The sequence below is a fragment of the Hoplias malabaricus genome, chromosome 15 (assembly GCF_029633855.1).
Source record: "Hoplias malabaricus isolate fHopMal1 chromosome 15, fHopMal1.hap1, whole genome shotgun sequence".
NCBI classification, from domain to species: Eukaryota; Metazoa; Chordata; class Actinopteri; order Characiformes; family Erythrinidae; genus Hoplias; species Hoplias malabaricus.
The window spans coordinates 13,978,209-14,229,615 of NC_089814.1; the positions used below are offsets into that span (position 1 = coordinate 13,978,209).

General features: G+C 39.1%; 7 protein-coding genes and 1 long non-coding RNA gene across 22 annotated transcripts; 4 read left to right on the top strand and 4 right to left on the bottom strand.

Moving 5' to 3' along the window:
- Nucleotides 1–2,464: 2,464 nt before the first annotated feature.
- Nucleotides 2,465–15,547, bottom strand: chrdl2 (chordin-like 2). Its single transcript, XM_066646415.1, has 11 exons — nt 15,411–15,547; nt 14,415–14,527; nt 14,036–14,129; nt 9,662–9,807; nt 8,220–8,313; nt 7,915–7,979; nt 6,906–7,062; nt 5,236–5,424; nt 4,921–5,097; nt 4,505–4,597; nt 2,465–3,348 (listed from the first exon to the last, which is right to left on the bottom strand). Exons 1-11 carry the CDS (start codon nt 15,496–15,498, stop codon nt 3,215–3,217), a joined length of 1,350 nt encoding a protein of 449 aa, XP_066502512.1. The 5' UTR covers nt 15,499–15,547; the 3' UTR covers nt 2,465–3,214.
- Nucleotides 15,548–16,427: 880 nt separating this feature from the next.
- xrra1 (X-ray radiation resistance associated 1) lies at nt 16,428–29,910 on the bottom strand. 2 transcript variants are annotated; one of them, XM_066645748.1, is made up of 17 exons: nt 29,783–29,910; nt 26,565–26,740; nt 26,398–26,469; nt 26,176–26,248; nt 25,841–25,938; nt 25,591–25,739; nt 25,410–25,514; nt 24,162–24,295; nt 24,016–24,068; nt 23,839–23,922; nt 23,640–23,733; nt 23,402–23,520; nt 22,003–22,290; nt 21,542–21,701; nt 21,340–21,455; nt 18,085–18,190; nt 16,428–16,801 (listed from the first exon to the last, which is right to left on the bottom strand). In XM_066645748.1, exons 3-17 carry the CDS (start codon nt 26,467–26,469, stop codon nt 16,644–16,646), a joined length of 1,809 nt encoding a protein of 602 aa, XP_066501845.1. In that variant the 5' UTR covers nt 26,565–26,740; nt 29,783–29,910; the 3' UTR covers nt 16,428–16,643. The 2 variants fall into 2 exon arrangements, with proteins under 2 accessions (XP_066501845.1, XP_066501844.1); XM_066645747.1 differs by lacking the exon at nt 29,783–29,910 and adding an exon at nt 28,669–29,072.
- An 824-nt stretch (nt 29,911–30,734) lies between these two features.
- On the top strand, nt 30,735–36,413 carry neu3.1 (sialidase 3 (membrane sialidase), tandem duplicate 1). 4 transcript variants are annotated; one of them, XM_066645751.1, is made up of 5 exons: nt 30,735–31,113; nt 31,846–31,955; nt 32,032–32,332; nt 34,056–34,288; nt 34,413–36,413. In XM_066645751.1, the coding sequence occupies exons 3-5, from the start codon at nt 32,230–32,232 to the stop codon at nt 35,379–35,381; spliced, it is 1,305 nt and encodes a 434-aa protein (XP_066501848.1). In that variant the 5' UTR covers nt 30,735–31,113; nt 31,846–31,955; nt 32,032–32,229; the 3' UTR covers nt 35,382–36,413. The 4 variants fall into 4 exon arrangements, with proteins under 4 accessions (XP_066501848.1, XP_066501846.1, XP_066501850.1 ...); XM_066645749.1 differs by having other exon boundaries at nt 32,053–32,332; XM_066645753.1 differs by lacking the exon at nt 32,032–32,332 and having other exon boundaries at nt 34,413–36,412.
- A 1,957-nt stretch (nt 36,414–38,370) lies between these two features.
- LOC136668250 (sialidase-3-like) lies at nt 38,371–43,520 on the top strand. Of its 6 annotated transcripts, none has more exons than XM_066645645.1 (5): nt 38,371–38,506; nt 38,924–39,012; nt 41,184–41,274; nt 42,049–42,277; nt 42,402–43,520. In XM_066645645.1, the coding sequence occupies exons 4-5, from the start codon at nt 42,050–42,052 to the stop codon at nt 43,344–43,346; spliced, it is 1,173 nt and encodes a 390-aa protein (XP_066501742.1). In that variant the 5' UTR covers nt 38,371–38,506; nt 38,924–39,012; nt 41,184–41,274; nt 42,049; the 3' UTR covers nt 43,347–43,520. The 6 variants fall into 6 exon arrangements, with proteins under 6 accessions (XP_066501742.1, XP_066501745.1, XP_066501748.1 ...); XM_066645648.1 differs by having other exon boundaries at nt 38,373–38,506; nt 38,885–39,012; XM_066645650.1 differs by having other exon boundaries at nt 38,386–38,506; nt 38,932–39,012.
- Nucleotides 43,521–43,776: 256 nt separating this feature from the next.
- On the bottom strand, nt 43,777–49,436 carry wdr73 (WD repeat domain 73). Of its 2 annotated transcripts, XM_066645652.1 has the most exons (8): nt 49,083–49,436; nt 48,497–48,564; nt 48,160–48,245; nt 46,984–47,072; nt 46,724–46,791; nt 46,414–46,575; nt 45,938–46,306; nt 43,777–44,655 (listed from the first exon to the last, which is right to left on the bottom strand). In XM_066645652.1, exons 1-8 carry the CDS (start codon nt 49,133–49,135, stop codon nt 44,423–44,425), a joined length of 1,128 nt encoding a protein of 375 aa, XP_066501749.1. In that variant the 5' UTR covers nt 49,136–49,436; the 3' UTR covers nt 43,777–44,422. The 2 variants fall into 2 exon arrangements, with proteins under 2 accessions (XP_066501749.1, XP_066501750.1); XM_066645653.1 differs by lacking the exons at nt 48,497–48,564; nt 49,083–49,436 and adding an exon at nt 47,744–47,862 and having other exon boundaries at nt 48,160–48,174.
- Nucleotides 49,437–53,760: 4,324 nt separating this feature from the next.
- On the bottom strand, nt 53,761–54,779 carry defbl2 (defensin, beta-like 2). The gene is made up of 3 exons (XM_066646504.1): nt 54,722–54,779; nt 54,019–54,130; nt 53,761–53,925 (listed from the first exon to the last, which is right to left on the bottom strand). The coding sequence occupies exons 1-3, from the start codon at nt 54,777–54,779 to the stop codon at nt 53,904–53,906; spliced, it is 192 nt and encodes a 63-aa protein (XP_066502601.1). The 3' UTR covers nt 53,761–53,903.
- A 27,739-nt stretch (nt 54,780–82,518) lies between these two features.
- On the top strand, nt 82,519–95,163 carry LOC136668929 (uncharacterized). Its single transcript, XR_010795547.1, has 3 exons — nt 82,519–82,644; nt 92,079–92,194; nt 95,016–95,163. It is a non-coding gene; the product is annotated as an uncharacterized lncRNA (long non-coding RNA).
- Nucleotides 95,164–117,777: 22,614 nt separating this feature from the next.
- On the top strand, nt 117,778–238,409 carry gria4b (glutamate receptor, ionotropic, AMPA 4b). Of its 5 annotated transcripts, none has more exons than XM_066646688.1 (16): nt 117,778–117,997; nt 119,342–119,500; nt 179,777–180,016; nt 187,187–187,371; nt 188,859–188,912; nt 189,540–189,698; nt 199,623–199,790; nt 201,145–201,249; nt 205,561–205,671; nt 211,093–211,299; nt 213,126–213,499; nt 225,480–225,678; nt 226,040–226,287; nt 228,820–228,934; nt 232,055–232,192; nt 234,853–238,409. In XM_066646688.1, exons 1-16 carry the CDS (start codon nt 117,910–117,912, stop codon nt 235,015–235,017), a joined length of 2,715 nt encoding a protein of 904 aa, XP_066502785.1. In that variant the 5' UTR covers nt 117,778–117,909; the 3' UTR covers nt 235,018–238,409. The 5 variants fall into 5 exon arrangements, with proteins under 5 accessions (XP_066502785.1, XP_066502786.1, XP_066502783.1 ...); XM_066646689.1 differs by lacking the exon at nt 228,820–228,934 and adding an exon at nt 230,504–230,618; XM_066646686.1 differs by having other exon boundaries at nt 232,055–232,401; nt 234,853–234,967.
- Nucleotides 238,410–251,407: the final 12,998 nt, after the last annotated feature.

Below are 251,407 nucleotides of genomic sequence, written 5' to 3' on the forward strand. Positions count from 1 at the left end.
ATCAGGAAAAGCGTACGGATGACTGGAGTGTTTATGACGGCCGGCTCAGTATTGTCTGTACTTCTTTGGCACAGTTCTGATCATTGGCTGAAATGATCGGGGCCAACTTAATTATGCTGGGGGAGAGGGTGTAAAAAAACAGCACCCTTAAAAGACTCCGGAAGTATTTTGATGGCGCGTTAATTCAGGGGTTACTCGAACACCTTAATCAGCTAGGAAAGCAAACACATCTATCAGAGTTAATTACCTTAACTCACTTTGGCTCCCTTTGAATCCAAATGCCGTCTGATTGATTTGCAATGCTTCAGTTAACCAAACGGTTATGAATCTGTGAGGCACTGTGGAGTGCAGCAGCTCCAGGCCAGAGCTTTTACAATATTCATTCAGTCTTCCCACCTGCTTCATTTCCGTCACAGACCAACCCAGAGCTCTACAGCACAATTCTAAATTGCTGACTTCCCTTACAAGGTCCTAAGTCTCTGCAACCTTCCCACAAAAACATTACTTTCTAATAACCTAACTTTATTTCCATTAATGCTTTGAAAACAAGACAAATCTTAAGCCCACTGCAATGCTGAGGTGCTACCCTCTAAAATCCTTCAAGGCTTTAACTCAGCCTGGGCAGCAAGGCTGAGTGGGCATGCTCTTACACAGAACTGACCCCTCCACTTGATTTATACCCAATGACTGCCCCCAGCTGTTCAAATTGCCAGAGCCAAGACTAAGCATGCATAGCAGAATTGGCCCAATGCTTTTTAGAGGGAATTCAAAACCTCTATCCAAAAACGAATGGACCATGTAGATGCCAAAGATGGCAATGTTTAAAATCAAGTTTGTGTTCCAACAGAAAGTGATGAGGCCAACTGGGAGCAAGAATTTTCTCAATTTCATTTCATCGGCTAACATAATACAGGCATTTATTGTCACTCTCATAAAAAGTATATATTTACATTAGAAAGAAAAATACTCTGAACTTTTAATGCTAGCCAGTGTAATAAGGATTTACTCTGTCATTTTGAAACATTTCTACTGATGCCTTTTTTCACTGTAAATTATGTTTTTAAATAAATGATGTTGAGAAATAGAGAGATATTACAATATGCTTCATATTGTCTTTATGTCCAATCAACAAGGGAATTAAAAAAAAACATGTATAATAATATGTATTGCTAAGTGTCAACATAATTTAGACACACACGGTGAGTAAAAAGGAGAATGGAGTAAAATCCTCTTTGTCTCCTTTTGAACCTTTCAAAGACAACCAATTGCCAAAATCTGTCAGATCCAACAGCCAGCGGAAATAATTCACAGCTTCATTGTGTGATTATTAAGGTCTGCAACTAAGGGGCTTCTGTTTCAAAATATTTTGTCAGGCCTTCAGTGAGAGATGAGCAGCACTGTCTGGCACTATGTGTGAGGCCAACACAATGACTCATTGTTGTGCAGAAGGGAGGGAAAGTGGGCTTTCGGGGTTCAGACAGAAAGGAAAGGGATATTAGTCACAACCCTCTGAACTTCTCCAATCTGTGTTCGGTGGCCAGGCACAGTTCACTGTGATGAGCATGACCGCCGAACAAAAGTGAATTATCCTCCACCTGGTGACCTGAACAACACTGTCGACAAGCAGTTCACAGGCCTGTTCCGTCTGAAACTCAGCCGGGGAACATATCTCCGTTAACCAGTAACCCTCATAGCAACTAATGACTAAGCTGCTGAAATCATGTCTCTATACTTGTGATGTATCACAACAGGTGGCTAATGCACTGGCTGATGATATGAACCATAAAATATTGCTCAGTTTTTGTGTAACCATTAGAAAGCTGAGGAAAGTTGAGTTTTACAGCACTTTGATTGTTAATAAATCATGAGATATATCTGATGCAAACTTCTTCCAGACAATTTTTGATAGTGGAAAACACTGACCTACAATTTTATCAAAATAATAGCACTCTGTTGTTGGACACATCCTCACAGCAAAGTCCAGAACACTATACAGAATCATTTTAAAAATCTGTCCATTTGACTGAAGACAGGTCCCTTTTTTTCCTCTATATACTGCATATTGTCATGCCCTGTGATGGAGTAGCCCTCCGTTCAGGGTGTATTCCTGCCTTGCGTCCAGTGATTCCAGGTAGGCTCCGAACCCACCGTGACCCTTAACTGGATAAGCGGTTAAAGACAATAAGTGAATGAATGCATATTGTCAGATTTTATCTCTATTTTTGACAGTTTCCAATTTTTTACACAATTGGACAGTACCAGCTTCTGTTTTTTATATTGTGTGAAAATATCATAATTGATGGACAAATAAAAATTTTAAGAAAAAAGTTATTAGGTGCACGTTAACATTTTTAAACACTTACTTATAAAGAGGATATGAAAAAGTTTCTTACACCACATTTACAATAAATAGTTAATATTTTCTTAGAATATATTTAATGAATGTATAACTAATGACAGTGATTTTAAAAAATGAGGCCTACATCAACTTTATAAAAGTATCCTTGGCCAATAAGTTCCTACGTGACCTTACATTTTTTCTCACTTACATTCTGTACGAATACAGGGGTTGCTTACTACAGTCACATATGTTAGTTGTTCTTTAAAAAAAGAAAATATTTTAAACCCTTGTTTCCACAACTGCTATAATACTGACACACCAAGGGCCAAGAGATTTGTATAGTGATTTTCCCTCTTTTATATACAAATCTATATCCAGAAAAGTTGAGAGAGTAGGTAAAATGCAAATATAAATTTCAATTCTGAAATTCATATTCTGAAATTCAATAATAATACATTTTAAGTGCAAATTATGCTTGTAGAGATTTTATGTATTTCACCTTATATGGTATATTTTCTCATTAAATATCTGTTAGTAACAGGCAAAAAGCAAAATACAACAACCAATGTTTCTGTTTTTTCTAGCATTTCACATGGTCTCAACTTTTTTGGCACTTTTTTTTTTTTGTATTTTCAAAAGACCACTCTGCAGAACTTAACTGCAGTTATAGGCCTCTACAAATGCTACTTTTAATAAGGAACAACTGTACCAAACTGACTCCTACTAATATGCAAGAGAACTATCTTATGCCAGTATGTCATTTTGTACTTAAGCACTTGGTGTTTTTTTTTCTGATTATAAAAAGGTGTTGGAGACACTGATGAAGATTATGCTGCTGGTGATATGCTGTTCCAGAACTAACACTGTTCCAGACTAAGAAGCACAAAGTGTGTCTAGCTGTTCTGGGTTTAAGTACTTCACTACCTCCTTAATGCCATCTTCACAGGTCCTGCTCATGTTTATGTCTCTCATCTTGTCCTCCTCCTCTTTGAACTTTTTCCAAGTATCTGTGGTGAGAAAAAAAGCAGTGTTCTGCGATGGTTTGGTAGACATGAAACTCTTGGAAAATAATACATGAAATCAACTTATGCAGACAATGATGACATTATGACTAACCTAGCTGCCTGGCAAAGATAATCACTAAAGAAAAGAGGAAATCACAACATTTCTCCACATTACACGCAAAGTCGTTCAATTTCCTCTGCTCTTGTCCTGTGACTCGGCCTGATCTGCAGGTGCTTTAAGCGAGGAGTCAGATCTTCAGTCATTTCTCCTACACATTAATATTATACACTGATACAAAGTATGTCTAAACACATAGAAACATCTTTTATAATTACTCAGCTATTTTAAGGTGCACCCATTGTTGACACAGAGGTTCAATTGTGCAAGCACATCTTATATAATCTCCAAATAAAAGCACAAAGAGAAATGAGACACTCTGGACCAGCTGAACATGAGCCTATTTCCACCATACCCAATACCAAATGCCAAATAGAGGGCTATAAACCTCTAGTCAATTGTGTTCTCTGGAATGATGAAGCACAAATACCTTTAGGATGAGTTAGAGTGATGTTTGTGATCCAAAACTAATCATTCATTTGTCAGTATCTCTATCAGTACACTAATGATCTCCTGACTGAATGCCATCCATCCACACAACCTTTCTAACATCTAGTCTAAATTCATTCCATAAGAGTAATATCTGTTACTAAAGCAAATGTGGATAAATAAGATTTTCCACATGTCAAGATTATTTTCCGGATATGATTTTGTACTGTTTCTACATGTGCAGTCATCATAAAATGGAGTGGATAAAAAATACTGTAAATTTGTGTTCATAAACTTACATTACACCAATAAGCCCTTCAGGTCAACAGACACAAGCCTGTATGATTACTTGTAAACATCTATTCCAGTAGTTTTCATTTCTCCAAAGTTAGATTTGACAGTTGGATATTTGGATATCAGGCTGACATTGTCTCAAAAATGTTACTGAGTTTTTCTGACATTAGATTGTCAATATCTACAGCATAAAAATAAAAAGGATTTACTATGTTATTCTGAGTAATACTTGCAACTAACTTGTGGCAGCTATTCTTAAAAATAATAAAAACAAAATGAAGAACAGTGGAAGAAAAGGAAAATGTTGAGTAAGCTCACCCTCATCTAATGTGGTAAGCAGGATGTAATTTTCTGGATGCTCTATAAGGTCCTTTTTTTGTACATCGCCTGTCTCCATCAGATGCAGTACCCCTAAAATGCAAAATAAATAAATACATTTCCTGATTTTAATAAATAATATGTGATTAATTTATAGACAAAACAAATCAAAAATAAAATTAGATTAGATAAATTAGATTAAAAAATCAGATCTAAGTCTGTCAGTATAAAGGGAGTACTTCAGAGAAAATAACTTTCAAATAATTCAGCATAATTTACTCAATGCGTTTAATACCTGTCTATACAAACACTGATTAATACTGAATTGCTAAATGTCTGAATCACCTTAGAAATCTTAAATGAAATCATGCCCTTATATGAGTGCACCAAATTTGCTAGCCCTTTAAACACATTACCTTCCACTGTTTTCCACACTTGCACCTCAACCTCTGTGGCTCCTTGTCTCTCAATGGCGATAGTTCGCACTGTGTCCTCTGTGTGAGCAGCAGTTGAAGGTTCGACTTTATACACTAGCAGACTGTTACTCTCCTGTCCTAGATAACACTCTGTCCTGTTACTCTCAGTTTTAATCTCTATCGGAACATAAAAAAGAAAGTCATGCTAGGTTGATACGAAAAAGTATAAGGATATAAACAATGGACTCATAAATAAATGCAGGTGATACTGACACCACTGTATCATTGTATCACAATGTAGGGGTGTCACGTTACCTGGGCAAATTTTACAACATTTCCCCTCAATCTTCATTGGATGTTTGCAGGGGTACTGCATGGGACAAGTGATGCGTCTGCAGTCCTGCTGGCCATCTCTGCAAGTGCATAAGATGCACTCCAAGACTTTGCCCAGTACAGGATGCCACACATCACCATGGGAGTAGGTCTTCCCACTGTACAAACAAGCTTAGACAAACAACTGTATGTCAAAGGCCATATAATATTATCTGAAATTATTGAATAACTGTAATATTGTTCAAAATTATGAGGATGAAATTCTGTCTTTAAAGAGTTAAGATATAGCATCAGAATGTTATAACACATTTTAACAATATCATAACAGTATGCTAGGAATAACAAAACATACATTTTGAATAAGGTGAGTTAACAGGAATAGACAAAAATACACCTCTAGAGCCAAAGATTTTTAGGTTGGCTGACACCTCAAGGCAGCAAAAGTGGCCTCACTCTTTTTGTGTGTAGTATAGTAATATTGCTCAGCCCTATTGCTCAGCATAATGCTAGTCAACATGGGCATCTTTTAGCATACATAACAGAATTGGCAGTTACCTTTCTCCTCCAGGTATGTTCAGCTTTCAAATGATGTGATTTTATATGACATCATGTGAAGTAAGTGTTAGCTTTAACCTTCACTTGTTATTCTGAACCAATCAAAATAACTGTGTATATAAATTTAAATAGACAAAATTAACAGGTTTAAAGTTCAGAGGCGCTGTGGGTCCGGAGCCTACCCAGAATCACTGGACGCAAGTCCAAAGGACTTTCGCCCCCTCCAGGGTGTGTTCCCGCTTTGCGCTCAAGGGTTTCTGGATAGGCTCCGAACCCAATGCAACTCTGAACTGGATAAGCAGCTACAGACAACGAATGATTGCATGAAGTAAACACATGACCAATAATAGAATTCATACCTAGGGCTGGACAATATGGCCAAACTGTATATCATGATATATTTCTTAATTTTGTTCTATACGATATAATTCCGATATCAATATGAACAATATAAAATCCACTGAAAAACATCCAAAAACAAACAAGAAACATGACATCACCATCAAACATAAACCTATTAGATTTGTCAATATTAATATTTTTTAAACAAAATTTTTAACTGAGTGTGCTGAACTGATGGCAGTGCCCTGTAATAAACATCAGTCAGTGACAGATGTTGAAAATAATGTATATTGAAATATTGAACGTGTTTAAATTCATGTAATTTTTATTGAAACATTTTATATTGCGATATACTACTCTATTCTAAACTCTATTCATACCTTAGTCACGTTTACATTACTCTTATTAAACAAATCAATGTGTACCAATCTGAATTGCAGATCTTGGATTATCCTTGATCTGTGTGACACTACCTGTCACCCTCCCAATACATGTGAAAAGCATGTATTTAACAAACAAAGAGAACAAATAGAAGCACTTGTAAAATCAATTTGAATGATATATGCATTTGGTCAGTTGTGTGAAAGCTAAGGATAGCCATATTTTCAGAACCATCATTGTGATTTATTGTAATAATGACACCTTTTAATACGGGCCTTGCTCTACATTTCTTTTCTTAAATCAAAGTTATCCATGACTACATTTTTAGCACTAGTCATTAATATTAGATTGATTGGATTTCATGTTGAGCTCACCTTTTTGATGCTTTCGCTGTAGCAGAATCTTCACTGTGGTTTCAGCATCTCCTTTAATGTGCAGCATGTGCAGGTTGAGACCTCTCAGAGTGGACGGAGTGGCTCGCACGCCTCTGCCTCTCACCTGCTCTCCAGTACACTGATCCAGAGAGTGTCTCTTGGGATTGAAGAAAGATGAGAGAAACAATGTTTTTATTTTCTTTTTTTTTAATCCATATATGACTTTATGGTGCAATGCAAACATGAAACTACATATGACTGAATAATTAATTGTTTTAGAACCCAACTGTAAATAGCTGTGATACTTGCACAGTTAGACATCCCAGTGCTTTTATATTCAGTAGCTCTAATTCTACTATGTGACAGGTGGCTCTCACTTTCCACTGATGGATAGGGTAGAGAGAATGGTGGCTGATAACATAAGGGCTACATAAAGTAAGAATACAATAACAAAATGCATTTGTGTGGTATTCATTTTATGTTCACCTTATAAAGTCGTATTAAAACAGCGTGTATATTTGATGCAGTAACTGTCTCTACGGTTCTAGAATGAATTAATTTTAGAAGTTGCAATACATTAGTGAGATTGTGAACTGTTGTAGGATGATGTTTTCTGGATAAAAATGTCACTCCAGCTCATTCCAAAATTATTGGACGTTGCTCACTCACTCAGAATAAACTCCAGCTCCATTCCTGCACCCTTCAATGATATTAGGATTTACACATTTCTGGTGATCTTAGACTCAAGAGTAGCTGCTCCAAAGCATCCTATTCTATTCTCAATTCTTTACTAAGGAATTCATACATATATGCTAAGATTAGCCACTGACACAACACAACATAAAATATCTGTATATATTTTGGTCACCTACTTACTAAACATATTCCATAGCATCATTTCTAAGATAATTCCTTAGCATTATAATCATACACAAGACAAAATATCCTATGCCAATCTTATGCCGGTTGCTGTTATGATCTGATAAGTACATGAGAAAAAAATACATACAACTCCTCTGTTCAGTTGCAGTCCTCCATCCCCATATGATGCTGAATTACTGTCAGTTGGACCCTCTAAAAATTTCAAAGAAATAAGAGACATGTTGTTAACTTACCAAACTTGTATATCTTATATAACTTATAAGATACATGTTGCTAACATTTGAGAAACTATTCATTTCAAAATGTAAATACATATAAAGGAATATAAATTATGACATACAGATATATCCATATTCCAAACATTCCATTCCTCAGTTTAAACCATACTAAAATTTAACAATTTTAACATTATAAATTTATAATAAGGATCACCTTTGCACATCAAGCAGCATGTATCTGGAACAGGGACAGGTGAAGAGCATGTGATGGGCTGACAAGATCTCAGTGCGCAAAAAATATTTCCATTCTTAAAGATAAAATAAAAAATAATTTAAATTAAACCTCAATAATAATGATCATTATCTGCAAATTATACAGAATCATAATAGTGCCTACTATGTGTTTGTGATCACATATTAGTGTAACTGTGAGACTGTGAATTAAATTCCCAGAGATGCCTTAGCCATCCTAGGCTAAAAGATGCGACAGATGCAGGTAAATTAATCCATCATCTGATGGATGATGGACTACCTGACTGGTCGCCCTCAGTATGAGCAGCTGCAGGGCTGTGTTTCAGACACTGCCATGTGGAGTGTGGGGCCCCCCCAGGGGACTGTTTTAGCTCTATTCTTGTTTAACATTTACACTGCCGATTTTAGATACATCCCCAGCACATGCAATCTTCAGAAATTCTCAGATGACACTGCCATTGTCGGGTGTATCAGGAATGGACAGGAAGCTGAATATAGGGAGCTGGTGTCAGAGTTTTTCAGTTGGTGTGACCTGAATCATCTGGAGCTCAACCTCAGTAAGACGAAGGAGATGGTGGTGGACCTGAAAAATGGACACTTAACAAGTTGCTAGCCATTAAGTACAATACTTCACACCCCTTGCACACTACAGTGGACAAACTTTCAGTGAAAGACTGATACAGCTGTGCTGTGCAAAGGGGCCGTATGTGAGGTGGTTCCTTCCCACAGCAATAAGGCTTTACAATGACTCTCCTTACTGCAGAGATACTACCAATCTCCTGCTGTGTAAACTGTGCTGGATTACACCATACTCTTACATGTCCAGTCCATACTGTCAGTTATACTATCATGATGCACTCATTGTCACTGCTTTATGGTTTATAGCACTGTTGTACCCTACTTTCCTACACCTGTAACCCATTACTATATCCCTGCACTATTTATTGTATTTCTTTCTGTATGTCTTCTCCTGTGCACTATGTAGAGTACTGTGACACTACAATTTCCTTTGGGATCCATGTTATGTGTTATCTTAAAGGCAGAGATCATAACTGCCCTCACTCTTTCTGAAAGGGTAGGATGGCCTTTCCTCTCACCATCAGTAACATGATGTTAGCAAACACCTAAGTCTGTTAGATGGCATAACAGATCTGAGCATTTAAGTGTTGAGTTGTCCAGTGATGTTATTAGCTGCAGTTCAAAAGAAACTGCTGGCTAGACTCCTAAATCTTAGTAAAAACATATATTAAACTTGTGGGTGGAATTGTAAATTAGGAGGATAACTGTATAAATATGCAAAAATCCAAAACAAAAATACAGCCTTAACATATAAATTAGCAGACATAAGCTGTATTTGAATATATTAGTGATGTGTCAGAAAAAAACGAGTATGTGTTGACTCACAGAGCATGTGCACATCACACACTGGTTGGAGTGTCGAGATGGAAAGAGGTCACGATTAGTAAAAATCTCTCCTGTTTGATACACAGTTCCATTGTATCGACAGGTTTTAATGGGGGCTCTCAATCCAGCAGGGGTTCTGTGTTCATCTGTGGATGATTATGACAATACAGGTAGGCAGGGTGGCAGGCAGACACACAGACAAACTGCATATCAAGTACCACACTTGTGTGAAACAAATTTCAGTATGAAAAATACACATGAAATATGCAATATGAAATGTGTATCATTGATGTATAAACAAAACTTGTACCTCAAAATATGTGACTTCAAAGGGTGAGAAGGTAAGAGGAGAACCTTCTTACATTCAGTGTACAAAAATATTTTATTTTGAATTATTTTTATACAAGTTTGGCAGGTGGAGAGTGGTAGTGCAGAAGGTTACCAACTGTTTTATATTATATCACACAACCGCAAATTAGAAAAGGTTGTGACTGTAGGGATAATGTAAATAAAAAACAAAGCAGTGATTGGTAAAATATTTTTGGATCTGCGTTCTTTTGAAAAGTATACAACTGCACATTGTGCTTTACCTTATAAAACATATAATTTTTAGGAGCTGAAAACATCAATTTATGTTGTTTCATGTGTTTCATGTTCAATTTTTTTACATTCTTAATGCAAAAAACCTTATTGCAAAATGTTATTGTATTCTGTGTTTCGCAGCCAATCCTTTGTAATGCATGCATAATAAGGTATTGCATTATCTTGTTCAATAATGCATGAATATCCATGGCAAAGATGGTTGTTTAAGGCAGCATATGTTGTTGCATGTATTCTTTAGCAAGTGTCATCACCAAAGTATAAGCTACCTTTGGCACATACACATACCATGATAGACACTGTTTTTGGACTTGTTGTTTGTAACACTTGGGAAAGTACTGTTCTTCTTAAATCTAGAGCACATGGCACCCATTTAATCCAAAACTAAAATATGAATTTGATATTACTTCAAGTTTCCAATATGCGATGGTCCATCCCACAGACCTCTGAGCCCAGAGAAGCCCTTCTGGACAAAGTTAACATTAGGCTTCTTTTGGCACCTTAAAATTTAACTGGCATATGTGGAAATAGCTGTGTACTTTGGAGCTAGAAAAAAGGTTTGCCAAAATAATCCTGAGCCAATGCGATTCATCATTCATTTATTCATTCATTATCTGTAACCACTTATGCAGTTCAGGGTCGCGGTGAGTCCAGAGCCTACCCAGAATCATTGAGCGTAAGGCAAGAACACACCCAAGAGGAGGCGCCAGTCCTTCACAAGGTGACACACACACACACACACACACACACACAAAGACACACACACACACAAAGACACACACACCTATGGACACTTTTTGAGTTGCCCATCTACCTACCAACATGTGTTTTTGGACTGTGGGAGGAAACCGGAGCACCCGGAGGAAACCCATGCAGACACAGGGAGAACTCCTCCCAGTGTGATTATACTGATTAAAAATTAACAATTGCTTTTGTTGCATTTAGAGATCAAGGTTAAGTCTTTTGATTATGTTATGCATCATAGACACTAAAATATGCAAATCCCTTCCACTCTTTCTTTGAGGAACAATGTTTTTAAATCCAGCAGTTTTCTTATGCATTTATAGGTTCAATTCCCACCTATTGACACTGTCTGTGATGTGTGTTTTCCCTGTGTCTGCATGGGTTTTCCTATCTATGCTCTAGTTTCCTCCCACAATTCAAAAACATACTGGTATAAATGGACTGGCTTTTCAAAAGTGTCTGTAGGTGTGAATGGGTCAGTGAGTGTGTGATGCCCTGTGAAGAACTGGCGTCCAGTCCAGGGTGTGTTTGTGCCTTGTGCCCAATGATTCCATGTAGGCTCCATACCCACCATAACCCTGCACACAGTGAAGCAATTACAGAAAATTAATTAATTCATTACTTTTTTAAACTTGCATTTTTCATACCATTCCAACTTTTTATAGTTTTGGTTTGCATTACATTTCTTGTCATTACCAAGCACTGACTATGACATTACAATGTGGAGCTTTGTAAGGGTGAGTTTATCCCCTTCATTTCCTAGGCATTTTATAAAGCAAGGCTCACTATACACTGAAATTAATCTTAAGTTATTTTACCAAAGAGCATAACCTAGACATGTTGACAGAGCCATGGATTTTAAGCAATTAAATTTTCTTTATTATTATTTTATCTTTATTATATATATATATATATATATATATATATATATATATCCCAAATTGATATGGACATTGATCTATCATAAGATAATCAATGTTATGCTATTCCTTTCTGGATTTCTGTGTTTCTTGTCCAGTGATTGAAAAGCAGTTTAGAGCATCATCTTAAAATGTAGAATGTAGTAGAAGAAAAACAAATGTTTTATCTCTGGTATAGACTAACTTAAATTAAGCCATTAAATGCCCAGTGCCCACAACCATATGCAAGCTTCACTTCCTCACTACTTTACACTAAGAATTACTTGGCTATTTAAGTACAGCATAATAAGTCTTAATATTGAATACGTCTAGAGATGTATGGGTTTAACTGGTACATGGCCAAAAAAGGAATGGTGACAGCTGACCACAAGCTGTCACATAAAACTAGCCATGTCACAAGAATGATCTGAAAGGCATTTAAACAACTCCAATAAAATCCTAATAATCCACACAACAGCACTGGATCCCAGTGCACATGACAAAAAAAATAATATTAAAATGTATTTTAATATCTGGAAAAAGTGGCAATAAAATCAAACTGAGGTGCTAGTCGCACAACACTTTAGCACCTTCATTTAGACAATTTAAATAAAAACAAAATTGTTTGCAGCAACATACACATTGCACCCAGTCTTTATTTCAAGCCTTTGCACTACTACTGAGAATACACTGCGCTTCTTAATGCATAAAACAAAACGTTTATGGTGCCTTTTAGATTTTATGTTGTGCTGCAAGATAAATTGTTGCCTTAGAAATTGCCATATTTATTTTAAATTTTTCACATTTTCACAGCAAAACCAGACATTTTCCAGGAGTGTCCAAACTTTTACTCTATATTATTTATGTAATATACACCAATCAGTGAAAAACTTTAAATGGCCTATATAGTTTTTACATTTTATCAACACTATTTACCATATATGTGCACCTTGTAAATCTACAATTACAGACTGTAGTTAATTTGTGGCTATGTACAATTTAATAGACCCAATTTAATAGGATCACCTGAGGGCAGATATAATTTGGGTGGTAGCTTATTCTCAGCCCCAGTGGATCAAGCACTAGAGTTGCTAGAGTTCTTTAAACACTATGCCCACTTCCTGTCCACAGTATTAGACAGACCCACCTTGCCATTCCATTCCATAGTCGATGTAACATCAGAGGCAGTAGCTCATCTGTTGCTGCACAGTTTGTGTAGGTCATCCACTAGTCCTTCATCAGTGGACACAGGAAGCTACCCACAGGACGCTGTTGGCTGGATATTTTGGTTGGTGGACTATTCTCAGTCCAGCAGCTATACTGATGGCTTTAAAAACTCCAGCTGTGTCTGATCTACTCATATCAGCACAACACACACACACACACACTAATGCCCCGCCATGGCATCAATGTAACTGCAGCTCTGAAGTGGATCCACCACCCTAATCATACCTGCTTCATAGATGTCTTTTGGGGTTTCTTATTGACAAACAGGGTAAAAGGGTAAAACAACAACATGCACCTATCAGAAAAGTTGAGCTTTTATTTTTTTTAAAAAACAAGGAGGTCATTTTAATATTACGGCAAATGTCTATAAACCAAATGTCTGTAGGCACCCACTTTCCTTGTGTATTTCATAATACCTAGTGTTTCAACTAAAGAATCTGCTCCATATATGCTGTAATAACAGCCTGTACTGGGAAGGCTTTAGACTAGATTATTGCTTTGATATTTTTTGATTGAGTTCAAACACATACAAGGTTACAAATGTTAAATGTCACCCCAGGTCATTCCAAAATATTGGATATTGGTGCTCCATTATTCTAGAATATGCAGTTCCACCACACCATAGCCCACATGCTTGGGTGTTTTATAGTTGATGCTCTAGCTGATGCTTGGTATTGGGCAGGTGGAATCATGTGCACTCACATCCTGCACTCCATGGGGATTAAACAAACTGTGCTCACAGAGTTGAAGAACGGTGTCCGTAATGAATGCCACTAATGATTATTTAGAAAAAGTTCTACTACGCTTATACTGTACTTACAGTGTACTTTGTAACATACATCCATATTTTTGTGTTCTTTTGTCTGACTGTGCGTGAAAAACAGAACTTTAAAATTGTGTTTACCTGCACAGCGTGGGCAGCACTGTTGGGAATCAGTCACAGGATTCTCACATCTCAGGACAGGACACTTGATGGTGTTACATTTCACATGACCAGACTAGGGGAGGGTACAAGGATAACAAGGTTAAGATTTTATGGTCACAGACACAAGAGAGCAGATACGTAGCTTGACAGTTCAGACAACACCCGCTCTCCTCTTTTACACTTTCTGTCGCTGTCTTTTCACACGCACATTCTCATTCTGTCTCTCCCCTCTCCCTCTATCGTTCTCACTTACTCTGTCTCCTCTCACCTGACTTTCCCTGTCACTCTCACAAATGTGACTCTTATCAACAAAATGATAAACACATTTATATAAACCTGCTGTAAGGGAGGTACATACTTCAGTGCAAGCACAGCGCACGCAGAACATGAATCCAAAAGGCTCCAGATAGGGATGCCAGCTATCCCCTGGGTTGTACGTCTTTTCTTTGAATGTGCAAAATACACCAGGCACTGTAAACAACATAATTACCCTCAGACATCTCAACAGCCAGCACTTACATCTGTCACCTATTGAGTTTTATGAGAGTTTAAGAATCATAATGAAGTGCTTTTTTGACCAGTTCAAACTCAGACAAGATGAAAAATTAAGCTGAGCTCATAGCACATGCAAGTCTATGTGCACACAGGCCTTAAAAAGGAATTTCACTTAAAAAAAACACACTTTATAAGCCAATTGCAGAGGTGTAAACAGTCATTAATGTAAAATGGTTGACTGCAGAGTAAGCTATGAACTTATTCACAGAGGTGCTGACAGGAACCTGAGGTCATGATAGCAGTGAACACAAATAAAATCATTTTTTTACTGACTATTATGCCCATTAAACATACATATATCTTCCTATATAAGTATTTATATGGACTGGTGTTTATTGTGAAACAGTGGTAAAAGTGGAAAGATTTCTTATGGGACTATTTTGCCTTACAACACCGTGCATGTTCCTCTTCACCATGAATGAGATTTTGGGCCAAATGTTCGCACCAGGACTACAGTAAATTACACTCTGACAATTCTTTGTGTACAGACTCAACTATGTGTGAAAGAGGTTTTAGAGGCAGACGTCTGGTTCCCATCAGCACCATTATGGACATTTCTGATTAGGTACATTTCTCTCTAGGAGCACTTGATATTAAACTCTGGATAGATTTTAGCCAAAGTCTATCACACAAAAAGTAAGAGGAATATTCCTTTAACCAAACAGCAAGTAAAAAAATAAAAAATAAATTCCAACCACTTCTCTTTAACAAGGCTATCGTCATACTGCTATTTAACACAAGCAGACAATGCACTAGACCCCAGTCCATTATTAACAGCTCAGTAACTGATGTCACTTGCCTTTTTTGCTTTGTGCCAGCTCTGTGTCTCCTTCCATGAAGCAGCAGCGGAGAGAAACTAATAAGAAAAAGTGTTTCAGGTTTGCCATGCTTTTCTCCTCGGTTTAAAACCAGTCAGTGAGCGAATGTCTTCACTAACTTTCTGTTCCGTTCGTAACTGCGACAGAAACTGGCAGAGCACCGAGAAACCCCCGTTAAATCTGAGGAGCTTCGTCCAAAGCGCCCCCTACAGGAGAATACAAAGAACAACACACACATACACCCCCGGGTAGGACAGTCCTGTCTCGAGACTACCCTTTTCACCATTGCCAGAGGGGGAACAATATTGTGTTACAAACTGAATACTAGAGTACTAGGTAGTTAGGTCAGAACTAGTACATCACTTATGGAACTACATTCTTTAGAACAGGGATCATAAAACGAGATAATTCTACGCAGTGGTACAGGTGTGAGATTGGCTAGATGACTTTCTGTGTAAACTCATATGTACACAGGTAATGTAAATAAGGTTATTTTACTGCAAACATCTTTTTCTGTTCATTTAGTTAAAAATAAATAAAAACAGCAGAAAATGAACATTTGGTAAAACAACACTTGATTACTTACACTGTTAAACATATTAGTAAAAAAATGAAACATACAATAAACATAATATATAAATATATAACATATATTTTTCACATTTTCCCCCTATCTACACTGAGTCTGTATGCTCCATTACCTTCAGACAGAAGATAGGAACACTACAGAGCACAGCCAGACTGCTGAACTCTGCCGGATGAACTTTCAACACCCAAACTGCACTGCTAGTTCAGCCCCACCTCTCACTTCATTTTTAACATCATATTTATTTGAAAAGCACTCCACTCAAACACTTTATTCACCACTTTTATGCTGCAAAGGAATCTTAACTTTATCTGTGTACTGCCAATGTTACATATTTGATGTTCATGTGTGTTGCTAATGAAAAAAAAAAAGACAATGCTCCGCTCAATTAACCCCACTTTTATTTGGTGTATCAATTATTTTACAAAGTAACACTTTCTGCTTAGCACCCCACCACCGGGCCCATTTTGTATTTTTGCATTTTGCAAGAACATACGAATAACCTTTAGATTTTTAGACTTGCATGCTTACCAGTAAAGGCCATATGAAAATGTACATAGCTGCTCAACAAATAACATATTCAAAAAAATGATATATATGACATTCCCCTGATTGTGTTTTTTATTTTTTAAATACTCTTCAAGTTAATGACCATGTTCTCCATGTTTGCTGCTTGTTCCTTTGCTTTCATGTGGACCATGCTGTATTTCCTCTTCATATCTTTCAGTAAGACCAGTGCCTCTTCGTATTCTCTCCTGTATAGGTCCTTGCTTCCAATGGCTTTTTCTGAATAGTGAAAGGCACAACAACAAGGCCCGACAAGAATAAAAGGACTAGTCCAGAGACCACAGCAGCAATTAAACTATGACCCATGCATCCAGCTTACCCCCTCACACACTAACGAGTGTTCTGCTGAGTGATGAGAGAATATGAACAGCTGCAGTGCCAGTAGCATTCCAGTAAAGAACATATTTATATGGCATTTCAGGAGAACTCTTCTGACTAAAGCCTATTTAGTTAAATATTTGGTGCTATGTTTTTAATTATGTAAAAGTCCATATTTACATTATTGTTACTGTATATTATATTTTTACTTTAATACACATTCATGAGTATTCATAAGTGAAATGTGTAAAAACATTTATAATTAGTGAACCATGTGAAATTTTACTGCATTAGGCAAATTAACTTCTTTTCCAAGTACAAATAAACTACACTATGAAAAATATGATTACAAAAAAAAGATATTTTTGAAATGGCATCAGAACAAGTCCATTCAGTGCCTGAGAAACCTGTTTGGAAAACTACACTCCGGGGAAGTGTTTTATTGTTGTTGTTAGCCTACTTGGCCACAGGATGTTTCCTTGACTAATGCACTAGTGAACTGGTTGAGATTCAGGATGCGCAACCTCTGATGGCTAGGTAGGTGAATTACAAAACCACAGACATGCACTCTGGTAAACCTGCCTACTGTTATCTCACTCTGCACACAGATGTTCTGATGTACATGCATAGTTTGTATAATTTCCATAGAAAATCATTATATACAATGAAATGCTGCAGAACAGCTGCACAGGAGCTTAGAGTATGCTCAGTACTAAGTATCAGCCAGAGGGGTATAAAAATCCACTAGCACTCAATTGTGCATTAGAGAAACTGCAGTCTCTGAGGTGTGGGACACTATCCAATACCTTTAGGATGAGTCTGAGTGGCATTTGTGATTCAAAACTAGCCATTTGCACTGACCTCAGTTCTTGTGACTGAATGGCATGAAAAGCTCACAAAACGTACATGTATTAAATAGACTTTCTAAAATAGATTATAGAAGCAGTTACTGCAGCAAAGGGGAATAAATACCTCATTATCTTTAATTTCAGTCAAATTTTCAACTGAGCAAGTGTTTCCCAGCTTTTGCACATGTAGTGTTTAATCATAATAGCAAACAGGAGGCAAAGGTAGATGAAATTGCCAACAAAGCCATTGCACATCTGCATAATTTATTTTCATGACATTTAGTCTAATATAATATTTTAAATATTTTAACAACAAAGAAATATGCCCAGGCTTACCTAAGGGGATTACACTTGTTGTTTTATTCTCCTTCATTTCAGTGAGGATTTCTTTCACCTTCGCTCCTTTTGGTTTACAGGGTTTTACAGGAGGTAAATTCCTTATCTGGAAAAAGAATGTCTTTATCCAAAAACAAAGCTAATTGACAGTGCAATTTCGTAAATTAATACTCATATAATACAAATTCTTGCATAACAACCCTACGTCAGTCGCATAATACTAAACAATACACAGCTTATTCACAGACACGTGATAAGAATGAAATATCAACTTTTATCCTTTTAGGATTTTTGATTTCTGAGTGAAAGTAAGTGCACATCCTCCACAGAGCACAGACGTCTGCACGTTAAGATATGATTACTCTAATTCTAGAACTCAAAATATTAAAAGTGTGGATGTAATGTCACATCCTGTATCTGTTTGTTTTGCACTAAAGTCAGAAAAAAAATCAAGCAAGTATGATTTTGTTACCTGTAGAATATGTGTTAACTTATATTTTTTAAAAATAAACAGACCATGTATACAAAAGATAAAAGCATTTTTCCTTATAAAATGATAATATGCAAGCACCGAATTTCAATAGCAGTTGATTAAACTATTTAACATGTCTAAAATTAGCTAGGGCATTGAATTTCACAATACAGACAAATTGCACAGAGCTTTAACACTTTTAATTCCTTGATTTTTGTTTGTTCATTTGTCTGCATGAAAAGCCAGGTGTAAACTCCGCCCCAGGGGCATTGTGATCAGAATACAATGGGATCACTCAAACCACATTCTGAGGTGGCCAGAGACAGAGCTTGTCCACATTTAACAAAAGTTTAAACTGAATGAGTTTTCCATCTCCAGATAGAGTTAGAAATAGACACGAGTCTATCAAGAGGACAGGTAAGCCAGAGGTGTTGTTTTATCGGAGATCAGTGGCCAAACTTTTTAAAGACTAAACTGAATATCCATGTGAGAAACCATGTTTACAGAATCCACTCAAACATGCAAACAGGCCCAATGCATCTCTGATGAAAAACACTTTAATTATAATTATACACAGAATAAGATGTAAAATATCCTATGCCAATCCATTACTTTCACATAGGGCTCACCACACTCTCATCCTATCTGCAGCCAGACAAATTCAGTTGTTTAAAGCCCCTGGTAAACCATTTTGAAATTTTGTGTTTTTTTATACAATTCTAAACTTATTCATAGTTTAGAAATATGATAAATCTCTCCTTAAAATGACTAGTACTGCTCTCCTCTCAATGTAGAATTGGCTGTTCTAAAAGAGGGTAATGCTTATGCTTATGTCACTATTACCCTGACCAATCACAAGGCTACCATAGCCACGCCTGCTCTCTGTAATTAGTAGAGTTAGCTATCCAGCTATTCACCAAGCTGTGGGGCATGGGAGTGAAAGACATAAACAGAGCAAACAGAACACAAAACAACACAGAACGAATCTCATTAGATTAAGTCTGAGTACATATCAGCGTAGATAGCCACACTGGACCAGCATGTACAGTTATTTTAACATATATATATATATATATATATATATATATATATATATATATATATATATATATATATATATATATATATATATATATATATATATATATATATAAAATCACACGAAACCACACCACAGACACATGAAAGACAAAAGACATCCGTAAGTTTATACATGAACGGCTGTATAATGCCAGTTCTACCCGCCTGTGCCATTTTATTGTGTATTGTTATCTTTTGTAAAATGACAACCACTGTTCAGAGTAAAAACCCAGAAAAAAACTGCTCTGTCTCAAGGCTGTGTGTTTCCATGGTAACGTAAACAATATTCTGTTCTGCAGTCACGCACGATCATTAGTTTATTGGACCACACCCTCACCATTCTCAGAGAGCTCTGAGGAGAATATTTTGGTCATTTTTGAGGAGTGATTTATCATATTTCTGTTTTGTGTTTTTTATTTAAACTTTTTTATTTGCCTTCTCTCAGGTGATGTGGCCTTACTAAAAAAACTTTCCAAGAATTCCCTGACCCAAGGCCCGCTCTTCCGCCATGCACTTGACCAATCAAATGCCTTAGCTCTAATGAGCTCCTGACTACCTGCACTGCCACTTGCGGATTCAATTTCCTTCCTGCTTTTGTGTCGGGCGCTGCTGATGCAGCCTTCATTCCTGACAAAATCATCTCACGACTCACCTATGCACATTGAAATTCCTCAACAAAACTAGTTAGTGTTAGCTCCAGTACCCCTTTCCCATAATATGCGATGATACTTAAACACTGTGCAACCCATAGCCACTTCCTTATGGCCTTGTTTATCCATCCTCTCTACTTCTGTGATTGAAACATCATAAACTGTCAACAGCCATCTAATATGAGGCAGTAAATCAAACAGCAGACACCACAACTTCAACTTCCATGGCAAACATGATCTATCAATGCTATTAATAGCCTTCACCATTTCCTTTAGTCCCACAACTTGCTCGGTATCATTTAGCACTGTACTATACCATCTACATAAACCCTTCACTGATCTCTCCAGCCTTGTAGGGATTATTTCTCCTTCCATCAAATCCCTCTTGGGCAGCATGGTGGCACAGTAGGTAGTGCCAATGTCACACAGCTCCAGGGACCTGTGTGCTGTGGGTTCAAGTCCCACTCCGGGTGACAGTCTGTGAGGAGTGTTCTCCCTGTGTCCACATGGGTTTCCTTCATGTGTTATGGTTTCCACTGCAGTCCAAAAACACACATTTAGGTGGATTGGCAACTCAAAATTGTCCATAGGTGTGAGTGTGTGTCGCCCTGTGAAGGACTGCGTCCCCCTCCAGGGTGTGTTCTTGCCTGGCCAGTGATTCCAGGTAGGCCCCGGACCCACTGCGACCCTGAACTGGATAAACGGTTACCAATAATAAATGAACGAATGATCCCTCTTCTGAGCCAAGTACCAGGCAAAACTTTGTATAAAGATGAAAAATATTGTCTTTGAAGGATAGTCCTGACATTTATGTATATTAAAGAAGAACCTGCATCTCTGCAACTGAAAATAGAGTAGCATTAATGGCATATACAAGAGCCACCTAGGTTGAGTTGTTCCTTTATCCATCTCTGTGCCACGACAACACATTTCATTGAATACCATGTCAAGTACCATCAGATCAGGTGGATTGGTCAACCAAAAATGGCTGGAAAGCTTGAATCTGCTGGAAAATACAAGGAAATACAAGGATTCAGAATTGTTTATTCTTACCCTTTTTTGCTGTTCCCTGCATGGTCTCTGGAGATGATCTAGATTTGCTTTAGAATCCCGGTACACAAGGAGGTTTCTGAGGGTGTGTTCTAGAATTTTAACACTGTGCTGAATTCCTAAGGAAAAAAAAGACCCTCAGTAACTTAAAATCGACTAGGATATTTACGCTCAACACCAAAGCTCTGATAAAGCCAACACTCACCAACAGGTTCAGGCATAACAAAGTCCAGATTATCATCGTTTAGAGCTTCATATCCTACAAGCTTCTCAGGCCAGTCTTTTGTATCTTGTCTCAAAATTTTGGCATTGTGTTCAGTTTCTTCTGTTTTTCCCTGACACTCTGGTTTAAGCAAGTCATTTACCTGTACAGATAGATTGAGGAAAACCATGTAAAAAGCGTACGCCATTCAAATACAATATATGCCTAGGTCAGAGATACACTCAGTTCACATACTGTTATATTCTGAATCTACCCATGATTCTAGGAAGAGCCTTTGATGTGTATGAAGAATTATTTTAAGCTTTAAAATGTTCTTTGCAACATCCCATCTCATTTACATATACAAACATAACTATTATATAAACATAGTTCTTCTGATATCATTCCAAGAACCTTTACTGACAGCTATAATTTTAAAAGTGTATCATTAAAGCTGAATTCACCTCTGTTACAAAGAATGGCTCTGTTTGGATGGGCCAGTGAGTCTGCTGGGTCTCACTGGGGATTCCTGCATCTTTCAAAAGCTCAGACTCAGTGGCTGCAGCAATGTCTTCCTCCCTCTCTTCCGTGCTGCTTTGTAAGGAGCAGGGGAGCAATACATTAGTGGATCTGCACTCTGATGGTAGAAGACTAGTGGTTTTGTTACCTCTCTTTGTGCAACAGCTCTCTAAATCACACAGGGCTGCTGTGATGAAGGGAGCTTTTGCTACCTTTGGGATTTTAGTTCTGACCTGCAATTTAAAGAGGAAAAATTAGGATACCATTCATATCATAACAAAAAAATTGTAATCATTTAAAAAAGTAGAGATGCTTAACTAATAAAAATATCACTACATTAAAGGTATACATACTTGGTATATGTAATAATCACATTTGAAACTATACAAACCTGTAGGTTAATTTCACCATTATGATGACAAACTAATACAATACGCTTTTCTGTTTTCTGAGCATCTCACTCCAAAACCATAGGCCTTTGTATGTTACTTGTCCCCTTTTGCTGTTATAACAACTTCAACCATCCAGGATCACATTTCCACAAGATATTAGAACGTGTCTTCAGGCATTTCCTTCAATTCAAACGTACTTTAGGTAGCGCAGTCTGTTTGGTCACTTGTGTTGACATTTATCCATGAGTGTTCTATGTCGGTGAATTTTAAAATGTATTCTAAATATCACACATTTTCTTAAAAATAAACACAAATGATCATTCATATTTTGTTATGTCACATGTTGTCTTTGTCACAGACATGTTGACTTCTCAAGACATTAAGTATTAGACCCATGGTCTTAGAATATTATGTGGCTAATGGGTGTGGCTAAAATTATTTGGGTCTAATATATATACTATATGGGCGGCACGGTGGCGCAGCAGGTAGTGTCGCAGTCACACAGCTCCAGGGGCCTGGAGGTTGTGGATTCAATTCCCGCTCCGGGTGACTGTCTGTGAGGAGTTGGTGTGTTCTCCGTGTGTCCACGTGGGTTTCCTCCCACAGTCCAAAAACACACGTTGCAGGTGGATTGGCGACTCAAAAGTGTGTGTGTGTGTGTGTTGCCCTGTGAAGGACTGGAGCCCCCTCCAGGGTGTATTCCCGCCTTGCGCCCAATGATTCCAGGTAGGCTCTGGACCCACCGCGACCCTGAATTGGATAAGCGGTTACAGATAATGAATGAATATATAATATATTATTTAAAAATATTGGTATATTAAAATCACCCAAAAACTCTTTGCACTTTGTATCTCAGCTGTGCCACAAGATATTTTCATGGCTGGCTGGTAATGTTAAGCAATTTATTAAGAATTTTTTAATCAGCAGGTACAAAAATAAATAATTGTGGCACCTTTCGTTCAGATTTGACAGGAAGCACAATATGTGGTTTCACCACAGCAGCAGTTTTCTTGCGTCTTATCTTAACACCCAACCTCTCTTGAAGAAAACATGTCAGTAATGGTGGGTCTCCTAATAAAGAGAAGAAAAATTTGAGTTTTTATTAATCCCACTTAAACATTAACAGCAACAAATGCAAATCTGATGCTCAGACCTACATGTAAGGCACTTCAATGTGGCAATGTACTTACCACTCTTCTGTGTAGTCAGTGGGTTTGAGTGAATAATAAGTTCGCTGAGCATAGGAAACAATGCTACAGCCAACAAGGCCTCTTCTTCAGCTATCTGGGGAGGTGTGAAACACATAACTGTCACTGCCTTTAATCCTCTGTTGTTTTTTATTATTCCTAAAGCACAACTTACACAGCTGTCACGACATATGAAACAGACCTTATTGCTGGCCAAATTTAGATACTGAAGCTTTGGAAATGGTGGACAGAAATCTGTGGAATATGGCCTAGCCCCCTTCTCCTCCTAGTAAAGGAAATAATAAAGAGACTGGAAATTTTTTTTACTGAAACTGGAAATATATTACTCTACAAAGAAAAACTTAATGTTTGACCTTACATCAACTGCTTCATTTATAAACCCTTGTTTGTCCATATTTGGCTCAGAGATGTCTATATTACAGGAAAACATGAATTACAAGTGAATACATTAAAAAAATGTCTTTCCAATCAAATAAATATTTACTTTTTTTTCAGTAGTCTTACATTTTGTTTTAGAGACTTCGTCCGGGCTGCCCTCTGTCTCCAGAACTGAAGAACTTGGAAGCTGTACTAGGGGCACCTCTTCTGGGTAAGGAACCTCAGAAATGTAATTTCTTTCCAAGTTTAAATGCTGTAGTCTGGAATGAAGTATTAATTTCACTTGCAGTAAATTAAACAAACCAACAAACATTTATAACATCTTCATTTTGTGTGTGAAAGAGAAATAATATAAATATGTAAAACATTTGAATTATCAACTGATATGTCAACATACTTCAGCTACTTTCTTTGAACCGCCTTTTACCAGCTGAGTCATGAAATTATCCAATAAGCCAATCATGGCAGCAGAGAGCTTCAGGTTATGTTCATATCAAACATCACAAGGAGGGAAAAGGTTATTTAGGTCTCTGACTGTGGTCCAGATGAGGTGGTATGAGTATTTCACCCAAGCAAAGACCCAGAACTCAATAAACCCTGATGTGAATAGGCTACAAAAGCAGAAGACCACATCAGGTTTCAGTAATGTCAGCCGAGAACAGGAATGTCAGGCTACAGTAGGCAGATTTTCTTTAAAACTGCTGAGATTTAGACTGGATGGCACCTGGGGAGATGGATCTTTAATATTGCTGTGATTAGGATTTTAATACTGACTGGTGTAGGATTTGCATAAACAGCACAAACACGAACTGATTTTGATGCAGGTAGCATGGTGTGTGGAACGTTTTTCGATGAACAATAGATCCTAGAATACTAGTCGAACATTGTTTGAAAAGCAAAGTCTATCAGAGTATAATTGCTGACCATAATGCTTACTTCCAGCATTACAATGCACCTGAGGTCTGTGAACTTCAGTGGTCCTTAGCAACATTCTCCCCATCTGAACAGCCCTGCTCAGAATGACAAGATTGCACTGCCTTTTCTTTTAAATGACAATGAGCCACAGCTCAGCTCAGCTCAGCGCGAGAGCCCTGGAGTGAGAGGCGAGGAGCAGACACTCTGTATATTAGCCATGCTTGGTAGCGATTTTTTGCCATATTTACTCAGTACACTTATTTCTCCATTCACATTGTGTTTGTTTTGTTTAAATGCACATACATTTAAATGCTCCTCACACAAAGGGGTGGGACAAAGTGCCAGCATTTTATGTAAGATACAGCAAAAAATGAGATTCATTTTATATCATGTCAAATATATGTCCAGGTACAATGCATTTTTATACTATTTATTAAACATAGAAAGGTAGGGACTGACCTTTTTAAATTCATAAGGCTGCTAAAAATTCCAGGAGAAGACAATTTGTTATCATCTAGCATTAACACTTCAAGACACTGAAACAGTGATCCGGACTGAGGAGCCCTGTTAAAGAACAGTGTGTTATTACATGACCCTACAATATACCAAATGATTAAAAACACTCAGCGAATTTATATACCGTTCTTTTTGAATAGTATAATGTCCAGCCATGTCAGGTGGAAGAATCTGCAACTTATTTCCAGTTAGATGAAGCACCTTTAGACGTGGGATCAGGCCAAGAGCTAATATACCATCAACTGATAGGTTATTATAGGACAGGTCCAAAACCTAAAACAAATAAACGTGACTCCAGAAATATGGTAAATATGTAAAGGGATTTTGTAATGCTCATTAGTAATATCTACTCCATATGTAACACTAAGTCATACCTCTAATTTTGGGAAATTTTCAGCATTAACTTCCAAAGTGCAGATGCCATTCAAAGACAGCTCGAGTTCTCTCAGAGCAGGGAAAATCCTAAAAGCCTCTGAATGTATGATCAAACATCAGTAAATATCGGATGATTAACACTTTTACTAGAAACTGTAGACTAATCATATCATCACTGTCCAATAAAAAACATGTATCCATTTTTGTCAATTTTTAGTTTACTATATCATTTTAACACTTTAACACACTTTGTCTTTAAGTCTTTTATTGACAAATAAATAAATAAATAATAAACAATTTCATATTCACACAAGATAATTATATCTTTCATTACCTAAGGACAAGCAGTTGTCAGAAGCATTGATGTACGCAACACTGCCAAATTCCTCCAAACCCTCTAGCATAAACTTTTTTAAAAAATTAGAGAAACAAAAGCAGATGGAAGTAGTTAAAAAGTGTCCAATACATCATTTTAATTAAATTATTTATAAATAAAACAGCAAAGGCCATCAGTATTATAAGACTGATGTGATTAATGAGAGGTAACTGGCCTTACCTGCTGAAATTTCTTTTCACTAATGTCAACAGAGCACAGGTCAGATGGCTGGTCCACATAATGCAAATTCATCTGTTGGAGTAAATAGAGAAATTGCCTACAATTAATATTCATTTCAGTAAAAACATACATAAAATCGTAATACTCCAAAATGCAGTCTTTCTCACCAGAAGCTGGCCATTTAGGACGTGACCTGCCCTGTTTAATGTGTTGGACTCAAGTTTTTCAGATTCAAACTCTACAGGTGTTGCTGCACCAGGGTTGTCTGTTGATTTTTGCTTCTTGGCTATTCTGTAGCTTTCCTCCACGTAATTTCTCTGAGCTACTAGCCAGTGTCCTGCCCCTTCAAGGACAACAGCATAACACAATTAACCTCATTTCCTTTGGACAAACAGAGAACCTTATTCATCGAAGTTGTATAAAAGAGAGGGCAGACTTTACTCTACTGAACTGTGTGTGAACCATTCATCGCCTAATACATTAAACCTATGTAAAATGTTGAAAGTAGCAGATATTTGAGCTATAATGTGTGAAATCAAACTACCTGGTCTTATTTATATATCATTTACATGAAGTCTACCCACCCCCAATCCATGTAGAGGTATAAGCAATGAGCCAGAAGAAGCATGCCCTGAGTGTCACAAACCAGAGTTAAAAACTGTGAACAGCTCCCCCTGCTGAACAAACCTTACAGTGTTCAAATTATGACTGGAAAATACGGGGAAACATTTATAATAAATTCTTAGAGTTTGTGCTGCACCAGGTGTTTATATCAGTGTATGCCAAAAATACATCCACCTTTGTACAGGATTCCCTTATGCACAAACTGTTAGGTAGCTGTTATTTACAGTTGTGTTCTTGTTTTCATTGATATTCTACAAACCAGATTCCAAAAAAGTTGGGACACTAAACAAATTGTGAATAAAAACTGAATGTGACGATGTGGAGGTGCCAACATCTAATATTATATTCAGAATAGAACACAAATCACAGATCAAAAGTTTAAACTGAGAGAATGTATCATTTTAAGGGAAAAATATGTTGTTTCAAAAATTCATGGCGTCAACAAATCCCAAAAAAGTTGGGACAAGGCCATTTTTTACCACTGTGTGGCATCCCCCCTTCTTCTTACAACACTCAGACGTCTGGGGACAGAGGAGACCAGTTTCTCAAGTTTAGAAACAGGAATGCTTTCCCATTCATGTCTAATACAGGCCTCTAACTGTTCAATCATCTTGGGCCTTCTTTGTCGCACCTTCCTCTTTATGATGCGCCAAATGTTCTCTATAGGTGAAAGATCTGGACTGCAGGCTGGCAGACACTGACACTCTGAGAAGCTCTTTTTATACCCAATCATGTTGTCAATTGACCTAATTAGTGTTAATTGGTCTTCCAGCTGTTCGTTATATGCTCAATTTCCTTTTTCCAGCCACTTATTGCTACTTGTCCCAACCTTTTTGGGATTTGTTGACACTGTGAAATTTTGAATCAACATATTTTTCCTTTAAAATATCTGTACGCGCTTATCCAATTCAGGGTCGCGGTGGGTCCAGAGCCTACCTGGAATCCTTGGGCGCAAGGAGGGAATACACCCTGGAGGGGGCGCCAGTCCTTCACAGGGCAACACACACACACTCATACATTCACTCACACACTCACACACACACACTTTTGAGTCGCCAATCCACCTACCAATGTGTGTTTTTGGACTGTGGGAGGAAACCGGAGCACCCGGAGGAAACCCACACAGACACAGGGAGAACACACCAAACTCCTCACAGACAGTCACCCGGAGCGGGAATCGAAACCACAACCTCCAGGCCGCCTAAAATATCCTTGGATATATATCAAAACGGTCATAATTTTAAGATCAGATCTGATCGTACACAACTTTGATGAATGGGATCTGCATTGCAGTAATTTTAAGTTTAATTTTAATAACAATTCCACAGCTTTATTAGAACTGCATGGGAGGGAGCCAAATGTCATAGCACATGAAATAATTTAGAAGTTAAAACTTTCTCTCACATTTAAATAATCAACCCCACAATATAATAAATCGTTCTCTCGGGTTAATTACTGCGGGGTCCCAGAATAATGCCCCTGTCTATTTGAAAAATTGATTTAAACTAAAAGGAATTAATTACGTATTAATACGTGTACGATATTGGTAAATTAAATGTGGACAGTAAAGATACAAACCCATTCATTAGGAAACTGTGTTTTAAAGTTTTTTTCAGAGGGTCAGAGGAACCGTGTGTGCATGAGCACCTTGTTTACTCTGATGAAAAATTGATCTTATCGGAAAACAGTTGGAAGGGAAACTCTCTCCGGTGTCCAGTTTGTAGACCCCTGTTTCAGCCATTTCTTCAGAGGAAACTCTCCAAGCTCTCCAGCTAAATAAAGACAGTAGGGTCCACACGGCCAACAAACGAGTGCCACTGCTAAAAACTATTGCAAATATTAATAAAGCGATGTTGATTAGTGGTCTCCTAGCGACAGACACGATATGAAGGTGGGAGTTGTAGTGAACTACGCGAATAACATCTGCTTATGACCGGGCAAAATTGAGATGTCCAGCCACTTTAAAAGCCACTATTTAACACTTTGGATTTTATTAACATTGTCAGGGGATCGTTGTGTTAATGCAGAAAACAGCGGATATTAAATTCTTAAGCGCGTTCTGGGGACTACATTTCCCAAAATGCACCTGTCAGTAGTCAGCGTTTTGCGGAGAGGTGAGTTTCTTGTACAATTACGCTGTTATGATCTAGTATTTGACAAAATATAACAATCGAGGCCATTTGTTAATTGTGTGAGTAGCTTCAACGTTATTAACGTCAAAATTACCAAAAACAATTTGTATATAAATATATTTACCACGAGGAAACACATACAATTCAATTAGGCTATAAAGTCCATCTTAAATTGATCATCGTTTACATTCATTCATTCACTCATTTTCTGAAAAAGCTTTATCCGTTTCAGGGTCACCTAGACTCAGGTTACCCCTGGGGGCAAGGTAGGAGCACACACACAGACACACTGGTCGCCAATCCATCTCAAAGCTACACCCACACATACAAACTGTTGACACTTTGAATATCCCTTCATGGTCTGAGGGAGAAAACCCACGCAGATACAAGGATAACACACCAAAGTCCTCACAGAGACAGACCCTAGTCAGGACCCCTGGAGCTGTGTCAGTCACACTACCTGTCAGTCACACCACTGTGCCACCCCATCATTCAGTTTACAACTTTCCGGAATGTATATATTGTGATGAAAGTTACAAACTGTAATTTATCCTGTTGAATCTGACTGTATTCATTTATTGTGTCTAACCAATCATTCGATTCAGGGTCAAGGTGAGTACAGAGCCTACCCAGAATCACTGGTCACAAGGCAGGAACACACCCTGTAGGGGCTGCCAGTCCATCACAGGGCAACACACACTCACACCTAGGGACACCTTTGAGTCACTAATCCAGAGTGTGGGAGGAAATGGGAGCACCTGGAGGAAACACAAACTCTGAAATAACATACCAAACTCCTCACATTCACCCAGAGCAGGGCTCGAACCCACAACCCCAGGACTCTAGAGCTGTGACAGCGACATTACCTATTGTGCCACTGTGCTGCCCTAAGGGCATACATGAGAATGTTCTTGCAGTATAGGAAATTTTACAGTGGTATTTTATGACATGTAGCTACACGAGACATTGTTGCAGGACATTAAGAATATGGCATCTGTCTTACTGTGATGTAAAGTGAGGGGTATGCATTTGTGCTCTGTCATATTATTATAGTAGTTTGGCACTGAAAGGAAAACTGATTATAAAAGGTCTTATTTTTCTGCCTTGCTGCCAAGGTTGCAGTGTATGGTTAATCTTGATGTTGCATATAATATTTTAAGGCAATCTAGCAGGTGAAAAGAACAAGCCATGAAGTTTTAAAAGGCCTCATTCATTATTGATTTAGTATTATTATTATATTGTTTTCACAGCAAGAGTTTATCATGATGAATATTTAACAATGTAAAATTCAACTAATCAGATTTAACAGATTGTATAATTATGATGAAAAAAAACTTCCAATTAATGAACTGAAACAACAATTCTTACTTATAATTCGGGCTTATCCTTGTTACACAATAATTACATTAATGCAAAAAATAAAAATAAATAACGATTCATTCAGGGCTGTGTGCTAATCCTATCTTTTCAAATCAAAGTTGAGTCCTTTCTGTGGGAAAGTGTACACTGTTGTTGGCTACAACACTACTATGCGCCTGCGTGGATGTTCTGCGCATGCGCAATCAAAGTCGGTCAGCAAACAACCGGTGTGCGGACAAAAAAGAGGACGCGGAGTGTTTTCTGCGGTTGGCGTGTGATAGAGTGGTGACTGAAGACAGCGTCTATGCCATAGTTGCGCAGTCTTAACAGCAAAGGGCCGGTGTGGCTATTGGTTCTTGTTACAACCAACCAGGAGGTCACATGATCCGCTGTTTTACTGAGACCAACTGATTAAAGGAGTGAAATCAGGTGTGCTCTGGCTTGAATGGACTAAAATCCAGCTGCCACACTGGCCCTTTGCGGATAATATTGCCTATACTTGGTCTTATACCGTAGCTGGAGTGGACTGTTTCAGTGCTAAACGCCCGCTGTTGATTTTAAGACGTGTCAAAGGAGCGCTGCGCTCGGATCACTACAGGACGCAAGTGGCTCTACCCTTCTTTCTCCCTCTCTCTAAACGATTTTAACTGCGACCGTGAATTATCTTAATTCTAGTGTATCTTAATGATCGCGTTTGCAAGTCTAACTCATGTCTAGGCGAATGCTTGTTTTGGGACCTCAGGAAAGGTAGCTTACGGTTCAAGGTCCATAAGTTGTTCTCAGGAGATTGTGCTGCACCCGCAACGTGTTTTGTTCGCCCTGACGTGTGAACGTCAGAAGACGTTTCGCCCAAACCGACATTCACCAACGTCCCACTACGTGTTTGTTTAGTTGAAAACCTACAACTTAAAAAAAAAATGTAACCAGACCATGTGACCAAGCTTAGGAATGTGTGAAGATTTTCAGTCTTGATTTATTTTCTGTTAGTGGTTGAGTACATAAAGTGAAATCACATTAAAGACTTAATGTTGTTGGTAAAAGCTGTCATAGCAATACCTATGCCCTTTTACATAATGAAAGGTTTCACAAATGTCTTCCTTATAATATATGAGTAGAATGCAAGCAGTGAACATTTGAAATGTGAAACATTTTCACAAGTAATGGAGGCTGGCTTTTATATTTTTATATAGTCAAGTTAAATCCACTTAATTTGACAGATGGCCAACTACACAATATCCTTAAAGAATAAACTCTATTTCTTATAGTTTCTGTTCTAAGAACATTCAGACTCAGGGTTGACTGTGTATTCTATTGGTTCTAATGTTTGGTACAGTGTTTATAATTTGATTTCCATCATTCAAATGGAAGTTTCTTCTCCCTGAGACTCTGAAAACTTCATGGAGCTGAATGTGGCTACACCCTATGTCAAGATGACGTTGTGAGGTGTTTACATTCTTTCATGTCTAAAGTTTGTGGTGCTTTTATTCATTGTAGACACCCCCTTCAGTCTTGTTTGTAGTATTGTGGATTTTTTTCCTAGGCTCATGGTGCCTCTCCCTGATGGGAAAGCACACAAAGTGAACAGACCTGCTTAGAGGAAGGAAGTGAATCAGAGAGTCCCACAGACCACAGAGTTGGGCATCAGACAGGAGTGTGAAGCTGACGAGTGCCATTGGCCTCAACAGCAGCTCACCAGCAGAGAGCATGGAGCTTGCTGATGGAATCTGGGGCTCACTGTTGCTCCCCATCTGACATTGGAGGAAGAACAACATTTGGAGCCTACACATCACCCGTTTTTAAGAGTGACTTCCTAGACCTAGGCATGCCTCAATCAGTTTTTGTTCTTTAGCATAAGGCTAAAAGCATGATGGCTAATAGTGACAGCTCTGAATTTACCTCCATGCATCACTGTCTCTGCCCTGTTCTCCACCCCTTAACGTGCATTTTTCAAACTCAGAGGGCTGTTTTTAACTCAAGTGTTTACATACACTTTAAAGACCCCCTACATGCAAACCACTCTGGGGTGGCACCTGTGTTGCATGTGCAGGAGGCACAGCATGAATTCTTTGAGATATTATCGGCTCTATTTACACATGCATTCACTCAGGCATTACCCAGATATTTTAGTACAAGGCTGGTAGGATGAAGTCTGAGTAATGTTGTGCATGGCAGTTCCAGACATGTGTTCACACAGCCAGTTCTTCCTGGTATTGTCTGGAAAAGTTCTGGATAATCATGTATGTGTGAAAAGGGCTTTTGATGACAAAATTCTAAAACTTATTGCTCATTCCCTGCTCATGGTCTGTGAGCCAGTGAAGGAGAAATCAAGATTGACATGCACATCAGCCTGGTCAATTTAATCCAGGTTTCATTAATAGAAATGGTCATTTGTGATCATATTTTGGCCGATTTCAGATTGGGTGAAGACGCCATTACAATTTAAACATCAGGATGAGTAAAACACTATGAATACAGATGTAAATTAAAGTTACTTTTATACAATATTATTAGTTATAGAATCGCAAAATGCAAGCCAACTTTAATGGGATTAAATAGGTTGTGTTAAATGGGAGTTTTTTATTATTATAATTTATTATTATTATTATTATTATTATTATTATTATTGTGGAGTAATTTGGTCTCATATGAAAGTGTTTGAGAGACTTGAGTGTCTATGAACTATCTGGCACAATGCTGAGCCTCTGCTCTTAACTCCCACTAGAAGCTTCTATTAAGTTCTGTGTCACCTGTAAGCCAGAGGATCCCTGCAGAATTGTTCACTGTTAGATTAGTTTAAGACAGGTTAGGAAGCCACATTGTAAGCTGTTTCTACGTAAAAGCCTGTGGTTGGCACCTTTTCTAGAACTGCAAATGTCAAATTCCAAAATAATATCAGAGTGATAATAGGAGGACCATCTCTAATTAGTTGGAAATTTGATGCAAGTCTTGTGATTCGACCCAAAACAAAATGCATTTAGTTTCTGATATTGTATGTGTATTTTATGTTTATTAATTTACATAGCATGTCAAATACTTAAATGAACATTGTTTAAAATAGTGGAGGATGCAATGCACAGAGGTGGGTAAATGCTCAGGTAAAAGTAATTTCTAAGACTGCAGTTTGATTTTTAATACATCCAACTTCTATCTGCATAGATACTGAAGTTGGTATGATCCTGTTCTATTACTAACTGTTATTGCTTAAAATGTACCTGGAAAAAATGTAATACACAAGTAGAAGTAATTCTTAAGTATTGAAAATATCTCAGAAAATATAATATATTAAATGTATTTAAGTACATGGACTTGAGTGTAGGTAAATAGTTATTCCCTCTACTAATACTATGACACATGAACTTTGGCCGGCTCACAAACAGGAAAAAAAAAAACTTGAGGGTTTTCATATATTGATACCATTGATAAGTTATTTCAGGAGTCACAACGGCGAGATTAAAAAGACACAAATACAGCATAATCCCAGCTGATATGTATCAGAATTCAACTCAATGGTCTTTTCTTTTTTTTTTTTTTTTTTTGCTTCAGCAATGGAAAGCAGAACATCTACAAGCTATTCACTTGGACTCCTGAAAGAACCTTCAAGAACAACTTTATTCAGACAAGAACCATGTGGTGTTACTTATAGAATCCCAGCTCTAATTTATATAAATGATGGTGAGACTTTCCTTGCTTTTGCTGAGAAGCGGCGCACATGGCGAGATTGTGAGGCGGAGATTTTGGTCATGAGGCGAGGGGTTCATCAAAATGGATCTATCCAGGTGAGGCTTGAAAATGGTTTACAGAAGTGACAGCATGGTCTTTAAATATTTAGTGCCATTTGGGTTAAAGAAATTATCAAATTACTAAATATTATTCTTTTTTTTTCCCTCCACTTCTCTTTAGTGGTCACCTGCTCAGGAGCTCAAAACAGCATTTTTGCCGAGACACCGTACCATGAATCCATGCCCTATCTATGAGAGGAAATCTAAGACGCTCTATTTGTTCTTCATCTGTGTGCTGGGTACCACCACAGAGCAATACCAGATTTACACTGGTAGGAATAAAACTCGTTTGTGTTATGTCACAAGCAAAGACAATGGGCAGAGTTGGAGCAAAACAACGGATTTGACAAAAAGTGTATTTGGAAAGGAGTTTGGCAATTTTGCTACATTTGCTGTTGGACCTGGACATGGCATTCAGATGAAGAGTGGAAGACTGATCATTCCAGCTTATGCCTATTACATTCATGTTAGGTGTTTCCCTTTCCATTTCCCACTCATTGTGAGACCCCATGCCTTGGCTTTCTATAGTGATGATTGCGGAAGCACATGGCAAATGGGAGAACAAGTAGACACTTCATCCTGTGAATGTGAGATGGCGGAGGTTATTGACCAAGACAGTAGAAGTCACCTGTATTGCAATGCGCGAAGCACACAAGGCCATAGAGTAGAGGCTCTGAGTGAGAGCAGTGGTGCTGCTTTTGATAAATCTCACTTTGCACAGAAGCTAGTAGAGCCCTGCCGTGGCTGCCAGGGCAGTGTTTTGAGCTTTGTTCCATCTCTACGTGCCCAAGGGGAAGGAAAGAACTGTGTAACATCAAATGCAAATACCTGGCTGCTCTATTCTCATCCAACCAACAAAAGGTCAAGGAAAGCTCTTGGAGTATATATGAATAAGTCTCCCTTGAGTGCCTCTAGTTGGTGCCAGCCATGGATCATACATCATGGCCCCAGTGGCTACTCTGATCTGACTCAGTTTGGAGAAACAGAGAGCTTTGCTTGCCTCATGGAATGTGGAGAGAGTAGTGAGCTTGAAGAGATAGCCTTTGTTGAGTTCTCTCTCTCTGATATCTTAAAATCTGTCATGACTTAAGGGCAACTTCAGAAGTATTATATGACAACTATAAATAGAATGTGTGGCTGCGAAGAAATAATCTCATACGTTCAGTCACTGACTGTTCATGCTCTGTTCATAAATGCTTTCTTTTTTAATAACGATTTCATGCTTTAATGAATCCCCATTTAACCTAATGAGAATTTGTAGCCATACCAAGAGTGTTGGTGGTGACACAGTTCATAGCAATGAATAAGTGAAGTAGTGTAACATATTGCAATTTAAATTGTTATAATAACATACATAGCCACTGACTAACAGCAAGAAATTTCTGCATTAATTTAAGCGTTCATTTCCTCGTTATGGATTATCCATGCATGATGTGTGTTGCTATGAAAGAAATTGTTTGTGGGCAGAGCCAAGATTGTTCTGATTTGAATGATGTTAGACACCTGTTATCATAAATATGATAAATCTGATGAATCTGATGTTAAGACAAATTGTCATAGAAGCCTTTTAATTACATCTCTTCTATTTAATGTGTATTGTAATAAGCATGTTCCAACATTAACCTGACAAAGGTGTGTGCGTGCTGCACATCACAAATTTGGGCATGTGCAGAAACCAGAGAAAAATGAATAAATAATGTTTGTGCAAATGTAAATGTGTATCAGTTCAGCTGAACCTGCTGAGTGAGCAGTCTTTCCTATTGGTTACCACAAGAGTGCTGTCAGTTATTGTGATTGCAGCTCATATCCTAGTTTGATTGGCTCATACAGTGTATATGTTTATTAAAGGTCATGTTTCTGACAAAATTAATAGTATCTCAGACCACAAGAAGTGTGTTGTATTCACCATGCCATTCCCTTCAACCATGCCTCCACATTGTTTTATTTCAGAGCATGGTACCCAGAGAAAGTGGCTGCAAAACACACAAGCACATTGGAGCAGGAATTTATGCACTAACTATATTGTCTCTTGTGAAGGGCAAACGTTTCTACAGGGCAGGAGGATATACCCTTCCTCCTACCCTCTTCCCAAACTTACATAGTGCATGATCTGTAGTGCTGAACCCATTGACACAGGCTCTGTTCTCTATATTACACATCAGTGAAGCATCACACTTATTTTGATGCTGTAATTTAAAGGTTGGAATAGTACCTAATGTTCCTTTAATGCATGTAGATGACACCAAATTCCAACTTCACTGGGAAGGGCAATTATAGGGTTGTGCAGTTTGAACAAATTATTGCTAAACACTAAAGAATTGGTAACAGTGGCCCAGACCATTTATTTGGATATTGTGGCATACTTACAATATACAGTTATTTGTCAAACCAGTGCAAGTATATTAAGAAGACAAATGAAAAAGTATTTTTTCATTCTTTCAATAGCAAGATTTTATAATGGAATTATTTCAGCAATTTTCAGACTTCTGCAATTTGTTTCCAAAATGCATTTTACATTTCTCACACCAGAATCATATCAACAGCCTCAAGGACCACTGTACAAAAAAAAAACCTAGACATTGATGTTTCTGCATCTGCTGTACATCAGCCATAATGCAGCATGTTTGGAATTTTCTCCTAAATTTCATTACACAAAACATGCATCAGCTTGATGTTGTGCTACTTTTTGGGGACACTTTCGCTTAAAAATCATTAAAGACTGCCTAATATGAATTTAAGTCAAATTTATTTATATTTAGTGTCTGGAAGAACAGAAGATATTTTATTAAGAATGCCTGTTCAGGCTTTCTAAAGATTTCTGCTTGAATATTTTTCCATAGTTCAGTTTCAGCAATCTGTTGGTTCTTTCCTCTCCTTCATGGAGGTCTAGTTTTTCATTTTTGTCTTTTTATTGATGAGTAATTCAGCTTAAAATTTTTAATTCTAAAACTTCATTTGTAAATGTCTCAGAAACTATACTCAAATGTAAAAAAATATCAAAACTGTAGTAGCAGGTGAATATGCTGAATTTGCAGCTCCACTTGGCTTCATAAATCAGACGGGAAGCCCAGAAAGGATTTATTATTAACAAGAGTTAATTCTTAACAAGACTGATTTTGACACACCTGGTTGGAGCCAACAATTCATTCTCCAAAAGGCATCAGTGGCTATTCTGATCTGACCCAGTGTGAGGACAGTAAGACCTTTGCTTGTCTCCTGGAATGTGTAGAAAGTGTGTGTGTGAAGGGATTTCTTTGTAGAGTTGACTTACAATGCCACCTGTGAAGAGCCTAAATTCCTTAAATTGTTTTTTTTTTTATTTAGTCAGGAGCATTTTATACTGAACAGTCACACAGTATTGTTGCAGTCACACAGCTCCTGGGTCCTGCTCCGTGTGACTGACTGTGAAGAGTTTGGTGTGTTCACATTTATGTCCACATTTTAGTGTGGATATTGATATTAGGATATTAACCATATAATTTGGTATTGTATCAAAATTAATATTAGTTGTATTACCCATCCCTAATGGAGAGGAATGGTAGCACTGTCCAGTTCAGTCTCCTGAGTGTCCACTCTGTGAGGATTCTGCATTTACTACACAAGGAGACCCCAATGCCTATAAATTTGTGACCCAGAGAGGGGTTACCATTTCGTAAAAGATTTTATTAGGTTTACAATGGTTTTCCACTTGGCTTCAGAACTTTATTTAAAGCACACTATATATATATATATATATATATATATATATATATATATATATATATATATGTTATTTTAGTATCCAATGTATTGGCCTTTTAATAAATATATATATATATATTTATTTATTTATATATTTTTTAATAGGTATTGAATCATTCTCCTTTAAATACATTGGATACTAAAATAACCCTCAGGAATTCTCTTATCTCAGTAGATAATTTTGTGCCTACAGCAGGGGTATCCAATGTTAAGTTTTAAATTAAATTATTATTATTATTATAAGTAGTAATAGTTAAATCTGTGTGTATTGTGAAAGACTAACAAAAATTCTGCGATTACATGACGTCAATATTGATGGACACAAGTGCGCATGTCACAGTGACGAAAAGTAGTCAAACTTGCACAACTCGTGTCCTGTGTTGGGGTGCTATTTTCACAGAACTCGTCTCTGCTCACTATCCGTACTTTCGGTTTATGATTAGGAGCATATAATCCTCTTCTTCTGTGCTTTGGGTAAGACGTTAAGAGCCTGCAGCTTATCTCTGCTACTGTTGTGTATAAAAATGTGCGAGCCTCTGCGCTGCTGTCATGTTGCTTTTACTTTTGGCCTAAAGCCGAAACCAGCAAATGCCGTCTTCAGAGAACACATCTGCGCAGATGATTGCAGTTACTGTTTATGTGCAGAGTTCGTGGTGGTTAAAGTGGCTTGTGCAACAGCTTCGTATACGCTGTTACTTCTTCCATATGCACAGATTTTAACAAGTGCTGGTGTTCACAGAAATGACTGTACTTTGTGGCTTATTTGTAAGTGTTTTGTGTGCAGTGACACGATTGTCGATTATGCAGAGTTATCTTCCTGAGCATGAATGAGATGTTTACAAATTTTATTAGATACGTCGAAGTTGTTCCTGTACACTAATGTTTGCCCAGTCTTTCAGCAAACCCTGCACCGCAGTAGACCACACTGTTTGTTTACAGTGACTTTTGGGCTCATGCTCCTGCATCGTAAGGATTTCCTGGTAATTTCACTGAAACACAAAACACAACTGCATTATACACAAAATTATGTCACATATAAAATCATTATTTTTTTTAATGGAGAATGTTAAGTCTAGGCCCATACAATCCGTAATTTTATCCTTCTATGAAAATCATTAAAGGTGCAATGTATGTCATTCTGCCAGTGGATATCACACTAGAGCACCAGACTCTCCAAACACATGCTTCAAATTTAGCCATGCTCCTGTACCTTCAAGCAGACAAGCCCAGTGGAGAGCAACAACAACACATCACGACCAATGCAGCCAGTCACTCATGAAAACGGACATATGGAACATTCATTGGCCATTGTTATTTACACATCAAGAAGAAAACATGGTAGTTCAGAGTCATATTGGAGGCCTTTGTAAGCACTTAGTATGCTGTCACAACTACTTTTTTGTTGTTGGTCTGAACCAAAATTTAACCTTTTTTTCATTTGGGTATGGTTCAGTTTTTTTCAGACTAATTATCTTTGTTACCATAATCTTACCATGATGCATTAAGTGAAAACTGTATCATCAGAAAATAGCAGTCATTTGATATAAACATTTTCTCAGTAGGTCTGCATGTCTTAAAAGTTCAGAACTGTAAAATTTGTTTATATTCTTTAATACATATACACCACCTACCTTTTCTAATTTTACTGAAGTAAATATAAATAAACTCTAAAACTTAAATGAATGCAATTTCCACTGTGTTGCTTCTGCTTTATCCCAGATCACACTAGCACACTACAGAGGGTATAGAAAGTACTGCATCATTATCAGAAAGGCAATGTAGAATGTAAAGTGAAGGCATGTGTGACTTGGGACACCACCAGTATATGTGGAACTGAAAATGCAAATAACAAGCTTGTAAATAAACAAAACAACAGCATTTTTATTGCACTCACTAAATTGCAGTGTGAAACCAACACTTACCAGGGGCTATTTGGTCAGATAAAATTAAGCCCAAAGTATAGCCTGTCCAATAGGAACAGAGCTGAGGGAGACAGTCCTTAATTTTATGTTTACATTAACGGTAACTGTCTATCCTGCTTTGTGAAATACTCTCCAAATCAAATATATATATTGTTACAAAAACACAAACTTTGGTTTTCGAACCTGGTCCAGTCTTTTTGACATATTAAAACCCTCTTAGCATTCTCTATCTCTGATTCCTATCATGTGTTCTCTGTCATAGGTGTTTTTCCACAAGGTTGGAAGATATGCTTGCTGATAACTACGTGTTCGTGTACACATCATGGCTGCCTCACTGCCATGTATTCTGCATCAGTTTGGTGCCTAAGTTGTGAATGTCCTCAGAAAACAAACATATGCAAGGAGCAGTACACCTGTAAACGGTAGGGCCAGTGCAGGGGAAAACCATATCACAATGGAGGAAAGTTTAAAGAAGACTGTGTGAGAGCCAAGTCTGCAAGTACCAATCTTTCTCTGGTCTGCCCTCTAGTGGAGGCCTCCAGTTACAAGCGTAACACATAGGCAAGTGTGTGAACAGTTACGTTCATGACGCTTATGGTTGTCTACGCAAACTTGTGGCCAAACAGCAAGTATATCTCTACCTTAAAGTACACATGCAAAAACAAGGAGCTGAGAACAACACACACAGATGCTGTGTGGCTTCATTCTCTGATAATGACTCCTTTATTCCACCACATCTTTACAATGTAATTAGTTGTTTGCTGCTATATTAATGTTTAAAATATTTAGTACTTTTAGAAAAGATTTTATCTAATATAGAACCTTTTCCTTTAGTGGAAGATTCTTACCAGAAGAGGAAATTTTTCATTTTGTAAGAAATCTGTCATGAGGCTTTACAATTTCTCAGTGATTTTTTTTCAACATGAGAGCTAACTTGAGCTGCTTATTTTTAATAGAAAAATATATTTCAGTATTCAAAGTAATTTTTAAAAAGATTTCAATTATAGTTTTAAAAATGGTCATATTTAAATTTCATAACTACTGAAAAATATACTCTAATATATAGGCTAAAGTTTACATTTTGAGTTTTATAACAAGACAATGGTGAGTGGGTTTGAAGGTAACATTTATATGCAGCTGAATGTTGCAGCAGCTGTAGGTGCTTTTTGTGATGACTGCACTTTCTGATATCATTTCTATACAACAGGACTTTTAACTTGATTTTACAGGCAAAATAACCTTAGAACTTCTCTCATTGAGGACTGGACAAAACCAGACAAATCTACATTTTCAACTTTCAGACAGACCCAGAACAAGAAGGTAATTAATTAATTAATTAATTAATTAATTATTGTTGTCTTTTACATATAGTGTAATATGAGCAGTATTTATATGCCTTAAATGGCTTTATCAAAGACAAATGAATCAAAGAACTGTGGTCTAATAATCTAAGAATGGTAAGCATGCCTTTTAAAGGTGAAGCTCACTGTATTGATATTTAAACAGCACATTGTTGCTTTCACACAACTCTAGCCTTAGTTCAAATTTGAAAAATATCAAAATGGGACGGGGGAAGTTAGGGTGGAAATACTCCTTTGCTCTGGGCTTGTATATTTCTCATATTCATGAGGGAGGAACAGGGGAGCAACTTAAGATGCAGTTACTTTGGGTGACATGGCATGCACCCCATAGCAAAGTTAAACCAGAGGGGTGATGCATAGAAGGAACAGAAGACAATATATATTGTTATTTTTCAGCTGTTAATTAAAATAATAGGTGCATTTCCTCTCTGAAAATGTATGTGTTTTTTCTGTTCCCCCTGCTGCAGATATATTTTCTAGCTTTCTAGCTCCCTGCAGCCAGAGGTTAAGTCACGGGTCTTCGTAATATTGTACACCTCCATCAATTTTCATTTAAATTTTAGACCTCTTTATGTAGATTGAGCTTTGTTGCATACTACAGTTCCTTCAGAAAAAATGTCTTCATAGATATGCCTCATATGCATAGTTGATATATGCATGATATTTTCTTAATAACATCACCCCAATAACTCGGATCTTTTTAATAAATTCTGTTACTCTGAACAATTTACAGAATGCAAAAACCATCAAAACAACCTGGACAGAATCTTCACCTTCATCCATCTTCAAAAAGAAGAGTATTTAGTAGAGAGGGCAAAATTACATACAGAATCCCAGCCCTTATCTACACCAGTGACTGTCAGACATTCTTTGCATTTGCTGAGAAACGAAAGACAGAAGATGACAGTGATGCAGACGTCTTGGTTATGAGCAGGGGAAAACGTGTGGATGGAAAAGTTGAGGTGAAGTATGCTGTATAATGTGCTAATCATATGCTACAAATCGAATGTGATTAAGACATTTGTAAGCTGTGTCCACAAAATGCTAATTACACTTTATTTATTTTTTCATTTTTTTAATGTATAGTGGTCATCACCTGATGCTCTTGCTACAGCACGTTTGGAAGGTTATCGCACCATGAATCCATGTCCCATCTATAAATCCAATAAGCTCTTTTTGTTCTTCATCTGTGTGTTAGGTAACACTCCAGAGCATGAACAAATCCAGACTGGCATTAATAAAGCTCGGTTGTGTTACATCAGCAGCGCAGACCACGGGAAGAGTTGGACCAAGATAACAGACCTGACAGAAAGTGTGATTGGAGATGAGATTGCAAATTGGGCTACATTTGCTGTTGGACCTGGCCATGGCATTCAGCTGAAGAGTGGAAGACTGATAGTTCCAGCATATGTCTATTACACTGATAAGAGGTCTGACGCTAAGACCTCTTCTAGTCCTTGCACAACGTCCTGTGCTATGGCATTTTACAGTGATGATGATGGCAAGACATGGAAAATGGGGGAAAAGATGAAGACAGAGTCTAATGAATGCCAAATGGCAGAACTGTTTGATGAGGAAGGAAAAAGTCATCTGTACTGCAATGCCCGAACCAAAAGTGGCCACAGAGTGGAGGCTTGGAGTAAAAGCAGCGGAATAGTTTTTGATAGACATTATTGTTCACAGGAGCTGGTGGAGACTGGAAATGGTTGCCAGGGGAGCGTGCTAGCTGTCCATGCACAGGACAAAGAGAAAAGCAGCTCAGCATCTGATATAAATACTTGGCTGCTCCACTCCCATCCATCTGATAACAAGTCCAGAAAGAATCTGGCAGTTTATCTGAACAAGACTCCTTTAAAGAATTCATTTTGGAGCAAACCACTGATCATCCATAACGGCCCCAGTGGCTATTCTGATCTGACCCAGTGTGAGGACAGTAAGTCCTTTGCTTGCCTCATGGAATGTGGAGAGAAAAGTGAGTGTGAAGGGATAAGTTTTGTGGAGTTTACTTATGATGCCACTAGCAACAAGTGATCTATGACAAGCCTACTTTCCTATGAATGTTTTTTTTTTCCTGGGATATCCACATATTAGGGAGAGCTACTGCCAAGCTACAAGCAAAACCAGCTACTATGGAAAACCACTTTACTGTTGTTTTGTGAAAATGTAATCCAAGAGAGTTTATTATTAAAAGGGAATTCAACTATTCATTTCTTAATTCATTCATTTTCTGTAACTGCTTCATCCTGTTCGTGTTGTGTTGGGTCTGAAACCTTTCCAGGCTCACTGGGTGCAAGGCAGGAACACATCCTATACAGCCAGCACACACTCACATCTATGGGCAATTTCACATAGCCAATTCACCTACCAACATATTCTATGGGTGGAAACCCACACAGACACAAGGAGAACTCACCAAACTCCTCACAGAAAATGACCTCAGGCAACTTTGCCTATTGTGCTACTGTGCTGTCATGGAATTCAGCCATGTTTTTTGGGGTTTCTGCATAATTCAGTCACTCAGAGTGGTTAACTAGTATTGTTGTGAAATTCTGTATAAGGTTCTGCCCAAGACATGGACTTTTAAAACATTTGTGGCAGAGAGGCACATCCATATATGAAATTATGCACTATTTTGATATAGTATAATGACATTAAAAGCATCTTGACAATGTAATGATTTACATAAAACTGATCAACTGAACTGTAATTTAAATGGTTTAAATTCCATTTTATCTAAAATAAACTTTCATCAGGGACTGCATTACTCTCCTGTTATTGTCCTTTTAACATGAAATATATGTATAGTATAGTACAATTTCTTTTGGTATATTAACACATACAAAAAAAATATATATATATCAATATTTCTATAGTCGTCTCAATATTCCTTGGTCAGTTTTGCTTTACAAAAATTGATCTACTTATAAAAATAATTAACTGAACATGTTCCTTTTATTTATTCATGCACCTTCTGCAACTGCTGCATCCTGAACACAGTGGTTCCAGGGCCAAAGGCAGGAACACCCCCAGATACAGCACCAGTCAGTCACAGGGATATTGCATACATAAATATGTTTTATCTAGAGCTAACAGAACTATTTGTGCTTTTAATGGTCTTTGTCTACCCAGTCCCAAACATGTAAAGATCCATCGGAAGCTGCTGACAAAAGAGTTCTTGGTCGCCATGGATGCCACACATGAGCAGTAACCACAAGCTGCTCACCAGCAGTTCTTTGCTCACATGACAAGTTGTGACCACGATGCACAAAAACAGGCTCTGGTGTCTTTAAGTCAGTGGTCCAACTTCTTGTGTCAAAGACAAGAACGTTTCCATTAAACCCTTTAAAAGAAAAAAAATTGTTACTGTAATCCATTCCAATAAAACAAGACAAATTAAGTTCCAAGAGATAGCAGAGAGAATATTCCTGTTTCTTTAATAAATACTTAATAAAGGTCTGTAAAACTGCTATAAATTCTACTAACATAATTGGGTTTTGTGACAAAAAAAATTACTTTTATTATTATTAATAACCAAAAACAAGCATATAAAGTCACAAATGTGTCATAACAGTAAAATGCAGTGGGATACAACATTTAACCAAAGGCTATATTTGTTTCAAATTATGACAGAAGACATTATTTCATGATTAATTTCATTCTACACTAAAATATAACAATGTGTTGTATCTGTATGAAATTTTTTTCAGAAATTAAATTATCCAGCTGTTTTTGATGAAATCTACAATAAGACACTTTCATCTCCTGGCTCTAATAAATAGGGTATACAATAAAATGAAGACTAAAGTTTCTGGCTCTGCTGTTAAGGTGCAGCAGTCGTCAGGAGCAAACAGATTTGTTCAGTGCTGGTAAGGGCAGGAATAGCAGTTCATCAGGAAATCCACCGTAGAGTACAATTATACAATTAAATATACCAGGACCCTGTAACTACATGACAACATCACTACCGCCAGCACCTCACTGCTGCTCCAAATTAAGTTATTTGTGAATACATATTTAAAAAAATAGCTAACCTTATGTTCTAAATATCCCCTATTCATTACTGACTATATAGGGCACTATTTATGTAATTAATTTCAGGAGGGCTCAGGAGAGATGTGAACCATTTCAGAAAGTACCTCATGTATGTTTGCTCATTATTGTGTGACAACATACTCCATTACATAAACACTATAAACATCTTTGCACAGTAAAATGATCTAACTAATTCTAATCTCAGTGCATAGGCATATAGTAAGCTTTGAAAAACAAAGTATTTATTCAGTATTTTCATTTGTAACAGGTCTGTAAAGAGGCTGACATTGCTGCTTTCTGTTGCTCTCAAACATGTGAATCTTCAAACCAAACAACAACTCAGTGTATTATGGGTATCTGTCATCAACAAGGGTGCAGTTACACATATTGCAGTGCATTTTGGGCAAATTGTGCTTTTTGGACATGATTGCAAAATGGCTGGACACATCTAGAAATATATGTGCATGTTTGGCTGTCACTTCTCACGTGTTCTGTGCAGTGTTGAGTGTTAAGCATCCTTTGGTGTCTAATAAGGCTCTAATATATATATGTGAAACAGTAAATAAATAAATAGGTATATAGTGTCCTACCTGACACAGCTAAACAGCTGTCAAGAGCAGGAGCCCATGTCACTGTCAGAAAATCACTGGTGGGAACACTGTCCTGCAGATTAAGCCGAACTTGTTTGACAGGACTGCTCATTTTCCTGAGATCAGACACCAACACCAGACCACAGGAGGAGAGCCTGGACACACTGCAAGAGGTGAGGTCTGAATGTGGCAAATCTGTTCTTAGCCCAAAAGTCCAATGTGATCCACTCATGCACTCCGGGAGGGTGTAATGCTCCATCTTTGGATCCCTTGTGTCTCCAACAAAGAGTGAACCATTATTCGCACAAATGACAAATGAACTTGAATTCACAAACTGCAGACCACTCACTGTATCCAATGAATCTGACTCTGTGAACAAGGAAACACTTTCAGTGTATAATGTAAGTAAATGAATGAATGAATGATTGAATTAAAATTGTTTGAAGAGGAAAATAAAATTTAAATATTCATCATACCTACTGCAAAAAGCACTTTCCCTGACGCTAACTCAGTCAGTTGTATGTCATTTATCTGAGATCCATGCAGAACAGAAGGATTCTCTGTCAATCCTGAAGCGATTTTTCTGCCTTTAGCTGGTGTGTGATTTATATTTATAACTCCTGTCTGCTTGATAAAATCTTGGTTGTTTTGGTGAAGGAAGAAAAAATATAAAAAACATCAAACTACATCAAAACAACAATGGACTAATAGATAAAAACAAAAACAGAAAAAAGGAAAAAAGTACTGTACTGCATTTCACATGGATATACTGAATTATTTATTTACCAGTATCATCCCCTCCAATGTCCCAAATCTGGAGCTTGGAACTATTACAGCCACTAGTCACCAAAAGCCTGCAGTTAAAAGAAGGAATAAAAAAATAACCCTTTTTGCAAACAAGGATTCATTCTATAAGATTTAACAACAAAAATAAATTCCTAAGTAAAGTCTGCAACCAACAACAGAAATTTTCATAAATTAATACAAAAACAGGCTAAGAAAATAAGGTGGCTAGTTATAAGTATGTGTTAAGGATAAGCAGCAACCTTTTTCCAAAAATATGTCTCAGGCATTCAACTTGTTCATCGCAGAATCCTCCATGCTCTAGTTTAAAGTCTCGTTCTGGACACAGATTCTTTAGAATATAACATGAGAGAAAGCAACATTAGATTAGAGACATTCGGTTCAATTTAAGTTTGTTGTGTGTGGTGTAGTGAGTGTACTTGATAACTTTTTTTTTCTCCACTACAGTGCGTCTCCCTCAAAATATAACAGGTGATGTGGCAAAGCACAGTCTAAAATAGGAGCTGCTGGGTTTGGAAACCACAACAATACAGTTTACGTTAAGCATTGTTTATTAATTATGTATGTACATTTTGTGTTTCTGACTGAACTGAACTGTGCATCAGTTCAGATAGATCAGAAGCGTGAGTACAACAGCTTGCAAAGCTACCACCTGTGGTCAGGACAAGACTGAAGGGAGCTTCCTATTCAGAAGGTTCTTGTTTTTATTTAGTTGTGTTTCTTGAAGATGTTGCTTTAAATCTGTCACCAGAATGTTTTTGTTGCGCCATTATTCCATAGAACTATAGAACCACAAGACAGTCATGGAACACATTGGTACCGAGGTCAATCCAACTGCTAACAAACAAGTTGTACGTCTTAATACTTGTGTGAACTTTCATTAATGATTTCAGTTAATAGGCACCTGGAGAAAAAGATCTTAAAAAAGAATTCAGTTTAAAAAAAAAAAAAAAAAAAAAAAAAAAAAAAAAAAAAAATCACACTCCATAACGTAAACATCACCTCCAACATGTGCTGGGATTTTCTGTTTGTACATTCTCTTGTAATATTGCCAAAACCAACACAATACATGCTCCTTGACTTAGTCTCCTCCATTTTGTTTTACTCTTCCTGCCCTCCATCTGGATTTTGAAAATCATCAGAACAGTATAATTGAAAACAACTTATTCACCCATGCCATATGCACAAATGCATCACCCTGCTATCACCAATATATACAGATTAATCTAAGACCCATTTGCGGAGTAATCCCTGAAATTTCTTTCAACGCCTCAACATTTCAGGAAATGTATTAAGCTAGTGTTAATAAATTATTCGTAAAATTGAAAGACATGTATCAGAGCATGGAAAACACTAAAATGTGCAGGAGAGATTGGACAACAGTCCCAGAGATAAGAATAACTGTGTTAGTGTTTCACCTGCTTATCTCCAGCGTACAGCTTCAAAGGCAACAGCAGCTCCAGAATTTCATTATTTGGTGAAGAGTAGCCTGCTACACATATACCTGCAAATAAGTAATATTACACTTAAATGCAATTTAATTTGACTGCATTTCAGTGTTTACTGTTATTCTATTCAGGGGTTAAACAATAACCAAATCACTGGCACACAATTACCAATTTATAAATATATTTCAAAATATTAAATCTATTAATAACATAAAAATTAAACAAAATTAAGCTAAAACGTGGATTAATTAAAGTTCCATGTATAAAATTAATCCAGTTTTATAAAAGATGTAAATGTATACTTTACTCTTTTCACTTGTCCACTCTATTACTTTTGTTGGATGCTCAAGTTGAAATTCATGTAAGTCTTTGTACCTGCCAGGAAACGATGGCACATATCACACCTTACTTACATCTTACACAGAGAAAGCAAAAAGGAACTCAACTAGAAAACCATCAGCAGGTTTCAGAGATGGGACCAAATGTCTATATACAATTTTACACTGCCTGAGAACAAAAAATAAACAAATCAACAACCACAAACAAGCAATAAATACATAACCTTCTGTCTAATTTTCTATACCACCTTCAATGATCCACCACCCAAACCTTCCCATCTCTGTGATGGTCCAGCGGGGCTCCTGACCACTGAAGACATACAGAGTTTGTAGAGCCACAAAAGGACTACTGTCTGTAACTTTTGAACTCTAAAGTTCACCTGTATGGTCGGTTACATTTTTCGTCCCACCTTTACTGGTGCAGAAATTAAACTTAGGTCAACGGCTGCACTATTTAAGGTGGAAGGGAATATTAAAATAAACTGGTGTGCTGTACTGCAGAAAGAAACAAATAAGAAGGTGATGAGCTATAAAACTGCTCTCTAAATGACTTACATGTGTAATGATTCCATAAACCAATCTTCAGCTTCGTCCGACGATGTATCCATGTTATAAAGAGTTTTATATATAATATTATATAAAATTGTATATATATGTATATATCGCTAATAATACAGTTATACAGTTTTATTAGCTAACGTAACATTAGCGTCCAGTTCTCGTTGGTGTTAAAAAAAAAATACGTTGTAAACTAATAAACATAGACTAGTAGAAGGACTCGGGGCGAATGTACACTAGCTGACTGAAATAAAGACTTTGGCATTAATAGATGAAGCAGTGAGCTCTACTGTAAACTACAGCAGCCCAGTTTTAAAAAGCTAGCGGGTTTCCAGCGGCTCTTCTTTGCTAACTGACACTTTTCACCCGTGAGTGTTTGACTGCCCCCCGGTGGAGTACAAGTTAAATTAACCATCTCATAAAACACCGCCCAAGTAGCGTTTTGTTGCAGATAAATATGTGTATAAAGTACCTCATACCTCAACACTGAAAGTCCGTCAGGCTGAATGTGCCGATAAATTGATTTATTTACATAGAAGAAACCATGTAGAAACAAGATAAACACCTCCACCTTCTCTGCCCCAAGCACATTTAAGATGAGGTGACGTGAATGTGTTCTGTGTTCTGACAAATACAAATTTTTTTATTGTTTTTGGAAATAATGTTCCACTAAAAAAAGAGAGGGACCTCCTGGCTGGTTAGAAGCACACAGTTCAAATCCTAGCATTTCTTGTGGTATGGGGAGAGCAGTAGTGCATATAGCATGGGTGATTTTCACATATTGGAGCAACATGCAGGCATTCAAATCTTGTCACTTTCAGGAAGTTCCTGCTCATTTCAGCAAGACAGTGCAATTCACATTCTGCATTGTCCCATACTAAATAAGAGGTACTAAAAACACACTGAAAACTAGAAACTGGTCTTCTCAGTGCCATTTCTTCTCATTTTAAAATAAAGAGGTGATGCAACACAGTGGTAAACATGCTCTTGTTTGAAATGTGTTGCTGGCATCATATTAAAAACGGGTAAAAAAAAAAAATTCATTTTCAACCTTTGAAATGCTGCCTTTGTATTATATTCATTTAAATTATTTGCATATCAATTCATTGTCTGTAACCGCTTATCCAGTTCAGGGTCACAGTTGGTCTGGAGCCTACCTGGAATCACTAGGCACAAGGCCTGCAATTGGACACTAGAGCACATGGGGGAAAGCCTCACAGACACAGAGAGAACACACTAAACTCCTCACAGACAGTCACCCAGAGCAGGACTTGAACCCCCAACCCCAGATCCCTGGAGCTGTGTGACGCTACCTGCTGCACCACTGTGCCGCCCCCATAGCAGTTCATTTTATTCACATTTTTCACAACATCATTCATTAACAAACATAAAAATTCATTCACAAATATACATACACATTCACTCATATGCATTTAGAGACTTCTACACAAGGGCAATGCTATTGTCCTAGGCATTAATGACACTTTATATACTTTGAATATATAAACCATGATAGTGTTCATAATCATTTATTCCAGAGGAAGCTGTTGGGAAGTGTATTTTATCAACATTATTAGGGTTATTATACAAACCGGATTCCAAAAAAGTTGGGACACTAAACAAATTGTGAATAAAAACTGAATGCAATTATGTGGAGATGGCAAATGTCAATATTTTATTCGTAATAGAACATAGATGACAGATCAAAAGTTTAATCTGAGTAAATGTAACATTTTAAAGGAAGATAATGTTCATTCAAAATTTCACAGTGTCAACAAATCCCAAAAAAAGTTGGGACAAGTAGCAATGAGTGGCTGGAAAAAGGAAATTGAGCATATAATGAACAGCTGGAAGACCAATTAACACTAATTAGGTCAATTGACAACATGATTGGGAATAAAAAGAGCTTCTCAGCTTGTCAGTGTCTCTCTGAAGCCAAGATGGTAAGAGGATCACCAATTCCCCCATTGTTGTACAGAAAGATGGTTACATCTTTAGAAAAGACATTACCCAGCGTAAAATAGCAAAGACTTTTAAGTTATCATCATCAACCGTGCATAACATCATCAAAAGATTCAGAGAATCTGGAACAATTGCTGTGTGTAAGGGTCAAGGCCGTAAAACTCTACTGGATGCTCGTGATCTCCGGGCCCTTAAACGTCACTGCACCTCAAACAGGAATGCCACTGTCAAGGAAATAACAGAATGGGCTCAGGAATACTTCCAGAAAGCATTGTCAGTGAACACAATCCACCGTGCCATCCGCCGTTGCCAGCTGAAACTCTACTGTGCAAAGAGGAAGCCATTTCTAAGCAAGCTCCACAAGCTCAGACGTTTGCACTGGGCCAGGGGTCTTTTTAAAATGGAGTTTGGCAAAATGGAAGACTGTTCTGTGGTCAAATGAGTCACGATTTGAAGTTCTTTATGGAACACTGGGACGCCATGTCATCCGGACCAGAGAGGACAAGGATAACCCAAGTTGTTATCAACGCTCCGTTCAGAAGCCTGCATCACTGATGGTATGGGGTTGCATGAGTGCTTGTGGCATGGGCAGCTTGCATGTCTGGAAAGGCACCATTAATGCAGAGAACTATGTTCAGGTTCTAGAACAACATATGCTCCCATCTAGACGTCATCTCTTTCAGGGAAGACCCTGCATTTTTCAACAAGATAATGCCAGACCACATTCTGCAGCAATCACTACATCATGGCTATGTAGGAGAAGGATCTGGGTACTGAAATGGCCAGCTGCAGTCCAGATCTTTCACCTATAGAGAACATTTGGTGCATCATAAAGAGGAAGGTGCGACAAAGAAGCCCCAAGACGATTGAACAGTTAGAGGCCTGTATTAGACATGAATGGGAGAGCATTCCTATTTCTAAACTTGAGAAACTGGTCTCCTCTGTCCCCAGACGTCTGAGTGTTGTAAGAAGAAGGGGGGATGCCACACAGTGGTAAAAAATGGCCTTGTCCCAACTTTTTTGGGATTTGTTGACGCCATGAAATTTTGAAACAACATATTTTTCCCTTAAAATAATACATTCTCTCAGTTTAAACTTTTGATCTGTGATTTGTGTTCTATTCTGAATATAATATTAGATGTTGGCACCTCCACATCGTCACATTCAGTTTTTATTCACAATTTGTTTAGTGTCCCAACTTTTTTGGAATCCGGTTTGTAATAAGTAGGGTTTTTTTTATACTATGGAGTTGAGGCTGTCACTGTAAATGTCTTCCACAAACTGAATCTGTTGGAACAAGCATAGGACATGTATAGAAAAAAATCTGGTGTTTGACCGGGTGAACTCATGGCATTTCAGCTTCTTAGGAGATGAACATCAGAACTGAAAACCTTGATTTACTTTGGCAGGTCACAGATTGTGATCTGGGCCAGACAGCCATTGCAGAGTGGAGAGCAGTGCTATAATTGTGAAAGCCTCATGTAAACAGATGGTGGGGGTTTACTCTATTGTGGTAGTGTCACGTTGTGCTGAATGAATAGCCGAGTTACAAAGATTGAGTGATAACCGAGAAGACAAAGCAGGGCACAAAGCAATGGCACATGTTACGGGTGACACGGGTGCTTTTACTCTTTACTGCATCAGGTCTGCCCACTGTTGTTGGAGCAAACATAGTACAGACTCTAGACTGATTGTTTTAGCTATTGTTAGGGTTAACTCATATGACATACTACAGCACCTAGATTTGGACAGATATTTAGTTTTGATCAAGGTTTCAAACTAATATTTGATTATTATGCTCTGAAAGAGTGAAATATTTGACATACTAGGTTACCATCCTTTTCACTTTACCACATTTTTCAGTGCTCAGTACACAAATGTATAAAGGTACAATAAAGAAATTTGCGTGGAAGCCTGATCAATTCAGACTGGTTTCTTTGCAGAAAAAACACGTATGCCCTGAAAGAATGTTAGCCTTGGAAGAATGCACTAGCCACAATCTGTCAAACTAGCAAATACACAGCAATATTTACAATAACTTGTGATACAGTATGTTTTCTTAAACCCCCTTTTTTTAACAACACATTTTGTCAGCTTTCACATTTTTAGAAAATCATCAGTGCTCCAGAAATGACAAATATGTTTGCGGGAAACCCCAGTGTTTTACCTGGTGAGTAAATACCGATTGTGGATATTGACACCATTCTGAAACAATGGCTTGTAAAGCAGACATAAATATCCAGGACCTCATCCACAATAACAAGAGCACAGACTATCATAGTTCATTCACAACAGCGCCATTCCCTGTAGCTATTTTGGTCAGTCATTTACCCATGTTATTGTCCAGTGTCTGTACAATGCAGTCCAGCCCCACTTAAACCAGAGCATGCTTTGACTGCCATAGACACAAAGGGGTGGCGAAAAAAGCTGGAAAAGAAAGGCATGTTTTCTTTGAAAAAGCTCTGCATTAATTGTAATCCAGGATTTAAAGTGTGATTTAGTGACCATTCACATCAATTTAGTCAGCGTTTGAGCACTCAAGTTGTGTAACCATCCCAATTGTGTAATGATGTTTGGCTTACAGTGTTGTTGTTGTTTGTTCTTTTTTTAATCAGACACAGTTTTATCAACTGTTCAATATTTAATTCCATGTTAATAATTACAGTTCCCCAAAAGCACGTCACAGACACAGACATCTTCATACACACTCATAAATTACTGTTAATAACTTGTAAGAGTTCAGTTGTTCCCTATTTTCATAAAAGAAGTATGAGCAAAAACTTATCCCTAATACTTAAGCTGCATTTTCCTTCAGGAGCTGATTTTGTCGTCCTTCAGAGTTTCACTCAACACTCGCTAAAACCGAACAGCACAGCATCTGCAAATAAGACATAGTTAAAACAATAAGAATATCTAAACAGGCTTAATCATATAAACACATAAAAACACATTTGTAATTACATTTCCTTACCTGTATCTGCGAGGACAGCCATGGTGACCAACAATGTACTCCTGGGCAAAGCAGAACCGTCTGCAGAGTCCTCTGTAGCCACATGTCCAATACTGCACTTCAGTGTCCTCAGCTACAACAAACACACAGACATTTATATAGTGTGGTATAAATATTACAGTATAGTCATAACAAGGACCACATTACATATAGGCTGTAATATATTGTATATGTAGAATGAAGGAAAACCAAGTTATGTACACAATAATATTAAGCAGCATTATTAGTACTACCATTACTATCACTACTAACACTAATGTTATTACTACTGCTATTACTACTACTACTGCAGCCACATTATTATTACTACTACTGTTCTTCTTCTTCTTCTTCTTCTTCTTATTATTATTAGTAGTAGTAGTAGTAATAATAACACTTATTTAAATTAATGTTTCTAAGCTTTATATTTCATGACTCAAGATTTCTCATCTAAGAACTTTTAGCCAAAGGCCAAGACTGCTCAGCAGAAGTATAGTATGAGAAATTAAGAAATTAAGTGAGACTGGTTTAAGTTACTCAGCTCATTATATACTGTTATAAAATATTTTGATATTTTTATACATTAACACGTTTTGTATTCTCCCTCTCTCTCTCTCTATAACACACTACACACTCACATTAAAGCATGTACATCTTCAAATATCAGCTATAGAACATTGCCTACCATCTCCAGCTGAAAGCACCACTAAGAGGACAAATAGAATCAAAGCCAGCCTGTTCATGGTTTGGCCTCTGTAGCTTCCAATGCTGTGCTGTGTGCTCAGGGCTCATGCTGCATTTATACAGCCTGGTGACCAGGGGAGGAGTCCAGGGGAGTTTATCTAATTCCATTTGTTTACTTTTTAAAATGTATTGATTTACACTGTAAACCCAAAATGTACGGAACTGTTTGTGAAATGCTGAGCACCTGAACAGAATACAAACATAAAAATCTGTCTGTTTTAACTTAGCTTCATGGGGGGGACTGAAAAACAAAATAATGCACTTTTGCGGTTAATAGTGTGCGACACGTTTAGCACTCACACACTGTTCACACTGCCATTCTGTAACAATATACACAGTGTGGTTTCTTGCTAAAGTGCGCATAATATACCTCCACCAAAAAACGTAATCTAGGAGGCACCATTACTTCTCCAAGGTATCATTCAGTGTATATCATATCAACAGCGATACATTTTACCAATGTCAACGAAAAATGTTTATGTTATTGTATGGTATTGTATTTCTCCAATTAAAAACATGTATATCCATTTTTCTCCAATTTTAGTTTACTTGATTTAATTTGAACACAGCAGGTGTCTTTCACACTGTGTGAAAATTTCATAATAAATGGACCAATAGAAATGCTCCAAAATTAAATGGAATTAAATATTTTTACATTTATTTCCATTGAAAGTAAAACTGTTTTTTCCTCTCCTGTAAAATTACTATTGTGAGAGATACATGTTTTTATATATATATATGTGTGTGTGTGCTTGAAGATCACAGTGACCATTATTTATATAAGCAACATGAAAGGTGGATTTCTCAGACCACAATATATGCTTTCACTCTATAGTCCATTTAAGATAAGCTTGGACCTAGAGATGTCAACAGAAAGAGCTCCATCACTAAATAGAATGCAGTATACAGTAGAAGCTGTATTTTAAATATTTATTAATGCAAAAAAAAAAAACATACTCTAATACAGTAACATTTAGTATCAGTACAGGAAACGAAGATGTGCCATTGTGCTATTAGTAGTTTTAACCAGCAACAATTAGCATAGCAAGGCTATAACAAACTTTTTAATCTGTGTGTAAACCATCCAGGCATTCTGCATTACTGTCACATCTGCATTTGTTGTGTATACATGGGAGAAGATTGCATGTATAACTTATGACACAATGTGTGATATACTTTCTAATTAAGTCCTCTGTGGATGAACGACTTGTTAAATAATTTTTTGTTTGATTTGATCTTGATCTTGATCTTTCTTCATTGCTTATAATATACAACATGTTTGGTCTGTTTAGTTTAAATGTAAAAATGAATCATTTATGTAATTATATAACATGAGATTACAAGGTCAGTGGATATCTATTAATACCAAGCTATGAATTAATGGAATAGCCAAAATAAGCATCTGAATTCATTCCAAAAGCTCTAATTCTTGAGTATATTTGCAGACTATGTCAAATGGAGGGTATTACTGAAGTTCTCATCAAAATCAGCTTTGATAATCTGAAGAAAAGGTTGTGTCTAAGATCTGACAGAATAGTTAATCATTCAAAGAAACTGGGATAGAAAGATTACAGAAACCAGCTTTAGCGGCTAAAATGTACTGTTATTAAAAATTTAGAGTACATATCCGAACTGCCTACTGCAGTCTCCTCATGGTGAAATTGTAGAATGTGCTTGGTTCATTTATCTTCAATTATTTCATCCTTAAATTGCAAGTTGTAAGCGTTTGTAAGCCTCACTGAATACCTTCTGCCAGCAGATGTCACCCTTGCGTTATGAGACACAAGTGTGATTTCTTCACTATGTTAAATGATAGAATATCCCTCCTATTTTTAATACTTATATACTCTACAAAAAAAAAAAAAAAAAAAGAATACAATTTTTAAATGAAAATTTGTGTCACATTTTAGTTCATACTATCCACATAGGTAAATAAAACAAACAAGACAGGTGTTTTTGAATTTACTGTTTTTCTGACATCACAAATTTAATTAAAAAAAAATTACCATCATTCAACTTTTAGACATAGTAATATATATAGTATGTTCTCACCTTCCTTTTGTCGTTTCAAGGGTGATGCCATGTAATTTGCCAGTATTCATCTATTAGGAATTCCTTCCCTTCCTTTCCATTAAGTATTCATTATAGCAGTCAACCAGTGCTGCATGTAATTAAATGAATTTGTCTCAGTTTTTTAACCAAGCTCATTGTTCAGTGAACTCACTCTTTCAGGGATAGAAAAAGAGGCTCATAGAGGGTTTGACAGACAAAGACTCAGTACGAGAGGAGGAACCAAAATTAGGTCAGGACTTTATTAGGTCTTATCCTAATATGCGTCATCTAATGCATTACCAGGACATTACAGCAAGAGCAAATATGAGACTTTCACCCTGGAGAAGGAGAAGAAAATTAGGAAGATCTCCAATTAATCTCACTCTACATAATGTAGTACAGCTTCAGCGAGAGCGTTGGACCTGAACTCTGGGTCTGATTGAAATCACAAATCTAACACTCAGAATTAAAGCTTCTCATAGTGAGATTTTGATTCTTATAATGTGACTTTGACTCAGACTTGAGAAGCTTGGCTTAGTGTGCATTTACATTTATAACAATGTATCCAGAACCATGCATGATTTCAATGATGTTACAGGGGTAGGCTAGCACAGAGTCTTGCCCAAGGACACTTAGTGATGGAGCATGATGTGCTGTCTGAGTATGGAACTTTAATCTTCCTTGAGGAGGTAGTAAAGTGTAAACTGTCACATCAATTTAGTCATGAAACATAAATGTGTTACATTAAATCGCAGTTATATTTGATGAACATAAAAAGAGAAACCATACCCAGGATTCTGAAAATCCTGTGCGACAAATCAAAATATTGAGACTGTGCATTTGATAGGTGTCTAACATAGTTTCCAGAATATACTGAAAATTCATTGCAACACAATACACTCTCGGGGGGAAAAAAGGTATGATAGAGGTAAATTATTGTCACTAAAGGTACAAACAGTGTATAAGTACCATTAAAAGTACAACAGTGGTTTTAAAGTCCAGTTGTTTTCCATAAAAGTACATTACATTCTCTTCTCCAAACGGAGAGGTGAATATTTAAAATATTTTGTTATGTGTAAAATAAAAGAACATAATATAAGACCTGGAGATGAAGTAAGGTGTATGAAATTAACACAATTTTAAAAATACAATTATAATACAAGAGCGGCACCGTGGCGCCTACAGACAGTGGTTACAGACAGTGAATGAATGAATGACAGCATATTGATTGATATGATTCATTCATTCGTTCATTATCTGTAAGCACTTATCCAGTTCAGGGTCGCGGTGGGTCCAGACCCTACCTGGAATCATTGGGCGCAAGGCGGGAATACACCCTGGAGGGGGCACCTGTCCTTCACAGGGCAACACACACACTCACACATTCACTCACACACTCGATTGGATATGATTCATTCATTCATTCATTATCTGTAAGCGCTTATCCAGTTCAGGGTCACGGTGGGTATAGAGCCTACATGGAATCATTGGGTGCAAGGCAGGAATACACCCTGGAGGGGGTGCCCGTCCTTCACAGGGCAACACTCACACTCACACATTCACTCACACACTACATTGAAATGATGCCTTTTACAAAATATTTTAAATAACATAATCTCAAAGTATAAGATTTGTTCATTCATGTTAGTAATATACTATTCATAAATGCATTCATATGTTTATTTATAGGTTGTATTTCTTACAAGGGGCTCAAATGGTGAACATGGGGTCAAGTTTGCCCTTAACCTCTGATTAATTCTGACACTGAAGCAACTGCTATTGGCTGAGACCCCTAGCTGACCTTACACAGAGCTCAAAATCCTCAAACTCAGGGCTGTTCAAAGCAAATACACATGACATAAGATAACAGGAGTGTTCCTTTTTTATTGTACAAGCTTTATCAAACTAACATAATTCTTCAAAGGCATTTCTGTGAATGCCTTTCTCGCAAGATCCCACATTGAGAGCAGGAAAAGCATTTTCTAAAGACATCAAAGCTAGATTTACAAGGATTGTCTTTTCACTGCTCATTCACAGGATGCCAGGCAAGGAATTTGAGGAGAAAGAGGGGGACATTGTTTAGTGAATGAAAGTCCACATGCATAAAGCAAAACCTAAACAAAAGGCATGTCTGTCAGTCATGCTATTACTGCAATGTTTGGAGTAATGCGCAAAGACACATTTATTTGCTGGATCATTTTATTTCAACCCCAGAAATCCCATCTAATAGTAGGGAGGACTCTCGAAGCTTAAAGCTAAATCATATCCTCTAACGTGTAAAGGAGGTAACTGATTCAAATGAGCAATACCAGAGAAACATGTTTGGTTCCTACCTTGCACTACAACCTGTTATTCAAGTAGAACCTCCATTTAAAAAGGCCTACATACGGATATTTCTTTTTTTTTATATAAAAATATATTATATTATTCTTTTTAAAATTTTATTTATTTAGTTTTGCTCTTTGGGTGAAACTGGGTCTTTGAGATCACAATTTCATTCCACCACATGAGCCACATGTGATGCAAATGACAATAAAGTTTCCTTGAATCCTTGAATCCTTGTTATCATTAGTTGCCTGAGATGAAAGCTGTCATTTTTATAATCTATATATATATATATATATATATATATATATATATATATATATATATATATATATATATATATATATATATAGGGTAAGTCAAAAGTCGCAGGACACCCATTTATTTCTTTTATATTCTACATGACAACCTCCCCATTGGAAAGACTTGCCCTTGATCCAATATGGCGGCCATGTTCCGGACATTGCTTAAAAGATAGGCCCGGTCCCCCATTACTTGCTGGGATATTTAAATAAAAGTGTGTCTGCTGACTTTTGACTCACCCTGTACATTTTTAACAAACATGTGAAATTAATGTGCGGTCATTAGCAGGTTTGAGGCAAATGCTTGTAGAGTAGTTCTAAGAATTACTTAAAATCAAATCTTTACATTTGCTTCCTTTGAAAGTTAAAAAAGTTTTTACCTTCTTCTATTAAGTTACTGTATTTGAGATACATGTTTTTCTTTGGACAACGACCATACATATCATAATTGCTTAGAGCCCCCAAAAATCAGTAAGATCTATTTTTAAGAGTGCAGAACACCATCACTACATGACTGCCTTCTGCTGAACTGTAGAAGTAGAGTGGTATCAGCTCTCCGTGTTACCTCTCTCCCTCTTTCTGTGTTTTGTTCCATTCTGCCATTCTCTTTCTCCTCCCCAAATTGACTATTGATCTGTAAGAGCTGAAGGATTCTCCCCGTTTATGTAGAAGAGGCTGTTACAGGCGCCTTGTAAGTCCACACAACTGATTGACTCCATTGCTCTGAGCTTATTACATTGACTTTCTCTCCTCCAGTCAGGTCATTTGCCACATATGTTATCGCAGTAACTTTCCTGCTTTCGGCACTGAAGAGCCCTCAGACTTTCATTTGGAAAGCACTGTCAACCTGCCCTGCACACTCTGTGGTGATGTAGAACAAAAGGTTTTCATTTCACAGAAGCAGAGGCGAAATATAACAAGAAGCAGGAAACTCAACCTTTTGACCTCTTTAAGGTAACACACCATTTCTTTTCACATAAAGGAGCTTTACGTTGAATTCACATACAGTTTACAGTGTAGTACAGAGTACAGTTTAGATCCTTGTGACTAAATACATCAACCAAATTAGAGTTAGATAATGACTTCAAGGTGACATTCACTATTTTAATGTGTTTACGAAACCCCAGTGTCTGTAAATGGGTAAAAAAAAAATACAGATGGTCTCAGGCCAGAATGCTTTCTCTCTCTCTGCTCAAGGCATAAAAATGACATTTTGGAGGTTTTTAGACAGCAAAGAGACATCCAAGTATTTAAATGCTTGAACAGAGGTGAGGATATTGCTCTATTCCTGCTCCATAGGTGGGTAATATTGACTTATTTTGCTGTAGATGGAACTGACTCATTCCAGGTAGGCTTCAAACCCACTGCAACCCTGAACTGGATAAGAGGTTACAGAAAATGAATAATGAATTAAAGGAACTGACTCTAAACTCTGAGAGAGTTAACTGCGTAAAAGAAAAGACAATCTGAAAGTGCTAAAAAAAAAACTAAACAACTCAAGTAACAAATGAGTTTCTGTGGTAATTCAAACAGTGAATAAATCTAACAAACAAGTTAAACTTCAGCCGCGTACAAACATGTGTCAATAATTTCTCTCAAATATACCATTACACCTTAAAGGACACAGCATCTAGATGTAAACAAACCAGAGAACAGAGTTTCCCCACAACTGTAGACTTCCCCTTTAATAAACATAAAGGCTGAGATGTGATTATGATAAACAGTGTAGCATAAAATAAATGACATCTGCAAGCATTTACATCTCTGTTGTTTTTCCATTTTAAATCTATGACTATACAAGGTTAAAGTTGTATTGAAATTCATATTCTCCATTCCATCTTACATGGTATGAAACGAAACCTGGAATTATAGCAGTTATAACGGCTGTATTATACTTACAGACATTTAATAGTCACAGATCCTCAAATGTCCAAACCACAATTTAAAAATATAGTTTGTTAATTTATTCTTTTCTGAATATGCCTATAATGGTTTTTGAATACATATAGCTTCTATAAAGCAGATTTTAAAGGGAATAACACCAAAAGTTCAAACTAATTAGAGCATGCAGTGTAAGCCTATGATGGATTGACAGAAAGCATCACTGAAAATGTTCTTTAGAGACAATTGAAATGTCAGACATCAAACATCCAGTTGTGTCCTGCATGCTAAATGCTAACACAACCCATTTCACAGAGAAAATGGGGGGAAATCTTTTCAGCTGAAAGAAGATGCAACAAAGGTTGGTTTATATAACAGTGCTAGTTAATAGCTTTTAAGGCTTGTTGTGTCTTCTCTGTATTCTCTTGTGCCTGCTCCCTCTTTCAATAATTCTCTATATTTAATTTAATGTGTCTCTCCACTGCTCATAAGAACTCTGGGTTTTTCTCCAGGGAAAATTGCAAACAGTTATGATCATTTACACCATCACACTGATGGAGTAGCCTGCAGATCCTGTGATACTAAAGAAGACCAAAAAGATGCACACACTATTCTATTAGGCTATTGAAACTCAGCAAATATACTGTAAGAAAATCAATATATGAAAAGAGCAATCAATCTTTTCTCCTACAATTCTTTTTTACGTTTTAAAACACCTGGTGGCCTCGATAACTTTTAAAAGCAGGATAATTTAATTAATTCAGTGACTTCAAAGCAATTTGATTCTTCAGCTGTTGTACTTAATTGAGGAACTGAGTAAATAATAATCATTTGCATAAATATAGTTTGTATTGAGAAGCACAGAGTGTTGCTCTGTCAGTTTATTATTACAAGGTCAGTTACATGTAAAATGTATTAAGAAATTCAGAAAATATAAATATGCTGATAGAAATGGCCCAAACGGATTCATGGTTAGGGTTCGTTTAGATGTAAGTTCCCAAAAGTTGCCATTTTGTAGATATAATTTTTTGTTTTGGACAGTGATGATATAATGCAATGAGTTCAAACAAAACTCTACATCCATGTTGTAATCTGGTTCTTAACACCAGTCCCTAAGACCTCCTGTCAACCACTACATAACCAAATATTTGTGGACACAGGCTTATCTGACCCTTCCTCTAAAAATAGTCAGTATCAACTTGGAATTGATCTCTCTTTTCAGACCAAATCATTGTTTTTAACTTCAGTAAAGAAATCTTCAGTGAAATCCTATTACAACATTGCAACTCATCTAAATCCTTCCTAGAAGGTTTCTGTGAGGATTTGGTGGCATCAAGTATTGATGTGAAATGATTAGCTATAAATCACATTCCATTTCAACTCAACCCAAATTTACTGAATGGAGTGACATCACTCCAGACAACACCATTCCACTGACCATCACATCTTTGAGATCTTTGAGGGGCTCATTTACAGCTGATCCAATTTTTTTTTTTTCAAAAAATTGTAAGTGGTGTTTACAGGCAGTGCAGCAGAAACCCTGGTTTCAAAGAATTGGGGTTTGTGCAATTATACCTTGGCATTGGCCATGTTACTATTTTTAATTACTCATTCTTTTCTTTTATTCACAATGGAATTTGATAGATTTTTGTTTTGTTTTTTTATCAGCAGTGAGGCCAAAAGACAATAAGACAAAAGTTATAGCTCAGAGAACATATGAACTAATGGAAACTTACTATTTCATATATGGGCATGAATGGGTTTATGAAAGATGTGTGAAAATGTGATTCTCAGCATTTTGCAATGTACTACAAAAGCAGGTCACTTTAAAATATAACTATTTTTCATATAAATAAATATATAGATACATTTAAAAGGGGCACTTATTCCAGGAATTGTCAAGATAAATGTGGACCGGATGTCTCAAGAGGAGAATCTCCACAGGGGGAAACTGATAAGTTTCCCTTTTTGATCTCTCTCTCTCTCTCTCTCTCTCTCTCTCTCTCTCTCTCTCTCTCTCTCTCTCTCTCTCTCTCTCTCTCTCTCTCACTCTCTCTCTCTCTCACTCACTCACACACACACTCCCTTTCTTTCTTTCTTTCTTGTCTATCACTCACCATTTGTATCTTCCTTTCTTTGCATCCCTCTCCTCACCAGCCTCTCTCTTTCTCTCTCTCTCTCTCTTTGATTAAGAATGTGGTATATTAACAAAGTGAAACTTCCATTCCCTCATCCACTGAGATTAGGCAGCAGACTAATTCCCTCACTAACCCTGCTACTTTGAAGTCTCCTGCCACAGAGCCGAAAGCTTTTCTGCCTGATTTACATAATCTGACTATTGCATTCCATCACGCTGATGTCTATTAGCAGCAAATGTTAGATACTCCAATTTCCTAGTGAGATAGCATCCTCATCATCATCATCACAACTGATAGCATTTCTGTTTCGCTTGTCAAACTTGTGCATAAAGCCTAAAAATAGGGGGTTATAGTATGTATGCCTCAACACAACTCACAACTGTGAGCAGTGAACACAGTGTTTATGACTTCAGCATCAATTAATTTACTCTTAGATCTATCTATCTATCTACTCGTTCATTATCTGTAACCGCTTATCCAGTTCAGGGTCGCGGGGTGTCTAGAGCCTACCTGGAATCATTGGGCGCAAGGCGGGAATACATCCTGGAGGGGGCGCCAGTCCTTCACAGGGCAACACACACTCACATTCACTCGCACCTACAGACACTTTTGAGTAGCCAATCCACCTAGGGTGTGTTTTTGGACCATGTGAGGAAACTAGAGCACCCGGAGGAAACCCACGCGGACACAGGGAGAACACACCAAACTTCTCACAGACAGTCACCCGAAGCAAGACTCGAACCCACAACCTCCAGGTCCCTGGAGTTTTGTGACTGTGACACTACCATATAAGCTGGGACACCACAAAATATTATGGAAAAAAATAGCAACAATGTTTCAATAATTTAAACCCTATACAAATAATAGTACAAATTAAAATATAAACAATGTAATTAAGTATTTGTCTATTTTATTTTATAAATTTAATGCCAGAAGCATGTTCCAAAAAAGTTGACACGGGCGTGCTTACCACTGTTTTGCATCATGTTTTCTTTTAACAAAACCTCATAAATATTTGGGAACTGAAGAGACCAACTGGTGTAGTTTTGTAAGTGAAATGTTTTCCTATTTTTGCTTGTTTTCAGCATTCAGTCTCTGTTAAAGTGTTTTTTCTTCATAATGCAACATTGTTGCTCAATGGGTAAATGCCAGAGTCTGTAGGGAGTGTATGGTACTATTTGCCTCTCAGTGTGGCCAAGAACTCCAAGCAGAAAATGAAAATTTGACAGACACACAAAATGACCAATCACAAGTCTGCTGTTTGTGATGGAGTTAGACTGTGTCAGAACAGTACAAAATGATTCACAGAAATGTGTATATGTGATTTCCACTACAGGAATGTATCGTTTTTTAATGCATTGCCATTTGAGGCCCTAAAGATCACAGTCAGCTAATATTTGTTTTGGGATTTTACCTTTGCATGTAGATATTCCAAATTCTCTGAATTGTTTAATGATATTATATAGCACAGATGATTAAATCCCCAAGTTACCATTGTTGCACCACTTGCCTGAATAGTCTTTCACAAAATAGTGAATCCAGTTTTACTTAAGAGACATTCAGCCTTTCTGTGACACTGATTTTATATCACTGACCTGTTTCATTTAACCTAATTTATTTTTATATACCATTACACAACTTGGGGCAGCACGATGGCACAGCAGGTAGTGTCACAGTCACACACCTACAGGGACCTGGAGGTTGTGGGTTCAAGTCCCACTCCAGGAGACTGTCTGTGAGGAGTGTGGTGTGTTCTCCCCGTGTCTGAGTGGGTTTCCTCCAGGTGCTCCCGTTTCCTCCCACAGTCCAAAAACATACGTTGGTAGGTGGATTTGGCGACTCAAAAGTGTCCGTAGGTGTGAGTGAATGTGTTAGTGTGTGTCGCCCTGTCTTGTGTTGCCCAGTTCCAGAATGTTTGGAACATCTTGCTGTCATCAAGTTCAAACTTGGCATATAATTTTGACCAAAAATATGTTTTTATCAGTTTCAACATTTGAAATAATCTGTGTCTTTACACTATTTCCAGTTAAATGTAGAGTTATGATGATTTATCAGTCTGGATTCTCTTATTATTTATATTTTGCACAGTGACCCAAGATGTTCCCTTTAAGTAATGACAGAAACAAGAACAAACATTATTTTAGGATTGTGTAAAATCCTGAAAGAATGCAAGTTAATGTTAGTTCATGTTTGTTTTCATTACTTAATGATTAATTATCATTTTATTACAGTCCTAATTATGATGGATTATGTACTCTTAATCATTTTTAAGTATCTGATGTTATTTAATGTAGACTACATAATAATGTGAGAATCTCTGAAGAGAGCAGGATTCCTCTGTTAACTCTGCAAAGTCCCCTGGGCTATTTTTTCATAATCTGCATGCTGTGTGGGTGGCGTGTCAATCGTAATTGATACAGGGTGAGAGTAAAACATCATTCACCTGTAATCTGCTGCTCTGTGTCAACCATTCCTTGGGAATCTGTGGAATGTTCAACAAACTTCAATTTGTGCTTAATTTAAAATGAGCGTTCAGCCCATTTAAGGCTTTAAGCAAGTTAAGTGTGAAGAAATTAGTTTCTGATTCTCAGAGGGCGAGCAAGTGCTTTGATGTTTCACAGTGGAGCTGTCTCTCTTTCCTCACTCCCAAATTGAGGAGGGAATTTGCTCTGCACAATGTGGAGTTCAGGGTGTCGAGGGCATTAGTTAGAGGAACAGTGGTATGGAGAGAGAGAGAGAGAGAGAGAGAGAGAGAGAGAGAGAGAGAGAGAGAGAGAGAGAGAGAGAGAGAGAGAGAGATGCGTCTGTAGGATACACAGGGAGATGGAGCAGTGTCTCCAGCAGAGGACTGATGCTCAGAGGAGCAGGAAACTACATATCAGTAGTTTCACACTCAGTCTGAATGTAAATGACCTGAATGAAGTCCCACTGCAGTAATAATGATGGCAAGCATCTCAATGGAAAAAAAAACCTTAAATAAGCAGTTGAACTATTCATGCTCCACCCACAGTTGCATTATTGTAACTTTCGCGAGGTTGGACGCAGGCAAAAAAAAGAGAAATTTATCATAATAAACTTAAATAATCTATTCATTCTCCGGCCACATACTCCACCCACAAATTCATTTTTATTTAGTAATTTTTTTGCTCTGTCAGAAAATAACATTGCCATAAATCATATTCAGCATAGTCCATTTATGTTTTGCTTGGTCTCACATTGCCAGACTCTCTACAGAGGCCTTTTGCTATTTAACATGGCCAAGAACCACCTACTACAGCAGGAAAAGAAATTTGACTGACACGCAAAAGAACCAAGTCTGCTATTTTAGCATGATGTGTAGAAGAAGGCAGTCTTTATGATTCAAGTCGGACCAGTAAGAGCCAGGATAAAAGTAAGTGTGTATATACGGATGTACAAGGAGCCAATCAGAATGCAACTGGCAGAGTCCTGACAGACTCTCTATCAACATGTGGGCAGAGCGTCTGTGGCTGATGGTATGCTTTGACTTATCTATTTTCCACTCACATGCCACATAATTACCATATAACGTACAACAAGCAACATTGGAAATAATATTAAAAATAAAATGCATTTTAGTCTTTAATTCTCCTCCCATAGCCTTGCATAAAACGTAATTCTGTCATAACAGCTAGCCACATGTTAACTGAAGCATGAGCAGTTTTTTCCCCCTCAATATACACAATATACATTCACATAATTATATTATTGTTGTCTGTTAACAAAAGTTACCATTCTCAATGGTAAGCATCAACTAGAGGAGTATAAAACTACAGGCACTGAGATGTAGAACACTGGAACTGAGTTCACTGGATTAAAAGTATTCAGTGTCTTTGAGATGTGACCTCTGGAAGTCAGTACCTGACCACATGTCCTCATGGCTGAATGCCATCAATTTGTCACGGAACCAAAAAATTCTAAAATCTAGCTAGAAAAGGAAGGTTGGAAATGACAATGAAACTATATTTAACATAGGGTGACCTTTCACACAGAGAATACAGCAGCTGAGAAGGTTACATATTTGATGAAGCCCCTACAAAGTCTTGACTTAATTATAATGCTCATGCTTCAGTTGACATGCTGCTGGCTGTATAGGAAACTGATATTCCTCTGGCTCTGTAATTTTCCTTCTCAGCTGCCATTGATCTAAACTGTTCATTAGCATATCCTCTCCGTCAGTGTATAACAAACCTTGTATCTCTATTTAGTCATGTAATTTGAAAATGCCAGCTGTTGTTTACATTGAACAATACCTCCAAAACCTCAGACATATTTTCAGTTTTAAAGGAAGCATTTATGTCCCTTAAATAATTCAGAAGGAATTGACAGTTAAGGAGCTTTATACAACACTTAACAGGTTTAAGGGAATACTTAAGGGAACATTTAAGGGTCTTTGATCATTACCTTAAGAAAAAGACATTTTTTTTGCAACACACTTAATTTTAAGGGAGGTTTAAGGCCAGCCTAAAGGGCAAACTTTCACTAAAAGGATTTTATGCACTTGCATACAGCCAATTGCCAGCTAGTGTTGGACAATTAGTTCTTGATTCCATATGCCGCTCCAACACATACCAAAGGAAATGAAATGGGCTCTGTCACTCCAGAGAAGACCACTGCTTCACAGCCTAGTATTTGGAGATTTAAGCCCTTCTATAACGAAAGCTTTCCATGATGATCTTGAGCTTATGTGCAGCTACTCCATGGCGTCCTATTGCATTTGAAGTGCTTTCTAATAGACATCATACAAACTGTGCATGAACAGCTGAATGCCTGTGGCAGTGTTAATATCGTTAACAGAAACTGTGACCAAAAATATTTGTTAATGGCCTATTTTTAATAACGAAAAACTAGACAAGGACTAAAAAAAAAAAAAAAAAAAAATTGAAGACAAAAAATATAGTGAAATGTTTGTAACTTTTCATCAATAAATAAAAACTAAAGCCCATCCACACAGACAAATTTTTTTTAAAAAACAGAGATTTTCCTCTCTCTGTTTTTGTAAATATCCCCTTCCAGATGAATATGAAATTGCTACATTATCATGCAAGTCCAGTAGGGTGCCACAGTACCTTTTAAAGGGAGGCGTCAAAACACCACGAAGCATGAGAGAAACACTATATTATACTCCCTATGTGGTGCACTATGCAAGTCATGAAATTACTAAATCTAAATTTTAATAGTGCAATATATATTTCTAATATCTTCATAATTATTTTCATAATATATTTATTCACACGGGGGAATCTGAAAAGTAGTACTAGCTGCATGTACATTGTAGTTTAATGACTTATGTACTTCACTATGTAGGAAGTGAGGAGCTGCTTTTGTTTCTGATCGAGTCAGTGCTCGCTGTATGACGTCAGCGTTTCCAATAATGTTTGTTTTCTTCCACACGAGAGCAGTGACAACAGCGTTTTCAAAAATCTCAACCTTGGAGCACGGTTTTGAAAACCTCTGTTTTTGTGACCTAAATGTTGTTCCCGTGTCGAAGAGATGCCAAAAGGCAGACAATATCCTCCTTTTTTTTTTTAAATAAACGGATTAAAGGCTGATACTTGACATTTTGAGTAAAATGATTTGAGAGGGTGCTCAGAGTCGCCTGAGCATAAGTTCTGAACAGTAAAGTAAACGTAGCGAAGAGGAGTCGACTCCCAAAGCATTGTTTCTTCGAGAATCAAGGAGTCGCTTGTATAAACTGTTGGCCTATTTGATTGATTTATATGATTCATAGAGTTTAAACTGTTCGTTTGCAAGCGTCTTATGCAGTGTACTTTGAAAATAAAATGTTATGTTGAACAAATGCTAGTAAAGGTATTTGAATATATTTTAATTAAAATATTATTTTGAAAATGTTGTATGTTAATGTGTTTTTAAACGTATCATAACATTTGAATGCTAAATGTTTATGACAATATAATACCTCTAAAATACAAAAACCTTTAAAAATGCATGACAAAAATTGACTAGTTTTCTTTGACTAAACAACAAAATGCCTAAAATCCAACTAATCAAAAGTCTAAAACCAAACCTAAATCAAAAAATGATAAATTATAAATAAAAAAGTTATAAATCAGTCTGCCACATATAACATCAGGTATAATTAGTACTTCTTAATATGTGTACAAGTATAGACTACTGTCCATATTTAGACACAGCATGTCAACATAAGCTATAAAGCTCCCTTTCACCCAAAGCTCACCACAACAGAATGATGTTTTCCTTTTGATCCACTGTTCTCCGGCAAGTGCTGGGTTTTTGTGCAGTGTAATGCATGTTGTAGAAGTTCCAGTATAAAGGCTGGATCGTTTCCTTGGCTTTTCCACTGACTGCCTGGTGTTTGATAAAGCCCGGATTTGTAGCAAGACATGGTTTGCATTTGTAATCAGGACTGTGGAACTACGTCCTGATTGCTAATTGTATCCTTTGGGCCCTACATGCCTTCTGCACGGTTATTACTATCTTCACTCTCCCTCCCTCTACTGCTTCCGACCCCATTCCACCCTCCCGCTCCCCAACTCTGCTTTTATGCACATAATTCTCTCCTATTTACCCAACCACTGCATGAGCTCTGTAACGCACTGGGCATTCTCCATTCAATAATCAAAGCTGTTCAGCTGCACTTTTTTGTCACAGATCAACCCAGACATTTCAAATGACATCACAACTCACAGAGCTCATTCTATCACAGAGGAAAACGTCCCATGGGTCAGGAGCTAAGAGTAGATAGTGACAGCAAAAAGATACACTATATGGCCAAAGATTTTTAGGTACATCTTCTAATAAGTGATTTTCGGCTAATTTGGCTGTATCGCAGTGTTTCTTATTTGATATTTGAAATATTTGAAAATAAAAACTAAATCAAATGATATGAAAATCATTTATACACTGTATTTAATTGAAAACAGTATTAAATAAACCCCCATTTCTATTCCATTTGTTTCCAGTAAAACCTTTCCAAAAAGGTCTTACAACAGTATGTTTTCCACTGTGCTAAGGTAATTGCTGTAGTTTTGAAAGTGAAGATTTTTCCCATTCTTGAAAAATACATGATTTTAACTGCTCAACTCTTTCAGCCATAATTATAGCACTTTTCTTTTCATAATGCACCAAATGTTTTCAGTAGGTCTGAACACGATTAGCACCTCTCTCTTACCATGCCACAATGCTGTTGTTGCTCTAATGCACCCCAGTACCATCACAGATTCTCAGCTCTGCAGTGATACGGATGTGGTGATGGCGTGTTATTGTGTTCTGCGTTAGTACAAGTGGATCAGACACAGCAGTGCAACTGCAGTTTTTAAACACTGTATCTACTCACTATCTAATCAATTAGACATCCCTACATTGATGGTCCACCTTGCAGATGTAAAGTCAGAGGCAGTAGCTCATACGTTGCGGAACTGTTTGTGTTGGTCCTTCATCAGTGGTCACAGGACACTGCCCTCAGGACCCTGTTTGCAGAATATTTTTGTAAACACTGACTACCGCACATTTTCACTGCCTTTCAGAGAATCTAAGATGAGCTTGGTTGCACAGAACATGGCTGAGATTCTGCACAGAAATGATTTATGGTTTCCTCTATAGAGTAATAGAAAAGAGTTGCATAATAGAGTTTCAGGTTGCATTTCTTAAAGCAGTGGCAGACTGTATTAAGTGACAATGATTTTCTGCACTCTGGAGCCAATGCAATGAAATCTAACATCTCAAAGGTCACACATTCAGCAGTGGGGTCTGGCTTTGCGTTACACAGATTGAGATTTCTTTGTATAACCTTTTCATGGCAATTTGAACAGTAGATGGTGTAAGACCTAAATTCTTAGCAATCTTGCATTGGTAAATGCATTGTGACAAACCATGACCCATCTATTCAAGTAATGGCAGAGCCTTGAATATTTTCTACAATTTTCTTAATTTGCCTCTGTCCCAACTATTGGATCACATATGCTGCAGACATCAATATCTAAATATATATTTTAAAACCACAGTTAAATTCATTAATTTGTTATCTGTAACCATTTATCCAATTCAGGGTCGTAGTGGGTCCAGAGACTACCCAGAATCATTGGGTGCAAGGCAGGAAAACACCCTGGAGGGGGTGCCAGTCCTTCACAGGGCCACACACAGACTTTTGAGTCGCCAATCCACCTGCCAACGTGTTTTTGGACCGTGGGAGGAAACCCACGCAGATACGGTGAGAACACACCAAACTCCTCACAGACAGTCACATGAAGTGGGACTCGAACCCATAACCTCCAGGTCCTGAAGCTGTGTGACTGCAACACTCCCTGCTGGACCACCGTGACGCCCCAATTTTTTTTTTTCATTCATCCATATTTAAAAATAAAAATTGCCTTCTCTGTCATCAATTCCATCCCAAAAGTGTTTTAATTTGAGTTCTTGGGGGAATTCTGCCCAGGTCTGATTCGCGGCACATATCCAATATATAAAAAGGTTCATTTTTACATTTCATGAAATGAAACCATAAGTGCTTCTTCTATTACTCCAGTTCATAGTTATAAAAACACTTTGATATTTTATCAGTTTTGAGAATTTCATGCGTCATTCATTGGAAGTCTTCCAGATTTTGATTATCTGTCTCTTTTCAAAGTTTCTTAGCCATAATTTTCTCTGCATCTGCCACTCAGCTGAACCCAGCCTACACTCTGCATATGCTTGATTTTATCTATTTTTAGCCAAAGGAAGGTTCTGTGCACAAATTCTCTTTTGAAGTAATATGCGAAGTTATCATGACTTCTGTCTGCCATCTGGCTACAATACCCATCACATAAACTAATTAATTTTCCTTTATATATATATATCCCTTCCTGGATCAGGGCCTTGTCGTGGCGAAAGGGCTTGTGCGGTCTTGTGACCTCCAGGGCTATGTCGTCGGGAGCTGTTAGCTCCCAGTAGGGTCTCCCATGGCGAACAGGTCTGGAGTGAAGATCCAGACAAACATGATCTAAAAACATTCCTATGAGTACACCCATTAAAATTCAGTGTACCCTGCCTGGGAAAGGGTTACCGGGACCTACCCCTGGAGCCAGGCCTGGGGGTAGTGTCCGACGGCGAGTGCCTGGTGGCCGGGCAGCCCACGTAACCCGGCCGGGCTCAGCCCGAAATGGCAACGTGGGAGGATCATGTTGGCTCACCACCCGCAAGATCCAGAGTAGGGGTGCGGTGCAATGCCCATCGGGCACAGAGCGGGGGCGAAGGGGCCCCTGGCATCGTGGAACTTGTCAGCGGAAACTGGTTCTTGGTACGTGGATCATAACCTCACTGGGGGGGAAAGAGCCAGAGCTGGTGCGTGAGGTTGAGAGATACCAGCTAGATATAGTTGGGCTCACCTCTACACACAGTGTAGGCTCTGGAACCAAACTCCTAGATAGGAGTTGGTCTCTCTCTAGGAGTTGCACAGGGTGAGAGGCGCCGGGCGGGTGTGGGGATACTCACAAGTCCCTGGCTGGCGCCTGTACAGCTGGATTTTAGCTCGGTAAATGAGAGGGTCGCCTCAATGCGGCTCCGGCTTGCAGAGAGGAAAACTTTGACAGTTGTGTGAGCGTATGCACCGAACAGCAGCTCAGAGTATTCGGCCTTCTTGGAGGCAGTGAGGGGCGTTCTAGAGGGGATTCCATGCACTGACTCTATTGTTTTACTGGGGGACTTCAATGCTCACGTTGGCAATGACTGGGAAACCTGGAGAGGAGTGATTGGGAGGAACGGACTGCCTGATCTAAACCCGAGTGGTGTGATGTTGTTGGACTTCTGTGCTAGCCATGGTTTGTCCATAATGAACACCATGTTCGAACATAAGATTGCTCATAAGTGTACTTGGTACCAGAGCACTCTGGGTCAAAGGTCAATGATCGACTTTGTGGTTGTGTCTTCTGACCTGAGGCTGTATGTTTTGGACACTCGGGTAAAGAGAGGGGCTGAGCTGTCAACCGATCACCATCTGGTGGTGAGTTGGATCCGATGGCAGGGAAAGCTGCCGGACAGACCTGGTAAACCCAAACGTATAGTGAGGGTGTGCTGGGAAAAGCTGGCAGATGACTCTGTCCGGATGGATTTCAACTCTCACCTCCGAGAGAACTTCTCACATGTTCCAGAGGAGGTAGGGGAATGGAGTCTGAATGGACACTGTTCCGGACCTCCATCGTGGAAGCGGCTGCATGTAGCTGTGGTCAAAAGCTTGTCGGTGCCTGTTATGGTGGCAACCCAAGAAACCCGTTCGTAGACACCGGGGGTGAGGGAAGCTGTCAAGCGGAAGAAGGAGGCTTTTCGAGATTGGCTAGCTTGGGGAACTTCCAATTCCGTCCAATTCCGTCCAATAGTGAAAACCTAGGATTTTGGAGGAACAATGCGGATTTCGTCCTGGTCGTGGAACTATGGACCAACTCTTTACTTTTGCACAGATGATTGAGGGGGCGTGGGAATTTGCTACTCCACTCTACACATGCTTTGTGGATTTGGAGAAGGCATATGACCGTGTTCCCCGAGAGATTCTGTGGGAGGTGCTCCAGGAGTATGGGGTGCCAGGGTCGCTCTGGCGAGCCGTACGGTCCTTGTACTCTCAGAGTTTGAGTTGTGTTTGCATCCTTGGTAGTAAGTCAAGCTTGTTCAGTGTGGGCATTGGACTCTGTCAGGGCTGTGCCTTATCTCCACTCCTGTTCCTGATATTCATGGACAGGGTGGCGCGGCGTAGCCTGGGGCAGGAGGGCTTCCGTCGAGGAGCTCATATATATTGTAGGGAGTATTTAGTATGGTTCAGTAATTAAATGTGAAAAGCAAATAGGTGTTTAAAAGTTGCTGTAAGACCGAAAACTCTTGGTTACAAATGTCCAAATGTTCATAATAACTGACTAGAGAACTAGTGGTGAGGGAACAGGTAAAAAAATGCTGAATGGTGCATACTGTATTTGATGAGGCATAGTTGTACTCAAATAGTTCTTTTTAGACTTGTGTTTTATGTTATTAGAGCTTAATGTACTGTGTAAACACTGGTGGGGTTTCAGCATGTACCATTCAGGCCCCATAGTCTCTACACTATGTTTATGAAAAGTAATCTGCATTGTTTATTTTTGTTATGCCATAGCTTAGTTCAGACATGTGACATCACAGTTTACTTGAGATATGTGATGTCTATAGCATTTTTGTGATGTCACAGCCAGATGTCCAGATGTCCCTGGAAGATGTACACCATTGGGGGGAAATTTTGAAGTATGCAAATCCAGAACACTGTCCTATCCCATGATTCCACCGGAGCTGCAGAGCTTGGAAAGCCAGCTTTTTACAAGTTTAAGTATGATAGAACAATAAAAATAAAAAACATATTGTGATTATACACAACATTAAGTAACATTACAAGTAACTCTGCATAAGACAACAAACCCATTTTGAGTGTTGTTTAAAGTGGTATTTACGTATCTTGCATATTTTTAAAGCTGTTAAAAGTAAAGGCAAGTGATACCTACATTTCTCCTGAGGTAAAGAATCAATAAATTCTTCATAGTACGTCTTATCGGAGCTACTGTACAATGCTGTCTCAGTCTGGAATTAGAATCCATGGGGAAAAGAGCCCAGATATGTTTTGCACAAAAATACAAAGTTCAAACAATAGAGTTGGTGAACAGGCCTTTTAGCAACTAGTGGGACTTTTGTCATTGGTGGTGTGACATCAAAGGGCGTTGGTAAAATGTTGGTGGATGTAGTGCATCCAAGGTTACATGGATACTACACACTCGCATACTGCAAGTACTGCTTTAACGGTGGGCAGTATGCACTGGATCCAATTCAGTACATAGTGTTCAGGTACTTAACGCAGCCCAAGGGTTTCGTGTGTTTTTGTTTACTGTAGTTTTTGTCATATGACTAGATTTGTAATGTCTTGACCTACTGCAGGTTTTCTTATGTCAGAGCCTTGAGCAATTTTTGTTACATCACAGCTGACAGCTCACTCAAGATTTTGCTCTGATGTCAGAGCTGCTTCTATTATGTCACAGTCAAAATAGTAGGATTTTGCAATGTACAGCTGTTTTTTCATAGCACAAAGTTGTTTGGTGATGTCACAGCTTACTCCAGGTTTGTGATGTGACAGCCTTCTGTATTTTTTGCGATGTCACAATTAAATATGTAGTTCACGACTGTAATCAAAAGACACTTTTTTATACAATTCAGAAGGTATTTCATCACCATTTGCTAGTTCTCCAGTCTGTTTGTGTGCTCTAAACCGGTCTAATGTGTTTCTGAAACCCCAGTTACTGTAAATGAATGAAAAAACACACTGGATCACTCTGGTATGCTAGTCCCTCTCTCTCTCTCTCTCTCTCTCTCTCTCTCTCTCTTTCTCTCTCTCTCTCTCTCTCTCTCTGCTCATGGCAAATGCATCTAGAGTTGTTTTACACAATGGAGGGAGCTCCAACCGTTGATGTTAATATTGACTTATTTTTAATTTGGGAGATGGCTAACTACATTACCAAAAATGCTAAAAAACAAAACAACCAGAGTTCCAAATTAATTTCTGTGGTAACTCAGCCACTGAATAATAAACTTACAGACAAGTTAACTAGCAACAAGTCATTATTCTTTGTGATGTCACAGCCTACAGCTGTTACACTGTGTCTTTTCACATTGAAGTTATAAGAAGTGTTAGAGCTTTTTTTGAATAAGGTACAGTATAGCAAATCAGAACAAACTTACTTCCATATAATAATCTGTAAGGCACAGTAACAAAGACAGACTTTAATTCTGAAGAATAACAAGAGGCTGGAATGTGGTCATAAGTGTTTATGGAGCACAAACATCTTAACTGGATGTAAATAATACACCATAAATAAAGATAAATAAAGATAAGCCATACCTAACTCAACATACAACACAGCTCCTTGTTCAGACATTAGTAATCTCCCGTCTAGACTATTGCAACGCCCTCCTGACAGGTCTTCCGGCCTGTGCTGTGAGACCGCTACAGATGATCCAGAATGCTGCAGCACGCCTGGTCTTCAACCAACCAAAAAGAGCACATGTCACGCCCCTATTAGTTGAGCTGCATTGGCTACCCTTAGCTGCTCGCATCAAATTCAAATCACTAATGATGGCCTTCAGAGTATTCACTGGTTCTGCTCCCATCTACCTCAATAGACTCTTAAAACCATACGTTAGTGCCCGCCTTCTCCGTTCCTCAAAGGTGCGCCAACTAACACGACCAACCCCCCGGTACAGGTCAGTTGAGGCTATTCTCATCTCTGGTACCACGCTGGTGGAACGAGCTTCCAAGCATTATCAGAGCAACAGGAACTCTCTCTGCATTCAAGAAATCATTGAAAACCCAGCTCTTCCGAGAGTATCTTTTGCACTGAATGTCTTTCTTTAATGCACTTATTACTTCCTGGCATATTGCACTTAATGTAAGGTATTTTGTATAATTTGTGCTGTAGTTCGAATGTTAGATCCTCTTTTGTAAGTCGCTTTGGATAAAAGCATCTGCCAAATGCATAAAGGTAAATGTAATTAATAATGCTTGCCCTGTTAACCCTCTTAACTGGTTCACTGCAACTCAAATAAAAGCTTTAAATGAAATCATTTTAATTTCTGCCCTATTTTATTTCTCCATTTTACAAGTTAAATAGAGCACATGGGCCCTTTAAAATCAGTAAAACCTCAGTTGCCAGGTATGAGAGTTTGCCTTTTTAGTTTTCATTTTGGAAGGGTTTCCTGAGGCCACAGTTCCAGCTGTAGAAGGACATTGCTGATGAGTATGAGGGCTGATGGGGCGTCTTCTGTATTTACACCTGTTCTTTAATCATGGCTGAGGCAAGTTGGTGGAGGCAGCTCAGGAGTTCACTGGGTCTGTGTCAGCGTCTTGCAAAGGGCAAACTCTGCAATTCCAACTCTCCTGCTGAGAGGACACTGCTCATACTTGCTCTTCAAAGCCACACATACCCATTCTGTCAGATGCTGATGCTATTTGATTGCCCATCAAACCAAAAAGAGCCTTTGTACCACATTTGCATGTCAATGGCCCACACAGCCCTTGTGAACAACTCTTTTTTTAATGTATGAATGAGATGTGAAGGAGGTATTTTGCCAGGGTCACTCAGAGGCCACAAGCAAAAAAAATAAAAATAAAAATAAAAATTTTATATATATATATATATATATATATATATATATATATATATATATATATATATATATATATATATATTTCTGTACATGTATTGTATATTTTATATATCTTGCCCTTTTATCAACAAAACAGCAGTGCAGGGCAATTTGGCTGCATCAGTAATTGGCCTGTTCATACTGTACAGCTGCATTCTTTTGTAGCATCTGTTGTAGGATTAGACAAGCTTTACAGAATGGTGGCAAAACTCCATAACCCATACCTTCAGCTAGACCTGCAACTTGAGCTAAAATCTGAAAAATCTAGGACGAAACTGCAAATTTTTGCAAGCACATTTGAGAGATGCTTTTAGCACTAAGACTAATGCTAAACTAATGCTGCATTCCATTTATCTCATAAGTCAGATGTTGGAGCTGAGAATGATATCAAACATGAACTGACTATGTTACAGTTAAACATTCACAGTACATCATACACCCTAGGTTTTTGTTGCTAGCTAGTGCATGGTTAGTGATATCAGTAAATAACAACACATTATGCAATTTTACACAAGAAGGAATGTAACATCAGACATACACCCGCCTTCCCAAAAACGGGTTACATTTTGGTTCCATCCACTCTGAATTAAAGTGCCAATCCACTGTCAGTTCCTATTTGGATTGGTGGTTAATCTAACAAGTTTGCTCCTGAATTCCTGACCAATAGGAGAGCTAGCTTTCCTGGACATTTTTAAGTATTCTCTGGAGGCTTAGAGGGCCTTGAGTGTTTCCCAGCACCCGGGAAAACAACATGGTGAAATGAATAGTATGGCTATTTGGACAATATATCCTTAATAGGCCTTTTTTTAACCTATTTTTTGTGAGGCTTGTTCAATATGCTAAAGTACATATGTTGCTAGGTTGGACAGTATTTAAGAAACAGCTGATAACAATAGTTACTTAATAGTAGTTCTTAAGGACAAGAGACAAGGTAAAGTGGTAAACATATTTTAAGGGATGTCCTGCTGTGTTTTTATTGGGATGGATAATGCTGAACCTACAGCAACAATAACCAGTATATTCACTTGCCAGGAGTAGTCTGAAATATTCTTTATGATGTGAGAAGAAACTAGAGGAAGAACATGATTATCTGTCATGCACATATCTGGGTTTTGTCACTTTCTTGGCATCGTTTCCAGCTTCTCTCGAGTGTGCCAGTGTTTGTCGACAGGCCCTTTGCTGATTCACAAACACACGGAACTATGAGACTGCTGTGCATACTGATTCTCCAACCCGTTCTCCCCCCTCCAGTTCTGATGCTTTTTTATATAGCAGCCCATGGGGGATCATTATGAGTAGAGAGCAAGAGAAAAAGTACAACGAGGGAAGGGATATGGCATTTAATGTGTCAGAAAACCAGACATACAGATGTTATTTTTCCTGAGCAGGCTCTCGCTACTTTTTATATGAGTGCTAGTAAAATGAGTGAGAGAGATTGCGAGAGAAGAAGAGAGAGAGAGAGGACAATAGACTCTGGAGAGAGTGATAAAAGACTTCAGTGAATTCTTCTGAAGTTTATGTTCTATATTGTAACTTGTTTTCTGTTTTGTTTTTTTGTTTTTTCTTAGAATATCTTGTCTCATTATCATTGTTAAAATGGCTGTTAAATCAGACCCTGAATAAACTGACAGGCCCCACCAGTTAAATAATGATAAATATTAAGGGAATATTCAGGAATACACGTAGAAAGTGGTGACAAAAATAGAGAGCAGATAAAGGAGAAAGCCTCCAGCAAATTAGAAGTAGCCATGTTTAATTTAAAACGTGTGCCACTGTGAAATCTATTTCGTTGCGGTGGCAAACAAGCTTTTGAAACCAGGACAAATCAAGTTAGGGCTGCTGTGCCTAGCCTTAGCAGCTTCAGCGAGGTAAACCACGCGCCTGAACCTGACGAGCGTAATATACACCATATGCCCAAAAGTATGCAGATACCCATTCATCCAATGTTTCTCCTGGAATTAAGGGCTTTTCTTTGTGGTAGTAACACTTTGTACTGTACTATAAAGGCTTTACACCAAATACTGGATCATTTCAGTGAGGATACGATTGCATTTAGTCACATAAGTATTAGTGAGGCCTGGTACTGAGGTTGGATGATTAGCTCTGGATCATAAACACCACTCTGACTCATTCAAGTGGACTTGAATGAAAATCAATCACCCCAATGAGGAATTTGTAGAGTTTTTAGATTTGAAGTGCCTTATGGACTTTGGAACTCCTCGATCCCTAACTCTGTATTAAACAGGCTAAAGACTTTGCATAAAGAGTTGGAAGTAGCTTTCAAGTAGCTTTTCTAATTCAGAATAGCAAAGTTTGCATCGGTCACACTGTGTCCTTGTTGGATTTGAAGTGTCTCATACAGTTGGTTGATAACACAGTCACCCCTGTTATCAGGTAGAAATAATGAGTGCTTTATATCAGTGACTTTTTGTCCTTTTTATAATTTCACCTTCATTTCACCTTCATATTATTCTGCATGTTAATTGTGTCAGACAAGTACAAAGTACATGAAAAATGTGAAAGTTTCTTCTTCTAGAAAGAATGATTACTGAATATGTGCATATGTCAGATTGTCTTAAAATAGATTTATCTTGACAAAAGAGTTGTGTACAGATACAGTGCATATATGTACAGAGTTCTGCAGACTGCGCTACACGAGTGGTTTGAGAAATCACATACACTTTTGACAGCTGTCTTCATGAAACTATGGAGACAAATGTAAATTTACACCTAGAGTGCAAAGCTGTTTTCCAGAGAAACTCTGTGACCGCAGCTCTCTGTGCACAGTGCAGCTGAGCCACTCTTCATTTACATTTATATTTACAATTAGATCTACAAAAATTAAAAAGAAAAATGAGTTCTGAATGGATGGCGATGTACACTCCACCCCACCACCAAGGTTTATAACAAAGAAGCCAGAGAAAATGTGCACATAAATTGACATATTATGTATTTAAGGGAATAATACATTACATTCCTAATTAATTAGCATGCTTCCCTAACAATAGAATAATCCCTCCACCCACTCGGAGCTAATTGAAGAATGTGGCTTGGCAGTGCAGCACTCAGCTGTCACACACACAATCAATTCTCCTCACTTCACCACAGTCAACTGCTCCTGTGACACGCCGAGGAGCACAATATCACACAGAATACTATATTATACACACTGAACACAGCACTGGGTTTCAGTACATTAAGATTAAGCTTGATTTTATAACAACAAAAACATTTTGTTTGTTGTTGAGTTTATAATAAATAAAATAAAAATAAAAATAAAAATAACAATAAAGGGCTGCACGGTGGTAAAGCATGTAGCGTCGCAGTCCGGTTTCCTCCCACAGTCTAAAACCACACATTGGTAGGTGGATGGGCGACTCAAAAGTGTGTGTGAATGTGTGTCGCCCTGTGAAGCACACGCGCACCCTCCAGGGTGTGTTCCCACCTTGTGCCCAGTGATTTTGGGTAGGCTCTAGACCCACCGTGTTGAATTTGGATTTTTGAATCCTTTTTCATTAAATACTTTCACAGTGATGAAATTATTTGGATGAGGAGAATTTATATCACTCTTTCAAAATACAAACTGGTTAAACTGCACACAAAAATGTAAGCCATTTGTAAGTCAGAAAGTTTTAATTCAAAATTTGTATTCAACAGATTTAATATATACTTTTATGCAAAAAAGTTTATATTTCAAGGTGTTGTGTAGGCAGCAGTTTAAAAGGTGGCAGTGGTTGGATTCTCATGTCTCAGCTTGGTAGTATTGTGTGTGACTGGGATGTCTTAGCTAAATGGAGTGGAACGGGCAATGATTGTGAAGAAGATCAGGGTAAAAAAAAAGTGTATAATACAAATTCCACAAATTCCATAGTTTTACTTCTTTATTCATGACCTTCTTTATTTTCATGGGCTCAGAAAAGGACATCAAAAAGTCCTTGGTCAGCGAGATGAGATTGGACTTTCTGATTAAATATGAAATGGTCTGATTAAATAATTCATGGTTGCTCAGAATGGGGTGTGAACCTGTGCAGATTTGTTTGTCCAAGCACAAGTTGGTTCACATGATTTTCTTTCTGTCCCTTTGCTTCTTGAGAGCACTCAATTAGGATTCTGTGTTGGGATTTTAAATGTATTTAAAGTAAAAGGTGTTCTCATAATGCTCACTTTGAGAAATTTTGATTATTAGCTGTAGAATTCTTATTATATTCCACCTTAAATAATATAGTTAAATAGTTTTTGGTCACATACAGAAATATGCACTGTGCTGGTACAAACAATATGGATGTTTTTTAAAGGCACAAAAAATGTAATTTATGTCCAGTTTTGTGCCTCAGATAAGTTGAAATAAATGGACATGGGTATATCTGCACCTTTCATAACTCAACATTTAATATAGAATAAATAAAAAGCTGGAATTTAGAGAGAGTACATGAAATATTTGGTCATCACACTACCTCCTTCTCATCCCTCAGCACTCAGTGTGATACTAACAAATATGGGCTTCTATTTGATGACATAATTTGGGCAGTTAATGTTCTCCTCCAAGCACTCTGAGCTGTCCAGTGGTTTCACATTTCCCAAAAGTGCCATGTACTACTGGAGTTTTAAACAGTATCAATATCAGTATCAGTGCTGGGTAGAGAAGGGTTAACCAACAAAAATATCCAGTGTGCTGTGAGAAGTGTTGTGTCCAGTGTCCGCTGATGAAGGACTAGAGCAGGGGTGGGCAGTCTTATCTGCAAATGGCCGGTGTGGCTGCTGGTTCTTGTTCCAACCAACCAGGAGGTCACATGATCAGCTCTTTTACTGAGACCAACTGATTAAAGGAGTGAAATCAGGTGTGCTCTGGTTTGAATGAACTAAAATCCAGCAGCCACACTGGCCGTTTATGGATAAGATCCCCCCTCGTGGACTAGAAAACAACTATCAAAAAATGTAGATGAGCTACTGTCTCTGACTTGAAACCTACAAGGTGGACCAACAAGGTAGTTATGTCTAAGTGATCCTCTCATACCAATATATTCTGTAAATGACTCTGTAAATACGGATGCTGAAGACACATCCTTTAGGGGACCACACTAGTGATGTGAGTAGTACCAGCAAAGTGGTACCTCATTATGCAGCTGTGTGGATGGCCAGATTTGAGCATAATTTTTTTTTACACTAATCCAAGAGAATATGAGGTGAGGTGTTTGTAAACAACTTCTATAAAACCACAATGAAAACAAAAAAGTTTGGAAAGTTTGCAACAATTTTTAAGTGCTTTTGATTACCTCAGTAGCAATTATAGAAGAATCACAGGACGGGTTAAAACAGAGACTCACAACGTACCCTGTGGCATACAAAATAAAAAAGAAATAGTGTAAAGGCATAGTGGAGGAAGAGGACCAAAAGGAAGAAGAAAGAAGAGGCACCAAAAAGAAGCAGTGGTAAAGGATGAAAGAAGAATAAAAAATAGGGAAAAAAAGAGAACGTTAGAATGAAGAAGAGGCAAAAGAATGAGAGAAGAAAAGCAAGGAGAGTAAATAGATGAAGAAAGAAGAATGGAGAAATTATAGGACAAAATAGAAAGAAATAGGATGAAGAGCAGAGAGAGAGAGGAGAGAAAAGAGAGTAAGGCATAGAAAATGTGGCATTTGAAGTCCATACTCCAAAAGAAAACTTCACAATTGTTTCATGTCATGTTAAGGAGTTGAAGGTTTTCAAAGGTACAGTAGGAAAGTTACAATCATTTATTAGAGTCAGCACTGATTAATATTTAAAATGGTTCTACATTATAAAGCTAAAGAAGACTGTAGAGATGTTCAGGGACTGAGATCAGCTCGTTGTTGGGGGGTTTATGGGAGGCCACCTCGTGCCCTGGGGCTGGGTTTGTGTTGGTTTCTCCAGGCTGTGGTTCCTGCTGCCAGCTAACGAGGCTGCCAGTGTTGTCTTCTCAGAAGTGTACACCCCCTCGAGGCAGTAAAAACCTTTCCAACAGTCTTGTGGTCTCTGGAGAGATGGAGGCCCAGCTGCTGTGTCTCCACAGTGTGAGAAGAAACAGGAGAATGCTCAGGCCCCAAAATGCAGAGACACTTACCGCAAAGTTATTCGACACAGCAACTTTCTCAACGTTGAGTTTTAATTTAAATCATGTTGTATGTGAAGGCTAATGTAATGTTAGGAGTATTGCCCAAGGATACTTACTGGAATCATTTTCCTACCCAAAGCAGGGCACTGAAACCAACCCCCAGGCCTACACCCGCAATTTACTCTGTGAAAAGCAGTGCTGCAATTCAATACACTATAGCAGCAACAGGGTCTTTGTTGTTTACAGATAGAGACTCATGTATTTTAGGAGTCTAGATGGTGTGGCATGGTTTTCCTGCCCAAGCAGGAATCAAACCCTCCTTTTTGCTGTGGCAGTGTACAAACAGCTACATGTCAACCACGAGGTCTTTGTGTACCCCAAGGTTAAGTCCCTCCCCCACACTGTTAGAATTTCTCACTGTAGTCATGCTTTTCAGTAGGATAGTGCTCTGACTCTCTCTCTGTGGTGACTTGATTCAGGACAGTGGGTGGAGGAGGGTTACCTGATCTATCTGTTCCCCCTTGTGAGCACTGCCGGTGTGTAATTGCTCCATCTGCTGCGTGTGTTTGAGGGATTGCTTTACCTGGCAGGAGGTGCCCAGTTAGTTTTGCTCGCTCTCAGCTGGGTCTTTATGACTGACAGTAATAGGAACAGCTTCAGACAGTACTTCCTGTAACTGCACCCAGCTTTCACGGCATGTCTACTTTTACTACAAAACCAGAGACGCACGCCTAAAAAACGTCTAATGTGATCATAAAATTTACAAAATCTTCCATATTCTTAACATTACTGACCCACCCAAGCTCCTTCCACTAACGCAGCTTTGTATAGAAACTGTTGTGAGGTCTGAAAAGCTGTTCAGAAAATCAGATTTAACTTGTATGTGTAAAGAGGGGTGTGTAGATTCTATAGTACTGGTCAAAAGTGGATTTCTGCTCCTATATCCCAGGGAATCTAAAGAATGCTGCACTCACCTGGGGGTAATGCCTGCTGCATTGAATGTGTATGATTTCTGCCAGAGGTTCTTGTCTGTTTTTATGGACTATTCTAGCCAGATGCCGTCGGTCATGATTTTTAAGCATGCATGCGTGGCCATTGTGCCATATTTTAGTTCCTCATCCTCAATCCAGCACTGCAGAGTCTGATCACCTCATACCAGCAAAAACACATCACCACCACATCAGTGTCACTGCAGTGTGCGTATGATCCACCAGTAAAATTGTACCTTCTTTGTGGTGGTCCTGACAAATGAAGAACAGGGTGAAATTATAGAATTATAAAGCACACCTATAAGGTCAGAGCTGGTAGAACAACAAGTGCGTTTAGAAACAAAGATGTGGCTTAATTCTTTAATGTTCTGTCTGATAACAGTATATTAACCTAGACATTGTCATGACAACCTCGTTTTTGAAGACATACTATTATTGATGCGAAGAACTAAAGAGTGCCCCTTTCAGGTACTATATTAAGTATGAGTGCGTGGATGTGAGTGAGTTACATGGCAGTTTCATGAGGTCCTTAGCATGTAAAAATCATAGGTGCTTTAACATGTGGGACTTGAAAGTTGCAACCACTGAGCCATTATAAATGTTTAGTTAAGTCTGCCATTTGTCATGAAGTGCTTATGTATGTGTTGTGTAGTATTATAGACATTGCCCTGAAGTAAAACTGTCTCGCAATAGACTGAATGGGGATTTTGTTTGTTCAACCATGCTAGAAATGCCAAGAAAGAACACGTTTGTGGGCGGAGCATGAGGCCAAGGCCATGTCAATTCATACTGCTCACTGTAAATGCCAAGGTCTAGAACTCTATCTAAAACCATGTATCTATTTCTCCACAAATAGAAAGAGTCACTGCCCTGGAGGCTGAGTCAATATCATTTTAACTCTTTTTTTTTTCTTGGTTAAAAGCAGCTCTTGTATTAATCCCTTAGTCTCAGCTGACAGTTCAATGTCATTGAAATTTCCACTGGATGAGAATTTGGTAGAGAGTGCTTTATAACTTCATGTATACAACAGCCCTCTGAAGAGTATCTTATGATCTGAGAGTTTATTCATTTGCATTTTTACATGAATCAACATTTTAAAGAAACAATATTTTTTTTTCTCTCCAATGATACTTCTGCATTGTGAAACCTAGTGAAATGAATATCTATTTTAATTATGGCTACCATGTTTGGGATCCACTATATGGAGTATTAATGTGAAATGAAATATGAAATTATTTGTCATTTTTCAACATACAACAAAATGTGTCTTCTGCATTTAACTCATCTGTGGCTGTGAATACACGCACACTCACTAGTGCACAGCGAACTCACACCCAGAGCAACCAACCCCCGGTGCCAAGGGAACAGTTATGGGTTCTGTTTCGTTCATAGAGTGCAAAGGGATCTTTTATTCTTAATTTCAAGTAAATTTAAAGAATAATAATCACTTTCAAAAATGCTATTTTGGTACTTAACTGCTTTAATTTTTTTTTTCTGGGTTGTCATTAGAAATCCAGCTGGACATACAGCAATAACTGACAGTTTTATTTTAGTTTAACCTCACTCATCAGTGCTTATAGTTTTTCTTAGACTCTGGCAAGCATGCAGTCTGAGTCAGACAAGCCTGTTTCCTTTGGGCTTGCAATTATTGTTGACTGCCAGAGGAAATTGTCAGTGATGTAGCTAGAGTGCAGTTGAGCATGCCAAAAAGTCTGAGAGTTGTTACAGCATTGGAAAGATTGATCAGCAGGGATAAAGAGTACAACTTCAGTTTGAGGTTCACAAAGCAGTTAAGTTGACCACATTAGTAGGAACTGAGCAGTTTCTGAAAAGAGCTCGGTTCCCGATTTTAAAAATGTACCCAAGGCAGTATGTAACTGGACCATACACCTCAGTATCGGAGCAGAAGTAAAGAATCCTAAAGTCTGAAGAAACAAAAACTTTGAAACTACTGCTTTCTCTGAAACTCGGCGGTTGCAGACCTTGAGTTCACCGTAGCATATGTTTGCTTTAGCTCGACTGATTTGGAGATGTGTGTGGTGATACTGTTTTGGGACAGTAGACTTTACAATGAGTGTATGTGGATATTACATACTGTTTGCAAAATACCAACTTGTAATTGGGGGTTCCATATGTTCGGGATTCTGAAATATAAATGAACAAATTCAGATCACTTCTGCGAAAGATAACTAGATAAAATTTATCATACACATATATGCTACTCAAACTGCAAAGAAAAAACATGTCACCACCTCAGCATCACACATAAGAACCATAGTCCATGAGGCATGTGCTACATTTGTGTTAGCAGTAAAACAGCTGTGTCATTTGACCTTTTGGAGGGGAGCTAAAGCAGTGCAGAATGAAACACATTATTGTTGTTTTCTCAAAATTAGGAGAGAGATAACTGTCCAATTCTATACTGCGGCAATCTCTGACAAACTACAGGGTTTGTTTAGCACTTGAGGGCTACAGTGCTTGTTTAGTTAAGCAAAATGAAAGCAGGACATCTCCGTTTTAAGGGCAAAACAGAATAAGATTAATAGTTTGTTTTTTAATGTCATGGCTTTCAGGGGGACCAAAGGGTTATTTAGGGGTCCAGGATCCCCCTGGGGCCACCTGCATCAATGTGAAATCTAGGCAAAACATACATTATGTACCTGGTAGTATAGACAGGGTGATTTTTTTTAGAAACACTAGGTAGTATTTTAGCTTAAAATCACAGCTTCCAAATTATTGTGATACTCCACTGACCTGTAATAGGGAGACTAGAGCCTCTGTGGTTGCTACTGCATGCTAAGCACTGCAGAAACTGCAGTATTTAACTTTGCTTTAGAGACTCCCTTCAATGTAAATCAAGTTTTTAACCTTGCTAACATGACCATGTGGTTTTTTAAACATGCTAGAAGACGTACCACGATGAAATATACAGTCAACACTATGGCTGAGCATTTCTGCTTTGAATCTTCACCAATGAGAGCCTCAAATTCATGGATTCAGACAGCTAGGGCTGCATTTGTCATAGACCTAAGGACCAAACCCATCAATTTGCAGGGTAGGGCTTTCCATATAAGCTACAGACGAGCAGAAGAGGGGTGGGAGGAGATGGAGGTAGGGGCTAATTGCTTATTCATAGAACTGCGCATACTGAATAAAGGCAAAGGTGTAGAGTTACATCTAAGCGACAGTGGAAGCATAAGGGGAGTTTTTTCTTTGAAATAACTTCTAAATCTGTAACTGTGACGGACACAGGTGGGTTTTTAATTGGGGTAGAGAGGGACTTTCAGTTTTTAATGTCACTAACTTTTTTTTTTTTAGCTAATGAACTTTACTTATCATGCCCACATGCACACCACATCTGTTGTGGTGTACATGGCGATGCCCTCAGCACAGCTGAACAATGTGATGACTCGAGTGGTTTTGCTCTCTCCTCCTGTCATTGTTGTCTTTGCCGTGGTGTTCAGCAAAGCCTCCATCTGTTGTGGGCTTCATGTCTGTGGTGGAGACACAGGGGCAGGAAGTTCTCGTCTCATCAGCCAGACCAGACCGCTCACTGTGACTCAGAGAGAAACATTCCACCCTGAGCCCACCAGCGCGCACGGAGCCCACCTCCACATGCTGCTGCTGTGACTGCCACTTCTACAACAGCATCTGCTCGCTTTCCTTTAGCTCTTGCTGCCTCACCACCAAGGAACATAATTCATCTAAACTGCTTTAATTCTGACTTTTCATATTATAGTGATGATTATTTCTACAATATTGGTCCCATCCATTTTAAATAAAAAAGAGATTTTACTTTCACTCTCTAATTATGCTCTTCAAAATTATAAAATATTCTGAATGAATAATTGTCTATTAGAAGTAAAACATATACTTTTTTTCTACCCATCATTCCTCAATGAAATGTGCAGTGGTGTTTTCTTAGAAATTGGTTTCATTTTCTACTTATTATTATCTCAGTAAGCTCAAATACATTCAATCATTTAGAGGCATCATCTCTTGAGTGGTCAGGCCATTGTTAAGCGATTTGTACATTTTTTAATTTCTTTTTTCTCAGGAATGATATATATTTCAGACCCTTAGCATTCCTTAGCACTGAGTTGTCTTCTCACTGTGCAAGGACAGATCAAAACTTACATATATAGTGCTTAGTAGTTGTGTAAAGCATGTTTACAGTAAGTACTGAACAGTGCATAATAATGGAAATTGGTTGTTATTTCTGAAGTCTGGAATCATGCTCTTACCTTGTACTCACCAAATTTGATCTGCATACCAGCATGTATAGTATTCTAACAAAGATTCTTTGTATTATCAGATGGTTTATGCTCTATGTTCACGAGCCAGTCGAGGTTGCAAAAGCCCTGTTTGTGCTGTGGCTAAGTGCACTGACAGTGGCCATTGAGTTATGCCCTTTAAATCATGTCAGTATAAAGGAATGAGTGTTTATGATGAGTCATGATGAGTTGCAGCAATTATAAAAGGATTAAGACTATTATTAGCATATTGAAGCAGAACACAGTGAGGAGGATCAGTAACGACTGATGTGAGGGGATATCTCTGTTTAATGGTCAGTGAGAAGTGTAGGTATTTGCAGTGATACAGTAGACAGTGTAAAACCAAAGTGTAAATATGATAATCACTACTAAGATACACCATACGAGGAAATGTTTGTATACACCTGCTTGTCCAGTAAACACTGTGTCCAGTGTCTAGGGTAGTAATAGGGTGTTTGTTCCTCTTTGCTGTAATAACAGCTTCTACTTAGTTTGGAAGGCTTTTGATTAAATATTGGATCATTGCTTTGTGGATTTAACTGCATTCTGTCACAAGAGCATTGGTGAGGGCAGGTACTGATGTTGGGTGATTTGTTTTGAATTATAAAAAACTTACAACTGCAGTGGGCTACTGGGCTTGTGTTTTTCTCCATTTTGCTCACCAGTCTGTGAGCTCCCACAGTGCCCCCTCGCTGTGGTTCTTTGTAATGCACATTAATGAACTCTGGCATTGTATTTATATGCAGTCATAAAAGAAATATGACACATCTCACACACTAATTTCCATCCATCCATTATCTGTAACCACTTATCCAATTTAGGGTCGCGGGGGGTCCAGAGCCTTCCTTGGAATCATTGGGCGCAAGGCCACACTAATTTTGAAATACTAATTTTAAGATGCACATTTGTAAATACCACGACATACAGTATTAATCAAAAAATAAATAAATACAAGATTCAAGGTTATCATAAACAAATGCTGACATCAGTGTAAAATACTGAAAATAAACACACACTAAAGAGTAATAATTAATATACTGTTGACTCTTGGCCCTGGACAAAGCCATTATGGGCAATAACTCTCACGGCCACGCTTTTGTGTTCAGCTCATTGAAATGACAAGAATCCTCAGACTGAGGAGCAGAATATGAGGTCATTTTTACCCTCTGCTAATAGACTCAATAAGAGGTCACTACAAGGCCAGGGCAGCACTGACCTCCTGCTGGACCGATGATAAATAAAGTCAATAACTAGTACTTACTTACACTGCTCTATGTTCTCACTCTTTGCACAATAGCACTATTTAATTGTTTGTAAGGTTAAGTCATTCACTTGGACAACAAGCTATTGACGATACATCTGTAACTGTGCAATAATATGCTTAACTATTACTGTTCTGCATGAACAATTACAGCATCAATCTATCTAACCATAATATAACTGAGCAAAGAATACCCTTGAGCTAAAGTAAAGTCACTCTCATGTGGGAATAACAAAGAACAAATAAAGTCCATTATTTTAATCAATGAATCAATCAATCAACCAATAAATAAACAAATACTCAGCCAGTTATATGCCAGCCCATGTTTGGTTAGACATATAAGGCCTTTAGTTAAGCTCATGATGTCCTAACAAATGTGAGAACTCTTTTGGCAATATCTTCTTAAACACAACGGAAGCATTTTCAAAAACAAAAAGTGAACAGAAATGACTAATATGTAACATTCAGATATCGTTGGGCCTGGTTTGGAAAGCCCTGAGGGTTCCACAAGTTCTGCAGGGGATGGGAATGTACATCAAATTCAGGAAGTTAATAATATTTCAAGTGTTCCACATTAAGAGCTTTACGCCAATACACAAAACATTATGAACAAACCAGTCACACATTATAATTAAAGTGGAACATGTCCTCTACTACCTGGAAAAGCTATAAAAAAGGCTGAAGTTGAATAACTGTAGTAGAAAAAAGAACACAGGGAATTTAATGAAATGCTGTTTTGATTAATAGTCTTACTAATTATGGTCAATAAGGTCTTTCGGGACAGTGCTGAAAGGAGTTGTGTTCACTTAATGAGCCTTTTCTCTCATCACATCTCCCAGAGGACTTTCATAAATCAGATCTGCGGCTCTAAGAGGAGCAATAATAATAAAAGTAATCCACACAAAAACAAAAAATAATTCTCCCTTCATTGCATAGCATACTCCCAACAGTAGAGTCATCTTGAGCAACAGTGTGTAGCCTAGTCTGTGTGTTAAATTTTTATGCAACAGCCGTTGATCAGAGCAATTCTTGTGGCTTTGCTTGACAGGTCTGTACAAGTGTTCTTTTTTTTTTTTTTTCAGAAGAAAACGCCTATTACTATAAAGATAGCACTGAGTGCTGTGCCATACAGCCTTTAATAGCACATAAACGGGGAAGGATATTAAATAAATAAGAGAAACATCACATTTCCCTCCCATTACAAGTGCTGTAGATTTAACACCTCAGAAAATGAGGGCTCCATTTGTTCTGCTGGAGGCTTGAGTGTGGAGAGTGGAGCTAGTCCTGAGTCTGCGTCTCTCTAGAGACACGGCTTATGGGACTTATTCCACACTCTCTTCATTCTCCATTGCTCTCTTTTATGTTCCAGTTTTTTTCCCGCTGACAAATTATGTCTTTCAGTAAGAGGGAAGAGTCTCAAGTCTTTAGCAGCAAGTAGGGACTCTCTTTCGAGCTGTGTTGTAAAAAGCAATTTAAGCGACAATGAAATATTTAAGAGTGCACGTTTAGCCTTTCCCCAATAATAATTTGCTCCTCTTAATTTAGAGCAAATTTGGTTCTCAGGCCCCTTAACAACACGGTCTTAATTAATGCGAGTGAGATTAAACAGGACCTGGAAAAAACCGCGCCAGTTGTTAGAGTAACTCATCATCTGTGATAAGCTTTAGAACAATTTGCTTTCATGAAAAGGCAAATTTAAACTGCCTGCTTTGGCAGTGTACAGAAGCGCCATGCTGCAAATTTTTTACACAGATATGGATAAAGCAAGAAGTGTTCTATTTTCAGTCAAATGCAGCTATAAACAAACTATTATATTTATTTACAGTATAAGAAGAGTAAATTCTTCTCACTGGACTGAAGCCATTGCTGGTGAAACTCACTTATCTGTGGAAAGGCTCTTTGCTTCAGGGTTAGTGCGAGCTGGTCATCTGGAGTGCACAGGTGGGTAAAATGCTGCTCAAAGGCAAATTCTATTATGCACTATGTTTCATGCTTCTAAATATAATTGATTACTTCTTTTCTATTAAATGTTGTGAGAACAAGCAGTATAATAAACTGGCAATAAATAAATAAATAAACCAACAATTATTAACCATAGAGCACATATTATATGTCTAAATATTACAAGTTACAGTGAGACATTCATTTTAAATGATATTAGATATTACAGATTATACGTATTTTGACAATGTGTGAAAGTTATGCTGTCATTGTGGAGTCATTTGTTGTGCAACTGGAGTCAATTTTACATTTACAAATTCCTGGTTGTTTCAAACTAAAACATATATCTGCTCATCAGTGTATCACCTTAAACTGAAAAGTCAACATGTTGAATGATGTACTACACTTAACGTCAATGGAAAATAATTAGCTTGATTTGTAGAAACCTTAAAAAAAATGCTACAACAGAATTCACATATGTAGGCATTTGTGGGGGTAGCCTAGGTGTACAGATAAATGTTTTTGTGTAACGTATAATTGTAATTAAAAAAAAACAAACATTCTTCCATTCTTTTGACATTTTATGGTAACAGTATTACAGAACAAATGCATGCACAAGCTTTTGAATCTTTTTTTTTTTTTTTTTCCTTGACGGACCTCATAATGCAGTCGCTTGCCATTTTCAAGAGATTTAGCTTTTGGGTTGTTTTTTGTTGAGTAAATGACAGTCATCACCAATAATCCTAATACTATACAACTATTACTATAAAAGGACAAAAGAGCAGCCATTCAAAATAGGGAAATGAACTGTTCTAAATACATAAAATTACACAAAGCTACTCATTTGGAAATAAAGAATAAGTGCTTAGTAAAAATCCAGCCAATTACTTAAGACAGCCCCATGAAAGCAAGCAAGTTCTGCTGTATGCATTATAGTTAATTAACTGGAAGATGCAGACTCCTCCCTGTGGACAGAGAATATGAGGAACAGTAGAGAAAAGAAAGAAACTGTTTAGTAGGAGCCATGCTTAAACACTGAATTATTCCTAAAATAATCAAAATGATTAAAAAGACATTGTGGATATGTCTCAGTACCCATGTGAGTTTTGGAAGAGCTGGCTACCATGCTAATCTACAGATACCCTTGATCCAAATAAATGGCAAAATGGGCAAACAAAACTAACATAATTATAAATGATAACATCATGCCAGTGTTTACACACACGCACTGAGACACTGTTTGCTGTCATCACCAAATCTGAAGGTTTGCTAACAGGTCTCATTTACTGATTTGTATTAAATTATATTACTGTTGAGCCATTTATTGGATCTGTATTATCTGAGTTGTCATAAGATTCTGAATGCAGAAACAGGAAATGAAGGTCAAACATAACAACTCTCTGTTGGGCCCACGCTGTACTTTGGGAACATGTTGCTAATAGTTACATAGATAGTGTGTTGTCTGCAGTGCTGACCCTTGATCAATGAAGACAGAGGTTCTGTACTCTCTCTTACAGGTCAGTGAAGCATCAAAATGATTTTGAAGCTGTAATATTAAGGTAAAAGCACTACTTGGTGTTCTTTTAACATTAATTCTGTTGTCCACTTTTGTCAGCCTGGAAGGATTGAAAGACACTTGGTGTCCATTTTGTGCTAAATAAGGATGAAATTCATGATCAAGTTAAGAGTTACACCAAACAGTCAAATGTTTGTATCCAGTGGCTCTCAGAACGGGTTGAACGCCTCATGAATCATCTGTGGTTGAGTAAATTATTTCTGAAATACTTGTTTTGCAGTGAGTGGACATTGATTAAAAAAAGAAATATGAAAATTAGATCAATTCATGCATTCTCTTAAACCAGTGAGCCCGAGAAGGCACACATACAATGTATAGAGTGTACTGTGTGATAAAATATTACACTCTCCACTAACACAACAAGAACCTAACTATCCTAACACTGACAGTTCTACACCAACATCATTTAAACGTAACAGAGTGCCTTAATTGTTAATTTAATTTTATACTTCCCATCAAAGACATGAGGTTTATGATGAACAAATGAATATATATTAATAAATGAAAAATTAAGATCCAGGTGCTTGGGAATATTACAAAATGCATTTATTTGTTAAAAACCTGACTGAGCTATATCTTCAATATCAGCTTCCAGCTGCTGTACCATGAAGCCAAGAAACAAAAAGACCACAAACCTAGCCTCGAAACTGGCACAGCTGTTCATCACACACAGCCAAATGCTCTGTCTGCAGCACAACCCAAACAACAGGAGTCTGTTTAATATTCAGAACAAATTGGACAAACCACTACATTCCAGTTCCATATTTCTGGGATTTTTCCTTGGCTGCTCACCTGTAGCAGTTGTTTTTGTAAATATTGTAACTTCCAAGAACTCCCAAACAGTAGAAGAAGGAAATCTGCATTACTGCCCCAATCCAACATTCACAAAAGAAAATTAAAATACACAACAAACAAAAGAAGTATCTCCTTTTTTTTTTTCATTTTTATTTTTGTTTTTCATAACAATAGCCACAACTGGCTTATTTGTATAGTGCATTTGAGACATGAAGGTCATTGAAAGTGCAATACATGAACAGAACATTTATTCATTATCTGTAACCATTTATCCAGTTCAGGATCGCAGTGGGTCCAGAGCCTACCTAGAATCATTGGGCGCAAGGCAGGAATACACCCTGGAGGGGGCACCAGTCCTTCACAGGGCAACACAGACACACACACACTTATACATTCGCACCTACAGACACTTTTGAGTCACCAATCCACCTAACAACATGTGTTTTGTAGGAGGAAACCGGAGCACCCGGAGGAAACCCACGCGGACAAAGGGAGAACACACCAAACTCCTCACAGTCACTCAACAGTGGGACTCAAATCCACAACCTCCAGGTCCCTGGAGCTGTGTGACTGCGACACTACCTGCTTTGCCACTGTGCTGCCCTGAACAGAACAATATATAAATAAAATTGTAATAGAAAAGAACAATAAAATGGAAAGTGACCACTAATTTTATATCTATATAAACCTGTTTTTGCAGCTTATTTTGCATATACTCGATGTTATTTGCGTAAAAGTGTACGTGCTGAAACTTAAGGGTAACAGAATTTATTTCAGAAGGTCAGACATATATGGTTTTTCAGAATCATTGAAGCAGAATCACTTTTCAGTAACTTTGTAATTCAAAGTTGTTTTCAAAGTCCCAGAAAAGCCAAGAGAAGTTTATGAAGGACATAAAACCTTTGGAACATATCTTCATCTTACAGGAGAAGAAAACAAAATAACTTTGATTTGGAATTACTGGAACGAGAGCTTTACCCCGTGAATTTTTAACAATTTCTATATAACAATCCATTGGAAATTATAGACACGGTGTAAATGCCAGCAAACATGGAAGTAAATGTTTTGTTCCAGTAGTGACAACATGCAAAGAAAGAAAGTTACAAGCTTCTTTTTAAAAATGACAACACCACAGCCCATAAAATAAACATCCATCCATTATCTGTAACCGCTTATCCAATTTAGGGTCGCGGGGGGTCCAGAGCCTACCTGGAATCATTGGGCGCAAGGCGGGAATACACCCTGGAGGGGGCGCCAGTCCTTCACAGGGCAACACAGACACACACACATTCACTCACACACACGGACGGACACTTTCGAGTCGCCAATCCACCTACCAACGTGTGTTTTTGGACTGTGGGAGGAAACTGGAGCACCCGGAGGAAACCCACGCGGACACGGGGAGAACACACCAACTCCTCACAGACAGTCACCCGGAGCTGGAATCGAACCCACAACCTCCAGGCCCCTGGAGCTGTGTGACACTACCTGCTGCGCCACCGTGCCGCCCCATAAAATAAACAGAAATATATAAAAACTTTCCAGCTGATTTTCCACCATTCAAGCAGTGAATAAACAGATTAGACCTCACTTCCTTCAGAGATGACCAGCGGTATGGTGCTTAATGTTCAGGAGATAAACAGTGATAAGACAGAAGACTGTACACATGACCCAACATGGTCAATAGCTACTTTGTCGGCTTGAATAGCAATTACAGACTCTCAGAATTCAGTGACAACTGAAGCAGTGAAATTCATTTGAGTCCTGTTGACACTTGAATTGATCTTGTTTGATGTGAGCTCTACACAGTTCACTAACGGGCACAGAAACAGGAAAAGAGAGAGAAAACAACAGAACAGAAGATGAAGCAGAGTCCATCATTAATTATTTCTGCTAAGATTTAATGTGAATGATAAGGAGTAACCTCAAAATCACGTGACTGACTTCCCTTCTGCTGTCAGCTCCCAGATACATTGACTTTATTCACAAAATGCTTCTCATTAGATACGCTTAATTTCTTTGATAAAAATTCCATTAATATTTTTCCTGATCTTGAACAGACCTGGCTTACACCTATTTGCATGCAGCTACTGTACCTGTATTCCAAAGATTACCATAGCTATTCCACTGTATCATTCCACACTGAGATGAGATAGGGTAGAACAGATTGATGTTTAGAATGTACAGCTAAGGATGAAATGAAACAGTCTGTGTGTCCAGTACATGCCAGGGAGGCCAAGGGTTATATTCACACTTGTTTAAGACATCAATTATGCCATATTACCATATTATATGCAGTTTGATTATGTAAAGCATCACTGTTTAATTATCAATTAAATAAATCTAACCTAGCTGGAATTATTTTTGTTTGTTTTTTAATAGAACATCTGTGGAAAATAAAATGCAAGATATTAAAATACCATTATACGGAACCCTTTAAAGTTAATAACTGTAGTGACAGAAGTGAGATGCTTTTATATATATACTTACTTACTTACTTATATATGTATATAACTTAATTAATAAAATAATAATGAAAAACATCACTTTTTATAATATAATTAACACACACACACACACACACACACACACACACACATATATATATATATATATATATATAGTCACACAGCTCCAGGGGTTGTGGGTTCAAGTCCCGCTCCGGGTGACTGTCTGTGAGGAGTGTGGTGTATTCTTCCCTTGTCCACGTGGGTTTCTCCGGGTGCTCTGGTTTCCTCCCACAGTCCAAATCACACATTGGTAGGTAGATTGGTGTCTCAAAAAGTGTCAGTGAGTGTGTGAGTGAATGTGTGAGTGTGTGTTGCTCTGTGAAGGACTGGTGCCCCCTCCAGGGTGCATTTCTGCCTTGCACCCAGTGATTGCGGGTAAGCTCAGGACCCACCATGACCCTGAACTGAATAAGCAGTTGAAAATGAATGAATGATGTTGAATGAATAATTCTCTACATCGTATGGGAATTGAAGCAGTGACCAAAATAAGGGCATTATGAATGCAGGTATTTTTCTCTCAGTTTCTTTCAGTTTCATTCTTGCATCACTGTTACATACAGTACTTTCCCAGATTGACGATATTTCAGGCCATGATTGAACCCACTATTGTGCTGCCCCCACAGGGCCAATCCACAATGGCCTCCCAAGTGACTAAGCCTGTACGCAACACTACAGATACATGTTGGCCTCCCTGGTGACTAAGGCCATTGACACTTTGATTTCTATAAACAAATGTATGTTTAAAGCCAAATAGGGAGTCGGGCTGTTTATGGATGAATAGAAATGTGGAATGCATTGCACTATTTAAACAACATTATTTCATGACCTACATAGGGCCCTATATATGGAGTAGAGAGTCATTTGAGATTTAGCCTTGGAGCTCAGTATCATGATTGTACTGTGTTATTTTCTGTTTTTTTAGCAAAACGAAGATCCTACAAACGAAGAAGCTACAGACCAATTGTATGGTTATATTGCATAGTTCACAAGTGTTAGTCACAGTAAAAACTTTATATTGTGTATTGTTTACAAAATCCCACTTGGATCACATTTTTTAGAGACTTCATCTGATGAAAAACAGCTGAATAACAAATACTTCACTTCTATTACCAGAATACGTTAGCATCTTTGCAACATCATCTTTGTATACAAACACTGAATGGCTCTGTAGTAGGTACTGTACAGTTTCACCTACACAGCAACCTGCTGATGCTGTTGTGACTGTATGCTCCTTATATTTACACCATCAGAGACCCATTGGTCTATGTCATGCTCCTATCTCAATTTTACATTTTTTAATGTGATTTCAGCTTTAACCTATTGGTTAAGTTCTCATTTCATGAATTTTAGCATGTTGCATGTAATGAGACCACTGTCTAGTTCTGACCTTTTTTTCTACTGAGATTGTAGAAAATGTTTGGACAGTTACTTTTGCATCTTTGTGAATAATTATATTTGACTTTGTTGCATATGAAAAAGCTTTTGTTTGGCACAGAACATGAACATTATGTGGAAATTATTTAAGCTTTATAAACATCCTAATTATGAAAATAGCTTTTAGGATTTGTAAAGGTTTTTCCATGGCATTTTTTGTAATGTTTTTATTGACTCTGAACCAGTATCAGAAAAATACCATCCTAATCCTATTTGCTCTGATCGCGATTCACAAATAAAGAATAAAGCCTTTGCTTTTATGACTAATGCTATGTTACGCTGTGCTATTGCCAAAATATCGCGAGTAGAATGCAAATGATTGCACAGGAATTATTATCATCTGCCGTTTAATTTCATTAACTGTTAATATGGAGAGCTGTGGAGATGGGAGTAAAGTGAAGGGAGAAATAAATCCAAGGTGACTTATCAGTCCAGCCACTGCATCGCCGTTGCTTGGCATTCCTGCCTCGGTGAGAGAAGAGAAACAGTTTGCTTTCTTCCGAAATTGCCTGCAATTATTCATTCTGCAGGGAGTGATGCTGACGGACTTGGAGGAAGGGTTCTATGTGGTGGTGCATGGGTGCAGATGGTGGGAATATTAATGGAGCGCCGGGGTGCTGGGCTGCTGGGGAAAAGCCTGCAACATGGCCACAGCCTCCGAGCACACTTTTTATTGACACATTTGGATCAGTACTTTCCTCTGTCTGGCTTAAGAGGGGGGAGGTGTGTGAGAGGAATAGAGATAGAGAGAGAGAGAGAGAGAGAGAGAGAGAGAGGGAGGGAGAGAGGGAAAGGCATAATTAAGAGAGTGTGTGTGTGTGTGTGTGTGTGTGTGAGAGAGAGAGAGAGAGAGAAGAGGGAGAAAATAATGGAAGGTGGGGAGAGGAGAGTGAATGAGAGAGAGGGGGGAGAGAAATGGGTGAGAAGGAAAGGAGAAATTGAGAATGAGGAAAAGGCAGGGAGTAGAGTGAATAAAGAGAAAGTGGGAGAGAATAAAAGAGATATATAGAGAAGGGAGAGATATAGAAAGATATACATATGGAAAGAGACAGTGCGAGAGATAGGGAGGAGAAGGGAGAGGAAAGATGAGAGAAAGAGAGGGACAGAAGGAGAGTGAAAAAGAAAGGAAAAGGTCAAGAAAAGTGGACCGAGGTATGAGAGACAAAGACAGAAAAGGAAAAGACAGGGAAGAAGACAGGATGGAAAAGGCTGAGAGAAAAAAAAAGAAGAGAAAGATAGAGAGAGTATAGGATGTGATCTGTTTGGTGCAGTGTGTGGATTCAGTTTTAAAATTTGCATTTGTCCTTGAGAGTCTAGTTTTATAACACACATTCACCTTGTGTGAACTGGACTCATCGTTAGTCGTTGGACATCGCACATGCTGACAGAGCTTTTTTCCGTAGGTCACAGAATTGTGTTGGAGGAGATTATTTCAGTGAAATGTCCTATAGTTTGACTCTACTATTTTTCCTCACTCTTAAAAAATGAAAGTGGCAAAAAAAAAATGCTTCTTTGAAAAGATGCCATAAGACAGGGGTTCTTAACCTGGGGCTCCCGATTCCCGTGGATGTCTCAACGATGTCCCGGGGTGTCACGAGTGTAGATCTACAAACAATATAGCAGTGGAGACTGATATGTAGCCCACCTGGAGTGGCAGAAGATGGAGGCGTTGCTGTCAAAGTGAGAGTAAACTATATGCATGCACAGCTGGTTCCTGCTGTCACACGCCCACTGTATTCAATTAACACAGAAGGGTTTGTGTGAATCACTCTGTTCTTCCCAAAAATGTGTGGCTCATAAGTTCCTTAATTTTTCTCTGCCGCATTATAATTTTGAATAGATGGTATGGTATGTTTTTTTCTATATTGCAGCCCCAATAAAAGACTAATATTGTCTGTTATTGACTAGTGCATTGATATATACACAATACACACTACTGCTGCCGTAGACCTACCATAAAAGACTTCAGCAGTTCTACCTAGCCATCTTATTATGCAAGTTGGGGTTTTGCTCATTGTTTGTTTCAGGGTTTGTAAAAGAGTTTAAGAACCCTGTTATAAAAGACACCATTTTTGGTTATTGAAAGGTGACATGTTATGCCTCTTTTCCACAGTTGCCTGGTGTTCCACAAAATTCCACAAGGATCAAACCACCTACCCTGTCTAAACAGCCCTTCTCAGAACAGCTGTTCCTTTAAGTGACACAGAGCTACATACAGCTCACCCACAAGCAAACAGCACAATGAGAAGTGAGACAAACTCTCATTTTTCATCATTTTTGTATTATTCCCTTCTCCCTACAAGCTATTTTTCACATTTTCTCTTGGATATCTCACCTTTCCACATTCTTATTTGCAGATTTTGCACATTTTTCTAATTTCTCCACTCTGGTTGTTCCCTCAATTCTCTCATGTCTCTCCTCTGATGATGTCTCTTTTACTCAGTGTGACCCAGCACATTGATTGGAGATGCTCAGATGGGGGTGCTATAATTCGCATAAAACGAACCTGCACTTGAGGTAGTGTTTGGAGCTGGATCTGAGCGGCTTGTTTGTTCAAATAACCTAAATATGTATTCCTAAATATATATGTCCCAGTCAAGATTTGCAGAGGAACCTTGCTTTTTAGAGCATATATAGTCCGTCATGACACTGCAGGCCTTGGGGGCATTTTAAAAACAGTTTGTTGCTGTTCATTAAAGTGTGGTCAACTACAACAAGCTCATTTTGCTGGGGGCCTTGTTTGTAGTCCTCGCTGATCTCTTGACTGATCCACACTTCGCCAAAGCTGTGATTCTTTCATTCCTTGCTTACGCCGTGTCTTGATAAGCATTTTACTACACCAGCGAATTCATAGCCGCATTGTATTAGGACAGAGCACTTTGAATCTCTCAGTGCTTGGGAGTGTAGTATGGGCCTGCGGTGCTGTTACAGATGGAGAACTATTCAAAATGAAAGGGAAGTGCTTCAGAGGTTCCGTGTCATATTTGAATATCTGCAGGATGTTCCGAGAGGTGTTTTAAGGGGACAGAGACAAAGTGGAAGCTGGTTCCAAATATAAGGAGGAAACAGCGAGGAAGCAGGAAACAGGAATTTGATTCGGCGGAGGTTCAGGTGAAAAAGAAACATGAGCTGCATTTTAATTCTTCCAGTGAGTGCAGATGTGAATGAACCCCACCCCCAACTCCCTCCCCCAGCAGCTGACACACAGAGACAGCTCTGTCCAATAAGCCTGCCTTCCTCTACACAGCCCACAGAGGGAGATCAAAGAGGAAAGCCATTGGATGGCGAGGAAGCGTCAGACTTCATGTGTCTCATGTTTATTCGCCTCCTCACCATCTTCCCTCTGCGGCCGCCAGGTCCTGCAAGATCAGGGCGCATCAGGAACAGCTGGAGTGATGAGATTTCACACATGTGACACACACACAAGTACACGCACACACACACGCGCACACACACGCACACACACACACACACACACACACACACACACATCACACCATGAAGTGCAATGTCCTATGCAAGCTGATAATGCCAGTGTTTGAAGGTCATTGTAAAACAATACAGTTCAATGAATGCAAGTCTTTTGGGTATGGCCTTTTGTGTGTGTGCAAGAGAGAGAGAGAGAGAGATAGAGACAGAGAGAGAGAGAGAGAGAGAGGGAGAGAGAGAGAGAGAGAGAGTTGAGAGCCAGAGGGAGAGATCCTACAAAAAAAGGAAAGGTTGAGAGATATTGATAAAACAGAGCAAAGACAGAGTTTACAAACAATGAACAGAGAGACAGAGGACACTGTAATATAGTGAAATATGTAGATAAATAGGTGAAAGGTCATAAAAAAAATAAAATAATGGGAGCAAGATGGGTGAATAAACAGAGACAGGAAGAGAGAAATAGAAAAAAAGTTAAACAGAGAGACAGACAGACAGACAGACAGAAAAGCGATAACAGAAAGTGAGAGCACAAGATAGAAGTAGACAGGAGCCTGGACAGGGTGATAACAGGGAGAGGGAGAGCAGGGGATGGGGTAAACCGAGAGAGAGAGAGAGAGAGAGAGAGAGAGAGAGGTTGACGCCCACAGTCTTTGTCAGTGCGTCAGTAATCAGAGGTTAATGTAGCCGCTGTATTGTGACACATGCCTGCCACATTCTCCTCCTGTGCATTATCTGGAGTCTTCAGAGGCAGGCGCTGAAGCCCATAAGCCTCAGTGACAGGCTCCAAACGCCAGGCCTTTACTTCGTCTCATTAGGAAAAACAAGGGCATAGAGTCATATGCAAATTGCAATCTGTAAATATGACTGAAGAGGTTAGGTCCTACTGCAGAGCTCAGAGACAGCAGCAGCCTCCCTCTCTCTCTCTCTCTCTCTCTTTCCCTCTCTCTCTCTCTCTCTCTCTCTCTCTCTCTTTCTCTCTTTCCCTCTCTCTCTCTCTCTCTCTCTCTCTCTCTCTTTCCCTCTCTCTCTCTCTCTCTCTCTCTCTCTCTCTCTCTCTCTCTCTCTCTCTCTCTCTGTCTGTGTGTGTGTTTGTGTGTGTTTGTACTTGGGGAAGAAAAGGGTTGTATGGGGACATTTGACATCTTACAGTGAGGAAAAAAAGAAGAAAAGACATCAAAAACAAAACTACTGTTCAATTGTGAATCAATGGTGAACTCCGATAAAGAGAAACACAAAGTGCCCTGTGGGTCTGGGGGGCAATGATGATTTGAAGAGTTCTGGAGGTGACTTTTTGTGTCAAAACTAAATTTGCATTTTTCCATTGTTCCAATATTTCAAAAGTATTTGTTCATGAAAGTTGATTAAAGCACATTCATTTGCAGAATCTCTTTGTGTGTGTTTGTGGGCGTATGCGTGTGTTTGGGGGAGGGCTATTCTCATGGTTATAAAAATCGATTGTTATGAAAATTCTGATTGTTTCAGGGCAATAGGCAGTTTCTATTTTTTCCGTTAATAAGACAATAAAAAGACAGTTCAATGGTAAATCAATGGCAAACACCCATAAAGATAATAGTACACAAGCTTTGTTGTCTTGTGCGTGTGTGTGTGCGTGTGTGTGTGTGTGTGAATGATATTGAAAGACAGCAGGAGAGAGAGAGAAAGGGAAAGACACAGACAGAGAGAAAAAAAAAGAAAGACACAGACAGAGAGAGAAAGAGAAAGACACAGACAGAGAGAGAGAGAGAGAGAGAGAGAGAGAGAGAGAGAGAGAGTTGTGAGTTCAATTAAAATCTTCTGTTTGATTGAAGCATTGCGCAGTCGTACAGCAGGTATTCACTGGGGGGAGTAAGATTAACACAATCAATCAATCAATAAATCTTTAAGTAAATTTGCCAAGTGAGCACTATGTGATCTCTCTCTGCCTCCGTTATATTCACTCAGCGGCCCAGAGGCAGAACGCTTTCACAACAGGATTCCAGTAAAACAAATGAGGCAGAGTTCATTAAACACTGACGTGAGATGATGAGCCCATGTGTGTGTGTGTGATGCTACCGAAATAAATACACTCTCTAAACATTTGCAGACACACCTAATAATCAGTGAGTTCAGATAAGCCACGCTCGTTGTGGACACAGATGTTCGATTGTGCACACACATCTTGTATAATGAAATTACATGGGACGCTGATTCAGTTGCATGAGTTTTGATATGACTATGCTAAATGCCAAGCATGGGCTAGAGGGGTATAGAATCTGTTTCCTTTGTAATGATTTGCATAAGTTGGAGTGGCTTTTGTGATCCAAAGTTAATCATTAAATGTGCATACCTAATCTCACTGACATTTATCTGCCAGAATACCATCAAATCCTTACAGAAATGTGTTAGTATCTAGCGTAGAACAGTCTAGACTAATGCAGCAAAGAGAACAAACTCATACTAATACAAGCATGTGGGTAGATTCTGTGGGTGGTGTCACATAGTTAATTAATTATTTATCTATCTGTTTGTTTAGATACCAGCGGTATATTTCTATATCAGGCATTTTGGATTGATTTCTGATATCTACTCAGTTAGGCTGCTGGCTATTTCTGAGTATTTGGGTGCCCTTAGCAACAACCTACTTAAGAGGCTCATTCAGTCGTATGCAAGATAGAAAAGTGATGGAACACATGAAGCAGATTAGCGAGTCCCTGATGGTGTTTATATAAGAGGTGGAGTCAGTTAGCAGTAGGTTGGTGTTGTGGGCGGAGCTATTGTTACAATATCTATAGACGGAAGCAGATGAGTGTGTCTCTGGTGATGTAAATATAAGAGGTGGAGTCAGTGAGCAGTAGATTGGTGTTGTGGGCGGAGCTATAGCTACAGTATCCACAGAGTGATGTCGATTAGTGAGTCTCTGATGGTGTTTATATAAGAAGTGGAGTCAGTGTATTTGTACACTGGTGTTGTGCGCGGACCGATATCTAAAATAAATGTAAAGTGAAGCAGATTGGTGTGTTTTTGAATACAGTCTTAGCCCCTCACCCCTTTCACCCTGTTTTTAACCCTCAGAAGACCACCACAGAGCTGGTATTATCAGGATCGCTCTCAGAGCTGCAGCATGAAAGAATTTGTGCAGTGCATCATATTGTCTGAAATTGTAGAACCACAAAGTGCAGGTCTATGGTCATATATATTACAGCCTGAAACTGTCCTGTTTTAGGCGCTGAAAGGAAAATAATGGTGAAACAGACAATGGAGCATGTCAAAAAGAAATGTGTGTGTGTTTGCTGCAGTCACAGTAGTGATGTTTGATGATTGGTCATGTTGAATGCTCCATTCATCTGTATGTATCCAGCTGGTCACTCTCCTCTCATACACATCAATATTCTTACTTCCTCTTCTATTGGTTGGTATGGAACCCTGAGGGGAGTTTGTGTGTGTGTGTGTGTGTGTGTGTGTGTGTTTTGAGGGGTGGGGGGTAAATGGTATCTAAAAATACCCCTTTCTCCCTTTCTCCTCCTATGAGTCAGCTTGCTCACCCCTTTGAATAAGCAGCAGAGAGAGAGAGAGAGAGAGAGAGAGAGAGAGAGAGAGAGAGAGAGAGAGAGAGAGAGAGAGAGAGAGAGAGAGAGAGGTGCCACAGACACAAGTGAATTCTGCCTGGGAAAATGTCATGAGTTTAAACACTGCAGGGCTTGCGTGCTTCAATGAACAACCTCCAAACACACACACACACACACAGACAAACACACACCTCTGTTTATGAAATGAGAGAATGTGTTGCAGCACACTGTGCAGGTGGATGAAATGCTGATGTATTTTATTTCAATTTTCAAGAAAGAACAAAAAATACAAAGAATATCAAGAACAGAAAGCTAGCGGCAGGGATATAAATTACATTCATACCTTTGTAGCTTTTATTACATGTCTTTACAGGTTTTTAAAACTGCGTAGCTTTGCCATATTGCTGGAAATCTTCTGAAAGTTTTATGAATATGAAATCTTTATATTATAAGAAAACCATGTTGTTTGTGCGCGGCACGGTGGCGCAGCAGGTAGTGTCGCAATCATACACCTCCAGGGACCTGGAGGTTGTGGGTTTGAGTCCCGCTCTGGGTGACTGTGAGGAGTTTGGTGTGTTCTCCCTGTGTCTGTGTGGGTTTCCTCCAGGTGCTCCTCCCACAGTCCCAAAACACACGTTGGTAGGTGGTGTGTGTGTGTGTTGCTTTGTGAAGTACTGGCGCCCCCTCCAGGGTGTATTCCAGCCTTGTGCTCAATGATTCTAGGTAGGCTCTGGACCCACCGCGACCCTAAACTGGATAAGCGTTTACAGATAATGAATGAATGGACAATGTTGTTTGTCCAGAATTAAACACATCTATTGTATCATTCATTTTTTTGTGTAACCACTTCATCCTGTTCAGGGTCGCGGTGGGTCTGAAGACTGCCTGGAATTATTGGGTACATCTGAGAAACACACCATGGACAAGACACCAGTCCATCACAGGACATCACACAGTCATAATTATGGACACTTTTGATTAACCGGTCTACCGACCAGTATGTGCTCGTGAACTGTGAAAATAAACCAAAGCATGTGGAGGAGACCCACACAGAAATGGGGAGTATACGCCAAACTCCTCACAGACAGCGATCCACGAGTGTTTGAATCCACAACCCCAGGAATGGTGTGAAAGCGTCACTACCTGTTACAACACAGTGCCACTCCTACAGTGTCAATAAAGTTGATGCGGATATATTTCTACACGCACACACACACGCCCATGGAAATTTTCATGCAGTTGGTTCAAATGTCCCGACCCACAATTTGGTCTCTCTTAACAATTGTTGCTATTTTGCTGAAAACCAAACCTAGGAAACAAATGTATGTCAACTCTGAATATGGTGCGTTCTCTGTGTGTCTGTGTGGGTTTCCTCCCACAGCCCTAAAACTTGGCCATGCAGTGTGTCTTTAGATTTGAGTATGTGAATGAATGTGTGAGTGTGTGATGCCCTGTGATGGATTGAACGGTCCAGGGTGTGTTCCTACCTTATACCTAGTGATTCCGGGTGGGCTCTGGACCCACAGTGACCCTGAACTGGAGTGGTTACAGACAATGAATGAATATGTGTCAGAGGTCAAACATCACATGGCTGGCATAAATCAATTGTATTTGTAGTGTTCAATCATTGCTGGGTTTTTTTTATATACTTGGAGTGTATTTGAGTTACAGCCATATCCTGCTCAGTAAAGTAACCTTTTCTGTGAATCACTCAGCATTTCACAGTGAATATAAAAAAATGATTGCTACATTTTTTTATTCTTTTGAAGGGTGTTTTAACTATAGCCTACTGTCAAGCTAGAGAAGAAGCACATTTGTAAGTGGAGCATAAATAGGTCACGTCTAACATGTAGAATGTGTGTTTATTAATAAAAGTATTGCTGTATCTGCAGTACAGTATAACAAGTGAAGCCCTGCAGACATTTTTTTGTGCTTCATCCCCAGTGCTAGTGTAAGTGATATTTTTACTCTTCCTTTTAGTCTGGATGCCTGTAGGGATGGAGAGAGTTACGCTCTGTAGTACAAACTCTTGGTACAGGCAAAGATGGGGCCAGTGAATCAGTGATATATAATACAGAGCCTGGCCTTTCTTTAGTTGGAACTCCCTATGGTCAGAAGGGTCTGGAGAAGGCAGTGTGGTGGTGTCTGCACTGCCTGCTCATTGTCTGTTTCTCTCTGAGCCCTGAGGGATCTTCTTTTCACCAATCTACTGCAGCGTGCAGTACATGTTTACACTGCACACTGTAATGGCTGCAACTATATTATACTTACCATGGCAGTATGACATGAGATGTATTGCCAAGTAAATGAGGTAGGCAAGTAAGTTCTGAAGACAACTTTATCAGGGACAAATTGAAGTGTATCACATGGGTAATAAACACAGGGACACTTCAGATATAATGCAGGGAAGTCATGAAGTAAAACAGACTGACTTCAAAGCTGGAATAAATTAGGAACATTAGAGAAGAAAGAAAATGCTAACATGAAAACAAGGCTACAGGCAAAAGCACACGTAAGACATTGCAAAGAATTGAGACAAAAAGAGTGTTCCGTACTGCAAAAACTGTGCAGCATACTGCAGAGTGCTCAACCCTATTGTATGAATCCTCAGTGTTTAATCTTTTGGTCATTCCATAACTATTCTCTATATAGTTAATTCTAGCAAATATTATGGCTGTTTCTGAATACATGTTCATGTGTGTTATGGTGTCGTGTTCTTGCTTGATGTCGTCTTACACTGCCAAAGTTATATTCCAGTGTTTCTACATAAACCAGTGAATTACTGCAAATTAATATTACATATTTCTAATAAATAATACCAACAATTATCAAGACCCCAAACACTTATAGCACAGCTCTGCATGAGCAACGCCTTCATTAGCTTTCAACCAACAAAATGCTATAAGCAGAGAAAGCAGTAACTTGCTACAATGTCAAAACCAAGCAAATAAAACCTTACAGTTTTAGGTTGGGCACATAGAGGAAGGTAACATGGGGGGAACAACTACACGATCATGATGAGTGATGGAGAAAGCCAATCCCATATGCAAATAGATTTTGCCAGTAGCCAATCAGAAAGATGTGAGTTTTACTCATCAAAGTTTAACTGTCCTTACTTTGCCACGACGGATCCTTTTCATTTAAATTGTGCGCGGAATGCATGATGAGTTGCATTGTGTTCAGGAGCTCTCAATAGTCTATCGCCGCCGGACTGCGTCCAGCCAATCAGGAGACATCACACGTAAACAGAAGCTCAACAGCAGATTTCAAGGTGGACTAATCGATGGTTAGGAAACGCGTTGTCGCACTTGAATTTAACTCTACCAGCAGAAACATAAAACATAGACATAAGTAGATGAACCAACACAACAGCTACAGTTTTTAAGATGGAAAGAGAGAAGAAGAAGCCAACTTAGCTTTTTTTTATTCTCCAGCTTCCAGCAATATTATCTAAACGTGAAGGAAAATGTTAAACAAGCTGGTGTTGGTGTAATAGTGGCAGGATATAAGGTGGAACTGGAAGTGTATTAGTGTATTTGTGAGTTCAAATGTGTTTAACTGTTTGTTGGATAGTGTTTTTTGCTTCAAAGTTTGCTACTCACCTTTAAATTCAAAAATACATAAATACTTTAAATTCATAAAAATGTTTGGTATTCATCATGAATTCACCTTTACTTAAAATATACCAAAAAGTTGATCTTACACAAATTAACTGAGTGTGTTGGTTAATTATGGATTTTTAAGTTTCATTGGCTCAGTCAACTTGAGTTACTCTAACTTAATTGTTTCATTAAGAAGGACAGTTAGGTTTTACAGTGTATAGGACACAGGTGTTGGGGGATAATGAGGGGGCAGAGCCAAGACCAAATGTTCAAAGACCTAAATTCCCAGGGGATTGATCATGTGACTTGTCTTAATCTGGTATAGGGTTTAGATGGTTATGGAATTAGTGAGCTGCAATGACATACACAGTCGGTCCACTGACGTAAGTAGGTTGGCAAACCACTGACTGAAGACCAATGCTGGTCCTCCATCGGGCCACTCAGATTTCTGTACATGACATAAACAATTTTTAATCTCCTCAAACAGATTTTACATTCACAGACACTTTTATTCTGGTAAACACACTGATACAAATACTACAAATACTATATATATATATATATATATATATATATATATATATATATATATATATATATTTATTTCTAATTCTGAAACTGCACTGTTATTGCACTGTACTTATATTGCACATTCCATGGCCTTTGAACTATCCACACTTTTTCAACTTTTAAACCACATGCTGCACTCAAGAGATCATCCTCAGCTGCTCTCAATTATTCTTAAGCACACTATGTCAACTTCTTGGGTATTTGATTTTGATATTTTGATATTTGTTTTAGGTTTTTTTTTTTTTTTTTTTTTTTTTTTTTTTTTTTTTTTTTACTTTTTTTAACTTTATTAGTCCATTGCTGTTTAGTGATTGTTGTATGTGATGTCTGTAAGTCTGTAAGCTACTGAGACCTTGAATTTCCCCTGGGGATCAATAAAGTATCTATCTATGTATCTATCTATCTATCTATCTATCTATCTATGTATCTATCTATCTATCTATCTATCTATCTATCTATCTATCTATCTATCTACCTACCTACCTACCTACCTACCTATCAACTATGAGAGATATAATAATGAGTATGCCTGGTAAGAAAGTTTATCCTGAAAATGTTGACACTGTGCTGGATTAAAATTATTTACTAATCTAATTTATAAAGAATAACAAGAGAACCCAATGAAGGAAAAGTTGGTTCAATTGGACTGTGGGTGGAAAAGTGCAAAAATGTGGCATTTTGTGTAAAATTCTGTTTAATCACTGGTGGTCCGTCCCTGAAAACGCTGTGCAAAATGCCAGTGGACCTCCAACTTTGCCTTCAATGGATCAACCGTGGTCCCACATCTCCTTGCTATCAGGGTGTCATCAGTTTTTCAAATGTACAATTTGAGTCTTTTCTTAAAAGTCATTGCAGATGTAAAGAGGCCACGGCTACAGTCTCTACAGTGCAAAACACAAATCAGGACAACACATATTTAAATAATGATCTGTACAGCAAACAGTAATAATTCTAGAGAGAAGTTATTTATTCATGTATTTGTTGTGATAAAACCCTTGGATCTAGAGCCCCTGCTGTTCACATTTTACTGTTATCTCTACAGCAACATGTCTAATCCATCTAATCAGATCATTAAGCCTTCCTTTCTGGGTTACTGTGGGTGTATTAAAGCCCTGAGATCGCTAACTCCTAGCATTTTAAGTGATTAACCATTTTCAGTATATACCAGTTTGGTCATGGATAGCACAGATCAACCAAAACAATATATGTCAAAGGCAGTTCACACGGCTTAACTTAAGTCAATTCCTTGAACAAGATGAGGCGAAGACAAATAAGAGCCCAAAATGAGCAGATGTAAAATTTTTAAGGTTTTGCATTCTCACAAACTCTTTGAATGACAGCTTCCTTATTCTATACTAGCACAGAATAGAAAATATTCATAGCATTGCACCCATAATCAGGGAATAGACAATGTGTCTACAAATCTCTTGGAAGTCTGTCAGTGTGCTAAATCTTAAAGAATGTAAAATGCATGCTGTCCTTGGCACATTACAGAGGATGTAAGACAGTGTTTTCCTTTGTATGTCAGCCTTGCCAAATCCCCCCACACCCAAACATGTATTTCTAAGTTTAAAACCTTATTAATTTTTAATGTCAGTGTAAAGAGAAATTATTTCAAACAATTTTAAAATATTTCAATGAGTCCATTCATCATTATTTTTCGCAAAATGGGAAGCAAAATGCAGTTGTATTCAGATACTTTGAACTGGTAAATATGGGAAAAATTGGCAGTATGAGACGATAAACAAGTGTAAAACTAAACACGACTTTGCCTTTTAATTTTCTAACAGTGGCACTGTAACCCACTGCTGTCCATCTGGGAGAGTGCTTTACATCCCTCTAGCTCACACTTAGAATTACACATAAACATAACTATGGAGATTATACAAGCTGTGTATGTACCGGTGAACACCTGAATCAGCAATGGGTGAACATTAAAGTATTTGAAATCACTCATTAAAGATGTGCCCCAGTCCTTTGCCATGTTTTTTACCTCAGGCTGTTTTCTTTTTTCACTGTTTCCACTGCTGCTGTTTACTATTCAGCTCCATACAGCAGCATTTGACCAATGTCTACAACACACTGACATCAATAAAGATTTCAAGCTATGGAATTATTGGTCCAATAGCTCCTATACTAATAAATTCACTGCATGAATGGTAATGAAATAATTAAATAAGAATCACACAAAAAATGGAGGTCATTAAGGTCCTGCTCAATCATCGCTGTAACTGACAGGCTGATTTGTTCCCTCTACTGCAACAATGGGGGTGGAGAGTGTTCTGGCCAACAGCACTCACTGATTATAACAGTATAAACGTGTAAATTTGTGCATGTTGTAGGTTGTTTGTTATCTGCACTGTTATGTTAGATGAGTCCAGGTGCTCATGGCATTATGAGCTCTTTCTGATGGACTGACAATGTAGGCAATGTTTAGTGGTTGCAGGAAGTTTCATGAAACATTAAATTCCAACTTTTTTTTTCAAATCTTCTGCATAACTCAACCCAAATATAAACAAAGTCACTGAAAGTTCATTGCAGACAAAATCACATCTGTCATTGTTGGGGATTGAAACATAGGGTGCAAGTTCAAGGGCAATATGTAGGTCATGAAATCCTGACATTATATAGGCTGCAGTATAAAATCAGAGAAAAGTATTTGCTGGATTCTGGGATTAAAGCAAATAACATCACTGTCCAATTAAAAACACATACCTTCTGAGTTATGAATAGTAACTTCACAGGAGAAGGAAAAAACCTTCTTAAATTTCACTGGAACTAAATATAAAAATATTTTAATCATTTCGGAGCATTTCTGTTGGTTCATTTTTCATGAAATTTTCACACAGTGTGAAGGACAGCTGCTGTGTTCAAATAATGTAGTAAACTAAAAATAGACAAAAATGGAGACACGTTTTTAACTGGACAACAAAGATAAACATCTACACCACGAAACTCTCAAAAGTCATATGCTAAACTAGGTATTTTAAAACCAGAAAAAGAAACAATGCCTCAAAACACTTTTAACAGCAGCAGCATTAATTGAGAGCAGTTGGTGCTCTCCTCTGGCACAAGTGGCTGTCCATCAGCATTAGAGAGTGGTGTAGTTTCGGAAGTCATAGCTAAAGGGATGCAGTTGGCGATGACTAATAATTGGGACATATTTGGTGACTAAAGGTAGCTAAAGGTTTAAGCAGTTAAAGAAAATTAGTGAATGAATGCAACTTTCTTCAATGCATCTATTCTTTGGGTTTACACTTCTCAGCTGAACATGGGGTAATGTATGACGTAGTGTAAGTATTTAACCCTACTGGTGCCACTCTGCAAAAATGTTAGATTATGGTAAATGGAGGTCTCCTTATCGTCTGATACTTCACTCTCTGAGAATAGGAAATCTAAACGCTTGGAGCTGAAGATCACTGGCAGATGCAAGTCCTCAAAAACAAGGATTCATAATTCATCAGTTGTTTTGTTTCTCGTCTAAGATGCAGCATGACTTTCATACATAAACCAGCCAGCGTCGAGGAACACAGAGATCAAACGGAATTAAGACACATGGCAACACAGAGACATTGCATAATGTATAAAACTTGAATTTTATACATGAATGAATAATAAGCGAATAACCAGGTCAAAGCATGGAATGGGATGCTGAAGTGTTAAAAAGGCCACATCTCACATTTTTATTATGTTTTATTATTTTTACCTTACGTCCCATAAGTATATGTGTGTTTAACTCTCACAGTTCATTCATGATCATCTTACATTATGCCTTGAAAGCAGAGGTCTGTAAATGAACTCAGGTATTGGCTGCCCTGGATGGTGTGTATCTCAGGGCTGAAAAACACTGCTTATATTTCAGAGTTAGTGCATGGGACTGAACTGATACAGGCAAAATATATGAACCACATAGAACAGGGATTGAATGGTACATTACTACAGAAATTCAATGCATCAAAATTATACTTTTATGGGTACAGATCCTAAAACCGAATTGCTTTAGTCCTTCTTGCATTCTCTACTTGATTAAATGTTTGACACTTTGTCAGTCAGCATTTTGCTAAAAAAGAAGGCAAGAGACGAGAACTGTTTTCCTGCTGCCTGAGTAATTTATATTGACCTTCCCCCACGGCCTATTTTACAGGAGATAAGACAAGCAAGTTGCGGAGAAACAGTATCAGAGTTTATGGGGAAAAAAGGTAGAGATAGTGATGTAGACATTTAATCTGAAGCTGGAAAAATTAATCATCCTTATCTATAACTATAAGCAGCTTTAGTTTGATTCATTCCCAGCCCGTACATAAGAGCAATGCATGGAGGAAAATGGTGTGAAAATACATGGTGAATCTTTCTAGATATTGCCCTCACTCCTGTGAAATAGATGGACACCTTGTTTACTGCTTCTCTTTCTGTGGTCTGTTCTTGTCTGTCACAAAACTGGCAACGTTTATGTAAATTCAGAAATGGTGGCTGTAGATAACAGGGTTCTGCCAGGCTTTCAGCACCACGGACAGCGCCAGTGATTATGCCTGCTCTGCCTTAGAGTGCTCATAGCCTTTGTTTTCCTCATAAATCTCTTTGAATTTTCACCACTTATGATCCACCCATAATACTGTTTTTGTTTATTTACCAAAGGTAGTCAGAATTTATATTTACATGAAACATGCTGTCCTTGCTGCAGTGTCTTTAAGACTAATATATGTAAATGAAATCTGATTGGCTGTAATCTATTGTGTCTCATCTGAAAAGCAGTGTAGGCTTAAACATTCTGTAACTTCACCATGAATGAACACTATTATATACAGGATTAGTTTGTGAACTGCAAAGTGGAAAGTATATTTTAAAAAGTAAAGACAGTCCTGTTTTCTTTGATGTAGGTCAGTATAAAACTGGCAGGAACTTTTGTAAACCAGGGTCAGTATATGGAAACCAATAGCTCTGTAAAGGTGTATACAGCCATGTCAGCGGTGTTGAATTAACACTTGCAGTGTCTAATTAACACCATCAGTGTTCACCTGGGCACAAAGGAACACTGTAAATGTTAATTCAGCACTGGGGATTCTGCAGTCTCTGAATATTTATTGAGAAGGCTGTAAACAAAGAGCATCAATCTGCTAACACGGTGACGACCCATTTTAAATGTTGTCTTGTTTCAACTTTTCATTTAGTTTCATTGTTGGTTTACATTTGACTTTCCACAGGAGCTGTCCGACTTCGTCTGACTTCATAATATTGGCAGTGGGAACTCAAAACTTCAGTATCATTACTGTGGTGCAGTACTCAGAGATCCAGATTTGTTCAGACAAATCACCTACATATAGTGCTGGAAGTGTGTACATGATGCAGCTTTCATGCTTGAAGCTGGAGTAGGTGACTGTGTAGAAAAAATCATGTGGAAAAAAAGTCCTATTCCTTCATTCAACCATCATTCCACTTGGACATATACTGCGCCACTTCAAACTTGACTTTCACTGTCACGTGGATGACACCCAGATCTACCTCCAAATCCATTAAAGATCCAGTCCTTGCTCACCTGGAAACCTGCTTATCACAAATCAAGGACTCAATGAAACAAAACTTTCTCATGCTGAACTGTAAGGAAACTCAACTCCTTATTGGCACCTAGTCAACTCTCAATAAAAGCCCCCCCCCCCCGTACTCTCTACATTGATGATGTAGCTGTCTCTCCATCCTCTCTTGTTCGCAATCTGGGTGTAATCCTCGACTCCACTCTTTCATTCACCGCCCACATGAACACGGTTGTTAGAACATCATTCTTCCACTTGCCAAAATCAGATCATCCGTTTCTCAATCTGCGGCTGAAACTCTTATCCATGCTTTTATTTCCAGTCGTCTGGATTACTGAAATGCTCTCCTTGCTGGTATCTGCTCCTCCTCCATTCAGAGACTCCAGCTGGTCCAGAATTCTGCTGTGTGTCTCCTCACCCACACTCGCATCACCATATTACACCTGTTCTCCAGCATCTCCACTGGCTTCCAGTCAAATATCGTACTCAATTCAAAATTCTTCTGCTTACCTATAAAGCTCTTAACAATCTCGCTCCTTCATATCTGTCTTCAGATCTTCTTCCCTATAAACCCTCCCACACCCTCAGGTCCTGCACTGATGGGCTACTCACCATTCCTCCTTTCAACCTGCAAGGCTTTGGTGCCTGAGCTTTTTCTAGATTTGCACCTAGACCCTGGAATTCTCTTCCTCCTCTGGTTAAACGATCTAATTCTCTCTCCATATTCAAATCTAATCTTAAATCATATCTTTTCACACTTGCATATATTCTGCCTCAAACCTAATCTGTCCTTTCACTCTGCCCTGTCCTGCTATATCTACTTCTGTCTAAGTGTATGTATCATGGTGTTCTTGTCATCTGTCTTCCTACTGTGTATTACAAATTGTATGCATCTTTGGGTTTCTGAAAAGCGCTATATAAATACAGGATATTATTATTATTATTATTATTAAATGTGCACATGCAGCTGGATTAGTCACACAGAGAGAAGAGCACAATGCCTTATCCAGCAGCGTCTACCTATCTAATGTCTCATTTGCATGTATGAAAACACCCAAGAACGACACGTTTCATGGTTTACCCTGTGTCTCATGCAGCCTTTTTTGTTTGAAAGCCTTCTCCCTCCTTCTCTTTTGTTTTTCTCTGTGGCTTTTCAGGTGCGAATCTCCACACTGGGCACAGAGTGATCGGAGCAGCTCTGAGGGAGTTGTAGCCATTTTTTTAGCCCCCAATCCATTTAATTTACTTGATGTAAAGAGTATTTCAAGAAAGAACAACTTTTATAGGACAAGTCACATTCTTCAACTTTAATATAAATAAACGATCTGATATCTAATGCTTTATGAGTCAAAATCGAACAAAACTAGTATTAACAGGGATCCCTTTTGATTCTTTAATGCTAATGCAAATAAAGAGTAGTGATGTTAGCTGTTACTCTTGTCCCTATGAGGTGAATTGTTCCTTTGTAGCTCAAGGAAATTGATATTTCCCCTGGGACGGGACGGGACGGGACAGGGTGGGCGAATACTAGCCTGGGACGTCAGATATTTCTTTTGAACTGAAACTTATGAAGACACATCTTTGTATTCACATGCACTATTGAAAGATGTGTTTCTCTGGCTCAGAAAGACATATATATATATATATGATCACTTCTTTGTCTACTCTCTCTTCTTGTGTGGTTTACTGTGGTTTGTTGTGTGTTACACGTCATCTCTTCAGTTACTTAAGCCATGCGGATGAAGGATGCAGTCAGCTCTGTGAGCCCTGGTGGCCTAAAGGGGCAGGCGTGACGTTTGGGCTCCAGTGCTACTATTAATACTTTTTTACCCACCCGCATTCAGACACGCACCTCCTTCTGCGCCAGGATTGGTAAGTAGTTCCTAGTCAAGTGCAGTCCATCTGTTGGCCAAAGAGAGCTCAGGGGGTAGAATACTTCCAGCCAATCATAGAGCAGGGGTTAGGATAGTTCTGTTCAGAAGAGCAAATATTTCTGTTCAATTCTATCTCAGAAAGAGGCATTCAGTCATAAATAGTGTATCATATGTCATACAATGTGATACTGGAGCAGCTGCACATGCACTTAAGGAAGTAGCCTGTGGAGCAGAGGAACAGTGTAAATGTCAGTGAATGGGCACGTCGTTTAAAAACCCCAGCAGCGCTGCTGTGTCTGATCCACTCGTGCAGCACACACTATCACAGCACTGCCATGTCAGTATAACTGCAGTGCTGAGAATGATCCACCACCCGAATCATACGTGCTCTACGGCGTCCTGACCGCTGAAGAAGAGGGTGAAAGTGGACTAAGAATGTATGCAGAGCAACAGACAGGGCAATGGCGCTTCCAGGAGGTTCTTTAAATGTCATGGTTGATTGGTGTATACACTGCATTTATGAGGGCAGATGTTCCTCCAGCTCGGTCCTGGTTCAGGCAGAGGGCCGTTGGAATGCAGCCTCGGTGCAGGGGGCGTGGCTTGTCTGAATACGGGTGGAAGAAAGTGTGCGGAGCGCCCTCCCTCCCTCCGTCCCTCCATCCCTCCATCCCTCCATCCTGCATGTGGAGCGCGCACTGGCGGACGGAGTTGCAGCAGGGTTTCGCGCCACTGCGGGGGAAAAAAGCCCAGTGAAAGAAAGATGGATTGCTAACAGCGCTTCTCCTTTCTTCGCCCTTCCTGCCGCCTGACGTCATGCTCAATGTCTCGCAATAGTTTTTTAACCCAACAAAAATGAGGATTTCTTGTCGTCGTCTTCTGCTGGTCTTCTCTTGTGTCTGGGGTCTCACCATGGGCGCCTTTCCGAGCAGCGTTCAGATCGGTGAGTAGCGCGGGAGCTCGAGCGAGCCACTAATGGGCAAAGTGCGCTCAGGGCTTCGGGAGCCGAAACGACCGCAGAAGAACGCGGTGTACTTGGAGTGAAGTGTGTGTGTGTGGTGGGGGGGCGAACGAACGAAAGTGCGTTTGTAAAGAGAGGGAGTGTTTTTAAGAAGGGCTCGTGCGCTGTGGCCGGGTTCCTGACAGCGCCACTGCAGTGGGTCCCTACGGCTCTCTCTGGGATGCTCTCTCTCTCTCTCGCTCTCTCTCTGCTCGGATGAAGCAGGATGAGAACACGGAGACAGTGAAAGTTCACACGTTCCCAGTATCATTGCGCGTGATTCGGCTTCTCCAAACTGCTGTTAATTAATGCCTCTGCCGCAGCACGCCGTGGGGCGCGAGCTGGCCACTCGTTTGTTTTTTTGTTTTTGTTGTTTTTTTTTTTTCCCCCTGCCCCTCCGGAATGTGTCACATTTGACTGTAATCACATCGGGGTCAGAGGACCGCCCTTGGTGGGCAGAACGCAGGGCGCAGGGTGCAGGTTCCTAGCACGGGGGTCGTCCTGTTTCAGTCTAGGGCGTGATTAGTTATGCAGGATGCTGGGGGGCAGCTCACCACACTGTGCAGTCTACTTGTCCTCGTGTGGGGGCTGTGCCTCAGGGGCTTTTCTGATGTTCCACCCCTGTTTCCCTTATTTTGTCCCATTCCTAGTTTCTGTACGTTATCAACTGGCAATTACCTTCTTCAGCAGCAGCAGAGTAAACGGCAAGACAGTGACAACATGAAGCAGTTGACACACTCTTTCCTTCAGAGTTTTATGAAGCTCTGAGCTGAAGTCAATGTGTTTCATTTGGTTGTTAGTACACGAAGTAATGAGTGAGTCATTTTTACTGTGTACAGTGTCTGTCTCGCTCTCTGAAACACAGCCAATTAATTGCTGCAGCTGTTTGAGATTCCGGAAATATGTCAGCTTCCATGTCCTGGATATATTCAACCAACTGTCCTTTCACATGCCGCAAAGTAAATAACCCACTCCCCTCTGTTTCAGCACCGTTTTCCAGATGGGTCAAATGTTTCAGTGCTTTGTATTTACATCATTTTGTTCCTTTCCTCGTCTTTTGTGGAGGGCAAAGCTAACAGTCATCCTTTTCTATAGCGCATTATATAGTCTTTCTCCTTCTTTCCCCCGCTCTCTCCATCTCTGCAACATTGACACAACAAAACTGTTTCAATGGTGTTTGCAGTCGGCGTCTCCAGTGTTTTGTTTTATGACATTAGCAAATGGTCTCCATATTTGGTGCAGAATATATTATCTTATTCTGTTCTCTTCTCTCCCTTTCTCCTGCAGGCGGACTGTTTATCAGAAACACGGATCAGGAGTACACTGCCTTTCGCTTGGCCATATTTCTGCACAACACAAGCCCCAATGTGTCGGAGGCTCCCTTTAACCTTGTGCCCCACGTGGACAACATCGAGACAGCCAACAGCTTTGCCGTGACCAATGCCTGTGAGTTCAGCCTGGAGTCCAGCTTCCTAGCCCTTTTCATTCGTGCTGCTTAATTAGGAGCAGGGAGCGGGGGAGGTGGTTGTTGTGGAAAGCGTTGAGGAGGGGGGTTGTAGGGCTGAGGGTGGTGGTGGTGGTGGTGGGGGGGTGGTTTGCCTTGAGCTTGTTGTCAGAATTAACTAATGGACAGCGGTGTGAGGGACAGATGAATATGGTGTATAATGAGGAGAATAGCTAATACCTGAGAAGACTGGTACAGTGTATGTTCTGCCCTGTGTGATGGGGCACTTCCTGGTCCGTGTCCAGGCAGCGCTTGTGTCTCTGTGAGAGATCTATCCCCAGGCTCTCTGCTGACACAAATAACAGGCTAAGTGCATTCACTAACAATGACACTGTATTCCCTGTGTGTGTATGTGAGTGTATGTATGCACCCATGGTCCGGCAAAAAAGGGACATTCTCTCTCTCTCTCTCTCTCTCAGCGTGTGTTTCATAGGCACTGGTGTAAAACGCATAGTTATTATGTGAGTTTTCACTGGCATGCTTGTCTGCATTGTGCAAATCTGTTTTCATCTGTGCATGTTTCTGCGGTTGCCCTAATTTAGATCTCTCAGTAGAGCAGGCTAAGGTCTGTCATGGTTTGTTTGTGAAGAAGCTGCTGGTATGGCTCATGCGAACATGGTTGAGGCTTTGGCCTGAAGCAGAGAGAAAATGGTGGGTTGTGTGTGCCACCAAGAAAAATGCAGAATAGAGTTGTCTCAATACTAGGATTTTCCAGACTGTAATTTGTGGCAGGACATCACTTTTTCTTTTTTATTTTACTCTTTTGGAGTGTTCTAGTTTTACTACTGCATTGCTGCACTAATTTGAATTTACACAAGCTATTTTTAAAATAATCTTTTGTTTACTTTATTTTGTAAAAAAGAATACAGTTAAGAGTATGGATGCAGGCAGTTTTGTCGAAAAGGAAAACTGTTGCATTTTTACCTTAAAATTGCAGCTTCAAATTGTTTGTGATGCTCCTTCAACCTGTAATAGGGAGAATAGCACCTGTCTTGCTGCTCTCTGGGGCTGTGCAACCTCAGAATCAGGTTTTAATCAGGTTTTTTGAAAGTTACTTATTAATAAGAGCCAGTGCTGCTAACTTTAGCTGGATTTGCTTAGTTTTTAGTGATGGACATTGTTTCTGGAAATAATTGATTTTCTGTCAGTTGCCGTGTGGTTGTGTTGGGTAGATTATCACAAAAGTTACACTTTATGCTTCAAATAACACTGTCTAGTGTATATTATGAGCAATATGTAGCTTTTATTATGTAGTCAAGGCTCAACGTTGAGGGAGTGTGTGAGTGTGTTTATCGCTAGGAGCCCCGAGAGCCGGTTGTGACAGATGTGAATATTTATTTTCTCAGAAGATGTGCGTGGGTGCGTGTGTGTGTGTGTGTGTGTGAGAGGGAACTGGGTGTGTGAGAGAGACTTGTTTTGAGAGACAGGTGGGAGGGCCCAGGAGACAAAAAAAAAAGTCTGTTCTTATGTAGTATTCCTTTAATGACTTAGTTGTTTATTTGTAGAACATACACATTTGATTGATTCTGATAACTAATGTACTTGCAGTGTGCACTGTGAAACAATTTTATTTTATATTAATTTTAAAATATGAGGTTTAGCTCAAGACAGGATATAGGAATATACTCAATATTTAATGATTTTAATTGGGTTAGGGTTAGGATCTGAAAGGGTCCGTAATGAGATTAGGATGTAAAATAGTACAGTTAAACACTATAAGTATATAACACTACAAAACAAATAAAAGGTGGACTGCATTAACTCTCCAGCCCCCTTGTCAAGTGACAGGGCAAACTTATTTACAGTCCTAGAGAGCACAAAGGGCCGGGACTCTGGGTGGACTGTTAACCAATGTGGCTGTAAGTTAGTTAGCAATTAGGATAATTAGGTTTTTCCTCCAGGCACGTTGAACTGTCCAGTGACATTGTGTTCAGAGGCAGCTTGGAAACAAGTGGTGTCTGGCTATGCATGTCGTGGAGGAAGCAGGAGCTGGCCTTCACATTCCTAGCTTGGTAGGCTCATGTAATTAGGTAATCGAAATGGCAGCGTGTTACAAACATCCTGCTTCCTATTTAAGGAAACAGCTGTGGTATTTGAATCACACGTTCTTAACATTCCTAAACATTATAAAAATGCACATGCTTCAAATTGTCCTACATAGTAGTCACAATTTTTACGCATCTCAACGTTCTCGCCCATCTTTTTAATTTGTTAATGCATGACTCTGCTAATAAGAGTTCGATAGCACAAGCACCTTTTACTTACACCAGTGGAATACAATGCTAATGAAGCATAAGCCTGTTTATTTAATACACTGAAAGTATAGTAAAGTTTTGAGTTTGAATTGCTTACCATGTTGTATGACTGGAAAAGGCCCTGAACCTCCGGATCAACACTATTCCAGGGTAGTCTGGGCCAGCGAGGGCCTTCTTCATGCTGTTGTCACAGCAAAGCTCCCCCACCATCTTCTCCCACATTCAGGCTTTTGTCACTTCCCATCAGGCTCAGGCACGCCAGCGTAAGGTCAGCGCAGAGCAGCCATCACATCAGCCAGCCACAGCTCAGCTCTGACCCACGCCTCTGCTTCAGCTGCTTCTGCAGCGTGCTCACATTTTAACGCCCTTTATCTCTTCACTCCATCTGGGATTTACAGCATAAAGAGTAAAGCTATGCAGGATAGTTTTTGTTAATGAAGCCCCTACAAATGAACCATATATGGGGAATTTTGTTTTTGTAAACACCACAAGGCTTAAATGACACTTTTTGACTTCCTCTTTAAAAATAGAGCAGTCACTAAAGCATTTATTTTATTCTGTATATTAGGCAACTTATTTTACCTTTAAACACATGCTCAAACTGAAACTGTTAATCTCCACGGCTAGGACTGGACAAGCAAATGCTGCTATTAAAAAATAAAAGTAGTTGACATATGGTTCTTCATTACATGGGCTCAATTTTTAATGCAGTATTGGCCCAACCCTGTAAAAGACTGCAGCATGTAAACAAACCTGATAACCACATTGTTTTACTGCAAATTTACTGAACAATTACAGTTCCAAATGAATATTACCTCTGCAAATAATGGCCAGTCTAAAAAGACCCCTCTGACCTTAAACCCCTAAAATGTAATCTCAATAAAATCATAGTTTAGAAGATGTTTCAAATAAATAATCCCCTAAAAATTGTAAAGTATTTTAGACTGTATTTTATGAGCGCTACACCTTCACCTTCATTTAGTGCACACAGATCTATGAACATGCCATTAGATCCCACTTCTGTGTGTACTTACCCTCAACCACTCACCTGAAGCTTTTGACAGGATTGGGTCCTTAGGTTTATGACATAAGACACCCTGACTGTCTGTTTTTGTACTGCAAGTTTTTTCCAATGGTAGCATATCCAAGAAATTAAAGGGTGTTATTATATATATTGGGCGGCACGGTGGTGCAGCAGGTAGAGTCGCAGTCACACAGCTCCAGGGGCCTGGAGGTTGTGGGTTCGATTCCCGCTCCGGGTGACTGTCTGTGAGGAGTTGGTGTGTTCGCCCCGCCCACGTTGGTAGGTGGATTGGCGACTTAAAAGTGTCCGTAGGTGTGAGTGAATGTGAATGTGAGTGTGTCTGTGTTGCCCTGTGAAGGACTGGCGCCCCCTCCAGGGTGTGTTCCTGCCTTGCGCCCAATGATTCCAGGTAGGCTCTGGACCCACCACGACCCTGAATTGGATAAGCGCTTACAGATAATGAATGAATGAAGGAATTATATATATCTTATTCTAAAATATTATTTCATTGTTATTACATATTAGTCTTAAAGGCGCAGTAACAAAAATTCATGTTGATTCTAGGATTTGGGAAAATGGTCAGGGAACAATGAATTATGATTTTTCTTTTTTAATGTATTTATTTTTTATAATTCTTTTTTTTTAATATGCACTTGAACTAACACCTACACTGTCAAACATGGACCACAAATGCATAATTTATTCTTTAGTGTAAATTAAGATATAACAGTGCAGTTACAATGTACAGCAGTATAATCACAATACTGTTATCTTGTCCATATAATGCAGCCCTAAATGTAACTAGTGGAAAGCGTTTTTTAATATGTGCCTGTTGTGTAAGCTGTGTCTGGATATGAGATCCTTGTAATGGACTTGTCACTCTGTGCCAGTTTAACAGACACTGCAATTCATCAAAGCAAGACACTGTGGGTGAAAGATTTTCAATGAACTTCCAATAAGTACTTAAAATAGTAGGACTAAAAAACCCTGTTTTGTGTGCTAACATACATAATGTTCCCAATAACCCAGCAGCACCTGAGTTATTACCCCCTCTGCAGTGCAAACGTCATTAATGATTTGTGGGTTATCACAGTGCAGCAAATGCACAATACCACTTCTTTCCTGCTGCTCTTTGCAGGCTTTTTGCTTTGTAGCCTTTATCCCCTGCCATAATGTGCCATGTTCCCAGTGTTTAAAGGACCTGTTCCTAAAGATAAAGATAGGCTGGCTTCTGGGCGAATAATGATAGATTTGATGCAAAATTTATGTGGCTCGTTTAATTTGCTCATCAGATTAAACATGCACAAGTGTGGTATCAGTAATTCACTCAGGCTCTGATAAGTGCTGGTGTCATTACTGTGTATGAACAATCTGTTTCAGTTATGAAGATTAGCCACTCAGTCAGTTACTCGCCATTTTGTGGGCTATGTAAATCAAAGTGGAGAACTACAGTCTTAAAGGTGCTAAAAAGGGTGCAGTGGAGCAGTGTCATACAAAACCACTTCTGCTTCCCTAAGGAAGCTTTCAATGGAGGCCTCTTTATTATAACAACATTGTGTTGAATGAGATATGAGACTGCTTTTTAAACATTTAAGAGCCTCTGCATAATGTAAAGGTATACAGAGCAACATACAATTTTAATCAAGTTAAAGGGCACATAGACAGGAGCATTAGGGATCTTGCCCAAGGACCGTGTTCAGTGGCAACATTATCTACTACACCGTTCACCTCTTGTGCATACAAGGGACCATTGACAGTCTCATTCACATCACCAGACACTGCTTATTTAACTGAACTTTAGCAAGGGTATATATATATATATATTCCCGCTCTGGGTGACTGTCTGTGAGGAGTTGGTGTGTTCTCCCTGTGTCCGCGTGGGTTTCCTCTGGGTGCTCCAGTTTCCTCCCACAGCCCAAAAACACACATTGGTAGGTGGATTGGCGACTCAAAAGTGTCCGTAGGTGTGAATGTGTGTGTGTGTCTGTGTTGCCCTGTGAAGGACTGGCGCCCCCTCCAGGGTGTATTCCTGCTTTGCGCCCAATGATTCCAGGTAGGCTCTGGACCTACCGCGACCCTAAATTGGATAAGCGGTTACAGATAATGGATGGATGGATATATATATGTAATTTATTTCAAATGGATTTTTGATGACTGTTGCCACCACCGTGGCCCACCAAAGTAAGCAGCTGGTTGATAATGGAACATAGAATAACTACAGTGTCTTTAATTGGTGGGATCTTTAAAAGCACAGTTTTGAAACATAAGGTAAAGTATCTTTTTAAAATCTTTAAACCATTCAAAGCAATTTACTAGAAACACATATCAGAAAAACAACAGTTTAAGAATACCTGTTCTTAATAGTGTAGAACCATATGTGCAAACCAGGAACCATTGCAGAAGCTTTATTTCTGAGACTGTAGCTGTTTTGTCTGTATAATATCCTGGTGGTTTGGTGTAGTATCTTCATCTCAGTGTCTTGCTTGCTTTTCTTTTATTCTCCTAATTTCTTCTACTGGGCATGGCTCTGCTTGCAGTTTGTTGCACATGAGAGCTTTTATTCCTCACTGGGGAGCTGTGGCTGCCATGGGTAGGATGAGTAGAGGACAGATTATTCACTTGCAATGATTTCTCCGCCTTACACAGTCCGTCTTTAGTCTCTCTGCCTTCCCTCCTAGTTACTGTGTTAGTTCACACAATCAATGACTAAATTAAGCAGAGAACCATGAGCTCGTGCTGTAGTCAGTTAGTAACCACACACTAGCAGGACTTCCACTGACCTTCAGGGGGGAAATTCTCTCTCTCTGGCCTTTTTTCCCTCTTCATCCTTATCCCAGGCCATGTGCAAACGCAGCAGAATTGCTGTGTTTTTGAGCCTTTTTCAGTGTAATTCTGCCTCAGCTGAGTCAAGCTCCTCTCCTATGGTGCTATCAGTTCCTGTGATAGCATCGTCGCATCGCTGCATGGTCACACTACCGTATCCTGCTCACCACTGAGCTCAAGCTTCAGCTATTCACTCAGAGCATGGGGGAATTCAGCTGCTCTTCACACTGTGCCGCTTCGAGGGCTCTGCTCTGGGCTGAAGTGATGTTCTGCACCTCCGTTCAAATCCTCTAAGTATCATACTTGACTCTTTTTCTGCAGTCAAGGGCTGAAAATCTAATCTTTCGCTTGTTTGTGTCATTGGGCTTAGGCTTTCTCTGGTGTTGATTCAGCTGAACTGGTGAACTAAATGGAGATCAGTGCAGAAATATAGGTTCAGTGCATTAGCTAGCATGTCCTAGACTGTGGATTAAAAAAACAAGGCCCTTGATTGATTTCATTATTGTGAGAGCATAGTATGGTGATTTTTTTTATATATCTAATACTGTATAGACTGTGTATGTAAAAGTAAGGCTGCACAATATGGCCAAAATCTATATCACAATATATTTCTTAATTTTGGTCGATACGATATAACTCAGATATTTATACACACAGTATAAAATCTGCTGAAAAACGTCCAGTTCAGGGTCGCGGTGAGTCCGTAGCCTAAGCGGAATCACTGGGGGCAAGGCAGGAACACATCCTGAAAGGGGTGCCAGTCCATCGCAGGGCAACACACACTCACACATTCACTCACAACACTCACACCTATGGACACTTTTGAGTCGCCAATCCACCTACCAATGTGTGTTTTTGGACCGTGGGAGGAAACCAGAGCACCCAGAGGAAACGCATGCGTGCACAGAGAGAACACACCAAACTCCTCAGAAAGCGGATAAGTGTCACTTACAGTGAGCAGTAAATCATACACATTTGTTGAAATATACCACGTTATTGAATATAACCTCAGGTCTGCATTACGATTTATTAAGTAAACTGTCTTTAATTTCTACAGTGGAACAGCTAAAGTTTAGAAGTTTTTTGAACATATTGTCAAGAACCATTCAGGAACCTCTAGCTATTATTTCTGGATTTTTATCAGAGCTAGTGCAGGGTCGTTGGCAGCTTTATCTTTTCAACAAAAGATCTTCTTTTTAAATGTGAAATCTCCCCTTCTCCAGCAACGGCTTTTATTTGATTTCTTGATGGGGAAGATTCTGTTTGTTCAGTCCACACTGAAGACGGGGTGACAAGCAGAACTGGGTTGTGTGTGTGTTTCTGTGTGTTGGAAACGGGTGTCTCTTGTGTTGCAGTGCTGTTCGCACTAAGCTTTGTCTTCCATGTGCTTTGGCTACCAGAAATCAGAGCAGAGAGCAGGAGCCAGGCAGTAACGTGGATGCCAGGAGCTTGCAGGGGGACTGTTTCTGCAGATAGGAAGCCTTGTGAACAGAGTCCCAGCCATTATCACCTCATCTCTCTCTCTTCCACACTTAATGGTGCAGCACTTTATCTCAGACTCTGTCTCCTCTCACACTTTCATTATTGAGCAGGAATAGTGTTAGCCTTAGTCTCTTGTTAATACTGGTTTAATATATAAATATATATAGCCATTGTCTTCTGGGAGTTTCTCAGGTACCTTCTTTCGTGGAAATCACTATTATTGTTAAGTTATAATCTTTGTAAAATGTGTTAATAGGTTAATGTAGAAGGAACTGTAAAGATGTAGTTATCATTTGTATTTTTCTATGAAGTATTTAAAGAGATCAGTGTTGAAGTTCACTAGTTAGTGTTTTTGGGAAGCCTAGTTCCTGTTTTATCCTAAAGGCTGAACCACATAACAATTTTCTTATATACAATCATCTGACGCCATGATATATTTGAACATTATTATGATATTGAATTTTACCAGTGCTGTCCTCACTGTTTGCAATAAATCATTGCTAATTAAAATTCAGCTTTGCTATATATAATGATATATATTTATAAGTGGTATAAAGCTAATCTATTAGCTAATCTATATGAAGCTAATCTACTCCCTCTAAATATATTTTCTTGCTGCATATTTTCTAAACTGATCCTTAGATCTTGCTATTGATCAATAGAAATCCATAGAAATGTGATCAATATTATTGTTGTAAAAGCAATGGCAGTATATCAGTATAGATGATCTATCAGCCAGTGCAGTTTATGAATCAATAGTGGCCTCCTCCAGGCATCTGCAGTGGGAGGGAGTTGGAGGTGAGAAGTCTCCAGTGAGCTGAAGCTGTCTGATGGCGGCAGGAGGAGATGTATGGTGTTGGAGAAAGGGAAAGGACTTGCGGAACAGTAGGGTTAATCTGCTTCCTACTTACAGCCGCTCTGATTGACAGGACACTATCTCATTCATCAGCTGTCATCACTGTATTCAAACACACTCCACTGAAGTGATAACCAGTTCATTCAATACCAGTTTATCTAATTTGTGTACATTAGATGTTTGCATGTTCACCTTGTTATTGTTCAGGAGTCATGAGTTTGTCTTATTGTCTTATTGCTATACATACAATTTACATGTCAAATATTTAGAAGTAGTTAGATATTTCTATATTTACACAGTTACATAACTGATTTATAATGCATTTCCGTATAAACAGCATTTATTGTTTTGGGAATTATTTGCACTTGGAACATTGTCATCATGTTCAGTCAAAAACACATTAGTGGGGTCTGGTACTGATGTTGGACAATAAGTTTAGGATAATAATGCCACTCAAATACCCCTTCATCACCCTAGAAAATGAGTGGAGGTTTGACACCCCTCCAGATGATGCTTGGTATTGAGCATGATGACTTTACGCTGATGTGCAGCTCCAGAGTGCCCCATTCCATTGATAATAATTTTATTATACAAGCTTTCCCAGTGCCTGTGTCAGCTATGGGCTCAGATAAATTGGCTGAAGTCATTCATTAGAAGGGGTATCTGGAAATATTTGCTATACAGTGTGCTTTCAACCATAATTTGCTGGATTCCTCCATCTGATTGAATATTTCACAGTGTATTTGCCTGTGTTCTTTTTGTTAACATTCTACTGAAGCTCTTCTTCGCTTGCACCTGGGGGCGTGACTCTGAGCGCTCTGTAAGTGCTGTGGATTCTGCTCCTGATGAGGCTTCTCTGGTGGCCGTGTCCCTGTGGCAGTGTCCTGCAGTTTGGGACATTGGGGATGGGGTCGTCTCTCATCAGCAGGCTGCTGTCTCCTGCAGAGCTCAACACTGAGCTCTAAACTGAGCTCCCTGAAGGCTTCATCAGCTGTAGGATCAGCTCTAGGCTCCTGAGGGTGTTGGTGGTGGGATTGTGGTGAAAGAGGGTTTTCTGTTGTTTTATAATGACAGTTTAAAAGAGTTCTGATGGTTTTAAATCAGTATCTAGACTGTGAATAATTTAAGAAGCTGTGACATTTCGTAGGTCAGGTATCTCAGCCGTAGACGTCATAAACAATGTTCCCTTCTAAACGAACATTGAGGATCCTTGAAATGCAGCCAAGGAACATGTCCTTCTTTTGAGTGAATTTGGAGGACACATCTGTCCTTTGTTGCAAGCTATTACAAAAAAATATGTAATCATTTTGGCATTTCAGATTAATGATGTTAATATTCTAGTGAAGATGACATATCTGCAGCTATGAACCCCAAACACAGCTATTTATATTATGTTAAAGTTAAACAGCACAAACCAGGCAAAATCACAAAAAAGCTAAATTTATTAATAGCCGAAATTGACCTTGAACCACACTACTGTCTGTGGAGCAGTAGCAGATGGGAGAAATCATGAAATATTAACTGTTATTGATTCATTTTGTAGGAGTCATTTTAATGACTATTTTTATTTTCTGGTTTTGGAGCAGAGAAGACACTGAAAGTGTATAAGGCTTTATGCGAAATGCTTAGATCACTTCTTGAAGTTGAAAACATTATGGACGGGGCTTAAAACATTTCTCAACATTTTTTTGTATAATCTTGATACACTAATCAAGTATGTATCCCATTTTGTTGTAGTAACAGGCTTTTTACACTATATAGACACATTGGAAAATTTGCTGTGGGAATTTGATTGCCTTCAACCTCATAAACATTAGTAAAGACACATAGTGATGTGGCATGATTAGTTCTGGATCACAAATGGTACACCAGCTCATCTCACAGGTGCCAGCACTCCCGGATATCATTTCACTGCTTCACAGTCCAATGCTGGAGGGGCTGTGTACTCCTCTAGCTCGCCTTGTAGCTTGGCACTGAGCATGATGATCAACTTCTGCATCTGCCCAATTCCAGTGGTGACTCCAAGATTGCTGTTTAGGATGGCCTTTTTAAATCCTTGTATCAATTCATAGAAATGTAGCTCAGTGCAGGACAGTGGGTTTTTGGAATTATCATAAGAAACACCTTAGTTATCATCACTGGTAAAACTCACTCCCTTTCAAAAAATGGAGCTTCAAATATGTGATTCATTTGTGCTTATTATAATTAATTCCTAGGATTTTAATATTGAAAACAAACTTGAGCAGTCAGTTTTGAATGAGTCAGTGATTCAAACGAATATTGCTCGGCCCACTGAGCCCAATTAAAGTGTGTTTTGAGTCAGTAGGTACAGGGAAATGTGTCAAAATAATTGTCTATGGTAATTGACTGTGTGCTCCACATGTGGCAGATAGAGGTTCATTTGAAAAATGTCAGCTTATTTCTTCAATGTAGATCAACAGTTCAGGCAGCACACATACATAGTATTCCAGGGCAGAGTGACTGAGTCCCACAGAGCAATCATAATATCTCTCTTCCTCAGTCACACACACATGCCTCACCCACATGCACTCATAGGGGTCCAGACATAAAAATTCATTGGGCAGTATTCTCTTCACAGTCATGGCTTTTATTTGAGTCCTATGTGCTAGCTGTCTACTTCTCCTCTCCTCCGACCTCACTGTGCAGCGGTCTTTGTCAAAACCATATTTCTCTCAGTGATTAAAAGCCCCCTGGATGTCCTTCAGTGCTCCCTCCATAAATCCTTGAACCATGGGCCATTTTTTTCCCCCTCAGAATTCTATTTGGTGTGCTCCATCATGGCTATCTTTGTGCCTGGCCAGGTATCTGTGCTGATTAGAGGCTTTGTACTTGCCTCGAAGTGCCTCGCTCTGCTGAGCAGCTGCCTCTGTCAGGGCCAAGTAGATTCGATCCATTCAAAACCTTCTGAACCTTTTTCAAAAGTTGAGTCTCTTCCGTGCCTGTGGGACGTTTGCCTGCGCCATCGGCAGCCTGCTTTCAAGACGAGCTGCAGGAACATGCCAGGGCTGGAGTGATGTATCACCTCAGTCCCAAGCAGGAATGGACGCTTGTGGGACAGGAGCTGCTCGTCAGTTCTCCTCTGTCCTCTGGCAGCTCTCATGCTTTGTCAGCCTCCTTTCATTCATCGCCAGCACATCTGAGTGCCTCTACAGTCAGGATCCAGACACACAGTCCCCTTGCATGAGTATGTCAGATACAGATATCGGGGGAAATGCTGAATGGTAGAACTGCAGAGATGCTTGAATTTGTATTTTTGGACCTTGTAGGTCAAAGAAATATGGCCATTAAATCAAAGTATACCATGGTATATTACTAGTGTATTTTGGAGCAGAATTTTGGAAGCCACTGAGATACTGGTTCTTCTAACTGGAAGCCACTTTATAATGCTTTATTTGAAAAATATCAGAATTATATCCTTAGTAGTATAAGTGTAGCCAGCATAAGGAGCTGTTGTTTTAGTTTTTGGCCACAATTTGATTGCATAAAGTTGACCTAAGGCAAGATGGCGCTGGTTTGTTAGACATATATCTTGTCCATTTGACACTATGCCTCACAGGGTTAAAGTAACTGTGATGATTTCTGCTCGACATACTTCCCTCTAGCAGATCAAGAATTGATGCATAAATCACCCACAGGCCTCCTCCTCTCAAGACAATACCTGTTTCTCTCAGTCATATTCCTAGGTGGTCAATAAAATACTGTGATGCCAGCGACGGTAGGATATTACAGCACAAATAAAATGTTGTATGTGAGGTTATAAAATCCGATTGCTGTTATTTGTTGCAGTGCTTCTGCAGTGCCCTTGACTTCTAAAACGGTGGCAGGAGCAGCCCCAGCACGTAGCAATGTTGCAAAGGCCATCTAATATATCAAGCAGCTAGTCCTGTTTAAGGTGAGTGATGGACTGATGTGTAGTAAGCAGGATGAAAGGCTTTGGATGAAGGAGTGGGGAAATGCCAGGAAAAGCTGACACAGGAGAGAAGGTGAATAAACAGCCTTCAGTGAGGGATAGCATAGCTAACTAGACCAGACAGGTTTATTACTCCAGGCTTTGTTTGGAAATGTTCTCTTATGTCTTCTGAAGGTTGAATATTTTCGCTTTGAACTTGGCTCTAATGTGCAACCATCAAAGTACAGTCAAAGAGTATAGCTGGCCTTTTATTTGAGATGCTCACATACCACTACTAGAAGTAGGAATGATTTATTCCCCTGGTTAGAGTGCACATATTTCCAGGGCAATAATATATCAGGAATGTGACCCAACTCAGAAATAACTAATGCAAATGTGCCTGTGCTGAGATCCATTTAGTGTTAAACGAATTGAATGCTTTTGCTGAGAGTTCAGTCAGTTGAGAGTACAGAGTCTGGCTGCGTAAAACATGGACCTGAATTTGAGCGTTGTCAGTTAAGTGCTGTAGGATACTACACGTAAAAACAGTAATGCACTTCAAATGTATAGGTTATGTGCACATAAAAAAGTGGGTCAAGTAATGTTACAATATTTCCGCTTCAGTAAATTTTTGATTTTTTTTTTATTTATTTCTGAAGTCAATATTAGAATTTGTGAAGCACAAAATTTGTAAAATGTTGAATGGTATAGTGCATGTTCATTTGCCACTTTGCCTCTCCACATTCTAGTCATTTCATTTGAAAGGGCTGCTGCATGTGTGCAGTTCTTGATGTGATGCGTCGAGAGATCTCAGCATATTGCGGCCACTGCGCTACGTATCAGCTTGATTCCTTGTTTTGACCACTGTCAGTGGGTTTAATAGAAGACTGCAAATGAAGGACAGATTGAGGAGCCTAATCAGTTATACGGAAATACAATTCCATAGTCTGTTCCAGTGGTGGGGGGGCGTGTAAAATAAAGTCTTGCTTGAATTTTTGCAAATGATTTATTCTTTACAAAAAATAATTCTAAAATAATTACTACAAATTATAAAGAGTATTTAAAATAGGTGTAAACGGAATGATTTAAACACCATTATAGATTTACTAGAACATATAACATTTTGGGAAATAAGTGTTTTGAAAGTAAAAATTAGAAGAGAGGTCAATTTAATATCAGTTATGTGCTTTAATAGGCTATTGGTGAAAACATAGCGTCGCTTGGAGCAGGTCCGCATAGCAGCTCTCCGTGCCCGTAGAAGTAGGTCAAGGAGGTGCGGCGCTTGTAGTGTTAAACAGTGTTTTTGGGGCTCTAATGATGCAAAAAACTGCCAAGATTTTTTTCCCTTCTGTTTAGTCTTGTACAGAATCGCCTCTGGATTAAGTCCCCCAGGGCTCCGGAGTATTTCTTGGGCTTGGTCTCAGCTTGTCTTTCTCGTTTCTGCTTTGCCCGTTTTGTAATAAAGTCCAAATTACTCCCATTGTCTCTAGCCTTTGCTTACGTGAAGTACGCAGTTGAAATTGGGTTTTTTTTGCACAGATTTCGCAAAATACCAGGGGATCATGTTCCCTACCTGGTAAATATGTGAGAGAACATGGCCCCAACTTTTCCAGAGATGTAATATGCTTTTTGCTTAGCCCATGTGTGTGTGTGTGTTTTTTTTTTAATACAAACAAACTTTATTAAAGCCTAATTATGAAAACTGTGAAACATTATATATTTTACACATGAAAACTTAAGATTTTAAATTAGCTATGTTTTTTTGAGGTCATCTTTTGCTGCTTCATGTACCACCAGTGATACACGTACCAAAGAAAAACACTGCCCTACAGAAACCAGCAAGCTTTGTGTAGTGTGGTTGGTGGTGTGTGTGCTTTAGCAGTAGTAGATTAGAGTTTGAGGAGGCTGTGATCTTTAATAGTAGACTTCATTGTAGGGCATAGGAGTCACATACATTGTTTGTATTTAAACTCTTTCATTCATTCATTCATTCATTCATTGTCTGTAACCGCTTATCCAGTTAAGGGTCATGGCGGGTCCAGAGTAGGAACACACACTGGAAGGGGCGCCAGTCCTTTGCAGGGCGACACACACACACACTTTTGAGTAGCCAATCCATTTACCAACGTGGAACGTGGAGAACACAACAAACTCCTCATAGACAGTCACCTGGAGCAGGTCCCTGGAGCTGTGTGACCGTGACACTACCTGCTGCACCACCTTGCTGCCTGTTTTTAAACTCTGCCAACACGTACTGCTGTTTGGAACAATTTTTATCGGCAGTTTTTGAAAATGGCACAGATTTCACCCAATAGATTCCTCACAATTACAGTTTAGAGCTCCTAAAACTGACAACACATCCTTCCAAGGTTGGTTATATGGCTGTAAGATTCTACACCATTTTGTCTGAGTTTTGTTCCCATACTCAGGCAATCAGTGAAGAATATGGACTCAGAGTGAGACTTTAGTCTTTAATGTACTAAATAAAGAATCAGTTACTGCACAAATTTCCCCATTTTGCATCACTCACTGTGTAGATTGCTGCCTGCCTGAAACTTTTTACTTTTTTTCCTGCTGAGGGGAAAAGTTAGAAAAAAGATTAGAAGTGTTTTTCTCGGCTAGGATACAATTTCCAGAAGTCAGTGCAAGCTGTTTTTTTTTTCAGTGGGTTTTAATGATTCCGTTTCTAGATTCCTCGCCTGGTCATGGTGTCATTTGATTTGCCCCCGTTATAGGTTTTCTGAGTCATTCCAATTAAAAGTTAAACTGTGGGACTGCTCCTCAGCCCAATATTATGAGAAAACCTGTAATTATTTCTTTTGTAGGCTTGATTTGATTTTGCCGTACTGCACACAATGTGCTTTTTTGCTGCTTTTGTAAGCACCTCTGCTCCCTTTCTCATCCCCCATCCGCCCCCACCCACTTTTTTTTTTTAAACATCTTTCAAATCCCCTGGAACCAGGCTGGGGGGACAGAGGCGCACACAGGTCTCGCATGAGCTCCTGATTGTTCTTTTCTTAATTAGTCTGCATGTCACTGTCACCACATTTCTCTCTTTCTTTTCGTTCTCTTTCTCTCTCACACACACACACACACTCACAAACACACACATTCTCTCTCTCCCCCCCTCTCTATACAGTCATGTGAAAAAGTTAGCCTTTGTCTTTTTGAACATTTGTAAACGTGTGGACATATTAGCTTCATTTGAACAGTACTGACAGATGGAGCTTATATAATTAAACAAATAAAACTGAAGAAATGACCTATAAACACAAGTTGTAAAATGTCATGAAGAAAAATTTACATTTCTTGTGAGGAAAAAGTTAGGACACCCCTACATTTATTACTATTTAAAATGTCTAGATTTAGAATCAGATGCACCACATCAGCTGCAAATGATTATATCATCATTAAAGAGGACATTGGAGGAGGCTTGTATTTAAACATCAGACATTAGTTTGATTACTTCATTGTTGAAGTGAGTGGTATCACCATAATCTAAAGAGATCTCTGAGGCCTTCAGAAAGAAGGTTATAGATGTATATGAGCCTGGGAAGGGACGTAAAAATCTCAAAACAATTAGAAATCATCCATTCCGCTGTCCGGAAATAATTTACAAGTGGAGAACATTTAAACCAACTGCCAGGTCAGGCCATTCTAACAAGTTCAGTCCTAGAGCAGACCACAAGATGCATAAAGACATCTCCAACAATCCTAAAATATCGTCACAGGACCTACACGTACCACAGTTCATGTCGAGGTACATATATCTACCATCAGGAAAAGACTGCACAAGTTTGATTTTCATAGGAGGTGTGCAAGGAGGAAACCCATGCTGCCAAAAAGACATCAGGGCAAGACTAAAGTTTGCTAGAGTGCACCTAGACAAAGACCAGCACTTCCTGGACAATGTAGTCTGGACAGATGAATACAAAGCTGAATTATCTGGGCACAGTAACAGAAGACAGGTCTAGTGCAAACCAGTACAGCATTTGAGCACAAGAACCCCATATCAGCAGTGAAGCAGGGAGGTGGAAATGTCATGGTTTGGGGCTGCTTTGCTGCAGCAGGGGCCTGGAAAGCTCTCCATCATAGAATCTACTATGAATTCTTCACTGTATCAGAGGGTGCTTGAGGAAAATGTGAGACTATCTTTCCAAAACCTGAAGCTGAAGTGCTGTGAGGAGTTGGCGTGTTCTCCCTGTGTCCGCGTGGGTTTCCTCTGGGTACTCCGGTTTCCTCCCACAGTCCAAATACACACGTTGGTAGGTGGATTGGTGACTCAAAAGTATCCGTAGGTGTGAGTGAATGTGTGAGTGTGTGTGTTGCCCTGTGAAGGACTGGCGCCCCCTCCAGGGTGTATTCCTGCCTTGCGCCCAATGATTCCAGGTAGGCTCTGGACCTACCGCGACCCTGAACTGAATAAGCGGTTACAGATAATGAATGAATGAATGAATGAAGTTAAAGTGGACGTGGAACATTCAACATGACCGTGACCCAGAACATTCCAGAAAATTCACAAGGAATGGCTCAAAAGTAAGTTGTGGGGTGAATATGAATGCTGTGGGGTGATCTGTGCATTCAAGAAACCCCTCCAATACCACACAGCTGAAAGAATTCTGCATGGAGGAATGGGAAAAACCACCTCCCAGTCGATGTCACAGACTGGTAGATGGTCACAGGAAACATCTAATTGAGGTTATTTCAGCCTAAGGGGGACATACCAGCTATTAGGGCATAGGGTGTCCTTACATTTTCCTCACAGGAAATGTACATTTTTGTTCATTACATTTTTAAATATGTTCAAAAAGACAAAGCTTTTCATGGGGGGTCCTAACTTTTTCACGACTGTGTGTATTTTTCTTGCTCATTGTCTTTCTCCTTTCTATATTTTCTGAATATTTCACTCACCTGTCTCTCTCAACTTGTCTTTTCCTTTCTCTCTTTTCTCATACTATTTTTTTGTTTTCTATGTCATTCTCTCAAATTATCTTTGATTTTTCTCCTTCTCTCTCTAACTCAGGTCTCTCATGAGTATTTGCCCTCCCCATCTTTCTTTTTCTTGTTCTCATGTCTCTCTCTCTTTTTTTCTTTTTCTCTTTTTATGCTCTCTTTTTTCACTCTCTTTTTCTCTTATTCTCACTCTCTGCATCTCTCTCTCTCTCTCTCTCTCTCTCTCTCACTCACCTCCCTCTTTGTGTTTTTTTTAGTAACATATCCTCTCTCTCTCTCTCCTCCCTTCTACTCCTCATTAAGATTAAAAGTGATGAGGGCTCTCTTTGTGCAAGTCTTTATTGAAAGCTAAAAGAAACAAAGAGGCTATCGCTGTAAAGTGCTTTTAATTGAAAGGGAGAAGCAAGGCCACAGAGGGCTTCGGTTTGATCAGTGGAGCTGAATGTTGAGTTCAGCGTGTTCACACATCCAGCTGTGCATCAGCACTGTGTTCTGTGCCACTCTCGCAGTCTGACTCATTTAACATGGCACTCATTTAAATGCATTTGATTGCTTCACATTTGATTTTAACAGGCAGTGCGTGAAATGATGTATTCACACGTTGCATTTCTCATAATCTCTATTGAATGAGTTTAGAAGATCTCCAAATCCCGGCATTACTGAATGAGCTTTTATTGATTGTGTTTTGATGATACACTAAGATACATTGGAGAGGCTCATGCTTTGAATTAAATACTATACACAGTGTTAAATATATATATATATATATATATATATATATATATATATATATATATATATATATATATATATATATATATATTCTTTCATTCCTTCATTCATTATCTGTAAGCGCTTATCCAGTTCAGGGTCACGGTGGGTCCAGAGCCTACCTGGAATCATTGGGCGCAAGGCAGGAATACACCCTGGAGGGGGCGCCAGTCCTTCACAGGGCAACACAGACACACACACATTTTCACTCACACACTCACACCTACGGACAATATATATATATAACACTTTAAAATATAGTGCAGCCACTGCTGCTTACTTAATTTAATCAAATGCTAAAGGTTCTGATGACCAAGCAGATATTACTAAGGGCCCTACATTTGAGTTCGATCCCCAGAGATGTCACAGCCATCTGTGGCCAGAAGTGCAAAGAGAGCACTATTGGATGGCCCTCCCTCTGCCAGATTTTTCAGTGTAGTGGGAGCCAGTGTAGGTGTCTGTTGGTTGATGAAACAGAATCAGCTCTCCTCAGAGCATCCAGTGATTTTGCTTTAGCTGCCATTGGAAAAGACACAGTGGGGCATGAGTTTGGTCCTGATATTAAAAAGCTTTCCATCTTATAACATTTTAATTGATGGAGGTCCATCAGTTCAAAGAATGCAGTTCCACTGCCCCACAGCAGAATTCCTGTGAGCATGGTCACCTTAGGTTAATGTACAGCTGCTCCAGAGGTTTCTGTTTCATTTGATGCTTTTTTTTCAAATGGAGAATATATAAGCCTTGCAAGTATGAGCATGAATAGATTAGTGTTAACAGTAACCATATGTTTTCTATTGAATATTTTTGTGAGCAAAAGAAATTGGTAACTTGGTGTTAAATCTTTGTTACAGCACACCATGTGGTCTTCTACATCACATTAGGATACATTGATGAATTACTCTGAGCATTACTCTAATTGTCAATGCCTTGATTGGCTGGTGGAAAAACGCCTGCCATGTGGTGATTATGGGGGGTCTAGGTGGATGAACCTTTTGACCTCTGCTTTGCCTCAGCGTGCTTAGCTGGCTGAGTGGCACATGTCCAAAACCCACTGACATCACGTTGAGCCCTCAGATATAGAGAAGCCTGGGGCGGTAGACCTGAGGATAGGCCTTAGTGCTGCATCATCTCTTACACAAAGCACCCAGCTGCATTTCCTCTGCAGTCCTCCGCTCCACCTACTGCTGTAGAATCCACAGTGGTACTTTTAGAAATGTGGACATGCAATTTCATCATCAAGCTGTCATTTAAAGACACTATCTGTTATATTTATGGTGTTGTTTTACAAGCCTGGATTTTTGTGGAGCAGACTCAGTGAATGCTTTATAATTGCTCTTTTTTCCTTTACTGTTTTCTGTGCTAATGCTTTCATAGTGCAAATCCAGACATTATATGACTAAGAGCCTCTCATAATAGCATGCCTTTCTGAGCCAGTCCTCAATGGAAAATCTACAGATGCTTTAATTCCATCCAAGATTAGGCCTAAACCATCATTAACCCCTTAACCTTTAAGATTATTATTCAGTCACTGATCATAACGCTTATTATACAGTAACTGCTATGATTTACTAACTGCAATGGAAAGAGCTTAGAGTGTAAAAGGGTTAATTTACCCCTTAATAAAAAATTCCAGTGAGTGTAGACTAGAGCTTAAACTGTGGCATTTGCCCTCTGTGGTGTCACATTTATCCTTTGTACTTTTCCAAAACCTTGTAAAAATGAGATGCTATTTTTGGTTCAGGCCAGAGAGGTCTAAACGGGCCAACAAGCCCCTTGGGCCTGAAGCGGCATAGAATAAAATCTGCAGAGCAAAAATGCTGTGTGTTTGTCAGGAGGGGAGTATTTCAATAAAAAATCTGGTCATTTGTTTTCCTTTTCATTTCATTTTACTTTGTCATACTAACAAGGTGTTTCAGAAAATAAACACCGTATTTGCTGGTAGACAAAACTCCTTTATGACCACCAGTGACCAGTGAATGTTATTTAAGTTGTGGACCATTCTCAACAAAGCAGTAACACAGTAAAGGCATTAGTTTGGACATTTGCTAAAATGGTGCAAATACACTATAGGGACACCTACACATTACATCTAAAGGAGCTTTAATGACATCCCATATTCAATCCATAGCCATAATATGGAGTGGAAAGCAAAGGCATTCTCCAGGAGTTTTTGAACATTCATCCAAAAGAGCGTTTGTGAGGTCAGATCCTGAGGTTCGACGAGAAGGCCTGGCTTGCAGTCTCCGTTTTAGTTCATCCCAAGGGTGTTCAATGGGGTTGAGGTCAAGGCTCTGTGCAGGCCAGTGACGCTTCCACATCAAACTCACCTAACCATACCTTTATGTACCTTGCTTTGTGCACTGGGGAACAGTCATGCTGGAACAGAAAGGACCTTCTCCAAACTGTTCCCACAAATTTGGAAGCATACAATTGTCCAAAATGTCTTGGTTTGCTGAAGCATTAAAATTTCCCTTCACTGGAACTAAAGGGAAATAATATGACTGTGGGGAAATAGTCTAGTGGAACGGTAAGTTTGACGGAAAACAATGACTGTTGTTTGTAGGTGGCTGAAGTTTAACTTGTTGTTCAGTTTTGTGGCATTTATTTTTTATCATTTGTGGTAATGCAGTTATTCTGCTGAGTTTGGACACATTTCCACTTGCGTGATTAGAAATAGCAAGAATAATTCAGTATTATCCACTTATGTAGCAGAAATAAAGCAATATCCTTATTTCAGTGTGTGCTTTTTAAAGTTTGGATTTCTCTGTAGATGTCTCTGTAGAGAGAGAGAGAAACTAGCATACCAGACTGTTAGTTTGTTTTACTCATTTACAGACACAGGGCTTCATAAACACATTAGACCTGTTTTGAGCAAGCAAACAGACTGGAGAGCTAGCAAATGGCAAGGAGACATTTTCTGAATTTGATAAAAATGTTTCTGACAGTCGTAAACTTCACCTTAAAGCGAACTAGGCCTAATCCTGTAAAACAACTTCATAGCAGTAGCCCTCATCCACCATGCTGTACAGTTGGTACAGTGCATTCAGGCAGGTCAGTTTTCATGGCATTTGCCAAACCCAGACATGTCTGTCAGACTGCCAGATAGAGATGTGTGATTTGTCATTCCACAGAACAAGTTTTCAATGACCCAGAGTCCAGTGACGGTGTGCTTTACGCCACTCCATCAGATGCTTGGCATTATGCTTAGTGAAGTTAGGCTTTTGTTCAGCTGCTCAGTCATTGAAACACATGCCATGAGGCTCCTGGAGCAGTTTTTGTGTGGATGTGAATGCCAGAGGCGTTTTGTAACTCTGCAGTTACTGAGTCAGCAGACGGTTGGTGACTTATACACCCCGAGTGTCTCAGCACTTGCCAAACCCACTCTGTACCTTAAGTGGTCTACCATTTCTTGGCTGAGTTGCTGTGGTTTTAATTTATACTACTTAAATAGTCAGGACTATTCTAATTCCTGGTGATGATATGAATGTTTTTCTCTATTGTTATTAGTTTGGGTTTTAGGTGTATTTAAAAGGCTTAATCATGATTGCTCTGATTGTATCCATTCATATTTTGTTACTGGTTGTCCTCTACACCCTTACTTGTGTTTCCCAATAAATTTGATCTTCTCATAATTTGTCCAATATAAGATATTCTAGTTGGGTTATTTAGACTTTAAGTGAGAGATGAGGCTTAATGTATTCAAGGATTCATTTGTTTGTTTTCTTTGCTGTCAGTGTAATCACACACATCTCCAGCAATAGCAAAATTCAAAAGGGGCAAGTCTTCAATTCCATTTACTAATAAACTGGCAACATTATGGTGCAGGAGATGGTGGCAATGAGAGGTTAAACATTATAGTCCAGGTTAATTTCATTTTTCCTCCTTCTGGTGCACACTGTTGTAATCTGAAATAATTTGACTTTTGTTTAGTTTTCCTGCCAGGCAAGTCTTGCTACGATTTGATCAAAGATTACTGGAAAACACAGATTTTGTATCTCAAATGGCTTGATATTTTATGATGAATCATGCTTAATATAATCAGGGACCTGAACTCACAAGTTATAAATGTCAGTGTTGATTTCAGGTTGACAATAAGAAGTTCAAAAGAGATTTATCAGAGCTCCTGCAACATATGCAAGGCCAAACCGGCTATCTGACAATAATAATAGGTGGGAATCTTGCTGGAGTAGTTGTAATCCACCCAGTGTGATGCTGTTATCACAGTAAAATATAGTGATTATTAGTCCTTGGACACAAAAAAATCTTTTGACATCAAAGATAGCTCTGCTGCCTTAGTTTTATTGGATGACTTTCAATGAATATGTTATGCATTTAGTGTCTGGTATTTAAAGCTAAAAGAGGACGTGCATACAGAGTGTGTCTTTGGGCAGTGGGTCCATGTTGCTGTGATAATAATAGGGGCTGTGGAACAGCTGCTGTGAGAGGCCTATATGCCACAGCCATTCAGGACTTGCGACACATAGCACACTTTCAATTATATGGGCCGTAGGCAGAGCGCCAGGCCGTGCAGATATGGTGCTTTCCAATTACACGGCAGGCTCAGCTACAGTGTGAATAGAGTGAACAGAGAAGAGCCAGTAGTACAGCCAGCATCGAAAAAACACACATACATGAACAAACACACACACGCACCTGCACATAAGGGGCCATAACACCATGACTGCCTCATATAATATATATCCCTAATATAAGAATATATTCCCTGTCTCCTTTGCCGTCTCTCTCTCTCTCTCTCTCTCTCTCTCTCTCTCTTTATATATATATATATATATATATATATATATATATATATATTCTCTCTCTCTCTCTCTCTCTCTCGCTCTCTCTCTCTTTCAGCCTCCATAAGGGAAGTCATTGTCTGGTTAAATGAGGCTTTTACTCTGTGCCATATGATGTTTATTGGGTAAAAACGATTATGTTTGTATGTTGTTTTCTGACGTATGTTTTTGAGAAGAATCTGGATGACTGGATGAAAATTGTAATTTACCCTAAAGTTGTGATTTTACACAATAAGGACAATTTATTCTTAATATAAAAAAAAAAACAATGGCCAATCATCCAGATTTCATAAACCATTTTATGTTCTTTGTCTATTTTCTGTTCGAATGATATTACATAAATAACGTGAATTAAATAAGTGACCTTTCTCTGTATATAAATGCTGCTGCTTCTGCTAAGACAGTATATCATAGATTAATTATACTTGACTGGTTGTGCTAAACATGTGCTATTACTTTCAATTTATGATTTTATTTCATTTGTGATATTTAAATAAGAAACCGATTTTCATCTATGAATTGATATATAGAAAGTGCTTTTGCACCTCATGTGTTGAATTAGCTTATATAGCAGGTGCTCTGGTTTACAATATAAGGTCCATCTGTATATTTGGCAAAGAAGTAGGAAAAGGGTTTATGGTTGGAGCATTTTTACTCTGTGAGAAAAAGGTACTGTACTGGTTCATTTTTGTTCAGCAAACGTACAAACAGTGTAAATGTTCCATGAAAGGCATAGCAATGTTCTTAAGGTCTCTTTGTGTATCGTAAATGTTTCAGTTCATATTATTTTTTTACTTCTCTAGGGGGAAAAAGTAATATTTGCATCTTTTTATGACATATTTTTTTTTATTGAAAAAGCAGTTAAAAAAACAGATTGGTAATATGGACACAAAAAAATTTTAATTAAAAATGCGGCAAAGTGGTGCAACGTGTAGTGTCTCTTTTAGTCTCTTGAGTCAATCTGTGAAGAGTTCGGTGTGTTCTATCTGTGTCTGTTTGGGTGTCCTCCGGGTGCTCCAGTTTCATCCCACAGTCTAAAAACACACTAGCATGTGGTTTGGTTATTGAAAAGTGTCTATGGGTGTGAGTGACTGAGTGAGGGTCCTGTCCAGGATGTGTTCCTGCCTTGTGCCTATAGGTGTCATTCTTTGTAGGCACCTGAACAGGATGAAGTGGTTATAGAAAAGTAGTAGAGTGCTATTGTGTTCCCAAATTAAAGATACTGAAGGTACCACCCCAGGGAGATGAGGTACTACACCATGACCATTTAGTTCTTTTGATTCTTAGAGTGTATGTGTCCATTCATCACAAATTGTCAACACTATGTACAGGCACCTGGCAAGAGGAAGAAAAAGGAAAAAATAATAATACGTTTTCAAAGTGACTATACGGAATCTGATCTCTTGGGATGAGTTTGCCAGAAATTGGCAACGCTATTCTCCTTATCTAAGGTGATCACAATAAATGTCTGCTGTGATTTTAAGAAGCACCCCATTACTTCTTATGATCTGTCTTACAGTTACGATACTATTGGGAAACAGCAGCCCTGGCTTTGCATTATGAATTCTAGTAACATGGCTTTTCACTCTGCCCTTTCAATTACTGGCAGTTTAACAGGGCGCACAGGGCATAGTGGGGTGAAGATGTAGTCCTCGTTCTATTTCGGCTTGCTTTCCCCTTTGCCCTCAGGTAATAGCTGTCAATCAAAGACTCCTTAATACATATTTGTGCTCAGCCGCTTGACCTGTGGGTTGCTATCTTCTGACAGCGTGCTGTATGACTCACCGTCATCTTTCTGTTCGTGAGAAATGACCCTGCTGTGTTAAGCAGGAGCTGTAAGGGAGGAGGGCACAAGCGGTCATGTTATTTGTTATGTGACCAGACCATCAGCATAAGTGATGTCTCTTACATCAAGGTGAAATTGCTTTACTGTGAGAAGCATACCTGCTCACTTAAGTAGGGGCTGGCCTACAACACATAAATAAACTCCAATTATTCTGCAAGCCCAGACTTCAATTCTTCATTCTCAGAACAAAAAAAAACCTTGGTTTTATAGGATTCTTGTTATTGCTCTTTTTGTGTTCTGTCTACTGAACTAGCATACAGAATTGAACAAAAAAATCCATTTTAACTTCATGAGGAATTGGCCCACAAGTATTTATTTATTTTTTTTGTATATATGATATATTTTCAAATACGAAGAATTAGACTGTAATTACCCTATTAACTGTGCTCATTGAAGGTATAAGATAAGGTGTACTTTATGTAAGTATAAGATAAGGTATAGTTTATGTAAGGTATAAGATAATGTGTAGTTTATGTAAGGTATAAGATAAGGTGTAGTTTATGTAATGTATAAGATAAGGTATAGTTTATGTAAGATATGAGATAAGGTGTAGTTTATGTAAGATATGAGATAAGGTGTAGTTTATGTAAGGTATAAGATAATGTGTAGTTTATGTAAGATATAAGATAAGGTGTAGTTTATGTAAGGTATAAGATAAGGTGTAGTTTATGTAAGGTATAAGATAAGGTGTAGTTTATGTAAGGTATAAGATAAGGTGTAGTTTATGTAATGTATAAGATAAGGTATAGTTTATGTAAGATATGAGATAAGGTGTAGTTTATGTAAGATATGAGATAAGGTGTAGTTTATGTAAGGTATAAGATAATGTGTAGTTTATGTAAGATATAAGATAAGGTGTAGTTTATGTAAGGTATAAGATAAGGTGTAGTTTATGTAAGGTATAAGATAAGGTATAGTTTATGTAAGGTATAAGATAGGGTGTAGTTTATGTAAGACATACGATAAGGTGTAGTTTATGTAAGGTATAAGATAAGGTGTAGTTTATGTAAGGTATAAGATAGGGTGTAGTTTATGTAAGACATAAGATAAGGTGTAGTTTATGTAAGGTATGAGATAAGGTGTAGTTTATGTAAGGTATAAGATAGGGTGTAGTTTATGTAAGGTATAAGATAGGGTGTAGTTTATGTAAGACATAAGATAGGGTGTAGTTTATGTAAGACATAAGATAAGGTGTAGTTTATGTAAGGTATAAGATAGGGTGTAGTTTACGTGGTACAACAAGAAAAATGTTAGCTATTATTGTTCATTTTATAATAATATATAATTATTAATATAATTAATAATAAAATAATAAATAAATAATAATATTATAAATAATAAAATAATAATAATATAAAATAATATTATATTATAAGTCCAATTGTCAATATCAATTTAAAAGAGAGCAAACATTGTAGTGAATGTTAAACTAATGGAAATGTGCTCCTGAGACTTATTGATTGCTTGTCTTTACCTTAATTAAATTCAATTTTTCATATATTTTATTGGATTATACAACACACCAGGAGGTGATTGATGGTCAATGAGCCAATAAACTGTACCTTAAAGAACATCTTCAGAGGAAATCATCTTTTTACTTTGTTAACTTATTTATTTATTTATTTATTTATTTATTTATTTATTTATTTATCAATCACAAACAGACAGTGTCATGGCTGAGCATTTTTGCTTTGACTATACAGTGTTCCAAAGACTAAAATGAGTGTATTAAGATGGCCAGGGATTCTTACATCTCATATGAGGAATCAGTCCTTGCAGGGTGGGGCTTTCAAGCTGCAGTCCAGTAGCAAGGTAATTATAGAAAGAGGTGGGAGGGCTAATAGCATATTCATAGAAGCATGCATACTGAATGAAGGCAAAGGTGTAAAATTGAATCTGATGGGCATGAGGGGACCTTTTTCTTTGGAATATTTTACAAATAAGTAATTTAATGAACTGAGATGTGTTTTAGCAGTTTACTAAATGGTTGGATGTGTCTTTAAAGCTATTATTTTGAAGATATTTTGATTTGGAACTGTGATTAATCTGGATTCTTGCAGTAAAAAATTTATTAGCAGGTTCATTTGCATAGTGCAGCCTTTTACAGTGTTAATCCAATGTCATGATAACAATTAATAAACACCACACTTTTCAGCTTTAGCCTGAGTGCTGTAAATCCCAGGGGTGAACAGATAAAGGGCATAAATATATTATTTTGATTAACAGAGATTACTTTTTGGAGTTCCAGCCATGGAGTCTACTGCACTGCACAAAGTTGCACAATTACAGCAAAGTTTATTTCTACTTCTCTAACAAAAGCATACAAAGGAATACTCTGACATAGAGGAGGTTATTGAAGGTTAAGTGTTCAGTTTATAAAAAAAAAAAAACTTCATATATTCAGAATCCGTTGCTGCTTTTAAACAGAAATGTCTTTTGGCACGGTTTCAGGATCGTACACTCCCACTGGGAGCAGCGGTTACTGTCGGGCTTTAACCCCGAGAATCAGTGCCTGGCCTGTGATCTGCTATCTGAGGTGTATTTTTCAGGCTCTTTTTATTGCCTTCTCCTGACTTGAGATTTGTGTTCAATAACCCGAGACACGAAACAGCAAAGTCATGCCCACGGAAAAATTCTTATGCAACGTTTTCTGTCTGCTCTTGCTGAATACTGGGAAATAGTTCTCAAATGAAAAGCAGTTTTTGTTTTCTTCAATTACTTCTATTCCCAACTCAGCAGTAGTGTTAGCTTTCTCGATTTTATCAGCCCTTGGTGTAGTATAAACCAAGCTCATTTGCCAGTATGCTGTAGGATTTATATCATCTAGGTGATGAGTTATCTTGAATCAAAGACACTGTGTGGTGGATATATGGGCCTGTGTGTGTGGGTGTACTGTAATGAGTGTAAATGTCCATGTGCTTGTTCCATGGTGTGCTTGCCTGTGGGACAATTACAGGTACAAAACGGCCTCCAGTGAGGGGAGAACAGTGTACTGTGTTACCATGGAGATGTGGTCATTTATTCAGGACTGAGAGGAAGCAGCATGCTAATAGGATGACGAGGTCATACTTGTGGGTCTTTGTGCTTCAGGCGACCATGCACAGGGTTTATGTATGAGTTCCCATTTGTCATATGTCCTTTAAATATATAACATTCATGTGCTGGGCTTCCCACATCCCTGAAACAAAGCCAGTGGCTGGAACTTTCAAGGGGTTTAGATTTATGGATATTCACGTTAATTATAGCATTTCTTCACTGTCAAAACACGTGTCTACACTTGTAATATTTATCTTTTTATTTTTTATTTTTTGTAAATTTGTTTTGTTTATATTTTCAGGTCAGTATCTAATGAAACACTGAATGCGAAGCACCTGGTGCTTTAGACTTTGCTAAAGTGGAGATTTAGATGAAAGAGTGATACATTGCCTCACTGACATTATGAGCTATGAACTATGGGGGATGCATGTGTTTGTTTTGTCGGTGGGAGGCATGTCATTTTATAAACTTGAATAGCCATTACTTCCCTCTCGCTGTGCCATCTTGTAATAACCAAAACCCTGAGCACTAAGACTGATGGAGATGTATTGTGCAAATTTGTACTCTTTCTCATCCCTGACTAGCAGGAATCTCTCCAGGCTGCACATAATCGAGGTTTATTTTTAGACCTGCTCCCTCAGTTTAGATGGAGAAAAGGCCATTCGGTATGGTTTTGTTAAATCAGGTTTTTATCATTAGGGCCAGACAAAATGAGCTCGAGCAGGGATGGCTGCTCCGCTCTGGGCTGTATTTGGAAGAGGAGGGAGTGGGTAGTTTGAAGGGGCATGGGGAGTTGCATTAACTCAACAGAGCTCTAGCAAAGGCTGCCTTGTACTTACACTCCTTGCCCTGAGTAAAGCCCTGGTGTTAGGGGGTGTTTTGTGGGAACAGGCCGACAGCACTGAGAGATAAATTCCGGGCCCAAGCGGTGTCGATAACGCTCGTTACAGTCCATAATGAGGTCACAGGCGCACTGTCTGGCCCTGATAGAGATTTATAGAGGCTCTGACTCACTGGAGCTCTCTCTGTCCACGGCCACCACACAGAGTCCTGCTATGCATCCTGGAACGCTTCTTACTTTTTAACTTTGGAGAAACTGAGATGCCTGCTTCTTAAGTGTTGAATGCAGGCTAACAGGAAGTAGCACCATCACAACTAAAACAATAATCACAGTACTTCATCACACCATAATTACACGGTACAGGGTGTTATTTTCAGTCAAAACAACCATCAAGTCAAAATATTTTTGCGGAAGTTTGAAAATTATAAGGTTATAACAATTTTGTCAGTTTGCCTAGAGCTGAACAACTTGGCCAAAATGTACATCACTTTATATTTCTTAATTTTGGTCAATACAATATAATTCCAATATTCATATGAACAATAAAAAGGGACAGAAAAACTGCCAAGAACTGAAAGCAACATGACATCACCATCAAACGAAAACCTCTTGGGTTTTGTCAACATTAATAATTTATTAATATATGAATAAACTTTCAAATTGAGTGCATTTAACTAATGGCAGCACTCTGTAATGACCGTCAGTCAGTGGCAGATGATGTAAGTAATATATATTGAAATATTGAAATTATAAAGTATGAAAATCATTTTATTTTTATTGAAACATTTCATAATGTGATATATATTGATATTTAAATTTTACATACACTCTGCATGTAAAAAATGTAAAGAAAAAAATTATGTAATGCACACCTATTTTTTTTGGGGGGGGGTTGTTCAGCAATCAGCATGAACAAAAATATACATACAAATTAAGTATATGAATTTTTATTATTATTTATTATTGAATCTGTGGTACTAAACATTTAAATGTCACACTTATGCAAATGTAGTCCCTGAAGAACAACACTGTTATGTCTGATGATCTTTTCATAAAACTATTAATAACATATTTTATCATATTGACATTTTGGACGTCCTCCAAATTCCAAAGAACGTCGCCATGTAATGTGTTTTATGACTGAAAAGCAAAGTCATCTAACTCAGATTCCGAAATTCATACTATACTGTGTTTGATGGGTACTCCCTTTCATCTGTGTGTCACCCTATGGGCACTTAAGGCAAACCGTAGCAATCTGCACTTCAGGTTTCAGCAGTTCTGGTACATGATCTCAGTCTTAAGAGAGCACTACATCTCATTTAATTCCCCAGTGCGAATACGCCACTCTGCTTGCAAGGAAAGTGTATTATGAAAAAGCTGGAGCCAAGACACAGGGAAGATGTTAGAAAGTGGCATTTTACAATTTTACAATTTAGCTTTTACAAGAGACACTCTGTGCTGAAGTAGAGTAAGTGGAAGCCGTGTTTTGAAGTGCAGTGACAGTTTCTCCTACGCTGTGTCACTGCTCTCTGCTCTGTAGCTGTGTGTCATTCTCTAAAGGTACTGTTCCTCTGTGATCTTGGTCAGAGTTCTGCCCGGTTCAGGAGAGATAACTGCTCAGCAGCAGGGCTGTGTACTGTGTAGCGGAGCTGGCCGCTGCTGTTTTGTGGCCAAGACCCGCATAAAGTGCAGCAGCTGAAATGAATGTTAATCCACAGAACCAGGAACAAAAAGCCCTTTGAGAGTCTTAATAATATCTCAGTGTGACAGCCAGCCTAATGTTTCCTGAAAGAAAGACTCCATCTTGTTTGGTAGCCCCTGGAGACACCAAGCTTTGCTGCACACATGTGAAGTGTCGACTTCATTCCTTATTTGGTGCAAAAACAATCAATTCGGAGGCGCTATAGCGTATGGCATCCTTGTGAATAGATGGCTGCAGCACCACTAGTGTGGTGTACTGCAGATGGGTTTTTTTAACCCTTTGTAGTCACAATTATTGCCGGTGATAAAAAAGAAGGATGAAAATTGATTTTTATTATAACTACTTTCACAGAGATGTTCGAAACAAGGAGAAATAATGTTAGAAGTGGAGATTCCACTCTTTCAATCGATACCAGATGTGGTTTTGTTCGTTTTATAATGACTTGAATTTGATGAGTCATTACAGTCTTGTTTATTGCATAAAATAAAAAAACAGGAAAACCAAGCGCAGCTGTCAGGACAGAATGTAAAAAAAATGTGAATGTTCACAGATCATTATCAAACTGTATTTCAGTGTTGTTTGTTTTATTTAATCTTTGAAATGGGGGCATTGATTATAATCTAAATATTAATGTTAAGTATTATGCTACACACAGTATGTGCCTATAGATTTTTTTCATTATGCAAAACCTAGTCCTTCTCAGTAATATATTATTAAAAGCAGTCACTATCCATCAGTGCAATTCCAAATGCTGCAGCATGATAGTGCCAGGTAGGCTTCTCTTTTGACTTAACTAATATTAGTTTTTATATACAACTTTAGCCATGGAACTAGTGCTGAGCACAAATCAATAATCACAATTAAGTTAACATTTTACCACGATTACGATTAATGAATGATTATATTGTTTTTGTATTTTTGACCCTCACATTTCAGTGATGAGTCTTGTATTGTAAATATGTATTAAATATGGGATATTTTTTCTAATGGGATATAGGATATTTTTTCCCAGCACTACATGGAACTATCTTAAATAGGATTTTATAAGGCATATTTAGGATAGGTTTCTTTAATACATTATACTTTTATCCAGCTATTCAAGCTTTGACCCATTTTTCCATGAGAGTTCGAGGATAAAAGGGAAATAATAATGAATATGTTTTAGGTCTCTGTCAGAAAGACCCATTAAATTGTGGAAACATTGAAAGCCTGTGCTGTACAGTGTATTCTTCTGTTTTGTTTTCTAAAGTGTACTCAGCTGCTTGTGTATTCAAGACTATTAACACACTAGAGCTGGCTGACCAAGTAAGATAAAACACTTCTTTTCATGTGTACTTTAGATTGTGTATTCGTATATATATATATATATATATAATGTGTGTGTGTGTGTGTGTGTGTGTGTGTTTATTTAATATATATAATCGTCACTGTATAATGAAAAACAGATAACACCTGAATGGAAATCAATGGTAAAAGATTTTATTCCAAGTTATTCTGGAGCATTTATATTGGTCTATTCATCATGAAATCTTCACACAATGTGAAGCTGCTGGATTCAAATGATGTAATCAAATAAATATTGACAGAAATAGAGATATGTGTTTTTCTTTGGACAGGGAAGATGTAATTGTTCATTATTATAAAATGCCAATTTTCTCTGCTTATATAAGCTTAATAACCTCCATTATCAGTGACATATTTGAAAACTATTTGCCATTCTAAGTCAGAGAAGTGATCTAGCTCTGGTTCAGTGGGTAACACCACTGCCTTCCACACAGCAGATGAGTGGTTAATTCCCAGTTTGAAAGGAACCTCATGCTACAACAAGGAGAGTCATTTGGCAAAACTCTTATCACAATATTCACCTACATCTGTAACAGATTTAAACCTGTAATTTGCTCTGTATATGAGCATATCGCATAAATGTAAATGTATAAAGGACAGAAATTGAGTACATTTTGCAATAAAAATATATTTTTCTGCCAAATATAGAAACAACAAACCACCAAAATATGAATGGAAAAAATACTATTTGACATGGATGAGTTGAGCCATGACATTTCTTCTCTCACTTCTTCAGTCACTATGCACTGAAATAAGAACACGTGTAGTTATTTTTGAATCTTAATGCAGAGTGATGCTGTGGAAGGGTTAAATAAGTGGCTAATGTGAATTTTGCCTTAAAGATGCTTAAACACTTGTACGAGCAGATAGTGGTTTTTGTAAATGCTGCATTTTAAAGAGGAAGAGCCGTGAGCCGCTCTTTAGAGATGATCAGCAGTGTACACTGCTGAGAGATGCTTTTCTCCCTCGCACAAACCAGCAGGAGGAAACACCCAATTATTCAGCCATGGGCCAAAGCTGCTGCTGTGTGCTGAAATCAATCAGAAAGGCGCTTTCCTCTTACACAAGCACACATACATACACTCAGCATGCATGCATATAAGCAATTATTTACATACAGATGCACACACACAAAGCGCAAGACTCAGATCCAGAAGGGGTAGATTGTTTTTGAAGATCTACCGGGAATGTAGGAGAACAAGAATGAAACGAATGTACTGCTGCATCTGTTTTGAATATGTTGTGTTTATTAAGTCATTGGAGTGGCCTAATTTGATGTTCCTTTTTCAGCTTACACCCTAAGGTTGCCAAGCCATGGGAACTGACTGCAGCTTGAGAACCTGTCAGTTGTTTGATGGTGTTTTTTTTTTCTATTTCTTTTTTATCACTGTTATAATGATCCAAACATGCCTCTTCTATTTTCTGCTGTGATGACTATATTGGTGTAGTTGTTGGTGCAATGTTAAAAGTTCTGCCCAGTGACCCCTTGATATGTTGCAGTGGTGTCATGATAAAATCCTTTTCAACCTTGAGAAGGGCAGCTTTTTATAGCCATTTCTCTATAGACATAAGCTTTGTTCTCAATAGAAAGGGACAGTACTGTCTTGTGCATTCTGGTAATCTATTGCCCAGTCTTAAAGGTGATACCTATTTAAGACAGAGGTCTTAAAGAAATGTATTTGACATACTTGATTAAAATATTTTAATTTGATTAAAGCACCACAGCCCTGTTCGTACCCACTGTCTAAAGTGCCCCGTTCAAAACAGCCAGTGTCAGTCACTTTCCTTGAAATTATAGTGAGTCCACAGCTCCCCAAAGTCCCCAACCAAGCAGCAGTGAGAAGTTTTCCGTTTTTTGCTTGTTCGTACATCTGCTCTCTTGTTTTTCCCGTTTTTGCTTACACTGTGTTTGGAGATACTGGGATTAGGAGGTAGTGCTATACAAATTTGAGTTGGAAGGCACTCAAGATACACAAATGAATGTGAAAACTTGTGTATGCTTGTGGCCTTGCATATCAGAGACAGGCATTTAGCATTTTAGTGAACGTCCCATAACAAAGGTTTTAGGTCCCTGAGACAAGAGGCAATTGGGTGGGACACCAGAGACTTGAATAAAAAAATGTATTCTTAACTCTGCGTATGAGTACTTTTATACACCCAAATATATTGTTGTATTATACTGTGCTGATATTTTTCTCAGCTAGTGTCTAGCAAATTCTGTAACACAGTGCAGTGATTTACTGTGGGTAGGAGGTAATACTGGGATTCATTGGGATTCCTGCCATAATTGAACACCTTCTTTGTAGGGCGTCATGCTGGTGTCCACTATGCTATTCATTTAACATGAGAAGAACCAGAGAGATAACCACTGGTAACTGTACATGTCAATCCATGCATGAGCACAAATTTTGTGCTGAGTTACCATTTGAATTTATCAGCTGTTACTCCAGCATCAGATCAATAAATAAAACAAAATGTAACCATTTATCAGTGAATAATGTTGGCTGACATAAAATATTTTGTCCCTGTTTAAAAAGAAAATAACTTATCAAAATTGGCGTGCTGACACTTCTCTGGCTGAGACATATACAGACACAGATTTCTGGCTGCTCCTCAGCTCTGTGCTATGATTCTGAGTGAGTCACAGGGTTCCAGTAGAAGCTTCGGGAGAGGAAGCTTAGAGCACACTCAGAGGGCTCTCTCTGAGATGTGATGATGATGATAGATAGGGGATTGAACTGAACGCAGCTTTGACAGTCTTCATTTTGATTCAACGTTTTTGACTTTTGGAGAAAAATGTCATGTCATGGATTCAGGGACTTTTGAAAGTAGCCAGCTTTGTGATTTGGTTGGGGGTTTTAAAACTGGCCTTTGAGAGATTAGAGGGCTTTTCCCACTCTTCATCAAGGCACATCTTCTTCTTTCTTAGATCTCATCTTATTCTTGACATATTAAGGCAAATCTAAACGTGTCTCTGCTGGAGTGAACAGTGATTGTATGGATGGGTGTTCTAGACATAGGCTCCTGTGTGATATATGCAAGCTCATTAACACTCACAGTGTAAGAAAAATGTCCACTCAGTGACCTTAGAGGTCATTGTCACCATTGCCATGACAAATTGCCAGTTTTAATTAAGTATCTACCAGTGTGGGAATTTTGATGACTGATGCATAGATAATATGTATCATATGCTGAGGCTGATGCCAGTACACATTTTAAAAATATGAACTAAATCCATGTGGTTTAACCTTATGGGGAAATTTGATCATGGTGATTAAGGCTGCCAGTTAATATACGCTAATATTAGAAATAGTGGTGTGATGGAAGTTTCATGGCTCATTCCTACTGTCATACTTTCATGATTCATATTTGTGATAATTAAGGAGAACTTTTTAAACAGAGATTGTATATTGATAAAAAGCATGGTATTCGCATATCAGATGAACAGATATATGCACACTCTCTCAAAGGACAATAATTCAATATCAATATATATTGCAATGTAAAATGTTTCGATATCAATATTTCGATATACATTACTTACAACACCTGTCACTGACTGATGTTCATTACAGGGCACTTTTGTTAGTTCAGAGTACTCAGTTTTTTTCTAATTTAAAATTTAATATAAAATATAATATTGTCAAATCCTATAGGTTCATATGTGATGATGATGTCAATTTTCTTGATTGTTCTTGAAAGTTTTTCAGTGGATTTCATACTGTTCGTGTCAATATCGGAATTATGTCATATTGACCAAAGTGAAGAAAAATATCATGATATAGGTTTTGGCCATATTGTCCAACCCTAGGTGTCAGTAACCCCTGCCCCATCACTAAATGAATGGCCGATTTCTGAATTGTCTCTGTAGCGTCAAACCAGTTTTCCACTGTCACACTCAGATATTGACTGTGTTCAGTCAAGTACAGAACCTAATCTGCATCCAGAGCAGTTGAGATGAGGGAGAGAGATAGAGAGAGAGAGAGAGAGAGAGAGAGAGAGAGAGAGAGAGAGAGAGCTTGCCCTGACAGAATCATCCTACAGCAATAATGTAGCCTGTCTTCTTGGCTGCAGTAATAATGCTGCTTGTGCCGGACCACTGAGCATGCTCCAAATCTGGCTAGAGAGAACAGAGCATGATCAGAGTCTCCGAGCTGAGAACGGTTTCCACTGAGCATGCTCCACATTTACAAAATTATGAACACATTATGAAACAGATTACTGGTTACCCTTACTGAGCACACTCCAAACACAGTGTTGTTTTGCAGTTAGCAGAAAAACCGCTTATTGCAGTGAAGTTGTTCCCTTAGAAGGAATTCCAGGGCTAAGCTTGTGATTTTAGAATATCGCTAGGGCTGGACAATAATACAATATTAATATATATGGCAATATATGTATTACATATATATCGCAAAACAATGATATGATTTTTAAACACATTTTCACTATTTCAGTAGACATTATTTACAACATCTGTCACTGAATGACATTCAGTTCAGCGCACTCAATTTAAAATTTAGTATAAAAATATTAATATTTACAAAGCCAAAATGTTTGTTTGATGGTGATGTCATGTTTCTTGTTTGTTCTTGGAAGTTTTTCAGTGAATTTTATACTCTTCATATAGATATCAGAGTTATATCATATAGACCAAAGTGAAAAAATATATTGTGATATAAGGGCGGCACGGTGGTGCAGCAGGTAGCATCACAGTCACACAGCTCCATGGACCTGTAGGTTCAAATCCTGCTCCGGGTGACTGTCTGTGAGGAGTTTGGTGTGTTTCCCTGTGTCCTCATGGGTTTCCTACCACAGTCTAAAAAACACACGCTGATAGGTGGATTGGCGACTCAAAAGTGTCCATAGGTGTGTGTGAGTGTGTGCCACCCTGCAAAGAACACACCCCCTCCAGGGTGTGTTCCTCCCTTGCGTCCAGTGATTCCGGATAGGCCCCGGACCCACTGTGACTCAGCACTGGATAAGCTCTTACAGACAATGAATGAATCGTAGTAAATAAACTTTTGCAAATTCATTATGCTTTTTGTTCATTATTCAATTCAGTTTCTCTAGAGCTTCTTAGGTCATTTAGAAGTCAAAATATGAACACTATGACTATGTCTTGTGCTCTTGCCAGTTGACGTGAAGGTCTCATGGGCTAACGTACTGCATCTGCATCTCTCAGTTTGCTTTATGAATGTAATCTTTGGCTCTGATGGCAAACTCTGTTAAGATAAGTTCACAACAACTTGCATATCTGACACTTCAGAAGTGATGAGGCATCTGAAACTCATCTCCTGCTAAATCACTTCTGGAAGAGTTGTCTAATCAGAAGCACTTGATTGCGGGCGTATAAACAGTTATCAGTGCGAGTTGGGTAAACTGAACCATGATCAGGCTATTGAGGACAGGGTGTGCTAATCAAGCCGCGTCTGAGTGACTGAGCTGAGCTGAGTGCTTGTGTAGCTCTGAACGGCCGCAGCCTGTGAATGGGCCTGTAATGATCCACATAGAATGAGGCTGAGAGATTGCACTGGTAAGTTTCCACTGGAGCTGGAGTCGACCATTATCATGCTATCACCTCCCTTAAAAGAGAAACATGTGAGTCTCCTAGTGGACAGACAGGTTCAATTGACCTATTCATGCTCCGTTGCGTTCTTTTGTCGCTGCCGTAGCAAATTTGGAGCAGCTTTACAGATCGCGAGCAACAATCCCAGTCAACGTAATGAGAGGCTGTATCTTACAATGTGGTATAGTGTTTAATAAATACATGCAAATGTGGCTAAAATATGGAATTTCAGATGATATTTTTTATTATTACGGATGGGTAAGTTCAGACCACTGGGATAGATCGGACAGATGTGAATACATGTACTGGTTTTGACCAATGTTTTGTAATAAGCTATGATCGCTTATTAAATCAAATGGGACTTCTGCCAATGTTCAATTAAACGTGTCCAACCTAGCTTTAACTGCCAGAAAATCCTGCATTTATGGGCTGGGCATGTCAATGTTTAATTGTTGAGGTTAAAACCCAAAAATGGTAAGTTAATCTACATGAGAGAGAACGAGAGAGGGAGAGGTAGAGAGTAGAGAAAGTAGAGATTGGGGAGTAAACCCATAGGGAAGCATCTAGAAAAACAAGGGCAACAGAAGCTTGGGGGTGGGGGTGCTGGAAGAACCAGACAGAAACAGACCAGAACACAGTCCTGTAAACACAGGAATGTGGCTTGGCTCTAATCCAGCTTCCAAAAATACTGCGCACATCTTTGTTTTTTTTTTTCCTCCTTGTAAATATCACGGCCTTGTGCTGTTTGAATTTGGAGCTAATTAGTGTGACAGTAATTAGGGAGGAATTAAATAGAAAACCTGGGGTTTATGTGAATTACAAACCTAAAACAAAAAATGAATTCATATGCTTGTATTTCTGTTTAAAGACAGTCAAGAAGGGACCTATTACGTACAATCAAAATGGGCTAATATTTTATAAAATCACTAACATGAATTTGGTGTGTTCTCCCTGTGTCTGTGTGGGTTTCCTCTAGGTCGGAGTACTCAAACATTTTAATCAAAGTGTCAGTTCACAGTTTTCCAGTCTTACAGAGGGCCGGACTGCAACCAGAAAAGAAACAAATACTAAAAAAATAAAAAATATATATATATATACCATGTCATAAATGTTTTGAAGTTAAAGTTGTTTATCGAGACTAAAGTAATGATTTTTTAAAAATGTAAAGTCACTGTGGAGTACGGGATGGCAGTTCATTCTGCTTGCGTATCGACGTTGAGATTTACGGTACACGTGTGTGAGCGCACAGGGAAAACTTCTCGCTGAAAAGCGAAGATATTGAATCTCCAAAAGAGCTGGACTGATCTTGGCACTGTTTCTAAATCAATACGAGACGCAGCCGGGTGTTTACAGCACTGTCTCCTTACAGCCACATCCTCTCACACGTCAGGGAGAAACGGTAAAGCCAATCCTTTTAGCGGTGTGGGCTCAGGAGGCGGGACTATAGAACGGAACCTTAACTGTTTTTTATGAAATACATTGACTAGACACAGACGATGTGTTGTATTGTGATCATCACCCAAAATGATTGCTAGGGACAATTCAGTAGTCGCTGGATTGGTATAAAGACATGTCAATTCCATCTGTACCCAAACCTATGCCCTTGGCCAGACCACATGCTTTGCTGCTGTAGTTAAAAGGGCCAGTGAAAAGAAAGCAGCGGGCAGTATGTGGCACACGGACTGTAGTTTGAAGACCCCTGCTCGGGGTGCTCCAGTTTCCTCCCACAACACACAAAAATGTTGATAGGTTGGCTGTGTAAAATTATGCCTAATGACTATGTGTGTGTGTGTGCGTTTGTGTGTGTGTGATGTCCTGTGATGGACTGGGGCCCTGCCCATGGTGTGTTCCTGTTTAGTGCTCAATGATTCGGGGTAGGCTCTGGCCCCACGATGACACAGAACAGGAAGAATTGGTTACAGATAATGAATGAATTAATGAATTACTGAACAATGTAAGCAATTTGGAACTAAAAACTGTTCTGTTGTTTAGGGCAAGAGTGTTCCTCACTATGCTTAACCGATCTTTATCTTTGTCATGGTGTATTCATTACTTTTAAAAAGCATACTGCAATGCTGCTGGATGTCCTCTTGTTGTGCTGTAAACTGAAGAATGCAAAGAATGCGATGAGTGTTTTTTGTTTTATTTTATTTTATTTATTTTTTTTATGTGAAGGATAACTAATGGGATGTGAATAAGGATTTGTGCTTTGATTTGATGCAGACCTGTGGCCGTTCCGAAAGCTCATTGAGATGCTCTCAGCTTTTCCAGAGAAAACTGGCAGAAAGAACATTAGGTCAAGAGGCTATCTGTGTGCTGGCCTTGTGCCTTAACCTCACTTATTCTCTGAAACAGGCAATACTCTGCTCTATTGTCATCTGCTGTATTGTAATCTGGATTGGCTGCTAGTTGGCCTGAAATCTTGATTGCTGCAAGTAATGTTATGGTCAGGAATATTAACTAGAGACATACACCATACAGCACTTGGAGGTTAAATATGCAGTACATGGAGGTGAAATAGGAATGCAAAGCTAATATGAAGCATAAAACAATCACAAAATGAATATAAAGAATAAACTGTTGAGGTACAGGAGGTAAACAAGACAAAAACATAAAGCCTATAGTACATTAAGGTTCAGCCATCTTGTAAAAGACAAATGATATAGTACAGGGTGGGCCGTTTATATGGATACACCTTAATAAAATGGGAATGTTTGGTGATATTAACTTCCTGTTTGTGGCACATTAGTATATGGGAGGGGGGAAACTTTTCAAGATGGGTGGTGACCATGGTGGCCATTTTGAAGTCGGCAATTTTGGATCCAACTTTTGCTGTTTCAGTGGGAAGAGGCTCATGTGACACATCAAACTTAATGGGAATTTCACAAGAAAAACAATGGTGTGCTTGGTTTTAACGTAACTTTACGTTAAACCCCTCTCATATACTAATGTGTCACAAACAGGAAGTTAATATCACCAACCATTCCCATTTTATTAAGGTGTATCCATATTAATGGTCCACCCTGTACATTTAACAACACTGTTGACCAAAACAAATAATTGTACAGTAGATATGTATATATATCTAAATAATGACATAAAGCATAAAGCTTATGGGGGTTTTTTTTAGGTAAAACAGAGACAACAACCGTTACTACACTGTAAGTCCGAATGATTTTTGACACTTGTTCTCATGAGTAAATTCAGTTACTTTATGTTTCCCCTCTTTGTTGACACAGCGCTCCAGCACTGGGCTGTGGAACTGTGGAACTGTGTTCCCTGGAGTGATGTAGCTCCATCCAGTTCCTTTTAGGATGAGTGCAATGTGTGCTCCATAACTAATCTTCCCATATAAGAACCTGACCTTGCTAATGTTCTTGCTATTGAATGCCATCAAATCCCACAAGCCTAAGTGTGGAGGTGAAGTGAAAATGCAAAGTGTGTAGTCAAGGATTTGATTAAACATTCATATGATCAGTCTAAATGTTCCAAAACTGATGCAGTGGAATCTCACTTCAGACTGTTTCAGGCACTGAGTAAGAAACTGTGTCAGTGATAAGAATAAACTAGCACTTCTGAGTAACTGAGAGACTAGAAAATGTAATCAGCCCAGAAGAGCTTCTGAATGCAAATTGGGAAATTGGTGGAAAGCTTGAATGTAATATCAAATAAACACCAGGGCTTAAAAGCTAAACTCAATTAGAGGAACAACCCAACAAGGCGCAGCAAAGTGTTTCCAAATCGTTACAGTTTAACACCTCAGCATTAGTGTATATATATATATATATATATATCCACTTGGCTGTGGAGCGGCACGGTGGCGCAGCAGGTAGGTGTCGCAGTCACACAGCTCCAGGGACCTGGAGGTTGTGAGTTTGATTCCCGCTCCGGGTGACTGTCTGTGAGGAGTTGGTATGTTCTCCGCGTGGGTTTCCTCCGGGTGCTCCGGTTTCCTCCCACAGTCCAAAACACACGTTGGTAGGTGGATTGCCAACTCAAAAAGTGTCCGTCGGTGTGAGTGAATGTGTGTGTGTGTCTGTGTTGCCCTGTGAAGGACTGGCGCCCCCTCCAGGGTGTATTCCTGCCTTGCGCCCAATGATTCCAGGTAGGCTCTGGACCCATCGGGACCCTGAACTGGATAAGCGCTTACAGATAATGAATGAATGAATGAATGACTTGGCTGTATATATGCAGCCTTTGAAAACGGTTGCAGAAAAAGTATGTATTGCAGTAACAGTGTCTCCAAACATGTTGTAGAAGTGTTTTTGTGATATCAGTTACATAGAGTTTTTTCTTTATAAACACTGTGTTCATACCATGACATTTTATCTGAAGATATTTCCCCTCAGTGCTCCAAGAACGCCTGTGTGTGTGTGTGTGAGCATACACACGTGTTGTTAAGGCCTGCACCTCTGAGGCTCTGAGGTTGAGTAGATGTGACAGCTTATGCTGTAAAAACCTATCATCCTCGGACAGAGAAGTCTTCTGCACAGTGTGTGTGTTTGTGTGTGTGTGTGTGTGTGTGTGTGAGAGAGAGAGAGAGGTTAAATCACAGAGCTGCATAGGCCAGCATCTTCCTCCCTCTCTTATAGATGTGCTGATTTAATTTAAGAGTGGGTGGAATTAATCAGAGCTCCCCAAGGTGATGGGCGCAGGCCACAAGGAGGGCCACCTCTGTGAGTACTTCTCATTAACTCTACACACGCTGCACCTTCATCTCTTCACTAATGCTGTGCACTCTTAAAAATGAGCACACCTAAAGACTTCTTTGGCGCAGCTCCATAGCACAGGCACTTTTTTTGGATCCTTAAAGAACATTTTAATCAATGATTCTTTCAGTGGAAGGCTTCAAAACTCACCGTACACTCCCCAGTGCATGTAGCTGATCTATAAATAAATGTAATTTTCTAAATTCTGAAATCACTCCCAAATGCAGTTAAGCACCACCTTCTTACAATGAAGCTGTGAAGAAAATTTCAGCCCAAACTGCTTTTTCAACAAGGCTCTAGACACGGCAGCCAAGCCAAACAGAGCCTCAGAGCCTCGCGTACATAAAAAAAAACGTTCTTATTGAAAGTGTCCAGAACGCCTTGGAATAATAAACAAATAAATAAAAATAAACAAATCCTGTTGCATCAATATGACATTTCCCTCCTTCTTTGGAGATTAAAGATTCTGTTCTGTAAGTGATGCAATGTTACAGATGTCTTTGATAAAGTTTGGGTTGGAAAATCCTGGAGAGTTCCTGGAGGACGTCCACTAAAGTGGTCTGCAGAGGGGTGATTCTTCTCTGGCATTGGTCCAAAGCAACCTTCCAGCACCTATATTTTTATAAGTGTGTAGGGGCTCCCTGTGGCAGTATTGTTTATGCTGCCCGCCACCATAAAGTGTTCTGTGGGGATATTTTGAGGCATGTGGGTTTTGTTAGCACACTGCACCATGTTGTGTGTTATTTAGATTACCACACACAGAGCTGATTGTTCTCACGCTGCTTTAGATCTCATGAAATTACAGTAACTCTCTGCCTTCCTGCCTCACAACTGGAGGTTTTAATAGATTCCCGGATACATTCATTTTCTTTCTTTCTTTCTTTCTTTCTTTCTTTCTTTCTCTTGCAATCCATTGCTATTCCTATTTGTTCTTCTTTTTTAACCCCTTCACTCCCCCTTTCTTCCTTACAGTTGTCTCTCCTCTCTTTTGCCCCTCACTCTTATACACAATCTCCATCACTTGCTTAGTCTTTCACTTTTTTTATTTGCCATATTCTTGCTGTCCAGTGAAAAATATGAATCTCCATTTTTTGCCCATTTTTATTTTACTACATCATTTGAACCCAGAAGCTGTGCTTCACACTGTGTGATGAATGGACCAATAGAAATGCTCTGAAATTACTTGGAATAAAATATTTTTATATTGATTTCATTGAATGTTAAGAAGGTTTTTTTTCCTTCTCCTGTAAAGTTATGGTTTTGGAGATACATGTTTTTTATTGGACAGAGACAGTATGTTACATTTTAAAGCATTTTCTGTCTCATTATTGGAATTAAAAATTCAACCATTCTTCCAATCATTTGTTTACAAAAAAAAAAACCCTAACCAAAAATGATGTATGATCATGCTCTGTTCAGCATCACTAACCCTGAAATCAGCATCTTTAAATCATCTAAATCAATGGTTCTCAAACTGTGTTACATGTACCTCTGTACCTGTAGCAGAATGCTAAATGACCTCAAAAAATATACTACTTAATTAAGGAATATATTCATAAGTGAAAATTCTTGTGTACATTACATAATTTTTCACACTTTTTGTTATTTTGCCCCAATGAAATTCATTTGTGTTAAAAACATGCTTCACATACACCATACAAGTGGGGGACAGCGTTCTTTTGTGACACCCCCACCCTTTTTTTTTTTTTTTTTTTTGGCGAAATCCATGTAAAAACAAAAGCCCCGTTTCAGTTGCTTATTGGGTGTAAGCAAAGGTTAGAGACATATTTTCTCCCAGAACAGAGGAAGAACCAGGGAAGCACAGGTTTCTGTGGTAAAAAATCATAGGTGGTACTTTGAGGTTTTGGTTTGATAATGGGAAAACTTACATGTGCATTAGGATACGATATTATCCACAGGAACAGAACAATTCAATACACATGCTTTTGTAGCATCTTTTCTTTGATGGGACTCATAACGAATGCTGTGATGAAACTACATTTTCAAACTACATCATTTTTAGGTTAATTTTGTTGAATGAAATGACAATTGCCACTTTTATACTATGCAACTGTTACTACAAAATGTCAGAGCAGGAAAATATTTGAATGATGAATTACAATTATACATTCTAAAAAAAAGGCTTTAAATCCAATTGTATACCTAACACACACACACACACACACACACACACACCGATGCATGTCTGAAGTGAATGAATAAACATATAAATAAATGAACAGTGATAAAAACTGAATTCTCTGGAGGGAGGCAAGTGAATACAAACAGAAAGAGAGGAGAGAAGGAAAGGCAGATAGAGAGCGATCCTGGAAAAATGGAAAAAATAGTGACGTGGAGGAGAGAGATAGGGACAGAAAAATGAAGTCAAAAGAAGAGATGGAGAGAAGTGATTAGAGGACGAGAGGCATGAGTTGAATAAGTAGGAGTGAGAAACAAACGTGCGGTGATCTATGGAGCTGAAAAGCCCTGAATAGAGGGGTAAATGGGGACAAAAATTAAATGTGAGAGAAGAAGAGAGTGGTAGAAGGAGAAGGAGTGATGGAAATAGAAGAAGAGAATGAGAGGATGGTGTGATGGAAAAGTAGGATGAGATTGTGAGAGAACAAAAAAGAGATTGGGGGAAAGTGAAGGTGATACAGAAAGTGATAAAGTAATAGAGGGAGTGATAGAAACAGGAGAAAGTGGTAGAAAGGTGGGGTGAAAAACCAGAGAGAGAGTACAAGAGAAAGGAGGGAGAACAGAATGAAAAAGAGAGTGGAGATTGAGGGAGAACGAGAGGGAAGCAGAGTGATTTAGAAGGAGTGAGAGAGAAAAAGGGAGTGATGGAAAGAGGTAAAGAGATTGAGTTACAGACAGAAAGAAAGCGATGGAATGAGAGGAGGGAGCAAGAGAATGGCAGAGAGAAAAGGGAGGAGACTGAGGGAGAGAAGTTCAGAGAAAGCGATAACGGAGTGATAGAGTGATGGAAATGGATAACAATAGAAAAATAGTATGCTAAAAGGCAGCAGAGTGATAGAGTGGGAGACGGGGGAAGAAATGAATGGGACAAAAATAGAGGGGAGAGAAATGAGTGATACAGAAAGAGTGAGAGTAATATAAAGAATGATGGAAAGGGACAGAGTGTGACTAAAGAAAAAGTGAAACGAGAGAATGGTGTAGAAAGAAAAAGGGAGGAGGTTGAGTCAGAGAGAGGGAGTGAAAAAAGAGTGTGATAGAGAAAGAGTGAGAGAATCAGAAAGAGACAGAGAAAGAGAAATGGGCCAGCATTCCCCTGCAAGGCACACCCTGGCATTCAGCCATTTAGTAAAGCAATAGAAATGTGAGAGAGAGAGAGAGAGAGAGAGAGAGAGAGAGAGAGCAGTGTTTGTTAAGCGCTGACGAAACAGTGTTTATACAGTGTCAGTAAAAAAAAAAAAATGAGGGATGGGGAGAGCAGAATGAAAGAGTGCTGTGCTATAGAAGGCGCCTTTTAGGAACTCAGTGGCTCTATGGAAACGCCGTCTCAGGCACTTCCGCTACTATTTATCCTCATTCAAAGGCTGTATGAATATGTATGAAGATGATTACGTAGGCCAACATGGGTGCAGTGCTAATCCGCTCAGTTCAGCAGTGGCAGGAGTCAGGCAGATACAGCTCAGACATTTGTGTGCACTGCACTAAGAGGGAGCTCTGCTGATGAGGGCTTGTGGGGATAGTTAAGCTGCCTGATTAGTCTTTATGGTGCACCATAGTGATGTGTCATTGAAAAGCGGGTCATTCTTTCTAAACATTTAGAAAAACAGTTTTAGAAAATTGACCTGACCTCTAATAAATAAAGTCATATTTATAGTTGTTTTATTATTATTGTTTTAATTATTAAATTTTTTTCAAGGCCCATCTTGCCACAGAACAGCACCTCTACATTAACGTTCACCGTGCATCTACCCAGTAGTAAGATGTGAAAAACGAGTCTTTAAAGCGTTACAGAGTTGTGAATTTTTTAAATGATCATGTTCTAAACCCAGGGTTCTTAACCTGAGGGTTGTATTGGATGGAGCTGGCAGATGGAAGTGTTGGTTGAGGCCATGATGCATATGATTATTTCTGCTGTGTAGACACACTAAACAATCACCATTCCTCAGTAAACTCCATATGTTTCTGTACATGTTTCTGTAACAGTAAGAGAACAATCAGCACGAAACAAAACTATGTTCATGCTCAGCTGGTTCCTGCTGCATCCCCTACATGTGCTCTGGGTTTGATTCAGAACAGAGGTTTATGTGCCTCACCGTTATGGAAGGATTAATCAGCATATATATATATATATGTGTGTAATTTTGTTCTCATACTTTGCTAAATTGCTAATTTACACTGACAATAACATTCAGCAGTTTTCATCACATTTCTATTCTGTTTGAGTTGGGAGAAAGGTTAAGAAATGATGTTCTTTAAAGCATAAAATTGCTCAGCATATTTTATAAGGACTTGAGAGATTTTACTAATGTCACTGTACTTGTACAAAACACATAAAAAGGCCTGTACAAATATAAAAATAAAAATACCAGTGAAGCTAATATTAGCTTTCGGCAGTTACTCAGCAGTAAATGACTCGGACCGGGATGGGAGCAAAAAGCACTTGTTTGAGACGTTCTAAATGCAATTGCGGCTGTTTGCAGAACTCTGGATCTGATGGTGTACATTCAGTGTGTGTGTGTATGTGCATGTGTGGGTGTGATGGTCATAGCTGTATTCCTGCAGTGAGCTGTCTTTCCTGTTGAGGTCGGCTGCACTCCTCACAGTTTGCGAACACATTAAGATGTTTCAAAGTTGAGTAGGAGATTGTTGTGACTGTGACATTTAGGAGCTAAGTGGCGGTTTGCCCAAGCTGGAGACAAAGTACGTGGGGGGTTGAGTACAGGTGTGTTCATCATGTTTCATTGACGACGCTCTCTCTCACCATTAATGTCTATGATGACGAATTTTCCAAATGCCACTGACAAGTGTTCGTTTATTCATTAGCATCTAAGCATTAGTCACTCTGGATGTCTGAGTAAGCCAAAAGTAGAGTGATGCAAGGCAGACTTATTGACTTCCGCTCTGTTTCTCTCTCTCACTACCCCCTCTTTGTCTTTCACTTTTGCTCTCATCCCTCTCTCTCTCTCTCTCTCTCTCTCTCTCTCTCTGTCTTTATATTTTTCTGTGATCTTGCTCTCTTTCTGTCTCTTTCTTGCCTTAGTTTTTTTTCCACTCACTGCATGACCCCCTCTTTTTTTTTCTTTTGATTTTTTTCTCTCTCCTCCACCCCCAGGCCTCCCTCTTTCTCACTATTTCCCTCTGTCTCTTGATTTCTCACTTTCTTTTTCTTTGTCTCTTGTACTCTCTTCTATCTTACTCTCTGTTAAGTCTATTCCGCTCTCTGTGGCTTGTCTATGGAATGCAAAATGAGAAATAATCTGGGAAAACTATAACTTCAATTCAAATCATGCAAGTTGTTTTGAGCATAATTTTTATATATCTGTTAACATATGTATTTCTGTATTTTAAACACAGCTTTACACTTTCCAAAGAAACCACACATATGAAGATTCTTGTTGGTAACTAGGGGTTCTTGAATTGCATTTATGGCTGTGCAGTAGATCTTTATTAGACAGCATGATATTACCTGGAGTACCTTTACGTTTGGGAATAGGGGCTCCATTATCTCATTTATCCTTCCTTCCATTGAAAGGTTCAATTATGGAACTAGCATTGGTCTTTGTATGGCACTTCTCACTGTGTATTCTAAGAGTGTAAGGCCATGCTGCCTATAGAGAAATGTAGACAATGCACTGTATAGATCAGCCATTCTCTCTAGGACACTCCAAGTGTGTTTTAGTGTTGTTTCTCTGAGAAGGGAGCTGTTCCTCATGTGCTGTGTAAGTCCATTAGTATTGAAGGAGCAGTTGTGTTCGAGGAGAAGTGCTCTCGGCCTTTGCGGCTTTGGTGTGAGACAGAGGAACCGACAGCACAGTGTCACATCCTGAATCTTTAGTTTTACTTACTTGCCCAACACTCTTAGCAAAAAGGGTTTTCTGTGGTACCATTTTGAACATTTTGTTCAAATTTCAGCTTGGTCATTTATCATCTCCATAGAAAACCGGAACGCACTGGAGCAGCTGCACATAAGCCTAAGGTTACCATGCTCAATGCCAAGAATCAGGTAGAGGGGTATAAAGACGCTCAGCATTTGTAGTTGTATAACTGTGTTTTCTGGATTGATGGAGGCCCATACAGTACCTTTCAAATGAAAAGACATCTGTGTTGATTGTGGCACAGAACCTGAGCCGGTACAGACTTTCCTGGGGCCCTAGGCAAACTCTACTGTATTTGACCATTTTTTGGTCAGTTGCACCTGACCCTCCACTAGTACTCTCCCTCCTTTTTTACCTCAAATATAAACAGCCAGCCATATACAGAGCAAAATGAGGTGTAAACAAACAATATTTTTTCCAAAAACAATATATGAATAAACAGTTTTAACATAATAAACTTTATGATCAGCCCTCCAGCATATAAGTCAGCATTTTTTTGATTCTGTAGGAGCTGCAGCCCTTAAGGTGGAATAAAAGAAAAAGAAGCAAACATAGCTGTTTATACTTCAGCTCGCAGATTTATGTCACCTTGTTTTATGCAGTTGATTTGTTGAGGCACCTGTAACTGTGTGAACTTCACTGTTTAAAGTGTAACGAAAACGTCAAATATGCAGGTGTTAGTGTGATTGTGTGAATATCGCGGCAGCATTTAATGTGGAACTGAAACTTCCAAGAACTCAACTTAGCACTTGGAAATAACGACGTCATTTTCTAAGATGGAATTAGTAAGCAACTTTTAGACTGTACTGGTGTGTTTGGGGAAGTTTAAATGAGTACCAGACAGTATGAAAACATCAGTATATATTTACCTTTTCTGTTTCAAAGTTTGGTTCATGATACTGTGATGCTGCAAGGTTTTGGAGAGCAGCTGCACAGTGCACGCCACATCTAAATATATTTCCGCTGCTATGTTCATAGACTATTATTTATTAATAATCCAACCTCAAGAAGAAGAGTCACAGGTTTACCTCGCTGCTGTTCCTGCAGTACAGTCTCGTGGAGAATTTTTTCCTCTTTTATTTTCCTAAAGGATAGTTTCTCTTCATCTTCTGATGATACATGAACTCTTTCTAACTTGATATGAGGGGGCTTTTGTTAATTTGCAGGACTCTAAGCAATGCGTGTAGTGAGAGTATAGAGTGGTCTGGCTCTGTGCAGAATTAGTCGTCCAACATCAGTATCAGACCTCACCATGCTATTTGCTTAGAATGACAACCAATGTTTGGCTGCAGAGCTTACTTAAAGGTGATGTTCTTGACTGTAATCAAAAAATCACTTTATTTTGGAAATTTTGAAGAGGTTTCCTCATCATTTGCTAGCTCTCCAGTCTCTTTGCGCACCAGAAACTGGTCTAATGTTTTCACAAAGTGCAAAGCACCAGTGCCTGTTAATGACTTAATGAAGTATGCTAGGCTTTCTCTCTGGAATGTTTTTTTTAGACGACTGAGAGACCTCCAAACATTGAAAAGCATGAACTGACATGAGGATATTGCTCTATTTCTGCTGCACGTGTGGGTAATACTGACATATTTTTGTTGTTTCTGATCACCGACCTCAGGAGACAGCTAGCTACATTACCGAAAGTCCTACAAAACTAAACAACTTGAGTTACAAATGAGTTTCTGTGGTAATTTGAACATTGAATAAAATCACAACTTTTCAACTTCAGCCATGTACAAACAACTGTCTGTGTTTTCCTTTCTGAATGTAAACAACCAGAGAGAACTGTGTTTCCCCACATACAAAAAATAAATATTTGAAGGTAAACCCATATAGAATGTTTTTATTAGTTTGCATATTTCTTATTTATATTCTTACTTTGATTTCAGTGTTCAGTTTAAGTATTCTGTACAAATTGTCTTTTGATTTAAATGATTCTGTGATGCTTGTGATTTGCATTACAAACTAAAGCAGACAGACACCGGAATATCCATCACTGCACTCCTTGTTTGTTGTCTAGTGTTGCCTAGTGTTCGGCTGATAAATTTCATTTGGTGACTTTTTTATTTTGGCAACTCAAGCACTATGCATTATTACTGATATCTTTGTTCTGATGTATCCAGCACATGAAGTCAAGGTTTTTTCTCAAGCTGACGGCACAGTCCAGCTTTTAGAGAATTTGTGCTTCCCTTGATATTGTCAGAGGGTCAGATTTTTCTCTGATTTTCCTCTTTTTGAAGTTTATGGTCACCCAAGCAAGGGCTGGACATGTGTTTCCAGCATGCTGTTGATTGATTAGCTTTTAATTGACCAGCATATTGACTTAACCATGTGCGTTATAAATATTTAAGATGGCTATAACTAGGAATATTTCAAGATGGTTATAAATTGGACTTTTTATTAAGTGTGTTATCCCCACCATATAATTTTTTTCTGTAGAATTAACAGAACAAAGCTTCACTTGATGCTTTTCTTTCTGTGTGGGGAGAAGGAGGAATGTCACACATTCCTGCAAACCTTTTAAAACATGTGTACTAGAATTAGCCATTTTCCTGGAGCAGTAATAAATGTAGGGCTCCCATTTTGTCATATGCTCAATAGCTGAGGCTCATTTTAAGAGAATTCGTTCCACAACAAACATTGTAATTTATTATGTATTATTGTAAAACAAATTATTAATTATGGATTGATAATTGACACCTTGCTAAGGCAATACCATAATAATTTACAGTACATATGTTTGTTCTTAAATAATGCATCAGCTGAAAGTATATCATGTCTCACTTTGCCTCAACAAACACACTGCAGAATGGTCTCCAAGCTTTAACACAACTGCAGCTAAACGCCTCTAAACACTCGGCGCCTAGCGCCCATTAAAGCTTTATGAAAGTGAGCTACTCCTTCACCCCACCTCACCCACCATGTCCTCAGCAGAGCCAGGGCTTTTTTTATGTCATAATCTTTAAGGCTTTGCCGTACAGGAGGGGGAGGGTTGAGGGGAAAGCCTGGTCCATCTTTCTCCTCCCAGGGGCAGCGTGGGAGATGAAGTCAAGCGCACTGCGAGTGAGGCTGTCAGCGGCACTGATGCGTGAAGTGGAAAGCAGGCTCTGTTTTTCTGCATTTCATGGTTTACATAGAATCAGGAGCCCACTCGACCCTCGCTTATTTCTCTCACATTCACCAGACTCCTTCAACCAAGCCACCGCAGAGAGGGTGGGTGTGTGTGTGTTGGGGGGGGGGATGGGGGGGTTGTCCAGAGGAAAAGCAATACCGGAACGCTTTCATTGGATCATATATCATCCTATCTCCCATATGGATCATATGAATTACAGCAAAAGCCAGTTTATACAGCCTCTGGGAGATCTATATGATGCAGACTCAAAGACTAGAATACACTTTGAAAAATCTTAACCTAGAACACCTTACATAGTTCTGTGAACCTAACAAGACAATAATGTAGCCATACAGTACTGATCAGAACATTTGCACTGCTTTCCCAGTGCTTCAAATGTAATGAACAGAATTTTTCAGTTTCTCTAAACATAGTGTAGCAGCCTGCGTAGAATATGTGTCCAAATTCACTTTTTTTCTTTTGTACTGTAGCTAAGGATAATAATACAATGTGAGAGGAAAAAAATAGTAGCACAATACTTAAACACTTTTCCACAAATCACAAATATGATAATATTGTAATATAGTTGTAATGTGTTAGTTTGTCCACATTTAAAATCAACCAGCAAGAATTATATAGAATTTATTTAAACTATTTACAGACTATACTGCACTGCATTAAATCCAAACTGAATCATTAAACACACAGCCTGATGATATCCATGGTTTGCTCAGAAAAGCAAATCATTTTAGCCAGAATTTTTAAAACGTTTGGAATTTTTTTTGTATTTATTTTTTTTATTTAGGCTGTATGACACCAAAGTGTTTCTTAAATGGGTGGTTAATCCCCCTATGGGGGACATTGAGCTATTGCAGGATGGTTGCAGCAGAGCAAATAAACGAGATACATAATGCGTGTCACTTGTAATCATCCCAACATAAAGGTGATATGTCATTTAGTTTCGTTCAAAAAAATTGCAGTTTTGTATTCTAGTGGAAATGTGTGTGTGTGTGTGTGTGTATGAGTCGGGGGTGTGTGGGGGGGGGGGGTTGGAAATGTTTTCATCTACAACAATCTGGGGACACTGCAGAAAAATTGTGGGAACCACTGCTGTGTGATATGGAAGCAGAGTCCAGTCCTGGTGAACTACCACTATGGAGAGTTGAGTTCTGACCTTACATTAACATACCTGATCTAATTAACCTCTTCTTATTTCACCCTAAGACACATTATTCAGTAACTGCACAGAATACAGTGTGAACAGCCTGATTCATGGTGTTCAGTAGTAAAGATCAGGACCTCTCAGCAAATCCTGTTCAATGAAGGGGTTAATCAAGTCCTTCAGGAGCCAGATATGCTGGAATGAAACTCTCCATGGTGCTGGAATACTAGTATCAGCACCCACTCCGAATCATACAGTTGTCTAAAAAAAAGTCTGATATCAGCCATAGTGAATGGGGAATTTTGTCCAACGTATAGACCCAGAAACCAATGAGAGGCTATAAACACATACACAGGGCGCGTTCTATAGTTTTCTAGTAGATGTGTGAAATAAAATGCACAGGAAAGTTATTATATATTCAACTTTTCTTCTTGACCTCTACATTTAGTAGATCTTACAATTAGATTTTCAATTTCCTGAAATAAATAAATAAATATACTGAAGTCTCCACAGAGATATTTCTTCAGATTTGGCCACATGTAAAAATCACTTAGAACTAAATCCAGGCAGTAGGGTGGATGTATAATGATCTGTTGTCATAGCGATGGCAACGGTACTAAAGATCAAAAGGAGCTGATGACTTTTATTTACCCTGAGAAAAAGTCTAAGTATAAATTACCTGCATTATTAGTAGATTATATCAATAGTGTGAACTTATTGAAGAACACTCCTCAAATACATTACTGTTTTGGCTGAAATATGGTTTTAATCATCAGTGCGGTTTTATGAGAGAAAGAGGCTTACTGTTAACATGTTAGCTGCACTAGGCGAGACATGAAGGGAGAGAACGAGAACAGCATGGTGGATACACATACACACACACACACACGCACACACACACACACACACACACACACACACACCAACACACATCGATTATATGAAGTGCAGGATAACTGCGCTGACCTGCTTGCTCATTTGAGTGGAATGTTGCCGGATGCTGTTTGGGGGTCATCAGTAGTGACGGCCAAAGCAAAATGGACCAGAGCATAGCACTGGCCAGCTGTCAGTCACACAGATGTACCAGATCTCTCTGTGTGTGACAGATCAATGATTATGATCCAGCCTATTAAAACCAAACCTTGTAGTAAATCCTGGACCACCCACGTCAAACCCAGTCGAGCAGGTCTGCATTCCTCATCCACACAAAGACAGTGAGAATGCATTCCAGAGCTGTTTGATATTATCAGAAGACAGGTTGCTTTTTGAGTGTGGGGAAGGTGCTGATTGAAATTCCATGCTGATGTAAGATGTGTGGGATTATAGAGTTACTATGTGGCTACTTGGGGACTTTAATATGTGTTTGAAGTTAAATAAAAACATTCATTCATTGTCTATAACCACTTATCCAATTCAGGGTCACGGTGGGTCCGGAGCCTACCCGGAATTGCTGTGCGTAAGGCAGGAACACACCCTGGAAGGGACACCAATCCTTCACAGGGCGACACACACACAGACACATTCACTCACACACTCACACCTACGGACACTTTTGAGTAGCCAATCTAACTACCAACATGTGTTTTTGGACTGTGGGAAGAAGCCGGAGCACCCAGAGGAAACCCACACAGACACAGGGAGACACAATAAACTCCTCACCCGGAGCAGGACCTGAACCCACAACCTCCATTTGCCTGTAGCTGTGTGACTGCGACACTACCTGCTGCTCCACTGTGCCATCCCTATACAAAAAAACAAAAATAAAAAAACTAAAAACAACCCCGAGTAATATGTAAAACAGAGTAGAAGAGAAAACTGATTTTCCTAGACTTGTTAAAATTGCACTACGGCTTTGCTTGGGTGTTTAGTTTGATCTACCTTCCAGCCTCATACAGCTTTATTTTTGCCATTGCACTTACACTTAATTGACAGTGATTTCCAAGCAAGAAGGCAAAGCAGTAGACTCTTGGAAGTACGGTTGGGAATCAGAATGTAATGCTTTCATGGTCCAGTGTTTCCGCTGCTGCTGCTGTTGCATCAGAATTTTATGAACTTCATGAAAGCGCAATGGCAAACGTCTGCAGAGGGCTTTTAATTTGAAACGACTGATACAGGGAGAGGGGAGAAGAGAGAAATGTTAAAGTAGCGTATGTTCAGTTTGATAACACAATTACACATTTTGTTTTTAGTCCTACAACACTGCTGTCAAAAATCCACCCTCACTGCAACACATAATCATTTTGAATATTATTTATTTAGATTTTGAAAACATCTGAAAACATTTCTTGTACTGAAATAGTTACACACTGATGTTACTCAGTAAGAATTCCAGGTGCACTCACTGTAAACCTACTCGACTAGTTCTGCCTTCTGTGTCCATTCAATAAAAAGGTAAACAATGAAAGCGTTCTGGGGCCAGGGCTTTTTAATAATGCTAGGGAAAGCTTTCTTTGGGCTGTATACCTAAGCAGCCATGGCCTCTTTAAAAAGGTCACACTGACCCAGAGCACAACTAAGCTGAGGTTTGCTGGAGGAAGTAGATGGTGAGAATGTTGTTAAGGTGATTGCTGTCTTGATTGCTACAAGCAGCCCTGCATGTCCCCCTTTAGTGCTCTTGTGCGCTTTCTCTCTCTCTCTCTCTCTCTCTCTCTCTCTCTCTCTCTCTCTCTCTCTCTCTCGCTTTTGATCTCTCACATTCTCTCTCTCTCCTTTTTCCCTGTCTCTCTCAATTTCCCTGTATCCCCCGTCTCTCCCCTTTTCTGCCTCTTACTCTCACCATTCTTTCACTTGCTCCTTTTTACTCCATCCCTATACACTCCCTCTCTCTCATCTCTACATCAACCCTCACCTTAATTTTGCCTCGTCTTCCTAGCTAGCAAACTTAATCAAAATTTCTGTCCTTTCCCTTTCTGTTCTCTTTCCCTTTACCTGTGTCTGTCCTTACCTCTCCCTCATTTCCTCTCTTTCTTACTCACACTTTCACTTTCCAGGTCCTTCTTCTCCTTCTCTCTCTCTCTCTCTCTCTCTCTCTTTCTCTTTCTCTTTCTCTTTCTCTTTCTCTCTCTCTCTCTCTCTCTCTCTCTCTCTCTCTCTCTCTCTCTCTCTCTCTCTCTCTCTCTCTCTCTCTCTCTCTCTCTCTGGAATTGGGCCTTTACCCAAGGCAGATAACAGGAGATAGGAGACGTAGTTGAAAACTATAAGGAGTTGGAAGGACGCAGGGGATTGCATCATTGAATCAGGTTGGCCAGGTCTCTGAGCTCCATTGCTGCATTCAGGTGTAATGAAGGCAGCAGGGAGTTTCCCTATAGCCAAACGTCACCATATTCAACTCACAGACACTTCAAAGAAGGGCCTGCTTTGCATGATAGCAGATCTTTGCATTGGACTATTTCTTTCCCCTGCTGTTGATGCTGATAATGTGCTTTGCACATATATTTCAGAGTTGTCAGTTCAGTTCAGCAGAGTCCTCAGGCACTGCTTATGATTTGCCTGTAAGAGCGCTCTGTTGAGAAAAAAAGAAATAAAAAAAGAAAGGAGGCAAATTGAAGCACATGGTGATTTAATAGAGAAAAAAGGGGGGAGAAAACGAGACAATGAGCTTCTCCTTGTAATGGTTTCGTGTTGGGTAATCATATGAGGGGGCTCTAATGACAAACAGGCTACAGGAATCTATTCGGCATCAGACAAAAGATTGTTGACTGTGGAAATTGGGTGAAATTGAATGACTGCGGTTTGAAAAGGACTATTCGCAGCCGCAGTACTTTCGCTCTTCTTTCAACTGGATAAGAAGCTCAGCTCTGGTAATTCTGTTTGACTTCCGCAGGTTGAGAGAGCTTCTGCAGTAGTGCTTGGTATTGAAATGTAATTTATTTACTTGTATGGTTTTATTTGACTTCTTTAAATCCCACTAAATATCACATATAAAAGTGGTCAGTCTGTTTTAGCACCAGTGAGACATTTAGCACGTTTGTTTCAAAATCTAGATTTGGTGATTATTTGCACGTTAAGCGTACAGGAAAACACTCAATGTACCCAATGTATATACGTTTTATGATGTATGAGCAAAGGGAAGGGCTTCAAATGATTTTGCAGCTTGGATTTACTGAACGTTTGACTGTGAAGAGAATAATTTAACAGTAGAAACATTCAGCTGTGAGGATGGTCACTGGTAAGGAGACCACTGGACAACAGCCAGCCAGAGTTTTATACTGAAAAAGAGCCCCACGCTGAAGCCCTGTTCCTAAATCGGATTAACGTTCATCTGCGGAGATGTGATCACAAATGAGAAGAGAGACCTACAGCCAGTTACAGCCCACCTGGAACCACAGGGCGCAAGGCAGGGACACACCCTGGAGGGGGCGTCAGTCCTTCACAGGGCAGCACACACACACTCGCACATTCACACCTACAGACTTGAATAGCCATTTCACTAACCAATGTGGGTTTTTGGACCGTGGGAGGAAACCAGAGGAACCGGAGGAAACCCACAAGGACACGGGGTAATACTATATTAATACAATAATATAGGGGACACTATATTAATACAATAATACAATTAATAATTGTAATAAGATGCCTGCAACCCACTCAATTATGCGTCAGGTTACACCTTTTTTTCAATATTCCACAATTGGTAAACAGTTCTAAAAGAACATTTTACATCACAAGATTGCAACGAATGTACGTCTTTCACCATCGACCATACAAAATATTGTGAAAAGTTTCACGATATTTGGAGATATCTCATTCTGTGTAGGGCAAGACCGGAAACAACAATTTTGAAAATATGTGACCTTCAGGTCTTCAGATGGCATTGGATGAAACAAGGTCATGCTACTGTAATAAATATAGCCACATGGGCTCAGGAGTATTTCAGGAAAAATATTATCACTTCTCAGTTTGCCGCTGCATCATTAAATACATCCTGGAACCCTTACACCAGGAAAAAGCCATACATTAGTTCCATGATACAATCTTAAATGCACATGGAAATTTTAGCCGACTTTAAAACACAAATCAGATATTTGACACACCACACACATGTCATAAATATCGCGCTCATTTTGAGATTTTGTCCACATTTTTAAATACAGAGGATTACAGTATTATTGTTATACTGCCCCACCCTACTTACCCTGGCACCATAGTATATGCATGTTTGTGTTTATGAGAAGGTGCAAGTGAAAGATTTCTGCTCTTTTGTGTAGTTCCCATACCTTTGGCCCCGGGAGAGAGTATTCCAGCCAGAAGCTGCCGTTTCTGAGGGGTCTGCGTGATGGCCTTGTGTGTGTGAGTGTGTGAGTGTGTGTGCCTGTGTGTATTAGAGAGAGTGTGGAAACCCTGTTTGGCCTCTATCTCTCAGGGGAAGCATTCTCTTGCCCTCCATTCCCATAACACCTACCACACACACTCCAGGCTCCAGGGCTCCAGGTGCTTTGGTCCTCATTCCTCTTCAGGAAATGAACACACAAGTCTCTGGGCACTGCAGCCATAGCAATAGTCCTCTCAGCACATCCATGATCAAGGAACCTGTGTTTAAAACACAATAAGACCCAGGCTAATAATCTACAATTACCCTCAGACTCATGTGAGTGGCAATCAGTGTCATTGGAGAATTACGAAGACAACCAGACAATAGGACACTTCAGCTGGGCCTATATTCAGCAGTGTAATTATGACACAGGCCATTCACCATAGAGCGCTGCTACCTGATGTTAACAAATATTTCCCAGATGCGGAGTGGTGAGCGGAAAACAAAGCATTGTTTTGTTCATTGTTAGCTCTGACATGATGCTGTCTTATGCTTTGTATTTGGCGGATGGAGAGGAAAGTGAAAATCATCAAAGCCAGGAGGCTTTCCATCAATGCTGTACAGTTAAGCTCCAGGCTGCTCTCTGCTGAGGAGTTCGATTGGCTGCTTGTTGTGGAGGAAAAAAAAAATACAGAACTGTTAGGGAGGAGAAGCATTTTAGAGTTTAGGGAAGGCCATATTTATCTGCCCGCCTCAGACTGCAGTCATGCTTCAAACGCAGCTTTTGCTGCCACCGACGACTCAGGGAAGCTCAAACCAGGGCCAAAATGCAGCGTACAAACCATTACGCTGCAATATACGGGTAGCAATTAAGACACACATAAAGGCAGAATAATGAGCAGGTCTTTCCAGCTGATTTAACAAGCCTTTCTTTTTCTTTCATGGCATGTATTTTTAGTGACACATATTAGGGTTGTTACCGTTTGAAAATTTTACCATGTAATAACCTATAAATTTCAGCAGTGTCATCCATATTAAACCACAGAAGCACTCAGTACAGCACAGAGGGGTCAATTCTTTATAGACTTCAAAAAAAAATTGCAGTTGGTTTTGGCTGTGTTTATATTGGTGTTTCTAAGCCTTTTTCTACTAATATTAAATTATATTATTTATAGAATATATAGAGTTACTTTGTTAATCCCCTTGATTCTCTGCATTTAATTAATATTAGTAATGCTTCCAGATATTAAAGGCTCACCATTTACATTCGTGATTTGTGCAAATTCTGTTTTTCGAAATAATTTCTGCTGAAGAAGTGGTGCTCACATGCATTACACTGCATTTGATTTCAGATCTATGGCATCACACCAATGTCAAAAGTAGAGTGCCCAAAAACACAGGGTGGAATTTTGCATATGTAAATATCCCTCTCGCAAATGTCTAACTCGCAAGCACAGAAAGAGCAATTGCGCATGCAATTCAGTTGTTTTTTTTTTTTTTTTCATTCCTGAACTGTTTTTACCCTCTTGTTTTTAAGGTTTCCTTCACTCACAAAGCTCTTTTCCCTCAGATTTTCTGTGCTCAAGAGGAGAGGACCAATTCCTCTTTCTGTGCTCGTAGGGTTCACATTTGCACTTGCAAGAGGTCTATTTACACATGTGAAATGTTAAAACTTGCAGCTTTATAATTTCTACCTGGTTTTTGCACCCTCTATTTTTGACATCCTTGTGACAACATGGAATTACTTGCTCACATTTCAATACAGGCCATTTTTCAAACTTGTGGTCTGCTAGGTAAATGTATGAATGAACAGGAGGGTTGATACATTAAACAGAGAAATGGCATGTTTGATACAGCTAAGCAGTAATTCCTTGCTGTTAAGGACACATCGGAGCACATCAAACTACATTACTGTTCATTCTACAGATGCAGTGTGGCCTGATGTGTCCCAGCCCACCTCCTAATAGCAATGAGTCTTAGATACATTCGTATTTAGTGCTGGCCACCTATGATTCAACCACCCAAGACACATGAGCAGAGTCCTAGATGAACGCTGTGTGAAGCAAAGCATTTGAAATGATCTTCCTTTTCCTGACCTGTGTCCATTTTAATGAGCACAAGATACGGGCAACTAATCTGAACAGAGCTCATATAAAACATGTTATTAATAAAAAAGTTTGGAAAATGGTCATGTAAATTTAATCATGACTTTGGAATATTAAAAACCACAGTGGGGAAACTAAAATGCTAGAATAAGGTAGGATAAGGGCCTTTTAAAGGCTTGTTTCTTTTTTTCTTCATTTTCCAGTTATACATCAAGTCTGTACTTAGAGATGTAGAAAAAGCAAGTCTTTGAAGGGTTGTCAGGGCCATAAAGCATACAGTATGGCGACCTGTCTGAGTGCTGTAGAAATGTATGTGATTCTGCACAGGTAACCTGCTGGGTTTGAAGATTTCTGCTGAATGACTCTCACAGTCACTCTTCTGAAATGTTCCAGAATCACTAAATGAATTCTAGAAGCGTAAAGTAATCTACTTTATGTGCAAATGTTATAGAAAGTGGCAAAATGGATGTTCCTCTTTCCCTGGGGTGTGTTGTTTAATTAAACTTTTAGCTTAGCTAACACACTCTTTTTCTCTCTCTTTTCTCTCTCTTTTCTCTCTCTCTCTCTCTCTCTCTCTCTCTCTCTCGTTTTCCTCTCCAGTCTGCTCACAGTACTCGAGGGGCGTGTTTGCCATTTTCGGCCTGTACGACAAACGCTCTGTACACACGCTGACATCGTTCTGCGGAGCGCTGCACATCTCCCTCATCACCCCCAGCTTCCCAATCGAGGGCGAGAGTCAGTTTGTCCTCCAGCTGAGACCCTCTATACGAGGGGCATTGCTCAGCATTCTGGACCACTATGACTGGAACCGCTTCGTTTTTCTCTACGACACTGACCGGGGTGAGACTCTCACACACACACACACACACACACACAAACATACTTACATACACAGCTGTGGCCTTAGCTTAGTTTGAAGTTATGGGTCATTTGTTCATATTGTTAAAAGAGCCAGAGATATTTCCATTATGTAACTTTCTAGGGCTGTACCTCACAATGTTTCATTTGCTTTAAGACTCTTTCGGAAAGGTACAATCCTGAAAAATGTATTTACTATAATTCTCTTAGAATATTTTGGTATGATTTAGAATGATGTGGGATAACTGGGATAAATAAAAATGTTTACATTTCTGAATAAACACGAGCCCAAAAATCAAAGCATTACTGGATTAGGATACTTCTAAAGCTGTTAAGAAAGACTACTGCAGCTGTCTAAATGCTGCTGAGCAGGAACAGTCGCCCAGGACAGGATTGCAGAGTAGATACAAATTCCAGCTACAGCACATACATAAAGCACATATTTTTCAACATAATAAAGCAAATGTATTACATTTGGCATCAGCAGGTTCTCTTTTATCAAGTTAAAAGTATAAAATGGAATATGTTATAGTGTACCTATGCCTGACAATTTCAGTCAGATTGGCTGGAATATAAATGTCATTAAATTTTGAAGGCAAAATGTACAGATTCAGACTCATGACAATTAAGTTATTAACATTTTATTCAAACATTTAACATCAGTGCAGTTCAGTCTGTATTTTCAGATGATGATCCTTGACAGATGGTGCATTTTTATTCACCTGAGAGTGAGCTAAACAGCATTTTTAACAACTGAAGACCTCTGCTCTTAATAACTTCAGTAATTGTCCTTCCCAGTGCTTCGAGGATATTGATCTGCTGGATAAAACATGAAAATGCTTGCAGTGTATTAATGTATGCTTATGTAAAATGTCCCTCATAATATCACTGCTGGCCCAGTTTACCACCTACTATATTTTGCAGAATGTACACACCACAAGTCTTATTTTCTTCTGTGCAATTCTGGTATCTAGGAATTAGCTGTGGTGGTCAGACTTGTGTTGATTTTAATAAAGAGGGCAGTATTTCACTGTAGAGTATGTTTTAGCACTCTGCAGTTAAGTACTGATGTAATGTTTCGTACTGGCAGTGCGATGACTTGAAGTGATGGACTGCTCACTTTGGGAAGTGTTTTTATTTCCTGGTGGGGTTTTATTAATAGAGTTGGCTGCCATGGTTTTATTCTTCTGGAATGTACCCAGGCCACGAGCTTCCAATGCCTAATGAACACTTCCATAGCCAGGACTCAGAGCTTGTCTGCACTCCCCCCCACCCGTCTTTCCTCTTTCCTCTCCATCAGTGTCTTTTCTTCTTTCTTCCTCTTCTCTGCTACACTGGCAGAAGCCCCAGAGGAAAGCTGTGGCTTGTGCTCTGACACATTTCCTAAAAGCCTTCACTTCCTGCAAGAGCCTGCTAGATGAACTACTGATACAGCCTACTATATCCTCCTGTCATATGACACTTTGGGTTTTCTGTAGCTTAAGATTTGGTAAACAGCTCCACTACCAGCGGAAATAAAATCTGAAAAACAGCTCTGTGTTCTTTTTTTAACCCAAATAGCATTAAGTCATACTACCACAGTTTGCAGTGCACTGATTCAAAGAACATGGACAGTGCAGGTTGCTTTCCAAAATTTGAACAAGCAGTTCAATTATGAAGGAATTCAAGATTCAGTTTGTCAGAAACATGTTGGTTTTAAGGATTAATTTTCAAATGTATGCCAGCTTTATTTATTGTATGTAAAAGAGTCGAACTAGAGTTGAGCCATATTATACTTTATTATACAATCTCACTATCTCAAAGAAGTACTGTAGTATGCATATAATACTGGTTTGTGTGGGTGGGGGGATTCACGATTTTGCATACAGAGTGAAATTTAATTGCACTGGGGTACCTTGCAAAGCAGGCAGAGTAATGTTATATTGCATACAGTATTCTAGCAAAACGTCCCTAGCCATTTTTTCCCCTCTTTTCCTATCAGCACAACTCTGTAAGCATTCCAGTCTTACTGTGAACCAATAATAAAGAAGGGGTGTGGCTTTTATGTTGGAGCCCCTCTGCTCATTTATTGTATAAATATAAATTATAAATTGTATTGTTATATTTTTTGTAACCTGTAATTATTTTTAAATTAAACAATAGGCAGATTTAGTTTTTAGTTAGACCAAACCAATGCATGTAAACAAAAGCTGCATCTAAAGCCAGTCCCTTTAAAGACTTATAACATTGAAACCTGTTTGTAAGCCTCTAATTATATGAGCTTCCCGTACCTGCAAGATTTTTACAAGTCTAATATCTGTATTCTGTGCAGCCATATCCCTTTTTATTTAGTTTGGTGTCAGAAAGCTGTCAGCACATGTTCTCTGCTGGAGGTAAAAGCCAAAAACACTGTGTTTGAATCAGTGGAGCATTCTGAGCATTTCCATATTTAGATCTCTCTATCAGTCTGGCTCATATTAGCCTATAAGCCAGTATGTTTACATCAACCTAAGATTAAATCACATAAAACATGTTTTTTAACTCATTACTTAGTTAGACTAGCACTATTTGTTTGACTAATATCACACCATCGGTGAACATTAGCCTGTTCATTTCCTGTTTCATTTATTTTTTGCATGTGTTTGCCAGCCACTTGCTTATTTATCATTAATTATAATTTGTCCATATTTAGTATGAATCTTATTCAGTGATTCAGTATTCTATATTTTCAGCTCTCACTACTTTAGTTCTGGGCAGTATGACTAAATTCTATATCACTGTATTTTTCAATATTACATTGGTTTCACGGTATATGACGGTATATTTTTTTTTTGTTTTGTTTAGTTTGACATGCTTAACGTGTTAATTTCTGCAGAAGAGTAATTAAGAGTACCATACGTCATGAGAATTGTACATTGTACAAAAAAAAAAGTAGTGAAGAAGTCCCAAATATCTTCATTAAATACCAATATTTATACAAATATATAATAACAACAATCATAAATAGCAACAATATGCAACTCCCAGCAATAATACTATCGATACTTTAGCTCAACAGTATTTGCAGTAAGTGTTTGTTTGGTCCACATCCGATCCTTTAAACCTGAAGTACCTCCAGGCAACATCCTACATCCACCAGCAACTTCCAATATTGTGCTTCACCCCATCTACCAATATTTGTAGCCTGCACACTTTCTCAAAAACATTCCCCCTTACGCACAAATCTAACTATTTTATTACTACAGCTACTCATCAATGCCTTAACCTCTAGCCGTTTGCTTTCCAACAGACATGCTAATACCTTTAGCACCTGATTATGTCTCCATGTATACTGAACCTGTTACAAACTCACTTTACAAGCTGATATAATATGCTTCAGCGTTCCAACCCGTGAACATAATCCACAAATAGGGATATTCACCTACCCACTGTCCAAGATTTTGCGGTGTTGGAAGGATGTCATAGGTTGCTCCCAGCAAAAACTTAATACAACTTTCCTCCATCACCCACAACTCTTGCCAGGAATCTTCCGCTTCTCTAGATTCTCCCATCAAAGTCACTGGTCTTGTTTTGCCTGTGATGCTGCTGTTGCACACCGTGCCTCCTGCTCACGAATAAAACTAGTCATCATTTGCCTTCTCTCTGGTGATGTGGCCTTACTAAAAGCTTTCCACAAATCACCTGACCCAAGGCCTGCTCTTCCACATTGTACTTGGCCAATCACATCCCTTAGGTCTAATGAGCTCCTGGCTACCTGCATGGCCACTTTCAGATTCCACTTCCTTCCTGTTTCTGTGATTGGCGCTGCTGCTTTTACCACTGCATCTTTGAATCCTGACAAAATCATTTCACAACTCGCCTTTGCACATTCAAATTCCCCAGTACCCCTCTATGTGTGTGTGTGTGTGTGTGTGTGTGTGTGTGTGCGTATCCCAGAGCACACACTGTAAACCTCATAGACTAGTTGTGCATTCTGGGTCCACACAAAATAAAATAACCCAGGCCAGGGCCTTCTGATAATGTCACAAAACATTATTGTGACATTGTGTTCATAGGGAGCTGTGGCCCATTTAAACTTTTGTAGACCAACAGTACAGCACTATTTTATTGTGATATGAAGGACCAAAAACTATTTATGGGGGTGTATTTATTTTTAAAGGAACCACAAGTGAGTATTTATGAAGGCTTTATAGAACAAGCAGTTTGAAGTGGTTTGTTGAATGATATATCAACAGCACCATTTAACTGCCAAATGAATGTAAAGGCTGTAAATATATGACTCGCCTTAAATATCTTGTTTGTAAAAAAAAACTTTAAAGGTGTTTACAGCTGTTTGGGAGTTCAGTAGCTCAGTGCTTGTGTGGATGGCCTATGTCTCCCTGTGGCCGTGTGTTTTGACTACTGGCTGAGTGGGCAGTGGGCAGGGTAGGTTTGGCTCGGACTCACTGGACTCTGAGAGATCTCAGCAGACACAAACAGAGCACGAAGAGACATGATGAATGGCTCAGAGTGAGAGAGAGAGAGTGTGTATTTATCTTTCTGTCTTTCTCTCGCTGTCCTTTTTCTCATTTTCCTTCTTTCTCACTCTCTCTGTCCTTCCTCTCTTACAATGTCTCTCCTCCTCTCACTCTCTCCTTTTTCTCTATCCTTTACCCATACTTGCTTAGACACACATACAGTATCTCTCAGGTTCCATCCACATGGATTTGTTTATTTTTAAAAATGGAGGTTCTCCTTTGTCTGTCTTTGAAAATATCATTTTCCAGACAAATACGAATGCGACTGCATTAATAATAATAACCCAAAACAGTGTTTCTCTAAATAGTCTGACTTTATTCTCTGAATTATACTGACATTTTTTTTCTCAGAATTATTCTGACATTATTCTCAGAATCATTCCGACATTATTCTCAGAATTCTGACTTTATCCTCAGAATCAGATTTTGGAAACTTTCGGGATGAGAGTTTTGTGTGAGGTAAAAACAGAAACATTAAAAAGAAGGGAATCATTTCTGGTTGAAATATTCTCAGAATGCAGAACATGGATTCTGTTTATGGATAAAGTAATAAAAGGAGAAAAACAGACAAAAACCTCTGTTTTTAAAAATAATCTGATCCATGTGGTTGGGGCCTCAATCTCAACACCACCCCCAACCCCCCAGCCCCCCCTCTTTCTCACCGCTCATATCATCTCACCAGTTTTCTCTTATGTTTTTCTCTCTTTTTTAAATCTCCTTCTTTTCGGCTCATCCGTAGAACACATCCCCCTCACTGGTTCCCCCTACTGGGCTGGATGGTGAATAGAGGGAAGGGGGTGCTGCTTTGGCACAACTTGCGCTAATGTGAATTTCTGATATACACACAAATCCACAAACACGCAAACTCACATACACATACAGCCTGAGGCTGCAGATTTATCAGATATTAATCAGCTTTATATTCTCTGTTGGAGGGCTTGAATTATTAGCAGCAAAGGCTGTGACTGGGAATTGAAAGTGAAAGCATTCCATATCATTACACAGTGCAGAGTGCATGACTGCAGGTGTGTGTGTGCGCAGCTAGCTCTATGCACATGCATGCTTGTAACATGTCTGGATTTAATGAATGTGTATGTGCACACAGCCCAGTGTATGCATTATATGTTTATGATCACTGGGCATTGACTGATGCGGTTTACAGATCACAACATTAACACGCTCTTTACGTGGTCCATAATGTGCCATGCTTTGATGTGTTAATTCTACTGGAAATTTATGGAAGGTCAGATCCCCAGAGTGCCACAGCAACCAGTGTGTGTAGCTTAATTTAGCCCAACCCACAAACCAGCCTCGCATGAATATACCAAGGTAGGAGAAACATAACAGTGAATCCAAATGCTACCTAAATATCTGTGTCAGTATAATTTTTATCATGATTAAACATTTGACCGTAATTTATAATCAGAAAACTGAATGGCACCATTGTTCACTTGTTGGATTGGACTGTGTTTAGATTATTAACAAGGGCAAATAGTGATGTTGGATTACCACCGCAACTTCAACTCATCCCAGAGGTATTACATACAGGTCAGTCATTACAGGAAACACTTTTACTGCTCCACGGCCCAGTTCCTAGAGAATGTATACCCCTCTAACTATTTGGCATTAGTCATTGTGGCTCATATCCTGTTACTTCAGAGCATCCCAGTCAAATGGCAGTGAGGTTCTATGGCAATCGTGTGCAGTTGCTTGCCAAAGAATAATCCTAAAGTAGAATAGTTCCGTTATATGAAGGGGTGTCCGGATACAGACTACTACTGTTTGAATTGTTAATCACGGAAATGTTTTCAGGACTTATGTCTTTGCTGTTTAGCCATATTACACCCCCATAACCTAACAGACTGCTCATTGCATTACACAGCATCACTGCTTGCCATTGAGTTGAATTCTCTGGCACACATGCTCCACCATGTGGGAATTTAGGCTAAGGAAGAGCAAGGGTGAACAGACATGTTTCCCAAATGGTAAAACTGCAGGGTTGCCAGATTAAGCATAGGTTAATCCACTAATTAGTGGAGCAAGAGGGAGCTTTTGCTCTCCCTCTTGCCAAATTCTGATTGTGACCATAAGGATCCGTTTTACAGGGACATCTGCTCATCTTGGAGTCAAGTGGCCCTCAGAGGATGCGGGTGCCTCTCTCGAGCAGCCAGATTAACATATCTAACATCAGCCCGGACTGATTGGAACAAGCAGCAGCGTGGCAGGCTGGAATTAAAGCTCTGGTAACAGAGCTGTCCTCCTGGAGTCTCAATAACACCTCAGAGGTGTGAGGGCATGCAGGTTTTTTTTTTTCACCAGCCAATTTGGCCTAATGAACTACTAGTTGTGCAGCTACGTTGCGGCAGTGCATTCTATTTCAATTTTGCCAGCAGATAGTTTAATGCAATGACAATATGCAATGTTCAGCCCTATACCCGATCTCTTTTTAGATGGTGGGAACGAATAAAACTGGTGAATGTGTAGAGTAGGACGGAAGGCTAATGAGAACATTAGCATATAGATATCAACATGGTCGCTCCTGGCATCTCTGCAACAGCCATGAGTGTGCTAATGCTGCAGTGGCTCTGACTCACTGCTTAAACCACACTTCACATCATCCAGCTTTATGATAGATGTGTCCTCTCCTGCCCCACAGGATACTCAATTCTGCAAGCCATCATGGAGAAAGCAGGCCAGAACGGCTGGCAGGTCAGTGCCATCTGTGTGGAGAACTTCAACGATGCCAGCTACCGACAACTCCTGGAGGACCTGGACCGCAGGCAGGAGAAAACCTTTGTGATAGACCTGGAACCAGAAAGACTCACCAACATGCTGGAGCAGGTACATCCCAGTTTACAAGGCTGAACCAAATATGGTGTGCTGTTATATCATTCATTCAATCATTCATTCATCCATTGTCTGTAACCGCTTATCCAGTTCAGGGTCGCGATGGGTGGGGAGCCTACCCACGGGGACACACCTTGGAGGGGGTGCCAGTCCTTCACAGGGCGACATTCACTCACACATTCACACACACTCACACCTACAGACACTTTTGAGTCGCCAATCCACCTACCAACATGTGTTTTTGGATCGTAGTAGGAAACCTGAGCACCCAGAGGATATCCATGTGGTCACAAGGAGAACACACCAAACTCCTCATAGACAGTCACCTGGAGCAGGGCTCCAGAGATATGTGATAGTGACACTACCTTTTGTGCCACCGTGCCGCCCTGTTTTATTATTACATTAATATTTAAAATATCTTTTTACAATGTGTAAAATATTTTTTGGTAATATCTGGTATTATCTGTTTATTTTAGGAATTCATACATGCTTTATCAAAATCAAAGGAATTGATTTTAATGGGTGTTCTACCCAAATTTAAAAATACCTAGTTGCAGCAAACTGGCTATTGCAGCGAGGGAACATGCACAAATAACAACAAAACAATGATTCTGAATTATAAATCTTTTTTTGCTAATAAGACTGAAGGATAAACTGCTCCACCACAGAATATTGCGTAATGTGATTAAAAAAAATAAATGAATAAAAATTAATTCTAGAATTTTTGTCTGGAACAAGCCTTTAAAAAATCTGAATGAGAAATTCACTGCAGAATGACATAGGGCATGGACATGTTCTGACGCTTTCTGACCACCTATAATTTCAAAACAGAAAATGTCTAGCTTACAGAGCTAATGTCATGCAGCACTGTCAGGAGTGAATGGCTAGATGACTTCTCCCCCAGTATAAAGAGTTTACAAAACTACCAACTGTTTAATCTCTGAGGTAACACTGGACTAAGGAACAGAATTCCACCATCATTTTCATATTATCACTACTGAAAAAAAATGTTTCTTGCATCATTGCGATATTTGCCAAGCTATGGTACAACATCTCAATAATGGCTGAACACAAAATGTCCCATTGTTGTCAAGATTCAAGAAAATCTATAAAACTCAAAAACTAATTGAACAAAGAAGTGAGAACAATGTTTTCAGAAATGACTTGTGTCTGTATGAGCGTCATTTGCTATTTGCTGTGACAAAGTCCCACAAGATTGCATTTTGGAATCATTTCCCATGCTGTCAAATGTTTCTGAGATTTGAGAGACTGTATTTACTTAATATCCCTGCAGTGACAGAACATTATAAGCAGAGGCAGACTCTTTGATTACTGATAATTAAAAACAGCAGAAGTCTGCTCCCCCCACACCCCCATCCCGGGTTGGAGCCACTATTTCATTCTGATGTGGACTGAACGTTGACAACTGTGTTTGCGCTGTGGATTTTGCTCATCGCTGTGTGTCTGGCTTACCTCTGCAGATTGTAAGCGTCGGCAAGCATGTCAAAGGCTACCATTACATCATGGCAAATTTGGTGAGTGAAATTGTTTTCTCTTATCAGCCCTTTCTCCCTGTCAGCTGTACCTCTTTTCATCTCCATACTCACTCACTCACTCACTCACTCTCTCTCTCTGTCTCTTTCTCTCTCTCTCTCTCTCTCTCTCTCTCTCTGTCTCTCTCTCTCTCTGTCTCTCTCTCTCTCTGTCTCTCTCTCTGTCTGTCTCTTTCTCTCTCTTTCTCTCTCTCTCTCTCTCTCTCTCTCTCTCTGTCTCTCTCTCTCTCGCTCTCTCTCTCTCTCTCTCTCGCTCTCTCTCTCTCTCCCCACCCACTCCCGTTTTTCCCCCCTAGCTCTATTCCTCTCCTCTCACTGTCTTTTTGCCTGCATACTCCTCCCTTTTCCCCTCCCTCCCTCTGTAGCTTTCTTAATCTGCTCCCTTTTCTTATGTGAGCTACGTCAGTTGTGGAATCTAATTCATATTCCAGGCTGCAGAGCCCATGGCAGTGTTTTAAAACAGAGAACAGGCTGTGTGCCTGTGCTCAGGATTGGCTTGTGGGGGCAAGCAGGGGAATGTGTTTGTTTGCAGAATCACTCTTATCACAGCCTAGCTTTATTAATTTCTCTCTCTCCCTCTCTCTCTCATTCCCTCTTTTGCCCAAACAGGGCTTTAAAGACATCAATCTTGAACGTTTCATGCACGGTGGGGCGAATGTGACAGGTTTTCAGCTAGTGGACTTCAGCAATCCCATGGTGATTAAGCTCCTGCAGCGCTGGAACAAGCTGGACCAGCGCGAGTACCCCGGCTCAGAAAGCCCACCCAAGGTAAACTCACTCTCCCTGACCATGTGTAGATAAGCTCTCCAGAGTGGATTGCCAGTTCCTGCTGAAAAATTCTCATCAGAATGTTTGCTATTCAAATTGGTGATGCACCATTCAAACATTGTTCAAATCTTGTTCTGAAATTAGGATTCAAATTTGAACTCGTTATATTGAGTATCAATCTGACACTGGTGCTTTGTCTTAGCATGCCACACTGATGGTCATCATGCACCAACATTGATTTCAATAGCATAAAAATGGACTGCATATTGAAGTAATAGTGAGGACAAAGAAACAGTATCTGAAGCCTGATTTGGAATCTAATCAGACACATCTGATGAATGCTTGATTTATTTAACATGTGTATGAGCTGCATCAGAAGCCTGTATGAAAGTGTGTTAATATCAGATTAGGTTATAAACATATTTAGATGAAATGTACCTGAAAGTTGTAATAAAACAACTTTAATAGTTGTGTCCAGTGCTGTCAACTTTAACATGATAATGCTCACAATACATCTGGAAAAGATTTTATTTTTTTTTGGTGACCAATTAGCCTTATGTATATGTTCCACAGGAAATGTATGGTGGTTTCTTTTGCACAATTCTGTAAATGAAGTGCTGATCTGATCTGGTAAATATATTACAAAGTACTTATAAGCATAGTGTTTAATTAGAACAGTATTAATTCCATTATATTAATTCCATTATATAATATATATTTATTAATACATCAGAAATGAATGCATTAAATTCCTCTGTGTTATAGCAATTAATATTTATTATTATTTGTTTAGCAATCCAATTCCAAAAAATGTACACAAATGTAAATAAATGGAAATAAAATCAGAACACAATGATTTCACAATAGAACATATGACACTTATCGGATGTAAGACAGTTTACCATTTCATGAAGGATATTAACTCATTTCAAACTTGATGGCAGCAATGCATCTCAAAAAAGTTGGGAGAGATTCAGTCTTAAAAAGAAGGAAAACATGAGTAATCGTGATTAATCACACATTGGGTAATTAAGTTTTTTGTTTTATTACTGATAGACAACTTTTCCAACCTAATCCAGTGAATTAGAATTGGAGGGGGCACACAGGCATGGACTGAGCTTTGGGTAAACTGAGTCCAAACCACTTTTGACATTTAGTTACATGTTCAGTGTTCTGTGTTTACATTACACCACAGTTTTTCAGATGTGGTAAATGGACACTGTCTAATCTGTGTGTTATCTGTGTAAATAGGTATTATATAAAAAATAGAAAATATCTATTTTGAACCTAGCAATGAATGTAGAAAGAGCACCAAATTAAAAATACACCCCCACGACATTTTTCACTTTCCAGACTAAACTGATTAAAGCCAAAACTTTAGCAAAAAGGTTCTGCTTCTGTATTAAAATTGGTGATTTTCCACCAGAGAAAATAGCATGAACTTGTTAAAAAATAAAGGATTTTATTGCATGCCCTGTGATGTGCTGGGTGTGTTACTACAGGGATCCCAGGTAGGCTCTGAAGAAGAAAAGAATTAATGAATCGGGATGAACCAGGAATTTTTATATTATTCTACAAGTAAAATGTATGTTTCTTTTAAAAATGTATATAATTTTAATTGTGTATAAATTAACAGGCAATAGTAATATGACAGACGTTATGTGGCTGTGCCATCTATGATTTGATAACTCAAGTCAACTCAGTTCAATAATAAAGCATTAAGATGAAATTAGATTTTCATATATTTGTATAACAAAGAATTCACAACATATTTTCTACTTACTTTCAACTTACTTTTCAGAAGAGCAAATTGGTCAGCACAACAGCAAATTGGTCAGCACATGTGTTTATATTGTACACCACATCACCTAAAGCCCCATATGGCATGTGTTATATTGTGTATTACAGAGCCACTCTGTATGCTCTGATGGGCTTATTTCAACCTACACATTTTCCCATTAGCGATCCCACATCTAACCTTGCCAGAGTGTGGCAGTGGAAATCGCTGCTGTATTTCTATCCTTTTTCACTGTGACTGCATGTCCCTATGGGCTCTGACAAGGATGACACTGTGGAGAGGGCTGTGGGACTGATGTGCTAAAGGAAATCCCTTTGGCATGGCCTGAGGGGATGCTGCTTTACTGGGTGGCTGCTGCTCACCACACACCACTGACTGGGGCTAGGACCTGTGCTCTGGAGATGTGTGCATTTGGAAGTGGGAACATGAAAACATGAATATACTGATAAATGATCAAAGTGAATTTAGTTGCCAATACATGCTGGAATTAAGTTATTGGTTAATTATGTTATTTCTCAGACGCTTATAAGTACCTTGTAACATATTTATCAGATCAGCACTTCATTTACAGAACGTACATTTCCTGTCAAAACGGCCATAAAGACTTCTAGGACGTACAAACAGCGTTATGTAAATATTCATTAATTCATTCATTCATTATCTGTTAGCGCTTATCCAGTTCATGGTCGCTGTGGGTCCAGAGCCTACCTGGAATCATTAGGTGCAAAGCAGAAATACACCATGTAGGGGGCGCCAGTCCTTCACAGGGTGACACACACACTCACACACTCACACCTACAGAAACTTTTTAGTCACCAATCACAGGGACAAACACCAAACTCTCCTTCAAACTCCTCACTGACAGTCACCTGGCGCAGGGCTTGAATCCACAACTTCCAGTTCCCTGGAGCTGTGTGACTGCAACACTACCTGCTCCGCCACAGTGCTGAGCAAAATGCTAAATAGCAAAATGTAAATAAAAAAGGACTGCATTGATTATTCAAACCATTTATTTAATTGGAAATAGTAGAAATACAATTTTTATTTATTTATTTGTTTATTTTTAAATACATGCCCGTTTTGAAGTTGATGCCAGCTACACATTCTGGGAAAGCTGGGACAGGTATACACAAGACTGGTCAAGTTGTGTAATGCTCCAAAAATATATTAGGTTAATTGGCAACAGGTCAGTGAGCATGTATTAAACATGAGTTGTACCATAGTAAACTAGAGCTGCAATACTCGTCCAGACCATTAAAAACAATTGGTGCCTTATATGAAAGAACATTGTAATGGAGACCCCTAGCTGCTGAGCTGCTGAAATCCTATAATAAAACAAGAATGAGAAAACATTTCACATTAAAAAACTACAGAATTTTTTGTCTCAGTTCTCAAACATTTACAGAGTGTTATTAAAATAAGAAGTGATGCAACACAGTGGTAAACATGTCACTGCCCCAACCTTTTTGGAATGTGTTGCTGGCATGCAGCTGAGAATGGGCAAATATTTTCAAAACTCAATAAATGTTCTCAGTCCAGACATTTTTGGAAATGGGATTTGTATTTCAAAAGAGATTAGATATAAAAGAGTCCATTTGCATAAGAAAGTTAAACATCTAAGAAACGAAAGTTCAAAAAAAGTGATTAATACAGAAAAATTGGGACAACAATTAACAAATGCTCAAGGCACCACCCTCAACCATCCACCGCTATAAGCAAATGTGCTCTCTGCCCTCTTATGTAGGTTTACCCTAACCCTGCACAGATAATGATAAGTACAGAGGTCAGATCATTGTGTTCAAGTACAATAGTGAAGTGTGTGTGTGCTTCTGCCTCACAACCTGGCCAGCAAACAATCAATCAATACTCTTGCTTAACATTAGAAAAATCCATAAATGCTCCAACACTTTAAGTCTGAATGAGATGTTCGATCAGTATGGGTCTGAGTGTATGTGTACTAGTGTTTACACAATACCAAAATTAAGACTTTCGATATGATACCTGCTTAAATATCTCAATACCAATACTTAAACAATACCATCACAAAAACCTAAAACCTAAAAGCTGAGGGTGGTTGACAAAATCGCTGGTATCTGATTGTTAAGAGTGATGCCACACGTCGAGTCACACCTTCGGCTTCATGTCATACGTTCATAAGACGTGTTTACTGTTTGAAAATAGCTGAATACCTCAATCAATTATGTGATCTCAGTTCAGGAGTTCAGAAAAAGAAATTATTCCACATATAAGGAAGCAAACGTGTCTTTGGCAGCACTTTTTGCAAATTCGCAGCTCATTCTGATCTGTGTGAGCTGCTGTGCGTACCGACTGTGCTGCTCCATCTCTGGAGCAATGAGCCGCGCCGAGGGAGCTGTGTCTACGGGAGCAGAGAAGCTGTGGAGAGAGAGCTGTCTCTCCTGCTCAGGGTCAGTCCCGGTGTTCTAACTAGTTGTTCTACCGGCGATTCTCTTCTATATAAAGTAGCTAAGGTTTGTACAGAAAGTCACTGGTGCTAGTCAGGTTCTTTGTTATTTAAATAACTCGCTAGAAGGTCTGAAAAGTCACTAAAACGAGCGGCAAAATCATTAAGGAAAGGAGAGTACACTGCCCCCCTCTGGCACTCGTTAGAAATACTGCTTTTATTTTAAAACACTCCTTCTTAAAGTACCGGTACCCATTATATGGGGGTATTGAACTGTTTAAATGACAAAGTATTGAGATTCTTTTCTAGTATTGGTATACCGTGCAACACTAATGTGTACCCATTTAAAAAAAGCTGGTTCTGCACAAAGGAATTTGAAGAGCATTTGGCCAAGAGATACAGAAAATTCAAGCAACTTCTGTAACTAACTTCTGAAGTTTCTGTAACCACATCTAACCACGTCCCTCTCCTTCTCACTCACATACATTTCTTCCCGTCTTTGCTCATCTTTCAGTCATTTATGCTGCTGAAAAAACATTCAGAGCTCTCTTAGCTGTTAATTAAAGCCCTTTTGGTGCCATGGTTATTCTCTGAGCCCCTTAAGCACGCTCTAGCCTCTTCATCATGTGAATCCTCAACAGATACAGCAGGCTCAGGCCCCTTGTTTAAGAGCTTTAGACAAATTTGCCCTTCGTCCACCCAGCAGTGGGTTGGTGGGGAGTGTAGGACATTAGTGGGACTGATGGAGCTGCAGAGGAGCTGCTCTTTAACCCCCCTGCCCTGGTGAGAACGGTGGGCTACAAGCACCACACAGAAGGCCCTAATGAATCTGAGAGAGTGATGTAATATCCTCCCTCTGGCCTGGGGGAGATAATGAACTTCCCGCTATCTTTGATAATTAATACATGACTGTAATGCTGTGGAAGATGCTCTGCGTGTGTGTGTGTGTGTGTGTGTGTGTGTGTACGTGAGCCTCGCTTTCTCACTCTCTCTCGTGCTCTGTCTCCCTTACCTCCCCTGCTGATCTGATGTTTTTTGCCTTGAGGTCTCTCCATGGTTTTTGTATTTTTGTTTGTAAAGGAACAAAGAATCAAAACTCCTGTACCACCAATCCTTCAGTGGAATTCCAAACAGCTTTTTTTACAGCACTGTGAGAAAACAGGATACTTTGAAGTGTCTTCTTTTAAAAACATATAAGCCTGGCTGAACGCTACACAAAGGTGCTGCAGAAAATAGCAGAACGTAGTGAAAACCTAGTTTAACCCTTAACCCCTTAAATACCCAGGTGTTTTATATTCAATGACTTATTATTCAGGGGATTACACTTCAAACTGAGAAATTCTGAAATAATAAAGGCCAGGATTTGGAAGGCAGTTATAAGAGAATGTAACTATAGTTGGGTCTAATCTGATATTTTATAATGCAACGTTTTTTACACATAATATTTTATTCATTCATTATCTGTAACCACTTATCCAGTTCAGGGTCGTGGTGGGTCCAGAGCCGACTTGGAATCATTGGGCGCAAGGCAGGAATACACTCTGGAGGGAGCGCCAGTCCTTCACAGGGCAACACACACTCACACCTACGGACACTTTTGAGTCGCCAATCCACCTACCAACATGTGTTTTTGGACCGTGGGAGGAAACCGGAGCACCCGGAGAAAACCCACGCGGACACGGGGAAAACACACCAACTCCTCACAGACAGTCACCCAGAGCAGGACTTAAACCCACAACCTCCAGTTCCCTGGAGCTGTATGGCTGCATCACCGTGCCGCCCACATAATATTTTCTCAACTTAAAATAGCAAAGAACCTAGTGATTTCTTAATCTAAAGTTCATTATAGCATTAAGAGGTTCTCAGAATCCAGAGAAAGCTCTAAATACAAGAGACAAGGTCCAAAACTTATATTATCTTGCTGTGATCTTCAGGCCCGCAGGTGTGGCTGCATTAAAAACAGACACATTTCTGTAGCTGAAATCACATCATGAGCTCAGAAACACTTCCAAACCACTGTCTGTTAACACAGTTCATTCTACATCCATAAAACTCACCAATGCAAATATGAAACCATCTTCTCTGGGCCTGAGCTCATTTAAGATGGTCTGAGGCAAAGTGGAAAACTGTGCTGTGGTTCAAGAAATCAAAATTAAAAATTAGTTTTGAAAAGGTTGGATACTGCGTCCTCCAAGCTAAAGAGGAGAGGCACCATCCGACATGCGATAAGTGTATAGTTCAGAAAACAGCATTCATGATAGCATGTGTGGCATAGGTGACATGCACATCTTCACAGTAATGCTGATGGATTAATACAGGTTTTAGAGCGGCATGCTGCCATGCATATGTTCATGTATGTCATTCATGTCGTTTTCAGGGAAGGCCTAGCTTGTTTCTGTAAGACAAGGCCAATCCACTTCCTGCATGAGTTACAACAGCATGGCTCCTTAGTAAAATAGTCTGGGTGCTAAATTAGTCCAGACCTGTCACCCAATGAAAAACAATTATTGCCTTATGAAATAAATAACACTATAATGGAGACCCTGAGCTGTTGAGCAGCTGGCACCCAATAACAAGCAAGAATTGGAAAACATTTCACTTTCAGAACTACAGCAGGTGGTCTTCTCAGTTTCCAAAGGTTTCCAGAGTGTTGTTAATACTGTGGTAAATAGCCCCTGTCCCAACTTTTTGGGAATGTGTAGCTGGCATCAATTTCAAAATATTTTGAAATATAAATATTTTCCAAAGAACAATAGACAAAAGAACTTCTTCAATTTCAATATTTATAATGTTGTATTTGTACTAATGTTGTATTTCAAATTAAATGGTGTTTAAATTATTTGCATTTCATTGCATTATGTTTTATTTATATTTGTCACAATAATAAATTTACATTTAATGTCCTCAAGAAGGCATAAATTATGGCATCATATACTTTATGTATATTTAGTTGCCTGTCTCTGTATGTGTGTGTGCACGGTGGCGCAGAAGGTAGTGTCGCAGTCACACAGCTCCAGGGGCCTGGAGGGTGTGGGTTTGATTCCCGCTCCGGGTCACTGTCTGTGAGGAGTTTGGTGTGTTGTCCGCGTGGGTTTCCGCCAGGTGCTCCGGTTTCCTCCCACAGTCCAAAAACACACGTTGGTAGGTGGATTGGTGACTCGGAAGTGTCCGTAGGTGTGAATGTGTGTGTGTTGCCATGTGAAGGACTGGCGCCCCCTCCAGGGTGTATTCCTGCCTTGCGCCCAATGATTCCAGGCAGGCTCTGGACCCATCATGACCCTGAACTGGATAAGCGGTTACAGACAATGGATGGATGTGCAATATGCTTCTTTATTTATTTATTTCTTTTATGTGTTAAATGTGGTCAGTCATGTAAAGAGTTAATGTGTGGGGACCTAGTAATATTTGTGGGTTTTCTACTGTTACAGAGGGCCCATGCCCCTAACTGCTGCAAATGTGAACGGCAGATTTTACAGTTAATTAACAACTCAATCTGTATTTAAATGTGTAATTACGTAATTTCATTTGAATAGCCTAACACAATGAAAGTTATATCTCTTGACATCTGAGGGTTAATTATAAGTGGAACAAATTAACATTGGATTAAGTGACAATAACAGGTCAGAGCAGTCATGGGCAAAGGTTCATGAAGCAGATACACAATGTTAAAGGTATGGGATTGGGGTTAGATCTGTGGCCATTGGTCAAGTGTTGATATTAAAAAGTAAACATAATAAAATGTGAATAGTTCAGTGTTTTGATTCAAAATGCACTTTTCTAGGGAAACTTGTTGAATCAGAATTGTTCACAGCGTGAATAGAATCAGACATCTGAAGCATTTTATGGCTCTAAAAGATACATCATAAGAAACTGCTTTAAATCTCAAAGACTAATTTTAAAGCACTGGGACAGGGACAAAATATGCAAGTGGGAGAGCATTTAGCCCGTTTAAATACAGAGGCAATAGTGGAAATATTATATCTGAGTAATGACTCATACATTTTTTTTCAGTCTATTTGAATTAAGCAGTGCTTAATTGCTTGAATGAACAGCTAGTCCCTGAATTACATATTTAATATGAAAAACTCAGGTAATCGGCCCATGACTCAAGGCCGATGACACACAGCCAGCGTAGAATAGTCCAGCGTCACAGCACACGTCACACTCACTAGGAGTATCACAACAAAAGACAAACAACAGGAGAAAAACAGGGGCATTCAATGTGAGACCTTTAAAAAGAACAGTGCTATTCAGGCTCACATCCTGGTCTGGTTCATTGGCCCTGTTTCTGACCTGGGAGACATACTGAATGTGTGTGTTTGTGTGTGTGTGTGTGAGTGTGTGTGCGCGTTCGCCATCTCCAGTGATTTATTCTGTATCCTTTTATCACAGCATGGGAAAGAGCACAGCCCCTTATTGGCACAAACCCCCCTCCCCACACTCACACACCCCAGGCTGAACAGGCAGTGTGTGAGAGTGCAGTGATTTCACATGCTCGGCCTGCTCCTGATGTGTACAATGACAAGCTTGTGCGAGACTCACAGCTCAGACTCCTCAACGCACCACTGCTTCATTCTCTCTCGTGCGCGCTCTCTCTCTTTTGCTCCATCGTGCACACTCTTTCTGTACGTATCAGTCTCTCCTGCCTTCACGCGTTCACACATGACGCACTAGCTGAGCCCCATTTTTATGCCGGAGATGTATGACGTTATTTCTGTAATGCAGCTGTCCTCTGCAGAGAGAAAGCCTTTATATCTGCTGGACAGGCTTCAGAACTGTGCTGCCTTGTGCTGTTTGAATCACAGAAGTATTTTGACTAAACATCCATGTGTCCACTCGTTTTGTCAACACATGACATTTAACCAGGCTTGGCAACACAGGGGGTCATGAGGGGGTAGATGAAATATTGTCCCCTCTCAGTTTTGCATTCCTGTTATGTCCTGCAGGACAGCCAACACTGCAGTATTCACAGATGTCACACGGCAGTTCTAGTGCAAGCAAGCAACTCCACATCAGAACTATATACACCTTACAGCCAAAGGCTTGGGAACACCTGCTAGTATAATGTCTTCTGAAATGTGGGATAATAATAGGACATTGTCTGCATTTGCTGCAGTAAAGCTTCAGTTCTTCTGAGTGCTTTACACTTGATGGTGGAAAATTTCTATGAAGACATAATCAGCCATTAACAAAGTCAGGAACTGACAGTGAATTACAGTACCCACTCCAACCCATGCTTCAACACTCCAGTGAAAGCAATAACCATTTCATCTGTTCTTTCCTTTCTTTTCTTCTGCTCTGTTGCTTTTTTGATTGTGGCACTGTTGATCTTTTTGGGGTCTATCTAAACAGCACAGTTATGGGGCTGGGTAAACTGGATGAAGACAGCAGACTTTGAATTTAAATTTGACTTTAGTTCCCCCAGTTATTATCCCTGCCTCTGTGTATATCTTATACGCAGATTTTGTTTTCTTTTTTTTTGTAAACCCATTCTTTTTATTACATACAAACAAAGTGTGATACATTATTTGTGTGTGTGTGTGTGTGTGTGTGTGTGTGTGCGTTGTGCCTTTTCATTGACATTACACTGACAAAGAATAAAATACAAAGCCAGGGTATGGAAAGGGTTGGTAAAAGAAAATACAAGCACTGTATTGGATGCTTGGTATTTATATGACCTTTATCTGACCTTCTCTTTCCGCAGTACACCTCCGCTCTGACATATGATGGTGTGATGGTGATGGCAGAAGCCTTCAGGAATCTACGCAGGCAGAAGGTGGATATCTCCCGCAGGGGCAATGCTGGAGACTGCCTGGCAAACCCCGCAGCCCCATGGAACCAGGGTATAGACATGGAACGGACCCTCAAACAGGTTGGAAACACTGGAGGGTGGAGTTGAACAGTTAATATCAAATGCTGAATAGTTGTGTTAATATGCAGCATTGCTGTGATGTTCCTTTTTCATTAAAAAAATCATTTCAAATGCCCATTACTCAGAGGTCTCCAAAATGTTACAAACATCTTAGTACTGACCTTTCTGTCAGGAGATCACAAGTTTGATCTTTGGCAATGCCACGCTAGTTGTGACCAGCAGTCCAAAAGAGCTAAATTGGTGTCACTCCCACTCCAGCTGGGTAAGATGGCTCTCCCTCTACGCCCTTGTTGTGCAAAAGCATTCTAGTAAAAGCAAGCACAGGGATTGAGTGTTCTCCTGTAAGTGTGTTGAGTTTTCCAGTTTCATTATTTTTGAAAAGATGACATCACATATCTTGGAGGAAGCATGTGCTAACCCTCACTTTCCAACTTGATGTGTGTCATAGGAGTAGAGAACACATTACAAGTGTTAAAAGTACTCAGTACTAGTAGCAAGGGAAGAAAGTTCTGTCTGTTAATGATAGGACTTTACTAGATTGATTGTTTTGCTTGTGTTGTGTTTTCAGTTGGACCCCAGACAATATAAGTGCATGAATAAGTTTTGGAACAGATGTGGCCTTGTTTGTTTCGGATTTTACTGCAATGGAGCAAGTTTTACTGCCCCTAGCCATATATTGGCATTACAAGATTAAGTCTATCCCTATGTTGTGGAATTAGACATCAATAAAATGAAAATTGAAAATTGTAATAAAAAAAACTTCTTTTACTGTGTGAACTTTGAATGTTTTGAACTGAGCTATGAATTTATCCTTTCATTGGATGAGTGTGCAAGGAATTTGTCTCTGTAGAATTGGACCTTACATTCATGTTCATTGTAGAATAAAAACATCCAAAACATAGCCACAATCACAGATTTGTCCTTACCACAGGTTGTAAGCAAAACATTGTCAGGGGGCACACAGTAAAGTGACTTTATAATTTGTTTGAAGACTCAGCCTTAATGTGTTAACTGTACTGAAAAGGCCAAGACTGTGCTAATGATTAACTAATGGCACATCATGCAGAGGAATAGGGCTCAGACTACAGGCAGGGAAAATTGTGTGAATAGGTTGAATTAGTGATGACATGCAGTGCTAATGAAGTGAAGTGTGGGTAAGGGTCAAAGTTAAAGAGGCATGTTGGACAAGTTGGAAAATGCACAAAGCCCAAGCACAAAAACAAGTTGGAACGAAGAATGAGAGTAAGTGAGAGAGAGGGAAAGAGAGACAAATGTGAAAGCATAGAAAAAAAAGCAGCTGCGAGAGGCAGCAGTTGGCTAGGCAGTAATTACATTGTTTATCGCCGCAATCCAGGTCCGGCTCCAAGGATTAACAGGAAATGTCCAATTTGACCACTACGGGCGCAGAGTCAACTACACCATGGATGTGTTTGAGCTGAAAAACAACGGCCCCAGAAGAGTAAGATCACCGTCATGCCTTTGTCTCACCAACAATATTCATAAATATTCACTGCATTGTAGTAAGTAAATGTGACTGCACCAACAGAGAAAATGTACGTGTATTCCTGCCCTATTTTTGTGCTTTGTCTTTGGTCTATCTGCTTACATCTGCTGAGTGTCTTTTTCACACTCTTTACTCTGTGTGTTTAATGCTCTGTGGTTTGTTTGATGCAGCTGTTTCAGAAAGAACTATACTGATCAGCCTCATATTTGTTTTCATCTGGATTGCCTCTGATGCTGCTGCCAGGTTTCACGTTGTGTCTGGTGTACTTGAGGATATGGATCTTTACACACACCAGTACATTTTATAGAAACATTAGCTCTTTAGGGATTCATTAAAATTCTATAAGGAATGTAAAGTCTAAGATATACTAAGTGACTACTAAAATGAACGACTGATCTCCATCATGCCTGTTTAAATGGTGTGTGTCCTCTCTTGCAATAATACCAAGGCCATGGCATATTATAAAGGATTTGTGAGCACTTGCTCTTTTCTGTTACTATTTAAGACAAACCCTTTTCTCCCTAAGTATGAATGCTACATTTGTTATGATCTGAATAATGTTTTAATTGTTTAAAAACAGTCCGATTTGAATGACCTCAAGCAATTTAACTCTTACATGTATACATTTTTGACTCATGATATAAACCTCACCCCCATTACTGCTCAGTGCTTTTCAAAACACCATAGTAAATATATAACTGATATTAGGGGTGCAAACCTCAGTATAATTCAACAAAAGAATGCATACCTGTACATTAGGGTTAAGTCTGGCCCCTGAGCCAAATCTGGCCCTCATTAAGATTATATTTATATTTATAATTTCAAGAGCGAGGGAAGTATTTGTAGTAAAATTTGTTGGATTTTACACTTTTTTGATATCCTGCAACAGTTAATGCTCTAAACTGAACTTCAGTAGCTAATAAGTATAAACTGTTTTGTAAATTTGTGTTTTTCATATTTTGAATATACTGTTATGAATAATTCATGAATAATGTACTTAGAAAGAGAGACTAGCTCTTAAGAATTGGCCTCAGTTGAAAAAGTTTGGACACCCCTGCTGTACATATTTCATTTGGAGTTATGATTTTTTCTGTAATATTAAAATATAGTTTATAAAAAGAGTAGTTTTTAGGGTCAATAGTGTAGTTGAATGGTTACTGTTAGATGCATTTTACAGACCTATACAGTACTGTGCAGAAGTCTTAGGCACCTTAGATAATTATATATATTTAAACGAATGCCTTCTCAGTCAGCGTGGTGCTTGTATAAAGTTATATATAATCACCATAAATACAAAAAAAAATAATAATCTAAAACAAATAAGAAATATGGGCGACACGGTGGTGCAGCAGGTAGTGTCGCAGTCACACAGCTCCAGGGACCTGGAGGTTGTGAGCTCGATTCCCGCTCTGGGTGACTGTCTGTGAGGAGTTGGTGTGTTCTCCCAGTGTCCGCGTGGGTTTCCTCCGTAACTTGTAATGTTGGGCGTTATTTGTTGTTTCTTTGTTTTTTAGCAAATAAACACTTACTGCGCAGAAATAAATAGCTTTTTAAATCTCATAATCTCTGGTGCCAAAACCTTTGCACAGTACTGTATTTATTTGTTAAAATGACCAGCAGATTTTTTCTACACAGGTTTACACCTAACATCCCCATCTAATTTACATATATATCAAGATTTTAACAACCTGACATGTGCAAACTGATGACACAAAATCATGGACTTAAGGGTTAAGCTCAGAGCTCAGTAAGTGCTCTAAAGGTTGCTGTCAGACACATCTCCTCTAAAGTTGTGTGGAGGCCCTGTGTGGTGCTTTATGGAGTGTGGCGGCTGCTGGCTGCTGTGGAGCCATGTGCCTGGGGAAGACTGATAGAGGGAGGCTGGCAGGGAGGCGGGGAGCAGAGAAGGCTGGTTGCCTTTAGGGAGCATCAATCAGGCAGACTGAGAGACTGCTACTGGCCGAAGCTGAGAGGCTGCTGCAGGCTGAGAGGCTGATAGAATGAGAGACTGAGAGCTTAAAAAAACCAAGAGGCTGGGAGACTGAGATACTAGGAGGCTGCAAGAGTAAAAGATTGAATGTCTGAAAAATGTAGAGGCTAAAAAAAAATGTTGAGAAACTGAGGGGATGAAATCCCAAAAACCTGAAAAATCAAAGAGAATGAACGGCTCAAATACCGGAAACCACAGAGACTAAAAGGCTGCCAGGCTGAAAATGTGAGAATCTGACAAGCCAAGAGACAACACGACAGAGAGAACTGAAGACTGAAAAGCTAAGTTTGAGAACCTGAGATTGCGAATGACTGACGACGAGCTGAAATGCTGTAAGGCATAGAAGACCCAGAGACTGCTGCAGACACAGGCGATGCTAAGAGGCTGAAGGTTTGAAAGACTGCTGTAGCCACATGCAGCACTGAGAGACTGAGAAAGGGACAGAATGAGAGACTGAAATTCTTAGATGAGACTTGTATCACTGCAAGGCTGAGAGACTGTGCCAAATACACACCAAACAAAGATGACATGAGTCTGTGAAAAGCTGAAGGACTGCGAGACTGAGAGGGTAACAGTGAATGGCTGAACACCAGAGACAGCTACAGTTATTTAAAGAAACTGAGAAACTAACAATGGTTGCAGACTAAGAGGCTGAACGACTGCTGTGGATGCAGGCAGGACTAGGAGACAGAGAGAGTGAAGGCCGGAGTGGTTGAAAGCCTGCTAGTCAGCAGCTAATAAAACTGCTGCGGATGCATTCACGGTCACCTGGCTCCCCCCTATCTGCTACCCCCTGGAGGGACAGACAACAGACCCCTTCCACACTTCAGTCATCCTGCACTCAGAATAATGTCATGTACATCAGCATTATAAAGAACAGAGCTCATTAACATTATCAGTCTTAAAGGTACAATATCTAACAACCTGGTTAAAGAGACGTTAACAGAGAAACATCAACAGACGTTAGAATGTTTTCAAATATTTTCGATACATAACTTCCAAATCAGGGCAGCACGGTGGTGCAGCAGGCAGTGTCACAGTCATACAGTTCCAGGGAACTAGAGTTTGTGGGTTCAGGTCCTGCTCCGGGTGACTGTCTGTGAGGAGTTTGGTGTGTTCTCCCTGTGTCTGCATGGGTTTCCTCCGGGTGCTCCAATTTCCTCCCACAATCCAAAAACACACATTGGTAGGTGGATTGGTGACTCAAAAGTGTCCGTAGGTGTGGGTGTGAGTAAATGTGTATTGCCCTGTGAAGGACTGGCGCCCCCTCCAGGGTGTGTTCCTGCACCAAGTGATTCTGAGTAGCCTTCGGACCCACCGCACCCCTGAATTGGAAAAGCGGTTACAGATAATTAATGAATGAACTTCCAAATCGGCATGAAATTACCAAACTACTACTTCAAAGTAAATCTGTAATTATCTGTAACTGCTTATCCAGTTCAGGGTTGCGGTGGGTCCAGAGCCTACCTGGAGTCATTGGGCGTAAGGCAGGAATACACCCTGGAGGGGGCACCAGTCCTTCACAGGGCAACACATACACTCACACATAGCTATGGACACTTTTGAGTCGCCAATCCACCTACCAACTACCACTTTTTTCTCAGCTTTTGGTTACAATTTTATTTAAATTACCAAAATATTATATATATATATATATATACATATATATATATATATATATATATAGTTCAGGGTCCAGAGCCTACCCAGAATCACTGGGCGCAAGGTAGCAACACCCCTGGATGGGGCACCATTGTGGGGCAACACACTCACACATTTACTCACACCTATAGACACTTTTGAGTACAACACCAACATTTGTTTTTGGACCATGGGAGGAAACCGGAGCACCCTGAGGAAACCTACATGGACACAGGGAGAACACACCAAGTCAACACACACACTGTGAGAGTCACCCGGAGCGGCACTTGAACCCACTGCAACACTTCCTGCTGCGCCACCGTGCCACCCTCCAAAGTAAATCTACATTTCATATATATTCAGTTATCCTGCACATATTAGGAATCATGATCAGGGCCGTTGATGATTTTTTAAATCTTATTTTTAAAAGCATTTTACAAAGAAAATTTTAAATTAAAATAGTGAAGTTGCACCAACCTGGTGTGTCACTTTTTTTTTTACATTTTTGTGAAAATTGTTTTTAAAAACTGAAAAACAAAACTTCTAATACATTAAATAGCACAATACTTGTACACATAAATACAAACCACCTTTAACACTCCTTCTAACCATCTAACTGTGCATCCCTCATTTAGATTGGCTATTGGAATGATGCTGATAAACTGGTTCTGATCCAGGATCAAGCCTTGCTTCCAAACGAAACCTCTGGAATGGAGAACAGAACTGTGGTCGTAACAACCATCATGGTGAGTGCCTCAAATGTTCTCTCACTTTCTTAGATGAATGTTATTCACAGTAATAGCACAAAAAACTATTATGTTTGTCTTTCATCCAAATGCTTTCACTTAATGAGGTGACCTGCTCATTTGAATATAATTTAAATTGGAAGATGTGGATGTGGCCCCTAGTGAGCTGCTTTGTGCCTAAACACATACACATGCACTTGCATTTTGAAAAGCAATGTTTCCGGTGCATTAAAGATTGGGTAGTGAAGTTCTGTATTAAGCACAATCCTGCTGTGTTATGGCTCATCATCATGAGGTTTCTGTTGTGTCTGTGACCTGTCAAACATATCAGTGTCCAGCAGAAAACAGAACTCAGGCACTTGTACTTGAGTCATACACCATACATCTTGCTGGACTCAACTCAATTCAAGAGACTTGTGAAGCTAGAGACTTGACTTGGCCTCCTATCCCACAAATTCGACTTGGACGACTTGGGTTCCTGCCATATAGACTCAACTCGGACTCCAGACTTAATTTGGATCCCAAGGACTACATTCAAATAGGACTTCCAACCTAGAGACTAGACTTGGATTTGTGCCCCAGCAAGTCTGACTTAAGACGTGACTTGGATTCACACCCCAGAGACTCACAACCAGAGATTCAGATTTACACAGCAATGGCTCAACACTTGTCTCGCCATTGTATCCCAGACTCACAGCTGTTACTGCATCTGAAAAGACTTGACTTGGACTTGCATGATGGAAACTATACTTGGTCATGCACCTCATAATCTCAAGTCTCAACAGTACATCTCTGGTTTCCAAGCCGGTAACCAGAGTTTATGTCTGCATTTGCTGCGTTTTTCAGCAGTGCCTCTGCAGGGTTGTGTGTGTGTGAGTGAGTGTGTGTGTGTGTGTGTCTGTGTCATTTGCCTTTTTCATAAATTGTGTGTGTGTGAAGGTCTTATGGTTGCCCTACATGGTGCCAAGGACACTGTGTTATGCTTTGTTTTCCTGTGTTCTGTCTGCTGTAATTGTGTTTTTGAAGCATATTCATTTTATGGGAATAAACAGACAGAAAACTGCATGAAATGGTACACGCTGTAGCTCCAGCAGCACTTTACCTTGTTCTTAGGTTATTCAAAAATAAGCATATAACCAATCAGTGTTGCAGAATAATACTAGTGACTAACAGTTGTGGATGTTGATGGAGAAAGGGAATGGGAGTTACACCTGAAGCCAATGCTCCTCTTTTCAGCCCCTGCTGAGGAATCCTCTTTTAAGAAACTGAACAGCAGCCGGACTCTGCCCAGCTGAAATGAAGCCTCTTATTAAAGCACGGACAGACACAGACCCGTTCTGAACAGAAAAGCAATAACATTGAGCCATGGACAGACACTTCCTGGGCCAAAATGAAATCCATGATGAGAAACTGAGCCATGGACAAACACACGCAAAGACAAAGCCAAGCCCTCATTAAGCAACAGAACTATGGATGGACTCTGCAAGCACCATAATGAGTCATACGTTAGGATTGGATGAATCCACAGGGGTTTTCATTTACGAGTAAACAAATAGGTTGAATGGAAATGTATTGTACTTGCATAATGAGATGTGGTCTCAGAGCATTCTTGGTGTGGGTTTGCTGTGTATTATTCTTCATTTTCACATGCACTGAGTTGCCAGTTTATTAAGTAAATCTCATACTTATTGGAGATTTTATCAGGTACCATTAACCAAACAGGAGCTCTTTTATAGATTTACGATTAGTGAGACTTAGAATTAGACTGAGGCCCATCTGTTGCTGCACATTTTCTTAACCCTGTCTGCGTTGTCCATCTCAAGAGAAAGACCACCATAGGACCTACACTGACCAGATACTGTGTGACCATAGCCAGTTCTTAGCAAATTGGTCTTATCAGAATGAAAATTACTTGTTAATGTTTTGCACAGGTATGATGTTGGGATCAATGTTGTTTTTTTTTATTTTTTTTTATCGCTGTTGTGCTGAAAATGGTTCACTGCTAAAATAATACATGGTCAGCAATGGTCATATGGTGGTCTCTTGATATTGACTGGCAGGGTTGACCAAATGTGCATAGCAACAGACACAGTAATTGTATAGTTATTACAGCTTGTGATATTAGCAGAAATTACTGATTACTTGGATATGGAAGAACGTAAAAGAACAAATCTGAAGTGCTTCTATTACAAATTAGTTGTTTTGGAAGAAAACAAATTAAAACAGGTATCAGGAAAATTTAAAAAAAAATCCCAGTTTTCAATGTTGCAGTATAGATATTGATAACTGAAAATGTACAGTGGTATCTCCTACCTAGAAGGTGTTCATATATGGAATATGATGTACCTCATTAAATGCCAATTGTTTTGAAGTTCCACAAGGTATGTGTACCTACTATATTGTACATTCTCTTAGAATTGGTCAAATCTCCAAATTTCGCTGACATTCCCAATAGTGTTTTTAGTATTCTCTGATTCTTGCTTGGTATTTCCCTCAGTAACAGCTTGTAAGGTTAGGGCTTGTGTGTGCTCGAGTGCTTTTGTGTAGCCCTTCCTGAGCCGTAATTTTGCATGATTGAGTATCCTCCAGTAAAGCATGTCTTAGGGCTGCAGATAACCCACAGCGGTAGCACAGTATACTGCAGATGATAAATTGTCTGCCTTTTCTTATACCTGTAGATTAACACGATCCTAGAATAATTCAGTATTGCTCTTGTACAAATGTATAGATGTGAGGTGAAAGCTGCATTCTCATACATCAAACAAATTCGAGATGAAACATATTCTCAGTTGGCATTCAATGAAGAGCTCTCGATTGGCTGAGGGTGAATACTTGATTCGTCCTGCTGGGCTTTATGCCTTTCATGGTTCCAGGCTAGCCATATGGCTTAGAATCATCTCAGAGAAGAAAAGCAGGTTTTGTGGGATCTTTATGGAAATGCACTTTCCTCTGCAGGCAAAGATAATGGTTTTCTATGTCTGTGGACAAACGTACTAGATTTGTGTCTGTTGTTACCTTGGAATTATAGTAATGTATAGTAGTGTGATTGTTTTAGCTTTAGTCCTTTAGTCTTTTCCTTTTTTCTAGTCTTGAGTTTATTTGTATATTTGTTTATTTCATTATTTCCTGAAGATATTAACACCATCTTTTCTGTGTTGTAATTAAATAAGCATTGGATGTCATGTATTTCAGAGTGAGTAATGTAGTCCAATGCTGCATAACCAAGTATTAAAATAATGATTTTATTTCAGAAGTGTGCATTTCAGTGGACTTCGATCGACAAGAAAAATGTTATATCCTGCTTTGTATTTGTATTGAATTATTTAAACAGCCACCAAAGCACACACACAGGGGGCTTTGCAAAGAATGGAATCTCTTTCGTTTATTTCATTTCAAGTCAAAAAGCCATTAAATAAAACTGTTCATTTTTCAGCAAGAGTAAAGAAAAAAAAACATATTTAACAGAAAATTATACAGAAGGCTCAACACCCCATATGCCATTTTTTAAATATATATTTGGAATCCCCAGGTTGTTTTTATTACAGGTTCCAACCTGTTCTTCATTTGCTTTATGTTTTGTGAAGGAATCTGCAGGGGTTTTCTCTCCTCGTCCAAAATTTAGTCTTAAGCTTTATTTGGGCAGGATTAGTTTTACGTGGAGAGCTGGGGTAATGTAATTTTACCGGTTTTTATGGATTGGCATAAGAAATCTTGGTGAAAATAAATGAAATGTGAGTACCTAATTGATTCACTCACTGCCCTCACTGCATTGATCATACACAACAGAGCCACTGGAGTTTTTAGACTGTCACTAGTGTTCTGAGAATTCAGTTATTATAAACACTTTAAAGGTAACCTACTGAGTCAGACATGTTCATAATATGTCTGTAAGCTGCTATTGTGAATAACCAACCTACAGCTTCCCGAAATTTCTCTCCACTGAGTGGTCCTTTAGATCTTTTTGTGGATTTATTACGGTGCGTTGTTCAGCAGCTGAGTTTATCTTCGTCCCGTATGTTTCATTACTATACGCCTCCTCCCAGATCCTTCATTCTCAAGAAAGCCTTGACATATGACACAATATTCCCCCACTTGTCAATTCGCACAGGATTAATATAACCTGGGGTTATTTTTGCTGTTAATTTTATTGCTTATTTTAACTGTTAAATTTATTAGTGTTGTAACATATGTCTGTTTTTTTATTTCTCAGCTTTTATATACAATTTTATTTAAATACCAAATATTATATATATTTATATATTATCCAGTTCAGGGTCCAGAGCCTACCCAGAATCACTGGGTGCAAGGTAGCAACACACCCTGGATGGGGTACCAGTGTGGGGCAACACACTCACACATTTACTCACACACTCACACCTATAGACACTTTGAGTACAACACCAACGTTTGTTTTTGGACCATGGGAGGAAACTGGAGCACCCTGAGGAAACTCACCCAGACACATCAAGAACACCTCACAGATCTCCTCACAGACAGTCACTTTGAGTGGGGCTGAAACCCCCAACCCCAGGAACCTGGAGCTGTGTGGCAACACTACTTGCCACCCCTCACATGGGCGACATCACCTTTAAATCCCTTTCATCATTACTCAGCTTCTGGACTTGCGGTTGTGCTGTTGTATTCTTTATTGCTAATAGGATGTTGCCATGGTATGTCCCCCAAAATATATAGTCAAAATTAGTTCTGTGGTCAGAAACTTGCTGATATGAAGGTGCGGAGGATGATAAACAAAATCGGTTCATTTACAATTAGGCTACACTCTATTTTTGTGAAGTTTACCTTCTTAAAAGTCTTAGATGTTTATAATAAAGTGGCCTGTAAGCGTACACATACCCACACAAGCACACACGAATATAAACGATGCTGTAAGATATGTATTAACTATCAACAACTTATTGTGTTCCCGTGGCTAATAACTATAATGATGCTATTGACACTTTGATTATGTACATTGATTAGCCATTTGTTCAGTTCTGTTTATCTTTATTGATATTCTGTACTCATTTATTGTATGTAATGACCTCTGTTATCTGTGTAATAAAAGAGCTTTTTATTATGTAATGATTAGATTAGATGTAAATCTAGATGCAATGCATGTGTACAGTGATGTAATTATGTCAGGAGCTGTTGTGAAACAGTAACTGCCTGCTCTGTTGTTATGACTTAAAATGTGTCTAAACATTTTATTTCAGTGTTTTTGCAAATACAATCCAGGCTGTATTAAATATGGATTCTTTGTTGTTTCTGTTTGTGCACAGCCTGTTTTTTCTAATGCTCAAATTCTGAGATGAAAGAGCTGCAGCAAGTGTACCAAAACAAACAAATTGGATGCCTGTATGGCTGGCTGGAGTCCTTGACTGGTTGCCAGTTTGAATCTCTTGTTTGGTTTGCTCCTTCCAGGAAGGACCTTATGTGATGCTGAAGAAAAACTGGGAGATGTACGAGGGTAATGACAGGTATGAGGGATACTGTGTGGATCTGGCTTCTGAGATCGCCAAACACATTGGCATCAAATACAAGATCTCTATCGTGCCGGACGGAAAGTATGGAGCTCGGGATCCGGAGACCAAGATCTGGAACGGCATGGTTGGGGAGCTGGTGTACGGGGTAAGATGTTTTATCAATTCTTTAACCATCTGAAGTAAACTCTCTGTAAATTCGCTCCTGTGATTAGTGTGGTACACAATACTGAACTAATATGAACCTGTCCACAAATAAAAAACTCATATATCCCATGATACAAGTATGAGTGGACAGATGTGGGCTGATGTTGCGAACAGATATGAATCTGGCTTTAATAGCCAAACATATTTACACGTACAAGGAATTTGTCTTCTGTTACATTGTAGAAAAGAAAAGAAGTTTCAGACGTGAGCAGCAGACAACATAAACACCCACATTTCCACCCACAGATCCAAAGATGATTATTTCTAACTGAAATCTGCAGATATTCAGACTGGTCAGTGATGCAACTGGGACTTCCAGAACTGATCCCAGGCCTAGGCAATCAAAATAATTATTTGATTCCACTATTACTTTTTGATCATGTTGGAAACATGAAATTATGCTGATGACATGAAAGCCTAGGGAAAGAGGAACAAAACTAATTTGCACTAGTTTTCACTAATTATAATATGATATTGAATCATCTTTATTTTGTATTCCGTATCTGGAAAACCTGAATAACAGCCCAGTGATACTGGTCTAATGCTGATGATACTGTATTTCTATAGGCAGAGTAGTCTAGGATGAACTAAATATGGTTCTGCACTGGTGAATATTTTAAAAAGCTCTGAGGTTTTTTAGTTAGTTAAATGCTTCTTTGATCACATTGTATTTTTAAATATTCCTGCAATGAGGTTCTGCTGTTATCTATCAGTGTTGTTATTAATTTCTTAATATTCTTAATTGAAAGAACTAGATCTAAGAGTTCAGAAGGTTTAGGTCTATTTCTGTGTGCGCTGAAATTGCAAGTTTGGGATAAAACATTCAGTTCAAGGACAGTCCGTTTCTGTAATTTGCTATAAAAGCCCAAGCGAAAGACAAACCCCCCACCCCACACCATGTACTTGTTCAGTAGCCTTTAGGAGTAAAAGAGCCATGGAATAGACTTTCTGTGGAGAGGCTTTGGCAGACTTTGTGTGGATTTGAGCAAAAAGCATCAGCAGTTTTCTTCCTAAACCTTCAGTTGTGACCGAGCACCCAGTGGGAGTGCTCAACAGTCCTTGCACCTCTGAAAAGTAAACAATCTTTTGCAAGCTGGTGTATATTAATGCATGTGCTCCATACAGCTGGTGTTGTCATCTTGTCGATTTATGCTGAGCATAGGAAAACATACATCCCTTTAAGTTTTTTTCTTGCATTTCCCTACAAAGTGTCAGCCTATTATGATAAACTTTAATTTCTTTTTTGGATTAGTTTTGAGCCCTGCACAGCCCAGGCGAGGTCGAGAGTGTTGCTAAGTCACCAACAATAATCGAGTTTGTGGATTTACCATGAAGAAATGCATTGCTCCCAGACCTTAGCGCCTGTATCCAATTTTTCTGTCTTGTGCTGTGAGCATATTTCTCTGAATTGATTGGTTCTTCCTGCTCCCTCAAACTCCAGCTGCTGAATTAAGCCCCTCGGATTAGCTTCTTAGTTTTTCCAGCATTAACATGCAAAGCCTTGTCCAATTAGAGAAAATGTAAAATATGATGTGAAAAGAGAGGTAGAAATGGGTGGATTATTCTTTATTTCCCCCTGCGTCACAGAGTATTGTTCAGCCAAGTGACATGCCATGCATTTTGTCAGGTTTAGTCCAAAAGTTCTAACCGTGTCATTGTTATCTTCTTAAATGAGGGCATTAACCGCTCCCATCACCAGCAGTGGCTGCTGAGCATGTCTTTTTATTTTTTTTTTCAATATCCTAATGAAACATGTTCTGGTTTTAGAAAGCGGAAATCGCTGTGGCCCCATTGACTATCACACTGGTCCGGGAGGAGGTCATTGATTTCTCGAAGCCTTTCATGAGCTTGGGCATCTCCATCATGATCAAGAAGCCTCAAAAGTCCAAGCCCGGCGTGTTCTCCTTCCTGGACCCACTGGCCTATGAGATCTGGATGTGCATCGTGTTCGCCTACATCGGCGTGAGCGTGGTGCTCTTCCTGGTCAGCCGCTTCAGCCCGTACGAGTGGCACACCGAGGAGCCCGAAGAGGGCACCGACGGTCCGCCCAGTGACCAGCCCCCCAATGAGTTCGGGATCTTCAACAGTCTCTGGTTCTCCCTGGGAGCTTTCATGCAGCAAGGCTGCGATATCTCACCCAGGTGAGCTACTGACCATTTAACCATTTCAACTCTTTAACCCATCCTGTGTGTTGGCCCACACTTCAGTTCCTCACTCCTACAACTACTTTTATAGTGCCTTCATGGCAGCAAAGCTAATAGCTGATTAATAAGCATGTGAGTCTCGGGGTTAACCCCTTGTGCCATATTTGTAGCAGTTATAGTTGGTGGTAAAACTCCAAACCATTTTACTATTATGTGAAATAGATTTGCCAAAGTAAACAAAACAACATTTACACGCTGGTCAGTTTGACACTGGCATTAAAGCAAAGAATCAAACAAGCAACAAGTCTGGAGTTGTACCCAGTGTAAATGCAGTACAGGAAAATAAAATCTCTCAACTAATATCTTGCATGGCCATATCCTAAGGCGTATTACCCAGTGACTACATGGAAAACAATTGACGGAAAACGATTATTATTAAGTTATAGTAGTGAGTAATAGAAGTCTGGACCAGGCCTATGAATGTTAAGATGTTAAAGCACTCACCTCTGCACTATCATTTGCCCCAAGGACAGCTTATTTAGATGAAAACTGATTGGAGAAAGAAGTGGAATTAAGTCTCTTAACCTGGGGTTACCTCATGAAAGGTCTCTCAGGTATTGATATGGTAATACCAGACAACCTGAAATGCATGCACGCCTCTGTAGTTACCATGGCGATGTTCCAAAGAGCGTCCGAACTTGACAGGAAAGGAGCATGCAATTTGCAAAGAGTGGAACTTGAGGGCCGAGGGACGCATAATGAAAATCAGTATTCTGCAGAGGCTTAACCTTAATATAAATTGCTTTAACATCACATTGTGGCTGCTCTCCTGTTGGGAAAGTAACTGTCATTCTGCAACATGTGTGTCTCTCTCTCTTATTAGGACAAAATGATACAGTCATATCCCATTGCTGCGCAGCTGTGGTCGGTGGCTGTGTGTTTTAGTGCGCCTCTGCGCTTATCAAATGCATCATTCTCGTCTCAGTCTGTCAGCTAAAAGACACGTCTCACCTGCTGTAGGATGTAACTGGGGTGTCATTGATGGTCGTCATTGCTTTTTGATGAATCTTAGCTCTCTTGTCCAAGCCGCCGGGAGCTTTATCTGTAAACAATCATTGTGGGGTTCATTGCCCATTTCTGTGCGCTCACATGTCCATTTGTCCCATAGAGAAATTCTTGAATTTAGAAGGGTACGCGCTCATTATTGAGCTGCAGTTGGATGTTTGTGTTATTTGTTTCTGGTCATTTCCCTCGCCTGCTGGGCTGACCTCGGGCTTTCTGTTGATTTCTGCTCTGTCTTTCTTTCCGTCTGGCTCTCTGTGTGTGTGTGTGTGTGTGTGTGTGTGTGTGTCTCGTTCTTTCTACCTTATAACACCTGCATGTCCATGATAGAGTTTTTTAAGGCCTGTTATCAAAAGCGGAGAGCAAAAAAATAGACTCTATTTTTCAGCCCCCACTCACATGACAGGACAAGGAGAACAAAGGAGCAATAAAAAGAGCGACATGTGGCAGAAGACAGCAGGTACTTAGAGTACATCAGAACCATAGAGTCCAGCAGCTCTGCACTATAGCCTGTTACCTGCAGCGCTATAGTGGGCTTATGGTTCTGATCTAGAATAAGAAAACTCATTTCGGATTCCATTTAGGAATGTAAGAAGCCCATGCCTTTCATCATCCTGATATAGCCATAATAAGGACGCATGGAGTGAATAGGGTGGGAGACAGTGCTGAATGTGTGTTTAATGAGTATTCAGTGTAGCCAGTACAAATAAAAAAAAGAAAAAGAAAAAAGAGGAAAAGTGCACCACTATTTGACATACTTTTAATTTTCTTCACAAACCATGTGCCATTTTATCAGTGTTGCAGTAACACAGCGACATATGGCGAGGTGTTGTGTTGGACTCCATGTAAGCCTGTAGCATATTGTTAATTCTGAGCAGTAATTCTCTTGGTAGTTGTGTGCCTGTTTTAAACTCTGTATATTCTTAAGGAGAGAATTATCTTTGCTGTCATACTGTGCAGCATTGAATTATTTATTATCATTGAATGGAGAACATGAAATTGTGCTTGTTCCAGACTGGTTCTTGAATATGTACCTTATTACATTTTAAGCAATTTAGATGTTAAGTTTAAATCTATTCCATTAAATATATTCCTCATTTCCTTCCCTAGCTATCTTGTGCTTTCACCCTTGCTTCATGGTGATGGTTACTATGCTCTCCAAAGAAAGATGAATGATGTTAGCATGTGAACAATGTGGTATGGAAATGTGTGCAACATCTGTGGTGGATTTGGACAGGGTCGTAACTCTTGCTGTATCTATGTGGTGGTGTTTCTTTCTTTCTTTATATATTTTTTTTTAAACGCAGGGCTGCCTGACAATTATGGTTAGCATCTAGGTAGTATAGCTATCTCCCTGGGCCTTGGAACAACTAGCATCTGGCAGAAGAGCTATTTGGCTCCTCCTGGAACTGTAAAGTACACAGACAGCAGACGTTATTAGACACACAGTGATTAAAAAATGATTTTCACATTGCTAATACATATGTTAACCAGTGCAATAGGTTTGAAATGTCAGCAAAAGATGGCGCATTCATTTATGCAAATGCCAGGCCTAGCTCATGCCATTGTTCTGCTCTAGGCGAAACATAATTTTGACGCCTCCAGCACACTCGGAACAGCACAAACAATAGAGAACAATACAAGACAAGCCAATACTCCATTCAGTGGAAATATTGAAATATTGTAGCACAAGCGTACTTGGGCTGTGTAATACATTTTGCCAAGTAGCAGCAAGCAAGAGCTGAGATGCCGGCGTCAGTATATGATTCACCCTCCAAGTGAGCCTCTGCATTTTCTGCTTTCTTCATGCCTGTTTTGAATAAAAATAATTAGTCATACCATTTGTCTGTTGACTGTTCCAGAATCACAATGAACATATAACATTTTCAGAACCTGAATGCTGCAATCTTTATCTTTATGGCCTCTTGTTTTTATGTCTAAATGGTTTTACTGCTAAGGATTACAGATTTATGGGGGTTATTCTAATGGTTACTCTAATTTTGCTGCTGTTGCTCAGTAAGCGGGGCATTTATTTACAGGGAAAGATATGGTTAGAATTTGGCTTTTACTGCAGTGAAACATTATCAAAATGAAACCAATAAGCTGTTAGTAGATAGTCTACTGATCTAGTCAAAAAAGTTTTAAAAAGGGATTGTCAATGATAATTATCAGTGTTTTTGTACTCTCATTGTTGTACAGCTTCTTTAAAATTACAAAAATAACATTATATTTTAGATTGTTATCTTGCTAGCTAGCTAATTAAGCCAAATGCCAGATATATTATTTTTGTTCACAAGTTTAATTGGTAATAAAGTGTTCCATGTGGCTTAATCCAAACGCTTCCATTCTGTTTTTTGAATTCAGTTTAAGAAACAGGCAAAAGTTCACGATTGTAATAACACTTTTTATAAAATTCAGAAGATATTTCTCACCATTCACTAGCTCTCCAGTCTGTCTGCCTGCTTGAAAATGGTTTAATGTGTTTATGAAGCTCCAGTGTCTTTAAGTGAATGAAAAAACATCCCGGCTCGGTTCGATATGCAAGTCTTTCTCTCTCTCTGCTCATGGCAGAGGCATATGGAGTTGTTTTAGATAATGGAGAAAACTCCAAATATTGAAAATCATGAACCGAAATGAGGATTTTCTCTATTATTGGTCCATATGTGGGTAATATTGATTTATTTTTGCGGTTTCAGATCACTTAAGGTGGAAATGCCTCTAATTACATTACCAAAAGTGCTACAAATCTAAACAACTCAAGTTACAAGTGAGTTTTTGCTCAATCAGTGAACAGTGAGTAAAAACTTATAGGCAAGTTAAACTTCAGCTGCCAAACATGTCATTCCACTTTTAAAGAGGAGCTTAGAACTGTGTTTCCCCACAATCGCAGGCATTCCCTTTAAGGTACATAATTTAAAAATTCCCCACATGGAAAAACTGCAGTGTAAAGATTTGAGAGATTGCTCTCGTGCCTAGTAACAGTTGCTAAGCTCAGATTGGTCAGTCTATGTCTATGGGTGGGTTTTAGTGGAGGAGGGATGGCCTAACTGACAGGTTCCTCTGGCCAATCACAGAGAGCTTGCTTGAGTGATATTCCCTGAAATCAAGTTCTATGTAAGTGACAGAATGCTTTCGTTCACTTTTGCTGCTCGGGGCGATGGCAAGGTCGCCTGTATGGATGGTTCAGCCCTGGCTTATGCTATTGTTAAGGCTACTGCACGTTTTGTTGTCTCAGCTCCCTTACCTAAAGCCCTCAATAAGTAATTTCTGTCACGTATGTAATTTCCACCATTTCCCTGCAGTCTTCATGCTTCCATGACCCGAGTCCTTGACACAGCATGATTGCCTTGAATTCTACTTATTTTCTGCCTGTACGTGAATGTGAATGTGGAGCGCCACAGAAAGATAGAGTATAAGCGGGATGTATTCGTTGGAACATGTCTTCAAGTTTATAAATATGAATAAGGTGGTGTATGTGTTTGTTTAGTGTGAAAAATAGAAATTTTCTAATGTTCTGTTGCCATTTCAGCCATAGCACTTTCTCCTCTTCCTCCTGCTATTCATCTCTGGATTTCCTCATCACTCCTTTCACATTTCCAGCACAGCATGCTAAAGTTCTGCCCCTCTTTCTCTCCCACTCTGTGACAATCTGTCCTTTACTCTTTCCTCGCCACTTTTTGTATTTGAGGGTCGATTTTGCTTCAGTAATTGCCTCCATTCAATAGCTTCTTTTATTCCGGAAATGACTGGGAAATTATTGCAGGGCTCGGAGGAGGGAAAGATCATGGCAGTGATGCTAGCGAGAGGATATGATTCACTCATCAGGCCCAGTGTTAGGAAAGAAAGAGAAGGAGGGTGGAGATCACACTACAGCTGAGGACATTTCACTGCAGGCCCGCACCATGCCAAAGCTACCACTACAGAGCATGACTTTAGCACTTAAAGCTACAACCGTTATCATTTCTCAATTAAAGATGAATGTGGGATAAATTGCCACTGATTAGCTGGCAATTTGCATGATGATAATACATATTTAAAATTCTCCAACTGGGCTGTATTACAACAAGAAAATGAGTCTGAGGGATACACTAATTTGTATGTATTATGCTGCATATACACTGTGTAAGTCAGATCATGTCACGGTTGTTTAACATGCAGTCAAGAAAAAAAATACAAAACAATTATGGAAAAAATATTAAAATATCACATTTAACAGTTTTTGGGGTGTTCTGCAAAAATACTTTTACTCAGTAAAAAAAAAAGCTTGATTACTCAAAAGAAATATTACTCAAAAGAAAAAGCCAGTGGGTTAGTAGTAGGTTAGCAGTGTCACCCTGTGCTTAACCCTGCATAGGTATTGATATGTATTACTTTACACAGGCCACGTATTGCAGTTCACAGTAGCATGTGCTGTATAATGCTCATCCCATGGCAACACATGTAGCCTGAGGTGTAGCCAGCAGGGTCAAAGCCTCAATCTGAATCCAGCAGCAGGAAATGGAACCAGGTCTGAAATATGATTGCATGCTGTTAAATCGGGTTATTGAAGTGCATGTTTAGGTCTTTTTTTTGTCAGTGAAATTAGAGATCAGTAATGTGGAAGGTGATTGTGAATGGCTTTGGCCTCATGTGTGGAGAAATTGATCTGCAGGTATTAAATCTTAATCAGGCCAGTAGAGAGCAAGCCATGAATAAATAAAGCACTGGAGGCTTACTGGGGGCTGCAGACAGTGACCTTTTCATTTATCTACACTGTTTCAAGGTCCTCCCTTCTCCCTCTCGTTCTGTCACTCCCTCTTTCCCTCTCTGCACTCTATCCTCATTCACCCTTTTCTACTCTCAGTGGGCTGGTTTTCCAGACACAGATTATACTTAGTCCTCAACTAAAATAAGCTTCAATTTTCAGTGGAGGATTTCCACCAAAGTTCGCCTTTAACACAGTTCTGTACTTCGGTCCAAGTTTGATCTGAAATTGTTAAAGAAAAATATTAAAGTCATTTAATCAGTCTAAGCAATGACTTTATAAAGGCACTCACTTTATAAAGTTAGTTTAAAAATATTAATATTGACAAAGCCAAGAGATTTATGTTTGAATATGATGTCATGTTTTTGTTTGTTTTAGCAGTTTTCAGTGGATTTTTATATATTGTATCGCCTGAAATTAAGAAATTTATTGTGATTTTTGGCCATATCATCCAGCCCTACATGAGCACATAGTAGTTCTGCAGTTACACACTATAGTTCTTCTGTTGCTCTACACACTATGTTTGAAGATTTTGAAAAAGGGAAAACCAAGTAGACAGAGAAACACATGGATTATAGCAGGCAACTATCAGACAAGCGAGTGCCCCTGTGTGGTAAATGGAGCTGAGAAAATAGGCAGTGAGTTTAGAAACGAGAATCAGGAGGTGTGCCTCCTTATATAAAATAATTGTTTCCTTATTTCTACATTCATTTTCCATGTCATCATCTCCACTTACCACACAGGACCACTTTGTAGTTTTGCAATTACTACTAGTAACAGGGCAAAACATACAAACACACCATCCCCACATCTGTGTCACTGCAGCGCTGAGAATGATCCATCACAAAAACTCTACCTGCTCTGTGGTAGTCGTGTGGGGGTCCTGACCATTGGAAGGACAGGGTGAAAGGGACAAACAAATTATGCAGAACAACTGATGGGCTGCAGTCTCTAATTTTAGAACTACAAAGTGCGCCTGTATTGTCATTAATGCTGAGAGAATGAACAATGTATAGAAACAAGGAGATAATTTAAATGTGATTGTGTATAGATTAGTGGTCAATTAATTAATATGCTTAATTGACGACATTCTGTGATTAATCATGGTTAATTGCATGTTAAAATGCTTGTATTACTATTTTGAAAGGGAGATAATAAATGTGCAGGGTTGTATGCATGACAAACTTATGATATTTGAATTAGACTCTCTTAATTTGCAGAGTAACCATTTTCATGGAGAGCGTTAACATCAAACAAAAAGAAGCTCTAGCACAAGCCATATTTGACAAAATTGCAACATGCAGCTCACAGCTCAGACACAAGAAACCAGAAAGTGTTTGTGTGTGAGTGCTATGAGTAAAAGTTAAACATGATATTTAATCAATTTTACAGCACAAAAATAATATAATCTACCTTCTGAACTCAACTGTAGTGACACTATGTTTAGCCTTGCACTATCCATCATCCATAATCAGTGGGCGTGTCTAACTCAGATCCAATCAGATTGATTGGCTAGATTGTGCAGTATGGCAAGACAGATTGATCACATACATTATATTCATATTTCCATCTACTAATGATAGTTTTAAGAGGGCAAAATGTCAAAAGTAAGAGTTCAGGGTGAAAATTGTTATGGGAGGCTTTAAATTTAATCCAAGAGGCATAAAATGTAATTATTAAATGAAACATTTAATAAATAAATGATCCTTTTAATTAATTATTTCTTTATTCATTTAATTATATAATTTTGTCACAAAAAAACCCTCCATATTAAAGTTGTCAACGCAGCTTGTAAAATAATGTGACTGTGGTGGGCAGGGTCCCTCAAGTAGCATGTTGCTTAGGGCCTTCAGATGTTCAGTGTGGAGTATTTTTTCATTTCAAACTTTAAAATATATTCTCTCTCTGTGTCTCTCACGCAGAAAAGAAGCACACAGAGCGAGTGATGTGTGTTGTTTGATGTCTAATGACTGCACTGAGTACAGTCTGCAGGGACATGAGACAAGAGCATAAACTACTGACTGCACTGACAAATGTCGAGCGCTTCACTGTCAATGGCTCACTTATTGCCTCCACTAATGACAGCACCTTGATAAAGAGTTGCTTTGAGACGTGCACCGATGACAGGTATGCGGTTTTCCAGTGTGCGCCGCATGTGAAGCGGTTGGCCTCTCGTCTCTGCGCTGTGATCAGAAAGGCTGTATTACAAGTGATGACATGGGAGGAGAGCCGGGAGAATGCCTATTTGTCTGTGGCTCATATGTCCTCATGACTGAGCCTGTATTCCAGGCGGCAGAGCAGCGGAGCACCGCACCTTTGAGTCATTGGTGTCGTGTCCGCTCAATTGAGGCTTTTATTAAATTGACTTTGTCTTATGGAGTCAAATCGATTAGCCGCTCTTACCGCCATCCCAGACGCATCTGTCCCTCAGTGTCACCATGGCAACACTGTGCGTCTGCATGCTGGTTTGTACTTAGCAGGAGATGGCTGCTCGCACACACCCAGCCATGGCTGCAGCATTCTTGGTTAGATAATATTTTTGAGTTTTTAATACTGTCCCAATTTTTCGGATCAGGTTACCAACCAAAGTATCCAGCCCTCAGCGACCTTATTTTTTAAGCCTTTCATATCAGCACAACACTTACCTGCCAGAAATTACATTCGTTTGAGTAGTCCTTTAGGTCCTCTTGTGGATTTTAATAACCTAATGCTAAACATACATTAGAAGTCTGTGAAAAGATATTTAAAAGACTAAAGTGTGACACCCTCTCACCTCTAAAGTTATTAGTTACAAACTATGATTTGCAAAGAGTGACATTTTGCTTTTTGAAATTTCTGATTTTCTCTGTGGTGGTAACCTCAAGGGAACATATTCTGTATTTTAAATAGGGGACATAATTGTACCATGTTCTGTATTAATAATGTATTTTTTTTTATTTTGCACAGTTCTATAATAAATCCTTACAGATATTCATCTCCTCTTTACTTTAGGAAACACATCCAAACTATAAAATCACTGTTGGACCTTTAAAAGTATATTTATACTGTCTGTACCTTTAATGACAATAATGTACCTGTACAGTACCATACAGTTTACATTTCTGACTGGGTAGAGATCTCTGCGCCGAATGACGGGCGGAACCACTTCACCAATCACACCACCGCCACTTCACCATCGATTTTATTAGTGACCACCACCTCCACATTCCCAATGACAAACCGTAAAATATAGCTGCTTGGTCAGGAGCCACCTGATCAGGAATCAACGCGTTGTGGCAGCTTTATATTTGGACGTGCAAGCTGCAGAGCAGGACATGCACATTAGTAGATTGCATCGTATTTAAATAATCAGCCTCACATGAACATGATTAACTCCAAATATAATTATGTTGCTTTCGTACATTAAATATAGTATTTTGCAGTTTTTATTGATTATTTACAATGTCTATATTGCAAAGACTAAAGACTTTATTATAATATTTGAAGCACAGTTGATTATCGACACATCAACAGATAAAAAACCTCTCCTGACCCCCCTCACACCAAACGATCGAGACAGTGGGAATGCAATGCAATTATAGCAAGACACACGTAATTTTACTCCAACTTGGAAAATTGTCTGCAACAGTGAAATCACTTCACAAGTCGCTTGGTGTAAGGCTGGCATTAATTACATTTGTCTTACTGTTGCGCTAACCACTATTTTACTTACATTAGTGACAATATCATGCTTCAGCGCTTTTATACTTGTTTTGACTTGAATAAATTAATCTTGTTGGAAGCTTGCTGATCACTCAGGAGCAAGATTGGAAGATCAAAGCTTGACTCGTTTCCCCTTCACGCTACCAGATCATCCGGTCCACTGAGTGCTACTGACCAAGATCCGGAACTCAAAATTTGTCAGAGGGAGCAAATTTAAAACGCTAAAATCTGCTACGGATTGTATATGACTGTGCTCTCATTGTAATATGCTCAGTAATGAAGGCCCACTGCTGTAATTCCTGTGCTATAGATGGTAACAGTGTTACTACTGTCTGCATGCTGTATTTAAATGGAAAAATACAAATCCCTTTTTTATTTATTTATTTTTTCTTGTAACTTTGCCCTATTTCCTGTGTCAGTCAGACCTTGAACATTTCAAAAGCCAGAGTTACAAAACCCTCTCTTCAGTGTTTATGTGAGAGAGTAACAGGGTGCTGGCCATGCTCCGTTTGCTCTTTTTGAGCACTGCTTTTCCGGTCTGGACTCGCCTCAGTGGTGCACTCCAAAACAGCATAATATCTTTGGGCGGGGGAAGCATAAATTCATCAGTTACCCATTTTTCTCAGTCGTGAAATGATTTACATAATCAGTGTAAGGTGTCAATTTAAGCAGCGCTAGCTTTTCTCACACCACCTCCATGGAGATACTCGTCAATGACGTCTCCTTCTGCCTACCACGACTGCCAATCTGTCACTATGGCTCCCACTCAAAGAAGTGTCCTCCTTCAGAGAGAGGACCTTGGGCAAGCCTCTAGAATAGAGATGGACGATATGGTAAAAATAATGTTTGCAAAGGATATGTAATTGTTTGTGAAATGTTCTCCTAAAGAGCTCTGAAGTGATCTTGTCTTTTTGAAGTTAGCAACATATTTGCACATTTGTCTATATTTGCAACTCCAGGTGTCAGGCTTTATTTTTCTTATGAAAAAAACTAATGGCAGTCCATGAAATATCTGCCTTGTGGTTAGAAAAACTGTTTCATAACTGACAGGAATATTTTCTTGAGAATATCACTGGAACCTGCACAGTTACAATTAGAGCATTACTACGTACAGGCTGCCACTGCTGAACACTGAATTCATCATAACTGTGGCATCCCCTTCAGACTACCCACACAGCAACGAGCCATGCCATTCATTGCCAGAGTTACTTTGGCAGACTTAGTTTTCATTTTGAGTCACTGCTGTTGTAATAGGATTAAGTTAAAATATACTGTAGAACTAAACTTGCATGAAAATGAAGTGATTCCAAGGTTTAGAAGTGATAACTTGCTTGTAGCATGAATGCAGTATTATTAATGATTTGTCTATTTTATGACCTTTTAATTGTGATATTAAGGGAAAACATGTACACATCACATTGGAAAGTCCCATAAAGTGAAAAACACCAAGACCTGGAATTTCATTCATGAATACAAATTAATATGCAGCTACTAAGACGTTATCAATAAACTCATGGCAGTAACTTTAACTCTGAATCTGACTAGCTGACTTCTACCAAGAAAGTTTATAGCAGGGGTGGGCAATCTTATCCGCAATGGGCCAGTGTGGCTGCTGGATTTTAGTCCATTCAAGTCAGAGCACACCTGATTCCACTTTAATCAGTTGGTCTCAGTAAAACAGCTGATCATGTGACCTCCTGGTTGGTTGGAACAAAAAACCAGCAGCCACATCGGCCCTTTGCGGATAAGACTCCCCACCCCTGGTTTATAGTGTTACAAGTAAATGGTTAAATGTTCTTCTTTGCCTGAATACTTAGTAAAATGCACAGATTGTCACCTAATGTACTGGAGTTGCAACTGTTCAAAGTTTTACAGATTGATAAATTATTGATTGTTATAATCAATTACAGCCATAGTTTTGTCACCTAGGCCTATTCTCATAACCCGGCCACAAGGTCTCCCACAGAGCCGCAGGCTGAGGTTCTAAAGGCAAAGCAGAGTCTGTGATTTCTAGCCGTCTGATGATGGCTCCTGCTTGAAGGCATGTTTTAACAGCCTGTGCTGATTCATGAGGTGGAACATGTCTTAAGTTGAGGGAAGTCTCCCTGCTGAAGGGTTGCTTTCAGTATTCATTTTACATATATATTTCTTTTTTGCTACCTCACCATGTTGGTGGTCCACTGCTTGTTTTGCACTCGGTCGGTGTGCCCATACTGAAGTGATAAGCTTTGGTCACATGATGCTTGATTATGGATCTGTCCAAAGTCATTAATCTCTGCTTCACATGCTGCATTAACTGATGCTTCCCCTCTTTGCCTCTCCCTCCTACTTCTCTATTACTTCTTTTCCTTTGCTCCCCCGCTCACTCTACACCCTCTGTCTGTTACATACGCACTCTTCATCCTTCTTCACCACTTCTCCTTTCCTCGTTTCCTTCCCTGCTTCCTTCTTCCCTTTTTTGTGATGTAGGTCACTGTCTGGGCGCATTGTGGGAGGCGTGTGGTGGTTCTTCACCCTCATCATCATCTCCTCCTACACAGCCAACCTGGCTGCCTTCCTCACTGTGGAGAGGATGGTGTCCCCCATCGAGAGTGCTGAAGACCTGGCCAAGCAAACAGACATAGCGTACGGTACTCTAGATTCAGGCTCCACCAAAGAGTTCTTCAGGGTGAGTAAACTAAGCAGACGGAAGAATATACTTAAGTAGACTTAAATATTTTTCATCTTAAATTAAGAAAATATTTGAAAAATGGGAATGAATACATTTGAATAAATTAGAATGTAATTTCCATTCATTTGTTGATATTGTAAATAAAATCTTAACAGACACCATTTGGTGTCTAGTTTATGGTATTTCAGTATTTTATGAACTTGATACAAATTGTATAAAGTAACAGTAATGATTAAGACCACAAGTGACTCCAGCATTTGAACTACACTGTATTCATCAATGATACAACGTAACATAACCTTTGACCCCTGGGTTTGTCCACTTGAATGGCCTTTTCTCCTCCTCTGCTGCCTCCCAGAGGTCAAAGATTGCTGTGTATGAGAAAATGTGGGGCTACATGAAGTCGGCAGAGCCCTCTGTGTTCACTAAGACCACGGCAGAGGGAGTGGCTCGGGTGAGGAAATCAAAAGGGAAGTATGCCTTCCTGCTGGAGTCCACCATGAATGAGTACACGGAGCAGCGCAAACCCTGTGACACCATGAAGGTCGGAGGCAACCTGGACTCCAAAGGCTATGGAGTGGCCACGCCCAAGGGCTCACAGTTAAGGTGGGTGGAGTAGTATAACAATATGTCATGTGTTGTTATGGTATTCCACCTTCCCTGGTGTGCCTATTTCAACACGATTATTTATATTTCCTTCTTGGATTTTTTTTTCCTCTTTAGTTTTATTTTATTTTTTTCCCTTTAGCTTTGTTATGTGGGGTGGTGTTATGGCTGCAGTAGTTTTTTGTTTGTTTGTGAATTTTCTTTCTGATTTTGCTTCATAGAGCATATGTTTATGAGAAGCTTCACTCAGGTAACTGAGCTGCATGTGAATGTCATTGATTGATACTGAGTTGAAATGACACTGAGATGTTTAACATATAATGATGAAGATAAAGGTGGTGCATATATATTTGAATGTAGAGTCCAGTGAATGTCCAGCTTGCTCTGACACTGCCCTGCTCTTGCAAGAACTGTAGAATTTACAGACTGGAAGGAGGGCCTGAAAAAACGGAGATACTTCAGTCCTAACAAAAAATAAATCAAATCTTCATATATATATATTAGTGAGTACGGGGATGTGCTTTACAGTAATTAAATTTGCATTCTAACGGATTAAAACCATTCAGTCTGTAAACTCCACCACGTTTGGTCTGTTAAGGAACTCCAGCATTGTCCAGGCTTTTCTCACTGCCCTTGGTGAGAAGGGTAACTTACAGATGAGGGTAGCTCCCTGGGTCAGCCTTTTCTCTGGAGTTACCATCATCTGTCTGTCACTTCTCCAGTATGTGAGGAAGAGGGCCTCCACCAGCGTGGCAGAGAGAGATGTGTGTGTGGTGTCAGAGCAGAGTTCAGACTTTCCCTCGGCTCCATGCGTCTCAGCCCTCTTTAACACTCTTCTGTCTATTCCCCTCCTCAGCTCAGATGGGGCTCTCTCCATTCTTTCCTATTCCGCTGAAGTCCTGTCCCTGACTGTGCTCCTCTGGGCTGTTTTTATTAACGTGGCGTTCAAAATTAACTGCATTCAGGATAAACCTCTCTTAAAACCACTCAATTCTTTTTTTTTTTTTCAAAATTCATTTTTTTCTTAAACTTTTTCCAGATTCCTAAGCAGGTTTTTTCTATGCTAGTAGTGATTATTTATGTGTTTTTATTTATGTGATTTAAGTCATTTACATGGAATGGACATAGAACAGCTAATATGTTAGGATTTAGAAGCATTTAAATCATTTAAGGTTACTACATATTCTGATATTTCTGTCAATATCTCGTCATCAAAGCGTGGTTTCTGAGACAGTTAGGCATTCTGGTAGATTTATCTGGGGTTTTTACCAAGAGCATATGTAGCTCAAGTGCATATGGTCATTAAAGCAAGAGAAATGTACAGAGTACAATACAGAGAAATCCTGAATTTTATGTAAATATTTCACAGGTATATATGTTTAAGAAATATTTGTGCTCAAAGTATAAATTGTAAAGATTTTTTTTGTATTTAATTAGCAATGTTATGCACAGAGAACCATTTTTTTACCAGTGGTTTAAGACTTTGGAAACCCAGTGTATTATTCCTTTATTGTCTTGGTTATAACAATACCACTGCCTCATAAATGGTAATTTTACAGTTGAAACTTCAGTGTTGATTAATATAATTTTGTAGTTTTGAATGATTTCTGCTAATGTTTTCTAATTATGTAACAATATAAAAAGAAGCATTTTCTATGACAGCAACAAAACAAAGCTGATTGGCAGGGTTCTTTGCACAATGCCATAGAAGGAGCACAACTGGTTCCTTAAAATCATTTCAGTGGGTGTTTCTTTAAAATAACAGCTTTGGATTCTGATATTGGGATAGAATTATGTTGTGTGAAGGTTCTTTCAGCTTTTAAAGTTTCTTCACACTCACACACACTCTTTCCAGACATTATTGTTTAGGGAAACAAAATTGCTCCTTCTAAGGCAATGCTCGAAAAATCTCAATGGCAATTTTTTAAAGAATGCTAATGGAGAGAAGCCCTTGTTTTTTAGAACATTAATTTATAGCTAGCAAGTTTGTGTTGAGCTGTGTAGGCTCTTATTGGCCAGTGAGCATATGGCTTGAGGATAAAGGAATTTGAGGTGAGGATCCACCTTAGTCAGCACTTTTCCAAAAGCTCAGAGCTCATTTAGACTATTTGAAAGTAGCCCAGGGGGATAGAAACAGGTATTCAATACTGTGGAGGTCCTCTGCGCCTCTCAAAGCAATATTGACTATAGAGTAATGAGGAAGCATGAAGAAGGGCAAAAGATAGAGGGAGGCGAGAGAAAGAGAGAGGGAGTATATGCAGAGGACGAGGTATAGATTTTTCACTTCTTTCATATTAGCAGTTCTGTGTTGTTCTTGTTATAACCAAATAATTTGTGTGAGTCTTTTACACCTGAAACATGGGAAAAGAGAGGTTTATCCAGTGTGTTTATGTGTTTTGTGTGTGGGGAGGGTGACTAAATCTATAGAATTTCCACCCCATATATAAATAAATATAAATATATATATATATTTTTTCTCTCTCTCTGATTGGATACTGCTCACTCTGACAAACTATGTTTTATCGTTTCAAGAAGTGCAGTTAACCTGGCAGTTTTAAAACTGAATGAACAAGGCCTGTTGGACAAATTGAAAAACAAGTGGTGGTACGACAAAGGAGAGTGTGGCAGCGGAGGAGGTGGTGAGAAGGTTAGCCACTATGTCAACAAATGCGGGTAAACAGATTCCTCTGTAACGGGTGCATCTGCCGGGGCTACAGCACTCACAAACACATAACTGACCATCAATACAAATTAATTTTTACTCTGATGAGAGGCCAAAGACAGCAGTTACTGTTAGAGCACAAACATTCGCCTTTTTTCAGGCCCCAATTCTTCCTTTGATGTGCTGCATTCACATCCATGTGCCATATTTAGAGCTGAGATTCTGAGGCAAGTGTGCTCTCCTTTTTTCCTCCAAGATTTACCTCACAAAAAACTTAATCTGCATCCTTTTGTCATCCCCATTCTCTTCTGGAAGAGAAGCCCGTACCTGCATCTTTAAAGATGAATAATGCAGGACCTATTCAGTAGGGTTCCAAAGGCTCTTCAGCAGATGTATTATGATGGCGCATTTCAGACTGGCACAAAAAAACTACTCAATGCAGTGCCATTGTAAAGAGCTTACATATAACTCTAGTGCCATTATTGATACGGCTGCAATATTTAGTAGTTGCCAAGGACAGTTTTGTAGATATTTCCTCAAAACATCTTAGTATCCTTTGGAAAAAAATTGCTGCTCATTGATGAAAGGATGTAAATTCATAAAACTAAGAATTCTTTGGAGTTGTCACATAGAAGAACCAGTTAGAGGTCCTTAGAGAAACTTTTGATGGATGGCCTAGTTTTTGTAAACAAGACATGAGAGTCTTTTTAATGATTATATGTTAGGTGTTGGAGGCACAACAGCGCAACCAACACACAGCTCCAGGGACCTGGAGGTTGTGAGTTCAAGCCCCGCTCCAGGTGACTGTGAGTAGTTTGGTGTGTTCTCCATGTCCGCGTGGGTTTCCTCCGGGTGCTCCGGTTTCCTCCCACAGTCCAAAGACACACGTTGGTAGGTGGATTGGTGATTAAAAAGTGTCCATAGGTGTGAGTGTCGCCCTGCGAACGATTGGCGCCCCCTCCAGGGTGTGTTCCCACTTTGCGCCCAGTGATCACGTGTGGGCTCTGGACCCACCGCGACCCTAAACTTGATAAGTGGTTACAGACAATGAATGAATATTAAGTATATAAACTCAACTAGACTTAAGAATACAAAATAAGATTAAAAAATTGGAGCATATGGACACTTGTGAACTCCCATGTACTTGTAGTTTTTTAAATCCAATTCAAACACTATTTAGGTCCCTTATTAAGAGTGTTGGAAAAAAAAAAAAACAGATGCAGTGAAGTATAGAAATTTAATGTGTGTTTTTGCTGATGTGTGCTAATGTTTGTGGGCTAACAGTAACTGCCTCCGGCACTTGCTGAGAAACAGACCGTGGCAGTATGTGCCCGTTGCCCAAAGCGATGGAGCAGGGTCCCATTCATATGTCTGTAGCTCCGCCCCCCAGGCCCTAATATTTTCAGCTCCAGGAGCATAGAGACATGTACTCCAATGGGACCCTGCCCTCCATCACTTTGCCAGTGCAACTGCTGTGTCAGCTACTGTAACTGAATAACATAAAATAACATGTCCTATGATGTTATTTATGTTATTTCCCCTACGTGGTTGAAGAACTCCCGTAAACCTTGCCGTTTTGAAACTGAGTGAATCAGGCATCTTAGACAAGCTGAAAAACAAATGGTGGTACGATAAGGGCGAGTGTGGACCCAAGGACTCGGGAAGTAAGGTCAGTCTCCACAAGTCTGGGACCATCACTGTTGTCTAAATGCTCGCACAGACATGGTGACAGCCTGTGTGTCAGTGAGAGAACTAGAGAGTGAGAAAAAGAGAAAGGGAGGGAAAAAAATCATGCTTTAAGATATGGCAGGCACTTGTTAAAGGAGGAGGACATGTCAGCTTCACTATACACCACTTATGTAATAGGTAAGAATAACAAGTTTTCCACTTGGTGTATTCACCAGGCTTCAAGCAGAGTCGTAGTTTCTCTGAGCTCAGCTCAGTTTCCCTCCCTGAGCCTTGAATGTCTTACTATCTTTAAAAAACTGTCACCAAACCTACAGTAGGACATTTAAAGTTGCAGTCACAGTAGGCATTTTTTGTTTACATTGCATTGCAAATTGGGCACAATCAATCCAGAGCTAATCATCCATTTTGGAGCAGTTTTCAGTATATTTACAATATAACATTATCTATCTTAATAGCACCAAATGAATACTGAAATAAAGTGTAGATAACTTTTGTGGTTGGCAGCAGCAGTAAGCAATTAATCCAGCAGATAACATGCTGACTTACTTGTCTACCATACACCACCAATGTATTATTAGTAATACCATCTATGACACTCAGACTGACAAATAGCACTGTCCCTGTTTTATTTACAGCCTGTTGGACCTGATGTAAAGTTTCACCTCTGAAATGTATTTGCATTGGAAATCTGAAGCATAAGCCCACTCATTGGTGCAAATTCCATTGAAATGAATGAAATTCCTCAGACAAAAGCTAGTGTGACTGGGCCTTAATACATTACCTGAGAGAAGACACCACTGATTTACTATGCTGCTAGGTTTACATCTTGGCAAGCAAATTTTGCCCAGCCTACATAGATTTGCTGCTTGACAGAACAACCATTATGAGCCTGATTCTTTCGGACCCCTTAGCGGCAGGAAAGCCTCAGACGTGGAGCTAAGCCATGAGAAACTAAATCCTGTGTCTGATCTCTTTAAGAAAATTCACAGTGTGTAATTACATATGCAGTGATAACAGGGGTTAGTAATCCACTCCAGAGTTCAGTACAAACCTGTTGGCATTTAATTATGGCACCAACGGTTCCACCTTAAAATGCTGTCAACAGATTGATGCCTGGTTAGTGAAAAGCAGATAAGGTGGTAGCGTCACATTCAGTAGCAAAAAGCACAGTAAGATGCAAACTGTAGTATGTTGAGGGTAGTTTGGAGACAAATGTTGACCGTTGCATTGATTTTCATATTCATTCTCGTGTGAGAGAGTGTATGTGTGCATGAGAGTATGTAGTTCTGTAGTTATAGTTGCTACTAGAGAGTAGACATGTGCTTTGTGTGTTTGAATGGGTTCTCATATATGTGTGTATATGTGCTAAATGCATTCTCTATCATAACTGTTTCTCCCTCCTCCTCCCGCCTCCAGGACAAGAGCTCTCAGGCCCTTAGCCTCAGTAACGTGGCTGGGGTCTTCTACATCCTGGTGGGGGGCCTGGGTCTCGCCATGCTGGTGGCCCTCATCGAGTTCTGCTACAAGTCACGAAACGAAGCCAAGAGAATGAAGGTGGAAGCGCCCGAACAACTTCGCCCCTCTAACCCTTCTGACCCCGCTCCCCTCCCCAGCCCTGCCCCCAGTCCACCCCACCACACCCCGGGGCCAAGTCCCACCCACAGCACTCAGAGCTTAGCCACATATAGAGAGGGTTACAACGTCTACGGGACTGATGGCGTAGAGATGTAGGCGCTCAGACGTACGTAGGGTGCCCTGCTGTAGTAAGTGGAGCTCCTCTGTACCCCACTGCAGTAGCTTTGCCGTGTTGAGCGTGTGAATCCGTGGTAAAGCTGCTTGTGTTTTGTGACGTCCTCCATCTCGTCTCCTCGCCGTGTGCTCCAACGTGGAGACCTCTGCATTTGCATATTTGTCTGTAGCCATAATTTGTCAATTTTAATCTTGTCAGTGCCAAGTCTATGAGTTACCTGTACAAGAAACTATAACTGACCCTGCCAAGCTCCACCCACAAATGCATCCTTGTGAAGCTCCCGCTGCTAAGTTGGACAAGTTTCACACAACACTGGCAACTATTCAGTTTGCTCTAATGATAAACTAGTGCACAACTGAGTTTAAAAGTGTATTGCAAGATAACTTTCAACTAACCTTTATATTTAACGCATGTGAAAAGTCACCAGCCTCAGCTGGTTTAACATTAGCCAGCCACCTGATGACGTATTTGTATTCTTCTTCACTGTCAATGAGTTTCTTGAGTAGCTATCTGTTATTTAGCTTAAAGAAACGTATTGTCAGTTTCTCATTTTGCCATGTCAATATAGTATATATGACAAGTAAGCCGGACGGGAACATTTTGAGGGCAATTATGAATAATGTCAGCCATGTTCAGTACGTAGTGATGTAGCTAGCCTGCTAACAGTTTTAAACTTACATTTATGTGTAACCAATCAGAGTTCTTCCTAAACAGTTGTATTTAGCTAAAAAAAATAGAAAAAAAAACACCACAAATTATAACACTGGCCTTTCAAATACATACAAACATTATTTGAAAGTAACAAGTGCACAGTGGCACAGCAGGTAGTGTCACATTCACTCCAGAGACCTGGAGGTTGTGGGTTCAAGTCCCGCTCCAGGTGACTGTCTGTGAGGACTTTGAGGTGTTATCAATGTGTCCAAATGGGTTTCCTCCAGATGCTTCGGTTTTCGGACACAGTGCAAAAATACACGTTGGTAGATGGATTGGCCACTCAAGAAGGCTCCGGATCCACCACAACCCTGAACAGGATAAGCGGTTACAGACAATGAATGAAACAAATTGACAAAAATTAATTTGCATGTGGGCGACACGGTGGCGCAGAAGGTAGTGTCGCAGTCACACAGTTCCAGGGACCTGGAGGTTGTGGGTTCGATTCCCGCTCTGGGTGACTGTCTGTTAGGAGTTTGGTGTGTTTTGTGTTCACGTGGATTTCCTCTGGGTGCTCCGGTTTCCCCACAGTACAAAAACACACGTTGGTAGGTGGATTGGTGACTCAAAAGTGTCCATAGGTGTGAATGTGTGAGTGTGTGTGTTACCCTGTGAAGGACTGGTACCCCCTCCAGGGTGTATTCCCACCTTGCGCCCAATGATTCCAGATAGGCCCTGGACCCACCGCGACCCTGAAGTGGATAAGCGCTTACAGATAATGAATGAATGAGAGAATAATTTGCATGTTACAGTTCCTCTTAAGGCTATAAATTATCGTCAGTGCCCTGTAAAGCTTCTTCGATCTTGCAGCATTTACTACAAATATATGCATTTGTGGGTAGTGCATCGATAGGTCAATTGGCCCTGCTCTCTGGGTGGAAAAATGACCTTGTTTCCCACTCCTTCTCTCATTCAGTGTGGTCATAGTCACTGGCCAAATCTTCACTGCAAACACCCACAAAATCAACCACTGGGTTGGTGTACCAGGACTTAACTACTGTAGGAAGATTTCAGAACCTTCTCACAAAGATCACCTTAATTTATTAGTCTTGTCTCAGAACATTGTGAAGCCAACTACCAGCATTTCAATGCTGATATTTGTTAAGGAATGTTGGGTTAGACTGTTCTGGGCTTTAGCACTTGGAACATAATTGTCCAGCTAGGGTTCTCTGTCAAGCAGGTTTAGCTGCCAAATGATGTTCCAAGAGCAACAGCTTGAAAAAAATTGGGTGTTGACTACACAGTCCCTCACACTGTAATTCTGGTAGCACTGCAAGGCATAGGTTGAACTAGCTAATGGGTGGAAATTGGCAGTGGCTAAACTGGGGGGAAATAACAGGATACATTTTATTTCCATCAGTGCACAGTAAACAGTTGAAGAAATGAAAGAGAAATAGCTTCACACACAACAAGACATCAAACACGACTTAAAAGTTAGATTCCACAATGTGCACACATACATCTGTGAGCCATAATGTTTTCACTGCAATACAAAAGACTTCCTTAGGAATGCTCATTATTAAACCTTAGTCTGTCACTCTGTAGAAAAGCAGGTCTTTGCCAGATGCATTTGAGATGCTTCATCGCTGAGGTGTGTTTTAATCTGGTGTTTTGTCTGTGCTTGCTGATAATGTGTGTTCAGTTAAATAATGATTTTGAGATGCTGCTCCCTCTCCTTCTTTAAACCTGTGAGGCCTAACTTGTTATCTCTCTCTCTCTCTCTCTCTCTCTCTCTCTGTCATTTTCACTCCAGCTGACCTTCACTGAAGCCATGCGGAACAAGGCTCGACTGTCAATCACGGGGAGTGTGGGTGAGAATGGGCGTGTCCTGACCCCTGACTGCCCTAAAGCTGTCCACTCTGGCCCCTCACTTCGACAGAGCTCTGGACTGGCTCTGGTCTCATCCGACTTACCGTGAAAACCAAAAACGATCAAGTGCCTTAAAAATTCCACCGAACCACAAATAGCAGAACAACCAACCCAAACCACATCAACGGTACAGAGCTGAGCAATCACCGTGACCAATTTTTAGAGGGGATGATCTGTGGCCTTTTGGCTGCTCCAAACACTGAAAAACACTGGAACACTGGAGGAGAAGATATAGATTCACTGTGTGGGCCGCAATGAGATACGCAAGATATATTTTCAGCACAGACAGCGAGAAGTCTGCAACCTGTGTTTGCAGCCTCTAATAAGAACTTGTTCTCAGGGCTGCACAAGCAGGAGCAAATGAAGAGGGCAAAGAAGGGTGAGAGGACCACTAAACTGTAATTCAGAAACAGAACCTGACTTGAATGGTTTGGCATACGAGCTTGTTCTAACACCTGGCCATATTCTTTGCCAAACTAAAGCATACTGAGACAGAAATCTCAGTATGAATAGCTAAAATGGGCATTGGTTGTCCAAGCTGGTTTCAGTTGTAACATGAATATTAATCATTCAAACAGTATTAATGACACTTACTAAAAAACTGTGAAGAAGAATAAATGTATATTCTATAAAATCATAACTAAAGAAATTATTTACATCGCTCTGTAAATAGAAATGAAGACTGTACAACTCGCTTGCTTTTTAAAACAAATGTAAATAGCCAATTCTGTAGTGGACAAAGTCTAATTCTCTTTTTTATCCATCTTTAGAAAATAATTCATTGCAATAATGGATAGAAAATTGTGAAGATATATTAAAAATGGTTTATTTATATAGACGTACAGTATGTGAAAATCTACAAAGTGAATATGGGCATGTTATCAACTGCAGTGAAAATATGCCCAGCTGAATCTGGGGGGAAGGGCAGTTCTATGGTATATCTAAATTTAAAAAAAAGCCCTCCCCCAAAACCATGCCCTGCATACTCACTGTGCAGTTGTAGACCATGGAACTTTCTAGACTGTTTTATTTTCCTCAGAAGCAGAATTTATTTATTTTTTATTTAACGTGGTTGGTCAAACACACATGAAAATGTCTGAATTTTTTCAGTAATATTTAATATTTAATATTTCAGTGTCTGCCCGTTCATTTTAGAGCAGCCATGTGTTTACGAATGAAATAATGAGAATATATATGTGGGTGGTAGGAACATCTTAAGTTAAAAATGACACAAAGAAGCAACTTTTCACTAAAGCTACTTTATCAACTAAAAAAAAATCTATAAAACAAAAAGAGGGATGTGTATAGAAAATTAACACTGAAAACTCTGAAGACACTATTGTTGAGAGCCATGGTCAGAGCCCAGCTTTGGCCTTTTCTACAAAACACTGTGTAACCTCAAACAGGCCTTGAGCATGTTCTCCTCCAGAACCTGTAGCAATGGAGCAGTCTCCAGCCAGAGGAATGAATCTGTCCGCACAGGGCACTGGACTTAACTGGACATCTGGACGTAAAGGACAATGAAAGGACATAAAAGCTTCAGGGCACAACAGGAAACTGACCTATCCTTTTCAACCGAATACTGCCCAGACCTCCTTCATCCAACATTTTACCTTACAAAGTGCAATTTCTGCTCTGGTGTCATCTTCAAATGAAAGGCAACCACACTCACACCTATATAAACACACAACCTCGCTCTCGAGTTCTCTCTCTGTTTCATCTTCTAGGTCTGCTTATCTGCCTCTTCTTTCTTTTAAATAGAAATATATAGTTAATATCCTCCAAATAAATCTATGGCAACATTTCCTATAAATGCTGTATATGCAATACACTATATAGAACTTTTAGACTGCATTGCATGCAAGTGCTTTATAAGGATTTCATAAACCATTCCACATTGTATAAGTACTTGGTCTTACATATATACAACATATATAAACCAGGAATATAATGTCCTGATATATATATATATAGTTTTTTCATTTTGTTTTTAGTTTTTTTTTTTCCCCAGCTGTACGCTTCTAATGGTATATTAAAATATCATATAGTACAATACTACTGCAGTACTGTAGAATATAAGCTCAAATCAACTCATAACTACAGACTTGGGCTTATATTCTACTGTATTCAAATAAAAATATTTTAATATTGTGTTTTTATTTCCTCTAGGACTGATTTAGTGTTTTTTTTTCTTTAAGATTAAAAAAGTAAAATCAAGTAAAAGAAGTTCTTAATGCACTGCAAAATTTAGCAGGACATATATAAGCCCCTATATTCCTGCTTAATAATGAGTTATGCATGGACTCATAGCTGCTATAGGACTGTGACCTTAGAGCTTGTCCCACACATTATTATTAAATGACGTCAACTGGGTTCTAGCACTTAGGGCCATCACCTTGAGGCTAAACGTAATGGAAAAAAAGGTTTTCACTGTAATCTGATTTCTGTTGTTTCTTTACACTTTGTGGTGGTTTGTTCAAGAGTCCTACAGTTTTTTCATTCTTATGTTGCTGCTGGCCATGCTCTTTCTCATTCACTGTTTCAAGAATAATCACCTGCTCCAGTGAATTAGAAGTCTAGGTACGCCATCCTAGATATTCTAACATCTCCGCCAAAAGAAAATTGATCAGTATCTTTTCTGTCTCATTCTATAATGTCTAGTTTTCATATCCATATACATACGAGTCTAGCCTGGACCCTTCTGACCTGTTTTGTAGAAACACACCATATTGCAAGATGGTTTTGAGCTCCTTCATCCTTATTTTGCCAACTGTCTGCTGGACTTGACTTTTAGATTCTTTGTTGTTAGTAATTGAAGTAAAAAACAAAAAACCTATCCACTACTTCAACGTCAATTCATGTATAATGTATTTTATATACAGCATCCACAGGAAGTGTTACTCTCCTTTATTGCCTCAAGTAAATCTGTTCAAGTAAGGTAGTAGGAAGCATGTTTGCATTAAACATCTTTCATGATTGAAACAAGACTTTCATAATCCACAACTTGTAAACCAACTGCAGACCAAATTTTCATCTCTGCAAAAGTAAATTTACATAGGCCTGTGTGTTTATGAATGAAAGCTTTCCACAGATTAGGGATCTTTTCTCAAATGTAATTTTGTGTATTGAAGGAAATGTGCTGGATCAAGTGCAATGTTTCCCTACATGTAGTAGGGTAGAAGTTGCTGGAAAGAAGGTTATCAAGCAAAGTACAGATGCTTTAGAAGCTACTTTAGTACTTCAGCACATTTAGTCTGTTACCACAGCTTCACACACCAACAAAAATATGTACAGTGGTCCTGGAACACAGTGAGGATCATTACCTATCGAGGGGCCTAGAGCTTTGCTCTGAAGCTCTGTAAAGCTCAAAGGAAATGGGTGTCCTACATTGGTTTAAATTGTAAATATTTATTTTGATCTTCATTTTTTTAGTAAAATATTAACGCCAAATGTTTTGCCTTTGTGTCTTTCTTGAGGGGAAAAAAAGGTCAGGTCGCCTTTTCAGAATTTTGCAATTGACTCAACCAGATTGCACTTAAGCATCAGCATCTTAGGTCCAAATGCCCTTCCCTTCAGCCATGCAGATGTCTCGTTTAAGCATTGTTTTATCACTGAGAAGGATAACACAGAGAAAGGTAAATAAAACGCTCTGTAAAAATGTCATGAATCAAAAAGGAATAACATAGAGCAATGGTACAAGATTAATTTAGAACACCATTTAAGGTGGAATGGGAAATCTGAGTAAGAAATTCAATCTCACAGCTAATGCTGAGAAAGGTGCAAGTAAATAAAACGTTGTGTAAACACCCTAAATGGAAAATGAAAAAACACAGAGCAAAGGTATAAGTTTAATGTGGAACAGGAAATCAGAATAAAAAGCTGTGTATGAGTGTCTGGGTGAGTGTGCGAGTGACCGGGAACTTTCAGGCTCATGTTAAACTGTGTTACTTCAGCACCATTTAAGGTGCTACATAGTAGCAAGTGAAGCAGGAAGTTACCTGACAAGCATAGAGATTAGTCCCAGTGAAAAACAGACTTCCAGTCTGCTTTCCCAGTCCACCAATATGGTGCAGTAATTAGGCGAGAAAGCACCCAGCCAGGCAGCAGAACTCATCAAGAAATAATGTGAGTTCAATGTCAAACCTTTCAGCAGCATTTGTTCTCCATGTCAGAAAAGTCAGTCCAGTGTTGATTATTCTCCTCTCCTTCAGATTTTGCTGAAGGAAGCATTTTTAATGTTGTTGTAGTTGGTTTGGTTTTTTCCTCTCGGGGGAGGAATATGTGGATGGTCGGGTTGTATGGAGTCAAAAAAGGGTCAAAAAAATTTTGAGTTTGTAAAACAATACTCACAAATGTAATGGACTTTGTAACTGCATTTGAGCAACTACATACACGTATAACAAAATCTGTAACTGCGTTTGAGCAACTACATACACGTATAACAAAATCTGTAACTGCGTTTGAGCAACTACATAGACGTAAAACAAAATCTGTAACTGCGTTTGAGCAACTACATACACGTAAAACAAAATCTGTAACTGCGTTTGAGCAACTACATACACGTATAACAAAATCTGTAACTGCGTTTGAGCAACTACATAGACGTAAAACAAAATCTGTAACTGCGTTTGAGCAACTACATACACGTAAAACAAAATCTGTAACTGCGTCTGAGCAACTACATACACGTAAAACAAAATCTGTAACTGCGTTTGAGCAACTACATACACGTATAACAAAATCTGTAACTGCGTTTGAGCAACTACATACACGTAAAACAAAATCTGTAACTGCGTTTGAGCAACTACATACACGTATAACAAAATCTGTAACTGCGTTTGAGCAACTACATACACGTAAAACAAAATCTGTAACTGCGTTGAGCAACTACATACACGTATAACAAAATCTGTAACTGCGTTTGAGCAACTACATACACGTAAAACAAAATCTGTAACTGCGTTTGAGCAACTACATACACGTATAACAAAATCTGTAACTGCGTTTGAGCAACTACATACACGTAAAACAAAATCTGTAACTGCGTTTGAGCAACTACATACACGTATAACAAAATCTGTAACTGCGATTGAGCAACTACACGTAAAACAAAATCTGTAACTGCGTTTGAGCAACTACATACACGTATAACAAAATCTGTAACTGCGTTTGAGCAACTACATACACGTAAAACAAAATCTGTAACTGCGTTTGAGCAACTACATACACGTATAACAAAATCTGTAACTGCGTTTGAGCAACTACATACACGTAAAACAAAATCTGTAACTGCGTTTGAGCAACTACATACACGTATAACAAAATCTGTAACTGCGTTTGAGCAACTACATACACGTATAACAAAATCTGTAACTGCGTTTGAGCAACTACATACACGTAAAACTAAAATCCACAAATGTATTGGAATGCACCAATTTAAAACAACAACAATAACAATAACTTAAAATCACAAATGTGTAAAAAAAAACTATTTGCATTTGTAAATCAAGTTTCGTGAATGTGTGAACCAGTACCTTCTCAAATGGCTTAAAATGTGCAAGAGCAAACCTTTTTAAGGTTCCAAATGTAACAGTGGGAGTTTTTGAATGAGGTGGAAAAAATCCACACATTCGCCTTTTTGCAGTTGCGGATTTAAGACCCTGTTTTGACGGCCAATTGATGGACCAATAGGAAAGCTTTAACTAGACCAATCAGATCGCGAGGTTTGTTTAACCAATCAGAATACTTATTTGTTGCTGTCAACCATAGCGCTTTTCCACCAAAAGAACTCTTGAACCGGTTCTGTTCCTGATTCTTGGAACCTTGGTTCTTTCCAGTGAACTTCAGAGTTTCTACACGTTTAAAGGGGAACCAGGAATATGTCATGAGCGGGGAACGCTGTGGCCGAGTTCAAAGCCGTCCTGCTGACCTTGTGAACAGCGGAGAAACGTAACCAAGAGCTCAGAGCTTCAAATACAGTGTTATCGCCCAGTGGAGCTTGACAGGGTCATTTACAACGTTTCATATAAATAAATAATAGGAAAAAACAGAAACATGCCCCTTTTTATGTGTCTCTGGTGCAGTTAGGCACGTTGCCATGTGCGTTGGTCAGAGCCGCGGCTCTTGGTTACGTTTCTCCGCTGTCCGTAGAAACGCAGCGGTTCACTAGAAAGAACCAAGGTTCCAAGAGACCTTGGATCTATGTCCTGATTGGTTAAACAAACCTTGCGATCTGATTGGTCCAGCTAAAGCTTTCCTATTGGTCACATTTGTGATTTTAAGTTATTATTATTTTTGTTTTAGATTTATGCATTCCAATACATTTGTGGATTTAAGTTTTACGTGTATATAGTTGCTTGAACGCAGTTACAAAGTCCGTTACATTTATGAGATTTTGTTTTACAAACCGTTTTTGACCGTATTTTGACTCCATAGGGTTGTCCGGAAAGTTTGCCATCCGCAATGTTGCTTACACAAAGCTTTGTGGGTGGTCAGTGCCTCGTTGTGGAGGGCAACAAGATTTGTTCACTCAGGCACTGAGGTTTTTGAAAGTGTCCAAGGTGGAGATTTTTGACACCACTGCTGTCGCTGTTCTCTTGTGGACGAAGGTAAACTGAGTTTTTTGGAAAACGCTAACGTCACACAGCGTGCCTGTCTCTGGCTGAAATGCAAATACTGTACAGTACAATCTGTACAGTGAAGTACGTCAGTCATTTATCTACAATGTACATGCAGCTACTACATTTCAGATGTACACAAGCACATATGAATAAATATAAATTGTGCTGTATAAGAAAATTATAATGCACGATTAAGATCGCACATAGCAGGCGACTCCGATCCGGATCCGTTTTTCCTCCGGCAGATCGGCGTAAAAGTCAGCTTACGGTTAGCGGATACAGTCCGGGTTCTATTTGCGATTCTAATCTATGACGTGTCACTGATATGCGGCCGCACCTGGCCCGGAGTCACTGCGCGGATCGGAGCCGCACTCAACCTTCAGGTGAGTAACCGTCGGATTTTTGTTAACTTAACTGTTTATAATCGCACTTCACGATATGAACTGCTTAAGAACGACCAGGTCTCATCAAATAAAGCCACTATTTAAATGCCTTCCAGATGTTTAAAAGGAATGTTAGCTATGGAGGCTTTCCAAAACTAGCTTTGTTGCTAATATGAAATGACAATAATATCTCTGTATGAACTTCGCTCGAAATTTTCAAACTACTTATTTTTAAATTCCACAGTTAACATTAAATGATGATACATTATACAAAAAAACTTTAAAACATATACATCTAATTAATTCATTCTGATGTAGCATGCAGAACGTCAGTCTAAGCTGTAAGTTATTAAATAAAATGACAAATATAACGATAATTGTCTCAAAACATTCTAATTGTAAAATTAAAATTTCAGAGTGACTGAGGGCTTAGGAATCTACAGAACTGTTATGAATATATAAAGTTATTTATATAATTGAAAAATGCTTTTGCATGCAATTTATTTTAACATTTTATTTGATAATTTTATAATTTATTTTATAGGCATCATAGTGATTTAACATCTTCCAGAAACTTTATACATGCATTTTACATCAATGTTAGTCACCGCCAGACGCTCTGCACACAGGTAGAGTCTGATACTTTCAATGCATTAATCTACCTCACTCTCAGGAGCCTGTTGCATTCTAAATGGCTCTTATTATATCCACGTATACACACTTCTGTGTCTCGTTTTGTACTTGCTCTGCTACTTGTCCAACATGAATCATGAAAACTCCCACCTTCTACATGGTATGCCAAAACAGTAGACTTGTGATTGGTCCTTTTGCATGTCAGTCATTTTTTCTATTCCTGTAGTAGATCTAGTAGATAGTAGGAGATCTAAAATTATAAAGAAGGCATTTGCAAATGTAAATGTAGGTGGCAATATTGCATTTGTGACTGACCAGTTAACCGTATCCTAACTGATCAGGTTTTCTTAGGATGTTGCAGTGGTGTTTTTGATGGTATGAAAGACTTAAGAATCTTGAATTTTTATGGGGATAATGAAGAGTTGGGGTTATTTTATCATACAAATAATGCTTATTTTGCAAATGTTTTAGATTTTGTGTGTTGCAAGTTTAATAAAGACATTTTGCAAATTGGTCCTAAATATTTTCTTTACTAAGTCAGTTACATTTAGATAAACATTAATTAGTTACCAATCTGTTTTTTTTACTTTAGGTATTTTTACTGAAGCCATGTCATGCCTGAATACGTGGCCAGATGTCAAGACAATCCAAAAAATGATCTAGGTTTTTATTTTACACGTTCAATGCTGTAATGTAATAAAATGTTTGTTTAAATCAACTTTTCCTGTGCTAAATGGTGTTATCACTGAAGTTAATCATAATTAAATAATTATTTAAGTTTCATGTTTTACAAAATTGCATTTCTCCAGCCACAGTAATATGTCTTTGTGAAGTATTTTGGTATTTATGTGCTTTCCAGGTCCCTCCTATGCATAGTGTTTTCTATGCACTCCTATTTAGTGTTTTCTCTGCCAAAAATCATGCCTGGTGGAAATAATTTAATCAACCCCTGAGTTACAGTGAAATAACTACAATATGCAGAACATGGGCACTGCAGAGTTAGGACTGAGAAGCTGGTGTACTTAAACATAAATTGTAATGTAAAGTTAAGTGTATATAGACATCTAAATTAAATTCAATTTTAAATGCAGACCTGGGTCTGAGAAGAAACAGATCTGAAATGCTGGTCTGCAGATCTAGGCCAGAGCTGGACAGGATACGATCCAGCTGGCTGACCAGGGAGCTGGACCACATTTGGACTGGAAGAGCACAAGAAACATGAAGGTCTGAGCCAAGTCCAGATCAGTTCCCAGTCCAGCTCCAGAAAGTTGTGCAAGTGGCACTCAGAACCAGATCAATTCCAGACCACATGCTGCATCCAGACCAAATCAGTTTTGTTATCTGGGTTGACATCTCTCCAAGCCAAATGGCCACAGGGAAACCCACTCTGAGATGGGGGAAAAAAACAAACAGAAACCCAAATCTCAAGGACGGATAAGCTTAATACTGAAAAAAGTGGGCCTGCTGTGCATGCTGGGAGCTCTTCCTGAGCATACCAAAGCCCCACCCACAGCCATAACTCACAATTCCAAGTTCATTTCACTCCTTCAAATTTCATCTTAATTGGAGTAATTTAAAAACTTGAGTTGAAAGGCTGAAAACTCATAATCTAGTTGAAATCACAAAATTTAATATGATAAGGTAAATGACAAAAATAGGTTGTCGTGGCTTATTGCTTAACAAGTGGTTTTACAGTGTAGCAATATGAAACACAGATGTCAGAATACTAAGAAATATCGAAATGATTGTCAGTATATGCCTTCTTTTTGATGTTAAATAACTAAATTTATGATATTTCTTTTAGTTTGTACTCATCTGTGCGTAGGCTAAGATATGTAGATAGATAGATAGAAAAATTCAAGGTCTCAGTAGCTTACAGACATCACATACAACAATCACTAACAGCAATGGACTAATTAAAAAAAAAAAATGTTGATGCTGTAGCTTTGTGTGCTCAGTGGGTGCGCGTGTGCCCCGACACACATTGGTAAACTCATTCATAAAATCAGTCTTTGTTCTTCAGTACTTTACAGCAATGTTATGAACAATAAAAAAACTGGTTTTAAGTATTGTTGGATTTCTTAGTCTAAAGGCTGGGAATGAATGAATACAATTGATATTGTTTTTTTTATTTTTTTTTCCCCACATAGTTGCTTGTTGGTAACAACCCTCTACTAAAATGACAGCTGATACTAAAAAATGTATATATATTTTTTAGTAAAATGCACATTTTCAGTTTATTACCACTATTGCATGTTGTTGCACCAAAGTAACATACTTAAATCGACCCCCTATTATTTACCCTACCATTATTTTTTTACATTACTATTGTAATAGTTCATTGTGCTCTAGGTAATTTAACAAAATGTCTGAAAATATTTTTCACCAAAATCGAACTGCCCTTACTTTGCCTCAACGGATCCTTTTCTTTTCAATTGTGAGCGCAGTGCATGATGGGTTGTGTTGTGTTCAGGTGCTCTCAAAAATTGCCGCCACTGGACTGCGTCCAGCCAATCAGGAAACAGCATATCGTATGCGTCACAAGTAAACAGAAGCTCAACAGGAGGTTTTAAGGTGGAGTGACTAATGATAAGAAAACGTTTTGTAGCACTTGAATTTAACTCCACCAGTAGAAACATAAACACAAGTAGATGAACCAATAGATTTACTAAATTTATGACTTGCGTAATACACTACATAGGGAATATGGAGAGATTTTACATTGACACCTCTGTGTTTCTCTCATGCATCATGGTGTTTTGACGCCTGTCTTTAAGAGGTAAGTCCCTCCACTGGACTGCCATGATAATGTAGCCGTTTTCATATTTGTCTGGACGGTGATATGTTCAAAAATGGGGAGGGGAATATCTAAATAATATAAATGGATCCGCGTGGGCGGGACCTGAATATGTTTGGGATTACTTTGATCATGTGAAGCACAAAATGATCCCTGCATGTTTATCTTTAAACAAAAACTGCAAATGAGTGGCAGGTAGTAAACTTCTTTTCTCCAAAAGAAAATAAACTGAAATATTTAGTATTTGTTTGGATGACTTGTATGAATAAATTGTATTTAATTTTGACATGAGTTTAAATGAGGTTTAATCATATACAGCACTGTATGGGTGTTTTGTTGTCTGAATATCAATGGATTCAGTGTTCCGTGTTATGAAACAGCCCACACATGAGTCAAGTAAATGCAGTGTATTTCTGTATTTTAAGTAGAGCTGTGTATCCAGCAGGGCTGTGATGAGTCTGCTGACAGCGAGTCTACACCTACTCTTTAACCCATGACTCTAAATAATAGTGATTGTCCCTCAGCAACAATGGCAGTCATTAATATGTACACACAAAACATTCATTAAAAAGAGTGGATTCACAGCCGAATAACAACTTGATGAACAGGGGATGAGTTGTGGAGAATATAAATAGACTAATGCCTAATGATCAGGCCCAGTGCAGTGCAACCCCCAAATCAAGACTGGGGTTTCTTCAAATGTGGAAAATACCTGTGAATGGCTAGAGATTTCTCTTGCCTGGTCTTAGAAAACCTCAACTATAATCGATTGCTCCTGCCTATTCTCAAATGTCTGCACCAATTTCTGTGCAGTGTTTTCTTTACCTAAACCACTAAGGCTGTAGCTTAGCTTAGCTTGGGATCCTCCAGGAGCAGAGAAACCCAATTTGGAACTCAGTTGTATAAATGTGTAATTGGAAGGGTTTATGTAGCAGAGTATACTCACTGGTTGACATGTAGTGATTATCATCTAAACTAATTTCAAAATATATTTATGGCTTAAGCCACCACTGCCTAATAGTCTGACTCCTCTGTGTTTGTGATAATAATTATCTGCAGTACGATTTCTTGGTACAAGCTGTACTGCATGATATGTCCATTTTTGTGGACCTGACAAACAAGGACAATTTATATCAAATGTCTTCCTCCTCCTCCTCAATAATAAAAAAAAGATTAGTATCACAATATGAAGTACTACAGCAGTGTTGGCTCATGTTTTAGTTAATTAAACAATGAATCCACCATAGCTTCCTCTAGCCTCATTCTCACTCCTCGCTCTTGCTCATTTCTGATGATTGTGCACTGCAGCTTTCTCTCTTATGCCACAGACCTTATCTCGCTCCACCTACAGCAGCTAAGAGGACGACACTTCATGCATGGCATACTAATCTCCCATTATTGAATACGTGGATTTCTAGCTCCTTCATTACTGCTGCCCATGAATGCTTTCCACAGAGAGAACCCAGCAGAGCATGGTCAGACACCAGATCCAATACACAGAAGTGTCCTCTCCAGTTCTCAGGATTCTTATCAAGTTTAATAATCATGCTGCAAAAAAACATGTTTGCAAAAAGATCAAAGCAAATTCACAAATTTGCTCTCAGTGAAGACTCCTTACAAACACAAGCCCAATTTGAGTTGCACTGTATTTAGTAGCAGTTAGAGCTGAACAAATTGGGGAAAATATCTTAAAATATATTAGTCTAATTTCCATATGATGTGTCTTATGTGAACTACAGCAGTTATTGCATAAAATGTCTGGGGTTAGATATTTAATTCGTACATTTAAAGGTGTATATTTAAATATAAAGCTGACAGAACCTGAAGCACTAAAATTTAAGAGCAATAAATCATTTTTGCCACCAAAATGTAACAAGAAATATCTGAAAGTAGTCATTTGTTATTTTTACATGTTTTTATTTAACCAGTTTATGCTCCATAGAAGGTGTTCTCCCACATGGGGGCAGCCATGTTAAAAATGGGTTTGGTGCAGAGTTTGCTAATACACTGAGGCCAATAGGTGTTTTTTAACTTGAAGAAGAATCACAGGAGAAAATGACTGAATGCTCTGTTAACATTAGAATCTAAGGCTTCACACTGCAAGCCTTGTTAATCAATTCTTTTTTTTTTTTTTTTTTTTTTGCTCAGATCTGTTTTGATGGTGCACATGCATAAATGTACATGAACTGTAACTGTCTGTAATGTGAAAGAATCTGTCCCTGAAACATGTATGCGCACACTGATGTGTATGCAGCTCCATCTCAAATGGATCTCTAAGCCCTGTGTATTACGTGATGAAGGTGCTTAATTAACGGCTTCTACACCCAAGCACTGCAATATGTCTAAAACAAATCTAATTGTATTCAGCCATCGTTTTCGTAGTTCTTTTTCTAACACATCAACTGCATTATAATCAGTAAAGAAGCTGTACTTTCATCATCTGCACAGTGCACTCTGTACGAAGCACAGAGCCATATGAGACACAGATTGCATGCCTTTTCCGGTCCATCTGGCTGACGACACCAGCACTAAGCAAATGTGTACATTCGAGAACATCGAGGGTTTCTTGAATAGCATACCCACCAATACATCTGATGTGGGACCACACATGGAAAAGTGGATCAAATCGAATTTGAAAACAAAACCTAATTTGAGTCACTTCAGATTGGTAATAGGAACATAGCCCAAAACATTTAAACAGGAGACCACAGCACCACAGGGGCTTGCATGCTGAATGTAATTTTCCATGAGCTGTATTAGGTCCAGACTAACCAGTCAAAAGACTTAAGCAAATATTGAATTATGTGACAGATAATTAAAATGTTAGTACTTGTATTTCATGCTCGTTCAGTGAATTACATATAGTTCCTCCCACTAGCTGTGGTCCACATCATGTGATCCAAATAGATGTTCAGAGTGACCATGCTGCAGGGAACCGTTGGTCGAGAAGCAGTGACCCAAGGATCAAGGTCAATTGATGTTAGGAAGAAGATTCCTCCGTTCATAGACACCTTGCTGAAAGGCGAAATCTCTGTGCGGGAGGGATTTCAAATAAATATTGCAGAGCAGCAGTGTTTAGAGAGAGGGTGGAATAAGAAGCCCTCCTCCTCTAACAAATCTTCCTACATGTCAGAACACAGAGAGAAGCACTAATGACCTTCAGGGAAAAAACCTACTGGAGGAGCTTCTTCGAAACGGCAATATCTTTGCTCCAATCAAACATGCTTCATTGATTCTGGGTACAGAGTGTCCAGTTCCTTCAGAATCCCTACATTCTAAGGCTTTGCATATAAACAGCAACTGACTGTAACTATGTTTAACTCTGTAACCATTACTGCTCTATACATCAACAGAATATTGACATCTATTTGCAGATTAAGCATAGGTTTATGTCTACTAACTATTATGGGTATTTTTTTATTTTTTTAAAATGGGCCTTTTCTGGTGATACATTATGTTGAAGGCCACTATTTTGTTTTTTTCTGTTACATTATTTAGTTTCCTCCCTTTGAATATTTGCTGTTGATCCACCTTAATCCAACTTATTTTTTCCCGATTTACTGCATTCACTGCATTTTGTTGTTGTTGTTGTTGTTTGGTTTTGAATGTTTTTTAGGAATAGTTTTAATCCAGTTTTTGGTGTTAGTTGTTGGTTTGGACTTTTATTATTCCACTTTCAGTTGTGGGATGTGCTGTATGTTGTTGCCAACTTACATTTTTTCATTTTGTCAGGTGCTGTACGTTGTTGTGGACTTTTATCCATTTATTTCCAAGTGCTTAAAAATAAGCCTCGAAATGTATTCCTTTTGCAGTGGAATATTGAGTTTGGAATTAATTTAGCGAGTAGCCACAGCAGGCTGAGGGATTATTGATCAGTTTCCTAATTGACCAGCCTCCACTGGCACGGTGCTGAGATGCGGGGATCAGGGTGACGTCCACTCAGAAAAACAGCTTGTCTTTCATGGTGTTATGGTCATCGTTCTTTGCTGACATCATGTGCCTCAGGTCCAACTCCTCCAGCTCGTGTCCACCTCAGAATGGCAGGTGTTCACTGGGAGCAGAGGGGGGTCCGGGCAGATGCGGTGAAGCCCTGAGCGGTGGGCTATTTTCATCCATTCACTTACTGACATTGTGGCTTATACAATCCAGACCAGACCCCTGGAAGGAGCTATGAGAGGCATTTGAATGATTTATTGTGTATAATTGGTATACAGCTAATAGAGCCATGGCAGCGAGTAATTTCCTCAGCTTTCTTGTCATGTTTTAAACGCTCGTAATGCTTCCTGACACCCCTGTCATAAAATGTTTGGACATTATGCTAAGCACTGTCATTGGCCCACGCCACAATAAGGCCCACGTGTTGAAAAGCGGGACCATGCGTGTGACAGTGTGCGTCTGATGTCAGGCCAGCTGTCAGGTGGCATTAGAGTTTTTGTGTCTTGAACTGCCTGCTCGACTGAGCTATAGGACAAAGATATAATGTTACGGTCAAGCATCCGCAAAGTGAGACTGTGTCTGTGTACTTTGTACATTGTATACATTGTGACTGTGTACATTGCCGCCTCAAAGCCCTTGTTTTAGTCCCTGGAACTGAACATAATGTGCTCATAATCCTCGATGAGCATTTAGAACGAGAAAGGAAAAAATCGAAACGGGTAAATACACTCAGCCCAGGCCAATCCCTCATGAGTATTGAATTGAATGAGTCATTGAGAATTAAAAGATGGTCCTTCAGTGGAAATGTATGAAAAATGATCCCATAGACAACCCTGCCCCCTTGTGTGAGACACTGGTAATACAAAGTATATAACAGGTCAGTGGTTTCCCCCCCAAAAAAAGAAAAAAAATCCTGCAGTGCCTCTTTTTGTGGATGAGAATGTTTTCGAGCCCCCCACTGAGACAGACAGGCCTTTTTTCTAAATATTTGCATATTTTGGACAATAAAGATTACATCAGCAGAGCAGTATCCAATGTCAGGGAGGTTTGGGTGTGTATGAGCTCTACACCAATCCTAAATAATGCTTACTTCACTTGTTTGTATTCTCTTATACACGAGGTGCTTCTTCAAGCGTTTGATCAAGAGTATTGAAAAGCTGTATGGTGATGTATAATTGTCTTCAACATCCGTCATTACCATGACTACCGATGCATCCCAGTAAATTAGAATATCATCAAAAAGTTCATTTATTTCAGTAATTCAGTACAAAAAGTGAAACTCATAAATGCATTACAAAAATAGTGATCTATTTCAAGCGTTTATTTCGTTTAACGTTGATTATGGCTTACAGCCAATGAAACCCAAAAGTCATTATTTCATAAAATTACAATCATCAACACAAAAATCTGCAAAGCTTTCCTAAGCCTTTAAAACAGTCCCTTAGTCTGGTTCAGTAGGCTACACAATCATGGGGAAGAGTGCTGACTTGACAGAAGTCCAGAAGGCAGTTATTGACAGCTCCTGCTGTATCCAAGTATATTAATGGAAGGAAAAAATGTGGTAGAAAAAGGTGCACAAGCAACAGGGACAATCACAGTCTTGAAGGGACTGTCAAGAAAAGGCCATTCAAAAATTTGAGGAAGATTCATAAGGACAGCTGCTGTAGTCAGTGCTTCAAGAGCCACCACATACAGTGTCCAGGACGTGGGCTACAACTGTCGCATTCCTTGTGTCAAGCCACTCATGGCCCAGAGACAATGCCAGAAGTGTCTTACCTGGGCCAAGGAGAAAAAGTACTGGACTGTTGCTCAGTGGTACTGTGTCATATCAAGTTCAAAGTCAGCACAGCCGTCTATCAGCACATTTTAGAGCACTTCATGATTCCCTCTGATGACAAGCTTTATGGAGATGCCGATTTCATTTTCTATCAGGACCTGGCACTTGTCTACACTTCCATTAGTACCAATACCTGGTTTAATAACCACAGTATCAATGTGCTTGATTGGCCAACAAACTCCCCTGACCTAAACCCCATAGAGAATCAATGGGGCATTGTCAAGAAGATGATC

What these genes read in the sequence shown, in the direction of transcription:
- chrdl2 (XM_066646415.1), bottom strand. Translation starts at nt 15,498, where the DNA reads ATGGCAAACCTGAAACACTTTTTCTTATTAGTTTCTCTCCGCTGCTGC. An exon ending in TGCGCTGTGCTTGCACTGAA is followed by an intron (nt 14,130 to 14,414) that starts GTATGTACCTCC and finishes ACCCTCCCCTAG; the next exon opens with TCTGGTCATGTGAAATGTAA. An exon ending in AGTGTGGAAAACAGTGGAAG is followed by an intron (nt 4,598 to 4,920) that starts GTAATGTGTTTA and finishes TTTGCATTTTAG; the next exon opens with GGGTACTGCATCTGATGGAG.
- xrra1 (XM_066645747.1), bottom strand. Translation starts at nt 28,762, where the DNA reads ATGGCTGAAACAGGGGTCTACAAACTGGACACCGGAGAGAGTTTCCCT. An exon ending in TAAATTTGGCCAGCAATAAG is followed by an intron (nt 23,734 to 23,838) that starts GTCTGTTTCATA and finishes ACACCTCCCCAG; the next exon opens with ATAGCTGAAGAAGAGGCCTT. An exon ending in GCAGGGAACAGCAAAAAAGG is followed by an intron (nt 18,191 to 21,339) that starts GTAAGAATAAAC and finishes TTCTTTTTCCAG; the next exon opens with ATAAGGAATTTACCTCCTGT.
- neu3.1 (XM_066645751.1), top strand. Translation starts at nt 32,230, where the DNA reads ATGGAATCTGGGGCTCACTGTTGCTCCCCATCTGACATTGGAGGAAGA. An exon ending in GAGTGACTTCCTAGACCTAG is followed by an intron (nt 32,333 to 34,055) that starts GCATGCCTCAAT and finishes TTTTTGCTTCAG; the next exon opens with CAATGGAAAGCAGAACATCT. An exon ending in ATCAAAATGGATCTATCCAG is followed by an intron (nt 34,289 to 34,412) that starts GTGAGGCTTGAA and finishes ACTTCTCTTTAG; the next exon opens with TGGTCACCTGCTCAGGAGCT.
- LOC136668250 (XM_066645645.1), top strand. Translation starts at nt 42,050, where the DNA reads ATGCAAAAACCATCAAAACAACCTGGACAGAATCTTCACCTTCATCCA. An exon ending in GTGTGGATGGAAAAGTTGAG is followed by an intron (nt 42,278 to 42,401) that starts GTGAAGTATGCT and finishes TTTAATGTATAG; the next exon opens with TGGTCATCACCTGATGCTCT.
- wdr73 (XM_066645652.1), bottom strand. Translation starts at nt 49,135, where the DNA reads ATGGATACATCGTCGGACGAAGCTGAAGATTGGTTTATGGAATCATTA. An exon ending in TTTATGGAATCATTACACAT is followed by an intron (nt 48,565 to 49,082) that starts GTAAGTCATTTA and finishes GTTTCCTGGCAG; the next exon opens with GTACAAAGACTTACATGAAT. An exon ending in AGAGTGGACAAGTGAAAAGA is followed by an intron (nt 48,246 to 48,496) that starts GTAAAGTATACA and finishes ACTTATTTGCAG; the next exon opens with GTATATGTGTAGCAGGCTAC.
- defbl2 (XM_066646504.1), bottom strand. Translation starts at nt 54,779, where the DNA reads ATGAACAGGCTGGCTTTGATTCTATTTGTCCTCTTAGTGGTGCTTTCA. An exon ending in GGTGCTTTCAGCTGGAGATG is followed by an intron (nt 54,131 to 54,721) that starts GTAGGCAATGTT and finishes TGTTTGTTGTAG; the next exon opens with CTGAGGACACTGAAGTGCAG. An exon ending in GGCTGTCCTCGCAGATACAG is followed by an intron (nt 53,926 to 54,018) that starts GTAAGGAAATGT and finishes TCTTATTTGCAG; the next exon opens with ATGCTGTGCTGTTCGGTTTT.
- gria4b (XM_066646686.1), top strand. Translation starts at nt 117,910, where the DNA reads ATGAGGATTTCTTGTCGTCGTCTTCTGCTGGTCTTCTCTTGTGTCTGG. An exon ending in TCCGAGCAGCGTTCAGATCG is followed by an intron (nt 117,998 to 119,341) that starts GTGAGTAGCGCG and finishes TTTCTCCTGCAG; the next exon opens with GCGGACTGTTTATCAGAAAC. An exon ending in TTGGGGAGCTGGTGTACGGG is followed by an intron (nt 211,300 to 213,125) that starts GTAAGATGTTTT and finishes TTCTGGTTTTAG; the next exon opens with AAAGCGGAAATCGCTGTGGC.